Source organism: Carcharodon carcharias, chromosome 14, assembly GCF_017639515.1.
Source record: "Carcharodon carcharias isolate sCarCar2 chromosome 14, sCarCar2.pri, whole genome shotgun sequence".
In the NCBI taxonomy this organism is placed as follows: Eukaryota; Metazoa; Chordata; class Chondrichthyes; order Lamniformes; family Lamnidae; genus Carcharodon; species Carcharodon carcharias.
In genome coordinates, this window is record NC_054480.1 from 115288374 (window position 1) to 115560765 (window position 272392).

Genomic DNA, 272392 nt, shown 5'->3' on the forward strand with positions numbered 1-272392 from the left:
TATTGGTTCCAAACAGTGTATAGTCGGTGAATGAGCATGGAAATGCTATAGCTTGGCATGGGGGGGTGTTGGTGAAGGTTCATAAGTCTGGATGGGGTGGCATACCTTGGCAATAGCTGCATGAGGAGGACCTTTTGAACTTACCTTTGCAAAGGTTCCCCCACACCTCTGAGGTGCCATGAAAAGCTGGCCCAACTCCATGAAAAATTGCAGAGGGGTAGGGCATGCCTATCCCCGCAATGGACCCGGCCAGATCAGGAGTGCAAGGTGCAGACTCTCGACCTGAACCAGCCCAAACTCTTAAGAGGCATTCCTGAAAATTGGAAACCTTGAGAATGGGGTTGAGAGTCCTGGAATTGGGTCCTGGGTGCGATTTTCACTGCTCCATGAACTCTCCCTCACTCCAAGAAAATCCAGCCCTATGTGTGGAGACTTCATCCAGCATCTTTGCCACATTCCAGGATGGAATACAAGAAAACATAATGAATGACCCGCCATCTTTCCCTTACCTCCAGCCACCGACTGCTGTCTGTAACAACCTTTCTTTTCTCTCTCTAGTTTATCCACGCTTCTCTTAGTTTTTCCTCCCTTGATCGTAAATAATGATCTATTTCTATAGCACCTGAAGTTCAATGAATGTCTCATGGTGTTTCAGAGAGAGGAAATGTGCAATAAGCAGTGTTAGGGCAGATAATTGAAGGCATAGTCAAACAGGGAGGCTTGGAACATTCCAACTCAAGAGATGAGAGTAATTTCCATTGAACCAAGCTGACACTTGAATAACATATTAACTCAAGGACTTCAACTTTCTAAAGAATAGCTTAGTATGAATGTGGCTATCCTGCGTCATACAAAAATTATATAAGGAGAAACAATAGAAATTACAACTGCAGCATTAACAGCTATCAGGTGAAAGCCTCCAGGGCAGAGTCAATTTTATTTAGCAATTTTTTTTTAGTTTTTATTTGAAATTAACACTCTGGTATATGGGAAAGGGTTAAAATAGATCAAGCATATGTGTGCACCATCTTTTTTGTGAAGTCATGGTGACTCATTAGTTAAATGAACCGTCCAGTTTAATACTGAACCAAACAGAGTGACAGACTCCCAGATTATACCCCTGGGCTCTGGGGGAAGGAGGGACATGACAGGAGGTGTGTTGGTGGGGCACGCCAATTAGCTTCCTCCCTTACACCAGAGCGAGGAGGCATCAGCCATGGTTCCTGTTCTTGACTACAGTCCAGTGATCCCTGCTAGAAATCAAAGTATCTTTGTCGTTGGGCAAAGATAAGACTAGGTGACGTACACATGGAAGAACAGCCTGTTAGCGCTCACCATTAAGGCCAATGAATGGTCACTTTGGTGAGGAATTGGAGAGTAGCATTGGCTGTACAGCTGTTGCTGATCAGAGATGGAGAGTAGAGAAAAAAAATCACAAAAATGCATTATTCATGTGTTCCACAATGACTGGAGTAAACAAGTCATTCAATAAATTATGAGAGCTGCAGTACTTTTGGAATTAGTCATGAATATAAAGCAATTTCATATAAATAGTGAATCACTAATATCCCTTGGGCTACAGAGTAAAGGAAAAGCAGTTTATTTGACACTGAGATCAGTATTCTATTCAGGGCCATCAAGGGCTCCATCTCACCTAACCTTGGTAATGTACACTGACAATGGGCAGTAATGGCAATTCTTCTCAATATAAAATGAAGTACATTTGTCAAGAGATTCTGTTCAATCATTTGTGCAAGGTAATCTTCCACCTGTTGCACAGGTGTTACAGTGTGATAATTGCAGGCAATCACTATGTAAAATGCCTCATAAATTATCAATATGTTTTATGAAAAATTTGAATCAGTAAGATGTTGAGAGTGGCTGAATGTGGGAATCTAATCTAAATATTTGACTCCCAAACAGTGAAGAAACTTTTGAATCCCAGCTTCCAGCTTTATTTAGAATTGGCCACACTCTGGTAAGCTCTACTCACTCTCTGCTGGTGGCTTGCACACTAGAATGGTGTTGTTCAGTGTGTCGGTTGTCAATCATGTGGCTAATATTGTGATGTGAGGTCATGCTGGATTATAGTAAATAGTTTCTGAATTAACATAGTTGGATCTGTCATATGACTTGCCAGGTGATCTTTTTGTTTTCTGGCTTTCACTCCTGTGTGAGAGGTCCAGTAAGCAGCAAGAGACTTGCAGCTCCTGAAATTACTATAAAGTTTTTCAAAGTTGCACAACAACTAAAATCTGTGTGTGACAGGCGGTGGTCTAACATCACCTCAGGCTCCTAAAATCCTTGATGTGAATGTTGCAGGGAAGTGGAAGAGATTTGAGCGAGCCTGGAGACACTACTCCTTTGCAATGAAGCTTGATCAAGAATTGCAAAGACTGCAGCTGCTGACAATTCTCAGCAATGGTGGATGAAGTGTGTGACGTCCGTCCATGTAGACGGATTAGGCCTTGAATGGAGTCAGAGATAAGACAGATCTAAATTTTCACAGTACTGCCAACCTTGTAAGAACATTATTTTTTGAGAGATATAAATTTAACAGGAGAATGCAGAATCCTGGTGAAACAGGGGAGGTGGTGGTGTAGTGGTAGCTTCACTGGACTAGTAATCCAGAAACCCAGGGTATTGCTCTGGGGACCTGGGTTCAAATCCCAACTTGACAGATGGTGGAATTTGAATTCAGTCAACTTTTTATTCCAGGTTTTTAATGATGACTATGAAACCATTGTTGATTGTCATTAAAAACCCATCTGGTTCAATAATGCTCTTTAGGGAAGGAAATCTGCTGTCCTTACTTGGCCTAGTTACATGTAACTCCAGAGCCACAGCAATGTGGTTGACTCTTAAATGCCATCTGAAATGGCCTAGCAAGCCACTCAGTTGTATCAAACTGCTACAGAAAAATGGATAAGGAATGAAACTGGATGGACCACCCAGCCTAGGTACCAGAAACGACAACGGCACACTCAATGTTGTTGACCTTGAAAAGTCCTCCTGACTAATATCGGGGGGCTTATGCCAAAATTGGGAGAGCTATCTCACAGGCGAGTCAAGAAGCAGCCTGACATAATCATATTAATGGAATCATAACTTACAGAAAATGCCCTAGATACGACTATCACCATCCCTGGGTTTGTTCCGTCTCACCGCAGGACAAACCCAGCAGAGGTGGCGCATAGTGGTATAGAGTCAGGAGGGAGTTGCCCTGGGAGTCCTCAGCATCGACTCCGGACCATATTAAGTCACATGGTATCAGGTCAAACATGAGCAAGGAATCTCCTGCTGATTACCACATACCACCCACCCATAGTTGATGAATCAGTACTTCCCCATGTTGAACACCATTGGAGAAAGCACTGAGGGTAGCAATAGTGCAAAATGTTCTCTGGGTGGGGGACTTCATTGTCCATCACCAAGAGTGGCTCGGTAGCACCACAACTGACCGAGCTGAAAGAGTCCTAAAGGATATATCTGCTAGACTGGGTCTGCGTAGGGAGTGAAAAAACCAGCAAGTGATAAAAACATACTTTACTTCATCCTCGCCAACCTGCCTGTCACAGGTGCATCTGTCCAAGACGGCATTGGTAGGAGGGACAACCGCACAGTCCTCATGGAGCCAAAGTCCGGTCTTCACATTGAGAATACCCTCCTTCATGTTGTGTGGCTCTACCACTGTGCTAAATGGGGTAGATTTCGAATGGACCTAGCAACTCATAGGCAACCATGAGATGCTGTGGGCCATTAGCAGCAGCAGCAGAATTGTACTCAACCACAACCTGTAACCTCATGGTCCGGCATATCTCCCATTCTACCATTACCACCAAACCAAGGTATCAACCCTGGTTCAATGATGAATGCAGGAGGACATGCCATTAGCAGCACCAGGCATACCTAAAAATGAGGTGTCAAACTGCTGAAGCTACAAAACAGGACTACTTGCATGCCAAACAGCATAAGCAGCAAGTGATAGACAGTGCTAAGTGATTCCACAACCAACAGGTCAGACCTTAGCTCCGCAGTCCTGCCACATCGAGTCATGAATGGTGGTGGACAATTAAACAGCTCACTGGAGGAAGCTCCCCAAAACCCATCCTAAATGATGGGGGACCCCAGCACATCAGTGTGAAAGATAAGGCTGAGATATTTTTGAAAATCTTCAACCAGAAGTGCCGAGTGGATGATCCATCTCAGCCTCCTCCGATGCCAGTCTTCAGCTAATTCGATTCACTCCATGTGGTATCAAGAAACAGCTGAAGGCACTGAATACTACGAAGGCTATGGGCTCTGACAATATTCTGGCAATAGTAATGAAGACTTCTGCTCCAGAACTTTCCACACCCCTAGCTAAGCTGTTCCCGTACAGCTACAACATTGGCATCTGCCTGGCAATGTGGAAGATTGCCCAGGTAAGTCCTGTACACAAAAAGCAGGATAAATCCAACCCGGCCAATTACCACCCCATTAGCCTTCTCTTGATCATCAGTAAAATGACGAAAGAGATCATCAACAGTGTAATCAAGCGGCACTTGCTTAGCAATAACCTGCTCACTGATGCTTAGTTTGGGCTCCACGAGGGCCACTCAGCTCCTGACCTTGGTTCAAACATGGACCAAAGAGCTGAACTCCAGAGTTGGGGTGAGAGTGACTGCACTTGACATCAATGCAGCATTTGACTGAGTGTGGCATCAATGAGCCCAAGCAAAACTGGGGTCAATGGGAAGCAAGGGGAAAGCTCTCTGCTGGTTAGAGTCATACTCAGCACAAAGGAAGATGGTTATGGTTACATAAGAACATAAGAAATAGGAACAGGAGTAGACCATTTGGTCCATCAAGCCTGCTCTGCCATTCAATAAGATCATGACTGGTCTTCTTGTGTTTCGATTTCCACATTCCACCTAACCCCGATAACCCTTGCCTAACAAGAATCTATCTACCTCTGCCTTAAAAATATTCTATGACTCTGCCTCCACCACCTTCTGGGGCAGAGAATTCCAAAGTCACACAACCCTCTGAGAGGAAAGATTTCTCCTCATCTCTGTCTTAAAAGGGCGACCCCTAATTTTAAAACAGTGCCCCCTAGTTCTGGACTCACCCACAAGTGCAAACACCCTTTCAACATTAACCTTGTCAAGGCCATTCAGGATCTAATATACTTCAATCAAATTACTCCTCACTCTTCTAAACTCCAATGGAAACAAGCCCTGTCTGTCCAACCTTTCCTCATAAGACAACCCATTCATTCCAGGTATCAGTAAACCTCTTTTGAATCGCCTCCAATGCAGTTATATCCTTCCTTAAATAAGGAGACCAAAACTGCACACACTATTTGAGATGCGGTCTCACCAATTCCCTGTATAACTGAAGCATAACATTCTTTCTTTTATGTTCAATCCCTATCATAATAAAGGATAGCATTCCATTAGCCTTCTTAATTACTTGCTACACCTGCATACTGTTATGACTGATGCAGTTGGTGAAGCAGAGTTATTTAAAAATTCCAGAGGGAAACTTTAAACAACTGTCATAACCTATAATTTTAAGTGTTATGTTTGAGATGCCATCTTAAATTCAGGAAGCAGACCATCAGTTCTCGAGGCTTTACATTAAACAAATGAAACATTTTATTAACTTACACAGATTAAAATATATACACATGGCTATAAATTACTACTATCATAATTTTTAATAAATTCCCAAACTAATCTCCATTAAGGCAACAGCAACCCATAGACTTAACCAAACACCAGGCAAAGTATTTTCACCTTACAAATTCAAAATGAAGTTCTTTTCACTGTGGAGCCAGTTTGGAGGTTTGCAGCTGCCTTTTGATCTTACATTGCCTCTGCCTGTACACCTGAAAACTACTGAAGTTATGCCTACGACCACTGATTGAATTCAAATTCTCATTGTCTCACCAGTCTCTTTGAGTTTTACCTTTTAACAATGAAACCCCATTCATTGCGCCAATTTTATTAGTAATATAAACATATTGCTTGGTAGCTGTTGGAAAGGCATCAAATCTTCACCCCATTTCTTGAATGCTCAATACATGTCAAAGCACCTAGACTAGCTGGCTTAAATCCAATTAAGACATACCTACAGATCAAACCACTATTTTAAATGAAAAATATTTTCCAAAATATTACATATTACCTTCACAACAATACTAACTTTTTGTGACTCATGTACTAGGTTGCCTAGATCCCTCTGCACCTCAGAATTATGCAGCCATTCTCCATTTAAGTAGTACGCTGCTTTTTTGTTCTTCCTGCCAAAGTGAACAACTTTACATTTTCCCACCTTAAACTCCATTTGCCAGATCTTTGCCCACTCACTTAACCTATCTACATCCATCTGCAACCTCCTCATGTCCTCTTCACAACATACTTTCCTACCTATCTTTATGTCATCTGCAAATTTAGTTACCATATCTTAACTCCCCTCATCTAAATCATTGATGTAAATTGTAAAAAGTTGAGGCCCCAGTACAGACCCCTGTGGGACATCATTCGTCATATTCTGCCAATCAGAAAAGGACCCATTTATGCATACTCTCTGTTTTCTGCCAGCCAGCCAATCTTCTATCCATGCTAATATGTTACCCACTACACCATACACTTTTATTTTCCACAATAATCTTTGATGTGGCACCTTAACAAATGCCTTCTGGAAATCCAAGTACAGTACATCAACAGGCTCCCCTTTATCTACTGAGCTTGTTACTTCTTCAAAAAGCTCTAATAAATTGGTTGAACATGATTTTCCTTTCAAAAAACAATGCTGACTCTTCCCAATTGCCTTGAGCGCTTCTAAGTGCCCAGCTATAACCTTCTTAATGTTCGATTCTAATAACTTCCGCATGACAGATGTCAAGCTAACGGGCCTATAGTTTTCTGTTTTCTGCCTCCGTCCCTTCGTAAATAGAGGGGTTATATTTGCTACTTTCCAATCTAATGGAACCTTTCCAAAATCTAGTGAATTTTGGAAAATTAGCACCAGCACATCTACTACCTCATTGGGCACCTCTTTTAAGATCCTAGGATGCAATCCATTAGCACCCGGAGACTTGCCAGCCTGCAGCTCCATCAATTTGCTCAGTACCATTTCCTTAGTGATTTCAATTTCATCAAGTTCCTTTCTCCCGTTCACCCCAGATTTGCAGCTATTACTGGAATGTTTTTTGAATCCTCTATAGTGAACACAGAAGCAAAATATTTGTTCATTTCTTCCACCATTTCTTTATTATTACTATTATTCCTCACTGTCACTCTCGGGAGGCCCAACACTTACTTTACTTACTCTTTTCCTTTTTAAGTACTCTGAATACTCTGAAATATCCCCTTAAATGTCTGTCACTGTTTCTCAATTGATCTATCCTCTAGCCTAGTATCCGAGTTCACTTCAACTAGCTCAGCTTTCGTCCCCACATAGTTGCCCTTATTTAAGTTTAAGATACTAGTCTTAGACCCACTCTTCTGCCTTTCAAACTGGATGTAAAGTCCAATCATGTTGTGGTTGCTGCTACCTAGCGGCGCCTTTACTCAGAGGTCATTAATTAATCCTGTCATGTTACACAGTACCAAATCTAATATAACCTGGTTGGTTCCAGAACATGCTGCTCTGAGAAGCTCTCTCAAAAGCATTCTAAGAACTCATGTAGGCTACTACAGCCAATCTGATTTTTCCAGTTTATGTGTAGATTAAAATCACCCATGGTTATTGTCGTCCCTTTATCACAAGCACACAATATTTTCTCTTAAATACTTTGTTCTACACTGTGACTACTGTTTGGGGGCCTGTAGACACGTCTCCGTAATTGCTATCAGATCATATTTATTTACTTCAATGTGGGACATCAATTCATTTACTTTGTTACGAATGCTATGTGCATTCAGGTAGAGAGCCTTCAGTTTTGTCTTTTTGTTACCTTTGTAACATCTAGTCTTGACTGTTGATGTATTCTTAGGTTTTTTTCTCTCTGACCCTTCCTGTCATTCTCTGACCCTAATTTCTCATATTACTATTTTGCTCTCCTGTCTTGACTCTACACCTTGAATTGCTACCTCTACCCAAGATTGATCCCTCACCCCTCTTGTTTAGTTTAAAGCCTTCTCTATTTCCCTAGTTATGCGATTTGTGAGGTATAAAGCGTCCCAACAGTACAGCCCCCACTTTCCCCAGTACTGATACCAGTGCCCCATAAACCAGAACCTACTTCTCTCACACCAGTCTTTGAGCCACGCATTTGTCTCTCTAATCTTATTTGCGCTATGCCAATTTGCACGTAGCTCAGGTAATAATCCAGAGATTATTACCTTTGAGGTTCTGCTTCTTAATTTGGTACCTAGCTCCTCATACTGACTTTGCAGAACCTCATTCTTAGTTCTACCTATGTCATTGGTACCTACATGGACCATGACAACTGGATCCTCCCCCTCCCACTGCAAGTTCCTCTCCAGCCCTAAGCAGATGTCCCTAACCCTGGCACCGGGCAGGCAACATAGCCGTCTGGACTCTCACTCTTTGATGTAGAGAACAGTGTCAATCCCTCTCACTACATTATCCCCTCCTACCACTATATTCTTTTTTTCTCCACCCACCTCAACCGCTTCCTGTACCACAGTGCCATGGCCGCCAGACTTCGCTTTCATCTGCACAGGTTGCGAGTACCTCAAACCTGTTTGACAATTGGAAAGCCTGAGGCTCCTCCCCTCCTGTCTGCTCAGTCCCATGACCTGCCTCATTCATGGTTACATCCTCCTGTCCCTCACTGCTGACCAAAACAGATAACCATCTTCTAAAAGGTGTGATTGTCTTCTGGAACAAAGTATTTCTTCCCCACGCACCCCCACCCCCCTACACCACCCCCCACCCCCTTTATTACATTGTGTATGCATTTCAGCTTCCAGGTCAATAATCCTGATCCAGAATTCCTCAAGCTGCTTACACTTCCTGCAGATGTGTTTGTCATGGATTGCTTTGGCATCCAAAAGCTCCCACATCTCACAGATGCAACATTACACCTGTCCCACCATTCTAACATATGTTACTTAGTTCATTTACTTTAATTGCTTTCCTCCTATGCTACAATTTACTGTGTTTATTGAATGCTAGTACCACTGACAACTAAAGGTTATATGCTTCTTAACTACAAGTTATGTGTTTTAGATGTTTATTTAAATTACTTTATTTTTATTGCTTTTTTATTTTTATTGTTTGATTTTAATTTTAAAGGTTTCAAATTTTGGTTTATTATTTTAAAGTTTTAGTTCTTTTTACTTATAGATCGACCGTAACTTGTCTGTCCTCAGCTGGTTTCTCACATACTGTTCCTTTGACTGAGCACTTACCAGCCAATCAACTTACTAGCTCCCTGTGATGTCACAGTTGCTTTTTTTTTCCTGGGCTGCACCCTTTTTAAACTGAAGTCCCTGCCACTCTCCCCGCCCTTTGTAACTGAAGTCTCTCCTGTTCCCTGCGCCCTTTTCAAACTGAAGTCTCTCCCACTCTCTGCGTCCTTTTCAAACTGAAGTCTCTCCTGTTCTCCAGGTCCTTTTTGCATTGTTGTTGGAGGTCACCACAAGGTTAGTCCTAGTGGTTTGGATGACTTGGAATGTGTTGCACTTAAGCGGGAATCAGGCAACCACATAAGATGTCAAGTAAACACAAGTGTACAATATAACATAGTTCTGCTTCAACTATATCAAAAGGTAACAGATTTTAAGGAAGGTGGAACCATTTAATCCATGGTGGAACTAAGTCTCTCAATTAGAGGGCAAGTACAAATTCTGATACAACATGGTGACTATAAATGCAAGCTGGACTTTAAGTGCGTTGATAGCACAGCTTTATGTCTTTGCCAGATAAGGTGGCATACTTGAAGACAAACAACCTTGCACTTAATACTAATGACAAAATCATTGGAACGTCATCCACTGGAGTAATGATATACATAATGAGTTACTACAAGCCACTAGCCAAGGATTGTTTAATATTAGAACAATCTCTGGTGTTCATGGATGAAATAGGGCAAGATGAGGAAGAACACCAAATCAAGCTTGAAAACAGAGTAGATCCAGTCCAATATGTTTTGTGTCATGTAGGGAATAAGCTGAAGGAAACCCTACATGATCTGCTCATTGAGCCCAATGAATCCGTTCAATTCTACTTCTACCTGAGAAGAATGGCAAAATGACATCTGCTTAGATTTTAAAGATTTAAGCAAGGCTATCAAACAATAACATTATCCATTAGCAGCAATTGAAGATGAAGCCTACCCGGTACCAAGTCTTCACTGTTCTCAACTAGAATGGGCACATGAGACTTGATGAACAGTAGTCATAGTCTGCAAGATTCCACAAACTCTCTTCAACAACCCCCTGGCCTCTACTATCTCAAAGAGCTTAGGGCTGCAGATGTATGGGAGACCACCACCTGCAAGTCCCTCCCCAAATCATGTACCATCTTGGAAATACATCAATATTCCTTCACCATCGCGGGGTCAAAATCGCTCTCCCTAATAGCAATAAGAGTGTACTTACACCTCATGGACTGCAGCAGTTCAAGGAGATGGCTCACCACCAGCTTCCCAAGGGTAATTAGGCATTGGCAATAAATGATGGTATTGCCAGCGATGCCCATATCCCATGAAAGAAAAAAAATCTTTTGAACGATACTACTGCAAAGAGTATGTCATGCTAGTTGAAACCACATGACTCAAACTGGAGCAATTTACCTATTTCTGGAACAATTTGGTAATGATATGTAACTGATGCAGATTATATCTTATTATAAGTTCAAGTTGCTCCAAGATAGTTTAATAAGCAAAACTGTTTCCAGAGTAGATGTAAGCCTTATAAGACTGGGAAAGTCCCAAGTTTGAATCTTGGATTTGTCTTGAGTTTGCTCATCTTAATCACAGTGGCAAAAGGGTAAAAAGTAACTGCCTGTGCATTGTTTAGAAACAGTCTTGAGTACATTCAGTTCATGGCCCCATACCCCTTGAAAACCCAATCTTCATTGTGGCATTGCTCCCAGTAATTCCAGTACCAGGAGCTGGATGAAGGGGATGAAGAGTCAGCAGGGTATTCGACCACTGAAACACTGTAGCTTCACTTATCCTCACCCAAGATTTAGATGTACATTCCAGAAGAGGCCACTGAATAGTGATAAGAGCTGATTTCCCCTTTTCAGCCAGAGGTGCTGATGACAATTGTCGTACTTCTTGTGCATCCCCGATTTTAATTGCTCTACCAATGGCAACTAGCTGCCTAGGCCCAAACCTCTGGAATTCATCCCTAAATCTCACCATCTCTCTCTCCTCCTTTAAAATGCTTTATAAAACCTGTCTTTTAGCCAAGTTTTTGGTCATCTGTCCTCATGTAACTCAGAGTCATTCTTGTTAATGTCCTTTGTACTCTCTCCAATGCCTTCACATCCTTTCTCAAGTGTGATGCCCAGAACTAGACACAGTACTCCAGATGAGGCCTAACTAGTTCAACATGACCTCCTTACTCTTGTACTCAATGCCCCTACTAATAAAGCCTAAGATGCCAAATGCTTTATTAACTGTTCTCTCAACATGCCTTGCCATCTTCAATACCCAATGTATATATACACCGAGGTCCCTTGGTTCCTGCACCTCCTTTAGATTCTCTCCCTTTATTTTATCCTGTCTCACCATATTTTTCCTGCCAAAATGAATCACCTCAGGCTTCTCAGCATTGAACTTCGTCTGCCACTTGTCTGTCCAATCCACCAACATGTCTATGTCCTTTTGAAGTTCAAGACTACCCCCATTATAGTTGACAACATTTCCAATCTTCGTATCATCTGCAAATTTTGAAATCATGCCCTGCACACCACAGTTTAGGTTATTAATATACATCAAGAAGAGCAAGCGTCCCAACACTGACCTCATGGGGAACTCCACAACAAACATTCCTCCAATCTAAAAAACAACCATTTATCACTACTCCCTGTTTCATGTCACTCAGCCAATTTCTGATCCAAGTGCCTACTTTCCATGACCTAGAATTTTGCTCACAAGTCTGTTGTGTGCCACTATATCAGATGCCTTTTTTGAAAATCCACATACACGTCAACAGTGTTTCCCTTATCAACCTTCTGTTACCTCCTCAAAAAATTCCAGCAAGTTAATTAAACATGATTTTCCCTTAATAAATTCATGTTGGCTTTACTTAATTATCCTGCACTTGTCTGTCTAACTGACTATTGGTTTTATCCCATACTATAGTTTCCAGAAGTTTCCCTACCACTGAGGTCAAACTGGCTGGTCTGTATTTGCCAGCTTTATCCTTGCATCCCTTTTTGAACAGGGGTGTAACATTAACAATTCTCCAGTCCCCCAGCACCAGAAAGCTGAAAGATTATCACTAGTGCCTCTGCAATTTCCACTCTCACTTCCCTCAGTACCCTGGGACACATCTCATCCGGTCTTGATATTTTAGCGATTTTAAGTAAAGATATCCTTTCCAACATCTTCTTTCTCTCAATTTTAAGTTCTTCTAGTGTACCAGTTACCTCCTCTCTCACCTCGGTCTGAGTAGCATCTTCTTCCTTTGTAAAGACAAATGCAAAGTGCTCAATCAACACCTGCACTATTTCTCCAGCCTCCACATGCAAGTCCCCTTTTTTGTCCCCATTCGTTCTTTTACCACCCTTTTATTATTTACATGCTTATAGAAAACCTTGGGATTCTCTTTTATGTTTGCTGCCAGCCTCTTTTCATGCTCTCTCCTTGCTTTTCTTATTAGTTTCTTCACTTCCCCCGGTCCTTCTATATTCAGCCTGATTCTCCATTGTATTATCTACCTGACATCTGTCGTTTGCGCACTTCTTCCTTTTCATCTTTACTTCTATCTCTCTTGTCATCCAGGGTGCTCTGGATTTATTTCTCCTACCTTTCCCCTTTAAGGAAGTATACCTTGACATGGCTTGCAATATCTTTTCTTTGAAGGTGGCCCATTGTTCAGCAACCGTCTTTTCTGCCAACATTTGACTCAAACTCACGACTCAGATGCATTCTCATCATTGAAGTTGGCTTTCCCTCAATTAATTAACCCTGCTCTGGATTGTGCCTTGTCCTTTTCTGTGATTAACCTCAACTTTATGATACAATGGTCACTATCCTAGACCCTAGAAGCTCTCCCACTTGGACCAACTCATTCCCGGAACCAGGTCCAAAAGTGCATGTTCTCTTTGTGGACTGGAAACATACTGCTGCTGAAATTTATCTTGAACGCATTCCAGGAACTCTCGATCCTCTTGTCCCATTGTACCAATCTTATCTCAGTCTACATGTGGATAACTGACATCCCCCATTATGATTGCTCTATAATTCTTGCACCTCTCTATAATTTCTTTGTATATTTGTTTCTCCACATCCCTTCCACTAGTTGGTGGTCTAGATACTACACCAATCAATGTTATTGCACCTTTTTCATTCCTTACCTCTAGCCAGAGAGATTCTGTCCTTAGCCCCTATGGAACATCTCTCTCTCTCCAGTACTGTAATGCCATCATTAATCAATATTGCCACTCACCCCCCTCTCCTCCCTGCCCCCCCACCTCCACCTTTTCTTCCTTTCCTGTCTCTCCTAAACACTTTGTACCCAGGAATATTTAACACCCTTTCCTGCCTTTCTTTGAACCAGGTCTCTGTTATAGCAATAATATTATATTTGTCAACCTGTGCCTGCAGATCACCAATCTTATTAACCAAATTCCATGCATTCACGTACATGCACATTAGCCCTGATTTAGGCTTTTTTCTTTCCCCTGTATTCTGGCCCAATCTAATAACTTAATATTGCCTACTCTAATTCTATCAAACGCTCCAAGTATTCTGTCTACCTTGACACTACTCTGCGATATATCCTCGTTATCAGTTGATACTTCACTACTTCCCGCTGCCAGTTTTTCTCTTCTGCACTCTGAATTTCCCCTTAGGTTCCCGTCTCCCTGAAAATCTAGTTTAAACCCTCCCCAACGGCACTAGCAAACTTCTCCACGAGTGCATATGTCCCAGTCCTGTTAAGGTGTAACCTGTCCTTCTTGTACAGGTCCCACCTGCCCCAGAACTGATCCCAGTGCCTCAGAAATCTAAAGCCCTCCCTTCTACTCCATTTCTCCAGCCACAAGTTGAATTGCTCAATCTTCCTATTCTTATGCTCACAAGCACATGGCACTGGGAGTAATCCGGAGGTTACTGCTCTTGAGGTCCTGCTTTTTAACTCCCTAAAACCTGCTTTCAGGACCTCATCCCTTTTCCTATCTATGTCACTATGTCCTAATGTGGACCACGACTTCTTGCTGTTCACCTTCCCCCAAAAGAATGTCCTGCAGCTGCTGTGACATCTTTGACCCTTGCACCAGGGAGACAACATACCATCCTGGATTCACGTCTACGGTCACAGAAACGCCTGTCTGCTCCCCTATGGAATCCCCTACTATTGTAGCACTTCCACTCTTCCTCCTCCCCTCCTGTGTAGTTGAGCCACCCATGCCGTCACAAACTTGGCTCTTCCTCTGAGGAACCATCTCACTCACTAGTATCGAAAATGGAAAAACGGTCAGAGAGCAAGATAACCGCAGGGAATTCCTGCACTGCCTGCCTGTTTCTCTTAGAAAGCCTGGCGGTCACCCATTCCCTTTCTGCCTGTGTACTTCTTAGCTGTGTTGTGATCACCTCTCTAAACGTGCTATCTACTTAATCCTCAGCCTTCTGGATGCACCACAGTGACTCCAGCCGCCACTCAAGCTCCACAACTCAGAGCTCAAAGGCAGGATTTTCAGGTTGTCGGGCGGGCGCGCGCCCATCACGTCCGAGCGTGAAATAGCTCATGATGCTGTTGGGCGAGCGTCCCGACATCATCGCACGAATTTTGGTCGGCGGGCATGCACTTGAATTAGGAATGAATTTGGGCGGGTGAATCAGCCAGGTAGCCTTTGGATTTTTGAGGAAACCTCATCCAAGAGGTTTCCGATATTAAGTTATAAAAAGTAAAAATGTTTGCGCTGAATTTTTATCATATGTTTAGGTGAGTGATTCTTATGGGTGGAAATTTTTTTTTCAGAATTTCATGTTTATTTTCAGCTTCAAAGTTCTTCAGCTCCCCGAGGCAGCTTTCTGTCTTCAGGGAGCTTTCATCGCACACTCCTCCGCATCAGCAGTGATTTCAGCACTCACCCTCTTCCCGCCCCCACCCTGGCAGTGCTGGGCCTTTCTGTGCAACTTTCACACTGGCTGGCGTTAGTTAGCCAGCCAGCATGAAATCGCAGTCAGCCAATTGCAGGCGGTGGCCCGTTTTCCAGCCACTCCTGGGCCCGCCCACCGTGCCTGCCTGATGACCCTAAAATCCTGCCCCAAGTTTCTGCAGCTGGTGGCACTTCCTGAAGATGTAGTCATCGAGGGCACTTTATGCCTGCGAAACTTCCCACAAGACATGGACAAGCTGTATTGACATACCTTAAACTTATATAAAGCTTTCACTTCAGTATTTAATAATTTATTCTAATTTACTTGTTTATTTTCATTTCCTTAATTAATTTGGAATAATTCCTATGTATACTACTGTTTACTAAATGCTAGTACCACCTATAATTACAACTAAAAGTTATACATTTCTTAAATACAGGGTTGTGCTTTAGGTATTTATTTTAATTATTTTAACTATTTTATTTTAATCATTTTTTATGTTAAATTTTACTTTGTGTTATTTAGAGATCTGCCTTAACTCCTGCATTCTAAGTTGGCTTTTAACACGCTGTCCCTTACATCAAGCATTTGTCCTTTCTTCCTCTGGATGATCCTGCCTACTTACAACTATAGGCACCAAGTTAATACAGAGAGCTACTTCACAGGTATATTAAAAGCAGAATTGCATTGGTGGTAAATTGAATCTGACTGGGCTATTGGTCATGGGAGATGCTTAGAGAAAATACTTTTCTCTTTCAGTAGGAAGGCATAAATTATCATTTATATTACAAAAGTGAGACACCCAGCAATGTCTCCTCAATAAAAACTGGAACATCCTTGTAACAACTGTAATGCACTACGTTGATCTTCTAATGAGTTAGCAATTATTCAATTAATACCTAAACGTGCTACATAACATCTCCCAGCATGGGTTTATCTAGAAGATTGTGGTTTAAAAAAAATAAAAATTCAATCAGTAACATGTAATAAATAGTTCAGTTCAGTCTTGATGGGCTTATAATCAATTGCATAAACTGTATTATAAAAAGCTGGTTATAAATAATCTAGAAGAGTTCTAGAAGTTGATTTTAAAACATTAGATAATTTGCTGTGCTCATGAAAGCTAACAAATGGAATGGGTCCAGTACTGATATTACACACTCCCAAGTTGGGTATGGTATAGACTGGAAGCAGAGTAGAGCTCCCTCTACTTGGCCATAATCCCAGCCTTAAATAAAACTTTGCTCAAAGTGCCGGGGGTGTGTGTGTGTGTGTGGGGAGAATGCCCATCACTTCCCCTTTTTTGTGTACCCTAGGTACCTACCAATTGGTTCCCCGTAACAGGCCTTTTCTTGCATTGAAATTGTGTCAATTCGTCACTGGACTCATCACCAGTAAAGCTCTTATGAGGGGTGTTATTTTCTCCTTAGTGCTGCCTGGATCAAATTTCAAACCCAGGGATGCCATTTTTACTGCCTGAATCTTGCAGTTTTTTCTATTACTGAATTTGCTCTCATTTCTGATGAAAGGTCATCAATCTGAAACAATAATTGTTTCTCTGTCTACAAATGCTGCCAGATCTGCAGAGAATTTCCAGCATTTTCATTTTTTAAATTTCCATTCTCATTTACTTGGCTGATGTGATTCTGTCCCCTCTGATGGTATCAATGTTGGCTTTCTGTGCAGCAGCTTCTGACTTATGTTGAATATGAACTGCAGATCGACAAAGTTTTTATTTTGGATGTAATCCCACAGTATATTTCATTTAGAGCCTCAAATATTTCCCATTTCCTGCCATCTCTGAAGATGCTGCCCTACTGCAGAGGTTCTGTCTCACAGGTACCAGAAGAGATCCTCTCCATTGTGGCCCCAGACAGTTATCAGCAGGCTACTCGACTGTGAAGGATTAATATCCTCCAGAAACATTTAAAGATTGTAGACAGCATGGGTGCAAGATTAATCTTATGCTGAATTCTATTTTAAATAACTGCATAGTAGAAAGTTCATATTATTTGTGGCTATATTTCAAAAAGTTTATTTAAAAAGTGTCAGATATTCCAGATATGTACAAAGTTTTCAGGAAAAAAAATTGAGAGAATAGATATGAGGCACAGAGTAGATTGCAAATGTTGTGATGGGAGCTGGGATTCTAAATGCTCCCGTCAATCAAACCACATAGTTAGATTGGCATACATAGCAACAAAAGCACTAGCCATTCGGAAGTGTCAGAACTGTGTCACATGATTGGTTACTGCAGTAACTGCATAGATATTGCAATTCCAATTGTTTTCTTAGTTGATGACCATACTCTGGAACGCCCCAAAATGGGATGTGGGTCTATGCATGCGATTTTGTCTGCACGTAGCTCCTGATTTCAATCACAACACTATGGAAAGTTGTCAAATAAGAGGCAACCTCCCCACAGGAAGAGGGGAGATCACAAAGCCTGGATTCCTTTTGAACTCTTATATCCTATACAAATTCCAGGATAACTGCACTTGCTAACAGTATCATTGTTCGGTCAGAGGGTTGACCTACAGCTCTGGTGATATCCAACAGCTGGATATCACCACCATAATTGACACAATGAGTGCATTATAGAGACAGTGAATGTCCGTTGTGCTATGAATACAAACCTCAGGCTTTTGAGTTCAGTCAGAACAGGTAATATGTCACAACCTACAGCGAGCTGGAAATTATTACTTCAGTATTTGAATGTCCAAGCCTTCTGTCTATGAGTCATGTGTGTACCATGGAGCTTCAGGTCACAGATAAAGTTTAAAGCCATGTTTCCTTTAGTTTGCATATACCCAAGATGCTCAGACAACAGATCTTAACCCCATTGTGGCGACAGGAGAAGAGCCCTTTGCAAATCTCGCAGTTTACAAAGTTCAAATGGGGCAAACTTACGAAGAAGAATTAGAAGCACAAACAGGGCTCCAGGGTCCACATGTGGAATAAATATGTAGAGCACTGCTATATTTACAAACATTCTCAAAATACAGATCAAACAAAGGTGAAAGCAATATTTTTTCCAAAAAAAAGTCACCAGAAAGACCCAATATCAATTGGATCTCGTAATCCTAAGATTGAGTGAATCTGGCACATTTATACTTGGACCATCACTAGATTGAGGCCCATGTGTCTGGAATCAACATAGTTAACAGGCCAACAATGACAATGTATAACAGCTTGAGAAACATCTGACTTAAGTGGACCTGACTATGTGCAAATGGGAAGAACATAGGACACAAACATCCCTGACCTCTGAACTCAGCAAAAATAATTCAAATTAAACAGACTCCTAAGTGGGGCCACAATTGGAAATGAATGTCTGCATTGACATAATACCAACAAAAACCTGACACAGGGTGCAACATAATGTGCAGCCCTTTCTATCACCATCTCTGCTACTTATGTCTGTTTGGTCAGAACTTGCACTGAAAAATCGTACAAGTCTCTATTGATCTTCTTCAATGTCTTCACTTCATCTTCCAGCTCAACCACTCTCATTTTTGTGTTCTCGCCATCTCCCAGCATGTGCTGCAAAGAAAAATAAAAATGAACTGAACAATTTATTACAGACTTCCCCATATTTTTTATATTAATAGTAAATATTGCAATCAGCTCATATGAAAGGACATAAAGGATCCATTAAAATCACAAGGCTGGAAATCAAATCAAGTTTTTGAAAATTGGAACTGGAAAGTGTCAAAACCAGGTTAATCTTTTGAGTGAATTCTTGCTTAGATTGGACAGTGAAGTAACCCAGCCTGAAACTAGGGTACTAAATATAAACAAAGGAAACTATGAAGGTATGAGGCATGAGTTGGCTAACATAGATTGGGGAACTTCATTAAAAGGCATGATGGTGGATAGGCAATGACTAATATTTAGGGAACAAATGTATGCATTGCAACAGTTATATATTCCTATCTGGTGCAAAAACATAACAGGAAAAGTGGCCCAACCATGGCTAACAAAAAACATTAAGAGTGGTATTAGATCCAAAGAGGAGGCATATAAAATTGCTAGAAAAAGTAGCAAGCCTGAGGATTGGGAGCAGCTTCAAATTCAGCAAAGGAGGACCAAGGGGTTGATTAAGAGGGGAAAAATAAAGTAAGAGAGTAAACTTGCAAGGAACATAAAAGACTGTAAAAGCTTCTATAAATACGTAAGAAGAAAAAGATTGGTGAAGACAAATGTAGGTCCCTTACAGTGCAAAACAGGAGATTTTATAATTGAGAACAAGAAAATGGCAGAGCAATTAAACAACTACTTTAGTTTTGTCTTCATGGAGCAAGACACAAATAACTTTCCAGAAATGCTAGGGAATCAAGGATCTAGTGAGAAGGAGGAATTGAAGGAAATTAGTATTACTAAAAAAAAAGTGCTGGAGAAATTAATGGGATTGAAAGTCGATAAATCCCCAGGGCCTGATAATCTACATCCCAGGGTACTAAAGAGGTGGCCTTGGAAACAGTGGATGTGTTGGTTGTCATCTCCCAAAATTCTGTAGATTCTGAAACAGTCCTGGCAGATTGGATGGCAAAGAAAACAGTGAATTACAGATCGGGTTGCTAACATCAGTAGTAGGGAAAATGCTAAAGTCTATTATAAAGGATGTGATAACAGGACACTTAGAAAGTATCAATGGGATTAGAAAAAGTCAACATGGATTTATGAAAGGGAAATCATGTTTGACAAACCTATTGCAGTTTTTTGAGGATGTAACTAGCAGAATAGATAAGGGAGAACTAGTGGATGTGGTGTATTTGGATTTTCAGAAAGCTTTTGATGAAGTCCCACATAAGAGATTAGTTTGCAAAATTAAAGCACATGGAATTGGGGGCAATATATTGGCATGGATTGAAATTGGTTATCAGACTGGAAACAGAGAGTAGGAATAAATGGGTCTTTTTCAGAATGGCAGGCGGTGACTAGTGGGGTACCACAGGGATCAGTGCTTGGGCCCCAACTAGTCACAATTTATTTCAATGATTTGCACATGTAATATTTCCAAGTTTGCTGACGACACAAAACTTGATGGGAATGTGAGTGGCGAGGAGGATGTTAAGAGGCTTCAAGGCTATTTAGACAAGTTGAGTGAGTGGGCAAATACATGGCAGATAAAGTACAACATGGCTACGTGTGAAGTTATCCACTTTGATAGGAAACACAGGGTGGCAGAGTGATATTTAAATGGTGATAGATTGGGAAATGTTGATGTATAAGGGGACCTGGGTGTCCTTGTACACCAATCACTTGAAAACAAACATGCAGGTGCAGAAAGCAGTTAAGATAAATAATATGTTGGTCTTCATTGCGAGAGGACTTGAGTACAACAGCAAGGATGTCTTACTGCAGCTGTACAGAGCCTTGGTGAGAACACACCTGGAGTATTCTGTGCAGTTTTGGTCTCCTTACCTAAGAAAGGGTATAATTGACATACAGGGAATGCAGCGAAGGTTCATCAGCAAGATTCCTGGATTCATGCCAGCAAGCATGAGGAGAGATTGGGTTGACTAGGCCTGTATTCACAGGACTTTAGAAGGTTGAGAGGGGATCTCATTGAAATGTATAAAATCTGACAGGACTGGACAGGCTGGATGTAGGGGTGATGTTTCCTCTGGCTCAGGGGGTCTAGAACAAGGGGGTCACAATCTCAGGATTCGGGGTAGGCCATTTAGGACTGAGATGAGGAGAAACTTCTTCACTCAGAGGATGATGAACCAGTGGAATTCTCTACCACAGAGGGCTGTGGAGTCCAAGTCACTGAATATGTTTAAGAAAGAAGTAGAAAGATTTCTACACTCTAAAGTGTCAAGGGGTATGGGGAGAGAGCAGGAGTATGGCATTGAAATAGAGGTTCAGCCATGATCATATTGAATGGCACAGCAGGCTCGAAGAGCAGAATGATCAACTCCTGCTTCTATTTTCTATGTACCTTGAAGGCTTTGCACTCAAGACAAACTAGTATTTCTCTTTAAAGATGGTGATAGGCTTGCTGTTAATTTCCAGCATGTTGCTTTTGTTGCATAAGAAGCTATTCTTCAGTCACCTGAGAAACTAATTTATGAAGAAAAATGTTGGTTTCTGACTGGGCTATAATGACTGTTGAGAAGAACTTTTGACTAAATGGATTCTGTCAAGCAATCTATGTTCAGAAATCCATAGGAAAGATATCTGCAGCTTGTCAGGGGAAGGGAAGACTGAGGAAAGCGAGGAGTTCCGCAGTTGAAATCCTAGGTGGCAGTGAGATGAATCTTGACTTCAACACAGTGAGGATGTGCTTTTGTGTAGGACACATTTTACAGCTTAGGGAAAAGGAGGAAATAAAGTTCCATGTTTTCCATGCTTTTGCTAAAATGAAAAAAACACTGAGGTGGGAAGGGCAATGTTGGTGGCTAAAAGAGAGAAACGTATCAAAATATCAAAGCATTCTTTATTTTCCTTACCCAAGAACGTCAGAGAAATAAAAGCAAAATACTGCAAATGCTGGAGATCTGAAATGAGAACAGAAAGTGCTAGAACACCTCAGCAGGTCCGGCAGCATCCGTGAAGTGAGAAACAGGGTTAAGTTTCGAATCCAATATTACTCCCAACAAAGAGTCATATTGGGCTCAAAACATTAACTGTTTCGCTCTCCATAAATGCTGCCAGACCTGCTGAGGTTTTCCAGCACTTTATGTTTTTAATGTCAGAGGGATACTAGAAGTGAGTCAAAAAGTGAGTGAGAGTTTTGCATGCATGGTGTGCCTTCATATTGAAAGGTTCCCTCCACAAATTATATTGTGATGACACACTGTTTTGCTCATCCAATAATTCACTAAGCAGATTTTTGGGTTCAAGAACAGGAATATGTTTTCATACGGTAAGTTCTGGATTCATCAAGGCGAGGGATGTTAGTGTTGGGAAATGGAATACCTTCCTATTTCAGAGACCCATGGTCAGCATCAAGCACTCCCAGGTCAAGTGTGACACCTTCTACATTGCCCATCAAGCACATCCTAGGCCAGGTGAAACACAGTTCAGACGAAGAGTGAAGCTTCCGTTCCACCCCAATAATGTACCTTAGGCCCAACCTCAGAATTGTTTCCACTGCAGAGCATGTGATATTTTTTCAGTTGTCATGGAAACCATTGAGTGTTTCCTCGACGAGATTATCTATCAAACTGAATTAAAAACTCTTTTGTTCTGTGGGTCAGTGTCCAATAGAAAGTGGATTGAAAGTGCAGAAACTCATTTCAAAAAGAATCTTTGGAGTTGACAGAGGAAGAATCTGGTACAGAGTTTAAACTGCACAAAAGAACCTATTAAAGCCAAACAAACCTTATCTGCAGCAGCACACATAACAGAATATAATTCCTCAGCTTTTTCCAGGTAACTTTCCTGAGCCTCCTGTTGAAAAAGAGAAAAAAATTCAGCATTGAATTGTAAGTGATTTACACTCCAATTGTGAGAAGAATTAATCCAGGGAGCTGTTGCATGATGCATTATATGCTGCAGGAAAGGCCCAGATCACTGAACAGACTATAAATTACAGTCAAACATGGTCACCCTGCTGAATGATGTTGGGTGTCATGGTGTTATTGTTTCCAAACAGCAAACAATCTCTAACATTTAAAATAAAGTTACATTGTGACGTCGATTGGGTGAAAGATGAGCTCCTCTAAGTGGATTGACAAATTTCTGTTTAGACTGAATCTCACTGTGATCACTATGGTTATATTGCATCCTATGGAACTATACTCTAGCAAGAATCGGCACCCAAAAGACTACTCCAGCAAGTCAGTACCAGGGGCACTGAACCTTTGCAAAAGTGAGCACCCAGGGAAATATATTTTGGAGTTTCAGAGTTTTGAGAACTTTTTGGGAAAGGATGAATAAGTTAATCAGAGATGACACAATGAATTTTGATTTCAACACAGGAGGAGGTAAGAGACTGCCGTATTTGGGGTTTAAGAAAAGCAAGAAGAGTAAGCTCATGGAAACAATGACCGTAGAAATTTTGATAAAACAGAAAAAAGAGGAAGTTTGTGACAGGTTGGGACAGAGAAAAGTAGTGTCCCCGAAGAGACCAAATCTTTAAAAAGGTTCAAACTTTCAGTTATTAGCTGAAAGAATGACCTGAAGTTTTAAAACTTTTATTGTAACAAATGACTAAAAAAAAAAACTATTGGCTAAACACTATTTTCTTTTTGTAGGCAACTTGTACCATAACTAGAGAAAGTGACATTCCCCAAGTATCACCCATCGCACATTCCGCAGAATTAGTTCTTTAAGCAAATAGTCCACAGCTGCTTCTAGCTTCCAATGGCTTCCCGTATCCTTACTTCACCAAGTAGTAAATTCGAGTTAAAAACAAAAAAACTGCGGATGCTGGAAATCCAAAACAATAACAGAATTACCTGGAAAAACTCAGCAGGTCTGGCAGCATCGGTGGAGAAGAAAAGAGTTGACGTTTCGAGTCCTCATGACCCTTCAACAGAACCAGTTCTGTCGAAGGGTCATGAGGACTCGAAACGTCAACTCTTTTCTTCTCTGCCGATGCTGCCAGACCTGCTGAGTTTTTCCAGGTAATTCTGTTTTTGTTGTAGTAAATTCGAGTGACCATCTCCAGGCACTTTCCTCAGTTTTCGAAGAGATTCTTAAATCCACCACCAGCAGTAATCCTGCTCACATGATTCTTCTTTGCCATGGCATGCCAAAACAAATCTCCCAGAATCATTAGAAGCATTAGAAGGCTGCAGGTCCCATCTCTTCTACTAGAGACTGTCTCCCTCCCACATCTGGCTATGCTAGCTCACAAAGTCAAGCAGCCATTTCTCTCTGCTGGCCAAACAGAACTTCTGCTGTCTGTCTGCGTTATTCTGTGATCTCAAAAACGGCTTCCTCTACTCTCTTCTCCATTGCTAGAAATGCTGACTAACTACTGTTAATCTCAACTCCCTTTTATTTTTAGAAGTAAATATATAGTCTAAAGCACAACTGTTTGCCTGATGCCAACAAATTTCTGCGGCTATGGGAGACTCAGGGTCTACTCATGGTAAACTCAGAACCTGCTGTCATTGTCTCCATGCATAAGTACCTTCCCCCCTCTCCCAGTAAAACAATCTAAGCTTATCTTTGATTTCTAATAATCAAACCACCCAGGCTTACTATCAGGGCCGTCTGCAGAACATGTCACTTGATCCCCTTTCATTCATTCAAAATATAATAATCTTATAAACCTCATAACAAAAGTTTCTGACCAGACTTTCATACAATCATTATACAGGCTACCTATTATGCAAAGAGAGAAATGGGGACTGGGAAACAATCTGATTACAGAGGCAACGTATAAACATGAATTTGACTTAATTAATCTCACAGGAATGAAATTTTATGAAACTGCATTGAATGTTAATTGACTCCAGCATTTATTATTTTAAATTTTGAAACAACGTTCTGAGAGCTTCGGATCCATTCAATGTTCACAGCAAATGTTAACTCTCTCTCAGTAAGCAATCCTCTAATTTCTTCCCCCAACTTTTCTCCCTTCTCCTCCTGAAGGTGCCAGATTGTGCCAGGATATGAGGTTCACAGAGGGCACCTACCCCCAGTCCCGTTCCAGTCCTTACAGTCCAACTAAGTGGCCATACTCAACAGGTAAGCCTAAATTGTTTTTGTAGATAGCCTACTCAAGGATGAATGCTCCATAGCCGAGTCTTATCCTGTTTGCAGCACAGTTTCCAGCGGTCACTCAATAACAATCATGGAGCATCCTGGTTGCCATTTTAACTTCTAGTCCAGTGGCATGGAGGGGATTATAATGCACTCTGACCTTTCTGGCTGAGATAAGTTAACTCAAAATAGACCAAGAATTGAAAATGGATCCTACTGATCATATGGTTTAGTACCACACTGAGCAATGTCTTGACACATATGGCAATCTTCTAGCAATAGTAATCAGCTTCATGGTTTTTCCCTAAACTGTCTCCCATGCTTAAATTTCTGTGTATCTTGGTGAGAACAGAACATTGCTCAAGATGTAGTCTGACCAGTTTAATTATAACTTTTCTTGACTTTCACCCTATTGTTGTGGCTATATATAGCTCAGCATTCTGCTTTTAATGGTTGTTATGCTGTAGTGATTGGATAGGTTGAATTTAAAGGCACCATATCCCTTTGAATTTAAATCCATGCACTTTTTTCCTCCTACATGGAGCACTTTATCTTTGTCCATGTTAAATTCCATGCCCTGCTCATTTGGTAGTTCCTGAGCTGCATTGAGTTTCTGAATCCAAGTCATTCATGTAAATTCGAAACAGTAGGTATCACTACACTGACTGATCAGGTGCCCCCTCTTAGCATCTTTCCCTAGACACAACTCCTCTAAAACCAGCTATTTTCTAACATTCAACCTATTCATTATCCACTCCCAAGGTATACGGTGAATCCCACTATTTTGAGGTTAACTAAAACTCCTTTTTGTAGAACTTTTTTCAGAAATGTAGCCACCTTTGTAGGGATTTAAACATTTCACTTGAAATGCAATTGCCCCAAAAAGCAAGGAGGTTGGACAGGACATATTTTTCTTTCTGAACTCATGTTCACAGCTTTTTTGGTTATTATTGTAGTTAACAATGACATTATTTAAACTCTAAAGAAGACTAATGGATCTGTACTTTATTGCATCTGCTTCATCATCAGTCTGTTTCTAACCTACTGGGACTTCTCCAGTGATTCCAGTATACAATTATTAGTGTCTCATAGATCTCTCCCCTTATTTCTCTTAAGACCCTAAGATAAATCCCCAGGAATAATAGGTATTTATGTAAATACATTAAATTTGCACCGAACCTTAAAAGGGAAGCATATGATAAAAGCAGAAACAATATTAAAGATACCATATTGGGAAAAGAGCAGTCGGTAGATGAAAAGAAGATTAGGAGTTTATAAAGGAAATTCAAAACAGGCTAATGGATGAATAAAAGGAATCATAAAAAATAAAATAATAATAAAGAATGGGACCATTCAAGAATGTAAAAATAAATTATCATGCAGATGAAGGTATGGCATATCGTATTAGATAAACATTTCAGGGCAGAATTTACACGTGTTTTTTCCACCATAATTTTGGCTGACTCAATGGGAAACCTGAAGAAACAGCTGTAGACTCGAAGCAAAAATCGAAGCGATCAGAAATCAGGGGTATTTCTCAGTTGGAGTCACTAAGCAAAAGTGCAGCAAGGCCCATGCTTGAGCTGCAGTCTCCACAATTGTGAGGTGCTTAAAGAATTAGAGGGTTGCTTAGTTGGATGTTATGGGAAGGTCCCAAGAAACCTCATACTTCTGAGAATAGCAGGAACATTGAGGAGAACCGTGGCACACCTTAGTTTGGTTCCAGAAGAAGTGAAGGAACCTTCAAGATCCTGTCAGGTATATGGAAAATGAGATAGAACAGGGAGTTCCTGATGAGATTTTCAGCCTTAAAGAATAAGGCTATAGGAAGTATAGTGTTAAGTTGGTAGTACTTGCTTTGCTTAATTTTTATACTGTAAAATTTTTGTTTAAACTGTGAATTCTTGTGGCATAATTTGCTCAGTTGACAACTGGGAGTTTGAATTTATTTTTAAAAGTTAATGGTCTCTCTCTCGATAATAACAATATAACATCTTGGACAGAATCATCCCAGATTTGCACTAAGTGCGGCAGCAGGTGGGTAAAACAACGTTTCACCCTTTGGCCGCAATGGCAGCTTCTCACACCATATCGTCCCAAACCTGCCACAGTAATTATGAATTCCTGGGAAATACGTCATTTCCGATATGCACGCTCTCATTTGCCTGCCACGCCATCCCCTCGCCACTTCATCATGCATCACGCTGGGCGCTATATTTAAAGTCCAGCCACACGCACGCCTCTCAGTGCTTCCAGCTCACGGCTGTTGCAAAGAAGACATGGTCCTGAAAGACAAAAAGACTGCAGCCCCCAGCTTCAATGACATGTCCCTCAAGCACCTTTTGAACACAAAAGATTGGAGGCTCGCCATGAGGTCCTCTAACCTCACTCTGTCCACAGGATGGGCAGCAACCTCATTAACCCGGCTTGGAAGGCAGTGGCAATGGTGGTCAGCGCCAATGCCCTGCAAAAGAGGACAGCCACCTAGTGTCGCTACAGGATGAATGGTCTCATCCGTCCTGCAGGGTAAGTCACTCTTCTCATCACTCTCAACACACACTCAGAAACACATCACACATCCACAGGGATCTCACAGCTCAAGGGACAATGCCACTAACTCTCATACACACCCTCATATCTCCATCAGATTCATACCCTCTCGTGCTCACATCTTCATCCTGTCATGGCTCCACTCACCAGACAAACATTCCAAGCAGTGCCAAATGTCCTGCTCACACTCTCTCCATCTGTTTTCATGAAGGAGAAGCCTGCTCACATCAGCAGGGTGAGGTCCCAGGCCAGGAATGGAGTGGCCCACATTAGGCCCTTCACTCTTTTTGAAGAGTGTGCCATTGCACTGACTGGTGAGGACATGGACTGTGCCTGCAGTGACAGTGAGGTTGGCAGTAAACACCTTCATAAGGACCCTGCACTACAGTCCGAGAGGACTGAGTCAGATGACGAGCCTCTAGATTTGGCTTTCCAACTCATCTTGTAGAGTCAGCAGAAGGCGTGGGAACATCACGCAGAGCTGCTGGAGGCCCTCAGTGGAGTGGCACATGAGCCTGCTCACTGATGAAACAGTGCCCACATGTACGTGCATGGAGGTCTCCATGGGGAGGATGGCAGATGCCATGGAGACTGTGGTCCAACAGAATGCAGAGATGTGTGTAGGCCCGTACTCCATCACGGAGCCATGGGTGAGTTCCTGCAGTGGCACTGAGAGGGGGAAATGGGGCATCTCCACGTCCCTCCAGGTGCTCCTTTCCCTTAAGGAGTCAGGCCAAGGCCTCCCGGGACCCAAAGGGAGGAAGAGTGGCAGCTGGACACCCCTGGGTCATCCACCCAGGAATCTCAGAGGTTGTCCGCTCCCTCTGAGTCCCCTTTGCCTCTGAGCCCCTCAACTTCATCGCAGAGGGAGCAGCTGGCCAACGATTGATTCTGGAGGGAGAAGTGTGCGGATGGCAGGGCCTTTCGGAGCCTTGTGCAAGCACTCTTCCATGTAGCGGATCCTTCGCGTATCATACTTCCCTCAATACCCCAAGCATTTTGAATGCTGCCTTCTGGGTTCACTTTCAGTTGTCTATCTGAGCTGACCTGCATCTCCAACCACCCAATGATCACACTCCCATGCAGTACGTGATCTCGCCCACCATGACTCATTTCACTTTCGATTTGGACAGCATGGTCTGGAGTTGGTTTTTCGTGCGCTCCCCTCATCTTTTCCCCTCCCCCAGTCACCCATTTCCTTTCCTCCATGGCATCACCTTCCACTTCCCCTCCTAAATCTCCCAGCCACAACCCTTTTCCTTCAAGGACGTCCAGGTGAATGTTTTTCCCTACCTTCCCGAAAATCCCACCATCAGCATTCACCTCCCCAACTTCCTCTTTCCCACCCCCAGGGTCCGTGTCTGCCTCAGAGTCCCCACCAATCATTCTCGCCGTCCCTTCTACCCTCACCCACCCACTCTAACACCTCACTCTGCCCTCGGTCATTCTCACCATTCCCTCATTACACGCACACTCTCAGTTCGCTCCCGAGGAGGAAGTCATGGACCCATCAGACTCGTCCCTTGCACATTCAACTGGACATCACCTTCCCCCCCGGAACCCCATCCCCCCCACACCACCACCCCCGTAGATTTGTCCCTCCACCCTTCCTTTTTCTGGCACCCTTAGTCCTTCGCCCTCCAACCGACTTCTTCCCCCTTCCTGACTCCCTCAGATATCCTCACTTCTTCCTCCAGCTTTACTCTTTCCCCCTTCCTGGTTCCTTCCTCCACCCATACTTGTTCCACCGCCCTTACTCCCTCCCCTCTCTGCACTCCTTCCCCTTTCCACACTCCTTCCTCCCCCTGGACTCCTTCCCACTTCCGAACTCCTTCCCTTACACCTTCCATCCCTCTTATACATACCTGCCCAGTTTCCACCTTCTCCCCGTTACTCCCCGCCCCCCAACCTCTCCCCTCTGACACCCTCATTCCCCCCTCCCAACCTCATCCCCGACACCTTCATTCGCCCCGTCCCAACCTCACCCCACCCCATCACCTCTTCCTCTCCCAGTCGATCCTAGACCTTTCTCTCCCACCCCTTTGACCATCATCTGTTCTGAGCATCAACGGTGACTTTCCAAATTTTGTGAGCTGCTTCGTAGCACAGCCATGTCCATGAGAATCCATCCAGCATGCCATGGACATTCCTCCAGTGTGCTGATGCTGTCGGGCTCCAGCATTGTCTGTTCCTCGGATGTCCACGATGTGAACAAGGCCTGGGGGTAAGTCCTGACTTCTGCACATCACAGTTGTCCAGACATGTTCTGCCAAGCCGTGTTTTCCCACTGACATGGGCGGACGATCCAGATGGGTAATGATTCTGGAGGCTAGCCTTATAATGATATGCTGCTGTATTACAATGCAATTCCCGACGTCTGGTGGCAGGGAACGTAACCTGCCATCAACAGGCTGAGCGAACGATCGCAAACTGGTTTCACGATGTGAAACTGATTTTTGGCCTTCTTGCCATATTTTCCGCTCACGTGGCTGAATAAGCCTGACGCCAGCGAGCAAGTAAAGTCCTAGCCCTTGAAGGGGAAAATGCAGGCAGAAAGTGATTTTTGAAAATGGCAAGCAGCGTTTTGAAATTTATAAGTATAAGCATACAGTACAACGACAACAATATTCCCTTATTGTACAAGACAATGGCTGGGCAACAATTAGAGTACTGTATATAAAGTTTTGGCGTCCGATTAAAGAAAGGACATTAAAGCTACAGAGAATGTGCAGTATAAATTCAGCAGAATGATGCCAAGAATGGGAAACTATAATTATAAGGAGAGACTGGGACTATTTCTAATTGAGCAGAGAAGGCCAAGAGAAGATTTAATAATCTTATGAAAGGTTTTGAGAGTCAACAGGGAATAGACCATTTCCTCTTGTTGGAAAGCCACTGGCAAGGGGAATCAATTTGAAATAGTCATAGAGAATGATGTTAGGAGAAACACCTTTACTTAAGATTGTTCAAGCATGGAATGCTTTTTAACAGAGAATGGTTGAAGCAGAGCTCACTGCGTTATTTAAAAGGAAATTAGATAAACATTACGGGCATGGTAAATATAAGTCTTTGGGGGGACAGAAGGCAATGGGAATTAGTTGTGGATTTCTCTAGCCCATAATTGACACAAATACGATTGGACAAACTATATCCTCCTGTGTTGCAAACCTCTATGAATTTATTTATTTTGAGAATTCCATTTAATTTTTACTGAAGTTGTTAAATGTACTTAGCTTATAAGTGTCTTTTCTAATGAACATTTGCAGGGATTAATCACTCATTCTATATTGTTCTCATCCTTAGTTTCAGCTTCATCTGAATTTTGTTTCGTGGCTCTTTCCTCTTCCCTAACTGCTCCTTCAGAGAGAATGTCTTCCTGTTATGTTTTTCCTCTGTAGCCATATCTCTCTGGCCCTCTGACCACCCTTTTAGCTTGTTTATAAATCTTATTTTCCCAGTAAACCTCCAAACCTTTCTCCAAGAAGGTTTTGTAGAAGTAAAAGCAAAATACTGCAGATGCTGGAAATCTGAAACAAAAACAAAAATTGCTGGAAAAACTCAGCAGATCTGACAGCACCTGTGAAGAGAAAGTTAACGTTTCGAGTCCGTATGTTTTTCTATTTCCAACCTATTTTGCTTTTGATTAATTTGTTAATCCATTTAATGTCACATATGTTGACACCTTTAAAGGTGTCCCATTTGTCCTCTTACTGAAATGTTGAATAAATTTCCAATTGATTTGTCCAAGCTGCTCTCTATTTTCTTTGAAGTTACCCTTTTAAAATTATATACCTGATTCTTGGACATTGGACTTGCAATTCTTGTATTTTTTCTGGGTCAGTACTCTTATCAAGTTAAGATTTGTACTGCTTCATCTGGCTTCCCAGACAAAGTGGGTCATGAAACAGTCCAATTTGGACTCTGACCGACTTGGGCAATTCCAATTTATATTTGATTGATTTAAGGCCCCACTGAAATTGCATTCCACTCTATTAAAAATAATGCTCTAATGTTATATGTATTCCTTCTTTCTTACGTCACCAGTTTACTACCTATAGTCAACAGGGAATCATATTCAAACCCAAGAACTATTTGCATTTTGCACTTTTGGTTTGGGGGAGAAATAGAATGATATTGCGCTGTTGCATGGTTGGAACTGAGGCATCCTTTGGGGCAGAATACAGGACAGTTTATTGTGCAACTCTTGATCTAATAATGATATGGAATATGATCATGAGATTAGGTGCCTCATTCCACTGCATTACCATTCCTCATCTCAATGAGGACAATATAAGGTTAATTCCATGAACTTCCCTGGCCAGAATGGAAGGTAGCATAAGTTGGAGAATCTGATATAAATATATGTAGCCCAGTGGACCAACATACACTCCTACAGTGCAGCTCCCAGCTGGAAGCATGTTATTGTCAAATTCATTTTTATGCATCAGCTTTGTAGTCATTCTTGCCTGCAAGTCAGAACTGCAATACCTCAGCATGTAATCGAGGCTGACACTTTAATACAGCAATGATGGAATGTTGCATCATTAAAGATGCCATCTTATGGGTGAGAAATTAAACCTATATTTGCTTGTTAAAATTACCAAAAACAGATATCTCAAGGACTGTTTGTGGGACCTTGCTGAGGCAAACTGTTTGTCAACTGAACAGAATTTCAAAAGTAATTAATTGGCTGTAAAGCACTGTGCAGTGTCAAATAAAGTGCTATATAAATTCAAAATAATGGGGAACCACATCAGAACAGAACCTGGGTCGGCTGCCCCACTGAACGGAGGCAGGCAGCCAATTATCATATTTAAGAAAAAATATTAATTTCTCTTGAGGAGAAACCCGAGATAACAGAGAACAGAACATAAGGCTAGGCTCCTACTCCTAATCACGAGCTCTGTTGGAAAATGGCTATACACTGGCTGGGTAAGAAATAGACCAGGTTTGACTGTGATGCCATTCAGGAATGCATTGCCTGCTGATGCTCACTTTCTGAGCTTACAGAGCCCACTTTGAAACTAGGGCCAGTGCCTGTGGGTTAATGATTTAGAGCAGCAGATAAAATTAAAAGGAGATTCTTTTTCAAGCACAGGAATGATACCAGTTGTGATGAGGCAAGGAATTGGTTTAGGGTGAGAGGGGGAGAGTTGCAAACATCATCACAAGCTTAACAAATTATGAACAATGGGTTCAAAACTTATTGCAGCCTAAACCCTCCTGCACTCCAGAAAAGTATATCCACCTCAAAACTGGGGCAGTAAAGGGCCCTGAGCAATAAGTACAATGTCTTTGTCTGTTTATTGGCAGTCCTCCTGACTTCCATTAGGGTGCTGGGATGATTACCATAATTACCCCTGGAAATGCTTCCACCAAATATGTACAGATAATGGTGAAGCAGAAAGACAAATAACTTACTTACCTGCAGATTGCTATGTACCATGTAGCAATGTTTTTATGTTACCTGTCTGATGAGTGGTAGTTTATGACCTGTGATATAGAACAGTTCTGATGTTGGATTTCTGTTCAATTGAATATTCATAGAATGCAAATTAAATTGTGAAACACTGCAGGAATGCTCTCCAGGTCAATGTTGAAAAATGTACCAGTGCAGGATTTTAATCTTTTAAGGCCTGCTCAGATTAATCGTCTGGTCAAGGCATGCTTTTATTTTATATCCCCTCCTAGTGACAGATTTTGCTGTTGTAATAATGGTGAAACTGTCAGCACTTGACTCATTACCCTGTGAAAACGATAGCAACTTCTCACCTCCACACGTGCAGTTAAACATAGCAATCCAGCAGTTGCTGCGAGTGATTCTCCACTCTTCTACAGGGTGCGCTCTTGAAGACTGCGGATAGGGATCTCAGAAATGATCTAAATTGATGTGAGCTTCCACTTTTCACACTATAATCTGGCTGTGAAAGCCTCTGAAAATGTTGAGCATTGTTGAATGAGATATAACTGGGCTTTTAACTGGGTGTGCTAAATGATAGTAGCTGATGAACAACCTCTCTGGCCCTGAAAACCAAACTGCACATTTGTGGATTGTCAAATTTCTCAATTATGATTAAAATTCCATGGATTTTAAAATATGTATAAGATATATCAGCATTAATAATATAATCCCATGTTGTATGTCCCAGTCATTATTTTGCTTTCTGCACACTTTATAAGAAGTGAGATAAATCTGTTCATTGCTTCCTGTATTGCTGTCTGTGGAAATTCTTCAATATAACTGGTTGCATAACCAGCTTGATGGCATCATTGTTGCTGGACACATGGAAATCCCCTGTGTTTGGCATTAGAATTAAATTAACATCGGGAAAGGTAAAACCCATGCCACAAAGTTTGTTAGATCTTTGTGGGTAGCTTTGTTCAAAGTCAGCACTGAACATAGTCACTTGACCGCTGAATGTAAAACCTGGGTCATTTGCTTCTGGGTTACTGTGCCATATGGACTGGCTCCCTGCCATCGGAACCTTGTCCTAGTGGTTACTTTTATGTGTGAGCCTAAACAGTCATTGTTGGCAGAATATATGATTTTAGACTGCATTGGAGAGAAGTCCATTACTGCCCTCATCCAATGCCTACATGCACATCTTCCCCAGTTGATCACTAATGATCAGGAGCTGGTCCTCTGGCTGATTTTCCTGGTCCATCGTTAAGATGCTGACAGCATTTATATCATTCCTATTGCTTCCCCAGTTGAAATCGTGTGGGCATGGAAGCTGTGATTTTGCTGGTTTATATGGTTCCAAGTTTTCCCAGATCAACTAAGGAACTGGGGAGTCAAGAGCAACATTTTCTTTGCCAAATACGGTCGATGCCAACATTATGCTGCTGTGTCCCAAGGGTAAAATGACAGCTTACTAAAACAATCCAACAGTGTGTGGTACCATAGACTCGTGGAACGCAATTAGAATCCCAGCCTTGATGCAAACATACATACTGTCTCCTTAACCCAGAAAAAACATTTGCAGCTATTTACATAATACCTTTAACAACATTAAGGCATCCCAGAGCACTTCACAGTCAATGAAGTAATTTTGTGATGTAAGGAAATGTAAAATCAGCATGCTGATGATCTGGGTCAGTTAAATATTTGAATTTACAAGAGTTCCTCTTTGGAAGTGGTGAAGGTTAGAGATTAATCCTCATATTATCAAAGTGTCTGCTGTAAAGAGGATACAGATAGAATTAATGTCAGAAAATAATACTACTCCAAGTCCTTTTTAACTTGGATCACAACAGTGGAACTTCTTATCTTCGCCCTTCTTCCTTTCCTCCTAAATTTGCAAGCTTTTAAAAAACAAGTTTGGTGGCTAGGAACCGCAACTCCAATTTACCTCACCTACTTTTTCCCAACCATGGTGATGCACTGCATTAAGGACATCAGCCATCCAACTAAAATTATTAATAATATAACAACTTGCATATATATGGAGCCATTAATGTAGAAAAATCTTTTCAAGCCAATTCACAGGAACAATTATCAAAGAAAAATTGACACCTAGCTACATAAACAGAGTAGGACAGATGAACAAAGGCTTAGTCAAGAGACAGCTTTTAAGTGCAACTTAAGGAAGTTGAGAAAAGTAGAGAGGTAAAAAGGCTTAGGGAAGGAATTCCAGAACTTAATGCCAATAGTAGAGCGATGAAAATCTAGAATGTGCAATGGGCCAGAGTTACAGAAGCACAAAAATTTTCGATGGCTGTAGGGTTGGAGGAGGTTGTAGGGATGGAACGGACAAGGCCATGAAGCATTTGAACGCAAGGACAAGAATTTTAAAATTGAGGCATTGCTTAACCATGAGGCACTTAAGCTTCACTCTTTTTTTCTGAAACATAATGTGCTTCATAAACACAGAAGCTGAGTCAGCAAGAAAAAGCTGAATTAAATTTGAGTCTAAACCCAAGCTTTTACTTTTATTAATCAAAAATATTTTTCTTTTGTTTAAGATCCAATTTTTTTTCATGCAGCCATAATAAATGTCTCAGTGAAAGTAAATCAGCAAATACTTTAGTCAACCTGATTAAGCAGAAATATATTCTGGAAGCCTATCATTGTTTAAACAAGTTGACAAAAAAACTCAAACAAGATCCTAATGGTAAATATTTAAAAATGTAAGTCACTGCAGCGTTTCCATCAAACAGCCATTGTTGCTCTAAGAGGTCAAATATAGCTCATTTTCCAACTGTGTTATTCTGGGAGTTGGCAACACATTAAACAGTGGCTGTTTGCTGGAGAATTAATGCAGAATCAGCATCTTGAGGAGATGCCTAGCACATTTAATGACATTCTGAAAACCTGTGTATTAGAGACATGGACAAGAATGGTCCAAGCCCTGAAACAGTGTAAAACATTTAAGCAGTAAGTTCGGCATCCCTTTCAATTGGAAACATTATGTATTTTAATACTTTTCTTAAGCTCTGTCTTTCTGCTTGCTTGTTTTTAGAGCATGGCCAAGGAAGGAGATTTTAAATCCAAATGCTGGGGTCCAGTGAGCCAATGTAAGTCACCAAGGGCAACGACGAAGGGTGAGTGGGACAGGATGCTGGCTGTGGAATTTTGAATTAATTGGAGGTTGGCAAAGAGGGCACTGGGGAAGTTGAGTCTGAAGGTGACAATGCCATAAAGGGATTTTGGGGAGAGGGCAGTGCACTTCGGTACGGCACAAATGGTCAACACTGTGAAGGTGGAAGCAAGTGGTTTTGATGATAGGTAGGATTTTAACTTTGAAGCTTATCACAAAGTTGGAGAGAACTTCAAGTATGTGCAATATGGTTCAGTTTAAGCAAGCAAGCAGTCTGGGAAAAAGGGAAGGAGTTGGTGCTGCAGCTTTGGGAAAGAATCAGTGGTAAGGATTTGAAGATTGCTATGCACCACAACGCTCAATGGTTCTGGTTATTCACGTATTGATAGCTATTAAAAAGTCTGATACCACAGAGACAGTCAAGGGAACTGGTAAAAAGATACAGCTGTGCATCACCAGCATACTCACTTCTGCACTGTAACCATTCTCTGATTCGATACAAATGACAGCTAACCACAAGCCTATAGATGACACCACCAAGGGATGGAAAGAGGGGGTGGTGACCAATGACAAATCCTTGAGGAATTCCAGCAGTGAGAACGTGAGGGTGTGAGAAATTATCGCTGAATGTGCACTGAGAATTCAATAGTAGCTCCATGGAGCTGGATCATGGCACAGGTGTGATCAACCAAGTTGAAAGCCATTGCAATGTTGAGGAGGTCAAGGAGGGTTAAGTTTATCATGTCACAGTCTAATTCGGGGCAAGGTAGACTAGAAATGCACAACAACTTGAGACATTATAATTAATATTAAGGGTTGAAGCTGAATCACCACAACATTATTGAGTTCTAGTTTTGCTCTCACATGATTTTAAAATTCTGAAAAACTTTATCAGCTCAAATATTCTCATTTCTTGAAGAAAATATTCTCATTGTTATTCAAAGTACTTTTCTTCCTTTCCCTTTCACCTTTTTTGCATTACATGGGGTCACTATAATATAATACAGGTTAACGACCCTTCATAGCATCCATCACTGTTTTTTGGATTTGGTGGGTGGTTTTACAGCTGGATGTCCTTCCTGCTAACCCTCCTCATTTATCCAGGCTGGAAACTGGCACCAATACAGGCTAGCTTGCCTGTGCCAGTGCGTGGGTTTTCAAAGTACTTCTTTCACTCTCTCTATATAACATATATATCTGAGATGGAACTACTTACATTACTTTATGGGGAGAATTTCCCCCACGTCAGGTGGGCTGGTCTGGAGCAGGCGTGGAGCCGATCGCTGCCATTTTACGTGAGCAGGCCAATTAAGGCCTGCCCAGCGTGATGCACAGCCAGTAGCACTCAGTGCTACCTGTGCAGACGGGGTGGGGTGGGGGGAAGAGAGAGAGAGAGAGAGAGAGAGAGTTGGGGCCTGTGTTCTTTTGCACTGCGCATGGAGCTGCCTCAGTGAAGTACAGACTGAAATTTTTGAATAAGGAAACAAAAATTATTTACACATGTCCCCTCATGTGACAGTGTCAGTTGAGCTGGGAAATGTTTATGAACTGCGCAAAAATTATTTATTTATTTCATAAAACTTTTAGGAAACCTCATCCCGCCTGAGGATGAGGTTTCTTGAAAAACACGAAGGCCGCTTGGGCAGTGTTGATAATTATTTTAATTGGTTTTTTAATGGCCTTAACAGGCCTTTGACAGTTCGGGGGACACACAGCCACCTCCAGCGCACACCCACCGAACGAAAGATCTGAATGACGCGGGGTGGTGTCGAAACGTACGTCCAACATCACCACACGTCACTTTAAGCGACGGTGTGTCAGGCCCATCTCTGCACACCGATGTCAAAATTTTGGCCTATATGTTTCAGAAATGTTATTCCGCTGAATTGAATATATATCACTAAGGCCGCAGTATAATTATTGTTAGATTAGATTAGAAAATGCTTGTAAGTTTTAGGCTGCAGCAGGTCTACCTAACATCAAGTGACTTTCTCTGTTAGAAAAGCAAAACAATTAAAAGAAGAAAAGTGCAGTGCCTGGGGTGTAATGCAACAATCAGTAAATATCATGCAGTATTCCTCAAGAGTGTCTGAAACAACATCAACAATGTATATTGATATCGAGGCTTTAACAAGGTAAAATGTCCTAAAATGCTTCACAGGTTTATCAAACAGAAGTTGACACATAAGGAGATATTAGGGCAGATCACCAAAAGATTTGTCAGAGATAGGTTTTAAGGAGCATTTTAAAGGAGGAAAGAGAGGTGGAGAAGTTTATGGAGGGAATTTCAGAGCTTAGGGCCTTGGTAGCTGAAGGCACAGGCATCAATGGTGGAATGATGAAAATCAGGGATGCCCTGGAGGAGCACTGATATCTGGAGGAGGTTACAGAGATAGGGAAGGATGAGGCTATGGAAGGATTTAAAAACAAGGATGAAGAGTTTAAATATTGAAGTGTTGCTTAATTTGAGTCAATGTTGGGCAGAGAATACAGAATTGAGGGATGAACTGGACTAGGAGCAAGTTGGGATGCAGATGTAAATTTTTGGATAATGTCAAGTTTATGGAGGGTGGAAGATAGGTGACTGGCCACGAGTGCATTGGGATGATCAAGTCCAGAGGTAGCAAAGGCATGGATGGGGTGTCAACAGCTGAGGCAGGAACAGGAGTGGACTATGCTACAGCTGTGGAAGTAGGCAGTCTTGGTGATGGTTTGGAAATATGGATGGAAGCTCAACTCAAGGTTAAATACAATATCAAGGTTTTGAGCAGTCTGTTTCAGTCTCAGATAGTTGCTAGGGATGGGAAAGGAGATCATGGTTTTCAGTCTCCCTACTATTTAACTGGAGGAAATTTCTGCTCACCCACTACTATATGTCAGACAAGCAGCTAGAAAATTTAGAGACAGTGGAGTGACCAAGAAAGGCGGTGTTAAGGTACTGTTGGTGTCAGCTGTATCGATGTGGAACCAGATGTGTTTTTGGATAATGTTGCCAAGGGACAGAATGTGGGTGGGAAATAGGAAAGTGTTGAGATTAGATCCTTGGGGGACATCAGAGATGATGGTGTGGGAGTGGGAAGAGAAGCCATTGCAGGTGATTCTCTCGCTTTCACTGGATAGATAAGAATGCAACCAGGTGACTGCAGAGGAGAGGCATTGGAAGAGGATGGTGTGATCAAGAGAGGTTGAGAAAGACTTTTGCAGCAACTAATGAAACTTCGAAATATATTATGGAGTAAAATCCTACCTTCTTGTTGTGCTGAAGGCGTAGAGTTATGGTACCACCCTCTTCGTTGTCTGTGATTTCAGAGCTCTGTACATGTCTACTAAATTTTGGGAGACTTACACTGGGCCTGCTGTCAGGGTTGAACATGTTAGCCGAGGCAACTGTCAGAAAGGCATTGGTCACAGGTCCTAGGGATAAATATGGGAGTGTTATTAACGTGGACAGTATTTAAAATACTGCACTGAAAACCTATTCATTATTTACCAGGGCTTTGATACAAACCGGTAGGTACAGTCAAGCATCATTAATATTTTGCAAAATATGTCCATTCTCATAAAACATAGTCAGATTACACCTCATTTAAAGAACAAAGCTAAATTCTCTAACTTTTGTCTTCTTAATGCATAATATAAATTAATATTTTTCTAAGCAGAATCATGTTACTGCTGGTTGATGGAACAGTGAGAGACAGAAAATGAAAGAAAAGGGATGTTAATACCGGGAAATAAAACACTTTCCAATTTCAGATGCCCAGTGTCAATGTGAATAATTCACAGATCAGTTTAGACAGACGAAGGGAGAGAAAGCACAACAGACATAAGAAACACAAACACCAAGAGCCTTTTTGTTAAAATTAACAAAGATGGAAATGTCCCTCATCACAGTTCCCTTACTGCAACAGCTTTCTATGGTCTCTGATACTGATAATGTGTTACCGAACTGATGGTACTTCAATATATTAAACTGTAATCTGACTTTTCTTCCCTTCAACTCAACTCAACCTCAAAGAGTTGAAGCCTATGGTTTGCAGCTCTCTGCTACCTCACCCATAGTCATTCATCAACTATGAACTCACAATATATATCAGGTTATTTGACATTGAGGCACTATTGGTCCAGTTTATCATCACCTAACATTCATCCACCTTGTACTTCCAGCTGTGAACACTGGATATCATTTGGGAGACAGGTAGGAAGAAAACAAAAATCAGAGCCCCAGTTTATTTTTTCAACTGTTCAGCTAGGACATGGGGTAAATGCTGCCTCTCTACTGCTCCCCTACTTCAGCATATATTGAGTAATTAAACAGGGACCTTCTAATCCATTAGGCCATGAGGTGTGCCATTTAATATTGCTTTGAAAAGGATTACAGATATTTTCGGCTGGATCTATCGAACAGCAACAATGATCATCGGGGGTGGGGTGGGGATGGGGGCACGTGGTTGTGTAGTTACCCAGGTGTTAGACTAAATTTTGATCTGTCTAACATGTCCTAGGTAACTACCCAAGTAAATACTGTGGAAATGTCTGAAGTCTCAAACTCCAGTTTAGAGTTGGAGGCATTAGCGGAACGTCCTGGGGAGCAGGGGAATTTCCCATAGAAAGTTGATATTTCCTAGGCAATTGTGAGAGGTTGGCATGTCAGGGCTTCCATAGAATTCCAACGTGCACCTTCAGTTATACATCCAACAGTTGTATGTCCGGTCTCTGACAATTCGAAGACTGGAAGATTTGGGCCTTAATGTTTCGTCAAAACATCATTTACCAGTTCAAAATAACTTCACACCTCTGTAGGATATTATTTTATTTAAACTCCTTCTGTTCAGTTTATTACCCAGTCTTAAATTTAATCTTTCTATGGTGACAGAGAAATAATTCAAGCTTAAAAAAATTACAAATACTGAAAATACACATCAGTCAGTATCTGGAAGAGACATTAGCTTTATGTTCCTGGTGGAGACTGTCTCCTACAGTTAAACCCCTTTCTGTTGCTTAAGTTTTGTGTGTTAATTATTAAGGACCAAAATGCTTGATCAAATTCAATTACTGATGAAAGTCAGGTGTTTTAAGCCTGTGTAATTCTATTTTTATTTTATACACATTTTAAGTGCTGCCTCTAGAGCTCAGTGTTAAATAAATGAGTTTGCAGCCATAATACCTGAATATTTAATGATCTGGAAAATACATTGCCATCTGTGGGTTTTATTTCCACTTCTGTTAGTTTTCTCTCCTCTTCTTCTGAAGGTGCTGACTGTTTCTGGAGTATAGGTCCACAGGCTTCCCTTCAGTACCTCATCCACATAACCATGAATCCTGGCAAGTATCCCCCAATTGATAGTCGCGTGGGACATTCCTCCAATGCCCAACCCTGTCTTCTGCTGACATACACAAACACATGGGGCAGGATTTTCCCCCGTTAGGGGCAAAATTGAAATGCGGACAGGTGCGTCTCCGATCGGCACCCCCAATCGGGGGGTGTGGCACCATTTTATGTGGGCGGGGCAATGAAGGCCCACCCAGTGTGATGTCTGCACGGAAGCACTATGCACTCCCTGTGTGGGCGGCGGGGGGGGGGATCTCTAAACCTGAGAGTGCGATCTTGCATGCATGCACATGAAAGAGCGCACTCATCTCCCTGAGGCTAAGTGTTGCATCAGGGAGATCGGCTGTATATTAAAAAATATAAAAAATAGAAAGAAAAATTTCCCTGACATGTACCCTCATGTGACACTGTCACGTGAGTCGGGACATCCATAATTTTTTAAAAAAACTTTAATAAAATTTTTAAAAACCTACATAAAACCTCATCCCGCTTGTGGATGAGGTTTCATGCTTTTTCTAATGCCCACCAGGGCTCCTGGCCTGCCCGCCAACCTAAAGGTTGGACAGGCAGGTCCATTAATTAGTTAAATGACTCTGTCAATGGCCTCGGCGGGCGCACAGCTGATTTGCTGCACCCCCCGCTTTCTTGGAAATTTAAATGGGGTGCGATGACGTCGGGAGTTTCGCCCGACGTCACCGCGCGTCATTTTATGTGTCGGCAAGTGAGCTCCGCCCCCCACTCACCGACGGGAAAATCCTGCCCATGCTTTCCAGAGGGTGTCACTGGGTACCAATCTGGATCAAAAATCCTGACTAGTTTTGAAACACCCCTAACCCAGTGGCAGCAAGGCTTTGCCACTGCAGTTGAGATATCAACTAACAGTATAGGCTGAGGATCCAACCTGGGGGCCTCCAGCATCAAGTCCACATTCCTCATGACTTAATGTAATACACTTGTTATACTGATGAACTCATTCAACCTTTGTATTAGTCTCACATGATGCCCAGTTTGCAAGAAACAAGTCAAAATTACACAGGATAACTAGAAACTCAGTCATCCATAAAGGCATAAGGAACTTGTACGTGAAGCTGGTGTCGGAGATATTAACATGACACGGATCCATCTAATCTAATAAAAGTAACAAGCTCAGCAATGGCCATTTGTGTTTGATTACCCAATGAAAAAAAACTCGACAATTAATACTGGAGCCAATAAAAAACACTTAAATGTATAAATTTTCTACTCTCAAACTGCACTTGCGTATTAGCTGTAAGAACTATTTAAATGGACAACACCGACAGACATAAGCCAGCAGAGAATTCAGCCCCATAGAAAGTCTTTTTGCATTTGATAAGTTGTATCAAATCACTCTACCCCTATAACATTTTTTCCAAAAGAACATACTTAAGATGACTGAAGAAAGCAATTTGGCATATCTGCATGGCCATCCAGAAAATGTCTAAACCCATCACAAATTTGAGCCTTTCCTCAGATTTTGTTTGGAGTACATTGCTGCTGGTCAATCTTGTAAGTAATCTGAGCATCCTGCATTTGTTGTGTGGCCATCCTGCTCAATATCTAGTATGAAAGCATAAACCAAGATATAACAATAAGATTCTCCTGTGATCCCAATTGGATTTGTCTTTCATACAAGTCCCTGCAATCTTTTCAAAAATAGACTTAGAAAACACAGGAGGAGGCCACGTACATTTTTATGCTGTTTTCAGACAGGCTGTTAACACAACGTAATATTTATCTACCCTGCCTTCTGAATCTGATGGAAATTTTCCCCAGCAGCTTCCTGTGTAAAAATGTAACTATCAAAAGTGCTTTTCCATCCCTATCTAACTAATCCCCATGTTCACAACCAGAGAGAGAAAGTCTATGTCAGAAGACTGTTGAAGGCCTGGTATCGGTGACTTCCCCAAAATAAGACAGGCCTACACATGTTTATTGCTTTCTGTCCTTGGGAAAATAACTTCATTGCATAGTACATTAACATTTTAAGCATCTGTGGTTCCAATAATTTAAAAGAAAACTTAAGTGAATATGCTTTGCTCTTCAAAACCAACCTTTAAGTGTAACCCTTATCGGTATACTTTGTGGAAAATTGACCAAAAAATCCCAAAGCATGTTTTATTTCCTCACATTACAGCATCTAAAAGATTTGTATATGATTCCAGGGTTGTGCCTACCCATTTCATGTTGTGATCACTGTTGCTAAGTGAAGAGCTCCAATTTGCAACAAAGCTATTGTGAAAATACCCAGATATTTACCTAAAATATTAAATTCAAAGCAGATAATCTCAAGAAATTTATTGGAAGAATGATAAATGTTTGGAATAATCTGCCATGAGGTCAGTGGAGACAAGAACAGTCAAAATAGGGCTTGATACTACAATGGGGGAGTGAGGGTATTAACAAGATAGGCTTCACAGGGACAGTTAGGATACTGGAGATGGGCTTTGGTAGAGAAGGGGTGGAGCAGGGAAAGAAAATTAGGGTACCAGACGGATAAGAAATTTCACGCAGTGCAATTTTTTGGTCCATTACTTTTCCTATCTTCAGAGGAGCACCAACTGTAGCAGAATCAACAAAAAAAATAAAGAAAAGTCAATGGAGGAAAAAATAGTTGGAGATAAGAGAATGACTGACTGGACAGCGAATGCTACCAGATCATCGATTACTCGATCATGGAAGACTCCTCAGCCAGGGCCAATCCTGTCCTCATCAAATATCCACGAACATGCACTACCAGCAGGTGTTGGTGATTAATGGTTAGAAGTGGAAATCATGGACAATGAAGTTCCCGTCCTGAGTCCAAGGGTTCTGGGCCAACTGTATTGTGTAAACTTCCACCCCTGTTTAAATCTCAGCATAGATCATGGAAGGAAGCTGAGACCTTACTGATGTGCACAGATCAGGTACTCACTTGCCTTACTTGCTGAGCCAAGCTGTATCCTTGCTTTTCAGTCCAACAAAATAATCAACTAACTCATGATTTTGTCTCTCATTTCCTGCACCTCACAACATCTAGCATATTCCAATTGCACAAGTGGCTAATTCAATAAAATGTGGAGCTATCCAGCCAAACGTTGAGACCTTTAGTTTTATTTTGTCAGTTCCAATAACATTGCTATGATTTTTTCATGCACTCTCAGTGAAGCATAAAACATCAAATTTACAGGTTGCTCCCTCTAAACAGAAGAATCTGAATTGATTAACTGATCTTAGTGATAGGGATGTTAAAATTGGTCTTCACACTGGGCTAGGGAGAAGATTATGCTAACCAAGGCTTTTGCTCCTGTCTGGAAACTGCAATGTGTTGATGCTAAGTTAAGATGGATTGGCTTCAGCGTGGTGCTTCTGTCGCACAGTCGAATGATGGATAGTCACTTGGAAGAGGATGTGCTCATGGAGCCAATACTTAGCATTTGTTGTGAAGAAAATGGAAGAAAACTGGCAAGATAAAAGATTCTCTCCTGTCATTGGATTAGATTAGTTTTGAATGTGAGATGCATATTAACTTATTCCTAAAAACGTCTGTGGAAAAATGTTTACATCACCAGTTGTCATGTTTGGGGATGTTAAGCATTTAGCTGCAGAAGATATGGTATGGCTTGTAGCCACTGGAGTTTAGAAGTGTAAGAGGCGACTTGATTGAAACCTTTAAGGTCCTGAGGGATCTTGACAAAATGGATGTGGAGAGCCTGTTTCCTCTTGTGAGAATCTAGAACTAGGGGTTACGGTTTAAAAATAAGGAGTCGCTCATTTAAGACAGAGATGAGAATTTTTTTCTCTGAGGGTTGAGAGTCTTTGGAACTCTCTTCCTCAAAAGGCAGTGAAAGCAGAGTCTTCGAATATTTTTAAGGCCATTTCTTGATAAACAAGGAGGTGAAAGATTATAGGGGGTAGGCAGGAATGTGGAGTGGAGGTTACAGTCAGATCAGCCATAATCTTATTGAATGGCAAAGCATGCTCGAAAGACAGAGTGGCCCACTCATGCTCCTAATTTGTATGTTCGTATGTATGTACATGGGTATGATTCATACTGATGCCTTACTTCAAAGTTAAATGGAGCTCAAGTGGGTTAAAGGTCTCCTCTCCAGCATCAAGCTGGGAAGGAGGGTGTGAGTGAGAGGAAAAATTACATTGAATATACAGCACAGGAACAGGTAATTTGACCCAACAGGTCCATGCAGGCATTTATGCTCCATAAGAGCCTCCCATCCTTCCTTATCCAGCAATTAGCGAAAATCTCTAATCCCTTCTTTGCTTCTGTCATGCCTTATTGACCTGTGTTGTGACTTCCAGTGATTTGTGCCCTTATGCTCAGATTTCTTTGCTCCCCTACCCCACCTAACTTATTTTTTCAAGTAATATGTGGCCTTTTTTTTAAAAAATCAAAATGTAATACCTCACATCTACCTATGTTGAAATTCATTTGCTAATTATATGCCCATACTGCAACTTTCTTAATATATTCTTGTAATTTGTTGCAGTTGTCCTCCATGTTGACTATCCCTCCACAATTTGGTGTCGTCCGCAAACTTAAAATTGTGTTTTTGATTCGAAAGTTTAAATCATTTATATAAATTAGACATTTATCCAAACCAAACCAGGCAAAATGTGGAATGTGGCTTTGCCTTCTGATAATTAGTTCTTCCCTGCGAATCATCCAAGCCTCACATGTTGGGTCAGCCCTATTCATTTTGAAACCAAGAGTTATTTGTCAGAGGCCTCAACCCAGAAGCAGGATCCAGCTTGACTGGCATCGCCAGAGAGGGAAGAGGTTGGAGTCAAGCCCTCAATCTCCTGTAAAGAGAGGCAATAATAGAGCTGAAAACACATGTGCTGGGTAAGCCTTACTGAGAGGTAGGTGAGGGCAAGGCCAGTTTACTTTGGGAGATGATCAAATGTCGAGTAAACCTTGGTCTGATTACGTGAGGATTCAAAGGAAGTGGCAATTATTCCTCGAAGTGGAATAGCAAGGCAAGCACTGACATAGATTTATTGTGAGGGACTGAAATTAAATTAAAGGAAAGTGAGATTTGTTACAACTGCTCCTCTGTACTTTTACCTAATGACTGAAATAACACAGGTTTTCATTCACATCTGACTACAATGTAAATCAATTTTGTCTCAGGTCTATAGATACAGTGTGGAGAAGTGTAAACTTGTAGTAACATGACAGTGTCATTGTTATGCCAAGTCATTACATCCTATAACAAGATACTGGGTAGTTCAGGCAAACTCCTGATTAGGCCTGCTGCAGAGCTCAGTCACTGAATATATTCAAAGCTGAGATAGACAGCTTTTTGAACTATAGGGGAATCAAGGTTTGGAGGAACAGGAGGAACGTGAAGTTGACGCCAACATCAGATTAGCTATGATCATACTGAATGGTAGAGCAGGTTTGAGGAGCTGTATAAGCTATGCCTCCTCCCAGTTCTGATATTTTTATGGAAGGTAAGGCTATCTGATAAAATATCAAAAAAAAAAACCTGATACTTGTAACACAAACACCAACTCCTGTGCTTATATAAAGCAGAAAAACATTTAGATTGATTAATTGCGTCTAAACATCTCACACAATGAAATAGGTTCAGCAAGCTCAGTGAGAAAACTTTTAGAATCTCTGTTGATTATCTTCTCAGTGCCCCCAAATTTTATGCCTCTCCAGAAGGCATCTCCTTCCTCAGAAGGTTACCATTGCATTGCTGTAGATTGTCTACCTTGATCAATTAACTGAGCTTTGACAATAAGCTATTCATCGCATGCCAAAACTCATTCACTCAATCAGGTGCTGCTGTATACCATTCAGTAGCAAGAGCCCCAAGGGATTTGCCTTTCCATAATCCAGAGGACTAATAGCGAATACAGGTGTCCAATACAGACCAGGAACCAAATCAAAAAGTCTAACTGGACCCTATGTCTCACAAACAGAAAGTCAGTGGGATGACAGATTGGCATTTTTTTCAGAATTTCTTTACAGTTCTAAATAAGACTGCCAATTGAACTATCATCTTAAGGAAGACATACACTGTGCCAAAGCAAAATGAAACTGTAATGAGGAGTCTAACCAGCCACAGTCCTTATTTAACAATGAAAGTACCAGAAGCACTTAGGAACCTGTCTTTTTAAAGTTAATGGCATGCAGGCACTATCAAAAGTTGGCAGACAGGTAAGGACTGGCTATGCAAGATGCATTCTGCGAATTTAGGCTATTTTCATCTCTCTCAACCCTCAAAGTATAGGATACCAACAGATGAGAAAATATTTTGCTTCAAGAGAAGCAAACTCAAGTGGATGAAGTGAATCCCATAAGTGATTACATTTCTCCTTTTAACTGTGATCTGCTCCCAGCTATCCTTAGACTCCCTCATCTTCACAGTTAAAGAGCATTCAATTTTTGGACAACAGTGCATGTAGATTGCTTTCTTGCTTGTTTACATTTGAAACAGGGAGCTGATCTCCACCAATGTGCTGGCCTCCATTTTTAATATAAAGCCTAATCAGACATCAAAGGAATAAAAGAGCAAAATACCATGGATGCTGGAAATCTGAAATAAAGACAGAAAATGCTGGAAATACTCAACAGGTCTAGTAGTATCTTTGGAAAGAGAAACAGAGTTGACATTTTAGGTTGAAGACCTTTAATCACAAATGGGATAATTTAGAAATGTAATAGGTTTTAAGCAGGTGAAATGGGGAAAAAAAGAACCAAAAGGACATCTGAAATAGAGTGGGGACTGGACTCTAATCTGTCCCCAAAACAGTTAGTTGTGGAGGGCCAAAAGGAATGGTAATGGGACAAGAAAAGAAACAAAACAAAAGATGGGACCAGAGGAGGTATGAATTGCAGAAATATGAACAGTTGCTATCCAAAGGCACAAACAAGGATAAGACCGAAACATGCAAAGAAAAGGAAACAAAACAGGGGCAAAGGTTACTATCTGAAATTGTTGAACTCAATGTTCAGTCCAGAAGACTGTAAAGTTTCTAATCGAAAGATGAGGTGCTGTTTCTTGAGCTTGCATTAAGCTTCACTGGAACAACTACAGTAGGCTGAAGACAGAGACATTACCATGAGAGCGAGGTGGAGAATTAAAATGACAGGTGACTGGTAGCATGGAATTATGCTGTGGAGAGAACAGAGGTACTCTGCAAGGCGGTCACCCAATCTTCACTTGGAGTTTGGGGTCTTGGACAGTGAGAAGAGAGGAGGTAGAAAGACAGGTGTTTCATCTTCTGCACTTGCATGGAAAGGTGCTGTGGGAAGGGCAAATTCAAGACCCCAAAAAATCCTTCCAGGTGAAACTGCAATTTACATGAACTTCTTTCAATTTAGTATATTGTATCTGCTGCTAACAATGCGATCTGCTCTACACTGGGGACATCACAGCATTTAGCAATTTTAGACCATTATCTCTTGTCCCCATTTTGTTCCTACTACATTTATTAGCTGAGCTGGGAGGTTTTGCTGGAACTGTATAAAATACTAATTACTAATATACTATTTAGGCCATAGCTGGAGTACCGCATGCAATTCTGGTCACCAACTATAAGAAAGGTGTGATTGCACTAGAAAAGGTACAGAGGAGATTTACGAGGATGTTACCTGAACTAGAGAATTTCTACATGCCACAGGCTGATTTTTCACGCACCACCACCACCCCGCCCCCACTCCACTGCACCTCCAAAGCCACCTCCGCAGGGATGATCCACTGAGAGGTTGATGATGCAGCCCTGTCTTGAGAATGGCTCTCACCCAGATATGAAGGAGGACCCATCACAGATTGGCAAAGAGCCAGAAGGAGCAAGGGCCTGAGCAGCAAGAGGCAGCAGGGCATCAATAGAATCTATTTTTGTTCCTTTTTCTTTGCATGTTTCGGTCTTAACCTTGACTTTTCTCTTCTTTTTGCTTTATGACTGCAATTGTTCAGGCCAATCACTCTAGGCACATACTTTGTTTCTTTCCTTGTCCCATTACCACTCTTTTGGTCTTGCAGCATGAAACCTTTTGTCATTTAATCTCTCCTGTCTTCTACCCTTTCATAGACCTTTCCATTCCTCCTCTTTCTTACCCTCCCTCATTCTACCTGCTTAAAACTAATAACACTTCTAACTTCTCACAGTTCTGAAAGGTTATTGACCTGAAACGTTAACTCTGTTTCTCTCGCCACAGGTGCTACCAGGCCTGCTGAGTATTTCCAGTCTTTATATCAAAGGAATAAAACCAGGTGAATTATCAGGATGAAAAAATTGTAGACTCACATTTTCCTGATCCTTTCTGGAATATACAAATGTAGATACTGGGCAAAGGCATACTGGGTTTGGCCCAATGGTCAAACATTCTGCTGGCACCCACAATTACACTTCGCATGAAACAGCATAAATTTGGGTAAGGTACCAGGAAGTTTGAGGTAGAACCCATATCATGTATGAGTCAGAACATTCAGAAAGAGGGGAGAATATTTTTGGTGAATCTAATGAAAAAAAATCCTGCACAATATTCTGCAGTAAAAAACTAATGTCACCATCATAGCTAACCGGAGGGAACTTTCAACTATGATCCAAATTTCACTGTTAAAAACCCTTACACACTTAGTTTTCCTTCATTCTGATTCCAGCAACAATAAGTAATGGCAGAAGAAACGTGTAACACAATGACAAGATCTAAGAAGGGGAAAGAAAGAAACAAGCTATTCCTGCAACACGATTTAAAACAAATGAATAAGTCAAATTCTGTTCTTTAATTATATGGGATTATAAGAGTAAGTGGTATCTCAAGGATAGAATTCTGAAAATGTGTATTTTTAAAAAAATAAATCTGCATCTGAAATTAAGACCAAATATTGCTGATAGGACAAATGGATTGTAATTTTCTGGAGTAAGATGATCTTGAGGTTATTGGGTCCTTACTGTTAGTGGTGTATTTTTCTGCTCCAAACCATATACGTGATCTATATATTGCACTTGGAAAGTATGAATTGTATCTGTACTACCAGTTGAAGGAGCCTTCCAAATCCAATGATATTTTAAGGATCAGCCATCAGCCTTCTGAGGGAAACCACCTAGTACACAATTGAAGGTCTCAGCTTCAATCCCTAAGGTCATGTCTCCTGGCCTAGTTTTTGGCCTCCTAGGGGTTTTAAAGAGGAATTTTCTAGATTCCTCCCTCCCTAATTTGCCATTTTTATCAGCCTCTCTCTGGCGATTGTGTGGCTGCTGGCAGCTGGGGTTATCTTATCATGATGCTGCAGGCACAACTGTGTACACCAGCTGGTGTTCTGCTGACTGTCATATTCATATGTTCATTTTAAGTTAATCCATTATCAATATCCTAGACACAAACCTTTGCTGGACTAAAAGCCAACACTCAACCCTCCGCATCACTCATTATCTCTGCTGAACAAAGTGATCAATTGGGACTTTAAGGTAGCCACATATGAGCCAAGTTCCTGTGTGACATAACTATTGTCACATATTCACCGTAGCTAACTTGGTCACCTGTAAGGTAGAGAGATAAACGCAATTGAATCTTAACGATCAGTCTATAGAAACAGCTTCCTGGTGGTGACAAATTAGCCATTTGAAACTTAACAAGATTTTTGTTCCCCCTTTTTATCTGATGCTGACTCTAGCTGAGGTACAGATCCCACAGAAACAGGCAGTTTTCTGGTGCTTCGTCAAATGGCATTCTTCATGTATGAATTAAGAAGCAAGTGTTGGCGGGATATTCCATAGTAGGAACATCAAGTTGGATCCATTTTGGTCCACCCTAAATCAGCAGCACTGAGGCCAACAGTAGCGCCCCAGGTGCTGTTCTGGTTGTTATCACCTAACACAGCATAGTCCAGGAGTTGCATTTATATTGTAGAAAAATGGTCCAAGAGGCTTTACACAGGCACAATCAGACAAAAATGAATGCAGAGTCCAAGGAGGAGATATTAAGAAGGGTGATCAAAAGCTTTATCAAAGAGATGGGCTTTAAGAAAAATCCTAAAGCAGGAAAGAGATGTTGAGATGCATAGAGGTTTAGGTAGGGAATTCCAAAACATGAGGCCTGGAAGACTGAAGGCACAGGGAACAGAGTCTGATTGAAACTTACAGAATACTGAAAGGCCTGGATAGAGTGGACGTGGGGAAGATGTTTCCATTAGTAGAACAGACCAGGACCCGAGGGCACAGCCTCAGAGTAAAGGGAAGACCTTTTAGAACAGAGATGAGGAGAAACTTCTTTAGCCAGAGAGTGGTGAATCTATGGAATTCATTGCCACAGAAGGCTGTGGAGGCCAGGTCATTGAGTGTATTAAAGACCGAGATAGATAGGTTCTTGATTGGTAAGGGGATCAAAGGTTACGGGGAGAAGGTGGGAGAATGGGGTTGAGAAACTTATCAGCTATGATTGAATGGTGGAGCAGACTCGATGGGCCGAAAGGCCTAATTTCTGCTCCTATGTCTTATGGTCTTATGGTTCCACAAGATGCCAGGCTCACCGGGTTGCAGGACCAGAGGAGGTTACAAAGTTAGGGAGGGGAAAGGCTACAAAAGGGTTTAAACAGGAGTCAGATAATTTTAATTTGGTAGCTATGAGAGACTGGGGGCACTGCAGGCCAGCAGTGACAGGAGTGATGGGTGAGTAAGATTTGACTCCGGATATGGGCAACAGAATGCTAGATGAGCTGAAGTTTAAAGTGTGTGGAGTATGAGAGGCCAGCCAGTAGAGCACTGGAATAGCTGAGTCTGGAGGTTACAAAGGCATGGATGAGAGTTTCACCAGCAATTGGCTGAGGCAGGAGTGGAGGCAGTTGATGTTAGGGAGATTGAAGTAAACAGTCTTGTGAAAGAGGGGTTCTGGGTCAGAAAGCTCAGTTCAGGTTCGAATGGAGACCAAGGATGCAAGCAATCTAGTTCAATCCAAGACAGCGGTCAAGGAGGGAGATGGAATTAACAGCCAAGGTACAAAATTTGTGGGCGGGCCTAACATAGCATCTTCAATCTTCCCAATGTTTAACTGAAGAAAATTGCAGCTCATCAAAGACTGGATGTTGAGACTCAAGGAGTCTGACAGCACTGAAACAGTGGAAGGGTCAACATAACTATTTTTGTTCCAGGTAAACCTGGAAAAATCACTACAAGCTTCATATAACTAGGAAAATAGAGTGAACACAAAGCAGTCCGCTTGATTGGCACCTCAACCACTAGCTTTAACATTCACTCTCTCCATCACCAACACACAGTCACAGCAGTGTGTTATCATAAACAAGATGCACTGCAGCAACTCACCAAGGTTCCTTTGACCTTCTAATTCCGGGGCCTTTACCATTTAGAAGGACTCAGCAGACGCATGGGAACACCACCACCTGCAAATTCCCTTCCAAGCTACACACCATTCTCACTTGGAACTATATCACCGTTCCTTCACTGTTGCGGGATCAAAATCTTGGAACTCCTTCCCCAGCAGCACTGTGGGTGTACCTGCACCAGATGGACTTCAGTGATTCAGAAGGCAGTTCACCACTATCTACTCAAGGACAATTACAGATGGGCAACAAATTCTGGCCTTTCCAGCAAGGCCCCCCATCCCATGAAAGAATAAAATCAAATAACTTATATCATGCAAGCTACACAAATAACACAGTGGAAATGTGAATTTCTTTACAGTACTTTACTAATTGAGAATAAGATAAATTGGAGGGATGAGGTATCAATTCTGTTTTACTGTTAAGTGCTGGGACACTGCTTGGAGTCTGGAATCAAGATTGATAGCAACCGGCTGATTACAAATGATGATTCGGGCCCAGGAGATATTCAGGTCACTTGTCAACTTTTCACTTTTTGTTTCAAATGTCAAGTGCCACTCAGAATTCGATCAACTGTAAATTAAGCTCAAACAGCTACGATACTTGCATAAACCTGGTACCAGGTTGAAACCAAGGCCTTCCAGAGCTATTAAGAGGATGAGACAGAGAACAAATTAGTACACAGGGACACTTCCTCAATATGACATAAAAGATGCACTGTTGACTTATTTTCTTGTAAATCAGAACTTCCTGAAGTGGATTAACTTGTTTCTCTTGTGTCGCACTTTAGTGAACATTAGTCTCATAAAGAGTTCTTTAAATTTCGATCCTTTTCCACCGCAATTATGTGGACACTTGTCACATGTGAGGATGAGTGCTAATAGGTGTCAAAAGGCTTAACAATCTTGCTGTTATTGAACTTAGCAGGAATAACCATTTAGAGTGCTTCAGTTCTAATTCTCAGGATTTGTGTGAGGAAGACATCATGGCAAGTGCTTCAAAGGAACGGCATGTTAAAGTCACGGCTCAATGGTAGCATTCTCAACAGAGTAAGAAAAATTGAGTGTTCAAGGCCACTCCAGAATTTAAGCATATAATCAAGGATGACACTTTAGTACAATAGGGTGACGGTGAGGTATTGTTGGGGGTGCTGTCTTTCAGACTGTACAATAAACCAAGACCTTGTCTGCCTGGTCAGCTGGACAAGTAGGCTCCATTCAAAGAAATAGAAGTTTGCCTTGTGTTCTGGCCAACATTTATTCCTCAATGAACACCACCAGAACTGTTTACAGTATCTGGCCATTTATCTCACTGTTGTAGAGCTTTGCTGTGTGCAAATTACCTACAACCGTAGACAGTCCCAAAGTAATTAATAGACTGCAAATGCTTTGGGATATCCTGAGGACCCAAAATGCACTATATCAACACAAGCTCTAGTTCCTTACTGTAAAAGCAAATTTCATTGAAACAGGACAACAATCACTATACAGAGACTAATGCATTATATCTGGGATGAATTTGCTGCATATTAAACCACTCGTCTGAACACAATCTTGATTGCTATGGAATCATAGCCTGTGAGGTCAGTACAGAAGTTCCAGCACAAACAGAATGCTGTTTGCACTCTTCAAATAGACTGTGCCATTCTGCGAATTTGCTGCCACATTCTGTTCTGTTACAATGATGTGCAACAGCTCAGAGCGTTGTGAGCTTACCAGCATCTCTTAGCACCTTGTCAGAACGATGGAATGCCTAACACCAAATACATTACTAGAAAATGTAATCTCTTGTGTCAGAATAACTAAGCCCTCTACATAATGTACCACAACTGACAGGCTATTTCTAGTCCTTGATCCCAAAGGTGAAAAGATGAGGAGCTTGAGAATACTCCAGGCATTTCTTACAAGAGACAAATCCTCAGAACTGAGCCAGTACATTCTAAATTTTTATTCCTGGTAAGTCTAAGTTCCTGTCCAAAAGGCTGGTGAGCTAGTAGTGCAGGTATATTTGCACTCATGCAATGTCAAGAAGCAGGATGAAGTTTTGCCCTTGTAATTCTCCACAGTAAATTCCTGAATTTAGCTTGGGTGGTCAAATGATAGAGAGGAAAAGAAAAACTGGGGTGCAAACTGGAGGCTTACTCCTCCAAATTGCTATCCAGTGACCCCTATTGAAAGTGTAAGGTTCTGATTCTCAGGACTTTAGGTGAGGGCAGAAGGAATCACTGTGGAAGGCCAGTGCCTGAAGATATGATCTGGGAATTTATGGTAATTGTGTTAGGTACATTACACAGTCAATATATAAAAGTAGCTTTACTGAAGTATATATTCTGCAGCAAGAACACCATGCTAAATATTACTCTTAACTGAGATCTACAAGGCAGTCCAGTGACACATCACCATGAAACCCAACAGTATCTGACTAGCAGAACAGCCAGATTCTTCATGATATCTCTGGAATCTGGGGCATAATGATGATATTTAGCTCCTAAATGCGCCCCCCCTCCTTTAAATCCATGCTTTCAGTCGGTAAATATAGGTAATTTAGCTACTTATAAACTGCACGTCTGAACAAAATGGCCCAGGTTTTGCAGTGAGCAATAAAGGAATGGTGCTCACCATTTATCACTCTTACAGCTGCCAAGACTTTTCAGCACCAATGAAGCCCCCCACCCCCCACCGGATATAGTTTTCAGCACAATGTGTTTTATAAAGGATCTGTGGTGTGCGGGAGAAGAATAAGCAAACAGCGCTGTTTGTCAACCAATCAGATTGAAGAATCCTCACAGGCACTGAATCTAAACCAGGATGTATATATTAGGACATTTAATTCATTGCAAAATTGTAGAGAAAGCGAAATAAAGAGGTGAAAAAATAGATGGGATAAGAGAGAGATAAGAGACAGATGAAAAAGTTATTTTAATTTTTCTAACAGAAAATCCAGGCCCATGTCTAAAACATGCTTGCACTATTTCTGTTTCTATTGATTTGCAGGCACAGTATACCATAGATGATCTGCTGATCTGTCAGCCAGAGGGACTGCAAATATTTTCATCTAAACCAAAATAAGCTGCCATTTTTGGCCATCATGCAAATACCATCAATATAGGATCATAGGCTTAAGAACAGAAACAGGCCATTTGGCCCTTTGACCCTGCTCCACCATTCGATAAGATCATGGCTGATCTGGTTGTGGTTTCAACTCCACTTTCCTATCTGCCCCCCCATAACCCTCAACTCCCTTGTCTATCAAAAAATTTATCCAATCAGCCTTGAATAAATTAAATGACCCAGCCTCCATTGCTTTCTGGGGAAGAGAATGCTACAAACCAGCGATCCTATGGGAGAAAACAACTCACCTCCTTATTAAAAAGGGAGACCTCTTATTCTTAAACTGTGTCCCCTGGTTCTAATCTCCCCAATCACCCTATCAAGTGCCCTCAGGATCTTATATGTTTCAGTAAGATCACCTCTCATTCTTCTAAACTCAAATGGGCATAGGCCCAACTTCTTCAACCTTCAAGTTAACAGTCTCTGAACTGCTTCTAACACAATTATATCCGTTTTCAAATAAAGAGGCTTAAAACTGTACATAGTATTCTAGATGTGATCTCACTAAGGCTCCGTACAACTTAAGTAAAATTTCCCTATTATTATATTCCATTCCCCTTGCAATAAACACCAACATTCCATTTGCCTTCCTAATCACTCACTGTACCTGCATACTAACTTTTTATGACTCTTGTACCAGGGCACCTTGATCTCTCTGCACACCAAGTTCTGTAATCTCTCTCCATTTAAATAGTATACTGCTTTTCTATTCTTCCTGCCAAAGTTGACAAGTTCACATTTTCCCACATTATACTCCATCTGCCAAATTTTTGCTCACTCACTTAACCAGTCTATATCTCTTTGCAGACTCTCCACCTCGACAATTTACATTCTTACCTATCTTGGTGTCATCAGCAAATTTTGCTACCTTCAGTCTCTTCATCCAAGTCATTGATATAGATTGTAAATAGTCGAGTTCCCAGCACTGATACCCCCACTGATTCCAGCTTGCCAAAATAACCTATTTGTCCCTACTCTCTGCTTCCTGTTAGCTAACCAACCCTCTAAACACGCTAATATATTACCTCCTACACCATGAGCTCTTATTTCTTTTGTAGTAACCATTGATATCATTCCTTATCAAACACCTTTTGGAAATCCAAGTACACCACACCTACAGGCTCCCCTTCAATCTACTTTACTTGTTACTTACTCAAAGAACTCTAATAAATTAGTCGAACGTGATCTCCCTTTCACAAAACCATGTTGATTCTGCCTGATTGCATTAAGATTTTCTCAGTGCCCTATAATTTCCTTAATAATAGATTCTAGCATTTTCTCTACGACAGATGTAGGGCTAACTGGCTTGTGGTTTCCTGCTATATGTCTCCCTCCTTTCTTGAATAGAGTTACATTTGCTATTTTCCAATCTGACGAGACCTTTCCAGAATCTAGGGTTAGATTTTTCGCTCGGCGGGAATACGCCTGACACACTCAAGCATGAAATAGCACATGATGATGTCCAGTGAGCATTCTGACATCATTGTACGCTTGCGCAATATTTCGGTCAGCGGGCACGCCAACAATTAAGAGACCTATTAAGGCCATTAAAGTAGCAGTTGACAGCGTTTTTGTGCTGCCCGTCCAACGTTACAGTTGGTGGGTGGGCGAATTGGCCAGGTGGCCTTTGCCTTTTTGAGGAAACCTCATCCAAGGGCAGTATGAGGTTTCCAAGATTAATTTAAAAAAACGTTTGAACAGAATTTTCAGCATCCGTATGTTGAAGTGACTCATTATGATGCGTGGATATTTTTTCCAGATTTTAAGTTCTATTTTTATTGATTTTAAATTTGTCAGCTCCCTGAAGCAGCACTCTGCCTTCAGGGAGCTTTCCTTCTCCACTCCTGCGTTGACTTCAGCGCTCACCCTCCTCCCATCCCTCCACCCCGGCAGCGCTGAGTCTTTCAATGCGCCTTTCACGCTGGCTGGCCATTAATTGGCCAGCCAGCATGAAATCGCAGTCAGGGGATGATCGCGCTTGGTTGCCCAGCCACTTCTGGGTCCTCTGATCACAGCAGTCCAACCCGAAAATTCTACCCCAGGGGATTTTGTAAAATTACAACCAATGCATTTATCTCCACAGCCACTTCTTTTAAGACCCTTGGATGAAGTCCATCAGATCCTGGGAACTTGTCATTCTTTAGTTCTAAGAATTTTTTCACTACCCTTTCTCTGGTGACTGTAATTGTTTTAAGCCCCACTCTCTCTTCTGCCTTTTGATTTACAAGTATTTCTGGGATGTTACTTATGCGTTCTACCGTGAAGACAGACACAAAATATCTGTTTAATACTTCTGCCATTTCCTTATTTCCCATTATATAATCCATAGGCTCACTCTTGAGGACCAAGCTCATTTTAGTTATTCTTTTCCTTTTTAAATACTAGTAGAAAGTCTTCCTATCTCTATTCTTTTCCTTTTTAACTATTAGTAGAAACTCTTACTTTTTAATATTTATAGCTCGTTTTCTCTCATACTTTAATCTCTCCCTCATTTCTTTCTTAGCCATTCTTAACTAAATTCTGTTCAATCTTCTGTCCTACAACTAATCTTCACAGAATTGTTTGCTTTTTCTTTCAATTTGATACTACCTTTAACTTCTTTAGTTAGCCACAAATGGTGCATCTTTCTCCTAGAGTCTTACTTTCTCACTGAAATGTATCTTTCCTGAGTCTTATAAGATATCTCATTAAATGTCTGCCACTGCATCTCCACTGTCTTACCCTTTAATCTAATTTTCCAGCACACTTTAGCCAGCTGTCTTCATAGTCATGTAATTGCCTTTATTTAAGTTAAAAACATTTATCTTAGACCCACTCTTCTCTCCCCCAAACAGAACGTGGAATTCAAGCATGTTAAGATCGCTGCTACCTAAAGGCTCCTCTATTATGAGGTCATTAAGTAATCCTGACCCATTACAGGCTACTAGGTCTAGAATAGCCTGCTTCCTAGTTGGCTCACTAACATGTTGCTGTAAGAATCTGTCCCAAAAACACTCTATGAACTCATGTTCCAGGCTACCTCTGCAAATCTAATTCTTCCAATCTAGAAGTAGATTAAAATCACCCATAATTATTGCAGAACCTTTCTTACAAGACCCCATTATTTTTGCCTGTAGAGGTAGGAGGCCTCTAAACTACTCCCACAATTGACTTCTGATCTTTGCTTTTCCTTATCTCTACCCAAACTGATTCCCCATCTTGATCTTTAGAACTAAGGTTATCTCTCACTATTATACTAATATCATCCCTAATTAACATAGCTACCCCACCACCTTTTCCTAGCTTCCCGTCCTTATGAAATGTTGAGGACCTTGAATATTCAGGTGCCAGCATTGGTCATCTTGCAACCATGTCTCTGTAATGGCTATCAGATCATACATATTTATTTCTATTTGATCTGACAATTCAACTGTTTTGTTACAAGCATTCAGATAGAGAGCCTTTAGTTCTGGAAGATCAGGAGTCCTAACATCGATCCTTGGGGAACTCCACTGTAAACCTTCCTCCAGTCCAAAAAAAACGTTCACAATTCTTTGTTTGCTGTCACTCAGCCAATTTCATGTCCATTTTGCTACTGTCCTTTTTATTCATGAGCTCTAATTTTGCTCACTAGTCTGTTACGTGGCACTTTATCAAATTCCTTTTGGAATCTAAGAAATTTTTCTTGCTTCTGGTTTAAAAATTCTAGCAGGAAAAGACTAAGCTACTGACAGAAGGCATCATATGAAATGGAACTTCTCAGGAATGGTTTAAGTGTGCAAATGTTACTGATGCTTCCCTCAGTTACTAGAAGGAAGATTATAGTAAATGTAGACTAAAGCAGTTAGTAAGATTCTAGATATTGGTATGGTTAACTTTGATGGACGAGACAGAAAACTGGTCAAAACTGTCACCAGGTAAAACTAGATAAACAGTGGGAGGCTTAATTTTTAAAAATAGTTTAATACAGGGCCAGTATATATCTCTAAGGAACAACAGTATCACTTGCCAAATAAAACAGGATTTAATTTACTTATCATCTCATAATTCAGCATAAATTAGATGCAAGAGTATAGTTCACAGATTTAACCAAATACTTCCTCTGCCTGCAGAAATGGCAAAAAAACCCAAGAAATTATAGCAAATTTTTCAAAATATTTGCAAGCTCCTTGAACATGTATGCTCTCGAAGCACTATGTTAAATGGTTTTCATCAACTTTCTCTGACGTGCAACAAATGTGAACTCCTACCAGTGTAGAGAAGAAAAGCACAGAATTGCAATACCATACATAACTGCCTCTGGTGAGGTTCAAAGGAAAAAATGGGTCCTAAGCAGCAGTGGGGAGGGGTGGGGAAGGTGAATGAAAGCTTCAGTTAAATGAGTAGGTTCTTCAAGGTAGGAAGAGAGGGAGTGGATATGTTCCAAAGTATAGGACTAAGATTGCTGAAAGTTTTACCACTGGCATTGGAGTTGGTGGTGGAGGGGAAGGGTGTAGGAGAACGCATAAGAGGCCAGAGACAGAGGGCTGAAGGGTGTGGCATGGAACATAATGCTGGAAGATATTCATAGAATCACAGAAATTTACAGCATAGGTGGTCATTTGGCCTATTGTGCCCATGCCAATCCACAAGTAGCCATCCTATATAATCCTACTTTCTGATACTTTGTCAGTAGCCTTGTCAGTTACAGCATTTCAAGTGCATATTCAAGTAATTTTTAAATGTTAACAGGGATTCTGCCTCCAACACCCTCTTGGGCAGTAAGTTCCAGATCCCCACCACCCTGTAGGTGAAAAAAAAATATTTTGAATCTGAAGCCTATGGCTTTGGTTATGGAGCCCTCAACCAAGAGGAATAGGGCCTTCCTATTCACTCTATCTAGGCCCCTCCATTTAACTTCAATTTGGTCTCCCTTCAGCCTCCTCTATTCCAAAGAAAACAACCCTAGCCCATCCAATATTTCCTCAAATAAAATTCTCTAGTTCAGGTAACATCCTCGTAAATCTCCTCTGTACCTTTTCTAGTGCAATCACACCTTTCCTATAGTTGGTGACCAGAATTGCATGCAGTACTCCAGCTATGGCCTAAATAGTATATTAGTAATTAGTATTTTATACAGTTCCAGCAAAACCTCCCAGCTCAGCTAATAAATGTAAGTATCCTGTATGCTTTCTTGGCCACCTTATCTACCTGTGCAGCAGCATTCAGGGATCTGTGGACATTCACTCCAAACTCTCTCCGCTCCACTGCACTTGTCACTAACCTACTACTTACCGTGCATTCCCTTGCCCTGTTGATTTTAACCAAGTGTATTACCTAACAGTTCTCCAGAATGAACTCCGGTTGTCACTGTTCCGTCCACGTGGATAGTCCATTGATATCTTAATGAGTAAGAAAGCTGTAGACTGCATTATTAACCATTAGGACAACTTTTGTATCGGTTGAAAATGTCTTAATCATCCCACCTACATTCAAGTCATTGATATATATCATTATCATAAATCATTGATTGAGATATATATATATATATCACAAAAAGCAAGGGACTGAGTTCTGAGCCCTGTGGAACCCCACTGGAAACAGCTTCGCAGTCACAAAAACACCCATCAACCATTATCCCTTTTCTTCCTGCCTCTGAGCTAATTTTAGTTCCAACTTGCCACTTTGCCTAGGATCCACAGGCTTGAATTTTGCGCTTGGCAGGCGCATGCGATCAGTGAGCCCAGGAGTGGTTGGGAAACGGGCTCCCAACCATGATTTCATGCTGACTGGCCAATTAACGGCTAGCCAGCGTGAAACGCGCATTGAAAAGACCAGCGCTGCTGGGGTGGGGGCAGGAAGACGGCAGGCGTGCGTTTCCACTGAGCTCCCTGAAGACAGAGAGCTGTCTCAGGGAGCTGCAGAACTCCAAATATTGAAAGAAAGCACAAAAATGCTGCAAAAAATGCCCATGCAGCACAATCATGTACCTGAAAGCATACCTCATAAAAGTGCTGTCCCCAGATATTTATTTTTATTTGATACCCTAATGGAGATTTAATCCCGCCCTTGGATGAAGTTTCATCAAAACAAGATCTCGTGCGATTTTATGCCTGGTCAGGTCAGGCATGCGCCCGCCCACGGAATATAAAATTCTGTCCATGGGCTTTTTCTTTCATGACCAGTTTGCCATGTGGGACTTTGACCCTCCATTTTACGTACTCAAAAAATTCAAATTGGAAAATGATGGTCAGAGGCTTCTCTTGTTTCCTGTAACAGTATCTGGGGATTTATCCACTTTCAAAGATATTAAACCCCCTAATGCTTCCTCTCTCATTGTGATAGATTAATTTAATATTTTTCTCTCCTCCCTGATTGCAATATCTGTATTGTCCCTCTTTTTTGTGAAATGAGAGTAAAGTATTCATTAAAAGCTGTACCAATGTCCTCCACTCTAAACACACGGTTACCCTTACAGTCCCTACTCTTTATTTAGTTATCCATTTGCTGTTTCTGCATTTATAAAATGTCCCTAATTACAGAGGTAAGATGAAGTGATATCATGAAGGAATTTGTAGCTGGGAATGAGGATGACAAATTCAATATATTGGGGCAACAAGGAGCCACTGAAGGTTCCTAAGGCTTAGTGTGATGGGTGATTGGGTCTTGGTGTGGGACAGTAGAGTTTGGATGGGTTACAGCTTGTGGAAGCTGGAACTCAGAAGAACATAATGGAGAGCTTCGGAGAAATCTAGTCTAGAGGTCAAGCAAAGATAAAAGTTTTGCCTCTGTGGCCCCAAGCAGGATAAAGATGCTGTAGAGCTGGAAGCAAAATGGTCTTGCTGATGAACACGGCAGCAGGTCTGATAACCACACATGCATGCATGACACACACACAGACCCCTACTTTAAGGGCCAAACTTGACTTGCCTTTACATTATGCTACTGCTCTCTAGTTCCTTATGATGGCAGTAACATTGAAAGTAAACTTGTCAGATTCTCTGGAGACCCAATGGCTTTAGCACAAAATGAGATCAGCCTAACTGTCCCTTTGATTAGATGATGTCCTATTCTTCTGTACTTGGAGGCTGACTGAATGAAGGATGATGCAACTTTAATGGGCTTTCCCATCAATTCTAAAGATTAAATATATTAAAAGAAGGGTTCTGATGCCCCAAAGGTTTACAGAATTATTGGGCTGTAACTTCCTTAGAGTGGCAATCAACATTGGATTGCCACTCGGTGCCCACTTACCTATGCCAAATTTCTTCCGTGCTTGTCTCGTCCAACCTTCCAACTCAGGTTGGGCGAGGTCCAGGCAGCGCAGCTGTCTCTGAAGTCCAGCGTCGAAATCCAGCAAAGTTGAATTGAAGGAGGACACGCTCCCTTTTTTATGGCACTAGCTGCCATAAAGCAGTTAAATTTAAAGGTCCCATAGAAATTGACCAGCCAGGGAGAAGGTAAGTGCCTAAGGTAAGTAAAAAGGATTTGGGGATGGGGAGGGGGTTGGACATCGGGAGTGGTGTGGGAGGAGTCAGATATCGGGAAGCGGGGCAGTGGTCCTAGCATTCGGGGGCTTGGACATTTGGAGGGGGGCTGGGGGTCGGATCGGCCAACGGGAGGGGTGCAGTGGACATTTGTGGGGGTGGGGCGGACATCAGGAGCCTGGGGGGCAGGCCAGACATTTGTGGGGGTGGGTTGGGGGGGAAAATCGGACATCAGGAGGGGCTGGGGAGGGGGAGGCGTCAGACATCAGGAGGGGAAGGACCGAGCTGGGCATTCAGTGGAGTAGGGGCATGTCGGTTGAGGAGCCCCATGCAGGTGGGGGGATTCCCATGGGTTTTCGGCGACTGGGGGATACCATGGGGGATGGTTAGTCAGGGGTAGTGGAGTCCCCTGGGGGTCGGGGCTGTGGTGGGGGGAAGTCTGGTGATGGGATCGGTCTGTGTCTTTACAACAGTTACCCAGAAGTTAAAAGAGGTTTTAATTCTTCTCACTTTTTCTGGGTAACAATTGATATACCCCTGGTGGAACCATCTGAAGTTTGCAATTTAAACTACATTTTCAGATGGTTCCCAGTGCAGCGCAATTGTCCAGAGGAAGTGTGCACTTCTGGGCAATTGCCAAGCAAACCCTTATCTGGGAACCTCCCAGAGGGATTCTTCAGTGCATTTTTGGGGCACCCCCAAATCCAATGCTGGGAAGCTCGGAGATTACGGCCCATTACATATTCCATGGAGTCAATTGAAATGGTAAATATTCTGTTTTCACCAGTCTCTTCCCAACCTCTTGTGGAATGTGGATAATGTTCTTCCCTTTCAACTCTTACTAAAATGTTGCAAACAAAGTGTAAATAAGAAATTACTTATGCTGATGTTTAGGTTTGACAAGTGAGGTCCCTGTAGCATATGCTTATATCTTTTTGAAATGACAACATCGCCTGCCCTTCAGCTTCGTTTGTATTCATCTAAAAAGAGATATTACAACAGGCATAGGCCCCACAGCATAAAATTAATCATAATTTTGCAAAAATTGGCAATCTCACTTAGGTCACAGGATTGCTGGTGTGGGAAGTGAGGAAAATGCTACACTGGTTCAATAGGGGTATTTGTCCAGTGTTAGGGCTCAGGCAGGTTGTGAGGGCAATTTAGAATGAGCTTCATCATGTACCTAACCTGTGCTGAACATGATGTGAGTGCGCTTGGTGGGACATTGGGAAGGGAGCTTTCTTATAACTATATTGCACTTGTTCTGGGAGGCTCAAAGAATATAAAGGATGCTTGAAATGGAGAAATGTTCTACTCCCAGTACTAACACCCCTCATCTTTATGAACAAGAGTTTAACAAAAAATGGTTATTGCATAATTATCACAAATAATTTATACTTAACTAATACAATAATTGTGAAGATTAATCAACGTCTGAATCTTTTGTTCTTTAATCCTTTCAAAGTTACTGACACAAAATGAATATTGTTCCCCAAGTAGAAAAACAGTTTCAATGTGCTTATTCTAATGCAAATCTAATTTAATAAATCAAACTAATGTGTTTAAAATGCAGTGGCTAAGCACCCTATTTAGCTCTGACAGATGAAGTACAGAATCTGAATGCACTTGTGTCACTTTGGATAGATAATTGTTCCAAGTCTACACTTCACAAGCAGCAGTATCTTCTAGCTAGTACTGAAGGTGCATCAGCACAGGCAGAAGATGCAGGTAGGAAAAAAATGTAGGAATGGTACATCTGTAGAATACAAGTGGAGGTTAATGAACATCAAAAAATGCCAGAAATATGAAATAAAACAGAAAATAATTAAACCTTTAGCTTGACACTGTCACAGTCACTGTTCTCTTAGGAGAAGTGCTATTGAAATAGACAAATCTTTGGTGCAGCCAGACTACCAAAAGCCACTTCAGTGTTGTGTTTTTCAATTTTCATGATGGGTCTAATCAATCACATCTAGAGACAGATCTGCCTTTTATGAACAAGAAGGATCACATTAAAATGAAAGCCATACTTCAAAGTGAATACAGAAATAGGCCAGAGGGGCCACCCACCCAGGCATAAGGCTTCCAAGGTCAGTAAAGATTGGCATGGAATCGTGAAAGAACAAAAGATTCAGACGTTGATGGATGAACTGAGGCTTCAGAACAGAAGCAACATAGAAGTGTTGAACGGATTTTAATTAAAACATTAGACCACCACTGGAACAGTCAACATTTTCAATTTGGCTCTCTCTAGGCTTTAGTGGCATTTGGTGAAGAACCTGAAGGTTGATATTTTAAGACATTCCAGATCTGCAGCTATCACTCTAAGTCAAACTTTTCTTTTGGCCTCCTTTTCCTTTAATCCATTGCAAAATATTTTTGAAATAATTATTCATATTCTTGCAGGGTTTAGAAATCAGATGAACTTAGATTCTTTCATGGCATCAGTTATTAATGTAATTCTGACTTCAGGGACCCAATATTATAGACTATTTATATAATGGAAGTTATTACCACAGAATAAGATGCCCAGTCATCTCATCCCACCCAGTAATCTAGGTAAAAGAAAAACTGATACATAGTAATGACCACTGGTCAGAGGATATTTTGCGTGGATTATACAGAAAGGGGAGAAATAAAGAAGGAAAGTCTCGCATTTTACACAATGCAGTTTCATATCCTCATGCCATCCCAAATGTTTTCAATTTATTTAGATATTTTTGAAGTGTAGTCACACACTTTTTTGAAGGCAAATGTGGCAGACAATTTGCAAGGGCTCTCCAAGAACAATGAGATAAATGTCAAGTTACTTTGATTTCTTGTATTATTAAGGATAGATAAAAGATAAATTGAAGAACTCCCATGCTCTTCTACAAATAGTGTCATGGGATCTTTTAAGTGAAAGGGTGGCACAACATGGATTGGACATCTCATCCAAAAGACTGTACTTACAATTTTACAGCACTCCCATAGTATCGCATTGAAGAGTTAGTCTTGATTATCTGATCCAGTTCAGATCAATTATTTTGCTAACAGGTTCATCAATCCCATCAAGTTAGTATGGAAAAACAAATTGGACTTGCATGGTAATTTATTTAAATTGGCGTCTTTTGTGAAAAGTGAACTTAACCCATGTGATTAACTCAGCAGCACACTGCTACCATAGCTCTCCACAGCAAGAAGGCAGAGTTATATTTGTGTTGAATTGGCTGGTTTCAATTGGAGCAATAACTGCAATCAACTTCAGTATCTCTGGGCTGGGGAGACATGAAAAGATAAGCAAGCCAGGGAACCTGCTCACCATCCAAAAACTATTGCTGTGAAATATGTGTTTTGAAGTTGGTACCTTCTTCAATTCAGTAGCCTGACAATCCTCACTGTTTAGACACAAAGTGTGGTTGCTTGTGGCAGGTAGCATAGAGTATTAGGGTGTCTGTGAAACTGGACACCATCAAGGCTCAAAAGGGGGTAAAAAACACATTTTGCGCTATTGCACCTAAACAAGGATACAACAGGGATCATTTTTTAAACTGCATAATTAAAGCTGCAGATAAATCAGTTTTACTTCAAGAGTCGGTTTGAATAGGAAAATTAAAAAGTCCTAATCATAACCAAAATATGTTACAATGGAGTTCATGTTCTGCAGGGCATCAGTTATTTGAGAATACCACAAAGAAAATAATTACTCTCCAAATGCTTGATCATTGGATTTTGTTTAACAAGCATACAAAGATAATAAGCAATGCAGTGTTAACATTTTACAATTTGTAACCCATGCTATGAAGGCAACAAAGCAGTTTAGCCTCATTTTATTTGCAACTACAATAATAATGCTTCTTAAAGCCATCGTTATGTAACCAGGTCATAAATGGAGGGATTAATGAAGCACATTACAAGGTCACCTTATGTGACTGGGGTGCTCTGCAGTTGCTGAAATGAACATGTTTATGATCAGAGCTTTTTGCTGTTCATGCAGAATGAAGGGTAATGGAAATTAATGGTGGGATCAATGCATGGATCAGACCTGTTCTGTGGCAGAACTTCAGAACTTTCTGTATCTACCAGAATCTCACGTTCATACTTTCACAAAGCAACATTAGTTTATTTGGTTCCAATTAGATGAAAATTGTAGCTCCGGTGTCCCTCAGAGAAGCCCTGAGAAGATCCTGCTAATATTTACTGATTTGCCAGGACCTTGGAAGCAGAAAGCCACAAACTTCGGTCAAGAGGGAATTATTCCGGTACAATTCATCTAAGGAATTCTGGAAGATCCAAAACCAATGCGTCCACTATCTCTGTTAGCTCTTTTAAAACCTTAGGAAGCAAGTCATCAGGTCAAGATCAAACGTTGCCATTTAATCTCATTAATTTCTTCTGTACCAATGCTTTTACCCATACAGATTTAAGTTCCTCATTCTTGCTAGACCCTTAGCTTTTTGCACCTTCTACCATGAACACACATGCAAAGTAGTTATTTAATGTCTCTGCATTTCCTTACTCTCCATTACAATTTTACCTGTCCCTGTCTCTAATAGGGCCCACATCACTTTCACTAATCTCTTCCTATCTACATACCTATAGAAACATCTGCAATCTGTCTCTTGCAAGTGTACTGTCATATTCTTTTTTTCTCATATACTCTATCAATTTCCTGGTCCTCCTTTGTTGAGTTCTAGCATCCTTAGGTTACTACTCTTTTTGGTACCATTATAAATCTCTTTCTTTGATCTAATAGTATTTATAACTCCTCCCGTTAGTTATGGTTGAACCACATTTTGTGGGGATTTTGTGCCTTAAAATAAATGTATAATATATTGCAAATTATGCATTAATTCTTTAAATTGCTTGTCTGTCATCGTATCTTTTAATATAGTTTCCTAATCTACCCGAGCCAACTCTGTTTTGTTTAGATTTTAGGCTCTATTTTCAGACTTGGCTAAATCACTTTCAAACTCAAATAAAATTCTACCATATGAAGAATGCTCTTCCATAGAGACCCCTTTACTACAAGTTTATAAATTAACTCCTTTTCAATACAAAATACTAGATCCAAAATAGCCTGTTCCCTCGTGGGTTCCTCAACATGCTGATCTATAATACCTTTGTATACATTCACGAACTCATTAGCCAAACAATTTGGTTTGCTCATTCTATATAAAGATGAAAGACCCCATGATTACTCTATTGTCCTTATTATGTGCATCTCTAATTTTGCTGATTTATACTTGGCCCTATACAATTGTTGTTATGGATCCTGAAAACACCTCCCACCAATGTTTTCTGTCTTTACCGTTCCTCAGCGCCACCCAAACTGATTCTGCTTCTTAATTTTCTGAGCTGGGATCCCTTCTCTCTATTGTCTCCATTCCATCCTTACTAGGGCAACCCCTACTCCTTTTCCATCTTGCCTATCTTTTCTGAAAGTTAAGTGTCCTGGAATATTTAGTTCTCAATTTTGATCACTTTGTTCTGTAATGGTTATTAGATCAAGCATATCAATTTTTATCTATGTGATTAATTCATCTAATTTGTTGCAAATACTTTGTGCATTCAGTTTTGGCTTTTTAAAAATTTTCCCTGACATCAGTTTAGTCATTAATGGCCTATTAACTTTGTCACTCTTAACGTCCATTCCTGATCCGTTCTGCTCTAGAGCTTTGATATATCCCTTGCTGCTTTTGAAATATATCCTTTTCTGAATCCTCTCACCTCCACCATCTTGCCCCGCCCCGCAACCAATTTATTAGCTGTTTCCTGCCCTAGTTAATCGACTTGCCAGGGCACTGGTTCCAGCCCAGTTTAAGTGGAGCTGTTCCAAAAGAATAGTTCCCTCTTTCTCCAGTACTGTTGCCAGTAGCCCATGAAGCAAACCCCTGCCTCATATACCACTATTTCAACTATGCATTTAACATTCTAATCAATTTATCCCTATACCAATTGGCGCATGGCTCAGTTAATGATCCAGAGATTATTACCTTTGAGTGAAAGAAAAATACTGCAGATACTGGAAACCTGAAACAATAACATAAAATGCTGGAAAAACTCAGCAGGTCTGGCAGCATCTGTGAAGAAAGAAACAGAGTTAACGTTTCGAGTCCATGTGACTCTACTTCAGATCTGAAGAGAGGTAGAAATATGATGGGTTTTATACTGAAGAGAGGGGACACAAGACAAAGGGAGTGGTAATGATAGCATTAAAGGCTGAGGCAGGTGCTAACAGTGGCATGAAGGTCAGATAGCAGAATGTGTTGATAGCAGAACAAGGGTCAGCGCTCTCGCTCTCTGAAAGCAAACATAGGAACAAGTTACAGACTGGCCCTGTGGGGGGAGGGAGTTGGGAAAAAGTATCAAAATGGAGGACAGAGTTCATGGTCTGAAGTTGTTGAACTCAATGTTATGTCCAGAAGGCTGTAAAGTGCCTAAATCGGAAGATGAGGTGCTGTTCCTCAAGTATGCATTGGCTTCGCTGGAACATTGCAGAAGGCCGAGTGCAGAAATATGGGCACGAGAGTAAGATGGTGAATTGAAATGGCAAGCAACAGGAAGGTCTGGTCATGTTTGTGGACTGAGCGAAGGTGTTCCACAAAGCAATCACCCAAGCAGTTATCCTTTATCTTGTGTCCATGACATCTTTGTCAATCTCTCCTAAGCTCTTATCTATCTCATACCTTCTGAAGAGGAGTTGTACAGACTCGAAACTTTAACTCTGTTTCTCTCTCCGCAGATGCTGCCAGACCTGCTGAGTTTTTCCAGCATTTTTTGTTTCTATTTCTATTTTGCACCACCCCCCCTCTCTTCAACAGTATAAAACCCACCATATTTCTAAAACAAAAACAGAATTACCTGGAAAAACTCAGCAGGTCTTAGTTCTGTCGAAGGGTCATGAGGACTCGAAACGTCAACTCTTTTCTTCTCCGCCGATGCTGCCAGACCTGCTGAGTTTTTCCAGGTAATTCTGTTTTTGTTTTGGATTTCCAGCATCCGCAGTTTTTTTGTTTTTACCACCATATTTCTACCTCTCTTCAGTTCTGCAGAAGAGTCATACAGACGCGAAACGTTAACTCTGTTTCTATCTCACAAATGCTGCTCGGCCGGCTGAGTTTTTCTAGCATTTTCTGTTATTACTTTTAAGATTTTGCTTTCTCATTTAGACTTCTCAAAATTTTCTCAGCAAAACATGATTCCTAGATCTACCTATATTGTTGGTTTCTAAAAGGACCAGGATAATTGAATCCTCCCTCTCCCAGTCCCAAGTGCTTCTCGAGCCACGAGGAGATGTCTTTCATCCGGGTATCACAGCTTCTGCAGCTCCTGATCACATCTGCAGAGAACAGTATCTATTACCCTTACTGTAATGTCCCCTACCACAATGACATTCCTTATCACTCCTCCTACTTGAATATCCTCCTGGGGCACAGTATATGGTCAGTTTTTCCATCTACCTTGCAGTCCTTGATCGCATCTGCACAGATAACAAGTACCTCACCTGCTGGTCAAAGTCAAGGGAAGAGGCTCTTCCTCACTACAGCCTGGGTTTCCATACTTGCTTGACTCACAGTCACTCACTCTTGGCCCATGAACAACCTTAAAATCACCCTAAAATTCTACATAACCTAAGGGGTGTGACTGCTGCCTGGAACAAAGTGTCCAGTTGTCTCTCCCACTCCCTGATGCTCTGAAATGTCGGACTCCAGTTCAACATCTGAGCCAAAGTTCCTCGAGTTGCAGATGCTTATCATAGATATGGGGCAGAATTTTACGAGTCGGCAAGCAGGGGCGGGGCCTGCTCGCCGACGTGTAAAATGACGGGCGGTGACATTGAGAGGAACTCCTGTCACCACGCCCGATTTAAATTTTCAGGGAGCCGAATCAGCAAAATCACCTTTGCGCCTGCTGACCTGTCAATGGCCAACTGAGGCCATTGACAGAGCCAATTAAGTAATTAAAGGACGTGCCCGTCCAACCTTAAGGTTGGCGGGCTGGCCAGGAACCCCGGCTGGAACTAGAAAAAACATGAAACCTCATCCATGGGCGGGATGAAGTTTCATGTAAGCTTTAAAAAATTTAAGTAAAGATTTTGTAAAAATTATGGACGTGTCCCAACTCATATGACATTGTTACATGAGGGGACATGCCAGGGAATTTTTTTTTTCATTTTTAATATTTTTGAGAGTAGAGGTGATCTCCCTGAGGCTGCACTTAGCCTCAGGAAGATGAGTGAGCTCTTTCGTGCACATGTAAAATGGTGCCGCGCCTCCAATCGGGAGCGCCGATCGGAAGCGCATCCACACATGCCCTCCCGTCAACTCACCCCCCACCCCGACGGGGAAAAATTCAGCCCATGGTATCTGGGATATCAATACCCTCCACAAACACTCACGTGCTGTAATTAGGCATACCATTTGTCCTACATTGTTTATCTAACCTTGTGTATTTACCTGATCTGTTAATTAATATTTTTATTGAATCTATTATTTAGGGGAGATCGTGGAGGTGCAAGGCGGGCTTACAGGGTTAGATTGTTGGGACAGGGGGAACTGCTTGCTTCTCTTGCCCAACAAGAAGTTTTCTAAAGAGAATCACCTGATGGATCCAGCTCTTCTCACCTCCTCTTGCCTGCTGGATTGCCTGAGACAACATGGATTTATGAATAGAAATTCTCTTAAAAATGCATGCAGCTTCCTTTAAAAGTTTCAATAATTGATCCACCTCTTCAGAGTGGATTGGTCACCTGCCTTTTGTCCTGCCTCTGTTAAAACCAGAGTGGGCAGGTTTGAGGTGGGTTGGGGTCTTGCTTTAGAATTTTTAAATTTTAAACTTCCCAAATGCACCAAGCCCACCCATTTTGAGGTAAAATTATTCCCAATATCTTTCTCTCTTAGGTGTTCTATGTCAGAGTGATGCAATCCTGAATATAAAGCAGTGTTTGGTGACAGTTTGCTCTGCTGGATTTTGCAGCTTCTCTCTGGGCTCCTCACAATTGTTTCCCAGCTTAGTAATGTTTTAGTCCATTCACAAACTTTATTAAACCAAAGCAGTTCTCTCTCATTAAATATATATGTTGAAGACACAATGAGTTATAGCAACTTTGTATTGCTGTATGAATTTAGTGGTGATGGTGAGCAGCTTACATAAAATTATCAATAAATTCAATGAAGTTCGGTGCTCCAAAAATGAAAGAACAGAAAAATTACATTATTTCCCAAAAGACTGCAGCTTTCAATTGTTAAAAACTGCTGAGATAGAATTGTACACTAACAGTACAATTCTGGAGATGGACTCAGTGCAGTCTTCTTTCTTTCCCTTGTTGAATTTCTGATTCTGAATGGGATTTATTTCATGGGTTCTTGTCAGGTACTGATTCACTACCCAAATAATTGATTGTGAGCCTAGGCTGAGTGTATTTAGGTCATTTAACTGTGCAGGGCATGTAGTCAAGCTTAAACCAGCTCTCAAACAGTCACTTTCAGCAGAAGTCACATTATAGTGACCAGAAGCAAAAATGATTATTGAACACCTCCTTCCTCCCCCACACTTCACTTATCTTGGGATGCCTAGGCAACTATTTTACCCTCATCACTGAGGTGAGGTGAAAGTCACTGCTCTTGACACCAAAACAGCATTTGACTAAGTGCGGCATCAAGGAGCCCTAGCAAAACTGGAGTCAATGGGAATCGGGGGAAAACTCTCCTCTGATTGGAGTCATACCTAGTACAAGGGAAGATGGTTGTGGTTGGAGGTCAAACATCTCAGTTCCAGGGCATCACTGTAGGAGTTCCTCAGGGTAGTGTCCTAGGCCCAACCATCTTCAGCTGCTTCATCAATGACCTTCCTTCCATCATAAGGTTAGAAGTGGGGATGTTCGCTGATGATTGCACACTGTTCAGCACCATTCACAACTCCTTAGATACAGAAACAGTCCATGCCCAAATGTAGCAAGACCTGGACAACATCCAGGCTTGGACTGACAAATGGCCAGTAACATTCACACCACACAAGTTTCAGGCAATGGCATAAAAGATAAAACCACAATACTGTGGGTGCTGGAAATCTGAAATAAAAACAGAAAATGCTGGAGAAACTCAGCAGGTCTGGCAGCGTCTGTGGGGTGAGAAACATGGTTAACATTTCGAGTCCATTTGACTTCTTCAGAGCTAAAGAGAAGCAGAAATGTGATGGATTTTATACTGTTTAAAAGGGGGTGGAGCATGTGGAGCAAAATGGAAGGCCAGGATTAGGTGAGAGCTCAGGAGAGACTGACAAAGATGTCATGGACACAAGACAAAGGGAGTGTTAATGGTAGTGTTAAAGACTAAAGAAGGTGCTGATAGTGGCATAAAGGTAAGATAGCAAAACGTGTTAATAGCAGAACAAGGATTATCAGTCCGTAAAAGCACAATATAGAAACAAGTGATAGATGGCACTGTGGGTGGGGGTTGGGGAAATAGAATAAAAAAGATTTTAAAAAAGAATAAGTAAAAAATAAATTAAAAAAAAATTAAAAAGGAGTAGGTATGGAGGAGAGAGTTCATGGTCTGAAGATGTTGAACTCAATGTTAAATCCAGAAGGCTGTAAAAGTGCCTAATCAGAAGATGAGGTGCTGTTCTTCCAATTTGCATTGGGCTTCACCACAACATTGCAGCAGGCCAAGGAAAGACATGTGGGCATGACAGCAAGATGGTGTGTTTTTTAAATCTTTTTTAATCCAATTTTTTATCTTGATTTATTTTTAAGTTTTTATTTAGTTATTTTCATTTATTTGTTTTTTAATCCTTCCCCCGTACCCCCCCCCCCCCCCCCAACCAAAAACAGGGCTGTCACTTGTTTCTATGTTGTGCTTTCACAGAACACTGACCCTTGTTCTGCTATTAACACATTTTGCTATCTTACCTTTATGGCACTATCAGCACCTTTTTTATTCTTTAACACTACCATTAACACTCCCTTTGTCTTGTGTCCATGGCATCTTTGTCAATCTCTCCTGAGCTCCCACCAATCCCTGACTTTCCATTTTGTTCCACCAGCTCCACCTCCTCTTAAACAGTATAAAATCCATCACATTTCTACTTCTCTTCAGCTCTGAAGAAGAGCCATACAGACTCGAAACATTAACTCTGTTTCTCTCTCCACAGATGCTTTCAGACCTGCTGAGTTTTTCCAGTATTTTTTGTTTTTATGCCAGGCAATGACCATCTCCAACAAAAGAGTCTAACCGTAGCCCCTTAACGTTCAATGGCATCATCAGTGCTGAATCCCCCAATATCCTCGGGGTTGATTGACCAGAAACTGAACTGGACCAGCCATATAAATACTGTGGCTACAATAGCATGTCAGAGACTAGAAATCCTGCAGTGAGTAACTCACCTCCTAGTTCCCCAAAGCTTGTCTACCACCTACAAGGCACAAATCAGGAGTGTGATGGAATACTCTTCACTTGCCTGGATGAGTGCAGCTCCAACAACACTCAAGAATCTTGACCCCATCCAGGACAAAGCAGCCTGCTTGATTGGTTTCCCATCATCAAATATTCACTCCCTCCACCACTGATGCAGAGCAGCAGCTGTGTGTGTACCATCTACAAGATGCACTGCAGGAGCCCTCTAACGCTCCTTTGACAGCACATTCCAAACCCACGACTACTACCGTCTAGAACAACAAGAGCAGCAGACAAATGAGAACACCACCACCTGGAAGTGCTCCTCCAAGCCACTCACCATCCTGACTTGGAAATATATCGGCGTCCCTTCACTGTTGCTGGGTTAAAATCCTGGAACTCCCATCATAACAGCACTGTGGGTGTACCTACAGCACACAGACTACAGCAGTTCAACAAGGCAGCTCACCACCACCTTCTCAAGGGCAATAGGGATGGGCAATAAAGGCTGGCCTAGCCAGTGATGCCCACATCCAATGAATGAGTAAAAAAAACTACCTCAATCAGCTAAATTAACAGTGACCTTGGATGGAACCTGGGACTTCCCTGATCTGAATGGCACAATTCCACGTCAAGCTCATTTACTCATCAAATTATCACAAAAGGAACTTGCTTCCAAACAGTATTTGAAGCAAACACCTGGAGAGCTGTGGGAGAGCTCCAAATTATCAAAACGGGAACGAAATCTCAGACAAACAATGATAGATCAACATCAGAGTCAAGGAAGGCAGAATCAGTGAAGACCATTTAAGAGGGAATTTAAAAAATAGTTAAGCCAACAGGTGCAGAGCTATTTTCTCTGACCAATAAGAAATAATAAAATGTACACTACTCATCCATCTTTTAAATTAGTCTCAACCTTATTTTCCCCACTCCTCTTCCCCACCAGGGTCTGTCTCTTGTTTATCTCATTTAATCTCCTCAGGATCACTTGTTAGTCAGTGGCATACCTCTGCTTGTAATTGGGCCTCCGCTACAATAATATCCAATTGGAAACACGAGGACCATCCATACAGTGCTGCTTTTCCTGACTATTGATACCACATTTGCCACTTTTTTGCTCTTATGCCTTCTCCATGTGACCTGGCATAATATCCCTGAACATTTATCTTCTTACACAATGCATGCAGATATAGGGTCCACAATGAATCAAATGCAGACCAACTACAAATTAAACAAATGAGATGCATTGCTTTCAGGATCCAAAGGAATTTTAGAAAAATTCCTGATGTATTCTCAATGTATATGTGAGCCAGCTTAACTGAGAGCATAAAAATTTGAATTTGGAAAAAAATATCAATTTAGTAATTAACACTAAATCATTATAGCCCCTCAAGGTTGCTTTAAAAAAGTCAAATCCTCTGAACAGCAACCAGCTGTAAAATACAATCTTCAACCATTATTGGCTTGTTAAATGTCAAATAATTGAACAAAATCATTTCTGGAAAACAAGAGTCCCTTGAAGGGGTGTATTTAATCAGACAGCCATCAGATTACTCATTCATTCATTTATTACATTCCACAAATTACATTGCTCTAGACATTTCTACTGTTATCACTGAAATTACATTTTTCTATTTTCCCAGTTATGAAGCTACTTGTGATAAGGAAAGAATTACCACCTGGAAGATAATCATTTTGTCAAAATTAAATTTTATGTCACATCTTTTAAGACAAAAATACTGTGAACAAAATACAGCAGCCCAATCTGCATAAAACTATACCCTTGGGAGCCACAGGGGAGTTAGAAAAAGTATGAGCAGAGGGGTTTTATAGCTCTTTGCCAGTTTCCTCTCTCTCTTATGAAGGTGCTACCTCTGACAGGCTACAGGTTCTGTGATTTTCAGCCGTCTTCTTCAAGTACCATTCTTTATCCATAAGCCAAGCTAGTATTGTCAGCTATTAACTGTAAACAACTAGTTATGTCCTGTCCAGTCCTGACTCTATGTTTATATGGAAGCACATCTTAGCAGAAGTCATTTGATTCTAATCAGGAACAGTAACTGTCTGTTTATCCTCTCATTAGTCCTGAGGGGGATGTCAGTGCCCTAACTAAGATCAGCTAACTAGCTGAGACAATGTACCACATCTCTCTGACTTATGTATGCACAGCTTGTCGAAACTAGGTGTCAAAACTGTAGTATTCTCCATTTGTGTCCTTCAAAGCCAAAATTGTATTTTACCCATGGGTCGATTTGTCTTCCTCAATTTCACAAATGGTGGATTGGAAAATGCCATTACCTCACTGGTGTTAAAGGGTTTCCCTATTGAGGGTGCTTTTTGTTGATCCTGTATCAAAGTTAAAATAATTTGGTGGAGATGTAAGGAGTGAGAAATAATAGGCTATCATCAAGAAATACTGGAGGAGACAGATGCAGAAACCAGGAATCCAACAAAAAGAGCATCAGGCAGTAGTCTTTACATTATTTGTTCCTCTGGAGGAATTCAATTTTTAAAATGGCTTTTTAAATATTCTCTCTGTTTTTCTGCCCACATAAGGTCACAAAGCTCTATACCGCATTAATGCTTTTGGACATTACTGGCCTTCATTTTTTAAAAAATTCATTCATGGGATGTAGGCATCGCTGACCAGGCCAGCATTTAGTGCTTGTCCCTAATTGCCCCTGAGAAGGTGGTGGTGAGCTGCCTTCTTGAACTGCTGCACGTGGTGTAGGTACACCCACAGTGCTGTTAAGGAGTGAGTTCTAGGATTTTGACCCCGTAGCAGCAAAGGAATGGCGATGTATTTGTATGTCAGGATGGTGAGTGGCTTGGGGGGAACTTCCAGTTGGTGGTGTTCCCCATGTGTCTGTTGCCCTTGTCCTTCTAGATAGTAGCGGTTGTGGGTTTGGAAGATGCTGCCTAAGGAGCCTTAGTGAGTTCCTGCAGTGCACCTAGTAAATGGTACACACTGCTGCCACTGTGCACTGGTAGTGGAGGAAGTGAATGTTTGTGAATGGGGTGCCAATCAAGCGAGCTGCTTTGTCCTGAATGGTGTCAAGCTTTTTGAGTGTTGTCGGAGCTGCAGTCATCCAGGCAAAAACCATAGAACCATAGAAAAGTTACTGTGCAGAAAAGGCTATTCAGCCCATCAAAGGAGAAAAAAGGAATTAGCTGCTCATTTTAATCCCACTTTCCAGCACCTAGTCTGTAGTCTTGCAGGTTACAACTCTTCAGATGCAGATCCAGGTACCTCGTAAATGAGTTGAGCATTTCAGCTTCAATCACCAACTTAGGCAGTGAATTCCAGATGCCCACCATCCTATGAGTGAAAAAGCTTCCTCATGTCCCCTCTAATCCTTCTACTAATCACTTTGAATCTATGCCCCCTGGCAACTGACCCCCTCAGCTAGGGGAAAAAAGTCTTTCCTGTCTACCCTATCTAGGTCCCTCAATTTTGCACACCTCAATTAGGTCATCCCTTAGCCTCCTCTGTTCTAAGGGAAAAAAACTCTTGCCTATTCAATCTCTCCTCATAGCTGCAATTTTCAAGCCCTGGCAACATTCTTGTAAATCTCATCTGCACTCTCTCCAGATCAATTATGTCATTCCTGTAATTGACCAGAATTGTACACAAAATTCCAGCTGTGGCCTCATCAGCACTTTATACAGTTCCATCGTTACATCCCTACTTTTGTATTAAATACCTCGCCCAATAAATGAAAGCATTCCATACGCTTTCTTGGCGATCTTGTCTACTGTCCTGCCATCTTCAAGGGCCTGTGGACATGCACTCCAAGACGTGTCTCACTTCCTCAATACTCATGCAGCATGTTCTGACGAAGAGTCATACGGACTCGAAACGTTAACTGTATTCCTCTCCGCAGATGCTGTCAAACCTGCTGAATTTTTCCATCTATTTTTGTTTTTGTTCCTCTCAATACCTTCTTGTTTATTGAATATTCCCTTGCTTTGATTGCCCTCCCCAAATGCATTATCTCACAGTTCTCCGGATTGAATTCGATAAGTGGAGAGTATTCCATCACACTCCTGACTTGTACTTGTAGATGGTAGACAGGCTTTGTGCAATCAGGAGGTGAATTACTCACTGCAGGATTCCTAGCCTCTGACCTGTTCTTGTAGCTACAGTATTTATATGGTTAGTCCAGTTCAGTTTGTGGTCAATGGTGACCCCAAGATGTTGATAGTGGGGAATTCAGTGATGATAATGCCATTGAATGTCAAGGGGCAATAGTTAGATTCTCTCTTGTCAGAGATAGTCATTGCCTGGCACTTGTGTGGCACGAATGGTACTTGTCAGCCCAAGCCCAGATATTTGGATATGGATTGTTCCAGCATCTGAGAAGTCGCGAATGGTGCTGAAAGTTGTGCAATCATTAGTGAACATCCCCAATTCTGTCCTTATGATGGAAGGAAGGTCATTGAAGAAGCAGCTGAAGATGGATGGGCCTAGGGTACCAACCGGAGAAACTCCTGCAGTGATGCCCTGGAACTGAGATGATTGACCTCCAACAACCACAACCATCTTCTTTTGTGCTAGGCATGACTCCAACCAGCAGAGCGTTTTCCCCAATTCCCACTGACTCCAGTTTTGCTAGGACTCCTTGATGCCACACTTGGTCATATGCTGCCTTGATGTCAAGGGCAGTCACTCTCACCTCACCTCGGGAGTTCAGTTCTTTTGTCCATGTTTGAACCAAGGCTGTAATGAGGTGAGGAACTGAGTGACCCTGGCGGAACCCAAGCTGGGCGTCAGTGAACAGTTATTGCTAAGCAAGTGCCGCTTGATAGCATTGTTGATGACCCCTTCCATCACTTTACTGATAATCGAGATGGGTGGGTAATTGGCCAGGTTGAAGTGGCCAGGACATTCCTGGGCAATTTCCTGCATTGCTGGGCAGTTGCCAGTGTCGTAGCTGTACTGGAACAACTTGGCTAGGGCGTGGCAAGTTCTGGAGCACAAGTCTTCAGTCCTATTGCCAGAATATTGTCAGGGGCCATAACCTTTGCACTATCCAGTGCCATTTCTTGATATCACGTGGAGTGAATCGAATTGCCTCAAGACTGGCATCTGTGATGCTGGGGACCTCCAGAGGCCAAGATGGATCATCCACTCGGCACTTCTGGCTAAAGTTTGTAGCAAATGCTACAGCCTTATCTTTTACACTGGTGTGCTGGGCTCCTCCATCATTGAGGATGGTATTTGTGGATTCTCCTCCATCAATGAGTTGTTTCATTTCCACCACCATTTACAACTGGCTGTGGCAGGACTGCAGAGTTTAGATCTGATCCATCAAGGAAACTAGTAATATGGAGCATCATCACATCAGAGAATGGTTCTTCCGGATAGGGTTAGCAGCACCAGTTAAAGGTGCACCAAGAGTTGCCTTAATGCTAGTTATTTGAAATTAATGGTAACAGAATTATGCTAATCCACATAATGAAGCTGCCCATTAAAGAATGCTCAATGGGGTGGGGCCAAACCAAACTCAAATCTTGAATTTACCAAATTAGCACAATTTTAATAATTTCAAGTCTTTCACTAACGCACCTTTGTGCAACAATCACTGATCAGGATTAAGAACCATGACCGATATTTTCTCTACTTCAAACTTTTGGTCATGGAAGCTTGTGCTTCCCTGGTGTTCAACTAATTTATCAAGACATTTAGGCAATTCCGCTTTCTAGAGAGTAAATATAAAAACGCAGCAACTCAGCATGATCCAAACTTTTAGTCATTTATTCTGCTGCTGAATGGCAGTTAAAAACACAAGACATGCCATCTGGAATTTTGTAGCAATTTGTTAATATGTGAATGATTAGTGCTGCCCTGTTTTGCTAGCTTTACCCAAAATAAGGCATGAGATTGGTGAAATGAAATGAACATTGAAAGCAGGAATAACTGCGAACATTCCATACTTGGACCGGGTTTATTCATTGGATGGCTGTTAAGATTCTACTTGACAGAAGTGAGGACGATAGGATTACATGAATGGAGTATTGGAACGAGCTGCCATGCAAAAGTGCATAAATAATACTACACAGTAAGTGTATGTGAAGCTCTCAAATGTGCTCAAGCACCTCTGTTTAATAAATACTTTAGCCTTACCTTTATGATTAATTGTTCTCAAGCACTGCTTGCTTTGAATGTCCCACAGTCTCACTGTCTCATCATGTGATCCTGAAATTAGCAATGTCCCATCCATGGAGACCGACAGACACGTCACCTGATTTCTAAAAAACAAAGTTTCCAGTTTAAGTTCAACATTGAGAAACTACAAGATTCAAATAATTTCCCCCACCTCCCCGGCCCAGTTCTCACTATTTTTCCCTCTTCTCCTGCCCTCGACACTTACATCAGTACTAACCGCCCTCACCCAAACTGCCACTTTCCATGTGTGTCAGCCAAACTGAAAGTGACAGATTATTGTACCATAAAGGGAATTACAGTATAGCCTATACTACCTTCACATGCAAATAGGTGAATAATAGGAATGAGAATCCTGGATGATTTTCCCCTCCCACACCCAGTGTTCTGCGACCCAGTGAGCTCCTTATTCCTACTCCAAGCAAGACCAACCAATTAATTCAGTGATGGTGGTGTAGGCGGATGAGTCAGGAGAGGAGAGGGCGAGGAATAAACATGGAGGGAAATTTACAACCCACTACCCTGATATAGAAATGGTGCTGCAGATTGATCGCCAAATTTAGAAACCACATGAATTTCAATTTCATTGATTTGAATGGGAAGGAAGAATTAGCAAAGCCAGTTTCCCACCCAAGTAGCAAACTGAAAATCTGTTCCTGAGAGAGTTGTTCCTGAGAAGAGGGGACAGAGAGAAGGCAGGGTAGAGAGATGAAAGGAGGGGACAGAGAAAGTGCCAACAGAGAGATGTTTTTAAGTGAATTGGAGTCCTTGGTCATTGGAGATGTAGAAATTTGGATCTTAATTCAACTGTTGCATCTTTAGAAAGTCAATTTTATCTGCTCCACAATTAGCATGTTACACCTATGTTCAATGCCCTTTTAAAAAAAAACACCGAAACAGGCTAGAATATATGCTAGCATTTCATTGGCCCATAGACTTGGCAAGCCTGTACCACTTTAGCTGTGTCAGTTAACGGGAAGTACTACAGGATTAATGTGTTATGTATGACATTACTGCGCAATGGTGCACATAAGGAGTAATTAACATAAAATTGCACCTGAAGTCCTATTTAAATATCAGAGTCAAAACTTAGGACTGTGTATTTGGGTCAGTTACTAGAGGGCTGATTATAGATGCTGACCTCCTAAATGCAGGGAAGCTATTGCACCTTATGAAAGAAAGGTTAACAAGGTGATCTTGTTTAGATAATAATGAATACTAGCTATTTACATTTAGCTTTATATTTTTCCTGTTTTGATTCTTGGGATGAAGGGGTTGTCTTATGAGGAAAGATTGAGCAGTTTAGGCCCTATAATCATTGGAGTTGAGAAGAATGAGAAGTGATCTTATTGAAACTTCTAAGAGCCCGAGGGAGCTTGACAGGGTGGATGCTGAGAGAATGTTTCCCTTTATGGGAAGAATTTAGAACTGGGGTTATAGTTTCAAAGTAAGGGATCTCCCATTTAAGATGGAAAAGAGGAAGAATTTCTTCTCAGTCAATATTCTTTGGAATTCTCATCTTGAGAAAGCAGTGGAGGCTGGGCCATTGAATATATTCAAGGGTGAGTTATACAGGTTTTTGATTGACAAGAGAGTCAAGGGTTATGGGGACAGGCAGGAAAGTGGAGTTGAGGCCACAAATCTGATCAGCTGCAATCTTATTGAATGACAAGCTGGCCTGAAGGACCAAATGGCCTACTCCTGCTTCTATGTTATGTTTACATTAACATTACAAGGGTCAGTATGGCTCAATTGTTTGCATTCTTACCATGAATCAGAAAGTTCTGTGTTAAAGCCCCATTTCAGAACTTGAACATATCTTCAGGTGACATGCTGATGTAAGACTGAGTGCTGCAATGCCAGCGATTCAGTGAGATATTAAACCAAGATGTATCTACCTTCTCTGATGCTTCTGGTGGATGTTACATGACACCAACTGAAAAGTACTAGCAAGCTCACCCAGTGTCATCGTCAATAATCCTCCTCAACCTACACTAAAAACATATTTTGGTCATTTACCTCTTAATGCTTGGTGTTTCCCTAAATAGTGAATTTTGCTGCACTTCAAAGTAATTCACAATCTGGGAGGATGTAATACCGTGCCATATAAATGCAAGTTTTCTTTCAAATCAATGGAGGATTGTGAAGTATTTAAAAGGTACTTTTATATCATTCTGCAGTTGCTAACTCCCAAAATATGGGTCTTCACACTAGTAAGCCGAATAGAATTCGATGTAGACACAATGGGCCATATGGCCTCCTTCTGTGCCATTAAAAAATTCACAATCACAGAAATGTCAGGACAAGCAATGAGAAAGATTCATTTTTCTCTGGGTCTCCCTAGGTTCCACTAGTTTTAAATGGGCTAGTAAACACACCTGCATCATCACACAAAATGTGATTAATGTTGTACTCAAAGCTCTATGCATGCTACTTAAAACATCACAGCAGCCTTTGCTTGTATTTCTCTTTTTCCCACTGGTTTGATTCACAATTTAAAAGTAAATTTGTGAGTGCAGCACCACACATGAAGAATGAACACTTGGGGAAAGTACTGGGTTGGTTCCTGGCATCTATGGATCTGCACCCAAGCAAGGAGCACTGTCTTCAGATGGGGACAGAATTGGGCGATGGGGCAGGAAACAAAAGAAAAGGTAATGAAAATATGCAAGCTAAAGCTGCTTAATATCGAAGGCTATTTTGAACGCCAGAAGAAATTGTTAAATATAGAATGTATTGTCACTGTCGTGAAGGTTCCCTGTCAGTGTCAGCAAGGTAATAAAGTAAGGCATCAGAGGACAACCAGAGAGTTAGAGATGGGAGACTAGACACTTTGTCATGCCTCCTAACAATGATTAAAGAAGATATTTTCAGAGTTTTATAACACTTGCCTGTCTCCCCAGCTGAAGAGAGGGTTTGGAGTGCAGGGTTGATCAACAATTAGTCTGGGGCAAAAACAGAATTACCTGGAAAAACTCAGCAGGTCTGGCAGCATCAGTGGAGAAGAAAAGAGTTGACGTTTCGAGTCCTCATGACCCTTCAACAGAACTGAGTGAATCTTAGGAAAGGGGTGAAATATAAGCTGGTTTAAGGTGGCGGGGGGGGGGGGGGGGGGGGGGGGGGGGGGGGGGGGGGGGGGGGGGGTGGCGGGGGGAGGTAGAGAAGTTGGGGGGGTGTGGTGTGGTTGTAGGGACAAGCAGGCAGTGATAGGAGCAGATAATCAAAAGATGTCACAGACAAAAGAACAAAAGAACGCAGAGGCGTTGAAGGTGGTGATATTATCTAAACGAATGTGCTAATTATGAATGGATGATAGGGCACTCAAGGTACAGCTCTAGTGGGGGTGGGGTGGAAAGGCTAGCAGGGCATAAAAGATTTAAAAATAATGGAAATAGGTGGGAAAAGAAAAATCTATATAAATTATTGGAAAAAAAACAAAAGGGGGAAGAAACAGAAAGGGGGTGGGGATGGAGGAGGGAGTTCAAGATCTAAAGTTGTTGAATTCAATATTCAGTCCGGAAGGCTGTAAAGTGCATAGTCAGAAGATGAGGTGCTGTTCCTCCAGTTTGCGTTGGGCTAGTCTGGGGTGTAGCTTAACTCCAGATATCAAAATGCTTTACAAATACCACTTTCCAGAACATTCTGAAGGTTATAAGGCAGCAAAATTATTTTAATGCCTCTGGCAGAAAGTTTGCAGGCTCAAAAGTTGAAAATAAAAAGGTCAACTTCTCCTGTGGCATTTTTGCTACAGGCTATCCCGTGAACAGTAGAAAAATTAGTATAAATGTATAACATGGATAACACCCGCTGCAGATTCTGATTCTCACAAAGCAAAACAATGGGAAAAAAAAATTTATAATTTATACACCTGCCTTTTGTTCTTTAAAAATGCATGTAGAGTCTGCTTATCAGTACATATTAGAATTAAGTTAGAATTTTCAATACAATAATGGATGTAACTCTTTCCCTCCCTATAGTTCCATTTGTTGTCCTATTGAAATAAATAACCTGTACCATTTATGTTTTAGTACTGGACTGCATTTCAGTGAAATCAGACTTTGTCAAGAGAAATATAGTGGAAGTGCATATGGCTTTCACAGTTTTATTTTTGCTCAGTCCTACATACTACTGCAGCATATTCCTAATTATTAATGTGCCTCACAGGAAAGCAAGGAGTGGTATCAGTATTCTGAAGTGTTTTAATCTTCCCAAAATTTCAATAGCATTTTTCTCCTAAGGCTGAAGAGAAAAGGAAATACCTGGAAGTTTTAACAAATATATTCTGATTTGTTACGATTAAAGAGGAACGAATAGCTTCCATATAAAAACACTACAAGGCATCTTAGTTTGACAGATTTCACCTTTAGCAAGATCAGCAATAAATTCAATGATCAGATCATGGTGGAGCAAAATGATAAAGCCTAGTAATGGTAGTGGGAGAATGAATTTGGACATTCATTCTACCTAGTCCTAAGTGAAACTACCTGCAATTTCCATTGCTTTGAAGAAAAATTTCACAGCTAGGAAATTACTGAAAGATTACTCAGTTGCAACATTTGTTTAAGCTACATACTAGGATTCTGATGAGAAACAATTAATAAAGAGTTCTTTACCGATGTCCCTTGAAAATCTGGCTGCCACCTTTGTCAGTCTGAAAGCTCTTCTCTCTCTGATCAGGCTGTAAACAAGCACATTATTAGTATATCAGTCCAGGATGAACCAAATATTTCTTAAGGTATGAGCTTGCATGTAAACAGAAGTTAAATTAACTACACTTTAAAAAAATAATTTAGAAGTTTTACAACTCCACAACTGTTGTACTGACCATAAATCTAAATACAGGGGAATGCAAATAATCCCAAACAGTCTTGCACACTTTTCCCAAAACCACTTACAGGGGTACTAGTAAGGTCTGCAAGCAACCAATCTTCCCTCTTGGGGTATGGAGAAGGGAAAACTGCAGAGACAGCATGCGCACTATCAGGAGAGCCTGTCTTACGACAGAATCCAAAGATTAGAGATAATTGAAGCAAAAATGCACATGTGCTAAGTGCAATGTTCAATCAGTTCTAACTCACTCTCCTGAAGTGAAATTATACTTTCCAACTTCCCAGCCAGAAGTGGCACAAATTGATCAATTTACAAATAATACAACTGCCTTTAACTAGATTAAAAACTCAAATCTTCAAAATGAAATAATTTCTTTAAAAGAAACACTCATTTCCATAATGAGAATTAAGAAAATTATGTGGTGTTCTGCAACCAAATATTACGCCCCAAGACGAGGAACAAATGTGGAATTCCCATTGGGAATAAGCTATGTGCTTTGAGTTATCTTCACTCAAAAGTCACGAGGTTTCAAAGCAAGTTGGAAAAGGTATTACACATTATAAGTTCTTAATGGCTTAGAAGAGGGGACACAACAAGATGGTGACCATGAATTAAAAGTGATCTGCTATTTAAAATTAATATTTTCTGCCTCCTCAGACTTCCCCAGTCCCCGTTTCCAGGTTTCTTCCCCTCATCCCATTATTTCAAAGGTTGACCAACACACTACACTTGCAGGATCTGTCTCTTTTTGTGGCCCCATATACTCATTGCCCCTTGACTAATTCTGGGGAACTGCCATATCAGTGCTGTCACCAGGCTTACAGGGAAAAATCACTCAACACCTTAGCGGATCATGATTCTTTAATTTGTTCCATACTGCTCCCAAAACAGCACTGCCATCACCTGTAACGGATCTGTAACTTCCTGGACTTCAACTCCAGCTTAAAATGTTCCCTTCACACAGAGCTCAAGTTTGAAGGACAGAATCTTTAATTGTATTTTCACAGTTCAAACAGGGTCTTGTACAAAAATTTCACACATCTGTAATTACAACTTCTTGAAATCCTAGTGACAACAATGAAGATGGGCACCAACAGTCCTAGTCACCCCAGCAATTCACTAATAGTTCTACAATTGGTGTGGACACCTATTACTTTTGGGAAAATAAGTGAGCATGACAGGGAGCTAAGGAGGCTGTAAAAATCAAAAATTAATCACCACAAAGTACAATTCCTACAGTCCACTGTGAATGATGAATGGTTAAACTGTCTGACTTCAAAGCTAAAATACAACACTGTTCAGAATGAGAGCCAGCTCAGCACCAAGAATAGCCCGTTTGAGCAAAATAAAAAACACTCATTCTGCTTTGTATTAATCTTCTTTAGTTCACCTTGGTCCCATTTCATCTTTAGTTCAGCACTTCCATGTATCCAACTTTGATATTTTGATCGATTTGATTATCTGTCATCCTATGTATTTAACAGGCCCCTTTCATCTGACTATCATGTATTTGCCTTCTCAGTTCTTTTGTTAATGCCTCAGCGGTGGTTGCCCTTAGAATAGAGAGTAGGGGAATAGTTGTAGACCACTATCAAGGTTGTCATGTCATACTGGCACTTCCCCAATCACAATTCCAGAGCTGCACTATCCTGACACACCAATCTGACCTGCACTATCCCAGCACATCAGCCCAGACCTACACTATCTCAACACACCACCCCAGCACACCACCCAAGACCTACATTATCCTAGCACAGAATCTCAGACCCAGATTGTTCATTTATAATCTCTCAAGTGGAAAACCGTCCATGGTCTGCATCCTGTATTAAATTTGATTTCCTCCCAATTTCATCTATTTTTAAGGTGATTGGAAAAGAACCAAAAATGGAACAAGGAAAATCTTTGTTATGCAGTGAATGGTTAGGATCTGGAATATACTTCCTAAGAGAGTGGTGGACGCAGATTCAATCATGCCCTTCAAAAGGGAATTGGATAAGCAAGTGAAGAGAAAAAAAAATTCAGGGCCGAGAGGAAATGGCAGGGAAGTAGGAGCAGCTAAATTGTTCTTGCAGCGAGTTGATGTGAACTTGCCAGACTGAATGACTGTCTTCTATGGTGTAACTATTTTATTTTTCATGTGTGTTTCTTGGAACTTTCCTCGTATCTTCTCAACTGTAAACAGTCTGTCCTACACCTATCCTCCTCCCTGCATTCTCACTCCAATGAAATTGACTTTACAACATCATTTTGTGCCCTAACCAATTCCTTCTTAGAGCTCAAAACTATAAAACTCACCATCTCCTTCAGTCTTCTCTTTCTCCTACAATAGAAAGTTTTCAAACCAGAAACTTAAGAGACAACTGCACACTACTGCTTAATTTACCAGGGTGGTGTCCTGAACCAGCTGCCATGGTTCTCAACCTGGGTATTAAAAATGGACTCATGCTGACAATTATAATTATTCTATATATCTCAGCTCAATATTTAAGCATTAAACCTTTGTCATTGAATTGACAATTTTCCTTTTCCCGTTCCACAGATGCTAAGGTTGAACAGTTTATCGAGCATGACATCAATATTTCACTCTTCAGGAAGGAGTATCATCAGCGAGCTTGACATGTGTCTACTCCATCAGGGTCAAAGCCAAAGATTACATTCCTGTTCTATGTGAATTTATACTCAATTAGATTTCAATAACCAATACAGTTCTGATTAATTCCATCCAGCCCTATTCCCCGATCCATGCTCTACATATTGACCTGCCAAAACCTGGCTGTATTACCTACCACATCCAACATTCCTGAGGGCAAATGTAATTCTAGGGTAAATAAGTTAATCATTCCAACATTCCACAAATTCTAGCATTTAAAATATTTAGAAGGAACAGTTTGCCACTTTAATAGTCACAGGACGAAGCTGTAGTATTTGTTATTTTACAATGTAAAAAATTCATTTACAGGATGTGGGCATCACTGGCTAGGCTAGTGTAGCCCTGGAGAAGGTGGAGGTGAATTGCCTTGTTGAACCGCTGCAGTCCATGTGGTGTAGGTACATCCACGGTGCTGTTAGGTAGAGAGTTCCAGTATTTTGACCCAGTGAGTGAAGGAACAATAATATCAAGTCAGGATGGTGAGAGGCTTGGAGGGGAGCTTCCAGGTGGTGTTGCTCCCATGTGTCTGCTGCCCTTGTTCTTATAGATGGTAGCTGTCATAGGTTTGGGAGATGCTGCCTAAGGAGCCTTGTTGAGTTTCTGCAGTGCATCTTGTACACACACTGCTGCCACTGTTCATCGGTGGTGGAGGGAGTGATTGTTTGTGAAAGGGGTACCAATCAAGTGGGCTGCTCTGGCCTGGTGTCAAGCTTCTTGAATGTTGTGGGAGCTGCACTCATCCAGGCAAGTGGAGAGTATTCCATCACACTCCTGACACGTGTCATGTAGATGGTGGACAGGCTTTGAGGAGTCAGGTGAGTTACTCACCGCAGAATTCCTAGCCTCTGACCTGCTCTTGTAGCCACAGTATTTATATAGCTAGTCTAGTTCAGTTTCTGGTCATTGGTAACCCTTAGGATGCTGATATTGGGGGATTCAGCGTGCTTTACGTGCTTATTCTTTTCCATGACCAGTATTTACCAACATTCCCTGGCCCTTCAAATTTATTATTTTTCTTTTTGAACAGAAAAGTTCCAAGATTAAATTAGCTAATTTCAGCAAGGTTAGGGGAAGAGCGACACATTACAATTAGACATAATGTTCCCAAGCTAGGATGTGGCAAAAAAATGCCAGCAAGGGTTCCCATTCTTTATCACCATCCAATGATTCAGTCCTCAAACTGCACGTGTTGATGCTGGGCAAGGACAAAATGAGACCAATCTGATGCTTCTTCTACATATCCTATTATTATTCGTTGCTTAAGCTCATATATAAATGAATGACTACTTAGAAGGAACAGGAAGGTAACAGCATCCATGAAACTATACCCATATAAGAATCCATATATTCAGAAGGAGGGGAGAATTGGGGAATAAAGTTAACAAAGTTTCCAGCCCCAGAACTGTACAACATAGATTTGTTAATATTTTGGATCTCAAAGCAATCCTTAAACTAAATATGTAGGTAGCAATGAAGTATTATCTCCTATAGCCTGAGAATCCTACTTTAAGGAACAGTCTCCAATTGCTTATCAAGTGACTTCTGGGCAGCAGTTTTGGTTCTCTGTGTCCTACTGCATTCATCACTTAATTTAATTTCACAATGTTTGGGTCTCTGTTATATCAACACTATTGCTCCTGACAGGATGGTCCATAATCAATAGTTTACAATGCATTAAATAACTGCTTTGAGCTTAGCAATGATAGTCAAATGCATGCAGTAAAATTCTGCTAAATCCTTTCAACCCAGGCTACTCAGCATATTTTCATCTCCTACTTTAACAAAAGTCCAGAAATCAAAATCAATTTTGTAGAGAGCTCAAATTTACTGTGCCCTCCAAACATTTTTAATAATGGAGGTGATAGAAAGCCACAGGATTCCTGAATGTGAATGTAGTTCTAAGGTAATTAAGTCAATCAGTTGTTTATTAAAAATTGAAGAAAATACAATTGTGAAGAAATAAACTGTGGAGTGCAACTTATTCCTATTACGTGTAAATACTGTTATAGCATTCTGTGCCTGTGTCATCAATTCTGAGTTCAACAAGAACACCTATCAAGTCTTCAATCATGTGGATATCGTCCTTACATATCACAGTGGAAAGAACAAGGAGAGGGAAGCTGCAAGACTGGCTGCTGCAAAATTAGTCTCCAAAAGGTAGGAAACAGAGGAAGGAATTTTTCCTTCACTGAATGTGTTTGAGTCAGTGTTTGATATTTAATGTGTGAACATTCCAGGGTTGAACATTTTCTATTCATTAACAGATTTTTATCATTAAAAATTGCCTGCTGGCCAAAGTTGGATTATGCTATTAACTGCCTTGCATCTGTCACTTCAGAAAGCAAAAAGTATCCAAGAGGCAGTGATTTCATGCCATTTCCTGCCAATCTGGGCTGCAAATTTACCCAACACATCCAAATCTGAAAATTTACCCCACAAACAATTAATTAATCTGTAGTTAACTTTAAAATTTGCAGCAATTGGATGCGGCCTTGGAGAAACACAGCAGCTTAAACATAGCCTGTATAATAACATTGGAATAATAAATTGTGTATTACATGCTATAACATCCCTCCCATTATAAAAGTGTCTTTATTCTACTTACTATCAGCAATTACCCCTTCCTCCCCACAATCTGGTAGCCATGATTAAATATTGAAGAAAATACTAGTATCGCCTATCTACAGTGGTTGGAAAATGAAGTTAGCTGTTGTACATTTCCCTTTTTAAATCAAAGTCTGCATTCAAACATGTCGATTTGCTTTGCCACTGAAGTTAGGTGCCTTGATCTCCTTTTAGTTTGTCTGTATTATCTCTATGTAATTATTTTAACTAGGTTTTTTTTACTCTTACGTTTGATTTCTGATTAGTTTCTGGAGAAGGCAGTCTATCAATTCCTTTGGATATAATAAAGCAAACAAATTATGTACCATAGCTTTTCAAAAGGACAGGCAGGAAGGAAAGGGTGGTGGAGCTATATTTGCACGAGGTGGAATAAGTACGATAGCAAGAAATGATCTTGGATCGGAAAATGTAGAATCCATATGGATGGAGGTGAGAAATAACAAGGGGAAGGATCAATGGTGTGAGCAGTCTATAGGTCCCCTAACATTAGCTATACCGTAGGGCAGAAAATAAATCAGGAGATAATGAGGTCATGTAAAAAAGGCAGTGCATTAATCATTGGTGACTTTAATCTTCGTGTAGATTGGGAAAATCAAATTGGCAGAGGTAGCCACAAACAAAAATTCATAGGCCAGAATTTTTCTCGTCAGGCAGGCTCGGCGGGAGCGGTCGCAGAGCCGACCACCACCTGCGATTGGCTCCAAGCCACCATTTTACACGGGCGGGCTCAGTAAGATGCGAGCGGTAGCACTCAGCGCTACCTGTGCAGGTGGGGGGGAGGGAGAGTCAGGACCAGCGCTCTTTTGCGCAAGAGCGCTTCAATCTCCCTGAGGCACAGAGCTGCCTCAGGGAGATTGAAGCGCTTTTGAAATAAATAAATAAACAGAATAAAAATTTAATTAAACATATCCCTCATGTGACTGTCATGTCATGGGGCATGTTTTTATATTTCAGAAATTTTTAAAATTCAATTTGTAACAGCTTTAGGAAATCTCATCCCGCTCATGGATGAGGTTTCCTATACACTTAAAGGCTGCTTAGTCTCTTCACCTGCCCAACCTAACGGTTGGGCGGGCAGTGTAAATTTGAAATTAATTAGTTCCTTAATGGCCTTAATAGGCCTTTTAATTATCGGCAGGCACGCAGCTGACTCTGGCGCACGCCCGCCGAATGAAACATCACAAGACAGCATGATGACATTGGGACGCACGCCCGACATCAGTGCGCGGCCCTTGCACGCCGACTGAAAAATCCTGCCAATTGAGTGTGTTCTGGACAATTTCCTAGAACGACGTGTGTGGATCCAACCAGGGGTCAGGCTATTTTGGATCTGGTAACATGTAGTGAGGCAAGTTTAATAAATGATCTCAGAGTAAAAGATCCCCTAGGAAACAGTGGCCATAACATGGCAGAATTTAGCATTCAGTTTGAGAAAGAGAAACTTGGGGCAGAAATAACTGTGCTAAACTTAAATAAGGGTAATTACAAAGGAATGAGGGCAGAGTTGGCTGGAGTGGACTGGGAAAGGAGTTTAGCAGAAAAGACAGTTGATGAACAATGGCATACATTGAAGAAAATAGTTTATGACTCACAACAAAAAAAAATCCCAGTGACCAAGAAGGATTCTGGGAAGGGGACAAACCAACCATGGTTAACCAAGGAAACTAAGGATAGTATCAAATAAAAAGAGAAAACATACAATGCGGCAAAGATTAGTGGTAAGCCAGAGGATTGGGAAAGTTTTAAAAACCAACAAAAGATGACCAAAAGATAATAAAGAGGGAGAAAATAAACTTTGAGGGTAAACTAGCAAGTGCTATAAAAATGGGCAGTAAGAGCTTCTTTAAATATATAAAAAGGAAGAAAGAGGCCAAAATGAACATAGGCCCCTTAGAGAATGAGGCTGCGGAAATAATGATGGGCGACCAGGAAATGGCATAGGAGTTGAATAAATACTTTACATCAGTCTTCATGGTAGAAGACACTAATAGCTTCCAAAAATACTAAATAATCAAGGGCAAAAGGGGAGGGAGGAAATAAATACAATAACTATCACTAGAGAAACTAATGAGACTAACGGCTGATAAGTCCTCGGGCCTGAAGGGTTGCATTCTAGGATATTAAAGGAAGTAGCTACAAAGATAGTGGAGGCACAAGTATTAATATTCCAGGAATCCTTAGATCTGGAAAAGTGCCAGAGGATTGGAAAACTGCCAGCGTAACACCCTTATTCTAAAAGGGAGGAAGACAAAAACAATTAACTATAGGCCAGTTAGCTTAACATCCATCATTGGGAAAATGTTAGAGCCTATTATAAAGGATGCAATAGCAGACCATTTAGAAATACATAATATAATCATGCAGAGTCAGCATGGTTTCATGAAGGAGAAATCATGCCTGACAAATTTATTAGAATTCCTTGAGGAGGTAACAAGCAGGATAGGTAAAAGGGAACCAGTAGATATAATATATTTGGATTTCCAAAAGGCGTTCAATAAGGTACTGCACATAAGGTTACTTAATAAAGTAAGAGCCCTTGGTATTAGGGGTAGTATATTAGCATAGGTAGAGGATCTGCTAACTAATAGAAGACAGAGAATTGGGTTAAAGGGGGCATGTTCAAGATGGCAACTTTTATCTCATGGAGTGCCACAGGGATCAGTGCTGGGGCCACAATTATTTACAATGTAAATTAATGGCTTGGATGAGAGAAGCGAATGTACTATCGCCAATTTTGCGGATGACATAAAAATAGGTGAGAAGGCAAGTGGTGAGGATGACAGAGTCTACAGAGGGATATAGACAGGTTAAGTGAGTGGGCAAAAACTTAGCAGATGGAATATAATGTCGGAAAATGTGAGGTTATGCACCTCGGTAGGAAGAATTGGGGAGCTGAATACTATTTCAATGGAGAAAGGCTGCAGAAAGCTGCAGCACAGAGGGATTTGGGGGTCCTCGTGCATGAATAACAAAAAGCTAGCATACAAGTTCAGCAGGTAATAGGAAGGCAAATGGAATATTGGCCTTTATTTTAAAGGGAATGGAGTATAAAAATAGGGAAATCTTGCTAAAGCTATACAAGGCACTAGTTAGACCACACCTAGAATACTGTGAACAGTTTTGGTCCCCTTATCTAAGAAAGATATACTGGCATTGCGGGCAGTCCAGAGAAGGTTCACTAAGTTGATCCCGGGAATGGAGGGGCTTTCTTATGAGTAGAGGTTGAGTAGGTTGGGCCTGTACTCAGTTGAGTTTAGAAGAATGAGAGATGACCTTACTGAAACATACAAGATTCTCAGAGGGTTTGACAGGATAGATGCTGAGAGGTTTTTCCCCCCCTATGGGAGAGCCTAGGATAGAGGGCATAATCTCAAGAGTAAGGGGTCACCCATTTAAGACTGAGATGAGGAGGAATTTATTTTCTCAGAGGGCAGTGAATCTGTGGAATTCTTTACTGCATAGGGCTGTAGGGGCTGGGTGGTTAAGTATATTCAAGGCTGAGATAAGACAGATTGTTAATCAGTAAGGGAATCAAGAGTTATGGGAAAAAGGCAGGAAAGTGGAGTTGAAGATTATCAGATCAGCCATGATCTCATTGAATGGTGGAGCAGGCTCGGTGGGCCAAATGGCCTACTTCTGCTCCTATGTCTCATGGTCTTATGTCTTGAAAAGGAAGGACCACTCAGGCAAGACACTGGTTTTCGCAAGGACTTATTTCAAGTTTTAATTTTCTTGATTTCTTGAGAACATCAAACTCTGCCCAATTATAAAATGTATCAGAATCAGATGCAGCAAGTGCCTCTGCATAATTTTGTGACTGACATCATAATATTCAGGTGTATCTAGGTGTGACAGAGGATCACTAAGGCTTAATATCTATGCTCAGAAAGCCTGAAACCAAGAGGTGGGGTGGGGGCGGATGTTGAAGAATGCAATCTTGAGATGATGGAAAGCAGCACACATATACTTCCCATTAGTGCTCTTGCTTTCACTCCTCACCAACACTTGCCCAATTTTAATTTAAAATAAAGAATGCATGAAAAAAGCAAGAAATAATTAACAATGCTCATATTAATTTGAAAATTTTTCTAGTTAGACGAGTACACAGCTGAAATCTACAGAAAGTAGCTTACCGAGCAATTCATTGTGTCAGAGCTCCAGTTGGCATTTACAATCATGCAAAATGTAAACTGCTTCCTTATAATTTCCCCCAATAAGGTTAGGTTGTGATAGTGAGACACATTAAATGGAATCTGCATTTGGTGATGGTGGGGAGAAGGGCAGGAGTAAAAAGAAAGTGGGAACAAAAGCAAAAGATGGGTGAAATATTTTATGTAGCACAGGAATAGGAGAATTGAGAGATTGAACACATGACATTGTTGTAGCAGGGAGAGCATTAGATTTCTAAGGCACTGGGGCCAGTTCTGGGCAGTTGGGACCTGCACAAGCTGAATAGGTTACACCTTAACAGGACTGGAACTAATATCCTCACAGGGAGATTTGCTAGTGCTGTTAGGGAGGGTTTAAACTAGGTTGTCGGGGGGCCGGAACCTGAGAGGTAGCTCAAATTGGATGGAAGTAAAGCTGGTAACAGGAAGTAGAAAAGTAGTAAGTGAAGTTAGAAGGCAGGCGAACCGAAAGTGAGCATCAAATAGGAGTAATGTCAAAAAGACAAAGTTAAGGGCATTCTACCTGAATGCACGCAGCATCCGCAACAAGGTAGATGATTGAAAGCACAAATAGGAAGTAAATGAGTATGATCTAATTGCCATTACAGAAACATAGCTGCAGGGTGATCAAGACTGGGAACTGACTATTCAAGGATATTTGACATTTAGGAAGAACAGGCATAAAGGAAACGGAGGTGGAGTTGCGCTGACAATAAGGAATGGGATCAGTACATTAGTAAGAGAGGATCTCAGATCAGAAGAACAGAATGTAGAATTTGTTTGGATGGAGCCAAGAAACAACAAGGGAAGCAAACATTGGTAGGAGTTGCTTACAGGCCAAACAGTAGTGGTAGTGTGGGGCATGGTATTAATTAGGAGATTAGAGAAGCATGTAGCATGGGTAATACAGTAATCATGGGTGGCTTCAATCTGCCTATAGACGGGGTAAACCTAAGGAGCGCTAATGCTGTGGAGGACGAGTTTCTGGAGTCCGTTAGATCTAGTATTGAGTAATGAAAAAGGGCTAATTAATAATCTTGGAAAAGAATCTTTCGGGATGAGTGACCATAATGTGATAGAATTTTTACACGATGTTTGAAAGTGAGGTCGTTCAAACTAAAGCCAGGGTGTTAAATTTAAACAAAGGAAATTATGAAGGAATGAGGGGCAAATTGGCTGGGGTAGATTGGGAAAAGACATTAAAAGGCATGACAGTACATAGGCAATGGATAGTCTTTAAAGAATTATTATATAGTTTACAGCAACTATACAGTCTTTTAAGGTACAAAAACCCAATAAGAGAAGTCAGTCAACTGTAGAACAAAAGAAGTTAAGGATTGTGTAAGAGTTAAAGAAAAGGCCTAGAAAGTTGCCAGAAATAGTAATAAGGAGGATTCAGAGGATTTTAGAATACGGCAATAGAGGACCAAGAAACTGATAAAGGAAGGAGAATAGAATATGAGTGTAAACTAGCAAAAAACAAAAACGAACTGTAAAAGCTTCTATAGGTACATAAAAAGGAAACATTTGGCTAAGACAATTGTGGATCCATTACAAGCAGTGTCAGGAGAATTTATAATGGGGAATAGAGAAATGGCAGAGAAGCTAAATGATTACTTTGTGTCTATTGTCACTGAGGAAGATACAAAAAATCTCCCAGAATCAGAGATCCAAGGGACGAGGGAGAATGAGGAATTGAAGGAAATTAGTATGAGTAAGGTTGCATTGGAGAAATTAATGAGACTGATGGTTGATGAGCCCCTGGGACCTGATATTCTACATCCGAGAGTGTTGAAAGAGGTAGTTATGGTGATAGTGGATGCACTGGTGATCATCTTATATAGATTCTGAAATAGTTCCTGAAGATTGGAAGGTAGCAAATGTTACCCTACAATTTAAGGGGGGGAAAAGAGAGAAAACAGGGAACTACAGAACTGTCAGCCTTAAATCAGTTGTAGGGAAAATGCTAGAATCTATTCTAAAGGATGTGATAAATGGACACTTGGATAATAATGATATGATTAGGCATAGTCAACATGGATTTATGAATGGGAAATCATGTTTGACAAATTTGTTGGAGTTTTTTGACTATGTTACTAACAGAACTGTTATAGGGCAGTTGGCGTATATAGTATACTTGGATTTTCAGAAGGCTTTTGATAAAGTCTCCCACTGGGGGTTTGTTGGCAAAATAAAGTACATGGCATAGGAGATAATATATTGGCATGGATTAGGGGCTGGCTACCAGGTAGAAAGCAGAGTAGGAATAAACAGGTCATCCTTGTGTTGGCAGGCTGTGGCTAGTGGAGTACTGCAAGGATCAGTACTTAGCCCCAGCTGTTCACAATATATATCAATGATTTGGATGTGGGGACCAAATGTGATATTTCCAAATTCCTAGATTACACAAAGCTAGGTGGGAATAGGAGTTGTGAGAAAGATGCAAAGTGGCTTTAAGGGGATTTGGGCAGATTTAGTGAGTGGACAAGAACATGGCAGACGGAATATAATGTGAAAAAATTTGAGGTAATCCACTTTGGTAAGAGGAATTGATGTGCAGAGTATTTCTTAAATGGGAAGAGATTAGAAACTGTAGATGTACAAAGGGATCTGGGTGTCCTCATCAATAAGTCACTGAAAGCTAACATGCAGGTGCAGGAAGCAATTAGGAAAACTAATGGCATGTTAGCCTTTATCACAAGAAGATTTGAATGCAGCAGTAGTGAGGTCTTGCTTCAATTGTATAGAACCTTGTTTTGACTGTACCTGGAATACTGTCTGCAGATTTGGTTCCCTTACCTTAGGGAGGATATCATTGCCATAAAGGGAGTGCAATGAAGGTCACAGACTTGTTCCTGGGATGGCAGGACTATCCTATGAAGAGAGATTGGGGAAAATGGACCTGTATTCTCTGGAGTTTCAAAGAATGAGAGTTGATGTCATTGAAACCTACAAAATACTTCAAGGGATAGGTAGAGTAGATGGAGCTAAGATGTTCCCACTGGTTGGGGAGTCTAGAACCAGGAGACACAATTTCAAAACAAGGGGCAAGTCACTAAGGACTGAGGTGAGAAGAAACCTTTTTATTTAGAGGGTTGTGAATCTTTGGAATCCCCTACCCCAGAGGGCTGTGAAAGCTCAATCATTGAATATGTTTTAAGTGGAGGTGGACAGATTTCTATATACCAATGACGAAATAGGATATGGCGATAGTGTGGGGAAAAATACATAGAAGTGCATTATCAGCCATGATCGTATTGAATGGCGGAGCAGCTCGACAGGCTGAATGGCCTACTCCTGCTCCTATGTTCCTAGTCTTCCAACTTGCTATTAATTTTCCTAAATGCAACATTAATATTAAATATAAGAACGACACAATATACAAAATGTTTTAAACCTAGTCTTAAATGTCATTTAAAAAGTAATTGAGGTCTACTGGCTTCAAAGCAGCATTTGAGAAAAAGATAACTGTAATAATATCTCATGTTGTTGCACAAGATAGGTTGGAGACTACCCTCTTTTACAATGGGTCTAACACCCAATACACTCATTAGTCTCCTGAGATAGAGCTTTGTTTAAGCTTGTCTGCCTCTTTTAAGGCTACAATGCCTTATTGCTGCAAAGAAACAAAAGCCCAGTCAATTATCATTTAAATTCTATGGAGAAGGGAAAGTTGCTGATTGGGAGTAGCTTGTAAATCTCTGATTGCAGGTCAAAAGAAACCAATCTGAAATAACTCACCTACATTTTGACAGACACCTGTAAATTTCTCCAGAATAAAATGAAAAAGGGAGTTTTAAAATTCTACTGACAATGTGAAGGGTAATATCTCAAGTGAGACATAAGAATATACATGCACTGGGCAATTATTGTGCCTTTGGACATAGGGAGTCAGGACCAAGTGTTATCTTCATGTGAAAAAGAGGTTTAGGTCAGGTAATCAATGGGTCAGGCCTTCAAGACAGAAATAGTCCATTCTGTCCTTATTTTTGTATTTCCACAATAAATTCCTATATCAACATTTATAATAAGTTGCTTATGAAAATTGTCACAACACATTTATATCCTGATGCATGTTTAAGAACATAAGAACTAGGAGCAGGAATAGGCAATTTAACCCCTCAAGCCTGCCTTGCTATTCATTACGATAATGGCTGATCTCATTTTGGCCTCAACTCCAATTTCCCGCCCTCTCCCCATAACCTTTCAACCCATTACTAATTAAAAATCTGTTTATCTCCTCCTTAAATTTATTCAGCGTCCCGGCATCCACTGCACTCTGAGGTAGTGAATTCCACAGATTCATTACCCTTTGAGAAAAGAAATTCCTCCTCATCTCTGATTTAAATCTACCACCACTTAGCCCAAAACTATGGCCTCTCGTTCTAGAATGCCCCACAAGGGGGAACATCCACTCCATGTCTACTTTGTCTATCCCCTTTAGGATCTTATATACCTCAAAGAGACCTCCTCTCATCCTTCTAAACTCTAGCGTGCATAGGCCTAAACTGCTCAATCTCTCCTCATAAGACAAGCCCCACATCTCTGGAATCAATCTAGTGAACCTCCTCTGAACCGCCTCCAGTGCAACTACATCCTTCCTCAAGTAAGGGGACCAAAACTGTGCACAGTACTCCAGGTGCGGTCTCACCAATGCCTTGTACAGTTGCAACAACACTTCCCTATTTTTATACTTTATTCCTTCAGCAATAAATGCCAAAATTCCATTTGCCTTCCTTATTACCTGTTGTACCTGCATACTAGCTTTCAGCGATTCATGCATGAGGACACCCAGAACCCTCTGCACTGAAGCATTCTGAAGTTTCTCTCCATTTAAATAATAAGTCACCTTTTTATTCTTCCCACCAAAATGGATAACCTCACACTTATCCACATTAAACTCCATCTGCTAAATTTTGGCCCATTCACCTAACCTGTCTATGTATACTGTGGCAGAGCGCCACACAAGTCAGGAAAATTGCAGTTTAATAGGCTGAGTAATCTGTCCTTAGCCATGATGGCAACAGAGATGCTGCAAATAGACCCATTTATAGACCCACTGCAGTATGGTGCATCCACTTCAAGCTCCCCTTCTTAGCTATCCTAGTTAGATTACTGGAGGTATGGCTTATGGAAAGAAAGAAAAATTCAACTATTGACAATTCAGACATCAGGGCACCACTGTGGAGTTCATCCCGCTTTAATGTACAAACATTTTAAGTAGATCAAAGGGTAAGTGCTTCAATTGCGCAATTCGAACCTTATCCCATTAAGTATTTGTTGCCCCTCTGCTTAATGCATACAGAACATCAGATAAGAAACAGGTCATAACTGGCAAGTATATAAATGTAATACAATGCCCATAAAGCACAAACAGCCCAACAACTCCTGACTGTCAAACTATGGCTCAAGTTACTATTAAATAAATTCCTCTTCAGCCTAAGGGACCTCCTACAACAAACCAGGTTAAATTAATTAATTAATGCAGATGTATTATATTTAATAAATCAAAATATAAAAAGGTGAGTGCAAGGGCACACGTGAATAGCATCTTCAGATTACACCTCAAACCAATATGACTCCTGTTTAGACAGATGAGTGTGTGACAAGTCTGAAAAATTATTACCCATTGAAAAACTCTAAACAGGCCTTAAAGAACTCCACATAGGCAGGGTTTCTGTTTGCCTTATAGAGTGTGTAGGTCCTATTAGCAGAGAACTAAGGCATAGCTCAGCAGAGCAAAGGTTTGGGGATTTCTTAATGTGTGTGAGGCATTGCTGGGGTTTAACCAGCTGATCAGAAAAATAGATTAAAAAAAATACATAGGTAAATAGAGACCAACATGAAGCAGTGATATTTGAGCAGCTACAAAACACAAACATAAAGTGAAGTGTTATGACCAATCATTTCCTTCCAAGATCTCTTCAATAAATTACTCGACCTCTTCAAAAATTTGTATGAAGTAAAAATTCTTGGTTTGTGGAATTGCATTTTAGCAAAATCATTAAAAGATTAAACACCCAAAGTACAATTAATAAATATAATTTATTGCCACTTATCATAGGCTTGGATACAAAGTTTATTAAATTTCAAGCCTCGCTGATCATAAAGATCATTTGCACCATTTACTGGAGATTACCAGCATATGTTGACAATGCATGCAGACATGCTTTTTAAGGACAGTATCCTAATTGGCTGCATCTGCTGACGCCACAACTGTGGAGAACGTATTCCCCCTGCATGTACAGTTAGAGTGCCTGCGATGTCATTAACAGCAACAGGCAGCTGCCTGCATCAGAGGTGGCACAGATCAAGCAAAGAAAGAACACACAACACTGTTCTCGTCCCCTCCCACTTCCCTCCATTATCTTTGCCGTTCCTATTGTCTGCCTCTGGCAATGCCCCTCCCTTGCTGTTCTCTCCCATTTCCTACTCTCTTTGCTGCTCCGTCCTAACCCAGTTGTCTGTCTCTCTACGCCACTTGCTCCTGTTTCCCTCTGCTCTCTTCGTCATGATCTCCAGGTCGCTCCTGTCCCCACTGTCTGCCTCCCATAGCCACCCACTCCCACTCCCACTCTCTTCCTCCTGCACCTGTTGTCCAGCTCCCTTGCGCTTCCCCCGGTCCCTTTCCCACTTCACCCATTTCCCTTTCACTTCCCCTCACCCCTTCACTGCTCTCTCCTGCTTCCCACAACCCTCCACTCTCTTCACTGCTTCCACCCACTTTGGGAAGTGCCAGAACAGATGGTAGCAAGTGGGAGGGAACAACGAGGAGCTTTCGGGAAACGAGGCAGACAATAGGAACGGCAAATATAATGGAAGAAAGTGGGAGGGGACGAGAACAGTCTTGTGTGTTCTTTTCTTTCTTTGCTTGATCTGTGCCACCTCTGATGCAGGCAGCTGCCTGTTGCTGTTAATGACATCGCCGGCACTCTAACTGTACATGCAGGGGGAATACGTTCTCCACAGTTGTGGTGTCAGCAGCACCATAGTGACATCAGCGGCAGGAAAAACCACACATGTGCAAGTGAACGGAGTGGGAGCCAAGTTCCTGTTCGGCCGTAGGAATTACAGTGATTTTCCTAATCACAACTAATCGAGAATTGCAGCAAGCTGATGGAAGCCATTGGAAAAATATAAATTAGAAACTAGTTTTTCTATGAAGTTAATAGTTGGGTCATGGCATAGTAATTGGATATAAAAGACAAAAATGATTGACACACAAATTACAAACTTTGATTCCAACTCTGCACTAGAACTGTGGTTCAAATGTCTAAGAATAATAAATTGAGATTTTTATTGTTCATTATAGCTCATTACAACTAATAATAAAATTATCTGAAGAGCAGGATAAGTCCTGCAAAATATGATATACTAAAGCAGGATTTTGAATTACATTTACGTGAATGTTAGTTACAATTTCTACAGTGAATGCATGGTACAATGAGGACACAGAAAATACAAGAAGATTTGAAGCTGAAAATTGCCAACAAAGCAGAACATGCAATTTTATTCATTCTCCCCCCACCCCGAACCATTACTTTTGTTGTATGAGCCAGTTTTTGTTTCATAAAATTACAAGTTGGTTGAGAACAATCAATGGTTTCATTTCAAAAACCATGTTTAATTTGCGAAAAGTCTCAAAATGTAAAGCAACCAATTTTTTTGTTAGTAAATACAAGAGAGGGCCATGCAGCTAGAGTTTCTATAGTGCAAAACCTGAACACATACCTTAAGAAACTCTCATTACAACAGCGAATAGTATTGACCAAAATCTCCTTTTTTATTCATAAGAACAATATCATTTAGAAGTACTAGGGAGTGCTTAATAACACAGTGTAAAGGGAGTTTTATTCTGCATCCAACCTGTGCTCATCATGACCCAGGGGTGTTTGGTAAGTGCGTGTAGATGGAGTTTTATTCCATATCTGATCTATTGAAATGACACACTAATTTTACCCAAAGGTTTAAATCATGCTGCACTTTATTTCCATTTGTAGTCATTATAAATTTCTGGTTTCAAATTCACTGAGACACTATACCTATTAGTGAACTAAAGCCACTTTAATGATCAACAAATTTCAAACTAGTCAATGTGAATAAAAGAAGTGTCACCCTCTGTCTGTTATTGCAACAACAGATTTTTGGAGGCTGTGTTCCAATTAGACAGGAAGCCAACAATGGCCTCTGATTCTCATCCAGCCCTCATGAGGATTGACTAGCCAAGTTAACATTTCAAGCTGCAACTACCATCTAAGTGTGGGGTCCCAGCAGCTAACTTTAGCCACTGGGCTCACATGAATGAATGGCGTCTGAATGTTTACTGGGTTGTGTTAGTGAATCCTTGTCTCAAGCTGATGATGAATGCAGTAAACACCATTTCTCCTGCTTCATCTGGATCTAATTCACATTCCCAACTGCAGAGTGTGTTGTGCGCTCCATGCGCTAAATTTTACTTAATAGAATAATATTGATATAAATCAATGCAAAATCCTCCATGGCCAAATGGTGAAAATAATTCTAAATCTGACAACAGTCTTTACTCAAATATTTTAAATCAACATGGACACAAGAGAGTTTGGTTGGTGTGGTGGTGTTGAGCTGGAGTCATCACTTCATATCCAGTATCATTACAGGTATATGATGGGTCAGCCAGTCAAAAGACATCTGGGAGCACATCTGGGAAAGGGTTCAATACTCCATTCAGGAATACATTATGAACAATCTGATTATATTGAGGGAAAGTTGTGTATTGTCAGCCTCATTCTCACATCCTAACCAATCTTGGCCCAGTGGCAAGGTGATTCTAAATGGCTGGGCAGAGATCCAGATGCAGTGGGTGACCAGGATGTCTTCTGTGTCTTGTGGAGCTTTATGTGTTCCACAAAACGATGCTGACCAAACTACTGGACCTTAGCTTGCTCTCATCTTCCTAGTCTGCCTGAATCAGTCTTTGCATGCCAGGGTAGACAAGTCCCTAAGTCGCTGAGAATAGAAGGCCCAATAGCTACCTTCACACGGTTTGGCCACCCAAAGCAGCATATCAGGTATGTGGCCCTTGTTGCATGCTAACAACTATTCAGAGCCATAGGTGAGAGCTGGTGATGATGAGGACCAATGCAGGATGAGTCACTCCAAAGGGTGCAGCGAGCCTGCCTGTGAGAGGTGCCACCCCTCCCTTATACCTTACTTCACGAGTTCCTGTTTGCCGATGACTTATACTAGCTGCTGATTCAAGAGTTGGATATGCAACATAGCAGGGACTTGTCTTCCAACCCATGAAGGCTTCATTTAGGAGTTTTGATATCGACGTCGACTCCTGGGAGAAGCTTGCCCAGAATTACTGCATCTGACACAACCAAATAGAAAACAGTGTGGCCTCCTTCAAAAGCAAGCCCATATCAGAAGCTGAGAGAACATGCAAGGAGGGGAAGTCCCACATCAGCAACTTGTTCAAAACTCAAACATCTGTGGTATCCTGTCCTATTGCAACAGATTATGGGCGCAGATCTGCCTTAGCAGTCACCTATGTACCACGGGAATCCTACCAAACACCCCAGGTGAATTTGATCATCTTTGCCTCGAAGGATGAACAAGAATGAATGAACAATCTCTAACACCTGCCTAGTCTCCTCGGATTTCCTCTTGCTGAGAAGATCATTCACAGCACTATGTCCAAAGTCAAATTGAGAGGTAGGATTGTTGGGTATTAACAACCCAAACATTCAACTTTAGCTTGAAGCTGTTGCCACAATATTCTGCACTACACTATACACCTGTATTCATTTTACAGGCACCCTTGTGCTTTGCTTGGGAGTAGGTCTTAGTATCAATGACATAAACACACTCCATCTGGGCTTAAAATCCATGCAGATTGAGGGTTAATATACATTACTCAGGGGCTAAAATGGATATCAAACATGAAAGAGAAGGAATAGATGTCAAATTTGAGAGGAGTAAAGGTGAAGGCGATGGCACTTTTGAAAGGATAACCCCTAGCTCTCATTCCTGATTCATCTCCTAGCAGTTTTGTTTTCCTTTAAACACAAGGTGACGGCTTGAATACTTCTGTCTGATTATAACATTTTCTCCACTGCAAAACTACAAGGTTCAGACGCCAGGCTATTGCATGAAAGGAAAACCTAGGAAAATACAAAGAATTCGCCATGCTGACAAAACAACTGAAAAAAATTTCCTAACAAGTTACTTTTAGCTTAAAATACTTCATAGGTCTCAATCTGACTGGTCCATTCACCTTTTGAATGATTGCTTGGTCCCCCACCATGCCTCCTTCCCCACAGAAACTTCCTCTGGACAACAAAACTTTCTGCCTGGATAAACATTTGACACAAAACGTCTCAGATGTGCTGTTTCTTTCTTGCCACTCTAATATATTTTTCAAAAAGTTTACCCTTTATCTGCTTCTTCATAACTGGATGGAGTTCAGTTTTGCAATTAAGACAATTAAGTAAAGCAGAGGTTGGGGACCACTGGATCGAGTCTGGCCCAGTGCAGCAACAACTTGTATTCATGTAGCATCTTTAACAATGTAAAATGTCCAAAGACATTTCACAGGGGTGTTATAAAAAAAAATTAGACAACGAGCCATGTAAAGAAATAATTGGACAGATGACCAAAAATTTGGTCAAAGAAGCAGATTTTAAGGAGCATCTTAGCAGAGGAGAGAGAGTTAGAGGAAGAGAGGTTTGTGGAGAGAATGCAAGAATTCTAGCAGAATTCAGAGGCAGCTAAAAGCAGAGACCTTGGAGGATTATAGGGCTGGAAAAGGTAGAGATGAGGAAGAGCGAGGCACAAGGCTAATAAAATATGTAGAAACTGGAATTACTTGTGTATCATAGCAATGATAAATGAGGGGTTTGTTACTTTGCTTCCTTTAAAAATGAGTAACAAAATGGTCGTTCAAGGCTAGAGGGGAGAGGAGTAAAATGGAATAGAAGGGACAGCAACAATGTGGATACAAAATCAGCTGAAAAATAGGAAGCAGAGAGTAATGATCAATGGATATTTTCAGGCTGGAAGAAGGTTTGTAGTAGAGTTCCCCAGGGGTCGGTATTGGGACCCTTGCTTTTTCTGATATATATTAATAATCTATATCTTGGTGTGGAAGGAACAATTTCAAAATTTGTGGATAATAGGAAGCTTAGGAGTATTGTGAACTGTGAGGAGGATAGTGTGGAATTTCAAGAGGACATAGACAAGTTGGTGGAGTGGGCAGATATGTGGCAGATGAAGTTCAATGCGAAGAAGTGTGAGGTGATTTTAACAGTTGAAAGTTGATGTAATCCTAGGTGTCAACAAAAACTAAACAGCAATATAGCAGTATAGCAACATTCAGTATATAATTATTAACATTTTTGTATTATATAGATCAACAGATAATACATCATATAAACATGAAAGTCTGTGTTTTTGAAGTACTTTGTAAAAATGTTATTTTATATACTCGTGTAGGTTTTAGCCAAGGTCTCCATATTTCCTGGTGACAGAAGATTAAGTGAAACCTCTCTCCCCACATTTTCTCAACCCTCTCCTTCCCCACTCCATACACACACAAACACGCCAGCCCCTCATCTCAACCCCACTCTCACAGGTACACACGAGACCCTCTTCCCAAACCCCTCCACCCCACTCTCACACACTCTCTAGCCCTTCTCAGCTTCCCCCACTTTGGGGTGTAGTTGCTGGTGAAGAAGAGTTGCTAGCCTGGGGTGAATGCCCCATACAACAAGCAGACAGGAGCAGAAACATAGCAAAGTTTGAAGTTGTCACTCACCTTCCCAGCTCAGCCATGTGACCTCCCAGTTTTACCCACACCCAGCCAGTGACTGACACTTGTCGGCCTCTAACTGCAACAAGTCAGCACACAAACATCCCGGCCCACTGGAACTCACCACTAAAAATATTTTCTGAAACTAATGAGTACTTTGGGTTCATCATCTGTCCCAGATTTGGCAGAATTGGTCCATTGGGTCCAGAATCTCAGAATAGTGCCTCCAGAATGTGTAGTCTCCTCTCCAAAGTCGCCATAGCTTTTCAGAGGAAGGGGTGCTCGCAACCCAAATGTGACTGCTGCGGCCCCATCGGGGGTCATGACCCATAGTTTGGTAGTTTGTGAACCACTGACTACACTGTAGAAGGAAAAGAATACAGGGAAGAGGGGTAGGAACAAGGTTGCGGGGGGGGGGGGGGGGGGGGGGGGGGGGGTGGTTGGAGCTTATAGTGTTGAAGAGTTACATCATTTTGAGTTCCTAATAAAGGCTGAGTTACAGCCGAAGATGGTGAGTTGGTTCATCAAGTTCACCCTTCATTGTAAATGCTATGTAAGGAATTCTCCTGAACTGTCACACTGCACGCAAGAAAACTGATGACTGCTCCATTTCCATCTTTCTGCACTTTCAAAAGTGCCCTTTCATAATGGGTCTCATGTGATTGAGTATTATGGGCTTTTTAGGGATCAACATGCTTTGAGTTAATTAGTTTTACTGTCATGCATAATTGAAAGAAGATTAGCAGCTGATGGATTCCTTGCAAGGCTGTCTTCATGTTGCTTGCAGAGGGCAACTGAATAATTATATCAGTAACTCACAACAAGAACCTGATTTGTTTTCTGTTGCCAACCCTTCAGCTCTAAGATCACAGCAAGCCATAAAAATGACATGGACACAATGTCCTAGTGGTTATGATATTGGACCAGCAACCCAAGGTTGTGAATCCAAATCCCACCATTGCAAATTGTTAAATCTAATTTAATAATCTGATAATTTGTGGACTAGTACCAGAAAGAAGGACCAAATTGCTGTTCACTATAAAAACCCAAATGATTCACTCATCCTTCAGGGAAGAGAATCTGCCACATCTACCCAATCCATTTAATAGCCTCAGGAACTCTAGGAATGGGCAATAAATGCTGCCTTGCCAAAGTTGCTTACATCCCATGAACAAAGAAGCAACCCTGAGTACTTTGCTTGCACTAGCCTTATACTGCATCTATTATAAAGTTTTTTTTTATTTTAATGTTCATTTGAATAAAAAACAAAGGTAAATGCATTTGAATTGATTTATGCCTCTAGAGCCAAATGACTTTTGTGTGTGCATGATTCTACGAGGTGAGACACTGCCTTCAACCATCTTATTCGTTAACCACCACTATAGGCTGTTACCTGACTGAGCAGTTCACTTGTCCCCAAAACTTGCCTAAAGCGGGTCACAAAGTAGCATACATGAACAAACTGATTTTTCTATTTCTGCTCCAGCTCTGAGAACACACTCTTAGATTGCGAGATAAATAGAAATGCAGATGATCATTCAACACACCTTCATCCGCTAAGGAAGCCCTTCCAGTTCTTAACCAATCATTATGTCCAAATATTTCTTAAATAGGTCCATGGATTTTGCCTTCACTATTAAGGAAGTCCAAGTAGTACTTCTGTATTTAATTCTTAAGACTGACCATTTGCCCCTTGTTCTACAGACACTACTGATTTTAAAGAAACATTTTATTACCTCCATCAGAAAATCTGCACAGATCTATATCAAATTTCATGCTCAGCACCTTTTGTCAATTTAAAATTGTCCTTTCACTACAATATGGATTAGCCTGATACAACCTGTAAACAGTTCTTAATACAATTATCATACAACTTCCAAATTGCCTGCAGCATTCAAGATTGTGAAAAATCTCATTTAGTTGAATTTGGAGCTAAAAATTCAACTTTCAACCTACCACTGTGGTCATGTTGATTTTTCATGTCACTGAGCACAATTCCCATGACCACAATTTAATTACTATCAGTCTAAGCTGGATTCAACCAATGCCCCAAATACATCTCTTAAAGCTCACACCTCAGGAAACCAACAGAAGAAAACTACTTGTGTAAAATTTACTGATTGGTGGGTTTTAAAACACTTTAGGTGGAGGACTCCACACAAGCACTTGAATTCCTGGGTGACCACTCCAGGTATTGACATATTTTGGGAAACCCCCTGCAAATATAGACACATTCCTGGAGATCCATGTTCTAATTTCTAAACAACAATTTCAGCTACCCAAAATAAAATAATAAATGTAGAAAATATTTAATAGTACACAGCGATCAAACTAATGTGCTATTCACCAAATACAGAAAAGCCACAGTACTATGATCTTATAGTCAGATAAACCAAAAAAATTGTACTGCATTCACTGGCATCATGCAGATTCTAATTTCAATGCAGTGCAGGCAAACAACCACTTTTATACTGCCAATTCACAATGGTGTCAGGGTAGGGGCTATGAATCCCAAACCTACAGGCAACACTTATCAGAACATCCAATAAACTAAAGGCAAAGTCTCATTTTCAAGTATCACAAGTATCATCATAGCAGAAAAAAAACACATAAGGACAGAGGGACACTGGTAGCATTTAGACTGTGACTGAAGCACAATTATCAATACCAGATCACTTACCTCCATAGGGGGAAGTTTAACACCAATGGATATTTGACCTTTTTATGGTGGTCTTTGATGTTTCCTTGGTTCCTGCATCATTGAGCATGGAGATGTTTGTGAAGACTTCTCCTATAATTAGTCGTTTAATTGTCCACCACCATTCGCAACTGGATGTGGCAAGGCTACAGAGCTTTGATCTGAATCATTGGTTGTGAAATTGTCTTGCTCTGTTTAACACATGCTGCTTCTGGTCTTAGCATGCATGTGGTCCTATGTTGTAATTTCACCAGGTTGGCACCTCATTTCTAGGTATGCCTGGAGCTGCATTTGGCATGCTCTCCTGCAGTCCTCAAGAACCAAGATTAACATCCTGGCTTCATGGCAATGGTAGAATGGGGGATATGCCGGGCCAAGAGGTTACAAATTGTAGTTGAATACAATTCTGCTGTTGCTGATTGCCCACAGTGTCTCATACCCAGACCTGAGTTGCTAGATCTGTTCTGAATGTATCCTATTTAGTGCCACAACAGTGCCACACAACACGTTGGAGAGTATCTTCAGTGTGAAGATGGGACTTAGTCTCCACAAGCGCTATGGGTGGTCGATCCTAGCAAAACTGTCTTGGATAATGCATCTGCGACAGGTAGATTGGCAAGGATGAGATCAAGCAGGTTTTTCCCTCTTTGGTTCCTTCACCACTTGCCACAGACCCAGTTTAGAAGATATGTCCATCAAGACTTGGACAGCTCAGACAGCAACTGTGCTACTCAACCACTCTTGGTGTTGGACATTAAAGTTCCCCATGCAGTGTGCATTTTGTAACCTTGTTAATATTAATACTTTTTCCAAGTGGTATTTAACATGGCAGTACTGATTCATCAGCTGAGGGAGTGCAGAAGGTGGTAATCTGCAGGAGATTTCCTAGCCAATATTTGATCCGATGCTGTAAAACCATATGGAGTCCAGAGTCAACGTTGAAGACTCCTAGGGCTACTCCCTGCATATGATTGCATCACTACCACTGGTGGGTCTGTCCTGCCAGTGGTACAGGACACATCCTGGAATGGTGATAATGAACTAGACTGGTATATTGGGCTGTAAGGTGTGACTTAGTCAGTATGACTGTGTCAGACTTTTGCTTGAGTCGTCTCTGGGTTAGCTCCTCAAATTTTGGTACAAGTCTCCAGATGTTAATAGGAAAACTTTTCAATGTCAACTGGTCAAGGTGTGCCATTGTCATTTCCAGTGCCTAGGTCAATGTAGAGTTTTATTCTTATTCTTCTTTTCTGCTGAGATTTAATACAACTGAGTAGATTGTTAGTCAACCAGATTGCTGTTGGTCTGGAATCACATGTAAGCCAGACTGCTAAGAGCAGATTTCCTTCCCTAAAGGATATTTGTTAACCAGATGAATTTTTATGAACATTAGTTCCACTGCAAAGTTAGTGAGACCAGCTTGCATTTCAGATTTATTAGTTAATCAAATTTAAATTCTATGAATTGCCAGGATCTCCGAAGGATTAGTTCTCTGGATTACATATCCAGTAAAATTACCACTATGCTACCATTCATGGAAGGGAGGTGAGGAGACCCTAGAAAAGAATGAGATGGAATAAGAAATATGCAGTCAGTCCCTATTTCAATAATGAGAATGCAAGGAAGTGATTATTTTGAAAGAAATCCAATTTACTTTGCTGGCTATGTAAAAAAATATCTTTGTCAATAATGTAAAACAAAAACAGAATTACCTGGAAAAACTCAGTAGGTCTGGCGGCATCGGCGGAGAAGAAAAGAGTTGACGTTTTGAGTCCTCATGACCCTTCAACAGAACTGATAAAGATAAAGGGTCTTGTTTGCAGATGATTCATTTATTTATTCTTCAGATACTAATACAAAAGGTTAAATTGGTAGGATGTTAAGCCAATGAGGTGATGATGGATGCTTAACGGGTTCATCAGAGTGGTTTAGCCCTCCTGTCTGGCTCAGATTCAGATTATGGTTTAAATTAAGTGCCTATAAAAAGTGATAAATCAAACACATGGGAGCTCAGATTCATTACTCGTTCAGCTGGCAGCATATATACACTAATTAACTGCATAAATAATTATCAATGCCATGATGATTTTAATTTTCTCCTAATTAAGAGCTTTCCAATATTGCTTCTGTGATGCCTAAAAATACCAATAAACTTAGCAGTGGGCTTCAGGCTAGATTTTTAAATTCTCAGTTTTAGCGGGATGAATGGAGAGTGGATGAAGGGGGAGAACAACTTGCAAACAAGTTACGTAAGTTCAATGGGTGGCGATCATCAACAATAATACTTGTATCTATATCAACAGCAATACTTATATTTATATAGTGTCTTTAATGAAGTAAAATCTCCTAAGGCATATTATTAAGCAAAGTTTGACACCAAAGTGAGACAGGTGACCAAAAGTTTGGTCAAAAAGTTCCATTTAAGGGAGTGTTTTAAAGGAGAGAGGGAGAAAGACAGGTTTATAGAGAATTTCAGAGCTTAATGTCCAAATGGCTGAAGGAATGGTGCAGTGATTAAAATCAGGGATGAATAAGAAGCCAAAATTGGAAGAGTATAGACACTTTGGAGAGGTGCAGGGCTGGATGAGGTTCCAGAGATGAAAGAGGCAAGGCATTGCTCAACTGGAAGTCAATGTGGCTCTGCAATAAAGACCAAAAATTATTGTTGTTACTTTTCCCTCTTCTGAATCCAGTCAACAATGAGAGCCACTTAATGCACTTCACATATTACTTCTGACCCAGCCTTAAAAAGAACAGATTTGTAGATTGTTTCAAGCCAATATGGCACAAACAACATGTTCCTTTATATGATGCTTTTAACACAGAAGAATAGCTCCAAGACATTTTACAGAAGTTTAATCAGACAAAAATGGAAATTGAAACAAAGAAGAAAATATCATGGAGGGATTAATAAAAGTTTGGTAGGAGGTGGGCTTTAAGGAGGATCATAAAGGAGGAGAGGAAAATGGAGAGACAGAGGGAGTTAGGGAAATAAATCCAGAACATGGCAGAGGGCAATCTTAGCTAAGATACAAATTGAAATTACTGAGGATGAGGAGTCACTCATTGCAGGGGATGAGGGATGAAAGTAGAAAAGTTATTGGTGACAAAGTCTGGCAGGTCTGCAAAGAAACAGTAAAAAATGAAAATATTGAAGTAGCTGACAGTGGTAGAACAAGGTGAGGTGCTTGAAAGAGGAGAATGGACTAGTAGAGTGGAGAAATAGACTAAAGGTGCAATTTAGCGGTGGGGGCCAAAGTGATCATATGAATAGATGGTAGAATGTATAGCCAGATGTTGGGTTTCAACAAGGGACAAAATGTCACTATCCGTAAAGGGGAAAAGACATGAGAGGAGAGCGCAAAAGAAGCCATGGGAAGCAAACAAGAGACATGGAGGTAATGGACACATATCTGGAACAGAGGACAAAATGTATTGTGAATGGACAGAGGCCATTCAGGCTACAAAGGCCTGGCAAAGATTGGAGAAGGCAAAGAGGCCTGTGGATAATATGAAAATGCCCAAAGGTAAATTCAATAGCATGTAAAACTTAAAGAACTATTGAAAGCATAGCATAAGAAGAATTTTTAGGTATAGATAAAGTCTATTAGACTTAACAACCTGTTCATTTTCAATTTAAAAACAAAATACTGCAGGTGCTGGAAATCTGAAAGAGAGAGAAAATGTTGGAAATACTCAGCAGGTCAGGCAGCATCTGTGGAGAAATGGAATGAACATTTCAGGTCAATGACCTTTCATTGCATTCTGTTTATATTCCTCAATGCTACTCTTTCCAAAAACATATCGAGCTGCCTTTTAACCTCATTTACATTGTCTGCTTCAATATCTTTTGCTGGTAACCAATTACACAACTCAATTATGCATTGCATAAAGAAAAGTCTGACTACTTGCTGGCTTCCTTTCTTACTCCTAATCTTATCTATAATCTACATCCCCAGACTTTTCAAGTTCATATAATCCCTTCTGTTCTCATTTACTTAACTAAAGTTGACTGCACTCAACAGTACAAGTCTGGCATTTGCATCAGAAGATAAAGTTAAATTAGGAGAAAAACTAAAGGATGATGGTTCTCCAATGTTTCAGTTGCAAAGTTACTGTGACTAAGCCATATGGACCAGAAGATTTAACTTTTTAATCCTGGTCTCTGCTGAGTTAGCTGATTGTAGAGTTCCTGCTCCTAACCAGGCATCAGCTGAAAGTCTGGGTCCCTGTTTGGGGCAACTTGAGTTTTCAGCTTTGAAAGGAAGTGACTGAGAGGAACCTTATTCAGGTTAAATAAAATATTAAATAATACTGAAAGGTATACCAAGGAATTTACATTAACGAAACTGCAAAAAAAAACAAGTTGCATTACATAGCATTACATTGCCCCAAGGAAAATTTATGACTGACATCAGGTTATTCACACCAAGAGTGATCAACGCATGGAATGAATTCCAGAGGTAAAAAAAAATCTTGAATCATTGATACACTAATGGAGGAACTGGAGTGTCCTTCAGAATGAATAAAGAAAGATTGTCAAATGGCCTTTCTCAGCTTGTGATATCAGTCATACAAAATAAAAACATAGCATTACTCCATCAAGTCTAAACCAGACTGGCAGCTTTTTCCCAACAAGTTTCAAAACAAACAGATAGCTCAAAGTTAACAAATGGGGTCAGTTTAAGACAAGCATCACCAGGTGCTGGAGTCTGTGGACAGTCTAACTCTTGCTTTCCCCAGACAATTTTTCCTGATTTTTCTTTTCTATATCACAAAAGCACCAATTCCTATGTGCTTTCAAACTAAAAAAAAAACACAAAAAAAGTTACATATTTGAGAAGAGGCAGGTTATACTTAAAAGTTTAATCAGCAATCTTACCTAGTTGCTTCTGCTCCATTGCTCAAGCAGCATCAAAATTTTGATCTTGAAATGTTTGGGTTATTAGCACACCTCAGAAGAAAGTCAAAGTGGATAGAGAGAGCTGTATTCTACAATTCATATTTTACTCGAGAACAGGACGCTTTCTAGAAATTATTATTCAAGTTCCTGAATGGTTTAGTAACTAAATGAAATGTATGGCATGGTCCTTCTCAGCAATGTTATCTGGCATGGATTATTAATGGTAGTGTTCTGAAATTTGCCAGACAATCCTTGGCCTCATTAAGGAATAATAATCCAGCACTTCCACCCCTCAACACGATCCAGTAACCTCATCTGAAAGGGAGGATAGAAGACAGGCAAACAGATATGTGGATGTCTGATGAGGCTCTGATTAAATTCAGCTGTAGTGTTCCCATAGTCATATGGTGTGCCAGCACTATCATCATTCAAACAACAAGAATGGCCACTTAGGTGAGGTACTAAGGGATTGTGGTTGCCCATGGAACAATACTTCAAGTCAGTGCCTTTAGAATAAAGGAAAGAAATGTATCTATTGCATTGGGTACAGTAGCATAGTGGTTATGTTTCCAGACAAGTAATTCAGCGAACGGGAATTCAAATACTGCTACAGGGTACAACAGTTTGAGAATTTGAGTTTAGTTTTAAAATATCTGGAAATAAACAACATTGGGCAGTAAAAAATGACCATGAAGCGGTCTCACTGGTTGTAACAATCCAACTGGTTCATCATTGTTAATAAAGGGAAGGAGTTCTGATCTTGTCTAAATGAAACTACAATCCCATGGCACTGTTGTTAAGTCTTAACTGCCATCTGAAGTGCCTTAACAAGGAACCTTCTCAGGGAAACAAGGAATGGGCAACAAATGCTGGCCTTTAGCAGCAATTGCACACCCAAGATCGATTTATGTTTTTAAAAAGCAGTGTAGTATTCGCTTATTAAAAGATCATATAACTGACAAAAGAACCATATCAATCCATTAATCAAAAATAGTTCTCAAAGTTCATTTCTACAGGTCTTATGAATACTGCATTATACAGTTCAGCAGCTGGTATTGCAGGTTACGTGCCAGAATGTTTGAACCCCGTCAGTTATTTGGAAAAAGTTTGTATCATCAACTATCAACAGAGTGCAGGTAAGGTGAAATCCCACGCAAGATTTTCACTCTATAGCAAGAGTAAGAGGAAGTAAAAGGGCAATGGAAGAGAAATTGGTCCATGTTGTGCATGTTTTTGGGTGAAAAAACAAGGGAGACAGTAGGAGATTACCAATTTTGGGTCATAATCTCTCACATCTGGAAGTGTGCTTGCTGCCAAATTGGAAGCCAGTGACTTCTAGTGTTCAACATAGCTATCTGCAAGACAAATAATATGCTAATTAGGGTCCTGCTGCATATTGGTCAGAAACTGGGTACAGCATGCAGCCCACATGGCTCTACTCAGTTTTCCTGCATCTACATCACACCCAATGAGCCCACCGGAAGTTGTCAGCAACTAATTTTTTTTTACGCTTCAAGAAAGCCAATTTCTACACAGCGCCTTTCACAGCCTCAGGACATCCTAAAGCACTTTATAGCCAATGAAGCACTAATGTCAGTGCTGTAATGTAGGGCAATGCAGCAGCCAACTTGCACACAAAAGTCCCACAATAAGCAATGAGGTAAATTATCCGCCTATGTTGATTGACAGATAAACATAGTCTCAGGTCACCAAGGACAACAACCCTCCTCTTCTTCAAAATATGATGTGGGCACAGGCCTGCTGAATATGCTACCCACCTGAGAAGGTAGATTAAATCTAATGTTTCAGTCTGACCCCTCAACCGAATGCAATACTTCCGACAGGCCTGAACCCACAGCCTTCTGACTCAAGGGCAAGAGTACTATTACAAACTAATGTGCAGCCAGGAAGGCTCTGCAACAACACTGTGGGTCCAAGCCCGCTGTCTCCCTCCAGCACTCCATTCTCTTCTTGGCTTAGCATTAGAGGCAGCCAATTTCCCTTAGGCCACACCCAGCAAGCTGTGGCGGGTGTCTGACTGGCATCTGCAGTTCTCATGCAAACATACGTGCATACAAACATATGAATTAGGCGCAGGAGTAGGCCAATCAGCCTCTCGAGCCTGCTCTGCCATTCAACAAGATTGTGGCTGATCTGATTGTGGCCTCAACTCCACTTTCCTGCCTACCCCGATAGCCTTTGACTCCCTTGTTAGTCAAGAACCTATCTACCTCTGCCTTAAAAATATTCAATGATGCTATCTCCACCACTCTTTAGGGAAGACAATTCTACAGCTCACGACTCTGACAAAAAATTTCTTCCCAACTCCATCTTAAATAGGAGACCTCTTATTTTTAAGCTGCATTCCCTAGTTCTAGTCTTCCTCAGAAGGAGAATTTTTTTCAGCATTCACCCAGTCAAGTCCCCTCAGGATCTTATAAGTTCCAATAAGATCGCCTCTCATTCTGCTAAACTCCAATGGATACAGGCCCAACCTGTGCAACCTTTCCTCAAAGGATAAGCCTCCATCCCAGATATCAGTAGAGTGAAATTTCTCCAGTTTTATGCAGATGAGGTTTGAGACCCATAATTAAAACGAGCCTTGGGATGATATCTTCAGACGCACATTCCAGTCACATTGTCCATTCATGTGTGTTTCCAGTGTTACACTAAGTTGTACCTAGTCAATCCAAACTTCTATGATTTAATTTGAATTAGCTGCACTTCAGATTTCCTCATTTAAATTTGGATTTGCAAAGACTTTTTGAAAATATTTTAATAAATCTGCTTCTGTCCTTAACTTAAATTATATGTTAATATGTGATAGGTTAAACCTAGAAGTTTTAATTTCTGGATTTAAAAGCTTTTTTAAAAAAAAATGTCTTACTTTTGTGCAGTGGACTTGTACTGCTCGAACTAGATAAGGCTGTCAAATATTCATTTCACTTTGGACCAGTACAGCCAGCAGAGACAAGGGCTTTGAGCCACCAGTCTGGGCTACATTCCAATTGTGGCTCCAGAAGTGAAAGCCACCGCATCACGATTGATAAACAACTCCAAAAATCAACTTAGGCAAACATTGGGGAGTTCCCTAATTCTTGGCCAGCAAACTTGAGAAAATGTGCCAGAAAAAGACAATTGGTGAGTTATAGTTGTTCAGTGCACATGTCCACCTACTTTAACTAAGTGGCTTGTTTCCATTGGCAGAATTTGAAATAATGCAAAGCTGGTCTTGCAAAGAGTTCTAATGCACAATGAAAATATGTCAGTTTTACATGGATTGTAACCTAAGCACATAACTATCCCATGCACTTACTGCCTCACTGTGATTTAATGTGAAAATAAATCTAGGAAAACATCAGGCCGCATTTGCAGATTATTTCCTGAACCCAAAGGGATAATGACAATTTAAAAAAAAAAGAAACAAATCCAGCAAAGAATCTGCACCAGCAAATGAGCAAAATAGAACAATGGGCACAATTTTCCTTGCCCTTTGGCGTCGGGCACACTCGGTGGCATGAGAGTTCAATATGGCGAGAAGACCAGAAATCGGTTTCACAACATCGTGAAACCAGTTTGTGATCACCTGCTCAGCCTGTTGATGGTGGGCTGCAGTTCCCGCCATCAGACGTGAGGAACCGCATTGTAATATGTTTCATATTATTGTAGGGCTGAAATCATCCCCCCCCCACCACTGGATCATCACCCTACTCACAACAGCATATATAAGGCGTGCACTTGGAGGGTTGCACTTTGAAGGGAGCTATGTCATGCAGCACTCGCCCACCTGTTGGATTCAAGGTTGATGTGCATTGGTGGTGGTGGTGGTGGTGGTGGGGGGCAGCGACGAGGGCTGCCCTGCGGTTGAGGCGACTTGTGGGTGGGGGCAGAGGCTGCCCTGCAATTGCAGGTAGTGCACAAGCATGTGTGAGGGCGGGGGGGGAGCGACCACACATTAGGGAAACCTTGTATAAAGTGACCATTCCTCTACAGCCAAGGTGGTTCAGGTGCAGCCACATTGACATGCATGGAGTGGGGCCTCTAGTTTATTTGCCCACTCAAGCAACGCAGAGATATGAAAGAGCCACCAAGTGCTCCAGAGCATTTCACCCCTTGGGCACAGACTGCAAACTAATGAGCATTTTAGTGGACTGCAGAACAGTTGGACGACTGGGCATGTTGTACAATCTCCTTGCTAAAGCTGGCCATGGAGCAGTCACTGGTGGAGGTGCTCATAGCCGTTGTAATGTCATTCCTGGTTTAGACCAGTCTCCCCCATGGTTCAAGCTTACAGTGCAGCCTTGCAGCGTGGGTAAGGAGAATGCCTGCAGCTGAGCTGCAAGCACAGAATGCAGTCCAGTGGGCAAGGCTGTAGCCAATTGGTCAGATGGAATGGGCCGGAGCTAGTTGGGGTTTCAACAGGCACGTATGCAGACTAAACTCTAACCATCCAAAAGGTGGCCAGCATGCTCCGGGAAGTGTTAAGGGGCCTTCAGACTTAGACTCCTCCTGCCAGATGAAAGGTTATCAGCAGCATGGAGCCTGGTGAACTAGCTGTATGTCTGTTAGCATACAGAGAGCAAAGGCGACGGAACAGAGAGCGACGGAGGCGCTTGGCTGTGCAGAGGAGCAGCACCCTCAGGAAGAAGGCATGGCTGGGGCTCCCCCACACATTGCTGAATAGCCATACTGAACCGAAGGCAGTCGGCGCCTGGTTGGTTCCAGGGTCTATAGACACCACCTTTCATTCCTGCAGATGGCCGACAACCAGTGTTACCGAAGATTGCGCGTATCTAGGGACCTAGTTAGTCACATCTGCCAACTACTGCAGGATTTGGTGCCAAGGGGACATGGCTGTGAAAGTGACCGCAGCGCTCAATTTTTATGCCAGTGGTTCCTTTCAGGTGACCTCTGTGGGATATCACCAGCCTGCACCCACAAATGCATCCATGAGGTCATGGATGCCCACGAGGGCACACAACTTTGTGCATTTCGCCTGGGACCAAGAGAATCAGGAGCCAAGAGAGCTTGGAGTTTGGTGAGAGGGGAGTTGGGGGAAGGATATGTTTGTTTCCTTCATTTATCTTTCTCACCTCATAGAAATTGGTACTTGCTCTACTACAGGGAGCAGAGCTAGCTGTTTGGTACCTGGTAAGTGGTTAAGTTCTATCCTACCCCTAAGGTAATAGCACACAAATTGATGGTATATAAGAAAGCAACCTAAATAAGTGATTAATATAATTAAGTAATTATTTAAAACACAAGGATGGCAAGACAGGTGATGTGTCAACACTGCAGCATGTGGGAGCTCCTGGATAACATTGTGATCCAGGGCAAACACATCAACTAGTTCGTGGGACACTGGCACCAGTACTGGCGAAAGTGGGAACTGTACCGTTGGGATGGCCTACACATGAACCATGCTGGGGATGATGCCCTCATGAGGCATATAACCAGCGATGTAGAGAGGGTTTTAAAGTGAATTGTGGGGGCAAGGGATCAAATTTAGGAAGATGCAGTAAACCAAAGAGTAGGGACAAGGCAAGAGAGAAAGGTATTAATATGGGAAATGATGAAGACTATGACAGGAAGGGACAACGAGTACAAACCTAAGAGTAAATCGGTAGATATGGTTAGACGCCACAAAAGTAATAAAAGGACAAAACTAAAGGCTCTGTATCTAAATGCACATGGCATTCAAAACAAAACAGATGAACTGATAGTACAAATAGAAATAAATAAGTACAATCTGATAACCATTACAGAGACATGGCTACCAGATGGCATAGATGGGGACCTGAATATTGAAGGGTACGTGACATTTAGGAAGGACAAGAAGTTAGGAAAAGGTGGAGGAGTGACTCTGTTAATTAATGATAGTGTAGGCACATTAAAGCGGGATGATCTAAGTTCAGGAAACCAAGACGTATAAGCGGTTTGGGTTGAGATGAGTAATGATAAAGGCAAGAAGTCACTTCTGGGAGTGGTGTACAGGCCCCCGAATTGTAACTACATGGTAGGACAGAGTATAAAAGAGATAATGGGAGATTGACAGAAAGGTACAGCAATAGTCATGGGGTGTTTTAACCTACACATAGACTGGAAAAATCAGATGGATAAAGGTAGTGTAGATAAGGAGGAGATCATAGAATGTTTTCGGGATAGTTTCTTAAAAAAGCACGTTCTGGAGCCAACCAGAGAGCAGGCTATTCTAGACCTGGCCTGGTGTTGAGCAATGAGATAGGATTAATTGATGACCTCATAGTGAAATCACCCCTAAGTAGCAGCAATCATAATCTGATTGAATTTTACATTCATTTTGAGGGAGAACCGAGTGCGTCCGAAATGTGTATTTTGAACTTAAAAAAAGGGCAATTTTGAGGGCATGAAAGCAGATCTAGCTAAAGTGAACTGGCCAATGAGGTTAAGGGATAGGTCAATAGAGGTTCAGTGGCAGACATTTAAAGGGGTATTTCAGAATACACAGAATAGATACATCCCAATGAAAAAGAAAAATTCCAAGGGGAGGACCCCAACATCTGTGATTAACTAAAAAAAGTTAAAGACAATATCAAACTTAAAGAAAAAGCATATAATTATGCAAAGACAGGTGGCAGGTCAGAAGATTGGAAAGAATATAAATAACATCAAAGGATGACAAAAAGATTAATAAGGAGGGAAAAATTAGTGTATGAGAGAAAGCTAGCTAGTAATATGAAGACAGATAGTAAGAGTTTCTATAGATATTTAAATAAGAGTTAACAAAGTGAGCATAGGTCCTACAGAAAGTTTGTCTGGGGAATTGATAATGGAAAGAAGGGAGATGGCTGATGAATTAAACAGGTATTTTGCTTCAGTCTTCACTATAGAGGACACAAGTAACATCTCGGAATTAGCTGTAAATCAGGAAAAGGAAGGGAGGGAGGAACTTGGGAAATTACAACCACTAGGGAAGCAGTATTAAGCAAATTGTTGCGGCTGTGGGCTGACATATCCCCAGGTCCGGATGGAAAGAAGTGGCTAATGAGATAGTTGATGCATTCGTTTCAATTTTCCAAAATTCCCTAGACTCGGGGAAGGTTCCATTAGATTGGAAAATAGCAAATGTAACTCCTTTATTCAAAAAGGGAAGGAGACAGAATGCAGGAAACTACAGGCCAGTTAGTCTAACATCTGTCATAGAGAAAATGTTAGAAGCTATTATTAAAGATGTTATAGCATGGCACTTGGAAAAATTCAAGTCAATCAGGCAGAGTCAACATGGTTTTGTAAAAGGAAAATCATGTTTAACCAATTTATTGGAGTTCTTTGAATGAGTCACATAAAGGGGAACCGGTGGATGTACTGTACTGAGATTTCCAGAAGGCATTCGATAAAGTGCCACATCAAAGGTTACTGCAGAAAATAACTGCTCATGGTGTAGGGGGTAACATATTGGCATGGATAGAAGATAGGCTAGCTTACAGGAAGCAGAGAGTTGGCATAAATGGATCTTTTACTGGTTGGCAGGATGTGCCAAATGGTGTGCCACAGGGATCAGTGCTGGGGCCTCAACTTTTAACAATTTATATAAATGACTTGGATGAAGGAATCGAAGGTATGGATGCTAAATTTGCTGATGACACAAAGATGGATAGGAAAGTAAATTGTGAAAAGGACGTAAGGAGGATACAAAGTGACATAGGTTGAGTGAGTGGACAAAGATCTGGCAAATGGAGTGTAATGTGGGCAAATGTGAAATCGTTCATTTTGGCAGGAAGAATAAAAAAGCTCAGTATCTAAATGGTGAGAGATCGCAGAGCTTGGAGATTCAGAGGGATCTGGGTGTCCTAGTGCATGAATAACAAAAGGTTAGTATGCAGGTACAGCAGATAATTAGGAAAGCTAATAGAGTGTTATCATTTGTGAGGGGAATTGATTATAAAAGTAGGGAGGTTATGCCTCAGTTGTATAGGACATTGGTGAGACCACATCTGGAGTATTATGTACATTACTGATCTCCATTTGTAAGAGAAATGTAAATGTGTTAGCAGTTCAGAGAAGGTTTACCAGACTAATATCAGGAATGCGCAGGTTGTCTTATAAAGGAAAGGCTGGACAGGTTAGGCTTGTATCCACTGGAATTTAGAAGAGTAAGAGGCTACTTAATTGAACCATTAAGATCCTGAGGGGTCTTGAAGGGTGGATGCGGAGAGGATGTTTCCTCTTGTGGAAGAATCTAGAACTAAGAGTCACACATTTAAGATGGTGATGAGGAGAAATTTTTACCCTCAGAAGGTGAGACTCTTTGGAACTCTCTTCCTCAAAGGCAGTGGAATATTTTTTTAAGGCAGAGCTAGAAAGATTCTTGATTAACAAGGTGGCGAAAAATTATTGGGGATAGGCAGGAATCTAGTTTTGAGGTTACATTCAGGTCAGCCATGATCATATTGAATGGTGGAGCAGGCTCGTGGGGCCTACTCCTGCTCCTAATTCATGTGTTCATATATGTGAGAGAGAGCCAGGATGCAAGAGCAATTGGATTTGCCCAGATCTTGGGTGTCCCACAAGTGCAGGATGCAATCGACTGCACTCAGATCTCCGCCACAACAAAAAGGCCAACTATATCAACCATAAAGGCTTGTATTCGCCAAATACGCAGCTGGTGAGCAACCACCACAAACACATCCGACAGGTCTGCGCACGGTTTTCAGGGAGTGTCCACAACTCCTACATTCTCGGTCGATCACAGGTCCCTGACATCTTCCAGGGTCCAGAGAGGCTTCAGGGTTGGCTCATAGGGTACAAGGACTACCCACAGAGGACATGGCTGATGACACCTATGCAGTGACCTCAGACTGCTCAGGTATAACAAGGCTCACACTGAAATTTGCAACATGGCAGACCAAACAATCAAGATGCTGAAAATGAGGTTCCGGTACCTGGACCAGTCTGGTGGAGCCCTGTAATATAGTCCACAGAAGGTCTCATGCATCGTTCTCACCTATTGCGCCCTTTACAACCTGACATTGCTACAAGGAGAGAAGCTGGCTAAGGAGGAGATACAGGAGCTGGAGGTCTCCGCCGATGAGGACGATGTCGACGGTAATGATGGTGAGGTGGTCTTCGAAGGCAACAATGGCTATGATGCCATTGCACTGGCCAGACAAGGTAGGCATACTCAGAAGGCCTTCATAGCTGCTAGATTTATGGAGGATGATGATGACATGCAGTGAGGAGATACCATGGATCCTCAACGTTGTATCTATGAAAGTTTGACTCCAATCTGACTTATAGCAGCGCACATACCCCCTGTGATAATGCTCCTGTCATTGAGATGGAGTGGAGGCTCTAATAGTTGCTTGATTCCAGGAGGATAATAACAACATGCAGTGAGGGCACTCCATAGATCTTCACATAGCCTCAGAGAATGTCTGACTCCTGTCTGGCTGAGGACAGCTCACTTGTGCTTTGTGATCATATCAAGGAGACATAGCCATGAAACTTTAAAAGCACTTGATCCTTTGTCCGCCTGCAGCACTTGAGCCCTTCAGGAGCACAGTGTCACTGGATACAGATGCTGAAGAGATGGGGGCCAGCCATACCATTAAGTGCTGAGAGCACACAGAAAGAATGACAGAACCCTGTGACACCTGCCCACGACATTCTGGCAGCAATGGGAAACACTATCGAGATACAGGCATCACTAACACTTCCAGGGAGTGTGAGACTGGACCATCACTTTGCACAAAGCACAGGGAAGAGATCTTGGACTGAGATACCTGCCTTTATCTTGTGCATAAAGGTTTCACATCTGAGTGACTTGAACACCTGCTCATCAGAACAAGGAGCCATAGGCAGGGAGACATTCTTGGAAGCTTATTTACAATAGTGAATATTACGTATAAGTGATTAACAACAGTGCCCAGGCTGTGAAAGTACATCTTCTTAACTTTCCTAACGCTGCCACTATGTTTTGTTGCTCCCCAGATATCCACAGCAGAAGTGGAGGCAGCCTGCTCATTGATACGCCCTGTTGTCTGTGATAACCTTGACAGGCATCCTCTGGAAGGCCGAGACCTGGAGGGCCCCTGCCTGCTTTTGGGGTCCTGCTGTGTGACAGTAGCACCCTCCTTGGCCTGTGGAATTGGAGCTGCTGAGGTCACAAGATGAGGGGATTCGGATGGGCCAGACTCTCCCGGAGTCACGTGGGTGGATGGTCCTGGGGGTACACCTGCTGATCCTCCTCCGTATGGGTGCCCGAGGAACCCTGGTTGACTCCTTGTGGAAAAGGGGTAGCTGGAGTGAAATCAAGCTTCCTCGCACCCACCTCATGTGCACACTGTTGGAGGTCAACTATGGGGCGATGATAGAGTTCAGCCTGTGCAGCAGTGCAGGAGCAATATCTGGGCCAAGGGCTCTATGGCAGCCGCCATCCTTCCAGTGTTGGACCTCGGTGCATTGGCATGCCAGCGCTATCACCGCGGCCTGAAGACGGATGGATTCCTCCATCGTGCATTGCAATTTGAGGAGTGCAGCGGACATCCCTTCCTGATGTTCCCGAGCTTGCCTTTGCAGCTCCAGCAATTGTGACGTGACCGAGTCCAGAAGCTCGTCACCTGACTCGGACTCAGCAAATTTCTGGCCTCCAGCAGTCCTCTGAGTGCTGGATGCCTGGGAAGTCCCTGCCACCGCCTGCTGTGGATCAGAAAGTGCGATGTGCTCACCAGATTGTGATCCTGAGGCTACTCTAAAACTAGGTCCCACCGAGGTGCGAGTCTCTGCGCTAGTGGAGGGTGTGGGTGAGCACTGTGATGGGTCTTCAGGAAGGGTTTCAGTGGATTCCTCTTCTGTGCTTCCTTTGACGCTTGATTGGAGGCCTCTCTTGGTTGTTTCCCAGATGTGCCTGCGAAAGCAAGGAGATAATTAGTGCATGGCAGTGGCCTGTGAAACAGCACACATTACTCACAGCATGGTTGCCTGATGGACGTTGCACTGCAGGATCCTCACTTGGAAGAGACCGGCGATCTCACCATCAGCACAGGAGAGGGGTCCAGATTCTCACTGGCCAGCTGGATGGCTGTATTTTCAAAGCCCCTGAGGACCTTGATTTCAAGCATTCTCCACCAGTCTGCAACCTCTCCATATTGTTGTGTGCTAGCTTGTCCTGCATGAATAGAGATGGACAGAGCATAAGCAGGATGCCTGTCAGGCCAGAGAATAAGTATGCCTGGCATGTATGGGTGGTGAGTGGTCCCATGGATGGGATGACGATAATGAAGGTGTGTGTGAGAGAGTGAATGGCGATGACCCTTGAACTGGCAGTGAGTGAGGACCCTGTGGATGTATGACGGGTTTCTGAGTTGAGAGTGATGAGAAGAGTGACTTACCCTGGCGGAATGGAGAAAATCATTCATCCTCTTTCAGCACTTGGTGGCTATTCTCTTTTGCAGGGCTTTGGCGCTGACTACTGCTGCCATCGCCTCCCACGCTGGGTTATTGATGTTGCTACCCATCCAGCAGCCAGAGCTGGGGTAGAGGACATCATGGCCGGCCTCCACTGCATCCAAAAGGCACTTGAGGGACACGTCATTGAACCTGGGGGCTGCAGTCTTCTGGTCTTTTGGGGCCATGTCTTCCATGCAGCAGTCCCAGATTGGAAGCACAGAGGTGTGCACGTGGCTGCACCTTAAAAATGGCATCCAGTGTGATGGAAGTGACGAGGTGATGGCATGGTGGGTGAATGGGAGCCTACCTGCCATGGAAACCACTTGTTTCCTGGGAAAGCATAATTAACGTGGCAGGTTTGGGATGACGCAGCACGAAAAGCCACCTTTGGTTACCAAACTTCGGGCAAATCTGGGATGATTCTGCCCAGTAGGTTTGCATCCAAACAACAGCCGAATAAAGGCACACATGATGTGAACTAAATTCTGAAAGCCACTGGTGCTAAATTTGACAAGAGCACCTCAAATTGAAATTCCTCAGGCAGCCAGAGATGAAAACTCCCAGATATAAAAACAAAAAAACTGCGGATGCTGGAAATCCAAAACAAAAACAGAATTACCTGGAAAAACTCAGCAGGTCTGGCAGCATCGGCAGAGAAGAAAAGAGTTGACGTTTCGAGTCCTCATGACCCTTCGACAGAACTTGAGTTCGAGTCCAAGAAAGAGTTGAAATATAAGCTGGTTTAAGGTGTGTGTGTGGGGGGCGGAGAGATCTCTCTTTTTTGTTTTTATATCTGGGAGTTTTCATCTCTGGCTGCCTGAGGAATTTCAATTTGAGGTGCTCTTGTCAAATTTAGGGTCATGAGGACTCGAAACGTCAACTCTTTTCTTCTCCGCCGATGCTGCCAGACCTGCTGAGTTTTTCCAGGTAATTCTGTTTTTGTTATGAAAACTCCCAGGTTTGATGCCTCAAAGTTAGCTCAGGGTAACTGTAAGGGTCTCATAAGGGGCCTCAACATCCTTAAAATGAGGGGTTAGAGTAGCAACCATCCGGTTTTCATTATTCAACTTCGCATGTTGAAAAGTGTGTTTGCACTTTTGGAAACTCTGACTTAACAGGTTGTGCTAGTTAGCCATGATAAGGACTCTCCAGCTCTATCTTCCTGTAAGATCTTAGGCAGCATTTGGATCTTCTAGGTCTAGTGCAAATTGTCTTCAATCTCAGCCTTTAGTTCTACCAGCAGTTTGCATGGTGAAGGTTTTGGGGAAAACATTAATGACAAAGTAAATCTGAACAACAATGATGAAAATGATTACAGATGACCTGTGCCATGCTTCACAACTTGTAGGGCAACTTTCACAAGAGTCCAGGGGTGTTTCTCATTATTTGTATTTGGACAAGTTTGATAATGAAACAGATCAATTGAGAGAGATTTTGGGTTGACTGTAATTTTACGGGATTTAAAACTTATCAATATTGTTCATTCAAAAATAGGATATATCTGTGTGGAGTTGAAGCAGGGGAAAAAGCCTACAATGAAATCTGTGACAACAAAAGCAACATCTGAAAAACAGGTACAGTGGTAACCCAACCAAGGGAGGAGCTGATTGACGAGTAGTTGATAAGTGTTTCTAGATGGAAAGTAAAGTCATGGCAAGAAACAGCCCCGTGAAATGCACATCTTGTGCTGTGTGGGAAAGCCCAGCCGCTTCTCATGGCCTCGGCAATTCATGTGCCGGAAGTACCGGCAGCTCAAACTGAGTTTCAGAGCTTGGGAGGTAGATGGATTCACTACGGGGCACTGGCGAGGCTGAGAGCTTCATTGAAAGTATCTTTAGCTTAAAAATGTGCAGACAGGGAGGGAATGGCTGACCGTCAGATGGACAAGGAGGATCAGGTAGGCAAGGCAGGGATTCCGCGATAAGATCTTGCTCTCCAACCAGTTGGTGAGAGTGATGGTTCCTCTGGGGAGTGCAGGCAGAACAAAGTCCACAGCACCATGAGTAGCTCAGCTGCATGGGGGCGGAAGAGTAATTGTGGGAGGCAATTTGATAGTGAGAAGAACAGGCAGGCACTTCTGCAGCAACAGGCATGGCTCCAGGAAGGTTTGTTGCCTCTGTGGTATCAGGATCAAAGGTGTCACTGAGTAGTTGCAGGCCATTCTGAGGGGGAGAGGGTGAACAGCCAGAGGTCATGATCCATATCGACACCAATGACATAGGCAGAAAGTGAGGTGAGGTGCTGCAGGTAGAGTTTAGGGAGCTAGGAGAGAGATTGAAAAGCAAGATATCAAAGGTAGCAATCTTTGGATTACTTCTAGTACCACCTGTTAGTGAGTGCAGACATTGGAAGATAGAGCTAATAAATACATGGCTGAAGAAATGGTGTAGAACGGAAGGAAAGGCCACTTCTGGGGGAGTGGGACTGCACAAGCCGGATGGGTTGCACCTCAACAGGGCCGGGACCAATATCCTCACAGGGTTAACGTTAAATGTATTCCTCTCCGCAGATGCTGTCAGGCCTGCTGAGTTTTTCCAGGTATTTTTGTTTTTGTTTCAGATTTCCAGCATTCGCAGTATTTTGCTTTTACTCTCATAGGGTGTTTTGTTGGTGCTGTTGGAAAGAGTTTAAACTTGCTTGGCAGGGGGATGGGAACCTGAAAGTAGATTCAGAAGGGAGGGAAGAAAAGTTGGAAATGGAAGGCAGAAAAATTAGTAAGCATGTTTGCTTGGTGGAGGAAACAAAGGTTAGAAAATAGACAAGGAGGAAGTTTGGCAGTACTAAATGTTATATACTTCAATGCAAGTAGTCCAGGGAATAAGGCAGATGAGCTGAAAGCACAGAATGTCATGAAGGAGTATGATAACATAGCTGTTACTGAGACACAGCTGAAAAAGGGGCAGGAATGCTGGCTCAACATTCCTGAATGCAGGGTTTTCGGAAGAAATAGAAAAGGAGAGGAGGGTTGCAATATTAATTAAAGAGACTTATTGCTCTGAGGAAGGTGATAAGGAGTTGAAAGATCATCAAATGTGGCCATATGGATTGAACTGATGAACAAAAAAACAGGGCAATCAACACTACTGGGAGAGTACAATAGACCCCCAAACCGTCAGATGGAGATAGAGGAGCAACTATGTAGGCAAATCTCTGAGAAATGCAAAAATAATACAGTAATAATAGTGGGGGATTTCAACTACCCAAATATCAACTAGGATAGAGGGAGTAGAATTATTTAAATGCATTCAGGAGAACTTTTTTTTAGCCAGTACATAGCAAGTCCACTAGAGAGGGGTGGTTTTTGACTTAATTTTAGGGAATGAAGCTGGGAAAGTGGAAGGAACAAAATTCAGTTAGATTTAAAGATAGTTATGGAAAAGGGCAAAGATAGATGGAGTTTTCAATTTTGGAAAAGCTAATTTTACTAAGCTGAGATATGATTTAGCTATAGTAAACTGAAACAGCAACTTGAAGATAAATCAGTGCCAGATCAGTGGGAGGCATTCAAAGAAGTGATAGTGAGGGTTCAGAGCACGAATGTTCCCTTAAAGAAAAAGGGTGGAACTAACAAATCCAGGGTCCCCTGCGTGTGAAGGGGCTTAAAGGGAGGATAAAGAAAAAAAAGGGAAGCTTATAACAGGTACCAAGGACTCAATACTGCAGAAAACCTAGAGTATAAAAAGTGTAGGGATGAAATTAAAAAGGAAATTAAGAAAGCAAAGAGAGGGCTTGAAAAAAATATTAGCAAGTAAAATCAAGAAAAATCCAAGATTATTTTATAAATATATATAATATATATAAAAATACAAATATAATTTATATTTATAGTACATATATATATAAAATATAGCACATAATATAGTATACTACTGAGCCCCGCCCCGCCCCACCCCCACCCCCAAGTACCTTGCTGACCCCCAAAGGACACCCCCCACCCTCCCACCCCTCAATTACCATCACAGTACTTGCATATTCTGGGACTTCTATATGCTTTTCAGTGTAGTTAATGTTACAGAATAACTAAAGGAATAATGGGGCTTGTTAGGGACCATAACATAAGGGTAACCAGTGTGTGGAAACAGAGGACATTGGTACGGTTCTTACTGAATACTTTGCATCTGCTTTCACAAAAGGGAGAGACCATAAAGACACTGCAATCTGGGGTGAGAAGTATGAAATATTATTTGTAATTAGCATAGTGAGACAGAAAGTATTAGTGAGTTTAACATATTTTAAATTGGATAATTCTCCAGGCCTGCACAAAATATATCCTAGGCTGCTGTAGGAAGCAAAAGAAGAAATAGAAGAGGCTCTGGCCCTAATTTTCCAATCCTCAGGTGTGATGCCAGAGGACTGGAGAACAGCTAACGTTGTACCATTGTTTAAAAAGGGAGAATGGGATAAACTGAGTAATTACAGGCCAGTTAGCCTAACTTTGATGGTGAAAAAATTAGCGGGAAGAATTCTATGGGACAGGATAGATAGTAATTTAGAAATACACAGATTAATCAAAGGTAGTCAGCACGGATTTGTTAACAAAAGGTCATGTCTCACTAACTTGACTGAATTTTTTGAGCAGGTAAAAGGCAGGGTTGATGAGGATAATGCATTTAATGTAGTCTATATGGACTTTGATAAGGTCTCTCAGAACAGACTGGTCACTAAAGAAAACCATGGGATGCAAGGCAAAGTGGCAAGTTGGATCCAAAATGGGCTCAGAGGCAGCATGGATACAACGTTGGCTGAGTGACATGAGAGAGAGAGAGAGTAGTGAACATTTGTTTTCCAGACAGGAGGAAGGCATACAGTGGTGATGCCCACGGGTCGATATTAGGACCACTGTTTTTCTTAGTATATATTAATGGTTTAGACTTTGGTGTGCATGCCACAATTTCAAAATGTGCAGATGACATAAAACTTGGAAGCGTTGTGAACTGAGGAGGAAGATGGACGTGGACTTCAAAAGCCAGTCTGGTGGAATGGGTGGACATGTGGCAGATGAAAATAAATGCAAAGAAGCGTGAAGTGAAATGTTTTGGTAATAAGAATGAGGAGAGGCAAATAAACTAAAATATATAATTCTAAAGAGAACTTAGGAACAAATACCTGGGGTGCACACAAATTGTTAAAGGCGGCAGGGCAGGTTAAGAAAGCGGTTAAAAAGGCATTTGGGATCCAGGGCTTTATAGCAGAATGGTGCACAAAAACAAACAAAATTTATGACACATTGTTTCAGCCTCACCTGGAATAGTGTGCCTAATTCTGGCATTGCACTTTAGGATGGATGTGAAGGTTTTGAAAGGGTGCAGAAAAGATTTACAAGAATGGTTCCAAGGACAAAGTTGCACGAATAGATTGGAGAAGCTGGGACTGTTTTCCTTAAAGAGAAGGTTGAGAGGAAATTTGATAAAATTGTTCAAAATCATGAGATCTAGAAAGTATGTAGCAACAATTGCCATTGGTGGAAGGATTGTGAACGCAGATTTAAAATGATTCTCAAAAGAATCAAAGGTGACTGGGGAAAAATGTTTTTACACAGCGATTGGTTAAGATCTGGAACACACTGTCTAAAAGATGAGTTTTTAAAAAGGGGATTGTATAAGTACCTGAAGTGAAAGAAAAACAATTGCTGGTTTACAGGGGAATGGAGCTAGTTAAACTGTTCTTGCAGAAAGGTGGCACAGGCTCAACAGATCAAATGGCCTTCTTCTGTGATGTAATCAATCTATGATTCTATAAAATGTCTCAGACTGTCAACTTTGCTACAAGATTCAATTCAGTGCAGGCTCTTCTCTGCTAGAACTCCTTACATAAGAAACACAATACAAAAATATGCAATCTTAAAAATTTAAGCAGTGTGATTAATAATATATTGGTAGATCAAAGTGCTAATATTTTCACTGAAATTGTGCAATTGAAAAGATTGTATAAGAACTTTAATCAGCAGTTCCAGTCCACTTCAGGACTTGAACACTTAACCTACATGGGCATTCTGGCACAAAACAGAGGAATGTTCCAATATCAGAGGTGCGATCCTTCAGATGGTCACAAAACTGCTCAGGTGGATATAAAAGGCTCTCACAACATTTGAGAAGCGGGAGTTCTGAGTCATGGCCAACAGTCCTTCCTCAATTAATACTACCAAAAACAGATCAATTGGTATTTTTGTTTCAGTTGCTGCATGTGGAGTATTGTTGGCACATGCTTGCTGCTGTTTGTTTACATGCTGATAGTCACTGCACCAAAGTAATTCATTGTGTGAAGTGCTTTGAACTATTAACACAGTATGATTAGGAGATACAGAAATAGAAGTGTTTTCCCTCCAACGTACCTTCCTTCACTTCCCTGGCATAATGAATTTCAGACCATTCAGTTTTCTCTCTTAATTACATCAATGTACAGTTGATTTTTTTTTCCAAAGGCAAATTTTTTATGTTCTAACAAAGAAATAGCAACTCTAACACCTGCCTGAAACCACACCACAGTGTTGAGGTTTCAGGTCAGAAGCTCCTTCCTTCTCATATGCACCTGAAGAAATTTTTCATATACATCTGAACCTGGAACACGCCTTGCTGAAACTGGTTGATAAAACTTATCTGCCAGGTTGGATTATATTAATTAGCACTTTGATCTACCAATTTATCTTCACACTTTTGGTCTAGTAAGCGAAGTAGAGCTGGCAGCTGAGGAGTCTCTTACAGCTTTCATGCTTCTCTGCTCTGTTTTCCTCTGGTGCCATGTATGCAGGTTGACAGGTAACCACACAGGGCCAAGAAATAGATCATCCATCCAAACATTTAAAGCAGCAGTGGCAGTGGGCAGCTGGCAGTGAGCAAGGTTAAAAGTGGCAGAATTTATTATGCCTTAAATCTTGAGCCACAATGGAATGATGATTCTCCTGGTTCTGCAAGACTTTCTCCACTTACAACAGAAAATATATTCAACCCAAGAGTCACATTTAAATTTCATCATTAAGAAATGCACTAATTCACAAGAAATTTCAAATTTACAATGCAGTGCTGGACAACTGTGAGGTCTAAGCTCAACAACTACAAAAATGGCTAATTCAATTGTCCATATCTTAGAAATCAAGGACCAGCACAAAATATACAATCTCACATTAAGCATACAAGTCTTCTTGTATTTTGTCAAGGGTGTGCTATCCTAACATTTTCAAGTGTCCTTTCCATCCCATCTTCTCTAGATTAAACATATGTACAAGCCTTTCTTGTCATCTCCAATATAAAAAACAAGCGTTTCACTGCACATAAAATATCAATTTGCTCACAACGTCACTTAAGTTCCAAAGGGAAGGGCATACAGCACAGCTGTCCAGAGGTCTGAATATACATTACACTGCCCCACATCTTTAGAATGATTTAACTTATCATCAAGGCTTGTGTAATTGCATTGACAATCAATGGATTCAATTTACTCAACTCTTTGGTGACTCAGTGAATAATTGCATGACCCATAATAGAACTTAGTCAAACAGGCCAGCAGGGAACAGAGTAATTCCCAATTTGTGCAGTTAGGTGATCCCAGTCAAGGTAGCAGTACATCCATTCCAATTGTCCTCATTCCACCCAAGTTTGGGAAACGGTGTGGGGAGAAGAAAATCTAGAATTCTGACTCCTATCAGAATCCAACGATCATTGGAATTTACACATCATTCAAAAGAAACACATTATTCAGTCCTACTAGTTTATGTAAGTGTCCATGCTCCCACAGGCCTCCCTGCATCCTATTTAATCTAACCTGATCACCATATCTTCTATTCCTTTCTGCCTTAGTGTTTATCTAGGTTCCCCGTAAAGTCCACCTCAACTATTCCTAGTGTAGTAAATTCCTCATTCTAACCGCTCCCTGAGTAAAGAGGTTTCTCGAGAATTCCTTTTTGATTGATTAGTGACAATTTTATATTTATGACCCTGGTTTTAGACTCTCCGCCAGTGGAAACATCTTGGCTACATACTGAAAAGTGTATGTGGGGGCTTTTGGGGAAGGAGAGAATTAGTTTCAGGTGCCTTTGCTTCCACTCCTCCCACAATTCCACAACTAAACATTCTGCCAGCACATGCTGCCCAAGTTCACACTTGAAGGATAGTCACTTGGGTGAGATATTAATGTCCCTGCAAGTCTATGGAACTGTGCCACAGCAAGAGTTGTAGAATGGTAGGGAGAGAAAAAAATCCAATCAAAACAATCACAGACCTTCTCAGAATTGCAGTCCAGATACTTTCAAGACCTTTGTACAGATAGCAGAATATGACAAATTATCTGATACAGTCTCCTGTGGTCACCTCGGGCATCTGAACTTTTGCAAATGAGAGATTTTATATGATGGCTATGTTTTAAACTGTCTCTTTAAATTTAAAGTAAGGCAGAATGTCCTGGAAAGGGCATTCATACTGAAATCTTCCCAGAGACAAGCCCATGTGACCTGGTTGCCATGGGGACAGAGGCTCAAGTCAAAAGTAATTGAAAGTAAGGTGCAAGTTTAATACCTTGGCACAGAAGAGAGGCAGCTGGTCTTGCTGTGCACAGATCATTGAGTCAGTCAGACAGAGAGATTTGGGGAAGATGACCAAAAACAGGTGCTGCTATTATTACAACCGGTCCCTGGGAGAGGTCCCCCAATTTGTGATGATCCCAGACGAGATAGCCAAATTGGTAACTTCCCAAGCAGGACACCAATTTTGTTATGTTCCCAGGTGAGGAGTAATGAGCTTCTTTATTCAACCCCTACGGTTGGTCGCAAGGTTAATTTGAAAACGATCCCTTCCCTCATGAATGCCCTTTTCCAGTCCAAATGTACTTGTTTCAGATGGAGCCAATTTAACCAGGCTTTCTTGAGTCAAAAGAAAGAGTAAGTTTATTAGTTACTAAAACCTGAGAAAAAAATAATAAAAACGCAACACATATACACACAGATCAGAAATGAGAAGTTGAGTCCAAAAACAAAAGCTAAAAAAAATACAAATCAGTCTTTGGCTTGTCCGTGAGCAGTAGCGGCAAAACGTTGTGGCAGTTAAGTTGAGTGATTCTGGTACAGCTGACTTTGGCATTTGAGCAGTTGGTTTGGAGACACTTGGTTCTGCAGGTTAGCTGAAGGAGTTGCCCTGTTTCCTTTTTGACTGTGGCTTTGCTGACTTGTGACTTAACTCCATCAACGGAGAAAGAGGAGAGACTTATACCTGCCAGCCACAGGGACGCCCAGTTGCTGTTCTTTTGCTGTGGCTTTCACAGCACACACTTGCACCCAGAACCAGAACACACAATCAGGTTCTCAGCTGGCTTTTTAACCCATTCCCTTGTGTATTCCTGGAAGGGAAAAACAACTACATCTTTCGCCGAGAATCTGCTTTCTTTCAATGCAGATTGTGTCCACATTCTGAGCTATAATTCAACAGGAGATGGTTTCTGCTGAGATAGTAATCAATCTCCATAATCTCCACAACCACAGTTCAATCTTTTGCATTGCATGACACCCTTTCAAGTGTTTGTCTGAAATGGGCCTTGAAACATTTTTACATGCGACATTCCAGGGCCTCTCTGAACTAGTCGATCCCATATAATACATTTAGGAATTTTCCAGAAAGTGGTCACTTTACAGTCTCAGCCAGTTTTTGTTTTATGTCCTTTTTAAAAAACACACGTCTTCCTCAAAATGTTCAACATGCCCGTAAGCAATTCGGACTGTGATCCGCTATCAAAACACCACGCCAAGCAGAGAAAAGGGACTGTTTTTGCGTTAACCCGCCTGCCACTATCAACACCCCAACAAACTCAATGATGAGGGAGCCCAGCACATTAGTGCAAAAGACAAGGCTGAAGTATTTGCAACCATCTTCAGCCAGAAGTGCCAAGTGGGTCTAGAATTAGGGGTCACTGTTTAAAAATAAAGGGTCACTTTTTTAAAACAGAGATGAGGAAAATTTTTTTTCTCTGAGGGTTGAGAATCTTTGGAACTCTCTTCCTCAAAAGGAAGTGGAAGCAGAGTCTTTGAATATTTTTAAGGCAGAGCTAGATAGGTTGTTGATAAGCAAGCGAATGAAAGGTTATTGGGGGTAGGTGAGAGATTACAATCAGATTAGCCATGATCTAACTGAATGGCAGAGCAGGCTCAAGGGGCCAAGTGGCCTATTCCTACTCCTAATTTGTATGTTCATAAGTACATGTGTGTCACCAGAGGATGCCTTGCTACTCAAAGTCCAGTCGACTATGCAGAAGGGACTTTTCTTAAAGGACACTGTTAGATTCACCCTGATGGAGCAGGGAGAAGAGATCCTGCTGAGTATGGGAGAAGCTTGTGACTTAATATACAAGACTACATTTCTGCTAAGAGTGCTGTGTAATGTATAAGTGTGGCTTAGGGTTTTCAACCTTGTGTTGTTACTGGGGAGTACCTTGCCTGGAGTTTAGTGTATTACTAAGTAACGTTTAGTCAATGTTGATTTTAATTTGTTATAGTTAAAGTTTTAAAACATGAACTCTTGCATTCCTTTGCGTTGGTCACTGGGAAATTCATCTCAAAAAATTATAGGTCACTACAGGAATCGTAACAAAACTCAAGGGTTCCAGTATGTAACAACTCACCTACAAGTGAATAAGCCCCACTCACCTCAGTAAACAGGTTGACCTGAAATATGGATCCATCGTTTCCTCCACAGAACAGGTAATATTCACAAGGATCGAGGGTCACAGACATGATTCCAACATCAAACAGCACAGACATCAGAAGTTCCCCGCAGGATAGTTCCCAAAGCTTGATTGGACAGTGGGGGATTTGGGTGGAGAAAGAGAAACAAAAACAACATTAATGATGGAATAATTTAGCATCAGGACATTTCTAATGTTCTGAAAGTAAGCGGGGTAGAAAGGATGGGATGGGGAAGGGAGGAGAAGAAAGGATGGGGAGGATTTAATCCTCAACTAAAGAGCTAGATTACTGGATTGCTATGATAAACAACTGGAAATCAGCCAGAATTTGTTAAAACAACCAAAGGAGAAATATCATGTTGCATTGATATTCTGGAACAATCTGAAGATTTGGTTCTGCAGCATTACCTCAGGACCTGGCTGCTGTTTGTATAATGCAGTAAATTCAACAGCAGTACAAGCATGCTTGCAAACTCTCACTTTTTGATTGCTTCTGGCTAACATACCTTCTTCAGTGGTTAGGATATTCCATGTCAACTGGTGAATACACAATTGCTTTGTTGGCCTGTACAGGTGGAAGCAGCAAAAACAGAAGCGAGAAAATCCAGCTGCTTCTAACAGCATGTTATCTCAAGGTGCCTAGTAATACCACTCCTTCCGTTGGGCCTTGGGCCCTGTGGAGGCAAGTGCTTCTCATTCACTACCTTCTTTGGCTGTCAATAGAAATGTATTTTTTAGTAAAAACATCGCCTAAAACATCAACAGGGAACCCTACACCCATAGGAACAGGAAGGATTAGGCCATTTATCACTTCAGTCTGTTCCACATTCAAGCAGACCATGGCTGTTCTGTACTTCAATTACCTTTACCCAACTTTGCTTTATTTCCCTAACCTTTACCTAACAACAATCTATCGACCTCAGTCTCAAAAATTTCAATTCACCCAACAGCCACAGACTTTAGGGAGAAAACATGTTTCACAGAGAAAAAGTGCTTCCTGATTTTACTCTTAAATGGCATCCTTCAATTAGTTCAGTCTACTAAACTCAAACAAGCCAATTATATGCAAACCACCCTCACAATTCAACCCTTGAAGCCAATTTTTGTACATCTACATTGTGCCCCTTCCATAGCCAATACATCTTTTCTACAGCGCCCTGTCCAAACTGAATCAGGTATTCCAGATGAGGTCTGACCAATGTTCTGTGCAACTGAAGAATCCCATTCCCAGAAAGTTGAAGCACTAAATCACTTGCAGAATTTGAACATTGCCCCCTCCCATAAAGCTAGCAGCCTTAATCTAATATCTTGTATCCGGTCCCTCGGGAAGACGACCAATTATTTTTTTTGATGACTTTTGTGCCTGTGCAGTAGTTTTCAGTAATTTGTGTACATGGACATCCAAATCTCTTTGCTCCTCCACCATGCCTAGTTTTTCACCACTTAGAACATATTCTGATTTGTCATTCTTGGGTCCAAAGTAAAATATTTCACAATTCCCCACATTGAACTTCATCTGCCACAGTTTTGCCCATTTAATCTGTTTATCTCCCTTTGCAACTTCCTGCTCCCATCTGCACAAATTTATTATGCTAACTAATGTCATCTACAAACCTGGATATACCTCTTTTCCTTCAACCAAATCATTAATATATATGATGTCAAGATGAGGCTTCAGTACTGATCTATGGGGAACAGCATGAGCCACACTTGCAATTCGAGTACATTCCCTTTATCCCTACTCTGTCTCCTATCTCCCAAACCTTGCTAACTCTCTGAACAGCAGTTACATTACTGAATGATCAAGCATATTTTCCCTAACACCAGTAACTTCGCCAAACTGACATTAATCCGACAGGTCTGTAGTTTCTTGGTTCCATCCTCAGAGCTTCAAACCCTCCCCCGATCCTGTCCTCCTCTCATTTCCCTTTGGACCTCTCTTCTTATCCACCTGTATTATTCTTCTTCCCTGCTGTTTTCCCTCTTTCCCCTCCCTTTCTACATGCACCCAGTTATCCCCACTCTCTAACCTTAATGGATCTAAATACTGCACATGATCTTGATTGTCTTATACATTACCACAGGAGATTGACTCCTGTGGAAGTGGATAAAATATTTGAAAGAGTTTAAAAAGCACATGGGAAATGGGCAGAAAATTGGCACTATGTTGATATCTCTTTCAGAGAGCCAGGTCTGAATGGTCTCCCTCTGTGAGGTAAAGTTCTATGTTTGTATTGAATTTTCCTTTTACTGCTGTCCACTAGAATCCTTTAGTAATGAAAGTTATTTTCTCATAAATAATCCTTCATTTATCTAAATCAGCATTTCAGACCTAGTAATGCAGTAATGATATACAGTATAAAAATGATTATACACTGATATTAAAGGTCCCAGCTTATATTGTGAATGCCAATTTCCATAACATTTTTGATCGATAAATGTTGAAGTTAAGTGTTCATTTGGTGATTAACAGAATAAAAAGTGTCGAAGCTCTCTAGCATGTGGGAGAGACTCAATTAATAGCAACATCCACTGGCCAACTAGTAGTTTTCTCAAAGTGCTTTTTGCCTCAGTCCCATTCCCCGAAAACTAAAGCACTAAATCACTTGCCAGTGACAGGATTTGAATATTTCCCCTCTCCCATAAAACCAGCAGCCTCAATCTCATATTTTGTATCCCTTTTAGATTACATGGTTTTCTGCTATTTGCAAGAACACAAAATACAATGATTTGATAGGCCTATAGCCAGAATGGTGAAATTCTTTTTTTGCTACTCACCTCCAACTAAGTCTCACTATCAGCAAATTTAAACAGGACAAATCAGGGGTTTCAAGTGGACATGGGCAGGTTGACGTCTAAGCTGCCTTGCACAGCCAGTACTGAACTTCGACTAAGTGCAGTTATATCATACAGGAACAGTGCCTCAAAACTGGCAACCTTAGAACTGAGGCCATGCGGATTTCAGATCTTGCCGGATTAGGCTGTGGGCGGGTCGGGTCAAGTCGGGTTGAGTGGAGTCAATGGTTGCTCGGAGCATGGCAACAGGCTGGTGCGCAAGTGACAAAGGGGTAACTAGTCCGGTGCCACACCGTGCCAATGCAGCACCTAGCCAAATTGTCCAGGTAAGTTTTTTTTATTCAACCAAAATTGATGCATGGCACATTTTTTTTAAAATGTCCTGTTTTCAGACAACTCCTTTTTTTGGACAGCTAGATTTGAGACACCGTACTGTATTTACACTTGCCACATGGGAGCATCTACTCTTATTTAAATCTGTTGCAATCCACTGCATTCTTGGATACATTCCGCAACACAAATTTCAGCAATTCGGCACCAGTGGAAGTAGCTCAGCAATATCAAAAGGGGTATTTGGTGCTTTTTGGTTTGGATTTCTTAGAGCCTTTGACAAAGACATGCAGGCAACGATCCACAAAATGATACAGGACAACTCAGTACAGAAAAGGTCATCCTGCAGTAAATTAAATATGGAGCCAGGAGCCAGGTTAAATGTAAATTTTAGAATAAAATGCCAAATTCAGACTGATGTATATGTTTTAGTAGTACTAATCTAAACTTGCAGCTTTGCATCAAACTACACAATATCTAAGATATAATGTTCTTGCTTCTGGGAACATCATGTTGCAGAAGGTAAACAAACTGACAAATGGGCCACAAGCTACATAGCACTACATGTTCTTAAATGAACACATCAGGTGTTCCTGATGTGATTTTGCACATCAGGGACACCTATCCTACCAATGGCATGTCAAGGATTTATTTTAATTATGTCTGTCTTATCTAAATTATCTTTGAGAATTCATCAGAAGTGTGGTGAAATAATTCACCATTCTTTAAAGTTACATATTTTCCTGACTATAACAAAGATTTGTCCATTCCACAAACAAGTTCCAGCAATTTGAAACAGCAACAGTAATCACTCTCTCCTCCACTCCAGGATATTCTATTTAGAAGGCCCTGGAGCATTAGTTTTAAAAGGGTAGGCTAGGTAATCAGCTAACGATCACAACCACACTCCAATCCCCAAGCTACCCATAAATAAAACGACAGGAGGTCAGTTTTTAAAAACTTTTCTTCTCTTTTGCGGTCTCTCTGGGCCATGCAGCACCTTTGATGGGAAGGTGACCATTTCGGAAGGGGCCATAATGCATATGAATCTTGTGACCAGTTTATTCCTCCACTACTGATTCAGTATTACATTGTGACCTTAAATAAATTAACAAATTAAGAATGACAAATACAGATCACATAGGGAAAAAGAGCAAAGGGTTCACTGGAATGAATACAGGAGCATGCACAAACAAGTTAAACAGATAATCAGAGGGAGCAAGAGACGCTAGCCAAATATTTCTTTTATTTATCTTTCTCCCCCTCTAACAAACTGTGGCATATTTTTTTCATTAAAGATGGAAGTTGTTGTTGAAAGTAGAAGTCCGTATTGAATCTTTAGCCAAACACAAATGTTAAATCAGCTTCATATTTAGAATGAAAGGGGAAGAGGGCAAAAGAACAAAAAATGGGAGAGAAAGAGAAAATGGAGAAAGAAAAGTTGGAGAAGGAGCTAAAGGAAGTCAGTGCATTTATAATGTGGCTTTCATGATCTCAGAACAAAGCATTTTACTACCAATTAAGTACTTTTGAAGTGTAGTTACTGTTGTAATGTAGGTAATGTGAAGTCAATTTGCACACAACAAGATCCTACAAAGCAATGAAATAATGACCAGATAATCTGTTTTAGTAATTTTGATTGAAAGATAAATATTGACCAGTACACCAGGGTGAACTCCCAACCTCCTCTTCAAAATAATGCCATGGGATCATTTATATCCACACAAGAGGGAAGAAAGGGCTCTGGTTTAATATATCATCTAAAAGATAGCACCCTTGGCAGTGCAGCGCGCACAATACTACACTGGAATGTCAGATTAGACAACGTGCTCAAGTCCCTGAAGCAGCTTCCTTTCTATTGGATTATGAGCCAGATGTCAGGCGTGAAATGCCACTTACGGCCACATGGTGCCCGGTGATCCCCCACACTTCTCAATAGACTGTGAAATCTTTCATTATTCAGTGTGTCGCTTAATGTGAAAAGTGCAAAAATGAAAAATAAGAATGTTATACCATGTCACACAATGCATTATTCTTCTCATTAAAGCTACAAAATCTAACTGCTGTTAAATAAACCTCAGTTGAGATCACATCGAGGTCAATTAAGAGGTCGCAGACATGCTAGCTGAAATATTTTATGTTCCTGGTAAGTTTTTTTTGTTTCTGGAAGGAGGGCACGACACGTTTATAAGCAGTATAGTAATTTATTACTGAATCACAAAAAAAATCATAATTTTTAAATGGAAACAGAATTACGTTTACACATCCTGGGTCCAATTATCCCCCTGCCCTCTAACCCCATTTTACGTGAAGACGATTCTTGGTCTTGACTCCCCATATTTAATGCCACAGGGGACTGACTAATGTACACTAATACAGGGGCATTTATCATTTATCAGAATGTGATGTGTAGGGTACCCTAAAATACATTTCCAAAGAAAAGTGTCTAGATAGGCTGGGGATAAGAGAGACTAAAGAGGAGGAACAGGACATTAACAATTGCAGACATACACATCTTAAGGAAATGGGAGAGATATTATGAGGACCAGTAGTCTTACCAGAACCCAAAAAGCAAAGAATATGACAATATTGGCAAAACTAAAACTTAAAGTTAATTACAATGGTACAACAGAAAGGTATTTATTAAGGTACTAAGAAACCCTTATAGAAAATAATCATGGAAATAATTGTTATTGTTCAGAATAAAATCTTGTGATGCAAGGGTCATTAATAAATTGACATACAATTCTAGAATCAAAAACAGAAAACAACTACAACATTTTGGTCTAAGTTTCCAAAGAACAATGCATGTGTAAAATTGTGCAATATGCTGTGTTTAGAAACATTTGATTTGCATGTCTGCTACACTTATCTGAAATACCCCCAACATGTAACCTGATTCAGTTTTCTGCACTCTTGTCTCCCGGTCTGAAGTTTGTGGGATCCCACTTGAGTGTGAACATGTGACCTAGTGCATCTTTGAGCAAGTACTGTATCACCAGAGGAAACAATAAATTGGTCAAGTTAGTGAGCTAATGATACAATTTGAAGAGCAGGGAGTTCTCCCAGTATACTGGCCATTCCTCTCTGAACCCAACCTTAAGGTCAATCATCTCAGTGCGGTAGTTGGGACCTTGCAGGTACAAAATGTCTGCTGTATTTTCCTATATTAAATGAATGCTAAGAGACATTCCAACGACACAATAATGTGATAGGTTTAAATATTTCATCCCATTCTTGATGAGTCATACACGTATAATATACCGGATAAGCCAGTGGTCAGTTTTAAATACTTCTACAAGGCAGTGCCAAACTGGCACATAGGTAGGAACGCAGTACAGCCACTTGGGATTTTTGACTCCAAAATTTCTTCTCTGCTGGTTTCATAATCAAATTAATTACTGCAGGGTACTGACAAACACTTCCACAGAGTCTTTGAATATTTTTTAAGGCAGAGCTAAATAGATTCTTGATAAGCAAGGGGGTGAAAGGTTATCAGGGGTAGGTGGGAATGTGGACTTGAAGTTATAATCAGATTGGAATCTTATAGAAAGGCAGAGTAGGCTTGAAGGGCTGAGTGGCCTGCTCCAGCTCTTAATTCGCATGTTCGTATGTTCCATAACCCATTGTGAACGTAATAGAATTTTTGAGGGTTTTGAGACTTTGTGTCACTTTAGAATTCTTAATAATCCTTTCTCCCTTTTCAGCCTACACTAAAACCAGAATAGCTTGCATTCCAAAAGATTTATTAATCAAATAAATTATTTTAACAGATTCAACTGCTAATATAACTTTAGCCATCTCCAGTATGAAGGGTGCTGTTCGGGAATCATTTTTTAATTTATACCACTGAGTGAAATTATTAAGTCTACTCATCATCATAGGGTACAGGTGTTAGAAAACAATTTGGGATATTTGGGAGTAATCTAAAAGACAGCCATTTTTTAGTCAGTTCTCAGGATTCCGTTCAGTGTTGCTGGGAAAAGGACTTCTGTCTAAGACCTCAGGATCATTCAGATGAAAGGGATTCCAGGGTCATAGTGCACATCAGGCTTGACACATTCTCAAACACAAAACTGAAAAGCCACAGAGCAGCCACATCACAAAGAAGATTAGACAGAACTGGTATTTCTTGTGTAAGGCCAATCAATCACACAGCTACTTGTGGCATGCATTTATAATATTTTCCTCCTCTGAAAAGAGAAAAAATCTTATTGCACATTAACTGTGGTAAACTTTCACAAGGGCAGGGTACAGTTCAAAGTGTTTAAATATTTGTTTGCTTTTAATGAACTTGAAATTCAATTTAATTTTTTTCAAAATACAGAACTAAACAAATTCCACGTGCTTAATTGTTTTATCTCTATCTTTTAGCCTTTTTTGATTCCTTCACACCGCCCCACCCCCAGTAGGGCTATCTGTACCTTGCTTGTCCTGCTTTCTACCCTTAATTAGCACATTCCTTTAGATAATATCACCACCTTCAACACCTCTTTGTCCTTTTCTCTGTGACATCTTTTGGTTATCTCCACCTATCACTGGCCCTCTATCCAGCTCTACTTGTCCTACCCCCCCTTAAACTAGCTTATATTTCACCTCTCTTCTATTTTTACTTAGTTCTGTTGAAGGGTCATTCGGACTCAAAACGTTAACTGTGCTCCTCTCTGTAGATACTGCCAGACCTGCTGAGTTTTTCCAGGTATTTTTGTTTTTGTTTTCCACATGCTTAACATTGTTTTGACTCAGAAAATAAAATTATGTACACTCAGAATCAGTGATGTTTTCTCATTTACACAAATAGTATACTTCGATAACAGTGAGTGTGTGGAACTTGCTACTCTTTCATTCTAAATATGAAGCTGATTTAACATTTGTGTTTGGCTAAAGATTCAATACGGACTTCTACTTTCAACAACAACTTCCATCTTTAAGGAAAAATATTCCCTGGAGAGTTTTTCATGATACCAATTGACTCCAGTTTTGCTAGGTCTCATTGATGCCACTCTCGGTCAAATGCAGCCTTGATGTCAAGGCAGTCACTCTCGCCTCACCTTGGGAGTTCAACTCTTTTGTCCATGTGTGAACCAAGGCTGTGATGAGATCAGAAGCTGAGTAACCCTGGCGGAACACACTGCGCATCAGTGAGCAGGTTATTGCTAAATGCTGCTTGATAGCACTGTTGATGACCCCTTCCATCACTTTGCTAATGAACAAGAGTGGACTGATGGGGTGGCAATTGGCCGGATTGGATTTGTCCTGCTTTGTGTGTACAGGACACACCTGGGCAATTTTCCACATTGCCGGGTAAATGCCCATGTTGTAGCTGTACTGGAACAGCTTGGCTTGTGGCGCAGCAAGTTCTAAAGCACAAGTCTTCAGTATTATTGCCAGAATATTGTCAGGGCCCGTAGTCTTTGCAGCTTCCTGTGCTTTCAGCCATTTCTTGATACCACAAAGTGAATGGAATTGGTTGAAGTCTGGCATCTGTGATGCTGCAGAGCTCTTTGGAGGCCGAGATTTATCATCCACTCAGCACTTCTGGCTGAAGATTGTTGCAAATGCTTCAGCCTTTTGGACTGATGTGCTGGGCTCTCCCTTCATTGAGGATGGGATATTTGTGGAGCCTCCTCATCCATTGAATTGCTTAATTGTCCACCAAATACAAAACTGGATGTGGCAGGACTGCAAAGCTTAGATCTGAACTAAAAACAAAAAAACTGCGGATGCTGGAAATCCAAAACAAAAACAGAATTACCTGGAAAAACTCAGCAGGTCTGGCAGCATCGACGGAGAAGAAAAGAGTTGACGTTTCGAGTCCTCATGACCCTTCTGTCGAAGGGTCATGAGGACTCGAAACGTCAACTCTTTTCTTCTCCGCCGATGCTGCCAGACCTGCTGAGTTTTTCCAGGTAATTCTGTTTTAGATCTGATCTGTTGGATGTGGAATTGCTTAGCTCTGTCTATCAAATATCAGAGAAAAAGTCTCCGGGGAATCATTTCTAGCACAAAGGAAGATGGTTGTGGCTGTTGGAGGTCAATCATCTCAGTTTCAGGACATCACTGCAGGAGTTCCTCAGGGTAGTGTCCTAGACCCAACCATGTTCAGCTGCTTCATCAACGACCTTCCTTCCATCATGAGGTCAGAATTGGTGATATCCGCTGATGGCTGCAGTGTCTGGCACAATTTGCGACTCCTCAGATACTGAAGCATTCCATGCCCAATGCAGCACGACCTGACACAATATCCAGGCTTGGGCTGACAAATGGCAAGTAACTTTTGAGCCGCACAAATGCCAGGCAATGGCCATCTCCAACAAGAGAGAATCTAACCATCACCCCATGACATTCAATGGCATAACCATTGCTGAATCTCCCACTATCAACATCCTAAGGGTTACCATTGACCAGAAACTGAACTAGATCAGTCATATAAATACTGTGCTACAAAAGTAGGTCAGAGGCTAGGAATCCTACAGTGAGTAAATCACCTCCTGACTTCTCAAAGCCTGTCCATCATCTACAAGGTACAATTCAGGAGCGTGATGGAATGCTCTCCATTGACTGATGAGTGAAGCTCCAACAACACAAGAAGCTTGACACCACCCAGGACAAAGCAGTCCACTTGATCGGCACCTTCTACAAGCTAGGAGAACTGCATCTCACTTTTTTTACTAGGTGCTTTACAGCCTCTGCTCTTAAGTGACTTTAACAACTGCAGACACTAATAATATAAAATGGATGAACCAGAACTACTGGAAATAGGGAAGATGAAGACTGGAGCTTGCAGTAAGGATCTTCTATTGGTTCACAGTCAGTGGGGTGGTCTTCACCCTGGCCTCTACATGTCTTTTTTCCACCACATTCATGGGCCATAGAACCTTCATAACTTTTGCCAAATTTTCAGTGTTTCCCTCATTATCTGCTTTAACCATTTACCCATTCCTTAGACAAATATTTTATTTCCCTTAGTAGGTTCTCCTTTTGCTTTGCATCACTTGTTATTTAATCATCTTTTGTCCTCCACCAGATCAGAGACTTCTCCTTTTGCCTGCTATTGCAACTTTTAAGATGTTTTCCTGGAATACCTTCCAGTTCTTACAAAAGATTATCAACCTGAATCATTAGTTCTATTACACACTCTACACATGCTGCTTGTTTCCAGCATTTCAATTTTTATTTGGATTTCCAGCATCTGCAGTATTTTACAATACTCCATCATTGGATAGACATATGTTTTATAATACTGTGAATTTTTGTACAGCTTCCTCAAGGAGTGGCCCCAACTTTCCAGCTGCACTTACCCCTAGTTTTTCTTGATGTAATTGCCGGCTCCTAGATGCTGAACACATAACTAAAATCTTACAGATTTGGCAAGGTGGGTGCTATACCATCAACTTAAGATCATGCATAATTGTTATTACTAATACAGAGAATATATGCATTATTGTAAAATATTAAAAGATTTGTAAAAGTATAATACATAAGAGGGAAGGGAAAATGTTTGAGCACGGAAAGATCGGCAAGTATTAATTTAGTCAAATCTGAACATTTGAAAAATAGATATACCGCACACCAATTAGACTGGGTGGCTATAATTATGCATTCATCTTTTAAACTGGCTGGCAGTTAAAAGCTGAAATTGAGTCAATGATTCAATTTAATTAAAAGTCTGTGTTAAAAGCTTATTCAAAAGGGTTTTTTTTATTACATAATGGTGTAAAAAGATTAATCAGCCAAGAAGCTTTCTGTGGACTAGTTCTAACTCTGGACCACTAAAATAAAGTAAGCATATATAAGAACAACTGGTCGAGCATGTGATGGAAGACTGCACCGAGAAAGCAAGAGAGAGTGTGTGCGCACGAGAAGGTCAGTAACCATGATAAACCAGTTTTGAGTAATTTTTATAAGGTCCTTTTTTTCTCCAAACACAGCAAGTTGTTGAGTTAGGTAATCGCAGTCAAAGCCACACCTGGGTCCTATATGTGCTCAGCATGCTTTTGTACCTCCTCACTCGGCTACTCCAATAAACATCTTGCCAGCCTGCCATAAGCCTAAACTCATGCAAAATCCTGCTGCCCATATTCTAACTCACAAGTCCTGTTCACCCATCATCCCTGTGCTCCCTGACCTACATCAGCTCTCAGTTAAATGCTTTAAAATTAAAACTCTTATCATGCTCAAATCCCTCTATTGCCTTGATCCTCCTTATCTCAGTAAAATCCTCCACCAGCTCTACAAGCTTCCAAGAACTCAGGCTTCCTCCAACTCTGGCCTTGTGCATCTCTCACTCCCTTTGGCTCAACATTGCCAACCATGCCTTCAACTATCTAGGCTTTAACCTCTGAAATTCCTTTGTGGAACATCTTAATTTCTATCTCTTTCTAAGGAACACCCAAGATGTTCTTTAAAACATACCACCTTACCTATCCTAATGTCTCCTTCTTTTGTTTAGTGTCAACTTTTATCTGATTATGCTCTTGTGAAGCATCTTTCAGTGTTTTACTACATTAAAGGCATCATATAAATGCAAGTTGCTATTATTGGTGGTGGTCTGAGGTAAAGTGGTAGGGGGAAGGGGGGCTATGGGAAAAGAGACTAATTCTGTTGATAACCAATTACATCCTCTGGAAGTGTACATATGGATTTTGAGGGCACAACTGAGCCTTGCTTTGACTGAAATCCATAGCTTGCCAACACTCATACATCAATAAAAGTCACTCATTATAAGATAATGAGGGTTGCTACTGTCTATGGTATTAAATGCAAATAAATGTTCAGGAGAGAAAAACTGGAGAAAGTTACTATAGATCCATTAAGATTGTGGATGGGGCAGGGTGGAAATTCTATTTCTACATAGTAATGTGTCATGCAGCAAGTCTCAGAATGCAGCAAGAGATATGCATAATAATAAATACACAGAAAGGACGTGAGTTCCATGGTGACAATACAAAACTTGCTACCACTTGGAGTGGTTGAGGGAATTAGTATACACGTATTTAAGGGAAAGCTAGAAAAATACATGAGAGCTAGAAGTAGAAGTATATGTTGAAAGGGTTAGTTGAACTCAGATGGGAGAAGGCTTGTTTGGAACATAAACACTGGCATAGACCCGCTGGAGCAAATGCCCTACCTCTGCACTGTGAAAGTCTATGCAGGCAAACTACCATCAGTCAATCCCAAATTCGGGGACTAGCTCAGGGAAAACCTCCTTCACACAAAAATTAACTAATACATGAATTCAACTTTGTGAGCGCATTGGAGACAAAACTATAATTTCACAAACCAACAGATGATGTGTTGGAAGTTCTGGAGGGTCTTTCTGGATGCATGAGACAAGATGGGTGAAAATGGTCTTAAGAACAAAAAAACTGCGGATGCTGGAAATCCAAAACAAAAACAGAATTACCTGGAAAAACTCAGCAGGTCTGGCAGCATCGGCGGAGAAGAAAAGAGTTGACGTTTCGAGTCCTCATGTCATGAGGACTCGAAACGTCAACTCTTTTCTTCTCCGCCGATGCTGCCAGATCTGCTGAGTTTTTCCAGGTAATTCTGAAAATGGTCTTACTTAGTTTTACCTTTCTTGAGATAACTAGATAGAATAGGAAACCTGAGTTATCCCCCCCCACCAAACAAAACACTATTTTGCAGCACTCCTGAGCCATCAGCAAAACAAGAGAACCAATGCAGAAACTTCTCCATACTTCAAAAATTTGTCTGATGCTGAAATTCTTTTTCAGGATAACATCCATGTTGAACATCAGTTGAATGGCAATCTTGTAAAATTTCAAAAAGTGGCAATTAAAATCTTTCTTTAGTAGGGAAAAAGGTTTCAATTTTGAAACCACAGCCATTCTGACATCAATAAACATTACATATGGGGGCTGGTTTCCATAGACCCAGGGTAATGCTCTGGGGACCCGGATTCAAATCCCACCACGACAGATAGCGCAATTTCAATCCAATAAAAATCTGGAATTAAAAGGCCGACAACCACCACAAAACCAGTGCCGATTGTTGTAAAAACCCATCTGGTTCACAAATATCCTTTAGGGAAGGAAATCTACCCTTCTCACCTGGTCTGGCCTACATGTGACTAGACACAGCAACGCGGTTGACTCTTAAATATGCACCCTGAACAAGGGCAGTTAGGGATGGGCAATAAATGCTTGCCTAGCCATAGACACCCACATCCCATGAACGAATAATTAAAAAAATATGGAGTAAACAACAGGATGAAAACTGGCACCTTAAAAGCAGTTTGTAGTCAAGCAGTAAGAAACTTGTAAATAGTTTTCTGAGAATTTTCCAGCTCAATAGCCTCCATTCATTTTCATTCCAAATTCTCCAGTTGGTATGTATTATATATATATATATATATATACACACACACACACACACACCCACAGACTCCCAATATACATGAGAACTGGTCTCAAGTTTCAAACTATAAGGTAACTTCAACTGAAATGTACTTAATATAAAGACAGATCTGTGGCTTACACGCGACAATGCACTCCAGCTACTTGAATTTTAAAGCCAGGTTTATTTATCCTGCAATAAAAGCAAAATACTGCGGATGTTGGAGATATGAAATAAAAACAAAAAGTTCCATATCCCATCTGCCTGCCCCAATTCTCTTACATCTCATTTACATTGCTAAATTGATGGTCAAATATGGACAAGCATGCTTATATCAAATATCTCAAGCTGAAAATGCTCAATGACAAATTATTACTGCCAAACTGGTTCCAAAGGTTGTTCTAGAAATGAACACTTCTGACAGCAGTTCCCTGTAAATCTACAAATACACAAAACCAAGTATGTAGGCTTTGATTTTGCGATAGTAATGTTAATAAAGCTGCCAGCAATCACCATAATTACTCCTCTGAAAATGACAGTAACTTCTGAAGTCTGCACATGTGCAGCTAAAAATTTGAGATCCAAAAGTTATTGTCAGTGATTCTATGTTTCTCCATCAGGTGTGCTGTTGAGGACCCCACCCATCAGACTGCAAACAATTAGAAATCACTAAAGAGAACTTGCCTTTTTATTCTATCAATCCCTCTTTAAAAACCTGCGATAAACTTTGTTGAATAAGGTGTAACTCGGTTTTTAACAGCGAACTAAGTTCATAATTATTACTAAACAGCCTCACTGACCCAGAAAAATAATTTTATATTTCTGGGATGCCAATTTTTTCTATTTGTGGATTTTTTTAAAAAAGTTTCTGATATTTCAGCCTCTATCTTAACCCCATGAGCATATCCAATCAATTATTTTACTGATAAAAGTGAAGGACAATCAGTGCATTTTACTTGCTAATTTGCTGTAAGAATGCATAAATGCTTCCCTTACTCATTCACATTACTGTTGCTATAACATTGGAAATCCCCTTGACTTACTACCAGATTTAAACTAATGTCAAGAAAGGGAAATAAAATCCACTGCAAAGAGATTCCTAGATTTTTTGACTGATTATCCTTCACTTTTAAAAACATTTTACAGGCAGAAATTATGGAAATTCATTTGAACTCAACCTGCCCCCACATAATTTCGTCTTTGCCCATTTGATTTTATTTTAATGATTTATTCTTGTTAAACCCAATTTCTTTCCTGATAGTTTTTTTCTATTTCTTATTATTTCTCTAAGTCAGGGGCCCAAGCTGTTGGCCTTTGTAACCATATAGATGCATGTTATAGTTATGAAAGCAACATGTAAATTTGAATCCAAAGTAATGACAGAAAAGGCTGAACATTATTGGACCATTCTACTCCCTCGCCCACTGTGTGACCTTCTGCTCTCCCTTTCCCTTCATTCTATTGCTCAATATTTTTCCCATTTCTGAAGGAGGGTTTAGATTTGGAATATTTTAACTTGTCTGCTCTCTACAAAAATGGCAACTAACCTGTTAATTGTTTCCAAAAGTTTGTTTAATTTTATATTTCTGGCATTCTCAGTTTTTGGTTATTAGTTAAATGTTTGACTCTACACTCTTATTAAATTTGCAAATATCATCAGGCATTGATAACATATCTTGGCACTCCAGTTGCAATTTATCCACCTTTGTGGCCACCTCTGTAAAAGAGCACTTTCAAAAGCTGCATACCCATGAAATCCAAATGGGACAAATCATAGGCCAGATCATGAGATCAGTTGTAGCTTGGTCATCCTGCATTAAGGCTTTACCAAAATTCTACACTGGTGAGATATTACAACGTTGGTTTCATTTAACACTGTATCTGCATCAGTATCTGATGAATTTTGCAAATTAATGGGAACATAGTTTTTTAATTAAAAGTTTAAACCTAAAACGGAGAATACCAGAAATAAAACAGAAACTACTGGGCTATACATGTTCTGGAACAATGTTGAATGGTGGATATTCATAGCTAAAAACAAAAAAACTGCGGATGCTGGAAATCCAAAACAAAAACAGAATTACCTGGAAAAACTCAGCAGGTCTGGCAGCATCAGCGGAGAAGAAAAGAGTTGACGTTTCGAGTCCTCATGACCCTTCGACAGAATAGTTATGTCGAAGGGTCATGAGGACTCGAAACGTCAACTCTTTTCTTCTCCGCCGATGCTGCCAGACCTGCTGAGTTTTTCCAGGTGGATATTCATAGATCAAATATCAAATGATCATTTATGCCAGTAATAACAGCAGAATGCAGGTAGAATTGGTTATAACTACACAAACATTCAGGAAATTTTAAATGCAACTCTAAATTCCGCCCAAAAATATTTACATTTGTTTCCTGCAAATTTTATGCTACTTCAAGATTCAATTTTCCCACCCACAAAACTAGCCATGCCTTCAGTTTGAAAAACTGAGAGATTCTGCCATTGCAATGGTTTGAGAAAGTTCATCAAATTGCAACAAACAGGCACTGGTGGGTACTTTCTAAAATGGTCTGAATCTCAACAGGCCATGTGAATATGCCAAGATTTAAAAAGATTGCATGTGGCAACCATCTCTTAGTGATCCCTTAAGTATAATAATGATCGTCCAAAAGATAAATTGCATCATAGGTTTGGGAAAGCTCTTCATATCTCACTTATCTGTACACAGGTACACTTTAAAAACCTTTTCATATCAAAAAACAATTAATGTATTTTTAAAAACTGTCTGTATACCAATGAAACTATTCAATTGCTCAGTATAGTTTTTTTTAGTTTATTTCCAGTGATTTTAAAATCAGAGATTACTCATGAGTGAAGGATATCCTTATGAATAATTCTCATTTTTAGTGAATCATTTGATAGAGATTATGAAAAGTAATTCTGGCTCATGTTCACTCCCTAATCTAGGAGAGCCAAGGCCAATTGATACATCACTACAGTGTTAGGAAAGAGAAAGTTATATTGGTATTTATGGGTATTAGGAATGAGAATTAGCTTTAATGTTTAAATTTGATGTGTTTAAAAGAGGTCAAGTTGAGTTTTAGTTTCACTTTAAAAGGTGCCTGCATTTCTAATGAGTTTTACAACTGTTGCAGCTAAGTTAAACAAACAAGAGTAGAGAAACTGAGCTGTTGCCTAGCAAAAGGGGTCTAGAGAGTCAGGTCCCTCCCAAGGGCACACAGAGAAGGAACTAGAAACAGCAGTTTGATTTGGAAGCTGTTTGAGTTAAGCTGGTTTTGAAGACAACTGCAAGAGAGACTGGGGCAAAGGGGGGAGATAGCAAGTCCCAAGCTAAAGAAAAGACCCCAAAAATCTAGGGGAGTAGAACAGGAGAAAGTTCCAAGCAGACCATCTAGTCAAAGTAAGGACAGGAACCTGGAAAAGGTCCCGTTAAGTAAAGTTAAGAGTGAGGAGCAGAGAGAAAGGCCCCAAGCTTCAGATTTAAAGAGACAAAAGCTGCAGAAAGCACATTTAAACTGAGAACAGCTTGCAAGAGGCCAGAAAGTCCAAAGAGACAACTGAAGGTCTGTAACTCTTTGCAATGGGCATGTGAAGCAGTAGCACTGTTGATGGCTGAGTCGTTGAGAGTGCGTGGAAGACAGCTTGAATGCATGTGGTGAACCAGGGAAGAGAAACATTGGAAGGAGAATTTGAAACCCTGGAGATGACCTCTTTCGGAAGGTGTCTGAGAGAAAGCGTCAGGTTTGGGTGAAGGTTCCAAGGCGAGTTCTTGGAGAGTGGAGATTGGAAACCCTAATGTGAAAGACGGAGTTCAGCGAGACTGGTTGGCTCATGGTGTGACAAGCAACTTGTGTGGGGTGGGGGGGTCGGGGGGAGAGTTGAGGAGAGATCCATAGTATCTGGTTGAGATGGCATCTGTCACTTTCAGAATGTGGTGTGCCTGACTACAGGCCACCAACTGGTTTACATGGACTGTGTACTTACTACGAACATTAGAATATAGGATAGTTTTTGTAATATGTGCTCCTTATAAATCTGTATATACCTGTAAAGGTATAGTTGTGGGTGAAGGAGTATTGTAATATAATTCATCTTTTCTTGTTGAATAAACGTTTTATTCTTTTGTTAAAAGTTCATCAGCTGACTCCTGTGACTGTTCAGTAGCTACTCTCCACGTATCTAAACAAACAAATAAAAGTCAGGATCTATCAGGCTGGGTTCCACCCTGGAATCAGGCTTGTCCAGTGGTAACCTCAGCTGGGGATCATAACAACTGCCACCCTCAAAGATGACAAACCTGAAAATTACCTGTCCTGTACAGCTCAGTTGTTGTGTCTTTAGGAAAGCTGATACTTTGCATAAATTCTTATTTTTTAAGTCAATAAGTGTTTTTATGAAACCAAGATAATCTATAAATTTGCAAACTAATGGGTGGAAATTCACTAACTGCTCAAAAACGTTGTGCAAAAGATCAGTGTAATTGATTTTTTAAACTCCATCCTAATTGGGTCAGGCAGAATATAAAAGGCTAAAAGTGCTAGTGCAGCACCAATTATTAGTGCTGTGTCAGACTGTTTCTTTTAATCTTATAAATTGTGTTGTTACATTGCAAATTATGGGGGTTAAGAAATAAAGACAGGAAATGTTATTTTATCACAGTCTACTGACAAGAGGATTTACAACACCCCAGCTACAATTTGAAATAGATAGAATCCCAATTAATGGTCCATGTGAATGTATTACCAATAAAAAAAAATTGGAGCTGCAACTTATTCAAACCACTCTTTGAGTGGTCACTCAAATTGCATGACGATCCTCCAAAAAAATAAGGCTGTACTATCAGTTCTTCATGTTTTGAAAGATTAGATTATTGACTTTGATGGAACTTCAAGTTATGGTCCTTCTGTACTTAACAGTTCAATGGGAGAGTATTACAGCATATCAAAAGCAAAACACTGTGGATATTGTAAATCTGAAATAAAAACAGAAAATATTGGAAACACTCAGCAGGTCTGGCAGCACATGTGGAGAGAGAAACAATTAATGTTTCAGATCAGTGACTCTTTCTGACGAAATTAGAGTTTAAATTTGAGGCTTCTTGAAGCTTTATGGTGTTACAGCAGACCACATGTGGAATGCTGTATTCCATTCTGGTCAGAGATCCCAGCAAAAAAATCAAAGCCTTAGAAATTGTGCAAATGAGGGCCAAGAGACCAATCCCTAACAACAGAGGACTGAATCACGAGGAAAGGTTAGAAAAACTTGGGCTCTTCAACTTCATCTATGCCTCTGTTACCTATTGACTCAATTATTCCATGTTTTTCTAACCAGGCCCCACCTTGTGCTATCTGTAAACTTGACTTCATCCAAAACTTTGTTGCCCTTATCCTAACTTGTGCCAAATATGCAATGTTCACCCAATACCTCCTGTGCTCACAGGCTTAGATTGGCTCCTAGTTTGGCAAAGCCTCGATTTTAAAATTATGCCATGGCATCCCCCTTCCCCCATTACCTCCAGCCCTACGACCCTCTGAAATCACTGCTCTCTAATTCTGGCTTCTTCTTATTCCGTATTTCTCTCACTCCACCATTGGCAACTGTGCCTTCGGCTGCCTTGGTCCCGAGCTCTGGTGTTCCCTCCCTAAAACGCTCCACTGCTCTACTTCTCTTCCCTCCTTTAAGACATTCCTTAAAGCCTACCTCTTTGATCAAGTATCATTACTTGTCCTCATATCTCATATGGCTCGGTGGCAAATTCTGTTTCATAACTGCTAGTGGCAAGTGCCTTGGAGCGTTTTACTATGCTAAAGGCACTATAAAAATGCAAGAAGTTGAAACGAAGTGAATAAGAGACAACCTCATCGAGGTACGTAAGGTACCAAAAAGTAGAAATTTATCTACAGTGATCCTGCTAAACAGATGATACCATATATTATATTCCTCACCCTATTTTCAATTGACTTCTACAGAACTGAATACCAAGAGAAACAAGCAGCTAATGCAACACCGCTCCATTTAGCGCAAGTCAAATTTTGCTACCTAAGTGTCCGGAGCATCAGTTCAAGAGCACAGAAACAAAATTGGCCCACAGGCTCATCTAGCCTGTCCCATTTAGTTTGGGTGCAGTATGCATCATGATACAAACACTAATAACTGCATTACAAGAAGGCATAGGCTCAAAATAGCAAAAGTCAAGGCAGACTAAGTCCAGAAAGCACAAGGAATGGTTGATATAAGGAATGGTTGATATGTGGAATGATCATTTTGGGTGGGCTACTGGAAGTGAATAACTTCATCATTCAAGAGGCAGTTAGATCCATTATTCACAAACTTAAGTTTCGTTGGAAGGATTAGCTAAAGAGGTCAATGGCCTCCTTTGTGTATCTGTGAAATAAAGATTTCAAAATATGCCTAGTTACCCTGACACTTGTATTTCACTTCTGGGATCTGCAAAAACAAAATCTCACTGCCTGGCTCATCATTGAAAAACACTGAACAGCATAAAGTTGCTGTACTTGCGCAGTAGATATAAACCAAACTCATCCCAAAAGTTAAGTGTCCTTTTAGAAAGTGATTAAGTATTAATTACTGCCAGTCAACCTCTCTGGCGCTAAAATTTAGTATTAAGTCTCATTCCTTCAGGTTTTAATTGTTGTTGGAGAACTTAAAAAGGTAAAATTAAAAACTTTTCCTTTCTATCTCTTTTTTTTTCTCTCTCAACGCCGTCTTTCTTTCCTTACCTTTTTGTACACGATTTGGCCTTGAACTTTGACTTTCTGCTCAGTCCTTGCACTGATAATTTTGTAATCCATCAATTTGATTGGTTAAAGAGATCCTCAACTGTTTGCCCTGTTGGCTCGGTCCCAGATACCCAGTTTCCCTTGTTGCAATGATATAAGCTGGCACATCCAGAAATTTGCCAAAAAAAACCAAAAAACCTAAATACATAAGGGCTAGCCTAATGAATGGCAGGTATTATTAGATGCACTCTTCTAGCAAATTATGTGCCAATGTGTGGTATGGGAAATGGAAAATTCTCACGCTATAACAGTGAGTGCTCAAATGAGAAAAGGCTGAGGCATTTTGTTGAAACAATGTAGAGCAAGCTTTACACTGCATCTAACCTTGTATTATCTGATCTAGCAAAGCATTATGTTGATCCTGGATGCTTTGTCGGAAAGTGTGTTCCATTCTGCAATGTTATTAGCCCTCACCTCAATAAGCACTAAATCCACAATTGAAAGCAGAACAGGTATAAAAGATTTTTACGACATATCATCATTATACCTTAGGCAACGAATGATCTGAATTCCAAACTGTACTATATGCTTCAGTACACTTCTACCATTGTATTTTAAACCACTCAACAGTGCTAATGAAGCCTGAGAGAAAAATGTGAGCTGATTTTGAACCAGATAGGGTCATTCAGTACAGTGGAAGCACTAATAAATGAAAACCTAGCTTGGCAAGGAACAATGTGTGTGGATCAGCATTTCTGTAAATTGCTTATATTAATGAAAGCGCCAATTTGCATCCGGGCCACTTCCACAATCACTCATCCTCATAACGAAACCCAACACTTCATTACATGAATTACAATCTTTCAAAATAATTTGTTAGCATGTGAATGACTGACTTGCTTGGCAAACTAAATCCAATGTGCCTTAAAAAGAACACTAAAATATTGTCACCATCGAGCATTTCCTGCTTAACTCATAGTTATTGTTTGTTATCTGCCAATTCTTCTAATCTGAAAATAACAAAATGGGAATAATTTGTTAACTGGAATTCCATATTTCAACCCATTGCATATTTAGTACAGCTCAATAATCCCTTGGATCTAAAAGCAAATCACGTCTAATGACTGTTTGGTTTCTATCAGGAACTCCTTCACTGTGACGCCCTCAGGCTGTAAATAATCACACTTAACTTTTACATAAAACAACTTTAGGGGAAAAGAAAATCAATATTGAAATTTTCTTCTTAGTTTCAGTCAATACCGTAGGTGTCCTGCCGGTAACTCACTTTAACACTCTCTTTCTGGAGTCTGCTTGCACACATTTTGAGTTTGACCAACTTTCATAAATTTTGGAAAATACTGCTCTTCAGCTTTTCAACAAGATATAAAGGTTCATTTCCTTGGCACTTTAGAAGCTGCAATAACAATATATAGGCTAAGAGATCCATAAAAAATTAACTTCTGCTTGTCAAAAGATGGCTACTGACGAAGAAATCAGAGCTAGAATAGCAAAGGCATTCCCCAAACATAAAGAATTGATCAGCATGGGAATGAGAAGAGATCTTAGGAAGAGAATTATCAAGACTGTGATTTGAAGTTGAAATTGGGAAGCCCCTACAAGCAACTGAAGAGGAAAGTACAAGCCCACAAGGCATGGAGAAATGAGCAGAGGATCTACCCTTAGGCAGATCACTATGACCCTAAACACATTATTTAAAAAACATAATACAATCAACTTACCCTAATTAATCAATGCCTGGATTTAAATGAGGATACAGAAATTGTAAATGGGTGGGAATTACTAAAGTACACAAATATCTTTACTGGCTTTGAAAAGTATCATGACATTTTTTATATCTTTCTAAGACAGCAGACAGCTTAATACCTCATCTCATAGACCTCCAGCAGTTTAACACATCCTTAGGACTGTGCATGTTAGCTAAAATTATGTCCTCAAGTCCCTGATGAGGAACTTGAGCCCACAGTCTCTTGACTCAGAAGCACCTAGGAAATGCAAGGGCCAGGGTTAATAATATAGAAGACCTTGAACCTTGGTTTCTTCCTATGGGAACTTTAGGAGCGTATACCACTGAGCAAGGTTATGATGAGATCAAGGAAACAGAAACCAAAATTGCAGATCTGAGTGAGATATAAAGGGAACTAATCTAGATAAATTGGGAAGAAACTTGTCACACAACACAGTGGATAACCAAGTGATAACGAAAAAAAAATACATTGGTTTAGAGTATAACTAGACATACCCTTAAAGGAAGTAAAAGGAATGTAGCAAAAGGTTGATTTCCTTCCATGAATGAAGAAATTCAAATTAAAAGGAGACTTTAAAAAAATACATGAAAAACCTAGAGCTGTACTTAAAAGGAAATCTAACAGTATAGAAAACAGAGGTTCAGGAAGAAAGGGTAGGGCTGTGAACAGGTGAAAGAGATTATCTTAAGGTAAACTAAGAATGACAAATATACTAAGTGAGTACTTAGCCTCAGTTTTCACAGAAGGGTTCAGTTATGAAAATAAAACGGTACAAGAGGATTCATAGAGTAACTAAGATAACTATAAAATAGTACCAAAGAAATGTTAGAAAACTGAAAAAGACATTGGACCAGGATGTCATGCATCCAAAAATAACAAGGGAAGCCAGAAAGTAAGTAACAAAGGCTCTGACCACAATTTATCAAATACCCTTGGATATAGAAGCAATGCCAACACTTTGAATCTGTAAGGGGGAAAGAAATAAACCAGGTAAATAAAGACCAGTTAGCCTAAGTTTCATAGTGAGTTATCATCAAGAGGCAAGTACAGAATAAAATGAATACTCACCTAGAACGAATTAGCTTCATTAAGGCAGTTAGAATAATTTTGTAAAAGGGCAGTCATGTTCTATAAATATATGAGTTCTGAGGAAATAATGTTTAGGTAAAAGAAATGCAGTGGATGCTATGTAAACAGATTGTCAAAGGCCATCTGAAAGTGCTACATAGGAAGCTGGTTGATTAATAACATATGCATTAATTTTAAGGTAAATTGTGGAAGCACAAATAGCAAGTTGATTAAAGTGGTAATATAAAAAACATTGCTAGTGCCACAGTCAGAATAGTGTGTCCACATTTGGGCACACTATTTTATGAAAAATGTCAAAGCTATGAAAAAGTGCAGAAGAGATCCACTGTGATCGAAGGTTTCAGAGGCTTTAATTATGAAGAGAGACAGGGAACTTGAGGTTCTTTTCATTAGAAGTGAGAAAGTTACAAGAAAATCTAGTGAATTGTTCCAAATTATGAAACTGATAAGATAAACAGGTGGAAAAAAAGCTATTTTCACTAGCCAGTGAATCAGAAGGAGGACCCATATGTTTCATAAGGGATGTAAAGTTTTAAGTGACAAAGAAAAGGTGGGAGGAATGGGATAAATCTCTCATTAAAAGAACAGTGCAGGCACACTAGGTCAGGTGACTTCTGTGCTATAAAATTCTATGATTCAACGAAATAGGTTTATACTCAACAAGCCAAATGTTCATAAAAATGCTACAGCCAGAGGGAGAGAAATGACTTTCATCCAATCAGCTTCAGCTAGATATGACTTCAAATCCCAGAGGGAGTCACACACTCTTTAATCTATTATGGCACAAGCCAAATCCACAGCAAAAGAGCAAGAATCTGAAAGGACTCGAACCTGCAACAGAAAGCAGGGTTTTCACTTCCTTGGTTTTTGCTCCAAATTTAAAATGACAATTATTTGCAGATGAAACACGTGAAACAATGTTCTGGAATTGTGTATTCTATAATTTAAAAAGTTTTCCACAAAAATAGTTCTGCAACTAGTACACTTTCTCGTCTCACGGCTCAGTGGATTTATCCAATTAGCAGCTGATTCCATACACATCAAGAAAGGCCCAGGTGCTGAATTTGCTATCTCAGTATGGCAGGTGTAGAACTTTCTTCAGCATCCGTGGCCCTGATTCTTTTGCAGGGGTTGGTGAACAAAGAGAAGGGGAACAGGGGAGGTTAACAAGGGATCCTGCCCTCACGGTTATCTCATGAACTTTGATCAAAGCTTATGTATTTAGGTCAAGAACAGTATCAAGCTCAATAATAATACCCTTTACGGCTAAACAGCATGACACATTCTCTATAGGCTGACATGTGAATAAAGACCACTTGGGGATAGTGATGCAGAGTCTTTTTTTTAAATTTTTGTTTATGGAATGTGAATGCCACTGGCAAGGTCAGAATTTATTACCCGTTCTTAATTGCCTTTGGAGTAGGTGGTGGCGATCATCTTTGAGCCACTGCAGTCCTTGTAGTGTGGATACACCCACAGTTCTGTTAGGAAAGGAGCTCCAGGATGCTGACCAAATGTCAAGAAAGTACATTAATAACATTCCAAATCAGAACGTTGCATGACTTGGGGGGCAACTTGCAGGTGGTGGAATCCACACGTTCCTCTTGTTGTTCTTCTTTCAGACAGTGAATGTCATGGGTTTGAAAAATGCTGTTGAAGTAGTCTTGGCAAGTTGCTGTAGTGCATCATGTATTTGGTGCACTGCAGCTCCGGGAAGCAGTGAAGGAAGTGAATGTTTAAGACAGTAGATGAGGTGGCAATCAAACAGGCTGCTTTATCCTGAGTAGATGTTGCTGAAGCTTCACTCATCAATCCAACTGGAGAGTATTCTGTTGCGCTCCTGACTTGTGCCTTGTAGATGGCAGAAAGGCTTTGGAGAGTCAGGTGAGTCACTCAATGCAGAGTACCCAGTCACTGACCTGCTCTTGTAACTATATTTTTTAGCTAGTCTAGTTAAGTTTGTGAGCAATTATGCCACCCCCCCACCCCAAGGATGCTGATGATGGGAGATTCAGGTGACAATAATGCCATGGAATGTCAAGTGTGGGTGGTAAGAGTCACTGGAGATGGTCACTGTCTAGCACTTGCATGGTGCAAATGTTACTTGCCACTTATCAGCACATGCATGAATGTTATCCAATTGTTGCTGCATGCAGGCATGGACTACTTTATTATCTAAGCAGTTACAAATGGAACTGAACACTATGCAATCATCATCAAGCATTTCCACTTCTGACCTTATGGAAAGAAGGTCATTGATGAAGCAGCTGAAGGCGACTGGGCCCAGGGCACTGCCCTGAGGAATTCATGTAGCGATGGCCATGGACTGATATGACTGGCCTCCAACAACGACAAGCATCTTCCTTTGTGCTAAGTATCACTTATTCCACTGGACAGCTTTCCCTCTGACTTCTGTTTACATCAATTTTACTAGGATGCCACACTTAGTCAAATATTGTCTTCATAACAAAGGCAAAAACAGTCACCTCACCTCTGCAATTCCACTCTTTTGTCCATGCTTGAACTAAAGCTTAAATAGGACCTGGTACCAAATGGTCCTGGTGAAACCCAGACTGATCACCGGTAAGCAAATAATTGATAAGTGCCAATTGATAGCACGCCAGTGATATCTTCCATCACTTTGATGATTAAGAATAGACTGAAAGGGCAGTACTTGGTTGGATTAGATTTGGCCTGCTTTTTGTTGTCAGGACATGCCTAGGCAATTTCCCACTTTGAACTGAAATCCTTGCAACTATAAACTGGCAAGGAGCCAATGTCTTGCAAAAAAAGAAAAACTGATTTGAACAGAAGTTCAAGCTAAAAAGGTTACTTATATTCTTGAAAGATTAATCAACAATCATAGTACCTGTTGTCTTTACTTCATGCCACCCAGCTGCAGCTTATGCATATTTTACAAAGAAAAATTATTGGAATAAACTATAGTGTTTATTTTACACAAACATTAAATGGCAAATAAGGCAAGGTACACAATTATTTCACATTTAATTCTGAATTACTGCATACAGATTATACAATTCTTCCAGTAGCCTGTGGGTTGGTTGATAATATGCTCAGGTCAATTAACAGTTTAAAATAAGATATTTTCCTGCAGTTGTTATTTTCCTGCCTCTCAATAATGAATGTAGAAAGGGAAAACCATTATTGATTACATAATGCAAGTGGATCACGCTGTTCCTAATTACAACTGACGATAAGTCACTTCATATGAATCTTTAAGTGCATCAAGAGTTATAATATCCATTATGAATGATGGGATCAGCAGACACGTTGAGCTCTGACCTATTGAAAAGCTTTCTCTACAGTTTGGACAAGGGTGGAAATCATTGAATAGCGCTAACTCTGACTTTGGCTCTTCTCAGTCCTACAGCGATATCTATCCTTATCAAACATCAGACACCCACTATATTAACATATTAAAGCTTTTAAAGTATATAGTTATTTAAAACAAAAATTGACCTTTATATATCCATATTAAGCTACAGTAATAAAGGTTTTTTTATTAACTGCTTCTGTGTTCCATTTGTGCAATGTGATTTTAAAGAAATTATCTTCCTATTGTCAACTTCATGAGATATTAATTGTCTAGCTAAATGGCTGTTATCTTCAATAACTGAATGGCTTGGTACATTAGCGTGATTCTCTGCTTTATATTAAAAAGGAGACCTGGTTCAGCTAAATTCCCTTGTGGTTCTGAATCCTTGTTTGTGTCTGTCAGCTCTGGAGTAATAACTATTTAGGCTGAGGCTGGTTTTTAGTGTTGGCAAAGAGACGAATATCTGAACATGCTTGATCTCATCTCTTTAGAAGATTCACGTCATTGCATTCAGCAATTTTTCTGATCCTACTTGGCTTACAGAATGCGTAGGATGCAAGAATTAGCTGAAGAAAATTTAAATATAACAAATATCTTTTATTGCTCATGCACATGGGGATGAAGACACATTTCTATACATTGTAGGTTTCTTCAACTAGTTCCTGCAGATGCCAAGCTAAGGAGATAAAGGCCATGATTTACTTGGATGAAGCAGTTATGTGAAGTTAAGTACAAGGAGGCCTGGGGTGGTTACGTTTTTTTAAGGCATGCAAGATTCTGCAGCACATCCCAAACACTCAGAGACAAAAAGTGAAAACGCTGGAAAAACTCAGCTTCCGGCACTTTCTGTTTTTGTTTCAGATTTCCAGCATCCACAGTATTTTGCTTTTACCAAACACTCAGAGACCTGGAATTATCAGAATTCAAAATTACTTTGGGAGTCAGATTAGTAGCTAAGGTTGGTTTCAGCCAATTTGGTGCCAAGTTACGTTGACTGAACCCAATTGAATCCACAATGGATTTTACTGAATCAAATGGAATATTAAACACAACTTAACTGCATCTTTTTAAAATAACTTCATCATCATAAGGCACTTTTTAAAGTGAATTGTAGTTGTTTATATAGCTTTTACTCCAACAATGAAGTCCATAGTATTATTATATCACTATATAACAGTGACCAGTCAGCATCAAAATTTCCTAACTTCTATGAAGCTGTCCAAAACACTAACTTCTGCAACAGCGACTCTGGGGTACAAGGGTGGGTAGCAATCCTTTGTAAAACTTTCACTGGAATAGTGCCAAGTGTGAGCAGAAAATGGAAGATCAGCACAGAAGAAAAATATTAATCACTGCACTGAATATGCCTCCTACCACTAGACGTGGGTAGTTTACTAGACTAACACCAAGAATACGCGAGTTGTCTTATGAGGAAAGGCTGGGCAGGTTAGGCTTGGAATTCAGAAGAGTAAGATGCAACTTAAATGAAACCTTTGAGATCCTGAGGAGTCTTGACATGGTGGACGTGGAGAGGATGTTTCCTGTTGTGGGAGAATCTAGGACAAGTGATCACTGTTTAAAAATAAGGGTTGCTCACTTAAGACAGAGATGAGGAGAATTTTTTTCTCTGAGGTTTGAATGCCAATGGAGCTCTCTTCCTGAAAAGGCAGTGGAAGCAGAGTCTTTGAATATTTTTAAGGCAGAGCTGGATAGATCCCTGATTAACAAAGGGATGAAAGGTTATTGTGGTAGGCAGGACTGTGGGGTTGAGATTACACTCAGATCAGCCATGATCTTATTAAATGGCAGAGCAGGCTTGAAGGACCAAGTGGCCTAGCCCTGCTCCTAATTCATACGTTCATATGTAGATCATAACCTTGCATAAAAACAAATTTTCATCCTCTCCCTTAAACACCTCTGGTTCTTTTGCCAATTATCTTAAATCTCTGTGCTCTGGTCACAGATCCTCTAGCCCCTGGAAACTGTTTCTCCTTAATTACTCTATCAAAACATTTCATTATGACCCGTTAAATCTCCCTTTAATCTTCTCAGCTCTAAGAAGAATAATCCCAATTTCTCTAGTCTCTCCACATAGCTGAAGCACCACCCACCCCCCCCCCCCCATTCTTGGTAGCATTCATGTAAATCCCCTCTGCATCCTTTCCAAGGCCTAAACATCATTCTTTCATCATTCAAACAAAGAGTAATGTGCAGAATTGAATCAATACCCCAGCTGAGCCATGACTAAGATTAAAGCATGTGAAGATAGGGAACAAGCAGGAGAATAGACAGTAAACTGACCACAAAAGTCTGACAGTAGGGGTTATGGGTGGCTACTTGGACTGGCAAAAAGATGAAAAATAGTGTACCATAGGAATTATGCTGCCATCACTGTTGTTCACAATTCACATAAATGATTTGAATTCTGGAACCAAAAGTCCAAATCGAAATTTGTGGATAACACCAAACTGGAGTGAGCAGGGCCCATAGTGACAAAAAAGCGACAAAATACAAGAAGACATTACTAAACTTACAGAAATGGCATTTAACTGGTCAATACATTTCAATATAAATATGTGAGAGGTGGTACATTTTGATGGAAAGAAAACCACATGCTGTTAGGATAACAAGAATCTAAAAAGGCATGAGAAAGGAATCTAGGGGCACAGAATCACTATGGATTTGTATGCAGGTTAATAAGGCCATAAAAAAAACAAGCACCATCTAGAGGGATATATTCAAAAAGCAGAGAAGTTATGTTACCCATGCTATGTAGCTTTGTTCAACTACACACTGTTGAGTGCTGTGCACAATTCTGGTCTCAGTATTATAAAAAGGGTATCAAGGCACTAGAGAAGGTGCAAAAAAGATTCACATGGATACCTAAACTGAGGGGATATAATTATTACAAAATGATGGGGAAAAGAGAAGTGATGATAGAGGTCTATAAGATTATGATTTGATAGATAGATATAGAGAAATGCACCGTGAGGGGACGAGTGGTGAATGCACATAGATCTTTGGAGGAGGCAGGACATAATGACAGAGTTGTTAGCAAAGCATATTGGATCCTCAACTTCATAAATAGAGGCACTGAGTACAAAAGCAGAGAAGTTATGCTGAACTTATATAAAACTCTGGTAGGCTACAACTAGAGTATTGCCTCCAGTTCTGGACGTCACACTTTAGGAAGGATGTGAAGGTCCTTGAGAAGGTGCAGAGGAGATTGAACAGAATGGTTCCAGAGATGGAGGATTTTAGCTACAAGGTTAGATTGAAGAAGCTGCAATTAATCTCCTTTACTCCAAGGAGAACAAGGAGAGATTTGATAGAGATGTACAAGATTAGGACAAATTTGGTTACGGTAGACAAAACTGTTCCCCCATTAACTGATGGTACAAGAACTAGGGGACAGGGGTATAAGGTTTTGGGCAAGGGATGCAGGGGGAATATGAAAAAGAACTTTTTGCTCAGCAAGTGGTGACAACCTGGAACTTGCTGCCCAAGGGGGTATTGGGAACAGAGATGATCAATGATTTCAAAGGAAATTGGATAAGTACTTGAAGGAAATAAACTTGCAGGGCTATGGCTATAGAGAGGGCTCCATGGAGAGCCAGCATAGGCTTCCTGGACTGAATGACCTTTTTGTGCCATAAATAACTATATCACCTCTTCCATTTGTGGGCAAGTCCAAAACCCGAGGTCATGAATATATGATAGCAACTAATAAATCAAAAACTTGACTGAACAAGTTCACTAATGTCCTTCAGGGAAGGAAATCTGCCATCCTTACCAGGTCTGGCCTACATGTGACTCCAAGTCCAGAGCAATGTGGTTGACTCTTGAATATCCTCTGCAATGGCCTAGCAAGCTACTCAGTTGTATCAAACCTCTAGAAAGTCAATAAGGAATGAAGCTGGACGGACTACCTGGCATCAACCTCAGCACTAAAAACGACAACAGCAAACCCAGCCCTGTTGACCCTGAAAAGTTATCCTTACTAACATCTGGGAGCTTGTGCCAAAATTGAGAGAGCTGTCTCACAGGCCAGTCAAGCAAAAGCCTGATATAGTCACACTCATGGAATCATACCTTATAGGTAAAATCCCAGGCACCACCATCTTGTCCCACTGACATACCCAGCAGAGATGGTAGCACAGTGGTATACAGTTGAGAGGGGAGTCATCCTAGGAGTCTCAACATCAGCTCAGAACTGCAGGAAGTCTCATGGCATTGAGTCAAACATGAGCAAGGAAACCTCCTGCAGATTACACGTAACACCAATCCTCAGCTAATGGATCAGTACTCGGCCACGTTCAACACCATTTGGAGGAAGCACTGTGGGTGGCAAGGGTGCAAGATGTAGAGTAGATGGGGGACTTCAATGTCCGTATCAAGAGTGGCTTGGTAGCACCACTAAAGGACATAGCTGCTAGACTGGGTCTGCGGTAGGTAGTGAGGGCACCAACAAGAGGGAAAAACATACTTGACCTCATCCTTATTAACCTCCATGCTGCAGGTGCATCTGTCCATGACAGTATCAGTAGGAGTGACCATCACAGAGTCCTTGTGGAAACAAATTCTTGTCTTCACATTCATGTTGTATGGCACTACCACCATGCTAAATGGGATAGATTTCCAACAGATCTAGCAATATGAGACTGCGCAACCAGGAGGCACTGTGGGCCATCAGCAGCAGCAGCAGCAAAATTCTACTCGTATACAATCTGTAACCTCATGGCTCAATGTATCCCCCACTCTACCATTACCACCAAGCCAGGGATTCAACACTGGTTCAAGGAAGAGTGCAGGAGGGCATGCCAGCAGCAGCACCAGGGATACCTAAAAATGAGATGTCAGCCCAGTGAAGCTACAACACAGGGCTACTTGCATGCCAAACAGCGTAAGCAGCCTGTGATAAACAGAGCTAAGCGATCACACAATCAACAGATCAGATTTAGGGTCTACAGTCCTGCCACATCCAGTCGTGAACATTGGCAGACAATTAAGCAACTCACTGGAGGAGGAGGAGGCGGCTCCACAAATATCCCCATTCGCAATGATAGGGGAGCCCAGCACATTAGTGCAAAAGATGAGGCTGAAGCATTTGCAACAATCTTCAGCCAGAAGCACCGAGTGGCTGATCCAACTTTGCCTTCTCTAGAGGTCCCCAGCATCACAGATGTCAGACTTCAGTTAATTTAATTTACTCCACATGACATCAAGAAATGGTTGAAGGCACTGGATACTGCAAAGGCTACAGGCACTGATAATATTCTGGCAATAGTATTGAAGGCTTGGGCTCCAGAGCTTGCCATGCCCCTAGCTAAGCTGTTACAGCACAGCTATAACACTGGCATCTACCCAACAATGTGGAAAATTGCCCAGCTGTGCCTATAAACAAAAAGCAGGACAACTCCAACCTGGCCAATTATCATCTCATCATTCTACACTCGGTCATCAATAAAGTAATGGAAAGGGTCATCAACAATACTATCATGCAGCTCTTGATTAGCAACAACCTGCTCACTAATATCCAGTTTGAGTTCCGCCAGGGCACTCAGCTTCTGACTTTATTACAGCCTTGGTTCAAACATGGACAAAAGAGCTAAATTCCAGAGGAGAGGTGAGAGTGACTGCCTTTGATATCAAGGTAGCATTTGATCAAGCGTGGTATCAGGAGTCCTAGCAAAACTGGAGTCAATGTGAATAAGGGGAAAAACTCTCCTCTGGTTGGAGTCATACCTAGCACAAAGGAAGATGGCTGTGGCTGTTGGAGGTCAATCATCTCAATTCCAGGACATCACTGTAGGAGTTCCTCAGGGTAGTGTCCAAGGCCCAACCATCTTCAGCTGCTTCATCAATGACCTTCCTTCCGTCATAAGGTTATAAGTGGGGATGTTCGCTGATGATTGCACAATGTTCAGCACCATTCGTGATTCCTCACATACTGGAGCAGTCCATGTTGAAATGCAGCAAGACCTGGACAATATCCAGGCTTGGGCTGACAAGTGGCAAGTAACATTTGAGCCACACGTGTGCCAGGCAATGACCATCTCCAACAAGAGAGAATCTAACCATCTCCCCATGACATTACCAAATCCCCCACTATCAACATCCCTGAGGTAACCATTGACCAGAAACTGAATTGGGCTAGCCATATAAATACTTTGACTACAAGAGCAGGTCAGAGGCTAGGAATCCTGCAGCAAATAACTCACCCCTGACTCTCCAAAGCCTGTCCACCATCAAGGCACAAGTCAGGAGTGTAATGGAATACTCTCCACTTGCCTGGATGAGTGCAGCTCCCACAACACTCAAGAAGCTTGACTCCATCCAGGACAGAACAGCCTGCTAGACTGACATGCCATCCAGAAACATTCACTCCCTCTACCACCGATGCACAGTGTGCACCATCTACATGGTGTGCTCCAGGAACTCGCCAATGCTCCTTAGACAGCAGCTTCCAAACCCATGACCTCTGCCATCTAGAAGGACAAGGGTAGCAGACACATGGGAACATGACGACCTGAAAGCTCACCCACCAAGCTACACATCATCCTGACTTGGAAATATGTCACTTCTTTAATGTTGCTGCATCAAAATCCTGGAACTCACTCCCTTACAGCACTGTGGGTGTACCTGCACCACATGGACTGCAGCAGTTCAAGAAGGCAGCTCACCACCACCTTCTCAAGGGCAATTAGGGATGGGCAATAAATGCTGGCTAAGCAAGTGACACCCACATCCCACGAATGAATTTTTAAAAAGGACTACCATAGAAATTTGGATTTCCAAAAGGCATTCAATAAGTTACCACATAAAAAGTTATTATACAAGATAAGTTCTCAAGGAGCTAAGGGTAATATATTAGCATGGTTAGGGGATTGGTTAATGGATAGGAAGCAGAGAGTAGTGATAAATGGGACATTTTCAAGTTGGCAGGTTGCAACTGGTGGGAAGCCACAAGGTTCAGTGCTGGGGCTTTGGCTATTTAAAATCAATATTAATGGCTTAGGTGAAGGAAGCAAGAGTGCTGTCTACACAAAGTTAGGTGGGACAGTAAGCTGTGAAATGGGCACAAAGAGGTTGCAAAGGGATATAGGCAGGTTAAGTGAGTGAATAATAAAGTGGTAGATGGAGTATAATGTGGGGAAATCATTTCACTTCAATAGGAAGAGTAGGAGAGCAGAATTTTTTTTTAAACGGCAAAACTTTTCAACGTTGGCGTTCGGAGATTTGAGTGTCTTCGCACAAGTAACACAAAGGAGCATGCAGGTACAGCAAGCAATTAGGATGGCAAATGGTATGCTGACCTTTCTTACAAGGACACTGGAGTATAAGAATCAGGAAGTCTTGCTACAATTGTTTAGGGTTTTGCTGAGGTCACACCTCGTGCATGTATGCAGTTTTAGTCTCCTTACTGAAGGTAAGATATACTTGTCTTGGAGGAGATGCAGCAAGTGTTCATTTGATGGAATTCTGGTGTGAGAGTTCTCTTACAAGGAGAATTTGAGTACAATGGGCCTTTACTCTGAGTTTAGAAGAATAAGAGGTGATTTCACTCAATTATATAACTTTGAAGAAGACCAAGGGGTAGATTTAGTTTTCCCTGGTTGAAAATTAAGAACTAGGGGTCATAGTCTCAGAATAAGGGGAAAGTCACTTTATAACAAGATGAGGAGGAATTTCCTTGAGATTTTCTACCCCAGAGGGATTTGAATGCTCAGTTGGTGCTTGGGGATAATGGGATCATGCAGGAAATTGGAATCATGATCAAAGATAAGCCATGATCTTACTGAGTGGCGAACCAGGTCCGAAAGGACATTTGGCTTGCTCCTGTACCTATTTCTTATGTTACATCCACAGGGCAACTAGCATTTTTAAAAATTCATTCTTGGCATGTGGATGTCACATCTATTTTCCATGCCTAATTTCCCTCGAGATGGTGGTGGTGAACTTTTTTCTCGAATCGCCCCAAATTATGGTATAAGTGAGTGGTTTGTTCAGCTATTTCAGAAGGCAGTTAAGAGTCAACCACACAGGTGTGATCCCATATAGGCCAGACTGGGTAAGGGAGGGAGGCATCACTCCATAAAGAATGCGTGAATCAAGTGGGTTTTTACGACAATCCGGTAGCTTCATGGTCTTCATTACTGATATCAGATTTATTTCAATAACAATTTAAATACCATAGCTACCATGGTGGAATTTGAAATCTCATCTCCAGGCTTCTGGATTACTACTGCAGTAATATAACCACTTTGCTACCCATAGCTTGGGCATTTAAGGTGAAGTAAGATAAGCATGAAGGAGAAAGGAGTAGAAGGATATGCTGATAGGTTTAGATGAAGAAGGCTTTTGTGGAGCATAAACGCCAGCATGGCCTGTTTCTGTGCTGTAGACTCTTTCTAATTCTAAGTAACCAGTGATTCATAAAGGCTTACCATAACTTTGCTTTTGTATTCTGTAAACATCTAGAAAGCCAAGAATCTTTTTCAAAAAAAAAACAGCCTCATCAACTTGTTCTGCCACCTTTGAATATAGAATGTCTAATTACTCAACTCTGCCAATCAAGCTTTACCCAATCTGTGATTTTGTAAATCTAATATTTCTCATTAACCTTCCCTGTCTTCTGAATTCTGAAGTCATATTTAAGGAAATCAAAGATCAAATGCTAATTCTGGCCATGAAAAAAAATTCTTTATCAGAAGATACATTTAATTCCAGGATAAAAGCAAAAAACTGTGGATGCTGGAAATCCAAAACAAAAATAAAAATACCTGGAAAAACTCAGCAGGTCTGGCAGCATCTGCAGAGAGGAACACAGTTAACGTTTCGAGTCTGGATGACTCTTCAACAGAACTTTAATTCCAGTTCTGGTCTGCATCAGTTAACTGCTCTCAGCCACAGCAGCAGCAGCGAATATGCTACATCTAACCTCAGTAGCTCAACTAAGGAGGAGGAAATGACCCAGCGTCTTCACTACTGCTCACTTTCCAACACGGGGCTCAGTGTATGTGCATGACACTCAGCTGAGGGCAGGTCCAAGCACCACTGTGTGTCACGGATAAATGACCTGCTGACACTTAACAACTTATTTTGCACAGCAAACTTTTTTTTTAATTCTTTCACTGGCAAGGCCAGTGTTTGTTGCCATTCCTAATTACCCTTGAACTAAGTAGCTTGAGAAGCCGTTTCAGAGGGCTTTTAAGAGTCAACCACATTGCTGTGGATCTGGAGTCACATGTAGGCCAGATCAAGTAAGGATGGCAGATTTCCTTCCCCTAAAGGACATTCATGAATCAGATGGGTTTTACGATAAGTGATGATAGTTTCTTGGTTACCACTACTGAGACTAGCTTTCAATTCCAGATTTATTAATTGATTTCAAATTCCACCAGCTGCCACAGTGGGATTTGAACCCATATACCCAGAGCATTAGCCTGAGCCTCTGGATTACTTGTCCAGTGACATTACTACTATGCCACCATCTCCCCCAAATGTTGCAACACCTCTCAGAGATGCAATTAAACAAAAATGAACCAGCCAATAAAAGGAGATATAAGCAGGGATTACTTAAAGGGGGTCAGAGATTTAGGGAGGGAATCCTAGAGGACAGGACCTTTAAGGCTGAATGCCTTGCCACCAATAAGAGCGAAGGTGCATGACAGCCCAGAGTCAAGAGATGCAGAGTTCTTGAAGGAGATTAGAGAGGTATTGGAAGAGAATGATGTGGTCGACCATGTTGAAGGTTGTCAAGAAGTTAAGAGGGTGAGGAAGCAAGGTGTCAAACAATTACAAACATAGGAGGATGTAATTATTGACTTTGATTAAGGCCATTTCAGTGCTGTAAAAAGGATGAAAACCTAATGGGAAAGGTTCAAACAATGATTGATATGGAACCTAGATAGTCCATAGAAATTGACTATAATCAGCAGAAAATGGGCAAAGATTTAGGAGGTGTTACTTGCTTGTAGGGCCAGATCCCCCCCCCCCCCCCCCCGCCCCCCCCCCCCCCCCCCCCCCCCCCCCCACACCCACACCCACACCCACCCACCCAAAACTTCAAATATCAACTTTCTTACTCAACAAAAGCTGTTATATATAAACTTTAATCAATGGAACAAAACAATAAAAAGGAACAAAATGTGCCTCTAGTAGGATGAAGAAATTGCCATGGGATAGAATCAACCCACAATATGCCAAAAAGGATTGGAGGCAGAGGAAATTTTGTGCTTGCTGGCTCTGGTGTCACTGTTTACCAGCTGAGAGAAGCTGGAATTAAATTGGTAAGGGTTGCAGGGTGCTTATCTCTGGGCCAAACTTCAGGCATAAACCCTATTTTCAAGGTTAGAATTTGACCCAAATATGGACCACTCTATTGGCAGCTTAGAAGGCACTGGACAACTTGAAACCATTACTCACACAATAAATTTAAATTTTAGCCACTTGCCCAGGTTGGTAATGGAAATACCATGGTGCAAATTATATTTAAAAATCCAGTAACAACCTCGAAATGCTCTGGTTAATACCTTTTCCTAAGCTTCAGTGTAATCAAGATTATAATCAATTTCTATGGACTATCTAGGTTCCATATCAATTAATAAAACTGACTCCCAACTTAGGCTGACAGTGTTTTCCTTATGATCTAATGGGTAGGCAGCGCCTCACGCGATAGGAGAACAGGAAGTCTCAGCTCTGACACTTGCTTTGCTTTGTTAGTTGATCACAGCTAGCTTAGCAGAAGGGAGGTATAGAAATAGGCAACAAAAGTTTTGGCTCCTGCTAGCTATGGAGTGAGCTTACTGCAGCGCTGTGTATAAGTAGACATTAGAAGGTAGCATCAAGCTTGGTTTTGATGCTCTGCAAGATTGAACAGTTGCCACTCACTTACAAAAAAGTCACTTTAACAGTCATTTGGTTCATTTGGTTTAATTTTTAACATTGTCACCAACCCCAGAGAGCCACATGCAACTTGTGTAGGGCACACAGTAAAACTTCACTAAAGGGAATAAGAACTATTAATTAAAAAAGGATGCTATTGCAGCATCAGCGTTAATACTCAGCTTATAAACCTTAGGAGAATTTTTTATTTATTAATTCAAAAAATTACAGCTTTCAAAGTTAAGAAAGTTTAGCAATCAGTTGATCTTTGGCAACAGCCTTAAGAAACCTAGGAAATCCCTCCATCAGGTTTTCTTGCTAATTAGCAAAAACTAATTCAGGTACTGTTACTGACCAATTAGCGGTTTCATTAGTTGCTATGTATATAATGTTTATACTGAAATATACTTTTAATCCTGCCTGTGCTACGCCATGGGTGAAGATGGTTGAAAGGTGCCATTGGGAAACAATGGTTTGGGCTTTCATTAACCAAATGTTTTATTGGTGCAAAAGGTATAAAAGGAACTAAATGGTCAAAAGGTAAATATCAGTAGTAATTTAGCAGAGCGTAAAAACAGCTTGCTGTGTGGGAACTAAAGATAAAACATCTTTATAGAAGCTAAGAGTCCCAGAGGTACATAGAGCTGAGGCAAAATAGCTGAGTACCAAGGCCACCATATTTTGCTTGCTTTGGTCCAGCTTGGCACTGGAATGTTAACAAGCTGATAGGAGTCTGAGTGTGGGAAACTCAAGATCTTGAGAGTTTGATCTGGCTTGAGCGAGCAGATGGTTAAATGGCATCTTTGTAATTGGGCCATTCCAAGGTAATGATTGGGTTAAATCATTCTCCATTGGCTTTGCTGAGTGAAGAGAATATAAGAAGGGATTCCTCAAGCTTAGAGATCACAGAGGCGTTACTGTCGCATTGGTACCTGGGGTATGACGAGGGAGCAGTTTCTGGAGATTGCACTTCAACCTTGGGCATAATGGTAATGTTGCTGTGATTTGATACTATTGCTGAGAGGGGGAGGGTGATAAGGCAGAGGTCATAGTTCATGTTGGTACCAATGACATAGGTAGAAAGAGGGATGAGGTCTTGCATCAAGAATTCAGGGAGTTAGGCTGTAGACTAAAAAGCAAGACCTCTCAGGTTGTAATCTCTGGATTACTCCCAGTGCCACATGCTAGCGAGCTCAGAAATAGAAAAAGAGCACAGATAAATACGTGGCTTAAGAGTTGGTGCAGGAGGGAGGGTTTTAGATTCCTGGATCACTGGGACCGTTTCTGGGGAAGGTGGGACCTGTACAAGTGGGACGGTCTACATCTGAACCAGAGCGGGACTAACATCCTTGAAAGCGGGTTTGCTAGTGCTGTTCGGAGGAGTTTAAGCTAATTCAGCAGGGGGATGGGACACAATGTTAGCAGAATAGGAACACATCATAATACAGTAAAACAATCAAGTCAGAGGGAGTACAGCTGCATTAAGCTTCAAGGGAGCAAGGCTGGATGGCCTCTACTTAAATGCCAGGAGTATTACAGTAAAACGGATAAGTTAAGGGTGAGGATTGACATGTGGAATTGTGATATAGTAGCCATCACTGAGACATGGTTGAGGGAAGGGCAGGATTGGCAGCTCAACATTCCGGGATATAGAATCTTCAGGCGAGACAGGGGAGGGGGTAAAAGAGAAGGCGGCATTGCATTATTAGTTAAGGAGTCAGGTACTGCAGTAAGGAGAGATATCATCTTGGAGGGGGCATCGAATGAAGCTTTGTGGGTAGAGCTTAGCAATAAAAAAGGGGCAGCAACATTGTTAAGTGTTTATTATAGACCCCCAGATAGTCAGCGGGAAATTGAGGAGCAAATATGTGCATAATTTGTGGAGGTGTGTAAAAACAGTAACAATAGGGTTATTATATTAGGTGATTTAAACTTTCCCAACACTAATTGGGATAGACATAGTGTTAAGGGCTTGGATAGAGTGGATTTCTTGAAATGTGTACAGGAGAACTTTTTAGGACAATATGCAGAGGGTCCAACAAGGGACGGCGCAGTGCTGGACCTAATTCTGGGGAATGAAGCCGGACAGGTGGCTGAGGTGGTCGTGGGCGATCATTTTAGCAATAGAAATAACGACCACAACATGGTACAGTTTAAGATTGTTATGGACAAGGAAATCAACAAGTTGCAAAAAAATGTTTTGGATTGGGGTAAGAGTGGATTTTAGTAAAATAAGGCAGGATCTGGCCAAGGCAGACTGGGAACAGTTACTTGTGGGGAAAGCTACAGAGGAACAGTGGGGGGTGTTCAAAAAGGAAATTGGGGGGGGGGGGGGAGTGGGGTGGTGGTACAGGCTCAACATGTTCCCTCTAGGGTGATAGGAAGGAGTAACAAACCCACAGAGAACCTTGGATGACCAGAGATATTCAGGTTAGGATAAGAAGGAAAAGAGAGGCTTTTAGCAGGTACAAGGGAAACAAATCAGCAGAGGCATTAGTGGAGTACAGACAGAGTACAGACAGTGCAGGGTGGAGCTTAAGAAAGCAATTAGGAGAGCAAAGAGGAGGGACATGAAAAAGCTCTGGCTGGTAAAAGTAGGGAAAATCCCAAGATATTCTATAAGTGTATCAATGGGAAGAGGATAACCAGGGAAAGAGTAGGGCCCATAAGGGACCAAGAGGGCAATCTATGGGTGGAGCCAGGGGACATCGCTAGAGCATTGAATGAATACTTCACATCCGTCTTCACCCAAGAGAATGAGGATGAAGGTATCGAACTCGGGGAGAGAGACTGCAATGTTCTTAAGCAAATTAATATAGGGAGTAACAAGGTATTTGAGGTGTTGGCAGGCTTAAAAGTGGACAAATCTCCAGGTCCAGATGATGTGTCCCCCAGACTGCTGAGGGAGGCAAGGGAGGAGATCACAGGGGCTCTGACCAAAATTTTTAATTCTTCTCTGGCCACGGGGGAGGTGCCAGAGGACTGGAGAACAGCTAATGTGGTTCCGCTATTTAAGAAGGGCTGTAGAGATAAGCCAGGGAACTACAGGCCAGTGACTCATGTCAGTGGTAGGGAAACTATTAGAAAAAGTTCTGAAGGAGAGAATCTATCTCCACTTGGAGAGAGAGGTAAGGTTTGATCAGGGATAGTCAGCATGGCTTTGTCAGAGGGAAGTCACGCTTAACAAATTTGATTGAATTTTTTGAGGAGGTGACCAGGTGTGTAGATGAGGATAGTGCAGTTGATGTAGTTTATATGGATTTCAGCAAAGCCTTTGGCAAGGTCCCACATGGGAGACTTATAAAAAAGGCAAATGTACATGAGATACAGTGTAATTTGATACGGTGGATTCAAAATTGGCTTAGTTGTAGGAGGCAGAGGGTGATGACAGAGGATGCTTTAGTGACTGGAAGCCAGTGTCCAGTAGCATACCACAGGGATCTGTGCTCGGTCCCCTATTATTTGTCATTTATATAAATGACATAGATGACTATGTGGGGGGTAGGATTAGTAAGTTTGCGAATGACACAAAGATTGGCCGGGTGGTTAACAGAGAGGTTGAGTGTCTTGGAATACAGGAAGATATAGATGGGATGGTCAAATGGGCAGATAAGTGGCAGATGAAATTTAACCCTGAAAAGTGTAAGGTGACACACTTTGGAAGGAGTAATTTGACAAGGAAATATTCAAAGAACGGCATGACACTAGGAAGTTCTGACGAACAAAGAGACCTTGGCGTGTGTGTCCATAGATCTCTGAAGGCAGAGGGGCATGTTAGTGGGGTGGTGAAAAAGGCATATGGGACACTTGCCTTTATCAATCGAGGCATAGACTACAAAAGTAGGGAGGTCATGTTGGAGTTGTATAGAACCTTGGTGAGGCCACAGCTGGAGTGCTGTGTGTAGTTCTGGTCGCCACATTATAGGAAGGATGTGATTGCAGTGGAGATTCACCAGGGTGTTGCCTGGGATGAAACATTTAAGTTATGAAGAGAGGTTGGATAGACTTGGATTGTTTTCGTTGGAGCAGAGAAAACTGAGGGGCAACCTGATTGAGGTGTACAAGATTATGAGGGGCATGGACAGGGTGGATAGGGAACAGCTGTTCCCCTTAGTTGAAGGGTCAGTCACAAGGAGGTATAAGTTCAAGGTGAGGGGCAGGAGGTTTTGGGGTGGGGGGGGGGGAATGTGAGGAAAATCTATTTTACCCAGAGGGTGGTGACAGTCTGGAATGCACTGTCTGGGAGGCTGGTGGAGGCGGGTTACCTCACATCCTTTAAAAAGTATCTGGATGAGCACCTGGCACATCATAACATTCAAGGCTATGGGCCAAGTGCTGGTAAATGAGATTAGGTAGGTAGGTCAGGAGTTTCTCACGGTCGGTGCAGACTCGATGGGCTGAAGGGCCTCTTCTGCACTGTGATTAGTACATGTTTGGTCTTATCTTGGAGTTATCTTATGAGGAAAGGTTGGACAGGTTGGGCATGTGTCCATTGGAGTTTAGAAGAATGAAAGAAGATCTTAATGAAACATGTAAGATCCTGAAGGAACTTGGCAGAGTGGATGCTGAAAGGATGTTTCTCCTTGAGGGAGAGACTAGAACAAGGGAACATGGTTTAAAAATAAGGGGTCTCCCATTCATGAAGGAGATGAAGAGACATTTTTTCTGAGGGTCTAAGTTTTTGGAATTCTCTTCCACAGAGAACAGTAGAGGCAGAGTCATTAAATATTTTTAAGACAGAGGTAGATAGATTCTCGACTAACAAGAGTCAAAGGTTATCGGGGGTAGGTGGGAATGTGGAGTTGGGGTACGATCAGATCAGCCATGATCTTATTGAATAGCAGAACGGGTTCAAATGGCCTACTGCTGCTCCTCATTCATATGTTTGCACAGCTGACTTATACTGAATAAACTATATATACTGTCACCAATAAGGATTATCACTTCAAATCATTTCAGAGCTTGAGAATAAGGGGTTCAAAGGCAAATTGTCTCCAATACCCTGAATTCTAGGAATGGTAAGACAGTAGTTGGTTTTCACTTTAAAATATTACCCAGTGTAAGCAGGATCTTAATAACCTTCAGGCAAGTTCAGGATGGGTAACTGTGTTTTGTGTGCCAGAGACAGGGTGTTGGAGAATTTTTCTACCAGTGACTTGGTCTAATTTCTTGTGGGGGGACTAGTACAAGAAGATAGTCAATTGGGTCTAGGATCAGATCAACCTGGGCAAGTTTAAATCAAGAGAAAGGGAAGAGTTTATTAGTATGCAATCTATTTGTGCACACAGGGCAGAAAATTGAGAGGAAAGTTCCAAAAAGGGAAACAGCAGTTCAATATCAGGTCTCCCCTTTAAGGCTGAAATGAGGAGAACTTCCTTTCTCAGAGAATCATTAGTATGTGGAATTCTCTTCCACAGAGAGCAGTGGAGGCTGGGTCATTGAATTTATTCAAGGCTGAGTTAGGCAGCTTTTTGATAGACAGTGGGAGTAAAGGGTTATGGGGGGGCAGACAGGAAAGTGGAGTTGAGACCAAAGCCAGATCAGCCATGACTTTATTGAATGGCAGAGCAGACTCGAAGGGCCAAATGGCCTACCCCTGCTCCTATGTCTTATGTTACTATTTTAGTTTATTAAATAAAAGGAACCAGTGGGCATTAGAATGCACTGGGTAAGTAATGTTGAAGGGTAACATGAGGGAAACTTTGCTTTGGGCCTTCATCGATCAAAAATTTTATTGGTTCTAAAAGTGCAAATGAAGCTCATGATCAATAGGTAAACTTCAGCAGAAATCTAGCAGTTTTTTTTTTCTTTCATGGGATGTGAACACTGCTGGGAACACCAGCATTTATTGCCAATCCTTAATTACCGTTTAGTGTGAAAACTAAAGTGTGGGAACTAAAGATAAACACCTTTGCAGAACCTGAGGTCCAGATGTGGGTAGAAATGAGACAAAATAGCCGAGGCCACCAGGTTTTTCTTGCTTTAGTCAAGCTTGCACTGGGATATTTATGGGTATGGGAGAGACCTTGAGAGTTGACTTGGCTTGGGCTGGCAGATGGTTAAATGCCATTTTCTGTAATTGGGCCATTCAAACAATAGTAAGGTAACAAGCGGGTTAAATGTACAAGGGATTCCCCGAGCACAGAAACTGTAGATGTATTACATGTTGCATTGATTGACATGATCAGGGCGCAATGGTAACGCTGTTGTACTTTGATACAACTACTTTGACATCAGTATGTGCCTGGGTTCTATTTATACTGAATAAAATGTAACCACTGTCACCAGTAAGGATTATCAATTTGAATCATTTTGGAGCTTGAGAGTAAAGGGTTATAAGATGTATTGACTTTGATATCCTGAATTCCAACAATCCTTACAATTTTATTGTGCAACAATTCTCTTAACCCAATCTGGCAACCAACTTAGATACAGTCAGCAGCATATATACCGAAGAGCACTTTTCCTTTTATTTTCACCAAGAATCTAGGCATCAGTCAACCCAAGATGAAATCATAGAGACTAGTAAGTCCCTGGTCCAATCCACAGTCTGTACTGAGTTAGGTTAATTTCAATCAGAACAACAATTAGAGTGCTACAATTCATCTCAGGATCCTACACATCGAGAGACTGATGGGGAGAAATCTGTTAAGCTACTTGCCCTTTTGTCACTATTCAACAACATCTGGAAAATGTACATGTGGGCATGTCAGAATAGGAATAGGCTGAGTCATGATGACTACAGTGGTTAAACAGCCCAATACCATTCATTTTCTAGGTTCACAGTTGATAAATAGCCACTTGGGAGATGTACCTTCTATTAATATACAAACAATACCCTGGCCTTTGGAGAGAGGGTAAGGAGGAATTGGGAAAAAAAACAAAAACAATCTGCCCTTGTACTAAGTAATGTCATTTTTGTTTGTAGTATAGCAAGCTTAGAAATGACCTGGACTTCAAGTTTAAATTAGGAATTCATTGATTTCTGTTTTTTTCCCCACAATTACAAATTATAAATGGGTTTCAAATACCAGTACTTTTACCTTTGACTTACTTATATGTAAGATGAGGACAACTGTTCTAAAATCCAATTGCTATATCTTCAATCAACACAATGTACAAAATAACGTGGATATCTATGCTCTTGATGATGATATGCAGAGTGCCACAACTTCAAGTTTGTACGTAACCTGCATGAATGATTCTGAATTTGTACAGTTGGCTCCACCTATAGCTTGGCAGCTAACTTTGTGAAACCTTTAGAACAACGCCAAACTCAGAGCTTTTAAAATCTATATATTCTAGATGTGGCTGTGTGATTAAATGCATTTCAAGTTTAAGAGCGAATGGAATTGTTAACAATACTGCACGTACATTAGAGAAATTTACACTCACTTCACCCAAGCAGAGTAACCTCAATTATTAGCTTCATGCATACTCAATCTGATTCTAAAATCATCCTCAAATAAGTTATTGGACTACAATATTGTTCTGCAGATTTCTATAAAAGTTCATATCACCATAGGCTTGAAATGCAGTAGTGAGCACAGGTTATCAATTCAAACTGAGCAAAGGCCAATGATACAAGATTAAGTGCGTTTGTAAGGTAGCTCTCAGTGAACGGCTGAGAAGGCTCAAGGGCCATGTGATCTACTCTTGCTCCTATTTCTTATGTGAATATGCATCCCACTTAGCAAATTGCACTCTTTCCAGAAAATGAGTATTATGGGCTTAAACTTCATTCCAAACACGAGTGCATTATCTAGGTTGATGCTTCAGTACAGTGTTCAGAAAATTGGCGACATTTGAAAATGTTGCATACTGCCCCAGTATATTTCTATTCCATCTTTTTATTACAGCACTTTCAGGATCAAAGTCAGAGCCATTGTTTCCAGGACAGTTACTGACCTCATCTTCTCTGGAGATCTTCCTTCCACAGCTTCCAACCTGATACTCTCTCAACCTTGGACGGCCCGCTTCTACCTCCTACCCAAAATCCACAAACAGGACTGTCCCGGCAGACCAATCGTGTCAGCCTGTTCCTGCCCCACGGAACTCATTTCTTGCTATCTTGACTCCATTCTCTCTCCCCTTGTCCAGTCCCTTCCCACCTACATCCGTGATTCCTCTGACACTCTACATCATATCAACAATTTCCAGTTCCCTGGCCCCAACCGTCTCCGCTTCACTATGGACGTCCAATCCCTCTACACATCCATCCCCCACCGGGATGGTCTGATGGCTCTCCGCTTATTCCTCGAACAGAGGCCTGAACAATCCTCATCCACTACTACTTTCCTCCGTCTGGCTGAACTTCTCACACTGAACAATTTCTCCTTAAACTCCTCTCACTTCCTCCAAATAAAAGGTGTGGCTATGGGTACCCGCATGGGCCCCAGCTATGCCTGTCTCTTTATGGGGTATGTGGAACAGCCCTTGTTCCAGTCCTACTCTGGCCCCCTCCCACAACTCTTTCTCCAGTACATCGATGATTACATCGGTGCTGCTTCATGCTCTCGTCTGGACCTGGAAAAATTTTATTAATTTTGCTTCCAATTTCCACCCCTCCATCATTTTCACATGGTCCATCTCTGACACTTCCCTTCCCTTCCTTGACCTTTCTGTCTCAATTTCTGATGATAGACTGTCCACCAATATTCATTACAAGCCCACCGACTCCCACAGCTACCTCAACTACAGCTCCTCACACCCCGCTTCCTGTAAGGAGTCCGTCCCATTCTCTCAGTTCCTTTGCCTCCGTTCTGATGATGCCACTTTCAAAAACAGTTCCTCTGACACGTCTTTCTTCTTCCTTAACCGAGGTTTTCCACCCACGGTGGTTGACAGGGGCCTCAACCATGTCCGGCCCATCTCCCGCGCATCCGCCCTCACACCTTCCTCTCCCTCCCAGAAACATGGTAGGGTCCCCCTTGTCCTCACTTATCACACCACCAGCCTCCACATTCAAAGGATCATGCTCCACCATTTCCGCCAACTCCAGCATGATGCCGCCACCAAACACATCTTCCCTTCACCCTCCCCCCCGGTGGCATTGCACAGGGATCGTTCCCTCCGGGACACCCTGGTCCACTCCTCCATCACCCCCTATACCTCAACCCCCTCCCACAGCACCTTCCCATGCAACCGCAGAAGGTGCAACACCTGCCCCTTTACTTGCCCTGTCCTCACCGTCCAAGGGCCCAAACACTCCTTTCAAGTGAAGCAGCATTTCACTTGCACTTCCCTCAAATTAGTCTACTGCATTCATTGCTGCCAATGCGGTTTCCTCTACATTGGAGAGACCAAACGCAGACTGGGTGACCACTTTGCAGAACACCTTCGGTCTGTCTGCAAGCATTATCCAGACCTCCCTGTCGCTTGCCATTTCAACACTCCAGCCTGCTCTCATACCCACATGTCCGTCCTTGGCCTGCTGCATTGTTCCAGTGAAGCTCAACGCAAACTGGAGGAACAGCACTTCATCTTCTGACTAGGCACCTTAAGCCTTCCGGTCTGAATACTGAATTCAACAATTTTAGATCATGAACTCTCTCCTCCATCCTCACACACTATCTGATCCCCCTCCCCCCCCCACCCCACTTTTTCTTACAATAATTTATATAGATTTTTCTTTTCCCACCTATTTCCATTATTTTTAAATGTATTTCCATCCATTGTTTTATCTCTAACTTTTAGCCTTTTTCGATTCCTTCACCTCACCCCCAATAGGGCTATCTGTACCTTGCTTGTCCTGCTTTCTACCCTTAATTAGCACATTCCTTAGATAATATCACCACCTTCAACACCTCTTTGTCCTTTTGTCTGTGACATCTTTTGGTTATCTCCACCTATCACTGGCCCTTTATCCAGCTCTACTTGTCCCACCACCCCTTAAACCAGATTACATTTCACCTCTCTTCTATTTTTACTTAGTTCTGTTGAAGGGTCATTCGGACTCGAAACATTAACTGTGTTCCTCTCTGCAGATGTTGCCAGACCTGCTGTGTTTTTCCAGGTATTTTTGTTTTTGTTTTGGATTTCCAGCATCCGCAGTTTTTTGCTTTTATCAAAGTCAGATCCAGTTAAAGAAATAATGGGGTCTGAGAGCTATACATTATACAATGCCAGTGTATGCACTCCAAGAACAAACCTATGGATACGTGACCAGTTGGCTTTTAATTGCCCATTAAGAGGTAACTGCAAAACTATTAGCCTTGGTCCAACTAGGAGTACTCCCTGGCTGCTACTTACATAGGTGTTGGTCTATTCAATTTGCCTGATTGTCAGCTTGACATGCTGGTAGGGTAGAAATAGAAGACTTGTTGATGAATTAGAACCCAGCTGCGAATGGCAGTTGCTAAACAGTGTTTTAATTCCCTTTTGTGCTGAGAAATTAATAAAAGGCTTATATATAAATACATAGGATAAGATACAGCACAGAAACAGGCCCATTTGGCCCAAACAATTCATGCCAGTGTCCAGACTTCGATCGAGCCTCCTCTCATTCTTTTTCATCTAATTCTTTCCACTCTCTGGGTAAAGAAACTTCTTCTAAATTTTCTATTTGATTTCCTGATGACTATTTTATATTAATGCTCACTAGTTTTGCTCTTCCCCAAAGAAACCACTTTTTCTGTCAACTATGTCAAAACTTTTCAGAATTTTAAACTTCTCTATTAGGTCCTCCCCAGCTTTCTCCTTACAGGAGGGAAAAAATGAGACCCAATTATGTTGATCCTTTCATGATCAGTAAAACCTTTCCAGTGCCTCTTGTTATGATCTCAGCTGAGGTTACCCCTGGATAAGCCTGATCCCAGAGTGGAACTCAGCCTGATAGATCCTAACTATTATTTGTGTGTTTAGATATGTGGAGGGCAGCTGCTGAGCAGAATCACAGGAGTCAGCTGATGAACTTTTAACAAACGAATAAAACATTTATTCAACAAGGTGAACTATATTACAATACTCCTTCACCCACAACTATACTTCTACAGATATATACAGATTTGTAAGGATAACACAAGTTACAAAAGCTACCTTACACTTTAATGTTCACAGTAAATATACAATCCATGTAAACCAATAGGCACCCTGTGATCAGACACACCACACTCTGAAACCAAGTGACATATGCCATCTCAACCAGATGCTATGGATCTCCCCTCAACACGCACCCGGACACCCCCAGATGCTTGTCACACCATGAGCCAACTAGTCTCACTGCACTTTGTCTTTCACATGAGGGTTTCCAATCTCCAAGAACTCGCTTTGGAATCTTCTCCAAAACCGGCTCGCGCTCTCATACTTCTTCCACAAGGGTTCACCTCCAGGGTTTCAAACCCTCCTTCTGATACTCCTCTCCCTGGGTCACCACATGCATTCAAGCTGTCTTCCACGCACCCTCTCTCATCAACTCAGCCGTCAACAGTACACCACTGTTTCACATGCCCATAGCAAAGAGTTACAGACATTCAGCCGTCTCTTTGGCCCTTTTTGCCTCTTGCGAGCTGTTCTCACTTTAAATCTGCTTTCTGTAGTTTTTGTCTCTTTAAATCTGAAGTTTGCAGCCTTTCTGCCCCTAACTCTTAACTTTATTAACAGGACTTTTTTCCAGGTTCCTGTCCTTCCTTTGACTAGAAGATCTGCTTGGGACTTTCCCCTGTTCCACACCCCTGGATTTTTGGGGTCTTCTCTTTAGCTTGGGACTGGCTATCTGTCCCCTTTGCTCCAGTCTCTCCTGGCAGCTACTTCCAAAACAAACTGTTGTTTCTGTGTGTGTCTGTGGGAGGGACCTGCCTCTCTGGGCCCTGTTGCTAGGCAACAGGCCAATTCTTCTACTCTTGTTTGTTTAACCTAACTGCAACAGTCCTAAAAACCTCATTAGAAATGCAAGCACCTTTTTAAGTGAAACTAAAATTCAATTTGACCTTTTCTTACCACACAAATACAGAAATACAAATCAAATAAAGATTAAAACTAAAACTCATTCCTAACACACAAAAAATACAAATATAACTTAAACTATCTCAATTTCCTAACACTCTATATAATTTTTATAATATGGTAACGAGAAGTGTACTCCAAGTATGGCCAAACCAATATTTGATTTAAAATTTATAATATCTTTTCTACCTTTCAATTCTATCCCTCTAAAAAGAAGCCTTGGTGCTGGGTTTGTTTCTGTTATGACCTTAATCTGTGTTTTTAGCTTTTAGTGATTTGTGTGTTAATACTCTCAGATCCCTTTGCTCCTCCGCTCTATTTACATTCTTACTTTCCATGTAATATGTGACTTCCTTACTTTTCTGAGCAGAACATAACACATCACACTAATAGATGTTGAAATTTATTTGTCAATTATATGCCAGTTTATTAATGTCTTCTTGTAATTTGTTACAGTCCTCCTCAGTGTTGACTGTAGTCCGATTTGATGTCGTTCACAAATTTAGAAACTGTATTCCTGACTCCAAATTCAAATCGTTAATGTAAATTGTGATCAACAGTGGCCCCAATTCTTGTGGAGCTTCACTTTCCACTTTATACCATTCCAAATAGCCACCCTATGCCTCTACACTCAACTTCGTTTTTCAGCTAATTAGCTATCCACTCTGCTGTTTGACCTCTGATTCTGCATGTTCTGACCTTATTCATTTGTCTATTTTGTGGCAACTTATCACAGGCCTTTTTGGAAATCTAGATATATTACATCTACTGTATTATCCCTATCTACTCTCTGTTACCTTTTCAAAGAACATAATGGGGTCAGTCAAGCAAGGCTTTCCCTTTTGAATATTCATTATCACAGTTCTGGTTTGTGGAGTTTTTTTATTTTCTCCTTTGGTAGGGATTCTGTTATTTTTTTAAACTACTGATGTTAAGCTGAATGGTATATTGTTTGCTAGACCTCCTTTCTTAAGTATAGGTAGAAAGTTAGCTACCCGTCAGTCCTCTGGGCACTACACCTATTAATACATGTAATGGGACGTCTGCTATATCTTCCCTAGTTTCTTTCAAAATACACAGCTGCAATTCATTCAGACAAGGGATTTTAGCCTCTGAGTTTGATTAGTTTGGTTAATATTTTTTCTATTTTTATTTGAAACATGGTTATATCATTTCTAATCTCATCTTATGTCTTGGCCAACTGATCCATCTCCCGGATAAATATTGAAGAAAAGTCATTATTGAATATTTCTGCTTTTTTGTTACTGCTGCCCATGATTTCATACTGACCTTAATCCCATTGACATTTTTTTTCTCTAATTTATGTGCCGGTAAAAATTTTACTATTTTGTTTCAAGTTCTTTGATAGTTTAATTTTCCAGTACATCTTTGCCTTTCCAAATGTTCTTTTGACTTTTCCCCTAGTCTCTTCCTTTTCTCCTTTGTCATGCTCTCCCCTGCATCCACATACTTATGCATGACCCTTTCCTTACCCTCAACTTTTCCCTCATGTCTTTATCATAACCTTATTGTCTCATTAATATTTAATTTGTTCTTGCTTTTCAGCAGAATATATTTTTCCTGGGCTCTATTGAATAGTGTTTTAAATGTTTCCTACTGCTATTCTACATCACTGTTCACCACTTTATTTTCCGAAGCCCCTCAAAAGTAGTTTTCCACAAATCTATTACCCTGATCCTTGTCATACATATTTCCTTCTCGGTTATTATCCTAAAATGTAATATATTATTGCTATTGCCTAGACATTCCCCTTTTACTTTCTTAGCCTGCTCTCGTTCATTTGCCATTACCTGATCCAATAGTGAATCCTTCTTAGAAGGCTGGTGAGAGGTAGATACAGTGATTCTTTGTCCACTTTGACAGTGTCTGTCCCTGGGTCAGCAACCTGATTTGGGTTTGTAATTAGCAGCCTGTGTCCATCGCATTAGTTCTTCTGAGGCTATTGGGGTAAAGCCAAAGGCTCCATGGGGATTAAATAATCAGCCGCATATCAGTTTCAGTAAAATGCACTCTCTCAGGTTCTTTTTATAAAGAGTATTAATGAAAGGTCATTCTTGATTATTATTTTTTTAAGTTCAAGGAGGAGCAGCAATGTCTTGTCAACATACTTCATTGCCTTAGATGCTGCATTTGTTGTTAATAAACCTGTACCATAATTCAAAGCTCTGGCCTGATAAGAGCATTTATTTATAAAATCCTGCAGCTCACTGGAAGACTTGTAATATGTCCAGTCATTGAAAAATTTATTTTCAACATATGCACTCACTACACTACCAGTTATTGGTGCACAAAATCATACGCTGGTTCAAATACACTGAGGGTTCACTTACAGGGTATGCCTTTGGTGCTGAGTAAAAGCCTACAAAGTTTTAATTCTTTGGATGAGGCTTCAGATCAAGGGCACTTCTACTCTTAAGAAGCCCAAGGCTCTATTTCGAAGAAAACAGGAAATCTTCACTGTGGTCAACATTCCCTCCTTCAACCAACACCACCAAAAAATAAAGCACCATTCTGCAACATTTGCTGTTCACAAAACAATTGCTACATTTGCTTCCTAATAACAATAGCCAAAAATGTAATTCATGAGTACTTTGAGATGCTTTCAGACACATGGAAAGGCACTATATAAATATAATTCAATATTCAATGATCTGCTGTCCCAGAAACAAAGCCTACATTGGTATTCTATTTCAGTTCTAAGTTTTATTAAACCAGTTTTGGCTGAAGGAACATAGTCAGATCTATGCTTTGAAGAGAACAAACTCACTTTAACAGTTTGATCGAGAGATGCTGTCGCAACACGGGATAGGGGGCCTCCAACTCCACAGTGTATGTCTGTCACTGGCAAGGTATGGCGAGTCCAGACGAATCGGGGTTCAGGCACACGGGCAAAACTGACCTGTAAGATACTAATGGGGAAAAAAAGTCAACACTTCACTAGCTTGCTCCATTCTACATAGCAACAACAGAAGTCATATAAAACTATAACAATACTTTAAAGCATCAGTACAAGCAGCACAATGGGGCACACATTCTGGTCAGAGGGGAGGATATTTAGAGCAGACACATTAAGATTTGCTTACACAGAGAATGCTCAGTAGCTTTATTGGGTTTGCCAGAGAAGAAAAGAAAGAATGCAATTAATGTGGTGCTCTTCAACACTTCTAGACTTGGACTATTCAAAGCACACCTGGCTGCCCTCCTACATTATCCCTTGTTACCCATGTCTTAACTCGCACCAAGTCCCATTCCCCTATCACCCTTATGTTTGTTGAACTACATTAGCTTCCAGTCTAGCAACACCTTGATTTTAAAATTCTCAATATTGTTTTCAAATTCCTCCATGACCTTGCCCTTCACTTTCATCCAGCCCCACAGCCCTCCTGGACATCTGCACACCTCTAATTCTGGCCTCTTGTGCATCTCTAATTTTAATTGCTGCACTATTGGCGTCCATTGTTAATATCTAATAAGTTCTGTTGATGGATGTCAAATACCTTGTAGCTTGAGGTAATAAGGTGAACAAGTGTGTGGTATTGATTAATTAATTATACTTAGATGTGTATACAAAAAGAGTCAGCCAGAGTGAAGTAGTAAACTCTGTGGTAAGCAATAAACAGACTCCACCAAAGCATCCTAGTCTCAATGTCTTCTTACAACCAGTTGCCTAGGCCCCAAGATTTACAATACCCTCCCCTATACCTCTCTACCTTGCTTTCCTCTTTTAAGGCACTCCTTAAAACCCAGCTCTTTGACCAAGCTTTTGGTCATCTGACCTAATATCTCCTTGTGTGGCTTGGTGTCATACCTTGTTTTATAATGCTTCTCTTAAGAGCTTCAAGATGTTTCATTATGTTAAAGGCACTATATAAACACAAGTTGATTCCATGACCACAGGATATCCCAAAGCGCGTTACAGCCAGTGAAGTGTACTTTTGTTATCTTTGAAGTGTGGTCACTGTTAAAATGTAGGAAACGCAGCTCCCACAAACAGTAATGTGATAATGACCAGACAATCTGTTTTAGCGATGTTGATTGAAGGAAAGCTTTTGGCCAAGTTTTTAGAGATAATTCCTCAGAACTTCTTTGAAATAATGCCATAGAATTTTATACGTCACAGAATCTTAACGGCCATTCAGCCCATCATATCTGCACTGGCTCACCAAATGAGCATTATGGCCTAATGCCATTGCCCTACTTTTTCCCCATACCCTTGCACGTTGTTTCTATTCAAATAATCGTCTAATGCCCTCTTGAATACCTCAATTGAGCCTGTGTCCACCACACTTCCAGGCAGTGCATTCCAGACCCGAACCACTCGTTGTGTGAAAATGTTTTTTCTCATGTCACACTTGCTTCTTTTGCAAATCAATTGAAATCTATGCCCTCTCGCTCTCGATCCTTTTACGAGTGGGAACAGCTTCTCCCTATCTATTCTGTCCAGTCCCTCATGATTTTGAACATCTCTATTAAATCTCCTCAGCCTTCTTCTCTCCAAGAGAAACAATCCTAACCTCTCCAATCTATCATCATAACTCAAGTTTCTCATCCCTGGAACCATTCTTGTAAACCTCTTCTGCACTCTCTCCAATGTGTTCACATCCTTCCTATGACATGGTACTCAGAACTGTACACAATATTCCAGCTGCGATCTGACGAGTGTCTTATATAAATTCAGCAAACCTTCTTGGCTCTTGTACTCTATGCCCATATTAATAAAGCCCAGGATACCAAATGCTTTATTAACTGCTCTCCCTACCTGTCCTGCCACCTTCAATGATCTATGCACATATATATCCAAGTTTTTCAGCTCCTGCACCCCCTTCAAAATTTCACTCCTTATTTTATACTGTCTGTCCATGTTCTTCCTACCAAAATGCACCACCTCACACTTCTCGGCATTGAACTTCATCTGCCATCTAACTGCCCACTCCACCAACTTGTCTATGTCCTTTTGAAGTTCCACATCATCCTCCTTGCAGTTTACAACACTCCTAAGCTTTGTATCATCTGCAAACTTTGAAATTGTCCCCTGCACACCAAGATCTAGATCATTAGTATATATCAGGAAGAGCAAGTGTCCCAATACCGACCACTGGGCAACTCCACTACAAACCTTACTCCAGCCCAAAAAATATCCATTGGCCATTACTCTCTGCTTCCTATTTTTAGCCAATTTTGTATCCATGTTGCTAATGTCCCTTTTATTCCAATGAGCAATAACTTTTCTCACAAGTCAGTTGTTATACTGTGTCAAATACCTTTTCAAAGTTCATGCACACCACATCAACAGTGTTACCCTCATCAGCCTTTTCTGTTACCTCTTCAAAAAACTACAGCAAGTTAGTTAAACACGATTTCCCCTTTAAAAATCCATGCTAGCTCTTCCTCATCAACCCATATTTTTCCATGTGACTACCAATTCTATCCCAAATAATTGTTTTTAGAATCTTGCCCATCACTGAAGTTAAACTGACTGGTCTATAAATAGCTGTGCTTATCCTTACAACCTTTTTTGAACAAGGGCATATTTGCAATTCTCCAGTCCTCTGACACCACCCCTGAGTCTAGGGAAGGTTGAAAAATTATGGCCAGAGCCCCTGCAATTTCTACTCTCATTTCCTTCAATATTTTTGAATGCATCTCATCCAGTCCCGGTGCCTTGTCAGCTTTAAGTACTGACAGTCTATTCAACGCTTCCTCCCAATCAATTTTGAACCCTTCTAGTGACAGTTTGCTCATCTGTCACCATGGCCTGGGGTAGCATCTACCTCCTTGGTAAAGACTGATGCAAATTATTAATTTAATATCTCAGCCATGGCTCCTTCGTCCATTTGTAAATTCCCTTTTAGATCCCTAATCGGCCCTACTCCTCCTTTTACCACCGTTTTACTATTTACATGTCTATAGAAGACTTTGGGATTCCCCTTTATGTTGGCTGCCAATCTTTCTCATAATCCCTCTTTGCTTCTCTAACATGCTTTTTCACCTCCCCCTGGACCTTCTGTATTCCTCTTGGTTCTCAATTGTATTTTCTACCTGACACGTGTCATAAGCGCACTTTTTCTTCTTTTTCTCAATTTCAATCTCCTTTTTCATCCAGGGAGCTCTGGATTTGTTTGTCCTACTTTCCCTTGACTATACCCGAACAAATTCTTTTTTGAAGGTAGCCCATTATTCAGCCACAGTTTTCCCTGCCAATCTTTTGTTCCAGTCTATTTGGATCAGCTCCGTTCTTGCCCCATCAAAGTCGGCTCTTGTCGAGTTAATTATTTTTACTCTGGATTGCCTATCATCCTTTTCTGTCATCATCCTAAAACGTACAATACAATGATCACTGTCTCCTAAATGCTCCCCCACTAACACTTGATCTACTTGGCCCGCTTCATTTCCAAGAACCAGGTCCAACACTGCATCTTTTTTGTTAGATTGGACACATACTGTGGAAAATTTTCCTGAACACAATCTGGAAACTTCTGCCCCTTTCTGCCCTTTACACTACCATTGTCCTAATCTACATTCAGGTAATTAAATTCCCCCATTATAACCACTCTATAATGCCTGTATCTCTGTAATTTCCCTGCAGATTTGTTCTTCTACGTTCTTCTCACTATTTGGCAGTCTATAGTCTACCCATCCTCCTGACAGGGTAGACAGGGCTTCAGTTTAATGGCTCATCCAAAAGATGGCACCTCCAGCAGTGCAGCATTCCCTCAGTAATTGGAGTGTCAGCTAGATTTTTGTGCTCAAATCTCTGAAGTGGAACATAACTTGCTGACTCAGAGGCAGAAGTGTTACCAATTGAGCCATGGCTGACAGTTAAGGTTAAGGCCGAGACATTGGGCTGGATCTTCCGATACCAACGGAACGAATCTCGAGACTTTCACCACTGTTGTGCTTTATGATAGATGAAAAATCCTGACCAGTGCACTTCAGATAGGCTGATTTGCGCTGCCCAGGACACATCCCCAACACTGAGCTCAGGGTCAGAGACTTGGGCAGGATGCTAAATACTTACCCAGATACTAACTCCAGTTTAACTTCTGGTATAGCTCAGTGATTAATATCGTAACCCAAACGCCATCCCCCTACATATACCTCTGCCCAACCACATCTCGACCAGAGTGCCTCCACCTCCAACATGACTACACAACCCGAACCCCCAAAACCCAACTACCATCCCTGAACACCCAACCCCACCAACCCACCCCAAAATGCACCCTCCCAAACACCCCACTCCACTGAAACCCTTATGACCATTACAAACTGAACACAGCAGTTGATGTTGTATAAAGAGGGCATGCCCTCTCCACTGCTGCTCCTCACCACTGCCCTCCATGGTTGGCTGACCTGAAGCATTGCTGCTGCTGCTAAAACAGGAAGGTCTGGCTACAAGGATGCAAAAGGTAGGATCATAATTATCTTCACTGTCATTGGCAATATCCTCAGCATCACCACTGACCAGAAGATCTGTGTCAGTGAAATCATTCAGTAATCAGCTCCTGTAATGGAGAGATATTTGGTTTGGGATTGTGAAAGAATGAGTCAAATGAGCTGTGGGATCTTCTTCATACAAAGTGAAATAACGTTTAACCTTACATAAAGTTCTATATACAAGCAGACTAAGCTCCCTCACGCCCTCTTTTACTCTAATGTAAACCTGGTAATGGAAGCTGGAGCAAATTAAGGAGTGCAAAACGAAAGTCTGGAAAAGAGGACTCAAACTAAGCAAAAACAGTCATCATCTTTGCCATTATGAACTCAGCAACTGAAGCCTTAGGGCTTGCAGCAGCAAGAGCTCAGTATTCCATAAAATTAGAACATATAAACCTCAAAAAGCACCTATGTTACTCCTACTCCATAGAAATTGTTATGCACACATATGCTAATGAGAATTTTTTTTGAACAAGTCATGACCATAACAATGCATTACTTTTAACAGTGATACACCACAGGCCATTATTTTAGGCTACCAGCTAGATAATGTATTCCAAAGAAAGCTTAGCATCAGTCCATTGATACTGACAATTATTACTACTACAGTATCTTTCAATTTGCCCTATCCAACCAGTCAGGGACTATAATGCTGAAAACATCTTTTGACAGTTTCTGAAATAAGATGTCAGAGCAAGACAGTTCATTAGCAGTGTAGCTTACTGAATTCTGACAAATGTTATGAGCTGCTGGTTTAAAGTGCTCCTCAGCAGCCAGACCTAAATCCCACAAAAAGAGAACTCAATGCTAAACAGTCAAACCATTCCCAAACCAATATCTTGAATGAACAGCCAAGCCATAATTTAATTTAAAAGTAATGTTTTGGATTTAACTTTTCCATTCCCTTATCTAGCTTGCATAATTCTATATGGTCACCTCTTAGGCACCCCCTATCCATTAGTTTCTCCAATCTTTCCTTATATCTCATTTCTCTACCACCAGAAATTGTTTTGCGGCTCTTCTCTGCAATACCACCAGCTCCTAGCTGTTGTCAATGTGTGCGGCGACACTGAATTTAAGGAGCAGTCTGAAGAGAGCATTATACAGTTCGATCGTAACTTTCTCTAAGCTAAGATAAGTTCAGCTCTTCTGGCAATATAGTTCAGTTGTATTGATTGATTTAAAAAAAAAGAAACAAGAAGCATTTGTCAGCTAAGGTGTGAATGAGGACTAAACTTCACATACACTAAACTTCCTCCTGGGTCCAACATCTAGATCAGTAAGGGACACATGGTCAGAGGGGGGAGATTTCGGCCTGAGTGAAACTGAGTGAGTATATTTGGGAATTTGGTTCAAAGTGGGAATTTGGTGCATGGGGGAAAGCTGTACTTTACTTCTTGTAGTAAACCTTATCTAGTGTCCTGAGTGGGGAGTTCGGTGATGGGTGTGGAGTAGGTGCTATTTTTTTCTTCTACTTTTTTTCAACCTTCAGTATTTGATTTCCACTTTGGTGCAGCAGAAGGAGCAGGTAAACCGGTAGCTGGTGTTATTAGTTTTATCAGTATTGTAAAGTTTACTGGCAATGCCAAAATGTACAGGGAAGTGTAAGCTTTATTAATTATAGCAATTAATTAACACATATTGGAGATGGCAGGGCAGGTGATGCGCTGTGATTGCAGAGTGTGGGAGCTTCTGGATACTGGTGTAATCCAAGGCAAACGCATCGACAATAAGTGCTTGCAGCTGCAGGAACTTCGCCTCAGAGTTATTGAGCTAGAGGCCAAGCTACAGACAATGTGGTATATCAGGGAGGGGGAAAGTTACCTGGACACTTTATTCCAGGAGGCAGTCACACCCCTTAGGATGGAGTCTTCTGATTTGGTCAGTGGTCAGGGGCAGGAGGGTGTGACTACAATTGAGGGGACCCAGAGGGTAGGAGCCTTGGTCCTTGCAATTGTCTAACAGGTTTGAGGTTTTTTTCAGCTTGTTTGAATGAGAGTGGGGGCTTCAGGGTGGATGAGCTAACCATGCATTGCACCTTGGTACAGGAAGCCATTCAAGCAGGGGGAATTACAAGGAATGTAATGGTAGTCGGGGACCATATTGTCAAAGGGATTGATAGCATTCTCTGCAGCAAAGAGCGAGAGTCCAGGCGGCTGTGTTGCATGCCCAGTGCCAGGATTCAGGATATTTGCTTGGGCTTGAGTGGAACTTGCCGTGGGAGGGAGATGACCCAGTTGTCATGGTCCATGTTGGTACCAACGACATAGGGAGGACAAAGGAGGAAGTTCTGCATAGTCAGTGAGGGGAGCCTGGCACCAAATTAAGAAGCAGAACCTCAAAAGGTCATAATCCCTGGATTATTGCCTCAGCCACACGCAAACTGGCATAGGACAAATCAGATTAGGTAGATGAATGTGTGGCTCAAAGCCTGCTGTGGGAGGAGTGCTTTCTGGTTCGTGAGGCATTGGCACCAATACAAAGATATTGGGACAGACTACACCTGAACAATGCTGGGACCTGTTTTCTTGCGAGCCACATAACTAGGGAAGTGGGCAGGGTTTTAAACTAAGTAGTGGGGGCAGGGTACAAACTTGGGAAGATGTGGTAAATCAAAGAATAGAGGCAAGGCAAAAGAGAAAAGTATTATTATGGGAAATGAAAAGCAGATGGTGACAGGAAGAGATAGAGAGTACAATTCTAACAGTAAATCAACTACAGGTTATAAAAAGAATAAAAGGATAAAACTAAAGGCTCTGTATCTGAATGCACGAAGCATTCAAAACAAAACAGATAAACTAAAAGTGCACATAGAAGTAAGTAAGTACAATTTAACAACCATTACAAAGACGTGGCTGCAGGCAGACATGGATTGGGTCCCGAATATTAAAGGGCATAGGACATTTAGGAAGGACAGGATGCGAGGAAAAGGTAGAGGAATGGTTCTATTAGTTAATGATGGTATTAACACAATAGAGAGGGATGACTTAAGTTCAGGAAACCAGGATGTGGAAATGGTTTGGGTAGAGATGAGAAATGGAAAAGGCAAGTCGCTTGTGGGAGTCGTGTACAGGCCCCCTAATACTAACCACATGGTAGAATGGAGCATAAAGGAAGAAATAAAGGGAACTTGTCAGAAAGGCACAGTGATAATCATGGGAGATTTTAATTTACATATAGACTAGAAAAGTCATATGGGCAAAGGTAGCCTATATGAGGAATTCATAGAATGTTTCTGGGATAGTTTCTTAGAACAGCATGTTCTGGAGCCAACCAGAGAGCAGGCTATACTACACCTGGTATCGTGCAACAAAATGGGATTAATTAATCTCATAGTGAAGGCGCCCCTAGGTAGTAGCGACCATAAAATGCTTGAATTTTACATTCAGTTTGAGGGAGAGAGGAGTGGGTCCAAGACTATTAAAAATAAGGGCAATTGAGGACATGAAAGCAGAACTGGCTAAAATGAATTGGCAAACTAGGTTAAGGGATAGGTCAATAGAGATGCAATGACAAACATTTAAGGGGATATTTATGAATAGACAGAATAGATACATTCCAACAAGAAAAAGTCCAAGGGGCAGAGACACCATCCGTGGTTAACTAGAATGGTTAAAGATAGTATCAAACTTAAAGTATATAATTGTGCAAAGATAGGTGGAAGAACAGAAGATTGCACAGAATATAAGGAACAACAAAGGATGACGAAAACATTAATATGGAGGGAAAAATTAGAATACGAGAGAAAGCTAGCCAGAAATATAACAACAGATAAGAGTTTCTATGAATATTTAAAAAAGAAACGAGTTGATAAAGTGAGCATTGGTCCTATAGAAAGCGAGTCTGGAGAATTGATAATGGAAAAGAAAGAAATGGCAGATGTACTGAACAGGTATTTTGTGTCAGTCTTCACTATAGAGGATACAAGTAACATCCCAGAAACAGCTATAAATCAGGGAAGGGAGAGAGGAACTCAGGAAAATTGCAACGACCAGAGAAATGGTATTGACTAAATTGTTGGAGCTGCAGGCCGACAAGTGCCTAGGTCCTGATGGACCTCATCCTAGGATCTTAAAAGAAGTGGCTAGTGAGACTAGTGAGATAGTTGGTGCATTGGTTTTAATTGTCCAAAACTCCCTAGATTCGGGGAAGGTCGCATTAGATTGGAAGATAGAAAATGGAACTCCATTCTTCAAAAAGGGAGACAGAAAGCCAGTTAGCTTAATATCTGTCACAGGAAAAATGTTAGAAGCCATTATTAAAGAAGCTATAGCAGGGCACTTGGTTAAGTTCAAGGTAATCAGGCAGAGTCAACATGGTTTTGTGAAAGGGAAATTATGTTTCACCAACTTCTTGGAGTATTTGAGGAAGTAACATGTGCTGTGGATAAAGGGGAACCAGTGGATGTAATGTACTTAGATTTCTAAAAGGAGTCTGCTAAAGTGCCATATCAAAGCTTATTGCGGAAAATAAAAGCTCGTGGTATAGGGTGTAACATGTTAGCATGGATAGAAGATTGGCTGACAACAGGAAGCAAAGAGTAGACATAAATGGGTCTTTTTCAGGTTGGCGAGGTGTGACATGTGGTGTACCGTAGGGATTACTGCTGGGACCTCAACTGTTTACAATTTATATAAATAACTTGGATGAAGGGATGGCTGCCAAATTTGCTGATGACACAAAGACAAGTAGGAAAGTAATTTGTGAAAAGGACATAAGAAGGCTACAAAAGTATATAGATAGGCTAGGTGAGTGGGAAAAGATCTGGAAAATGGGAAATTGTCCATTTTGATAAGAAAAATAAAAGACAGGCATATTATCTAAATGATAAGGGACTACAGAGCTCCAAAATGCAGAGGAATCTGGGTGTCTTCGTGTATGAATCGCAAAAGGCTAGTATGCAGGTACAGCAAGTAATTGGGAAGGCTAACAGAACGTTATCATTTATTGCAAGGGGGGTTGAATACAGATGCAGGGAGGTTATGTTTCAGTTATACAGAGCACTGGTGAGGCCACATCTGGAGTACTATGATCACCTTTTTTAAGGAAGGATGTAAGTGCATTGGAAGCAGTTCAGAGCAGGTTTACCAGACTAATGCCTGGAATGGGTAGGTTGTCTTATGAGGAAAGGTTGGATAGGCTAGGCTTGTATCCACTGGAGTTTAGAATACTAAGAGGTTACTTAATTGAAACATACAAGATCCCGAGGGGACTTGACAGGGTGGATATGGAGAGGATATTTCCTCTTGTGGGAGAACCTAGAACTAGGAGTCACCCTTTAAAAATAAGGGGTTGCCCATTTAAAATGGAGACAAGGCAAATTTTTTTCTCTGAGGGTTGTGGATCTTTTTTTTATTCATTCATGGGATGTGGGCATTGCTGGCTAAACCAGCTTTTATTGCCCATCCCTAATTGCCCTTCAGAGAGCATTTAACAGTCAACTACATCGGTGTGGGTCTGTAGGCCAGACCGGGTAAGGTAAAGGGCATTAGTGAACCAGATAGGTTTTTACAACAATTGACAATGGTTTCATGGTCATCACCAGACGTTTAATTCCATATATTCATGGAATTCTCTTCCTGAAAAGGTGGTGGAAGCAGAGTCTTTGAATATTTTTAAGGCGGAGGTAGATAGGTTCTTGGTAAGCAAGGGGGTAACAGGTTATCGGGGATAGTCGGGATGCAGATTTGAGGTTGCTATCAGATCATCCAGATTTTATTAAATGGCGGAGCAGGCTCGAGGCCGAATGGCCTACTCTTACTCCTTGTTCATCAGGGCGTAATTAGCAAGGCCAACACCCCTAGTTGCCTTTAAAAAGATGATGGACAGCCATCATCTTGTTCACCACAACTCTCACAACGAACTCTCACAATATTGTTAGATGAGAAGTTCCAGATTTTTGACCCAGCAACAACGAAAGAACAGCAATAAACGTCCAGGTATGGATGATAAGCAACTGGGAGGTGATGGTCCTCCCAGGCACCTTGGTTTTCTAGAACTTCTTTAACAATTTCAATACCTTTTAGGGAGTACGTGAATCACCCTTGCTTATTTCTTATTTTACATTTGTCTTACTAAGTTTATTTTGCCATTGTTCTGCCCATAAACATATTTTGTCAAAATTATGGTAATTTCTGAGGTACATCCTTCAGTTCTATTGGGCTTCCTAGTTCTGTATCATCTGCAAATGTAACCGATCTGCATTGAGTTTCTGAATCCAAGTCATTGATGTAAATATAAAATAGTCCTAACAATCAGTCTTGGAGAACTCCACTCAGAACTTCTCACCAAAGTATATAAATAAAAGAATGAAGGTGCAGCTCAGAATAAGCATTTATAAATTCTATAATGGAGCAACAGCAGCACCAAGAGATAGCACAAGGGTACAAATTTCTTAAAGGTAATCCTGCTTCAATGACAGCAAAGGTTACCAGTACTTGGATGAAGATTAAGAGAAAATAAGGAAAAGTTAACATTTGGTTAGAACTACATACTGAACTCTGTAGCCATAAACTTTATGGGAGCAGGACTGCACGCAGATATGGGAATAGTGAAATGCAAACAGTTATGGGAATGGAGAAGCATAACTTCAGTGGGAATCACTGCAGGTCAATCACATCATAACCCAAAGACATTTGATTCAGATCAGTTTAAAATATTTTCCAGCCTGACCGCCATAAACTGATTAAGCTCAGTTCACATGTAGCAGTCAGTTTGAGGTGTTAGTACGTGTGTTTGTTAAACTTGCAACCATTCATCTGTAAAACCAATTAAATGTTAATAAATTGATAGCAGCCTTACACATAGGCAAAATTAATTGAAGAGCTGCCCAGAAAAGAGGTGGGGAGGTTCCCTATATCAGAAAAATCAAGAAAATAAAGAGCAGACCTTAATCTGGAAACCTGAAGAGCAGGTCTCCATTAGCAAAGTTAAATAAATAGCGAGCCTCTAATGGGGAAATTTTGGTAGTAGTGATCATAATTCAGTTCATTTAGATTTCGCATAGTTAAGGAAAAGGATAAAGATAGACCACAAATAAAAGTTCTCAACTGGGGAAACAAATGTTAATAACCAAAGATGAACTGGAAACAGCTACCTGAAGGTAAACCAGAGTCAGGGCAGTGGGAAGTATTCAAGGAGAAATGGAGAGGGTTCAGAACAAATTTGTTCCTAGAAAGAAAAGGGATGGCACTTCCAAATCTAAAACTTCTTTGTTGTCACAGAGCCGGGGATAGCATAGATAAGGCAAAAAAGGGAAGTTTACGGCAGACATCAACAGCTCAATATGCAGAAGGTCTAGTGAAGTTTATGCTGATTGCCCTTGATTAATCTGTGCCTTTCCAAATGATGATTAATATTTCCCTCAGAACTTTTTTCAATAACTTGCCCACTGCAGAGGTTAGGCTGATAGCCCAAGTAATTACAGGCCAATCTCTTTTTCCCCTTTTTAAACAACACTACAATGTTAGTAGTCCTCAGTTTCGCAGGGGAGAAGTTATAAAGGAAATTAGGAAAGCAAAATTTTAATGAATACTTTGCATTTGTTTTCATAAAAGAATTGGATGATGGAGAAATTGTAGTTAAGGAGTATGGATCATTGGGTGGGATAAACATAGTGAGGGAGAAATATTAAGGGATTTCGAATCTTTGAAAGTAGATATATTGCCAGGTCCAGATAAAATGTATCCCAGAAGAGGGAAATGTATCCCAAGAGAAGCAAGGGAGCAAATTGCAGAGGCTCAGATTATCATTTTTCAATCCTCTATGCCTACAGGCATGGTGCCTGAGGACTACCAACACTTTAGTGTTGTTTAAAAATGGAAAAAAGAGATAGCCCAAATAATAACAGGCCAATCAACCTAACCTCTGCAGTGGGCAAATGGTTGCAAAAAGTTCTGAGGAAAGTATTAATCATCATTTGGAAAGGCACAGATTAATCAAGGGCAATCAGTATGGATTTCATAGAATGGTTACAGCACAGAAAGCAGCCAATCAGCCCATCATGTCTGCACCAGCTCTCCTTAGGAGCAATTTACCTAATGCCATTTCCCTGCCTTCTCTCCGTAGCCCTGCACATTCTTCCTTTTCAGATAACAATTCAACTCCCTTTTGAATACCTCAATTGATCCTGTCTCCACCACACTCTCAAGCAGTCCACTCTGGATCCTAACTACTCACTGCATGATAAAGCTTTTCCTCATGTTGCCATTGTTTCTTTTGCCAATTACTCAAGTCTGCCCTCTTGCTCTCAATCCTTCCACTAATGGGAACATTTTTCCCTATCTATTCTGTCCACACCTTCATAATTTTAATACCTCCATAAAATCTCCCTTCAACTTTCTATTCTGCAAGATAAACAGTCCTAAACTTCACCAATCTATTGTGTAACTGAAGTTCCTCATCCCAGGATCATTCTCATGAATCTTTTCTGCACCCTCTCTAATATTTTCACATCTTTACTAAGATGTGGTGCCCAGAACTGGATGCAATACTCCAGCTGAGGCCAAACTAGTGTTCTATATAAGTCTAATAAGTATAAGGGCAGCAGATAGATGGGAACACCACCACCTGAAAGTTCCCATCCAAGTCACTCAACATTCTGACTTGGAAATATATCATCATGCCTTCACTGTTGCTGGGTCAAAATCCTGGAAGTCCCTTTCTAGCAGCACTGTGGGTGTACCTACACCACATGGACTGCAGCGGTACAAGAAGGCAGCTCACCACCACCTTCTCAAGGGCAACTAGAGATGGGCAATAAATGCTGGCCCAGCCAGCTAAGCCCACATCCTGTGAATAAATAAATAAATAAATAACAACTTCCTTGCTTTTATATTCTATGCCCTTATTAATAAAACCTAGGATGCTGTATGCTTTATTAATTGCTCTCTCAGCCTGCCCTGCCACTTTCAATAATTTATACACATATACACCCAGGTCCCCCTGCTCTGGCCGTCCTTTAGAATTGTACCCTTTAATTTTCATTGTCTTTCCACGTTCTTTCTACCAAAATGAATCACTTCACACTTCTTGTTAAGGGAAGGACACCTCTGACTAGCTTGATGGATTTTTTTGAGGAAGTAACAAGGAGGATTGGTGAGGGTAGTGCATTTGATGTAGTCTACATGGATTTCAGCAAGGTTCTCAATATGTCCTACATGGAAGACAGGTCAGAAAAATAAAAGTCCATAGGATCCAAGAGAAAGCGTCAAGATGAATCCAAATTTAGATCACTGGCAGGAAACAAAGGGGATTTTTGTGACTGAGTTCCACAGGGTTCAGTTCTAGGTCCCTTGCTGCTTGTGGTATATATATCAATGATTTGGATTTAAATGTGGGGGCCATGATAAAGAAGTTTACAGATGACACAAAAATTAGTGGGGTGGTAAATAGTGAGGAGGATAGCCTTGGATTACAGGATAGAGACGGGTTTGTCAAATGGGCTGATCAGTGGTAAATGGAATTTAATCTGGATAAGTGTGAGGTGATGCACTTTGGCAGGACAAACAAGGCATGGGAATACACAATGAATGGTAGGACCCTGGGAAGTACTGAGGATCAGAGGGTCCCTTAAGGTAGCAGGACAGGTATATAAGGTGGTTAAGAAGACATATGGGATACTTGCCTTTATTAGCCAAGGCATAGAATATAAGAGCAAGAAGGTTATCCCGGAACTGTATAAAACGTTGGTTATGCCACAGCTAGAGAACTGCGTGCAGCTCTGAAATCCGCATTATAGGAAGGATGTGATTGCACTAGAAAGTGTACAGAGGAGATTTACCAGGATGTTGCCTGGGCTGGAGAGTTTTAGTTATGAGGAGAGACTGGATAGACTGGGCTTATTTTCCCTGGAGCAAAGGAGATTGAGGGGGGACATGATTGAGGTAGATAAAATTATGAGGGGCATAGATAGGGTAGACAGGAAGGAACTTTTCCCCTTGGTGGAGGGATCAATAATCAGGGAGCTTGGATTTAAGGTAAGGGGCAGGACGTTTAGAGGGGATGCATGGAATAATTTTTCACCCAGAGGGTGGTGGGGATCTAGAACCCACTGCCTGAAAGGGTAGTAGAGGCAGAAATCCTCATAACATTTAAGAAGTATTTGGATGTGCACTTGCGATGCCATGGCATACAATGGCTATGGGCCTAGTGCTGGAAAATGGGATTAGAATAGCTAGGTGCTCGTTTGACTGGCGTAGACTTGATGGGCTGAAGGGCCTTTTTCTGTGCCTTAGACCTCTATGACACGAAAATTAGCTGCGAGGTTGAAAGTGAGGAAGAAATCTGTAGATTGCAGGAAGATATCAGTGGACTGGTCAGGTAGGTAGTAAAGTGACAAATGGAAATCAATCAGAAGTGTGAGGGAATGCATTTGGGGAAGTAGGAGAATGACAATAAATGGTAGAATACTGAGAAACAATGAAAAGCAGAGCACCTTGGAGTACATGTCCATAGGTCACTGAAGATAGGGCAGATAGAAAAGATGGATACAAAGGCGTAATGGATACTTTCTTTTTTAGCTGAGCACAGACATAAGAGCAGGGAGGTTATGCTATAACTGTATAAAGCCCACAGCTAGAGTTCTGCATACAGCTTTGGTTACATTATTGGAAAGATGCGATTGCACCAGAGAGAATACAGACAAGTATGTGAGGATGTAGCCAGAGATGTATAATGTTAGCTATGAAAAAGGATTGGATAGGTTGTTTTCTTTGGAACAAAAAAGGTTTAGGGGAGATTTAATTGAGGTGCATAAAATTATGACGGATCTTAATAGGAGTAGATAGTGTAAAGAATTAATGATTATTTAAATGAGACAATGATGTTAATGATGATGTAAGCATGTCATCAGGGTCAGATGACCAAGAGGCTCCAAGACAATAGACTGCATCCATGGAACCTTGTACTTAACATGAAGTCTTGTAAATAGTATAAATATATAGTTTCTAGAAAAACTATATGCCAAATATGACAAGTCACTCATCACAGAAGGGTAGCCTCATTGAAACAGATAAGAAAGACCTCTGCACCTCAGCAGTGAGGTCAATTACCAGGACATAGATTTAGAGTAATTGACAGAAGGATTATAAGCGATTTGAGAAATTTCCTCACCCAGCATGTGGTGGGGGTGTAGAACACACTACCTGAAAGGGTTGCAGAAGCAGAAATCCTCATCGCATTCAAAAAGTACTTGGATATGCGCATGAAGCTCTGGAATCTACAAGGCTATGGACCAAGAGCTGGAAAATGCAATTAGATTTAATAACTCTTTTTTAGTTGGCACAGATACAATGAGCCACTGGCTCCCTTATATGCTGTAAATTTCTATGGCCATATGATTCTAAAAGTAAAGCAAATACCAGACCACCATATGGAAATATTTTCCTTACTTCCTTTACCCATATTTGCTAATATGGTTGCCATCACTGAAGACTCAAACATCATTTCAGGCTGATGATCTTTTGCCCAAAGTGAGCAGAACAGAGCTAAGTTCTAATGAAAGGTCATCAATCCCTCCACAGAGTTCAGATTTCAAGCATCTGCAGTGTTTTGCCTTTTAAACAAAAGTTCAACTATTGTTCAAGTAGTTACTTCTTTTGTAACATTGAAACCTTCACACGCCAATACATACGGGAACTGTCAGTATGCATTTTCCATGGATGTCAACTGATATAGAAGCTCTGTTTGCAGCCAGCCCAGTAATTTTAATATAAAAATAGATTTATAGTTACAGAATAGCACAACATTGGGCAATTTGTAAAGAGCCAAGTTAAAATGTTTGGAGCTTAGAAATTCTCTACACTCCAGGCCAAGGAGTTGCAAGACGTAAAATTAAGGGAGTATAATACTACCAACTTTCCGGTTGGAAACTGTCTCTTCTTACCAAATATAGGTCTTTCCCATTGCCATCCTTGTTCTTATTTTTGTTGCATTTTCCATCTGCAAATATCATGCTTCTTAAATACTTGAATTCTTGCACCTGTTCTAGTTCTCTTCCTTCTACAGATATGTATTTCTAGGTGATTTTGAGATATGCATCACTTTGGTTTTGCCAATGTTCACTTTCATTCCAAAGTTCATCCCGCTGTTACTAGTCTGTCTACTACTTCTTGCGATCCTTCTTTTGGGCTTTCTACAAGTGCTTTCCCATCTGCAAATCTAACTGATGTTATCAATCGCCCGCGCTACCTCTGCCACCACCCCCCCACCCCCCTTGCTAATCTTAACACCAGATTCTGTGCTTCCAAATGCTTCTTTGATCATTGCTTTTGCACAGACACTGAAGAACATCCTTGTCAAACTCCTCTTCCAATTACACATGGTTCCGACTTTGGTTTGGCTACTCCCACTGTTACTGTTTGTCCCATGCACAGAAATTAAAAACAAAGATAGCAATGGGAGAGAACGAATTTGGTAAGAAGATTCAGTTATTAACCAGAAAGCTGAACAAACAGCTCAAAAAGCAACTTGCAGAGAGTTTGATTTGGAGTGTTGTTTTGTATGGATGTGAGGCTTGGACTTTATGGAAGGGGCAGATCAACTTGTTGAATAATTTTGAAATGTGGGAGAATGGAAAGGATCTGCTGGATAGAAAAATTAACAAATTATGAAGTGCTGCAGAGAGTGAATAAACAAAGAAATTTGTTGAACATAATTAGAAAAAAGCAGAGAGACTGGGTAGGGCACATTTTAAGAGGAAATGGACTTGTAAACTACATTACGGAGGGAAGATTTCAAAGAAGAGGAAGGAAGAAAATATCAATGTTGGACGGCTTGGAAATTAAAGGAAGCCATTGGCAAATGAAAAGAATAGCACAGGATAGAGATACGAGAAAACTACTATAAATCAAGGGACCTGCCTTAAGGCAGAGCACACATGATGATGATGGGTGCTGCCACTGGTGGAAGGGTACTTTATAGCATAACATTTACATAGGTAGTTTGTATAATAAATGTGGACATAGGAATTATAATCTATAAAATTTAACCTAAGGTGATAACAGAAAGTAAGAATTTGTAGACCACAAAGTATGAGCAAGCTAAGTTTTTTTTGTATATAATACATATAGATAGATAAGAATAATTGACAAAAATGCAGAGGAAATTTTCAAATCATACCAAAGTTAGCACTGCAATGTAACCAGTTCATAAGGATTTAGGACTTATTCATAAGGTGATTAGGGTAGAATAATTATTATGGGATTATGGAACTAAAATTGAAAGCTAAAATAAAAGTATTACAGCGTATTAATCAGAAAATACAGCTTGGGATGAAAATGTATGTTAAATGTATGAGTGTGACAGATTAGAGCATGCTATCAAGGTAATATGCTGTATTAAATATATCAGTAAGCTAGTTACACTCATTGGGAAAGCTCTGGACAGTTCCAAGAGTGAAACCTTTAATCTGAGGTGACAGGGAATCCAACTCACATGGGGAAATCCTAGCAAAGGCAGAAGGTTTAGCAGTGGAACATGTAATGATCAGATTCAGCAACTAGTCTCCAGAATCGTAAAAGAAGCACCGAATGAAAAAGGGTTTCAGTCCCAATCACTGTCCTCCCTTACACCTGCAAAAAGGATACAGAGGCACTGGAGAGGGTGCAGGAAAGGATGAACAGACTGGGTTTCTATTCTCTTGAATAAAGATGGCCAAGGGGTGACCTAATAGAGATCTTTAAAATTATGAAAGGTTTTGATCGAGTGGAGACAGAGAAAATGCTCCTTCTTGTCGAGAAGAGCATAACTAGAGGCCATCAATATAAGGCAGTCAACAAGAAATCCAAAGGGGAATTCAGAAGAAACTTCTTTACCCAAAGAGTGCCGAGAATGTAGAACTCACTACCGTAGGAAATGGTTGAAGCAAACAGTATAGGTGCATTTAAGGGGAAGCTGTCAAGCATATAAGGGAGAAGGGAAGAGGTTTGCAGTGATAGATTTAGATGAGGAAAGGCAGGAGGAGATTCGAGTGCAGCATAAACACCAGCATGGACTGGCTGGGTCATGTGGCCTGTTTCTGTGCCGTACATCTATATGTAAGCACATGTTATACGCAATCACAGATATCTAATGCCCTTATGGAAGTCCTGGAATTCCCTCAGGGACAATAGCTTGGAAATCTATGAGACTTAATTACTAAATGCCTATCATAATATTAAGGACTGGAGTTTTGAAATGAATAATGTATTCAAGCAGAGTCAGGCACACATGGTCTTCTATCTGGACAAAAATCCAAAAAGTGTAACAAGATTATAACCATAAAGATGTTGTGCCCCTCTGCTGGAGTTAATCCATTCAAAAGAAAGAAATGAGGCATGGTGTCGATATGAAAGCAGTCAGATCAGGTACTCCATTCACCTAGCAACTCTAAAGAGTCACAACACTCATCCTAATCACTGCCCCAATAACTCTACAAATTGCCACAAACACCTGCTGGGAAGGTTGGAACCAACGTCTCAGATTGGCAATGTTGTTAACCTGTGGTCAGAACAGTTAGAAGACTGCCCATATCTAAGCTGCAGAACCACAGTGACTCTCCTGTAATTTTAAACAATAATATGTGGACAAGAGGATCATTATTATGCATTGTTAATTACACAAGTTATTTTATCTTATAATTTGCCTTGTAGAGGGGAATGATTGTGTGATTTCAGTATTTTTTTCTGCAGTTGCCATTATGCAGCCCAAGGGCTCAACCATAAGCAACTGAGAGGCCAATGAAGATAAAGAATGATGCACTTTCACAGGGAGCATATGAGGATATCACTCATGATTTTCCATCCTGTTAATTTTAATGGAAGACCCAACAAGGGAAGCTGCCCCACACAAATTATAACTTGTATCTATATCACACCTTTACGTGGTAAAACATCCCAAGATGCTTCACAGGAGCATCATCAAACAAAATCTGATGCAAAACTACATAAGATAAGAGGGTGGATGACCAAAAGCCTTATCAAAAATGTAGGTTTTAAGGAGTGTCTTAAATGAGGAGATGGAATAGAAAGGTAGAGCGGTTTAGGGAAGGTATTCTAGAGCTTAGTGCCTCAGTAGCTGAAGTGATTAAAATTGGGGATGTGCAAGAGGCAAGAAATGGAGGAGTGCAATATCTTGGAAGGTTGTAGGACTGGATAAGTTTATAGAGATAGGGAGAGGTGAGGCCAGAGAGGATGAAAATTTTAAAACCAAGGAGTCAATTTAAGTCCATGAGCAAGCATTGGGATGGTGGATGTATAGGATTTGGTGCAAGTTAGGACATGAGCTGCAGCATTTTGCATGACCTCAAGTCTGACGACAATGAAAGATGGAAGGTTGGCCAGGAGTGTGTTGGAATAATCAAGTCTAGGAGGAAAAAAAAGGGATGGACTCATAAATTCAACTTAAACAGAAGATAATCAAAAGTTTGTTTTTAACTATGTCCACCTCCTTTGGTCAAATAACTTGAAATTGAATGCCTTAGCAACTATTGCTTAGGTCTCTCAATAGGCCTGTTACTTTCTAGTATAAAAATGACTAAGAATTACAGCTGTAGAGTAGAGTCATACAGTAAGTATCAGTACCTGCTGCATTAGATAGCAGCCAAATTGTAGCACCACTTCATTGAAGTCAGACACCCTTAAAACTACCTTCTATTTAATCCATTACCTGCACAAACTCCATACCAGCACGAGATTATCCTTCCCTCCTGAGATGAAGTGGCTGCTATCATCAGTGAAGCGAATGCATGTTAAGTCCTGGTAATGCCTGTTAAGTGTGAGCAGGAGGTTTCCAGTAGATACCTGAAAACAACAAAGCAAAAAATTAGCACCATAAACCCGTTACACTATTCACAACATCATTTGTTCAAAATGTACTATGGACACAAGATAGACATTTCCTGGGCCCCAGGCACAATTTTGTTATGAGCCCATAAGGTCAAAGCACAGCCCAGGTTATCATCTCCATATATTTCTTACGTAAGAACATAGCATCTGATTACTGCTCTATTTACACTTTCTACCCCCTCTAGAATGATTCAGCTGCAATTCAATTTATAATGTCCATAACCTTGAGTAAGTCCAAATATTTTCATTTCATGCTGCATCAAAACATAACAAGTCATCCTCTTTTATTTTTATACTATGTTCACTTAAATTAATTTGAACAAAAAAAGCCTCCACCAAAATTAACTTGTGAAAATATTAATCTGAGTTCATTATCTACCAATTCTTTGCAAATTAAAAATCAACCTTGCATCGAAAAAAACGCGCAATTCACTAGAGAAGTTCATAAAGGTGTGATGCCATTTACCCACATTGAGCACTACAGTATCACAGAAATGAGCTGCTCATATCATCCTCTCAGAAAGGGATCCAAAGGTTCTATCAGACCACTGATGAGCTCTGAGAGAACAGCTCACCAAGTTTCCTTCAGGTTTGCAGTTTATCAACAAAGTGGAAGCACCAGTACAGGATTTTAAACTTGAACTTTATTTCTTCCCAGGAAGAAACATCTTCCCCAGTCTCTGACTTGTGCTGAGTGAGGGGAGTAGAAAAACTGACATGACTGGCAGCTCTCATTAAAAAGAATCAGAGAATATATCACACAGAATCAGAGTGTAGGAGAGGCCCTTCGGCCTATCAAGTCTGCACCGACACGTGAGAAACACCTGACCTACCGGCCTAATCCCATTTACCAGCACTTGGCCCATAGCCTTGAAAGTTATGATGTGCCAAGTGCTCATCCAGGTACTTTTTAAAGGATGTGAAGCAACCCGCCTCCACCACCCTCCCAGGCAGTGCATTCCAGACCGTCATCACTCTCTGGGTAAAATAGTTTTTCTTCACATCCCCCCTCTAAACCTCCTGCCCCTCACCTTGAACTTATGCCCCCTTGTGGCTGACCCTTCAACTAAGGGAAAAACAGCTGCTCCCTATCCACCCATGCCCCTCAATCTTATAAACCTCGATCTGGTCGCCCCTCAGTCTTCTCTGCTCCAACAAAAACAACTCATGTCTATCCAACCTCTCTTCATGACTTAAATGTTTCATCCCAGGCAACATCCTGGTGAATCTCCATTGCACCCCCTCCACTGCAATCACATCCTTCCTATAATGTGGCGACCAGAACTACACACAGTACTCCAGTTGTGTTCTCACCAAGGCTCTATACAACTCCAACATGACCTCCCTATTTTTGTAATCTATGCCTTGATTGATAAGGGCAATTGTCCCATATGCCTTTTTCACCACCCCACTAACATGCCCCTCTGCCTTCAGAGATCTGTGGACACACATGCCAAGGTCCTTTTGTTCCTCAGAACTTCCTAGTGTCATGCCGTTCATTGAATGCTTCCTTGTCAAATTACTCCTTCCAATGTGTGTCACCTTAACACTTTTCAGGGTTAAATTCCATCTGCCACTTATCTGCCCATTTGACCATCCCACCTATATCTTCGTATAGCTCAAGACACTCACCCTCACTGTTAACCACCCGGCCAATCTTTGTGTCATCCGCAAACTTACTAATCCTACGCCCCACATAGTCATCTGTGTCGTTTATACAAATGACGAATAATAGGGGACCCAACACAGATCCCTGTGTTACGCCACTGGACACTGGCTTCCAGTCATTAAAGCATCCTTCTGTCATCACCCTCTGTCTCCTACAACTAAGCCAATTTTGAATTCACCTGATCAAACTACCCTGTATCCCATGTGCATTTGCCTTCTTTATAAGTCTCCCATGTGGGACCTTGCCAAAGGCTTTGCTGAAATCCATATAAACTACATCAACTGCACCACCCTCATCTACACACCTGGTCACCTCCTCAAAAAATTCAATCAAATTTGTTAGGCATGACCTCCCTCTGACAAAGCCATGCTGACTATCCCTGATCAAACCTTGCCTCTCTCTCCAAGTGGAGATAGATTCTCTCCTTCAGAACTTTTTCCAATAGTTTTCCTACCACTGACGTGAGACTCACCGGCCTGTAATTCCCTGGCTTATCCCTACAGCCCTTCTTAAATAGCGGAACCACATTAGCTGTTCTCCAGTCCTCTGGCATCTCCCCCGTGGCCAGAGAGGAATTAAAAATTTTGATCAGAGCCCCTGCGATCTCCTCCCTTGCCTCCATCAGCAGTCTGGGACACAAATCATCCAGACCTGGAGATTTGTCCACTTTTAAGCCTGCCAACAACTCCAGTACCTTGTCACTCCCTATATCAATTTGCTTAAGAACCTCGCAGTCTCTCTCCCCAAGTTCGATACCTTCATCCTCATTCTCTTGGGTGAAGACGGATGTGAAGTATTTTTTCAATACTCTAGCGATGTCCTCTAGCACCACCCATACTTTGCCCCCTTGGTCCCTTATGGGCCCTACTCTTTCCCTGGTTATCCCCTTCCCATTGATATACTTATAGACTATCTAGGGGTTTCCCCTACTTTTACCAGCCAGAGCTTTCTCATATCCCCTTTTTGCTCTCCTAATTGCTACATGAGGATAGGTGGAGGATCCAAGTGGATTTGGGAGGCTGAAGACAAAACAAAGAGCCAGGTCTTTGTGTGAAAAGGTGGGGGGGATCCCTTTGGCGAAAAAAAGGATGATATGGAACTGAAGACAAGGTCAGCTCTGAAATACAGTTGGTGGTGAAGTGAGAAAAGGAGGAAGGGAGAGAGGGCTTGGGAACATGTTGTTTAGCACTGTTGAAAGAGGAGAAAGCACCAGGCCTGGATGGAATGTATCCCAGGCTAAAGGAAGCAGGGGGCGAAATAACAGAAGCTCTGACCATCATTTTCCAGTCCTCTCTGGCTTCAGGCATGGTGCCAGGAGACTATAGAACTGCTAACATTGTACTACTGTTTAAGAAGGGAAGAAGGGATAGATTGAGTAATTAAACAGGAGAGGAAGAACATGAAGTGATGAAAACAGTTATTTGTGGACCGTTGAATTTCATGCAAATTTCAGTGATCACGGATGGATCCAACATAGGATTTAAGCAAAAAATCCATGTGACTTGAATCAGAGTTGGAGATTGGTGCTGAGAAAAGAGATGTGCCTGTAGAACAGGGGCCTTAGCAAAGGTGTGATCAAAAACAAGGTACATAGATAGCAATGAAGATGAAAGGAATAAAAAGGGCAAATGGAAATCATGTTGAAGAGGAACAAAAATTTCTCCAAGGTAGGCAGAAGTCGGACTAAACTAAACAATGCAAACAAATGGTGAAACAATGCAGATGTTGGAAATATGCTTTCTAAATACATTTCCTGACTTACTGAATGTTCCATCATTTTCTGTTTCTGCTTTAGATTTCCAACATCTGCTGTTTTTTTCTCTTTGTGAATTCTGGTTTCAGAATCTGCACTCAGGTTACCTCAATTAAGTCTTCAGCTGCACCACATTTAACTATCACAGCCATAAAATGATGAAAAAAATTAAAATGAAACCCCACTGAGAATGTGAAGTAGCAGGAATTTTTTTCTGACTCTGAAATGTGCATAGAGTGCCACTTTGTGGTTATTTTAAAGAAATGCTTCCAGTTACAGAACCTGGAAATTTCACTCAATTTAACTCCAATAACCAATCAACTTTTGCAAATTCTATAGCAAAGTGACTACTGATGCACTTCAAGAAACAAAACCGGCAGGTCAAATATTTAGCTTGAAATGTTTCCATGTCTATTTAATTACATTTTCAATTCATTTTAACACGGAATTGACAATTTAGAAATGAGACATTGGACGGGATATTTTAGCCCCACTTTGGCATGCCAGCCAAAAGTCCATTGACTTTCGGCAGAACTGGAAGATCCCAGCAGCAGGCGGGGCTGGGAAATACCAGCTATTGTTTTCGTAACTGTTTAGCCTGGGGAAGATTAAAGTTCTATGGAGACTAAGTTTTACAGAACTTGACATAAGAACTCTCTACGAACTAAGCCTGAAGCCACTGTGTGTTTTTGTCCAAATCCCAATTCTGTATACAGTTTCAGTGCTCAACAGTAAACAGGCACGTTAACATTTACCTCCCACACATAGATGGTCTCTCCAATCCCAGCAGTAACGTGAAGTCCATTAGGTGATGCAGCGAGACAGGTCACAACCCCGGGACAGATGATCTTCTGCTGCAGCTGATCCTAAATTAAAAGGAATTAAAAGTGCTCAATCACAGCATCATTTCCAATTATACACCACTGAAACAATAGACTGTTACTCAACTGTTATTCACTGGGACTACTGTTAGCTGTTACCGGTACATCGAAAGATTTGAACTACGGGACGGGACGGGACGGGACGGGACGGGACGGGGAGGGACGGGACGGGACGGGACGGGACGGGACGGGACGGGAGGACGGACGGACGGACGGACGGACGGACGGACGGACGGACGGACGGACGGACGCACGCACGCACGCACACACAAAATCTATCGCTTTTTAAAAATACCCCAGCACGCGCACACAAACAAAGTACAAACAGATAGAGCCTCTGCAGGGATGGGTTTTGGAAGATAGGCTTATAAAATAAAGGATAAAGGTCGCAGGGTTTTGATGCTGTTGATCCGGAGCTCCCTCATGTGAAGACAGGCTGCTGATCCCAGTAGATGTCGGGAGGTTCTCACCACCAGAGCTTCGGCGTGGAGGAGAGTATAGAGCTGGATCGATTCTCATCTCAGTTTTTCAGGTGCAAATGCAGACAAGTTATACTTAGATGAAGATTCTCTGGCTGCAGGTTGATAACCATACACGGAATTTCAGGCAAGGCAGGGAGGCCACGAGTTAGGGCAGCCTTCCTTTTTGGTTTATTCCCCAAAACGCATAGTATAAAAGGTTCAAAACTTAAAACTTGTCTCAGTCATGTGATTTCCAGTAAATCACTAGCCTTTGACAGTTTTTTTCCCCCATCAATTAAAATGATTGCAGTTCAAAACAAACAAATTGCTCTTCCCCCTCAAGTACCATGATAGTCAGGTGATTTCTTAGAAAAGGCATGCTTGTTGACAGTTCCAAGGTGAACTTATGGCTTTCTTAAAAACCTTCCAGGACCGCATCCAAGTATCCAGATAATGTAATGTCTTTCCATATTTCAAAAGAAAAATATAGTTTTAAATGGCGTGATTCATACACATATGAACAGTTTTTATCCGACGTGTTAAACTTACAATCAACTAGTCCAAGCAAAGAATCTTACACCTAACCAAGTGTTCAGCCAGAAAAGACACACCAAGTGCAGCAGCTCAGTGATAAATACATGTTAAACATTGGTGCAATTTTTAAAAGTTCATTTGAGACTCTGCACTCCCAAATCTGCACTGCCCCAGGATTTCAAAGAGCGTACAGAGTAAGGTAAGGCAAAAAAAGTTGAAGTCGGATGTCAAAAGCTCAATACTACAGAAAGCCTAAGAAAGTATAGAAAGTGCAGGGGTGAGACTAAAAAGGAAATTGGGAAAACAAGGAGAGACCATGAAAAATTCTGGCAAGTTAAAGCAAGGAAAATCCAAAGATATTTTATGAACACATTTAGAGCAAAGAGGATAACTAAAGAAAGAATAGAGTCAATTAGAAACCAAAAAAAGGTATTTTGTGCATGGAGACAGAAGACGTGGTTCTTGGCGAATATTTTGTGCGTTTTCTTAAAAGAGGGAAATACAGCAGACATTGTAGTTAAGGACGACGAAAGTGAAAAATTGGATAAGATAAACAAAGTGAAGGAGGAAATATTAAGCTTTTTAGCACTGTTGAAAGTGGAGAAAGCATCATGCCTGGATGGAATGTATCCTCGGCTAAGGGAAGCAAGGGAAAAAATAACAGAAGCTCTGACCATCATTTTCAGTCCTCTCTGGCTACAGGCATGGGGACTGGAAGACAGCTAACATTGCACAATTGTTTAAGAACAGAGGAAAGGGTAGATGAGTAATTACAGACCCAGTCAGTGTAATCTCGGCCATGTACAAATTATTGGAAAAAATTCTGAGGAATATAAATTGTCATTTAAAAGGCACGGATTAATCAAGGACAGTCAACATGGATCTGTTAAGGGAAGATTATGTCTGACTAATTTTGATTTTCTTGGGCAAGTAACAAGGAGGGTGGATGTTTGATGATATCTACATGAATTTTAGAAAGACTTTTGGTCCCTCATGGAAGACTGGTCAGAAAATTAAAAGCTCTTGCGATCCAAGGGAAAGGTGAATCCAAAACTAGCTCAGTGGGAGGAAACAAAGGGCTATGGTTGATGGGTGTTTTCATGACTGGAAGGCTGTTTCCAGTGGGGCTTTGCAGGGTTCAGTATTGGGTCCCTTGTTGTTCCTCAGAAAATATCAATGATTTAGACTTAAATGTAGGGAACATGGATAAGAGGTTTGCAAATGATATGTCAATTGATATGATATGAAAGTTTGCAACCCTGATGGCATTCCAGCTGACGTCTTCAAAGTTGGTGGGCTTTTACTCCAATCAAGACTCCATGCACACATCCTACAGACTTGGGGGGATAAAGGATTTCAAGAATGCACCAAGTATAAATATCTTCAAGGAGGAAGATAAATCATGTGAAAACTATCGAGCTATTTTCCTTAATAAAAACGGAAAGTGCTGGAAAAACTTAGGCGGTCTGGCAGCATCGGTGGAGATCAAAACAGAATGAACATTTCAAGTCCAATATGACTCTTCTTTGGAACGCTTGTTACGAGGATGTGCTTTTTAAAAAAAAATACAATTTTGAATGCTCCTTTTTCTGGCTAGATTTTCAAAAAAAAACCTGTAACTCTATAAAGATAATGGAGGGCTGCTAGCAAGCCAGAATATACAATTTGCATTCCACCCAAGTGGGTCAAAAAGGGAACAGACACCCACCCAACCCTGAGCAGTGTGAAAGACCCCCCAACAGAGGAGGCTGAAGGGAGATTTAACTGAGGGATATTAATATACAATATATTATAACTGAGGTACATTAGTGGCCCTGGGAGAGTGGATAGGAAGAAAGTATTTCCATTGGCAGGGAGGCCAATAACCGGGGGCTTAGATTTAAAGTAATTGGTAGAAGGATTAGCAAGGAGTTGAGGAGTACGTTTTTCAGCCAGAGGGTGGATGGTCTAGAACTCTCTGCCTGAAAAGGGTGGTAGAGGCAGCAACTCTCATCACGTTTAAAAAATACTTCGACATGTACCAGAAGTGCTATAATCTACAGGATTACAGAGAAAGAACTGGAAGGTGGAATTTAGCTAGATAGCTCTTTTTCCAACCTTCAAAAGACACAATGGACTGAATGGCTTCCTCCTGTGCCAATAATCTCTCTCTGATTTTATGTTACTTTAAGATGCTTGTAGAGATTTTTCTACGTGGAGCAACACAGCCAATCAAATGACCATCCATTATTCACTCTCAAGTATCACTGAATAGAATTTAAATATTGGCTTTGTTAAAAGTAAATATAAGAGGCAATGGCAGATCCCTATGCACTTTCAGGAGCAGCACCTGGAGTTCACCATCACGAGGAACCTACTACACTGTACCAAGTGACAACATGAACCCTCAAAACATTGAATCCCATTTACTATAGGCCTCTTCCAGTATAAAACATCAAACCATGAGTTGATTTCTACTGTGTTGAATTTGGTTAGATCACTCTGTGCTATGGATGTAAAGGATCTCAGCAACACTACAGAAATTATACAAAAGCAACTTCTTACTTTTGTAAACACAACTTTAAAAGCAACTGAAACTCATGCATCAGTGTTGATAGTTCCCACCCAACCTCTGACAATAACATTAGTTTTGTCATATGAGCATCATCAACAGTCACATTGTGTGCTTAGTGATGAACATAGTGAAGACACAAGCTAGGATGCTTTAGTAGAGACTATTTATTGTTCACCACAGAGCTTACTTCCCCACCCCAACAGCAGACACCTAGTGCTGGTTGACGCTTCTTTATATATGTTACATCCAATTTGTGAAACTGCCCATTTCATGAAATGGGCATTGGTAGAAACCATTTCATGAACTGGGCAAGCCCTTTTCACAGACCATGAAATAGAGAGTTTGATTGGTCATTTCATGAAATGGCCAGTGCAATGTATGAGTTTTAAAAACTTATTTATGGAATTGTTGCTCAAGCCTGTTGCAAGTACAAGCTTAACATCATGTACTACATTGCTGAATAGCAGCATGAACATTGTAAATTTGGGGAAGCAGTTTGTCTACAAAGTCATAAATGGTGCCTGGTGGAAGTTCTGAAAAGTATGCAAACATCCCAAGGTCTCTTATAGGATAATACATCAGTCACTGTGAGAGATACATAAAAAAAGCAATGCAGGCAGTAGACAGCAATAAGAGTGGTTGTGAGACCTGTGTCTGTCAACGATTTGATTGAACGTTGTAGGCCTGGTTGATATGCAGACAAAGAAGTTTCATACTGCACTACACAAAGTACCTGACCAAGTTTCACATCATTCGTCCTCTGAAATCCCAAGATAGCAGCTGGGGTTGTCCGTGAGCTGCTTCTCATATTTCTAGTCTACGGAGCCCCACATATTCTTCAGTCAGATAACGGAAGGGAGTACACAGCACAAGTCATCCAAGAACTGGCAACACTCTGAGAAGAACACAGAGAACTGAGAAGAACTGGTGTTGGTCAACGGATGTCCCAGACATCCACAGAGTCAAGGCTCTGTGGAACACAGTAATGCTTTTTTTTTATATTCATTCAAGGGATGTGGGCTTCACTGGTTAGGCCAGCATTTATTGCCCATCCCTAATTGCCCTTGAGATGGTGGTGACCTGCCTTCTTGAACTGCTGCAGTCCATGTGGTGTAGGTACACCCACAGTGCTGTTAGGAAGGGGGTTCCAGGATTTTAACCTAGCAACACTGAAGGAACGGTGATATATTTCTAAGTCAGGATGGTGAGTGGCTTGGAGAGGAACTTTCAGGTGGTGGTGTTCCCATGTGCCTGTTGCCCTTGTCCTTTGAGATGGTAGTGACCGCGGGTTTGGAAGGCACAGTCTAAGGAGCATTGGTGAGTTTCTGCAGTGCATCTTGTAGATGTTAAACTGCTGCTACTGTGCACGGTGGTGAAGGGAGTGAACGTTTGTGGATGGGGTGCCAATCAAGTAGGCTGCTTTGTCCTGGATGATGTCAAGCTTCGAGTGCTGCCTGGATGACTGCAGCTCCAAGAAGTGGAGAGTATGCCAACACAATTCTGACTTGTGCCTTGTAGGTTGTGGATAGGCTTTGGGAGTCAGAAGGTGAGTTACTCGCCACAGGGTTCCTAGTCTCTGACCTGCTGTCGAAGCCAGTGTTTATGTGGCTAGTCCAGTTCAGTTTCTGGTCAATGGTAACCCCAGAATGTTAATAGTTGGGAATTCAGTGATGGTAATGCCATTGAATGTCAAGGCGAGATGGTTAGATTCTCCCTTGTTGGAGATGGTCATTGCCTGACACTTGTGTGGTGTGAATGTTGCTTGCTACTCGTCAGCCCAAGCCTGGATATTGTCCAGGTCATGCGGCTTTTGGACATGGACTGCTTCAGTATCTGTGGAGCTGCGAATGGTGCTGAACATCATGCAATCATCAGCGAACATCCTCACTTCTGATGTTATGATGGAAAGATGATCATTCATGAAACAACTGAAAATGGTTGGGCTTAGGACACTACCCTGAGGAACTCATGCAGTGATGTCCTGGAACGGACATGATTGAATTCCAAAAACCACAAACATCTTCCTTTGTGCTAGGTATGGCTTCAACCTGCGGAGAGATTTCCCCCCTACTCCCATTGACTCCAGTTTTGCTAGGGCTCCTTGATGCCACACTTGGTCACATGTGGCCTTGACGTCAAGGGCAGTCACTCTCACCTCTGGAGTTCAGCTCTTTTGTTCATGTTTGAACCAAGGCTGTAATGAAGTCAGGAGCTGAGTGGCCCTGGCGGAACCCAAACTGAGCATGCAAGCAGGTTATTGCTAAGCAAGCGCCACTTGCTAGCACTGCTGATAACTCCTTCCATCAGTTTACTGATGATTGAGAGCTGAAGCTAATGACCTGGATGCATAACAGCAACTGTGTTCAGTGGAGCTATGGTGTCCGTTTTGTTCAGTGGCCAATGAACAGCAGGTGGTAAAGATGGCTCCTTAGCAAGCACTCACTGGAAACAAACCACAGTGCAGCCTCAGATCAAAGTTGCCATTTGAGTTCCTCAACAGAACCTCCACAGCCCTCGAAGGAGAACTGGAAAGACTTCGAGGAGAACATGGAAAATCCTGATCCTGAACTGGCCCCTGGACCATCCTCCATGGACAATCCTGAGCTGGCCCCAGAACCATTCACCACAGATGACTCCAAGTCAGCCCCTGCACCATCCAGCATGGAAGATCCTGAGCGAGTCCCAGAACCATCTACCATCGATGACCCCAAAATGGCCCTTGGTCCACCCAACATGGGCAACCCTGAGCCTGCCCCTGGATCATTCAACATGGACGATCCCGAGACATCCCTGGGACCATCCGCCATGAAGTATCCTGAACAGGCCTCTGGATCATCCACAACAGATGACCCTAAATCTGATCCTGCCAGACATGCAAGGAAGGTGGCACAACAGAGCATTACACAGCAAGCCAAGTGGATGATGGCACACAGCACAAGATCACTTCAGGTCGTTGCTGTTGGAGACAATGTGGTTGTCCCAGTGTCAGCATTTGATCGCAGCAAGAGTGACCCACTAAATGTTATAGGTGTGATGCTGGTAGCAGATGGAACTGGCTACACCATTGGAACAGCTAAGGGGATTGTGAACAACAAACCTGCCAGGAATCAGTTTGAATTTGTGCAGTACAATGGACTAAGTGCAGAAGACATTCCACCAGAACAACTCTGCCTTCGTGAGATTGTACATGCTCCAATTATTTGTGGCGGGCAAGGCTTCCAGAGATATCACTGTGGAAGTAACTGCTTATCAAGATGATATTCCTGTTTGAAAGCAGGTCTGCAGTGCAACAGTGCTTGTCAAAGCCACAAGTCTTGTGACAACGTTGACCAGTGCTGGCATATTAAATATGTATGGATTATATTTATGCTGTTTTTGTAAACATTGATGTATAAGCTATCTGAATATTTGGGTGTGATCCTGAATGAAATATAACAGAACATAAACCAATGAATTTGAAATGTTTGGATGTCATAATGAATCTGAAATGTACATTGAATAAAGGGACATTGTGCATATATGAATTGTTTCTTTATTTGTTTTTGCTATATTGTAATCATTGATGAATGTAAGCTATTTCTAAATGGTTTGGATTTAATACTGGGTGAAACATAAAAGGACAATAAACAGAATTAAGCAAATTATACATTTGTAAATGAAATTTTATTTTTCATTCATAAAAGTTAACCATTTCGTGAACTGGGCGAGTTTTCCAACTTCCATTTATATGAATTGGATGTTCAAACTGCCAATTTCCTGAACTGTACAAGTAGGCTGCCCATTTCAAGGAATGGGCAATTTGACTGGCCATTTCATGAAATAGGCAGTTTCACAAATTGGGTGTAACATATACACATTTAAGTATAATTAACTAATCAATACCCAACACCTGTTCACCTTATCACCTTAAACTACTAGAAATTTAATATCCATCAACAAAACTTTAGCTACTAACAGATTCTCCTGCTTTCTTTCAATTAAATTGATACATAAACAAAACTATAAGAAAAATACAAAATTATAATACGTTATATTGTATAATCAATCTTTAACATACACCATATTCCCCCACACCACCATCTTGAAGACAAAAAAGCTGTTTAAATAAGGTTACAACATAAAACATTTTCATTTTCTCCTATTCCTTTATAACACAAGGCATTCCTCTTCAAGGATATCCAACAATTTTAGACAAGTTGTTCTTTTTGTGAAACAATCTGACAACTTGCGTCGACCCATTTTATTTTGAAATCTCCTTCCTTTCCAACATCTCTTTTATACTCACGAGATCAATCCTCAACATCTTTTGCGTAACAGTTTGTAGAATGGACATTATCCCAGAACGAACAGTTATCTATATCGCATTCTATAGACATATTTTTCCCCAGTTGCCCCTTAAATAGGAGTTCTTTTAAAACACTCAATAAATACATAGCCATATCTGCCGTTTCTACCAGCACAAATGTTTCTGCAGCTAAGGTACTTTTAGCTACTCTATTTTCTTTGATTTCCATGCTAATGGACATCATTTATCATTTCTTCCCATTAAAAATATTTTTACAAATCCTGCAGTACTCTAATAACCGTTGGGAAAGTTAGTGTGCAAGATGTCACTAAAACGACTAATTTCACCCCTCCTGGGTCACCCAGGTCTGGGAATCTAAGCTTATATTCTTCTAAATTTAATTTCTTCAATGTCTTATTTTGCTTTAAGCACTTCCCCATGTGCTTATTTAACAGCATATTTCAGCATGGTGCTCAATTCTAATACATCACAACATACATCCGGTCTAGTCTGTGTGCAATTTAAATGTCCAATTAAGCTTCTCAACTAATCTGCTTCTTCCTTGGTTGTAGACTCTTTCTTCTGTGAGGATCTAGCCCGATTTATCGGCATCCTATTGACATTCCCTAGGGAGGCTGTTGGGTTAGGGTTATTCCCAACTTAGTCTACCTACTGTCCAACCTTATATCCTTAAAAGCTCCAGAAGCCCAACTTCCAATTTTGAATTCCTTTATAATTTTATCTATCACAAATTTCTCAAATGTCACCCCAGGAAATCATCTACGGGCATTAAGAAAATGCCTGCTAGTTTTCCGTCAGAGTTCCAACAAAACATTGCTGGATCTGCTGTTAGCTGGAGAAAACCAGCATTTAGGAAGGGCGTAACTGAAAAATACCATATTGTTTAGCCCGTAAACACATTTGTTCAGCCTCCATAAGTTCCCCTTTAGATCTCCAGCTTTTTTTGGGGGCTTTAAGAATAGTATTCACCTCGCAAAAATACTGCTGTGACGTCAATGGATTCACATTCTGATGAGTATATCACTTACAGTGCTAGGAAAATCCTCAAACTTACTTTTCCTGCTGTTGAGGAGACTGCTTTAACTTCCTGGTTGCCCAGTTGTTCCTCAAATCCCTGATCTACAAGTCTAGCTGTAGCTTTATACTATACATCAGGGAGTGCATTCTCCGTACATATCCATCTATGGGGCAATGCTGGCTGTCCTTTGTCTGGCACCTCCATGTAAATTTCAAACTCTCTCCAAACATCAAGTTCTTTATGTTTTGCCTCCTTTACCAATTTACCATCCAACTTGTCCATGGCCACTAGCGCTTCTCTATTGTATGGGGTCCTACTTCTTGTGTCGCTCCTCGCCTGTTCTTTGGTCCTTGCTCTTGTTGAACTATGTCCCCTGCTAGGTCCCCTGTCCTTATCTGGACTACTACTACTACTACTCGACCTGTCCCTCCTACGACTAGACTCCCTTTCACAAGTTTCTGATCTTTTCCTTGGGCCGTGATCACTGTTAGGCCCACTGTATGAACATACACTACATTTCCTGGCTTTGCACATATTTACTTCCTTCTGCCAATCCATATTCTGCCCCTTGTCTTGTACATTGAGCCAGGTTTTGTATTTCCCAGTGTCCTTTCCTGCCCTTCTTATTAGGATGGCTTTCTTCCACTAACTAGCCGCTAAAAGCATATAGGCTTTTGGTAGTTGATCTTGTGATAAATGGCCCTATCCTGATCTTCACTATCACTAGATCCACTCTCAGTCAGCCCATTATCTGCCACAATCTGTTGTCTGTACAGGTCTGGCAAATACATGTGTGAAGCACAAGGTGCATCTTCAGTTTCTATCATCTGTCCAGGTTCCATCAATGTGTAATCAGTGCCAGTAAGCCACATGGAACGTATTCTCACAATTTTGGTTACCTTGTTGCAAGATTATCATGTTGCTTCAGTGCCTATAACTTTTCCTAGGCCTCGCCATCCTTTCTGTCCTCTTTTATAATACACCGTGTCCCTGGGTTTAAATTCATTTCTGACAGCCTGATTTGATACCTCAAAGCTCTCCTGACTTTTTCCTGAAACCTCTGCCTTAATAAATGCTCTCCTCCCTGCATGCACAGCATTCAAATATTCTACAAAAATGGAACTAATGGTTGTCCCCTCCAAAGGCAGGGGATGGTCCCACAGTATTGAAGGTACCTTTGGATTCCTGCTATATATTAATTGATGGGGGCTACAGCCCTCAACCATCTGAAGCGTGTTTTCTGCATATACTGCCCACACCAGAGCAGTTGCCAATTTACAATTTGGTTGGTCAGCTAAAATTTTTCGGAGCATTTCATCAATCACGGGTGTGATTTCTCACAAATCCCATTGCTAAAAGGACTTTCTGCTGCTTTATGCATTGCCACAATATTCACATTTTCTCACACGTCTGAATTCATCAGTGGCAAATTCCCCTCCATTGTCCATTAAGAATTTAGCTGGTGCTCCCAGCCTTGTCCCTATCCATCTTTCCATTATCTTATTGTTAATTACTTTTTTGTCTTTACTATTAATTACAAAGGTATTACAGTAATCACACTATCTTAATTGTAGTATTGTGCAATGAGATAGGGTTAATTAATAGGCTGCATTTGCAGCCAAACGCAGAATTGACAGACAGGGAAATGGCTGCGGCCCGAGTGCTCATCCACTGCTAGGCTCAAGAAGGTGCTTGAAATTTAGTACAGAGGTATGGTTGTGTTTTGTTTTGTGTGGTATAAATTATTTTAGAGATCCATGGGCAATGAAGTAAACTGCCAAAATGATGTCACCGCTCATGAGAGTGGATTGTGTCTCCTGTAAATAATGTCATTGGATTCTGCGCAAACAGGTATCAATGACCATTTTGCACTAGCAGAGGATACAGTGTAATTAATAACATTGTAGTAAAGGTGCCTTTGAAGAATAATGATCATAATATGATGAATTTTATGAGTTTGAGCAAGATTTAATTACGTCTGAAACTAGGGTTTTAAATTTGAACAGGCGAGTTGGCTAAGGTAGATTAGTCATTTGGATTAAAAGTTATGACGGTAGATAAGCACTGAGCCGAATCTTCAGCTGGATTGCCACTCCGCTCTTATTTTCTCATCATGGACTGCAGCTCCACATTTCTCAATCGGACATCGACCCCGGGCCTGCTGAGGAGTGTAGCTGCTCCTGGAGTCCTTCAGTGTAGTGTAGAAGCATTGGGGGAAACAAAGCCACACCTCCTTTTTACGACACTAGCTGCCATATACCGGTAAGTTTAAATGTCACAGCCACTTTGACAAGCTAGGAGAGAAGTTAAGTATATAAGGTAAATGGGTAAGGGGATAGAATGGGTCGGGGGTCAGGAGGGGCAAAGAAGATGGTCAGGGGATAGTCAGAGGATCAGTGGGGGGGATAGTCGGAGAAGGAGCGGGTGTTCGGTAGTATAGTTACCCAGGAATTAAAACTGGTTTTAATCCTTCTGACCTTTCCTGGGTAACTATTCTGCTATGTAAGTCGGTACCACCCTAAGTCTCCAACTTTAAATTGGAGTTTCAGAGGGTTCCAGGCACAGGATAATTGCCCAACGGAAGTTGATGCTTCCCGTGCAATTCTCGTGCTGTTCTTGCATGGGGACTTCAGAGCCATCCCCACAAATCGTCTGGTGTACCTCCAAGGTACAACCCTCCGAAACAGGCCAATGGCAAACATTTAAAGAATTAAGTCAATCATCATATATTCCCTTAAGGAATAAAATCCCCATGGGTAAAGTGGGCCAAAGGTGGCTAACAAGAAAAGCTAAAGGTAGCATTAAAGCCAAAAAATTATATAATACAACTGAGGATTGGGAGGATTTTAAAAGTCAGCAAAGTATGACCAAGAAATTGATAAAGAAAGAGAAAATAAGATACGAGTATACTAGCTAGAGACATGAAAACAGATTGTAAATGCATTTTACAGAGGGAGAGATTAAAAAGTGTAAACATATGCCTCTTAGAGACAGAAAGAGGGGGTATTATACTAAGAAATATGGAAACAACAGACTTATTAAACAAATACTTTGTATCTGCTTTCACAGTAGAAGACACACAAAACCTTCCAGAAGGAGTGGGGAACTGTGGCTCTAAGGAAATGATGAACTTAAGGATATTAATATTATAAAGAAATAGTATTGCAGAAAGCAACAAGACTAAAAACTAACAAATCAGCTGGACCTGGTGGCCAGGGTTTTAAAAGAAATGGCTACAGAGATAGTGGCTGCAATTGTTTTGATTTTCCAGAACTTCCTAGATTCTCAATACCCATGGGTTGGGAGGTAGCAAATATAACCCTGCTATTTAAGAAAGGAAGAAGAGAGAAAACAGGGTAGTAGGAGCCATTTAGCCTGGCATCAGTAGTAGGAAAATGCAAATGAAAATCTATAAGTAAGGATGCGATAACAGAGTACTTAGAAAATCATATGATTGGGCAGTCAATATGAAAGGAAAGTCCCGTTTGATAAATTTTTAAAATGTTTTTCAAGTTTGGTTAAGGGAGTTGCTGTAATGTATTCAGCTTTTCAAAAAGCATTTGAGAAGATGCCACACAAAATGATAACCCAAAATTTGAGTTTTTGGGATTTGGTGAGATTGGGGTTGGGGGTGTTAATGTATTAGCATGGATTGTGGATTTATTAGCCGACAGAAAATAGCATAGGGATAAATGGGTAATTTTCAGATTGGCAGGCTGTAATAGTGGGATACCGTAAGGATCAGTGTTTGGGCCTCAGCTATTTACTATCTATATCAATGACTTAAATGAGTGGGTTAAATGCAATAAATTCGTTGATGATACAAAATTAGGTGGGAAAGTAAGCTGCGAGGAGGATACAAGAGGGCTGCAAAAGGATTTAGACCACTTAAATGAGTAGGCAAGAATGTAGCAGATAGAATATAATGGAGAATTGTGAAGTTATATACTTTGGTTTGAAAAACAGCATTTTAAATGGTGAGGGACTGAGAAATGTTGGTATCCTTCAAAATCTGGGTGCCCTTGTACAAAGCACAAAGTTAACATGCAGATAAAGCACGCAATTAGAAAAGCAAATGGTATTTCATCATCTATTATAAAGGGGCTGGAATATAAGAGTAAACTTGTTTTACTGTAATTGCATAGCACCTTGGTGCGACCACACCTGGTGTGTTGTGCACAGTTTTGGTCTCCTGACCCAAGAGGATTACAGCAAAGATTTACTAAACTGATTCCTGGTGTACAATATTGTCCTGTGAGAAGAGGTTGAATAGACTAGGCCTACAGTTTCTGGAGTTTAGAAGGGCGAGAGATGATTTCGTTGAAATATTAAATTCCGAGAGAGCTGGAGGGAGAAGATGCTGAGAGGCTGATTGCCCTGGCTGCATAATCTAGAATACAGGGCCACAATCACAGAGCAAAAGGATCAAACATTTAGGGCTGAGATGAAGAAAAATATATCCTCACTCAAAATCTTTGTAATTCACTATCCGATGGCTGTGCCTGCTCAGTCATTGGGTATATTCAAGACAGAGATCGATAGATTTTAGACAATAAGATAATCGAGGGATATGGGGATAGTGCGGGAAGGTGTAACTAAGGTATTAGATCAGCCATGATCTTAGTGAATAACAAAGTAGGCTCAAGGCAAATAGCATACTGCTGCTCCTATTTCTGTGTAACTTCAGATAACTTTGCAAAGCAATGGGTGCTCCTGGCTGGACTAGCAGCACGTGTTTCTGGTTAAATTCGCAGCGTCTCCGCGTACGCTTAACCGGGTCTCCTGACATATTCTTGCGTGGAAGGAGTAGGAGTTCTCCGAACCGTTAGCTGGGAGACAGCTTATGTTCCTTCCCTGTCGGTCCCCGCTGCCGCCAGTCACTCACCTTCCTCTGCAGTTCCCACACGCTGATGTAGTTCTTGCCGAGCTGCGCTCCCAGGAGGTAATCACCAGCCAGCATGCACAGACCACGAGCCGAGGTATTGCCGCCCCGGTAGCTGGTAAGCGTAGTCCCTGAGCGCGGCTCCCACACGTTGCAATTCCACAGCGAGCCCCCAGCATCACAACTGAGCACCACCTCGAACGCCAACGCCGCCATCTTGCGAGACTTCCCACAATTCCCGCTGCCAACGAGCAGCGCGGCAAGATAGGCCTAACAGTCACCATAGTAACAGTTTAACTGGGATGAGAGTTAGAATCGGACTGAGACTCATCACAAATCCTTTTAAACACATGAACTGTGCTTATTCTTAAGTCAGAAATAGCTTTAAAAAAAGTTATTTTTTTAAACAAATAAGAGTGAGACTTTGGAATGCAAATTGTCACCTGAAATCAGGACATAATCAAGAGGACAATCAGAATTAGTTTATTTTTTGGCTTCGATAGAGGGCTACTTTAAGTACTTATGTTGGACAGTTGTGGTAATGATAGCCAAGTGGTTATAGTACTGGGCTTGTAACCCCAAAATCAAGAGTTCAAATCTCACAATGGCAAACTATGAAACAATGTAACTTTATCTGAAACAGATGGAAACAGGTTTACTCAAAAAGAGTATCAAGAGTTCAAATCTCACAATGGCAAACTATGGAACAAACAAAAACAGAATTACCTGGAAAAACTCAGCAGGTCTGGCAGCATCGGCGGAGAAGAAAAGAGTTGACGTTTCGAGTCCTCATGACCCTTCGACAGAACTTGAGTTCGAGTCCAGGAAAGAGCTGAAATATAAGCTGGTTTAAGGTGTGTGTGTGGGGGGCGGAGAGATAGAGAGACAGAGAGGTGGAGGGGGTTGGTGTGGTTGTAGCGACAAACAAGCAGTGATAGAAGCAGATCATCAAAAGATGTCAACAACAATAGTACAATAGAACACATAGGTGTTAAAATTAAAGTTGGTGATATTATCTAAACGAATGTGCTAATTAAGAATGGATGGTAGGGCACTCAAGGTATAGCTCTAGTGGTTTTTTTTTTTTGTTTTTTTTTATTTTTTATATAATGGAAATAGGTGGGAAAAGGAAAATCTTTATAATTTATTGGGAAAAAAAAAGAAGGGGGAAACAGAAAGGGGGTGGGGATGGGGGAGGGGACTCACGACCTAAAGTTGTTGAATTCAATATTCAAGAGTTCAATTGGTTAAGGCCTAAATGGCCAAGTGGTTATGGTACTGGGTTTGTAACCCCAAGATCAAGAGTTCAAATCTCACAATGGCAAAACTATGAAACAATGTAACTTCATCTGAAACAAATGGAAACAGGTTTACTCAAAAAGAGTATCAAGAGTTCAAATCTCCCAATAGCAAAACTATGAAATGGAAGAGACATTGAACAAATATTTCCCAAGCCCCGAACCCTCCCTCGGGTGCTGGTGCCCCGCAAAATGAGCCGCCTCGGGGACATGCCCTCTGTGCCTTTTGGCACGGCAAAGAGGGGCTTTTTGTACGGACTGCTGCTGCACACCTTCCATTTTCTCGCCCTTGTCCGTCGACCGGACACGCCCTGGTGTGCCTTGTTGCCGTCCGGCGGCGGAGGCCCTCGATGGGAGGCCCTCTACGGAGGTGTCCTTCCCCTTTCTATCGGGGACCTGGGTTGGAGGGTGTTGCATGCAGCAGTCCCTTATAATAAGAGGATGCATAGGTTCACGGACTCTCAGGACACATGCCCTTTTTGCGGTCTTGTGGAGTCCGTGGACCATGTATACATAGGGTGTTGTAGGCTGCACTCCCTTTTTAGTTATTTGAAAAACCTTTTATTGATGTTTTGTTTGCACTTCAGCCCCACGCTCCTGATCTATGGGCACCCGGTGCGGAAGGGGGTCGGGAAGGAGGAGGACCTCCTCGTGAACCTGCTCCTGGGCCTGGCCAAGTTGGCCATTAACAGGTCCAGGCAGCGGGCGATCGACGGGGGAGTCCCGCCCGATTGTTTGTCCCTCTTCCGCGGCTACGTTCGCTGCCAGATGTCCCTGGAGAAGGAGCACGCGGTGTCTGCTGGCACTCTCGAGGCCTTCCGTGCTCGGTGGGCACCGCGGGGACTGGGGTGTTTTGTTGACCCCTTCAATCACATTTTGATTTAAAATTTGTAAGTTTCCTTTAAACTTTTTTCTTGGTTTTACAGCTGACCTGAATTAGGGGCTGTGCCTGATTTATCCCAATTTTGTTGATTTGGTTTTCATTTAAAAGATTATCAAGAGTTCAAATCTCACAATGGCAAACTATGAAACAATGTAACTTCATCTGAAACAGATGGAAACGTGTTTTACTCTAAAGAGTTACTTATGTTGGAGCTGGTGAGATAGGAACTTTTCAGGGTTAATTTAAAGGTTAATTTCTATCTAAAATCTAATCTTTCTTTAATTTAACAACTAACTAAAAGTTGCTCTTTGGGCTGGGAGAAGGTGAGTTTTAGTCCAGCTTTAAAACGGGCTCTGCTTGCAGCTGCAACTGGTTAATTAAATAATTGGCTTAAACAGGTTTTCAGAAGCTAAATTCAGACACCATAAAAGCAGGCCATCTACAATGCTGTTTTTGTCTGCCCTGGAGTGTTGCTTTGGGCTGCATTAGAGTGCTTAAGTTGGAGTTTGGTGAAGAGGGAAGGAGGGATACTTTCATCTTCTACTTGTTATGTTCCTTCTGTTGGGTTGCTTTGCTTTCGAACACGGCTGCATGCCTATCTACTGGTGAGTGAGTTGGTAAACGATATACTGCAGATGCAGAGACCAATGTAAGATGAAGCACATGCTGTTTGTTAACACAAATAACAGAGCACTAATACATGTGTGCTTCTCAAACCAGACTCTATTCTAAACTACTGATTAACATTTTAGGCCGCATTACACAGCAATTGGGTAATCGCTGTGTCAATCTGCTCACATTCTCTTAAAGATGTATTACACCTCAGATTACCACACTATCTTTCCTCAATAAGAAGAGCAGTGGTCTTGGTAAGTAGGACCTGGTGAGTATTTCTTCTCTTCTTAATATTCTCTAAACTAGAGGAAGTAAAGGTAAAGTGAGTCATTCAAGGGTAAATCATGGCAGGGCAGCTTGGCCAAGTGGAATGCTCCTCCTGTGCAATGTGGGAAGTCAGGGACACTTCCAGTGTCCAGGGTGACCACATGTACAGAAAGTATCTCCAGCTGCAGCTATTTGAAATCCACATTTTGGAGCTGCGGCTGGAGTCACTGTGGATAGCACATAGAGTGAAGTGGTCACACCGCAGGTAAAGGATGCACAGGAAGAAAGAAAATGGGTGATCGCCAGACAGACTAAAAGCACTAGGCAGGTAGTGCTGGAGTCCCCTGGGTCTATTTTCCTCTCTAACAGATATTCTGTTTTGGATACTGCTGGTGGAGATGGTTTCTCAGGGGAATGCAGTAAGAGCCAAATCCATGGCCTTATGAGTGGCTCAGCTGCGCAGGAAGGAGAAGAAAGAATGGGAGAGGAATAGTGTTGGGGGATTCTATCAAAAGGGGAACAGATAGATGTTTCTGTGGCTGCAGGATGGTATGTTGCCTCCCTGGTGCCAGGGTCAAGGATGTCACTGAGCAGTTGCAGGATATTCTGAAGGGGGAGGGTGAACAGCTAGAAGTTGTAGTCCATATCGGTACCAACAACATAAGTAAAAGAGGGATGAGGTCTGAAAGCAGAATATGGGGAGGTAGGAAATAAATTTAAAAGCAGGACCTCAAAGGTAGTAATCTGAGAATTACTCCCAGTGTCACGTGCTAGTGAAATCAGAAATATGAAAATAGACCAGATGAATGGGAGGCTGGAAAGAGGGTGTAGGAGGGAGGGGTTTAGATTCCTGAGGCATCGGGGCTGATTCTGGGGAAAATGGGACCTGTACAAGTTGGACAGGTTGCACCCAGCAGGACCAGTATCCTTGCAGGGGTATTCACTAGAGCTATGGGGCAGGGTTTAAACTAAAGTAGCAGGGGATGGGAACCTGATCAGGGAACATATGATAATTTGGCTATAACAGAATCCTGGCTCAAAGAAGGGCAGGACTGGGTATTAAATATTCCTGATACAATGTGTCCAGGAAAGATAGGTGGGTGGCATTATTGATTAAGGAGAACATCGTAGTGCTGGAGATGTCCCAGAGGAGTCAAGGACAGAATCTAGAGCCAAAGAACAAAAAAGGTGCAATTACATTGTGCGGTGTAGCTAATAGGCCACCAACTAGTGAGAAAATGTAGAGGAACAAATTTGCAAGGAAATTGCAGAGAGGTGCAAAAATTATAAAGTAGTTATAATGGCAGCTTTCTATATCTGAATTTAGACTGGGATAATAGTAGTTTATTTGGCAAAAGGGGTAGGAGTTCCTAGAGTGTGTTCAGGGGAATTTTCTACAGCAGTATTTTCTAGCCGAATGAGAAAGGATACACTGCTGGATGTGGACCTTGGGAATGAGGTGGACCAAGTGGATAGTGTCGGCAGGGGAACATTTAGGAGACAGTGATCTTTGTATCATAGGGCTATGAAAAAGGATGAATCCAGAGTAAGAATAATTAAACGGGGGAAAGTCAACTTCAATTCAGTAAGAATGGATCTGGTCCAGATGAATTGGAATCAAAGCTTGACAGTCAAAACTGTAACTGAACAATGGGCTGCCTTTTAAAGAAGAGGTAGATTGGGGACAGTTGAGGTATATTCCCACAAAGAGGAAAGGTAGGGCAAGCAAATCCATGGCTCCCTGGATGATGAAAGAGATAGACATTAAGATGAAGAAGAAGAAGAAGAAGTTTGCTTATGACAATGTCAGGTGAACTATACAACTGGGAACCAGGCTGAATATAGGATGTTCAGAGGGGAACTGACAAATAAGTGAAGCAAAGAGAGAGTATGAGAAGAGACAGGCAGCCAACATAAAAAGGAATCCAAAAGTCTCCTATAGGCATATAAATAATAAAGGGGTGGTAAGAGGAGTGGGGCCGATTAGAGACCAAAAAAGGATTTACACATGGAGGCCAGAGGGCATGGCTGAGATACTAAATGAATACTTTGCATCCATCTTTACCAAGGAAGATATTTCATGGGTCATGATGTAAGAGGAGGTAGTTCAGACACTTGAAGGGTTTAAAATTGATAAGGAGGTGGTATTTGATAGGCTGTCTGTACTTCCAAGTTGAGAAGGTGCCAGGACTAGATGAAATGCATCCCCGGATACTGAAGCAAGTGAGAGTGGAAATTGCGGAGGCACTGGCCATAAATTTTCCAATCTTTCTTTGACTCAGGGATGGGTATCAGAGGACTGGAGAATTTCAAATGTTATACCCTTATTCAAAAACATTGTAAAGATAAGTCCACAATTACAGACCAATCAGTTCAACCTCGGTGGTTAGGGAGCTTCTAGAAAAAAATAATTCAGTACAAAATTAACAGGCACTTGGGCAAATGCGAGTTAATTAAGCATGGATTTGTTAATGGACGGTCGTGTTTAACTAACTTGCTTGAGTTTTTTTAATGAGGTAACAAAAAGGGTTGATGAGGGTAATGCTGTTGATGGACATGGATTTCCAAAAGGCATTTGATAGACTTGTGAGCAAAATTGGAGCTCATGGAATAAATGGAATGGTAGCAAATATGATGGATATGAAATTGGCTGAGCGACAAGAAACAAGAGTTGTGGTTCAGTTTTTTTTCAGACTGGAGGAAATTTTATAGTGGAGTTCCCCAGGGATAAATAAAAAAAGATTTAAGTACCTGCTCTTCCTGATATATCTGACCTAGACCTTTGTGCCCAGGGCACAATGTCAAAATTTGCAGATGATACAAAACTTGGAAGTATTCTGAACTGTGATAAGGACATAGACAGGTAATGGGCGGACAAGTGGCCGATGAAATTTAATAAAGAGAAGTATGAAGTTATTCATTTTGGTACAAAGGACGCAGAGAGAAAATACAAAATCAAGGGTACAATTCTAAAGGAGGCACAGGAGCAGAGGGACCTGGACGTAAATATGCATAAATGATTGAAGATGTCAGGACAGATTGAGAGTGCAGTTAATAAAGCATAGAGCATCCTAGGCTTTATCAATAGGGACATAGAGTATAAAAGCAAGGAGAATATGTTAAACTTATTTAGAACATTGGTTCGCTCTCAATTGGAGTATTGCGTCCTGTTCTGGGCACCACACTTTAGGAAGGATGTGAAGGCATTAGAGAGGGTGCAGAGAAGACTCATGAGAACAGTTCCAGGGTTGAGAGAAGACTCATGAGAACAGTTCCAGGGATGAGAAACTTTAATTATGTGGATAAATTAGAGAAGCTGGGATTGTCTTCCTTGGAGAAAAGAAGGTTGAGGAGATTTGATAGAGGTATTCAAAATCATGAGGGGTCTGGCCAGGGTAAATAGAGAGAAATAGATCTCAATGGTGGAAAGATCAAGAACCAAAGAATACAGATTTAAAGGAATTGGCAAAAGAAGCAATGGCAACATGAGGAACTTTTTCATGAAGCAAGTAGTTAGGATCTGAAATGCAGTACTTGAAAATGTGGTGGAGGAAGTTTCAATCGAAGCATTCAAGAGGGAGTTGGATTATTATCTGAAGAGGAAGAATGTGCAGGATTACAAGTAGAAGGTGGAGGAGTGGCACTAGGTGAATTGCTCCTTCAGAGAGCCAGCACAGACACGACAGGCTGAATTGTTAGTGGATCCAAGCTGGTTGGTGAAGCCAAAACTAAGACGCAGAGCTTTTCTTTATTGAAACAGTTGATTGACTTGTTCAGTCTCACAGCTCTCTTCCCACTTCACCCAGTGTCCCAGCTGCCACCTATTTATATGGGCTCAGATAGTTAATACTCATCTGTTTCTCTTGATCGTAACAATGTAATTGATGTCACATTAACATCAATAGCCTCCTTCCGTGCAGTAATCATTCTGATTCTATGTTTACTAAGTTTTTAAAAAAAAACAAATCACATTCTCAGTGGAAAATGATTGAGTTTTCAGATCTAATACCCAACAGCCCCAAAAGTGTCCATATTGCAACAATCCCCTTCTTTATGTATTTTAAAATGGAAAGGTTACCATAATTTCTCTAGTGCAACAGTCTGACCTGCCTACCGGAAGTTCACCACTAACTGTGCAGCTCCTGCTTTCTCGCTTTCACCGACTTGGGTCTCCGTGAACTGTGTCACACGAACGGTGGTCTTGCACTCTTGAGTGAGTGGTAAAGTAAAAATACTCACTTGCCTGGTGCATCCAACTGATCAGTTCCTCAGTTTCTGCTGGAGACACTGCTCGGAGTGCCAGTTGCTGTGGAGTATCTAACACAGAGTCAACTGTAGGTTATCTCAAGCAGCAGTTTTTTTTATTCAGTGCAAGTGTGCACAAATGGAAAATGCTCTTTCAGAGTGCTCTAAAAGGCAATTCAAAGTTACACAGTTTCTGTCAGTTATATATACCATCTTTGGGATAATTCATCATTAACTCACAATGTTCTTAATTACAAATGAGTTTACAACATAAACACAGAATGACCAGTTAAGAAGGAATTTGTAAAGCAATCATGGAATGACCTGACCGTTAGCACAACAATGTTCCAAATCATGTACTTTGTTTATCTATCCTGACGTTTAACTGCAGTGCTGAGCATTCTACATACCTTGATCCTGAGATCAAGCTATCAGTTTATTACAGTATAACTCATAGACCATTCATCAACTTTCTGGCCTGGCCAGAGGGTTATATTCATTCTAGATTTTTTTTTTTAACTGCAAGCGCTTTTAAAACTTATATCCACAACTTGGCCAAGCTTGGGTAATCCTATGATGCATCCAGACATGTCGCTTTAAAAGTATCAAAGAGAAAAAGATAGCAACCTACTTTTTTCTCATCTTGGAGAGTAGCCAGGTATTTATAAACCGTTGACAATCTACTGACTAGCAATTTGCCTCCAACTAACCTCGGGAGAAAAAAAAATGACTTCCATTAAATACCTGAACTACACACAGGGAAGTCCCAGGTTTGATCCCCAGTTTGCCTGGCACAGATGAATAATCAGCTTTCAATTTTAATGAACAATAGAAATAAAACTTAGCCATTGCCTGGAGCATAAAACACTCAACAAAAGTTGCTTAGTCTATGCAAACTTTAAAGTTTGAATATTTTTTTAAATGTCCACAAATGCCCTGGTAAGTAAATCGCTCTGACTGCAAATATCTTGTGTGTAATTCATCCAAAACAAATGCAATGTTCTTCTCTCCCCCAAGCTATGTTTTATTGTGCATTTGGGGTCTAGATGGGGTTCTTTGGAGTTTGTCTCTTTTCCCTGAGTAAGCTACTCAAGACTGCAGTTTGTTCAAAGCATTATCGTTTATTTACAGCCCTACGTACATCTTAGGAACTCTGCATGAGATTGGACTTCTCCTGCCTCCAGATTCCTGTGACTTAGTCATGTGTCATTACACCATAGTTACATCAGCATTAGATGCATCTGGTGTTAACCCTTTACACCTCCCCCCAAATCTTTATCCCAACTGTATATAACCTCCTACACCTCCCCCCCCAAAGTCTCAGACTTCACAGGGTTCGTCTCCAAGGTGCCTTGACGAATATCCCTGATCTTGTTCTGATCTCTTTCTAATGTTGAGGACGTTCTTTGTTTGATATCAGTGTCCTTCTGGGCAGCTATTGAGCTTTGTCTTGTTTTTTATTCCTTATCTCCATCTGGATCTGAATAAGCCTCCAAGTTTCTTTCTGCTTTTTTCCAAGGATATGAAGACACTGCAGTTTCTCTTTATATTTCCCTGGTCCATCTCAATCCTATAAGATCTCCATTGTGGAGCTCTTTCTGTTATTGTCTTTTTTCTGTTCGTCTCTCTCCCCATACAGTACTGATAGGTCTCATGCGCTGTGCCTCAAGTTGAAGTTGCGAGCTTGTTTGTATCTCTGTTCTTCCTTATGCTTTTTTACTCTCTCATGCTCATTCAGGGGGATATTTGGTTCTCGTTTCTGTTACAGAGCTGGAAGTTGTGTTTTCAGTCATTTTCTCATTAACAATAACGATGGTGAGAACCCATTTGTAGTGGTGAGGTTCAGTAACTAAGAAGGTCTAAGCTGAGATCTTCATTTTTCTTCATCAAGTCTTTGATGGTTCGAACACTTCTCTCAGCTTCTCCGCTCACTTCAGGATATCGAGGTGAGCTAGTCATGTATATTAATCCATATTCCTTCACAAAGTTGTGGAATATTTCATCAGCAAATTGTGGACCATTGTCTGACACTAGAATGTCCAGGATGCCATGAGTTGCATAGATTTATCTTCAGTGAGTGCATGACTGTTTCCGCTGTGCAATCTGTCATTGCATCAACCCATCAGGAGTAGTAATTAAAGACAAAAAATACCTTGCCTTTTAAAATAAAATAAATCTATTCCCAGGTACTTCCATGGCCTTGATGGAAAAGTGGAGGGTGACAGCGGTTCTCTTTGCTCTTGGCTGTTCACTGCACACGTAAGACAATTCGAAATTAACTCTTCAATAGAATAAGTTATGCCTGGCCACCAGACTGATTGCTGGCCTCTTGCTCAATGTTTTGCTATCCCTAAGTCGTCGTCTTATCATGTCCATGGACAGTCTATACATGGCCCAGCCAGAACTGGACACGTTTTTGCGTCTTGTTGAATTCGGCAAGATCTACAGGGTTCCTCTAGCGGTAAACATTGCAGGAGATGTTGCATAGTCTGTGGCTCAGTTCCACATTCACAAGTTGTCGGGCAGGTTGTGTATCCCTAAGTGCTTAGTGACACTTTTGAACGACCTATACCAGTCCTAAGTCTGTTAAATCACTTCCAGGTTGCCCAGTTGCAATTAGCTCCTGGGGGAAGGCTTTCATCCAGTAGAATTTCCATCGCTGGGGGTTGTTCGAGACTGGCAAGCCGGTCTTTCCACAAGGCGATGCGGCCTTCAGATGGGGTTGATTGTAATGGAACATGAAGCTCTTCCTTGACGTTAGGCAGCTGGGTGTAGGTGTATGATCATGTAAAGGGTGCCTCTCATCTGATGTTTGACAGAGTCGCTCTTTCTTGCTGGCTATCGTTCTTATATCGGGGGAGCGATACCACACCAGGATATATAGGCTGTTGGTGTTTGTTGTTTTAAACAACTGTGATAAGTCGGCAGGTGACAGTGATGAATTTTTTGGAAAATATCAAGTGTTCTCAGAATGACTATTCTGTCATTAAAAATAGGAGATCATCAATTATTGTGAGGTGTTTTCTCTATTGGAAGTGCTGCCATAGTACTGGGTTGTTAGGAGTATAACCTGGCCATCCTTCCAGACAGTATTCCTTTATCCACCCATTTGTCATCTTGCTGTTGTGCTTGTTTTATTTCCATAGCTTCTTTGCAATAGTCAGTTGATGTTTGATAATGAATGATGTATACACTTCCAACTCTTCAATAAATTCAAATCCTCTATTTTGGTTCCTTCAACTGGTATTCTTGAGAGTGCATTTTCTGTCATTTGGTACTTCCCTTGAACATACTCAGATACTGAATCATACCTTTTTAGTCTCAGTCCGAAGCATTGAATTCTAGGCTGCATCCTTGTAATCTCTTTCATGTTCAGAAGAGTGACTCGTGGTTTATTGTTGGTTTCAATTTTAAACTGCAATCCCATCACAGTCTGAGAACTTCTCGCATACCCATGTTGCTGCCAATGCTCCTTCTCAATTATAGCATAAAATTTTTCTGTGTCTGAGTGATCTTGAGGCATAATAAACTGATCTATGTTTACCATCTCTTTGTATTGAAATAAAATTGCACCCAGACCTGTTGGTGATGCATCAGCTGCTACTATGGTAAGCAGTTCTGGATCATAGTGCTCTAAAATTTCAGGAGAAATTAGAAGGTTTTTGATTTTCTCAATCACTTTGCTGGTCCACATTCCAGCACCACTGTTGACCCTGTCGCAACAGCTTATTGGCTTCTGTGGTAGGAACTTGCTTACTTGGTTGACCATTCCAAGGAATAGCCTGTAGCTCTGTAATGTTCCTGAGTTGTGGAAACTCTCTAATCATGTTTCCTGTGGGCTGGCTATTATTCCTGAGGGTTGCACATGTGCCCTAAAAATTTAATCGTAGGTTTTGCAAATTCACATTTCACATTTAATGTCAAATCTGCATCCTGTAGAACTTTCAGGACTGGTGTCATTCCACAGTCATGACTTCCCTCGTGGATCTGCATACGAGTATGTCGTCCGTATGGCATATTACTACTTCCATGCCTTCTAGGGTCTGAGACATTGTTCTCTGGAATATTTTTGGAGCAGACGCAATTCCAAATGTGTTAAATCAATAACGACTAATGGCATTATAAACGTGTTCAACAGTCTGGATTTCTTTTGTCCAGGGGCAACTGCCAAAATCCGCTGTTTACATCTAATTTGGTAAAAAGGATAGTTTTATATAGTTTGGCAAGATGCTCAACCACTGATGCCATCAAGTGGATCTCACATTCCACTGATTTGTTTAGTTAAGTTAAGTCCATGCAAATCCTAATCCAGCCATTTGCCTTTGGAAGCATGACCATTCCAGAACACTGCTTTGTCAGTATGGTTACTAGAGAGAGAACCCCATGCTATACCATGTGCCCAATTTTGTCCTTGACTTTGTCCAGGAGTGGATGAGGGACCTTCCTCAGTATGAAGGGGCAAATTGGTTTAGCATCAACTCCTAGGTGTTATGTTCTACTGTTGAGTCGCTTTGCTCGCGAACATGGTTGCAGGCCTATCTACCGGCAGGAGAGTTGGCAACAATATTCTCCAGATACAGAGACCAATATAAGATGAAGCACATGCTGTTTATTTACACAGGTAACAGAGCACTGACATGATGTGTGCTTCTCCAGCTAGATCTTACTCTAAACTACTCATTGACATTGTAGCTCGCAATACACAGCAATTGGGTAGTAGTCATGTGGTCAATCTGCTCACATTCTCTTATAGGTGTATTGCACCTCATTACCAGATCCCTCCCCCTTTACTCGAAAGTACAATTTACAATCTTTACAATATATCAACTATTTACATAAATAACTATTACAAATTCAGTCTCTCTGGAGGCTTCTTCAAACATGTCGAATGTTGTAGTTCTATGACTTCAGATGGTTTATCCAAGGCCTCCCTCTCGGGAGTTATCTGTCCACCAGGCTGTCCAGTAGGAACCTGTAAGTTAGTCTCTTCAGCTCTCTCAGGCTCAACCAATCATACAGGTACTTCCAAAGCCCGGGGAGTTCCTACTACCTGTGATATGGACTCCAATGGGAATGTTTTCATCCTCTATTGAGCCCCATCGCATGCAGTCCTGCTGCCCCTCCCTTCCAAGTTCAGAAATATGAAGGGCAACTGTCAGGAAGGTTCTGAGAATCAGGATGTTGGGCAAGGCTAAATTCAACACTGAATGATCAGCTTCCTGTTGTGTGAAAATAAATACATTTTGGGGCCTTGTTAGTAATTCTGCTTTTTCTTTTTGTCTTCTTTTGATGGGTTTTCTTCTTGGTAGTGCTGACTTTAATCTCACCCTTCTTTTCAATTTCTCTATTGGCCAGACTAGGCTCAGGTATAAGCTCAATTTGAGTGAACTCAGTGGTTGAGTCTTCCAGCATTTCCTCATCTGTTAACTCCTTTGAAAACTCAGGGGTTTCTATTTTTAAGGCATCTTGGCTTTCATGTAGCTGATTCTTCAGCTCTTCCATTTCTTTTTTATATTTGTTAGTTGTTTCCTGGAGAATTAAGTGTTGTTGTGTTTTCCTGCCTAGCTGATTCTTTATCTCGGCCAGAGATATGCTGAATTCTTTCTGTTCTTTCTCATACCTTTTTTAGTGGTACAAACTGGGATTGGAGGGAATCTTGCAATATGCAGAACCTTCAGCAGGTTTTCTCTTTCCTTTTTGGAGGTTACTGACTTCAACTTGAACTCTGTCCTGTAGCATCAGCTCTACAAGTTCCTTTTGTTGAGTCTTTATATGCTCCTTTTTCCAAACAGTAACATTTCCTGCTTCTAACTGAGATCTCAGTAGCCTCAAGATTGCTCTCTCTTAACCAGTTTCTTCTGAGGAGACTTGGCCCTTTGCCTGCTATCATTATTAGGGCTAGATTAGCAGACTGGCCATACTGTTCTGGAACTTTGCATATACCTCTTACTCATATGTCTTCACCAGTATATGTCTTTAATTTAGCATCTGAATTTTCCAGATTTATGTCTTTAACTTAGCAAAGATGGACCTTGCTGGAAGTCTAAATTTGTTTCTGACAACCTCTTTTGAATGGCATCTTCATTAATCCCACATACTAATCGGTCTCTCAACATGTCATTAATTGATGTCCCGAACTCAGAGCTCTGTCAGTTGTTTTAAGACTGCTACATAGCAAGCGAGTGTCTCTCCAGAGGCGTGACACCTCGTTTAAAATGCTACGTTGTTACTGGGGGTTTCGGCTGAAAGTGGCTTTTCATAAGATTCACCAACTTGGAATCTGGGGCATCGGGTCCATTAGACTACGAATTAAGTCGTATGTTTTACTGCCACGTGTCGATAAGAGGATTCCCACCTCCTCCTCCCCTGATACGTCATTGGCCAAAAAGAAGAACACAAGGCGTTCAATATAATGTGACCAGTCATCGGTGGCCTGATCACGTGGCACGACTGATTGACTTCAATGGAATTTTCATGGTCATGTTTTGTCTCGTTGCCAGTTGTTAAGTTCTACTGTTGAATCGCTTTGCTTGTGAACACAGTTGCACGCCTGTCTACCGGCGGATGAATTGACAACAATATATTGCAGCCTTAGAGACCAATATAAGATGAAGCACATGCTGTTTATCTACACAGGTAACAGAGCACTAACATGATGTGTGCTTCTCCAACCACACCCTACTCTAAACTACTCATTGACATAGCCTGTGTTACAAAGCAATTAGGTAATACAGTCACATGGTCAATCTGCTCACATTCTCTTAAAGGTGTATTGCACCTCAGATTACCACACTAGGGTAATATGGTATTTGGTCTTCAGTTTTCCCAAATCTGTAAATAATCTTGGAAATTTATTCATGAATGTGCTACTGTACTGCTAGTTAGCAACTTCAACTTTATAGATCAGCTTCACCTTCAATTGTAAGCATGCCCTCCTGCTTAATAGCAATGACTTTTGGTTCTGATGACAGAGGTTCAATGATTTCTCTATCCTTGTATTTTAATTTTGCCAGGTATTGTCCTATGGCTTCCAGTGTAGTCCCACCTGGATCTTGTCTGTAGTATAATGTGCTTAAGCCATTTACTTAATCAGATAAGACTGAAACACCTACCCATGTGTCTCAACTCTTGTGGGGTGTCCATCTACTTCAAGTTTAATGCTCCTGAATTTATTTTCTGTTTTATATACTTCTCCTGGGAAAGTTATTTCCTTTTTTCTGTGGTTCTTCTACTCCTTGTACGTGGGTTGGCCTTAATATTTTTCTTTCTTTTTGCAGGTTGTGTTTTAGATCGGCAAATAATTCTAAAACGTCCTAACTTCCCACAGTTGTGGCACACTGCTTCCCCCTTCTGGGTACTTTTCCTGTTTGTGCAGGATTTTCCCGCCACACCAAGAGCATTTCTAGATGGAGATTGGCGTACTTTTCCCTGTTTTCAGAGGTTTCTGTTTTTGTACACTTTCCCTCTTTTGGCCTACATATTGAACAGCCTCACTCATTCATTTCCAAGGGACCTCATTTTCCCCACAAACAAATATTCCGTTTTGCTTTGAGCTCAGTTTGCCTCATGATTTGTACTGCCTTAATTAAAGTTTGCAAGAGATCTGATGAAGCTTCATCTAGGACTCCAACTACTATGCAATCACAAATAAATTCATCCCTCAATATTCCTTAGTCGCAATTTTCTGCCAAACCGTAGAGATAGTTGATGAACGAATCCATGCTTTCACCTGGTCCTTGTTTTTGTTTGTTAAATTTTGCCCATTCTATAATTAAATTTTAGCAAATGCTGAAGTATGAATCAATGCCTGGAGGACCTCCTTGAAGGTGCGTGAAATTGCATCAACTCTGCCTTGCTATTACATCATTGACAATAGCTCCAACTGCAGAATGAAGTACTAACTTGATCCTTTTGTTCCTTTTTGTGCAAACCAGAAGCGGTTCCAAACCTGGAAAATCTCCTCCAGTTGTCCCAGTGTTGAGCTGGTCTAGATGGGGTTCTTCGGGGTTTGTAAATTTTCCCTAAGTAAGCTACTCATGACTGTAGTTTGATAAAACCATTATCATTTATTTACAGCTCTACGTACATCTTAGAAACTCTGCACAAGGTTGGACTTCTCCTTTCTCCGGTTCTGTCACTTAGTCGTGTGTCATTATATCATATTTACATTAGGTGCTTCTGATGTTAATCCTTTACTCCCCAGGCTGTAATGATGCCCAAAGCTGATTTAAATATTCAATTTCCCAAAAGCACTCAACTGTAGGAATGCTGACTCTAACAACACAAAGTTACCATCAAAACCCCTAACTGAACAAAGCTTGTGTTCTGTTTATTCAGTGTTACCAATCAGCCATATTTATTCTTGACTGAGAAACCTAGGTGAAGGGTCATGCTCCACAGTGCCACACACCACAAAAGATTAAAAAGGAATAATTGAAATTTTCAGCTATATTTGAAAATGAAATCCATGGAAGGGAAAACTGCAAGAGCTGTAACTCTAGAACCAATTTTGAGGTTGTTCATTTACACAATTCCCAAGAGCTGAATTTTGGACTCATTCTCCTTGGCAGCACAGATTGAAATTTCCTGGCCTCGTGTTCCGCTTCTATAAACTGACAACTTCTCGCATCCCCTCATTTATGCCATCCTACCACCCAATTCCCTAATGTCACTTTGCTCACTTCCTCTCTCTTTTCACCTCTCATCCACACTCTCCTCCACCACCTTCTCCTTCCGACCATTCTCTTTTTTCCCCTCCCACATTGTCTTCTGCCTTGCCTTCTTTGCTCCCCCTCTCCTTCCTGTTTAGTGGCTCCCTCCTTCATCAAAATTATAGGCCAGTCAGATAAAAGCAAAATTCTGCGGGTGCTGGAAATCTGAAACAAAAACAGAAAATGCTGGAAAAACTCAGCAGGTCTAACTGCACCTGTGGAGAGAAAAACAGTTAATGTTTCCAGTCTGGATGCTGTTAGACCTGCTGAGTTTTTCCAGCATTTTCTGTTTTTGTTATAGGTCAGTCAGTCTGACTTTGGTGGGCAAATTATTGGAATCCATCCTGAGATACAGGATAAACTGTCACTTAGAAAGGCATGGATTGATCAGGGATAGTCAGCATGGTTTTGTTAGGGGAAGATTGGATCTTCCTAATTAATTTTTGACATGTAACAAGGAGGATTGGTGAGGGTAGTGCAATGGATGTTGTCAAATGCCTTATTAAAATCCATGTAGACAAGGTCCCACATGGAAGACTGGTCAAAGAAGTGAAATTCCATAGGATACAGAGGAAGATGGCAATTGCATCCAAAATTGGCTCAGCAACAGGAAACAGAGTAATGGTCGATAGATGTTTTGCAAATGGAAAGCAGTTTCCAGATGCATTCCACAGGGCTCAGTGTTGGGGCCCGTTGCTGTTTGTCGTATATGTTAATGATTTGGACTTAAATGTGGGAGGCATGATTGGGAAATGTGCAGATGACACAAAAATTTGCTGTGTAGTTGATAGAAAAGAGGATAGCTATTGTCTGCAGAATGATATAAATGATTTGATTGAGTGGGTGGAAAGTGGCAAATGGAATTCAATCCAGAGAAGTGTGAGGTAATGCATTTGGGCACAGCAAACAAAGCAAGGGAATATTCAATAAATGGGAGGATACCGAGAGGAGTTGAGGAAGTGAGACACCTTGGAGTGCATGTCTACAGGCCCCTGAAGGTGGCCAGGGCATGTGGTAAAGAAAACATATGGAATGCTTTCCTTTATTGGACAAGGTCTTAATTTTTTTTTAAATTATTCGTTCACAGGATGTGGGCTTCGCTAGCTGGGCCAGAATTTATTGCCCATCCATAATTGTCCTTGAGAAGGTGGTGGTGAGCTGCTTTCTTCAACCGCTGCAGTCCATGTGGTGTTGGTACACCCACAGTGCTGTTAGGGAGGGAGTTCCAGGATTTTGACCCAGCGACAGTGAGGAAAGGCGATATATTTCCAAGTCAGGATGGCGAATGACTTGGAGGCAAACTTCCACGTTCCCACGTGTCTGCTGCCCTTGTCCTTCTAGATGGTAGTGGTCGTTGGTTTGGAAGGTGCTATCTAAGGAGCCTTGGTGAATTCCTGCAGTGCATCTTGTAGATGCTGCTGCTTGCTGCTACTGTGCGTTGGTGGAGGAGGGAGTGAATGTTTGTGGATGTGGTGCCAATCAAGCGGGCTGCTTTGTCCTGGATGGTGTCAAGCTTCGAGAATTGATGTAGCAGCTGAAAATGGTTGGGCTGAGGAACTCCTACAGTGATGTTCTGGAGCTGAGATGACTGACCTCCCACAACCACCTTTCTTTGTGCTAACTCCAACGAGTGGAGAGTTTTCTCCCTGATTCCCCTTGACTCCAGTTTTGCTAGGGCTCCTTGGTGCCACACTCTGTCAGCTGCGGCTTTGATGTCAAGAACAACCTTACCTTGAGAGTTATCTCTTGTCCATGTTTGAACCAAGGCTATATTGAGGAAGCTCAGTGGTCCTGGCAGAACCCAAACTGAACATCAGTGAGCAGGTTATTGCTAAGTAGTGCTGCTTGATAGCATTGTTGATGACCCCTTTCATTACTTTACTGACGATTGAGAGTAGACTGATGGGGCGGTAATTGTCCGGGTTAGATTTGTCCTGCTTTTTGTGTACAGGACATACCTGGGCGATTTTCCATACAGCTGGGTTGATGCCAGTGTTGTAGCTGTACTGAAACAGCTTGGCTAGGAGCGCAGCAAGTTCTGGAACACAAGTCTTCAGTACTATTGCTGAAATATTGTCAGGGCCCATAGCCTTTGCACTATCTAGTGTCTTAGCTGTTTCTTGATAACACGTGGATTGAATTGAATTGGCTGAAGACTCATCTGTGATGTGGAGCGCCGGAGGAGGCCGTGATGGATCATCCACTCGGCACTTCTGGCTGAAGATTGTAGCAAATGCTTCAGTCTCGTCTTTTGCGCTGATGTGCTGGGCTGCCCCATCATTGAGGATAGGGTTATTTGTGGAGTCTCCTCCTCCAGGGAGTTGTCCACCACCATCTATGACTGGATGTGGCAGGACTGCAGAGCTTAGTTCTGATCCATTGGTTGTGGAATTGCTTAGCTCTATCACTTGTGCTTATACTGTTTGACATGTAAATAGCTCAATATTATAGCTTCATTAGGTTGATATTTTTAGGTATGCCTGGTGCTGCTCCTGTCATGCTTTTCTGCATTGTTCACTGAACCAGGATTGATCCCCTCGCTTGACGGTAACAGTAGAGTGGGGGATGTGCCAAGCCATGAGGTTACAGATTGTGTTCGAGTACAATTCTGCTGCTGATGTCAAACAGCGCCCCATGAATGCCCAGTCTTGAGTTGCGAGATCTGTTTGCAATCTATCCCATTTAGCACGGTGATAGTGCCACACAACATGATGGAGAGTATCCTCAATGTGAAGGTGGGACTTTGTCTCCACAACGACTATGCGGTGGTCACTCCTACCGATACTGTCATGGACTGATGCATCTGCAGCAGGCAGGTTGGTGAGGATGAGGTTAAGCATGTTTTTCCCTCTTGTTGGTTTCCTCACAGACCCAACCTAGCAGCTGTGTCCTTTAGGGCTTGGTCAGTAGTGGTGCTACTGAGCCACTCTTGATGATGGTCATTGAAGTCCCCCACCCAGAGTACAGTCTGCACCCTTGCCACCCTCAGTGCTTCCTCCAAGTGGTGTTCAACATAGAGGAGCACTGATTTATCAGCTGAGTGAGGGCGGTATGTGGTAATCAGTAGGAGGTTTCCTTGCTCATGTTTGACCTGATGCCATGAAACTTCTTGGGATCCAGTTTTTTGACGTTGTGGATTCCCAGGGTAACTCTCTCCTGACTGTATACCACTGTTCGGCCACCTCTGCTGGCTATGTCCTGTCCCACCGGCAGTCGGGAAAGAGTTGCCCTGGGAATCCTCAACATCAAATCCGGATGTCTGTCCTACTAGTGGGACAGGACATAACCAGGGATGGTGATGGTAGTGTCTGGTACATCATCTCTAATGTAGATTCTGTGAGGATGACTATCAGCCTTTTGCTTGGCTAGTCTGAGACAGCTCTGCTAATTTTGGACTAACCCCCAGATGTTAGTAAGGAGGACTTTGCAGGGTCGACAGGGCTGAGTTTGCCATTGCCTAGGTTGATGCCAGGTTGATGGTCTGTCCGGTCTCATTCCTTTTTTCGAGACTTTGTAGTGGTTTGATACAACTATGGGCTTGCTAGACCATTTTGGAGTCAACCACATTGCTGTGGGTCTGGAGTCACATGTACGCCAGACCAAGTAAGGACGGCAGATTTCTTGCCCTAAAACACATTAGTGAACCAGATGGGTTTTCACAACAATCGACAATGGCCTCATGGTCAGCATTTGGATTTGATGACTTCATGATGTTCATTTAGACTTTTAATTCCAGATTTTTATCGAATTCAAATTCCACTGTCTCCCACGGCGGGATTCGAACTCTGGATCCCCAGAGCATTACCTAGGGTCTCCCCACAAATACAAAGGCAGGATGTAATGATGAACTGTGTGAAATGCTAGTTAGGTCACAGCTGGAATTTTTGTACATTAGCGGTCACATTACAGAAAGAACATAATTGCTCTGGGGAGAGTACAGAGGAGATCTACAAGAATGTTGCCAGGGCTTGAAAATTACAGCTGTGAGGAAAGTTTGGATAGGCTAGGGTTGTTTTCCTTAGAACAGAGGTGACTGAGGGTTGACCTAATTGAGGTGTACAAATTATGAGGGGCCTAGATAGAGCAGACAGGAAATACCTATTTCCCCTAGCTGAGGAAATTACCAGGGGGCACAGACTTAAGGTGATTGTAGAAAGATTAAAGAGGACATGAGGAAAAACGTTTTCACTCGGAGGGTGGTGGGCACCTGGAATTCACAACCTGAATTGGTGGTTGAAATGCTCAACTTATTTAAAAGGTACCTGGATCTGCACCTGAAATGATGTAACCTGCAAGGCTATGGACCAGGTGCTGGAAAGTGGGATTAAAATCAATAGCTAGTTTCCTTTTTTTTCGCTCCACGCCATGAACTTTATTCCCTAGCTCTATCCCTGTCTCTGGCAACTGTCTGAGGCTGAATCAGATTCTTACCTTGGTATCATATTTGGTTCTGAGATGAGTTTGCAATCACATTTCTCACCAAGATCTCTGATTTCCATGTGTAATATTGCCTGACTCATCCCTGCTTTAACACATCTGCTGAAAATCCTTTGCTATCTCTAGACTGGAATATCCCAAACCACTCCTGGCTGGCCACCCACATTACAGCCGGTGGAATCTTGAAGTCATCCAAAACTCTGCTGTCCAGGTCCTCACTCGCACCAAGTCCCTTTCACTCATCAACCCTGTTAATATAATCCAAGCCGGTTGGTGAAGTCAAAACCAAGGCACAAAGCTTTTCTTTATTAAGAAAGTTTATTGACTTTGTTCAGTCTCATACCTCTCCTTTCAATACCCGGTGTCCCAGCTATCCCCTTTTTATGTGATCAAAGTACTTAGTTAAACTGTATATCTTTTATAGTACGTTAATTATATTTATATTATTGAGATATCCCTTTTCTTTAAACAAACTTTATAACATACACAAATAATTTCAAACAAATCAAAGAAAAACAGAAAATGCTAGAAAAACTCAGGCCTGGCAGCATCTGTGGAGGGGGAGAGAGAAAGGGTTGATGTTTCAAGTCCAATATGACTCTTCTTTGGGCCTGAGAAAACAAATGACTCTCCTTCGGAACAAAGAAAAAAATTTTTTCCACGTTTCATAATACGGGACATAATTCTTGGACCTCCAACAATTTCTTCAAGCAAGCATTCCTTTTTGGAAAACAGTCCAATAATTGGTGGTTTGCATGACCCATCTTATCTCTCTAACATTTCTTTTATGCTAGCAAGGTCAATCCTTAACCTTTTCTCAGTCACACTCCTGAATGTGCATTATCCACATCACATTTAATTGGCAAACTTTTCTCAGCATGCCCCTTTTATAGGATTTCCCTCAATGTTTAAGTAAAATCCCATATCTATTGCTTCTACTAGAGCCAGTGTTTCTACAGCTAAGGTGCTTTCAACTACCCTTTTTTATTTTCTTCAGTTCCCAGGCTAATGAACAACATTTTTTATTCTTTCCCACCAAGAATATGATAAACCCTGCTGTAGTAGAATATCCATCTGGAAGATTGGCATGTGAAGCATTGCTAAAAATGACTGATTTCATATCTTCTGGATCACCCAAGTCTGGAAACTTGAGTGCATTTCTCTGAATTTAATTTCTTTAATGTTTTATTTGCTCTTGGAACTTCAACTGTAGCATGTTTCATCATTTCCAATACATTGAAACTAGAATCAAGTCTAATCTGAGTGCATAAACTTCTTAATTGGTCTATTTCTTCCTTAGTTGCTAGGAACCTGTGAGGTTTGTGAGGACCTGGCCCGAATTATTGGGATGCAGTTGATGTATTCTAAAGAAGACTGTTAATTCAAGATCAGTCCTGACTTATTCTGCTCAATGTCTAACCCTATATATTTAAAGGCCCCCAATGCTGACTTCCAATCTTAAACTCCTTTATTTTATCTATCGCCCATTGCTCAATTCTGTAGAACCTCCCCATAGAAAATCATCAACATGCATCATAAAATCATAAAGACGCCTGTTAGTTTCTCCTTGTGATACATAGAACATTGCTGGGCTTGCTTTTAACTGAATACAACCCATATTCAACAGGATGGACCTGAGAAATACCACACCATTAATGCATCATTCAACCCATAAAAAACGTGTTTAATTTCCACAGTTCCCCTTCTATATTGCCAGCTTCTTTACGTGGTTTCAAAAATACTTCCCTTTGAAATTTCTCACCCTGCAAAAATACAGCTTTTGTATCAATCAGTTTACATTCCCAGAATATGTTGTTAAAAGAGCTAAGAAAATCTTCAAGCTCACTTTTTTTCCTGCAGTCGTTGAGTCCACTGACATTTTGATCACTAATTCTGTCTTCAAAACCTTGAGCTACTAGTCTAGCTTTAGCTTTATATGTGCCAACAGGAAGTACTTTTTTCTGTACATACCCACCTGTTTGATAAGGCTAGCTGTACCCTGTCTGTATTTCAGTATACACCAAATTCTTTCCAACTCTTTTTATTTGGCGTTCTTTATCAACTTGTTAGTAGCTATTAAAACTTCTCGAACAGAAGGGCCTCTACTTGTAGTGGCAATCCTAGCCTGTTCAATGGTCCTTGTTCTTGCCAAACTATGACCTCTACTCGCCTTCCTAGCTCTTTCTTGACTAATGTCACATGTTCTCTCTCCTACAATCTGAGTCCCTTTTGCAAGTCTGTGATCTTTTCCTTGGGATGTGTTTACTTCCTGGTCCACATTCCTGCATTTTCTGGCCTTCCACATCTTTACCTTATTTTGCCAATCAATGGATCTTCCCTCCTGTCCCTCATCTTGCAGATTCAGCCAATGTTTGTATTTGCTGGTGGCTTTTCCTGCTCTCCCTATAATAATTGCACTCCTCCAATCACTGGCCCCTACTGGCATATATGTTACTCTAGCACCAACTTTTGATAGTTGTCCTTTGGGATAATTAGCCTTATCCTTCACTTCAGTATCACTTTGTTCATATTCAGTTAGCTCTTTATCTGCCATAATCTGCTCCTTGTAATTGTCCAACATATGCATATGTTAAGTGCATAGTACCTCTTCACTTTCTATTACCTGTTCAGGTTTTGTAAATGTATAATCAATGCCAATTAGCCTCAACAAACCCTAGCAGTTTGATTGTCATGTTGTAAAATTACTGTTTTTCCATCACTGCCTATAACCTTACCTGGGCCTTTCCAGTCTTTCTGCCCTTCTCCTTTATCATAAACCATGTTCCCCGGATTAAAATTTATTTCCGATTGTCTTATGTGGTGCTTTAAGGCTCGTCAAATTTTCCCTGAAACCTCAGCCTTGATAAATGCCTTTCTCCCTGTATGCAGAGCATTCAAGTGCTCAGAAAAAAAACCTAATTGTAGTCCCTTCCAAGGCCAGGGAATGATCCCACATCAAAGATATTTTTGGATTTCTCCCATAAATTAATTGGTAGGGACTGTAGCCCTGTTATGACATGGCAGATGATGTGTGCCACATGGATCAAATCCACGAGGGAAACTTGATCACGCGGTCACAATTGTTTTGCAATTTGTATTTTATTTAGAGATGCATGCCCTGAATTCAGAAATAATGAGACTGCCATGATTTCGGACGTTTTTGGAAAAGTAAACATTCATTAAAAAAGATTAAGCACGTACATAAGTCTACAAATTACCACTGTAATAACTCCCACCCATGGTCAGTTAGGAATTTAGCTGCTGCTCCCAGTCCAGTTTCTATCCATTTTTCCATTGTCCACAATTATATTTTTTGTCTTTACCATATATGACTGTTGATACACTGAATGAAGTGGAAGATGTTAGGAAATAGAGATAGTTTAAGTAAGCTATGTTGGTATTTGTAGGTGTTAGGAATGAGTTTTAGCTTTAATGTTTAAGTTTGATTTGTATTTCTGTATTTGTGTTAAGAAAAGGTCAAACTGAGTTTTAGATTCACTTTTTAAAAAGTGCTTGCATTTCTAATGAGGTTTTTACGACGGTTGCAGCTATGGTAAACAAACGAGTAGAGGAATTTGGCTGTTGCCGAGCAACAGGGGTCAGAGAGGCAGGTCCCTCCCACAGACACACATACAGAAGAGAAACAGCAATTTGATTTTGAAAACTGCTGAGTTCGGTTGGTTTTGAAAGTAGCTGCCAGGAGAGACTGGAGCAAAGGGCACAGATAGCCAGTCCCAAGCTAAAGAGAAGACCCCAAAAATCTAGGGGAGTTAGAGATCTACAGCACAGAAAAAGGCCCATTTTCCAGCACTATGCCCATAGCCTTGTATGCCATGGCATCGCAAGTGCACATCCAAATACTTCTTAAATGTTATGTAGGTTTCTGCCTCTACCTCCCTTTCAGGCAGTGAGTTCCAGATTCCCATCACCCTCTGGGTGAAAAAATTCTTCCTCACATCCCCTCTAAACCTATTGCCCCTTACCTTAAATCCAAGCCCCCTAGTTATTGATCCCTCCACCAAAGGGAAAAGCTCCTTCCTGTCTACCCTATCTATGCCCCTCATAATTTTATACACCTCAATCATGTCCCCCTTCAATCTCCTCTGCTCCAAGGAAAATAACCGCAGTCTATTCATTCTCTCCTCATAACTAAAACTCTCCAGCCCAGGCAACATTCTGGTAAATCTCCTCTACACTCTCTAGTGCAATCACATCCTTCCTATAATGCAGATTCCAGAACTGCACGTAATACTCCAGCTGTGGCCTAACCAGTGTATTATACAGTTAGAGCATAACCTCCCTGCTCATATATTCTATGCCTCAGCTAATAAAGGCAAGTATCCCATAAGCCTTCCAAACCACCTTATCCACTGTCCCGCTACCTTAAGGGACCTGTGGACATGCACACCAAGGTCCCTCTGATCCTTGGTACTTCTCAGGTTCCTACCATTCATTGTGTATTCCCGTGCCTTGTTTGTCCTGCCCAAGTGCATCACCTTACACTTATCCGGATTAAATTCCATTTGCCACTGATCAGCCCATCTATATCCTCCTGTAATCTAAGGCTATACTCCTCACTATTTACCACCCCACCAATTTTCATGTCACCTGCGAACTTACTGGTCAACCCTCCTACATTCAAGTCTAAATCGCTTATATATACCACAAACAGCAAGGGACCCAACACCGATCCCTGTGGAACCCCACTGGACACAGGCATCCAGACACAAAAACACCCCTCGACCATCACCTTCTGCTTCCTGCCAATTAGATCATTCTGGATCCAAATTGCCAAATTGCCTTGGATCATAGGCTCTTACCTTCATTATCAGTCTCCCATGCGGGACCTTATCAACTGCCTTGCAGAAGTCCAGGTAGACTACATCAAATGCATTGCTCTCATCTACATAACAAGTCACCTCTTCGAAAAATTAAATCAAATTGGCCAGACGTGACCTCTCCTTAACAAAACCATGCTGACTGTCCTTGATTAATCCCTGCCTAATTAATTAATTGATTAATTCTGTCCCTCAGAATTACTTCCAAAATTTTCCCCACCATTGAGGTTAGACTGACTGGCTTGTAGTTCCCTGGTTTATCCTTTCTTCCCTTCTTGAATAACAGTACCACATTGGCTGTCCTCCAGTCCTCTGGCACTTTTCCTGTGGCCAGAGAGGTATTGATTTCCAGCATCCGCAGTTTTTTTGGTTTTATATAGGTATTGAAAATTATTGTCAGCATCCCTGCTATCTCCTCCCTTGCCTCACTCAACAGTTTGGAATACATTTCATCCAGGCCTGGAGATTTATCTACTTTTAAGCCTGCCAGACCACTTCGAACCTCTTCCCTTTCTCTGCTAATTTCTTTAATCATATCACAGTCCTTCTGCCTGATTTCCATACCCATGTCATCCCTCTCACTTGTGAACACCGACACAAAGTATTAATTTAGAACCCTACCTACGTCTTCTGGCTCCACACACAAATTACCACTATGGTCCTTAATGGGCCCTACTCTTTCCCTAGTTACCCTCTTACTCTTAACATACTTATAAAATAACTTTGGATTTTCCTTTATTTTACCTGCCAATGTTTTTTATGCCCCCTTTTTGCTCTCCTAATTTCCTTTTTTAAGTTTCCCCCATTCTATACTCCTCCAGGGCTTCTGCTGTTTTGAGCCCTCGATATGGTATCTGCCATAAGCCTCCCATTTTCTCTTTATCCAATCCTGTATATCCCTCGACATCCAGGGTTCCCTGGATTTGTTGGTCCCACCCTTTGTCTTTATTGGAATATGTTGGCCCTGTACTCTCCTTTTTGCTTCTTGAATGAGTCCCACTGCTCCGATGCAGATTTATTTAAAAATAGCTGCTCCCAGTACACTCGGGCCAAATCATATCTGATCTTATTAAAATCAGCCTTCCCCAATTTAGAACTCTGATTTCCATAACAACCTTGAATCTAACGGAGATAAAAACAGAGATAAAAATTAATTTCTCGTTATCTTGACTCCCTTCTCTCTCCCCTTGTCCAGTCCCTTCCCACCTACATCCGTGATTCCTCTGACACCTTACGTCACATCAACAATTTCCAGTTCCCTGGCCCCAACCGCTCCCTCTACACCTCCATCCCCCACCAGGATGGTCTGAGGGCCCTTAGCTTCTTCCTCGAACAGAGGCCCAAACAATCCCCATCCACCACTACTCTCCTCCGTCTGGCTGAACTTGTTCTCACACTGAACAATTTCTCCTTCAACTCCTCTCACTTCCTCCAAATAAAAGGTGTGGCTATGGGTACCTGCATGGGCCCCAGCTATGCCTGTCTCTTTATGGGGTATGTGGAACATTCCTTGTTCCAGTCCTACTCCGGCCCCCTTCCACAACTCTTTCTCCGGTACATCGATGATTACTTCGGTGCCGCTTCATGCTCTCGTCGGGACTTGGAAAAATTTATTAATTTTGCTTCCAATCTCCACCCCTCCATCATTTTCACGTGGTCCATCTCTGACACTTCCCTTCCCTTCATTGACCTCTCTGTCTCAATCTCTGGTGATAGACTGTCCACCAATATCCATTACAAACCCACCGACTCCCACAGCTATCTCGACTACAGCTCCTCACACCCAGCTTCCTGTAAGGACTCCATCCCATTCTCTCAGTTCCTTCGCCTCCGTCGCATCTGTTCCGATGATGCTACTTGCAAAAACAGTTCCTCTGACATGTCCTCCTTCTTCCTTAACCGAGGTTTTCCACCCACGGTCGTTGACAGGGCCCTCAACCGTGTCCGGCCCATCTCCCGCGCATCCGCCCTCACGCCTTCTCCTCCCTCCCAGAAACATGATAGGGTCCCCCTTGTCCTCAATTATCACCCCACCAGCCTCCACATTCAAAGGATCATCCTCCGCCATTTCCGCCAACTCCAGCATGATGCCACCACCAAACACATCTTCCCTTCACCCCCCCCCCCCAATCGGCATTCCGTAGGGATCGCTCCCTCCGGGACACCCTGGTCCACTCCTCCATCACCCCCTACTCCTCAACCCCCTCCTATGACACCACCCCATGCCCACGCAAAAGATGCAACACCTGCCCCTTCACCTCCTCTCTCCTCACCGTCCAAGGACCCAAACACTCCTTTCAAGTGAAGCAGCATTTCACTTGCATTTCCCCCAACTTAGTCTACTGCATTCATTGCTCCCAATGTGGTCTCCTCTACATTGGAGAGACCAAACGTAAACTGGGCGACCGCTTTGTAGAACACCTGCGGTCTGTCCGCAAGAATGACCCAAACCTCCCTGTCGCTTGCCATTTTAACACTCCACCCTGCTCTCTTGCCCACATGTCTGTCCTTGGCTTGCTGCATTGTTCCAGTGAAGCCCAACGCAAACTGGAGGAACAACACCTCATCTTCCGACTAGGCACTTTACAGCCTTCCAGACTGAATATTGAATTCAACAACTTTAGGTCGTGAGCTCCCTCCCCCATCCCCACCCCCTTTCTGTTTCCCCCTTCCTTTTTTTTTCCAATAAATTATAAAGATTTTCCTTTTCCCACCTATTTCCATTATTTTTTTTAAAAAAACACCCCCACTAGAACTATACCTTGGGTGCCCTACCATCCATTCTTAATTAGCACATTCGTTTAGATAATATCACCAACTTTAATTTTAACACCTATGTGTTCTTTTGTACTATTGTTGTTGACATCTTTTGATGATCTGCTTCTATCACTGCTTGTTTGTCCCTACAACCACACCACCCCCCCACTCCACCTCTCTCTCTCTCCACCCCCCACACACACACACACCTTAAACCAGCTTATATTTCAACTCTTTCTTGGACTCGAACTCAAGTTCTGTCGAAGGGTCATGAGGACTCGAAACGTCAACTCTTTTCTTCTGCGCCGATGCTGCCAGACCTGCTGAGTTTTTCCAGGTAATTCTGTTTTGTTTTTGTTTTGAATCTAACGGAGTTATGATCACTATCTGCAAAATGCTCCCCCACTGATACCTCTACCACTTGCCCGGCTTCATTCCCTAAAAGTCCAGGACTGCCCCCTCTCTTGTAGGAACTTCTACGTACTGGCTTAAAAAGCTCTCATGGATGCATTTTAAGAATTCCGCTCCCTCTAAACCTATTACACTATGACTAACCCAGTTAATGTTGGGGAAGTTGAAATCCCCCACTTTTATTTTCACACTTCTCAGAAATTTGCTTACGTATCTGCTCTTCTATTTCTCTCTGACTGTTTGGGGGCCTTTAGTACACTCCTAGCAATGTGATTGCTCCTTTTTTGTTTTTAAGTTAATTGATTCCTTGATCAATATTGTGATACCCCCTCCTCTTTTACCTCCTTTCCTGTCTTGCCTAAAGACTCTATATCCTGGAATATTGAGCTGCCAATCCTGTCCCTTATTCAACCATGTCTCTGTGACAGCAATGACATCATACTTCCATGTGCTAATTTGTGCCCTCAACTCATCTGCCTTATTCGTCAGACTCCTTGCATTAAGATAAATACCATCCAACCTTGCCAAACTCCCTTGTGCCTTAACTGGCTTATAATTTCTATGCCTTCCAGACTCACTTGCTCTCTCTTCTAATTTTGGCTGTGCATCTCCCCCTGCTGAACCTCCTCTCAGGATCCCATCCCCCTGCCAAGTTAGTGTAGACCCTCCCCAACAGCACTAGCAAACCTCCTTGCAAGGATGTTGGTCCTATTTTGGTTCAGGTGCAACCCGTCTGCCTTGTACAGGTCCCAACGTGCCCAGAAACGGTCCCAATGTCGCAGAAATCTAAAGCCCTCTCTCCTGCAACATCTCTCCAGCCACGTGTTCATCTGGACTAACCTCCTATTTCTATACTCACTAGCACGTGGCATCGGAAGTAATCTAGAGATTACTACCTTTGAGGTCCTGTTTTTTAATTTGCTTCCCATCTCCCTAAATTCTGCTCGCAGAACCTGATCCCTCTTTCTGCCTATGTCGTTGGTACCAATACGTACCACGATCTCTGTCTGTTTGCCCTCCCCCTTTGGAATGCCCTGCAACCAGTGACATCCTTGACCCTGGCACCAGGGAGGCAACATGCCATCCTGTAGTCATGTCAACGGCCACAGAAACGCCTGTCTGTTCCTCTTACTATCGAGCCTCCTACCACTAAATTGCTGTTCCCCTCTTTTTCCTGTCCCCCCGCCCACCGTGCAGCTGAGCCACTCAGTGTCATGAGCGTGGCTGCACTCCCCAGAGGATCCATCACTCTCTCTGTTTTCCAAAACAGATAAATGGTTCTTGAGCGAGATGCACCCTGGGGATTTCCTGACTACCTGCCTGACACCTTTCTTCTGACTGATGATCACCCATTCCCTCTCTGTCTGCACTTCCGTAAGCTGTGGGGTGATCACTTCTAAAAACGTGCTATTCACAAAACACTCAGCCTCACAGATGCACCTCAGTGCCTCCAGCTACCGCTCAAGCTCCGAAACTCGGAGTTCAAGAAGCTGCAGCTGGTGGTGCTTCCTGCACATGTGGTTGGTCAGAGTGCAAGGAGCGTCAAGGACTTCCCACATGTACTTTAAATAAAAACTAGAGCTGTTACCTTTCCTTAGCTTAATCTATTTTAAACTGGAGAAAACTGCAGAAAAACACTTACCCACTACTCACCAATCAGCTCTCACCTTTGTGCTGACGTCACCATTTGAAGCTTCCCCGCACTCGCGCTCGTTCTGATCTCTCCGCCACTCTCTCGCGCTGTCTTGTGATGTCACTCTTGTTATTTTCAACAAGAACTAACTGCAGGGCACTCTTCCCAGGCTGTTTCACTGCAATGCTGACTGCAGGACACACTTTACAGTCCAGGGCAGGGAGTGGAACAGGGGAAAGTCCAAAGCACACTTTCTTTTCAAAGGAAGGACAGGAACCTGGAAAAGTTCCTGTTAAGTGAAGTTAAGAGTGAGGGGCAGAGAGAAAGGCTCCAAGCTTCAGATTTAAAGAGACAAAAGCTGTAGAAATCAGATTTAAAGCGAGAACAGCTGGCAAGAGGCAAGCAGGTCCAAAGAGACAACTGAAGGTCTATAACTCTTTGCTATGGGCATATGAAGCAGTGGTACTGTTGACGGCTGAGTCAGTGAGAGAGAGTGCGTGGAAGATGGCTTGAATGCATGTGGCGATGCAGGGAAGAGGAACATCAGAAGGAGAGTTTGAAATCCTGGAGGTGAACCCTTGTGGAAGGTATCTGAGGGAAAGTGTCAGTTTGGTAGAAAATTCCAAGGCGAGGTCTTGGAAGGAGATTGGAAACCCTCATGTGAAAGATGGAGTGCAGTGAGACTGGTTGGCTCATGGTATATCAAGCATCTGGGGGGGTGCAGTTGAGAGATCCATAGCATCTGGTTGAGGTGGCATCTGTCACTTGGTTTCAGAGTGTGGTGTGTCTAACCACAGGGTGCCTACTGGTACATGGACTGTGTACTTACTGTGGACATTAGCATAAGATAGCTTTTGTAACTTGTTTTATCCTTACAAATCTGTATACATCTGTAAAGGTATAGTTGTGGGTGAATAAATATTGTAATATAGTTAATCTTTTCTTCTTTTAAGGAAGTAGTATTGAGACTAGAAGGCAGGAGAAATGGGAGAAACAAAGCAGAGCATTGAGTATGCTTCAAATGCAAAATGATGTCAAAAAAACAAAGTTAAGGGCACTCGTATCTGCAAGCACGCAGCATTCACAATATGGTAGGTGATCTAAGGCACAAATCGAGGTAAATGGTTATGATATAATTGTCATCACAGAAACATGGCTGTATGGTGACCAAGACTGGGTACTGAATATCCTTGAATATTTGACATTTAGGAAGAACAGACAAGAAGGGAGAGGAAGTGAAGTTGCGCTGATAATCAGGGTTGGGATCAGTGCATTAGTAAGGGAGAATCTCAGAAGAATAATGTGTGGAGTCTGTTTGGATGGAGCTAAGAAACAGCAAAGGGCAGCAGACATTGGTTGGAGTTGTATATAGGCCACCAAACAGTAGTGGTAATGTGGGACATGGTATTAATCAGGAGATGAGAGAAGCATGTAGCATAGGTAATACAGTAATCATGGGTGATTTCAATCTGCATATAGACTGGGCAAACCAATTGAGTACTAATGTTTTGGAAGACGAGTTTCTGGAGTGTGTCAGCATGGTTTTCTAGAGCAGTATGTTGAGCTGACTAGAGGGCAGGCTATTTTAGTTTTGTTATTACGTAATGAAAAAGGGCAAATTAATAATCTTGATGTAAAAGAACCTTTCGGGATGAGTGACCACACTATGAAAGAATTTTACATTATCTTTGGAAGTGAGGCAGTTCACTCTGAAGCAAGGGTATTAAAGTTGAACAAAGGAAATTGTGAAGGCATGAGGGACAAATTGGCTGAGGTGGATTGGGAAAATACATCAAAAGGTATGACAGTACATAGAGAATGGATTGTCTTCAAAGAACTATTACATAGCTTACAACACCTATTCCTTCAAGGTGCAAACCTCAAAAGTCAGTCAACCGTTGCTGACAAAGGAAATTAAGGATTGTATAAGATTAAAAGAAAAGGTTTATAAAGTTGCCAGTGGTAGTAGTAAACCTGAGGATTGGGAGGTTTTTAAGAATAGAGCAAAGAAAGCCAAAGAAACTGGTAAAGAAAGGGAGAATAGAATATTAATGCAATCTATCAAAAAACATAAAAACAAACTGTAAAAGCTTCTATAAGTTTGTAAAAAGGAAGCATTTGGCTAAGACAAATGTGGATCCATTACAGGCAGAGTCAGGAGAATTCATAATGGGGAACAGAGAATTGATAGAGAAGCTAAATGATTACTTTGTGTCTGTTTTCACTGAGGAAGATACAGGAAATCGTTCAGATTTAGAGATCCAAGGGATGAGGGAGAATGGGGAGTTGAAGGAAATTAGTATAAATAAGAAGGTTGCATTGGAGAAATTAATGGGACTGAAAGTTGCTAAGTCCCCGGGACCTGATATTCTGCATCGCAGAGTGTTGAAAGAGGTTGCTATAGAGATAGTGGATGCATTGGTGATCATTTTCCAAAATTCTATAGATTCTGGAATAGTTCCTGAAGATTGGAAGGTAGCAAATGTCACCCCACTATTTAAGAAGGGACGGAGAGAGAAAATGGGGAACTACAGACCTGTTAGCCTTGCATCAGTTGCAGGGAAACTGCTACAATCTATTATATAGGATGTGATAAATGGATACTTGGATAATCATGATCTGATTGGGCATTGTCAGCATGGGGGACAAATTGGCTGAGGTGGATTGGGAAAATACATCAAAAGGTATGACAGTACATAGAGAATGGATTGTCTTCAAAGAACTATTACATAGCTTACAACACCTATTCCTTCAAGGTGCAAACCTCAAAAGTCAGTCAACTGTTGCTGACAAAGGAAATTAAGGATTGTATAAGATTAAAAGAAAAGGTTTATAAAGTTTATAAAGTTTACAAGTTTATAAAACTTGTTGGAGTTTTTTGAGGATGTTACCCTAATAAATTTATAAAGGAGAGTCGAAGGACATAGTATACTTGGAATATCAGAAGGCTTTTGATAAAGACCCCCCACAGGAGATTGGTTAGTAAAATAAAAGTACATGGATAGGAGGCATTATACTGGCATGGATTAAAGATTGGCTAACAGGCAGAAAACAGAGTAGGAATATATGGGTCATTCTCGCATATCTTCTTATCGTGTCCACGGACAGTCTAATCATGGCCCAGCCAGAACTGGACAGATTTTTGTGCCTTGTTGTTGAATTCGGCAAGATCTGCAACAGTGTAGGGTTCCTTTAGCAATAGACATTGCAGGAGATGTTGCATAGTCTGTGGCTCAGTTCCACATTCACAAGTTGTCGGGCAGGTTGTATATCCCCATCTGCTTAGTGACACTTTTGAATGACCTACACCAGTCCTAAGTCTGTTAAGGCACTTCCAGGTTACCCAGTTGCAATTAGCTCCTGGGGGAAAGCTTTCATCTGGTAACATTCTTGCTTTGGCAGTCTGTGACTAGTGGGGTACTACAGGATCAGTACTTGGGCCCCAGCTGTTCTCAAAATATACCAATGATTTGGTTGTGGGGACCAAATGTAATATTTCCAAGTTCGCAGATAATACAAAGCTAGGTGGGAATGTTTGTTGTGAGGAAGATGTAAGGTGGCTACAGGAGGATTTGGTCCAACTTAGTGAGTGGGAAGAACATGGCAGATGGAATATAATGTGGAAAATTGTGAGGTTATCCACTTTGGTAGAAGGAACAGATATGCAGAATATTTCCTAAATGGTAAGAGATTAGAAAGTGTAGATGTATAAAGGGACCTGGGTGTCCTTGTCCATAAGTCACTGAAAGGTAATACGCGGGTGCAGCAGGCAATTAGGAAGGCTAATGGAATGTTAGCCTTTATTGCAAGAGGATTTGATTACAGGAGTAGTGAAAGTCTTGCTTCAATTGTATAGAAGCTTGGTTAGACTATAGCTGGAGTAGTGTGTGCAGTTTTGGTCCCCTTACCTCAAAGGATATTATTGCCATAGAGGGATTGCAACAAAGGTTCACCAGACTTGTTCTGGGGATGGTGGGACTGTCTTATGAAGAGAGATTGGGGAAACTGGGCCTGTATTCTCTAGTGTTTCGAAAAATGAGTGTGATCTCATTGAAACCTACAAAATACTTAAAGGAATAGGCAGGATAGATGCAGGTAAGATTTTTTCCCCTGGTTGGGGAGTCTAGAACCAGGAGATACAACTTCAAAATAAGGGGGAAGCAACTTAGGATAGAGATGAGGAAAAATTTCTTTACCCTGAGGGTTTTGAATCTTTGCAATTCCCTACCGCATAAGGCCGTGAAAGCTCAGTCATTGAAAACGTTTAAGTTAGAGATTGATAGGTTTCAGATGAACAAAAACGTAAAGGGTTATGGGGATAGTGTGGGTAAAAGCCATGGTCGTATTGAATTGTGGAGCAGGCTCGATGGGCTGAATGGCCTTCAACCTGTTTCTATGTTCCTAAATGTTTTATTCTTTTGTTGGAAGTTCATTAACTGACTCTGGTGACTCTGTTCAGTAGCCACTCTCCACGTACCTAAACAAACAAATTAAAAATTAGGGTCTATCAAGCTAGGTTCCACCCTGGAATCAGGCTTGTCCAGGGCTAATCTCAGCTGGGATCATAACAAAGAGAAAAATGTTTTTGTCCTTATCCCATACCCCTTCAAGTCCATTGCTACAATTTCATTAAAGTCTCTTGCTAATGGGAGACTCACTTTGGGCCGTGATGGTGTCCTCTATATTTTCTACATACATCACATTTCTCACTGATCCCTTCTGTAAGTTAGTATATTCGTCACTCATTACCTCTGCACCCTTTAGTAGAAGTTTTAACCTATGACAAGATGGATGGGCAAACTGCCGACGTAGTTTTAAAACTATTTGCCTTTTTTCCTTTAAACTCCTATCCCCTGATGTCATCTATACTTCTTTAGCATCATGAATAGAAATGTCAGGTCTTGTTAGGCCTTGTTAAGGGGATATAATAATGTCCCAATTGTGTAAATTATAAATCTACAGGTTTCCCAAAAGCAATTGCCTTATTGTGTACCATATCTAAGTTCATTTGAGCCCTTCTCATAGATGGTATTCTCAAAGTAAGAATATTCACTGGATACTACATTTGTGCTGATAAAATGGTTTACCCCGACTATTTTACAAGGAATCACCACTCTCTTTAGTGATTTTGTGTTATTGTCCTGAAATCTAAAGTAAATAGAACTTTCATATTCCTTCACCATACTTCAGTCTTCACTATTTAGAGAATCCAGGTAACATTTTAACCAATCCAGTCCACATATTGTGGATGTGTACCCACTTGTAATACAGTACAATTGAATGAGTCCACAACTGGAACACCCAATACCGGACTAAAGCTTCTGGTGACCAGTACAATTTTTCTGACTGATCAGTATCGTCATCTTCCCTGTAATGTTATTTCAAAAACCCTGTTTTTCCGTTTCTCCGTTTCAGACAATTCATCAGAATGCTGTTTTGAGTCACATCTGAAACACCTGTCTACCATTCCTCAGTTATTCCTGGGATTCATTCTCCCGCCATAGTTACCCAATTCCTGTTGTCTGTTAGAGCTACCAAAAGGGTGTCTATCATCAACTACTGAGATTTTTGCCCTAGCAGCACATCAGATTGGCCAGCAGCTAGAGGGCAGGACTTCATCCCACAGAGGGGCAGAAGTCCCACCCTCACCTCGTTCATGCTGCTGCAACGTGTCATTGCTGTGTAGTGGTCTTGTTTAATGTGGGTCGGCTGGTGTCTCATTTCTTCCAGGTTGGGTGAACAATATATGACCCTCACCCCCCAGAAAACTCAGCCCATGGTGTCGAACTTCAAGTGTTGTTGGAACTTCACTCATCCAAACAGTTTGTTATGATCCCCGCAGAGACAAATAACCAGAAAAGAAAGGAATCCCCAAACAACTCTGACTAAAGGAATTGATGGACAAGATTTCACTTTTAAAACTTTTACTCTAACAGTCAGATTCAAAATCTACATAAAATTAAGCTTGCATTAAGAAATGGTATTTCACTCAAAGTTGAATTTCACTATAAATAGACAATGCCACAAAGATATTCTTCACAAAATTACAAGCACTCGCATCACTCCCTGCACAAATGTGACTCCACATGCAATCGCACACTGCTTCCAACGCAGCCTTTGGTATGTAAGATCTCTCACTTTACCCACTCAATAGATTTGGCCCTCTAGTCACTTAGTGGCAACAGTATTATATTAGAAGTCCCTGGAAATGGTTATCAAATCCCACCATGGCAACCAATGAAATTTAATTACAACAAATCTGGAATTATAAAGCTCTTAGTAATAGTGACCATGAAACCACATCGATTGTGGTAAAAACCCCTCTGGTTCACTGATGTCCTTTAGGGAAGGACATTTGCAGTCCATACCTGGTCTGGCTCCAGACCCACAGCAATGTGGTTGACACTTACATGCCCTCTGAAATGGCTTAGCAAGCCACTCAGTTGTATCAAGCTGTTACAAAGCCAAAAAGGAATGAAACTGGATGGACCACCCGGGATCGACCTAGGCACCAGAAATGACAATGGCACTCCCAGCCCAGCCAACCCTGCAAAGTCTTTACTAACATGTGGGGGCTTGTGCCAAAGTTGGGAGAGCTGTCCCACAGACTAGTCAAGCAACAGCCACCATCCCTGGGAATGTCCTGTCCTATTGGTAGGACAGACTCCAGAGGTGGTGGCGCATTGATATACAGTTGAACACTGCTACTGACCGATTCCTGAAGGACATAACTGCTTGACTGGGTATGCAGCAGGTTGAGAGGGAACCAACAAGGGACAAAAACCTACTTGACCTCATCCTCACCAATCTACCTGTCGTAGATGTATCTGTCCATGACAACATACAGAATGTAGCAGATGTAATATGAGAGGCCTTTTTTACATTTGAGGCATTTTTTTACATTTCAGTACAGATCTGGGAATTGTTCACTAACCCTCTGAACCACCAGGGGTCCCAACTACAAGTCTGTTTAATAATCTTGATTTGTCATAATGACACTCAATTGGTAACTCAAGGATATCCTATATCCTATGGAAGTTTAAGTTAATAGTTAATAATAACATTCCTTTCCTGATCTCATGCTGGACTCGATTGCCTTAACTCTCACTGGATGCTCCCAAGTGGATTTTTTATAAATCATGCTGGTGAATATACCACGATAGACGGCAAACTAAAATGCTCAGGATCATGCCTTAATTTTCACAGAAGCTTTACTATGCCATCATTCTCTGGAATGCTTCTAGCCCAGATTTTGTCTCACAATGCTAAAGTTGAAATTTATTTGGTTTCTTTTATATTCAGTCGTTAAATTAACCCTTTCTGACCTTTTGACACAGTAACCTCCTCAGTCTCCTCCTTTGAGTGATGTACTTTTCTTGTAAACATAACCTGCAACTGACAGCAGGTTTAATGTATAATCAATAATCCATCACCGTAATTTACTTTTAGTAGCAATTAAACAACTGTTGGTGATCAGAGCACATTTATATGACACATGATTAATATTAATGGCTATTCCAAATTATTAACTATCTTTCATCAAGAAGGTACAGCTCTTATATACTGACCTAGAAATTTACTTAGTAGAGTAATATTAAGCCATAATTGAATTCAGTCAGTAATTTTTTTTTGCAAAGGTTTGGCAACTACAAAGGGGCCCGTCCCTAACCACAAGGACTGAAAATTACCTCAAGGACTGAAAATTGCTTAACCATTTCATGATTTTAAAAAAAGACTTCCAATAAAAGTGCATTGCTGGGTATCATATAACTAAAGGAATATTACACTAGTATAATGTTTAACAAGTTTGCACTTGCAACGGGTAAAAGACTGACACTGCTTTTGACTCCCTTGATTACACAGGCCTTACCACTATAGACAAAATCAACATTTTAATCAATCTGTTTCTGTCAGCGGGACTGTTTTTTGGACTAATCTCACCTTTCTTGTTTCTGAGGTCATGAGTCAGCCACCCTTAACCTTTGGGTATTAATAATATAATGGATTTGGGCCTATGCATCTGAGGAATGAAGGCAGACTAGTCTTTTAAAAGGACTCACCACTCTGTAAGCAAGTATTTGTTCAGAGGTAGACAGCAATTGAATATTTACAGCTATTTCCTATCTCAATGCAGTGTTGTGGAGAAGCTGTATGTTTCAGGAGAGTGTTTCATATTCTCTAAGGTCCTTCAATTTTGTATAATCAAAGCACAATGCTGTTGTGATTTTACTTCCCTTTATAAAACCCATTCTTCCTCTGAATTTCATTCCCGTTCTTTAGCTTTTGCTCCACTTGCAGTCATATGTCATTCCCTGTATAAACATATACTGTACCTGAACTGATTAAATGAAAACTATTTTCCTTACTCCACCCCCAGTAAACTACATTATGATACTGAAGGAAGTCAAGAAATGATTCTCCGTGCAACATTACAAGGGGCACTATAGTTGCTCCAAGATTTCCTTGGTTGTGGGGTTGGTACAGGACAGGAAACCAGCAAGACTGGGGTTATGTTCCCTGGAGCAGAGGAGATTGAGGGAGGGGACATGACTGAGGTGTATAAAATTATGAGGGTCATAGATAGGATAGACAGGAAGGAACTTTTCCCTTTGGTGGAGGGATCAATAACCAGGGGGCACAGATTTAAGGTAAGGGGCAGGAGGTTTAGAGGGGATGTGAGGAAGAATTTTTTTCACCCGGAAGGTGGTGGGAGTCTGGAACTCACTAACTGAAAGGGTGGTAGAGGCAGAACCCCTCATAACATTTAAGAAGTATTTGGATATGCACTTGCGATGCCATGGCATATGAGGCTATGGGCCTAGTGCTGGAAAATGGGATTAGAATAGTTAGGTATTTATTTGACTGGCGCAGACTCAATGGGCCGAAGGGCCTTTTTCTGTGCTCCAGACCTCTATGATTCTACGTTATTGCTCTGTCACTATCTAGTAACACGGGCTGTAAAGTGCTTAAATGTAGACATAGAACACTCAACTGCATGCTCTGCAGTCAATTAGTTTGCTGATGCTCATGTTTTTGACTCCTATGAGCTACCAATTCATCAAGGTTCCAGAAGACATCTAGCACCCATGGAACTGTAACCCAGGAGGAGGCAGAGCTTTCATGAGGACAAAAAAATTCATAAAATAAATATGACAAATTGGGTCATTTTTTAGTGACTGGGTTTGGCGAGGTGGTTTGTGGGGTGGAGGAGGAAGAGATATTGCTGATATTTTTTCGATTTGAGTTTTAATTAGATAGCTGTAACATTGCTCGAGGAAAATTGAGTACTAAACAGAAACAAGGTCTAAGTTATTTTTGTACTTGCTAATGTCATGCAGAAAGCATCTGTACTTTGTACATGAGAAAGAGCTTGAGCTCTATATATAGGGAGTCAAAATCTATTATTACAGTGCAAGGTTGCACAAACAAAGCACGTTTCTGGATTATGTACTCATAGGTAGCAGCTCTGGAAAATGAATTATCATTTGTACAAAGCTTCATTTTTAGCCACTCCTCATATGTCTATTTTGCAAGTCAATCCCATAAAGGGAACAAAGTCTAATCCAACAGCCAACTTAGATGCTTGGCTTGCTTATATTATTTATAATCAAAGCCTGGAGCAAACATATCTATATAAAATCGTCCATTTTAAAATGGCCAACATAATTGAAGATTGAACTCCAAACCTTCTGGGGAAGAGCATATGCCCAATCCATTTAAAGTTACATTAAACAAATTACAGATCTAAATTCTCACATTCTATTAATACTCCTTTATTTTACATACTTCATGTATAACTTTGAAACAAAAACTCATTTTGAAACCTCCCTCTAGGTGCTTAGTTGCACCTGTCATTTTATGCATTAAATTTCTCCAAATAGTGCACTTAAGTAGGCAGCCACAAATACCACAGATGTGGTGAAAAAAGGTATAAATTAATTAAAAGATCCATCATAACTGAATGCCTTTTTTGAGTCATACATGATTTTATCTTTGGACTTTTTTAATAATAAATAAGGTAATACAAGTATTCTAGCCATTTTACATCATTTATGACAATACACACTTACAATATGTATGATCAATATTCCCCCACTCCAACTGCAAGCTAATTGTCTGCATTTTACTTTGCCACTGACGCTGGAGCTGTCAAAATTCAACATCATTGCATCAGCAAGAGGCCAAACAACTCCCCGAGTACAGACTTCCTTCCTTTCCTTTCTCATGTTACATGCAGTTGCCACAATGCTGGTTGATCGCTTCATATCACCATCAGTTTTTTGGATTTGGCAGGAGGTTTGACAGCCAGATGCCCTTCCTGCTGCAAACCCTCTCCTGGATGAGGATGAGAATTTCACTTGTAAGGAGGGCCTGGGCCAAAATATGTCATCTGCAGATGGTTCACTGGGTCAATGCAGTGGTGTGTCATCTATAGTAATTCCCAGTTTACGACCTGATCTGTGTTGATTCGGTCGATTTCAACATTGGAGTTTAGATCTGAGGTATAATATTACTAGTTCTTACTGGCAAGAAAAAGCTTTACCCAACAGCAGCACATATGAGGAATTCAGGCATATGCTAACCATAACACTCTAATTAAAAGATTAGAAAATTGTAGGCATGTGCCCAAATTTTCAATCTGTGCTGCTGACTTTTGACCCCCTCAACATCCGCCCGCCCCCCCCAAACCAACCGACCCCTGACCCATCCACCAACCACTGGCAGTATGGTTTCACCTCTTTGGCTAATGAAAAATCAAGCAATCATTGCTGCATGTGATGGTTTTGGAATGCAAGGAGAGGATTAGATTTGGCTTATGCTCAGCTGTAAACCATGGGCACTCATTGTCCATTATATTAAGCATGCCCATCTGGATAAATTACCATATCACAAGACAAACTCAGTACAAACCACCATTTCCTGTGAGAATGGGAGGCAGGTGGAGGAAATGAGTTGGAAAAGGAAAATAAAAATATTCATTTATATTGACATGCGTACTATCATAAAATTACAAAACCACATTTCTTAAAAATAGGCTCTAGCTTTGTCTCAGTTTGTTAAGGTAATATGGTCCAGGTTTCCTTCCTAGTCAATATTGATTTAAAAGGATCTCAACTTTGTCAGGAGTAGCAGTATCAGTACCCCCAGGTGACAGAAAATAAGGCAGGATTTCCATTTCTTAGCCCCAGCTTAATGCTGCTTGACAGCAGGCTCAGGTTTGCCTGTAACACTCCTCACAGTTAATTAGCTTGCTAACACTAACTGCAGAATGGACGCTTAATCAGAATTAGAGAACACATCTGGCATTCATGGAACCAATCACACCAAGAGTCAGCAGCTAAGAGAGGAAAGCAAAGGACAAAATTAACTAGAATGGGGGAAAAAAATGGTCCATATCAATACCAATGACACAAGTAGAAAGAAGGATGTGGTCCTGCAGTCAGAATTGAGAGAGCTAGGGAGGAAATTATCAAGCAGGGTCTCAAAAGTAGCAATCTCTGGATTACTCCTGGTACCACACACAAATGAGAATAGAAATAGGAGAGTAGAGCAGCTGAATGCGTGGCTGGAGAGATAGTGCAAAAGGGAAGGCTTTAGATTCCTGGGACATTGGGATCAGGTCTGCAGGAGATCGGACTTGCAGGCCAGACAGATTGCACCTAAACAGAGCCAGGACCAGTTTCCTTGTGGGGCAAGTTGCAGAGACCTGGCTTAAAGGGCAGGGCTGGGTATTAAATATTCTTGGAAATAAGGTTCAGGAAAGTTGAGATAGGAGGAGCGATGGCAGTATTAAAGGAGTGATGGAGAAAGATGGGTCAAGGACAAAATCTATTAAGCTAGAGCTAAGGAACAAAAAAGATGCAATTACATAGCTTGGTGTAGTCTATATGCCACCAACAAATGGGAAAGATGTAACCAAATAGTTTTGCAAATTACAGAGAAGTGCAAGAATATATTATAGAGTACAGAACTTGAGTATTGCTGGAAAAAAGTCATGCTGTTAAATCTTTTCATCATGCACTCATCAGGACAGAATTATAAGAGTACCAATTTTCAAAATGACTAACTATTTGCACTGCATGAGAAAGGAGTGTTGATTGGTTGATGTTAAAATCTGATTGGTAGAGGCATTGCCATGGAGAATGCAGCAGGGAACAGTTATCCTCCAAGCTTTTGTTTAAATTCAAATCAGGCAAGTTGACTGTGATTGCACCAGGGACCAGTTGTCTTCCAAACTTTTGTTCGGTTCAAAAAGGCGCAATGCCTGGACATATTCTGTTAGCACACATCAAGACCCTACGTATGAATGTACGTAGCTTCTAGCATGCATAAGAGGGCACTTGCGAGCCGAACTAATAATCTTAAATTGGTTATTAATATAATTCTTAGCACAATCGGGATTGTTTAGTAACTATTATCCAATCATGGTATCACATCTAATGATGGACGCTATGTTCTGACTTTTGCAAGCGTGGACTGGTTGAGTATGGTCTACAGCAAACAGCTGAAAGGACTTTGTTATGATCCCAGCTGATGTTAATACTGGACAAGTCAAATCCCAAAGTGAAACCTGGCTGATAGATCCTTCATTTTTTTTTAATCCGTGAAGGAAAGTTGAACAAATTCATAGGTGTCTGATGAACTTTTAGTACAACAAATAAGATATTTATTAAACAAGAAAAAAATGAACTATATTACGCCAAACAAAAAGATGGAAAGATCTCAGTGCAAGCATACTTCAGATTCACACCATCCCTTTACCCCAACAATGTCTTTACAGCACATTGTAAATTGTTTTATCTTTCTGAATTTGTATCTATCTTATACTCTAATACTCAGAGTATGAGGTACATGTGAATTAACAGGTGAATGGTGGTCAGACACACCACACTCCAAAGTAAATGACTGATGCAACCAAAGCAGATTCCATGGATTTCTCAACAATCCACCCAGACGTTTGTCACATCATGGACCAACCAGTTTCACTGAAACTGTGTCTTTCTTACAAGGGTTTCCATGCTCCACATTTGAAGAACTTGCCTTGGAATTCTCTTCAAATGTCACCCCCACTCAGAGGGCTTCAACAAGGATCCACCTTTAGGGTTTCAATCTCACCTTCAGAGATTTCTTTCCCTGGATCTCTGAGTACACTCAAGCTTTATTTTCCAAGCATAATTTCAGATTCTAAGCTACACCAAGCAAAACAACACTGCTCCAAAAGGCCACCAAGTAAGGAGTTACCACCTTCGGCTGCCCCCTCGGATCTTCAGGGCTTCTCTCAAGCCCGCTTTGCTTCAAGTCTGCTCTTCACCAATCTGTCTTTAATTTGGAGCTTATTACGCAGCTCCTTTCTTTCAACTTATTAGGATTTTTTTCTGATCCCCGTCTGTCCCTTACATGGGACTTCTTTCCAATCCCTGTCTTTTTCCCTACCCAGGACTTCTCCCTGTCCCCTTCCTTGTGTCCTGCTCCCTGTGACCCCTTCCTCAGTAATGGGGCTCTGGTTTAGGTCACCTGACCTGCAATTTTATACCGTTTCACTTCTTTGCTTCTGCGGGGGTGCACCTAAAGCTGGTAAAAGACGCCAACTGTGCACATGCGGCCATTTTCCAGCTGGAACATGCACAGGAGATCAGAGTTCCCGACCTCCGACTTAAAAGTAAGTTAAGTTTTTGAATTTCTTAACAATGTGCGGCTTGATATGATCCATCAGGTGTTCAGACATATGGCTATGGTTGGACATAAATACCAGGCATCACATCGGCACTGAAATCCCTACACCACATTGTTCATTTGTGTGGTAAGCAGAACCTCTTTTTAGCTTGATAGCATCCTGTTAGTGGAGAATACCACTTTTGTGTTGCTACAGCATAGTAGCAGCATGAAACAGCTGGCTTCACCTATTGCTCAAATTTTTGAGACACCTTACCCTTCTAGGATAATCTGAGATGGACTGGACACTTTTCAAGATTGACAGTGGTGGCATTAGGCCCATTCATGACATACAGCAAGCCAACCATGTCTCGTTTTTTAGCAATACTCAAATTCTAGAGTACTTATAATGGGGGACTCTAATTGTCTGAATATAGACCAGGATAATAGTTGTGTAAAGGGCAGAGAGGGGAATGAGTTCCTAGAATGTGTTCAGAATTTTCTAAAGCAGTGTGATACCAGTCCAATCAGAAAGGAGGCATTGCAGTACATTCTTGGGAGCCAAGTGGATCAAGTGTCAGTAGGGGAACATTTAGGGAATTGTAATCACTGTAACTTAAGGTTTAGGTTTCTACGAACAAGGACAAGGAATAATCAGGGAAAGAATAAGTAACTGGGGGAAAGCCAGCTTCAATGAGGTAAGAATGGATCTGGTCTAGATAAATTGAAATTGAAGGTTAACAGGCAAAACTGTACTTGAACATTGCACTGTCTTTAAAGAAGAGATACTTTAAGGACAGTCAAGGTATATTTGCATGAAGGAGAAAGGTAGGGTAAACAAATCCAGAGCTCCCTCATTGAAAGATGGAGATTAAGATAAAGCAGGAAAAAAGTGCACTTTTGACAAATGTCAGGTGGATAATAGAATTGAGAAACAGGCTGAATAAACAAGGTTCAGAGAAGTGAAAAGGGTGATAAGAGGGGGAGTGGGGCCATGAGGGGATTCTGCATGGAGGAAGGGGCATGGCTGAAGTATTAAATGAATACTCTGCATCTGTCTTAACCAAGAAAGATGCTGCTGTCTAGTCTAGGTCATGGTCTAAGAGGGGTAATTCAGACAATTTGAAGGGTTTAAAAATTGATAAAGGAGGTGGCATTGGATATGCTGTCTGTACTTACTGTTAAGGCACAAGGACCGGATAAGATGCGTCCCGCGATACCGAAGGAAGTAAGAAGGAAATTGTGGAGGCTCTGCTCATAATTTTCCAATTTTCCTTAGACTCAGGGGTGGTGCCAAACGACTGGAGAATTGCAAATGTTACACCCTTGTTCAAAAAAAGGTGTAAAAATTAGTCTAGCAACTACAGGCCAGTCAGTTTAACCTAGGTGGTGGGAAAGCTTTTAGAAACCGACATTTGGAAGAAAATTAATAGTCACTTGCAAAAATATGGATTATTTAAGGAAAGCCAGCATGGATCTGTTAAGGGCAAAAATAGTGTTTAACTAACTTGCTGAGTTAACAGAGAGGGTTATACTGTTGATGTGGTGCACCTGGACTTCCAAAAGGCACTTT

The 272392-nt window shown here is 41.2% G+C and overlaps 1 protein-coding gene across 1 annotated transcript; it reads right to left on the bottom strand.

The window, feature by feature from the left end:
• Window positions 1–17246: 17246 nt before the first annotated feature.
• wdr18 (WD repeat domain 18) lies at window positions 17247–227301 on the bottom strand. Its single transcript, XM_041203680.1, has 10 exons — window positions 227075–227301; window positions 213191–213301; window positions 208835–208968; window positions 188523–188664; window positions 136446–136589; window positions 85345–85409; window positions 80693–80817; window positions 39242–39408; window positions 22571–22639; window positions 17247–18781 (listed from the first exon to the last, which is right to left on the bottom strand). Exons 1-10 carry the CDS (start codon window positions 227285–227287, stop codon window positions 18653–18655), a joined length of 1299 nt encoding a protein of 432 aa, XP_041059614.1. The 5' UTR covers window positions 227288–227301; the 3' UTR covers window positions 17247–18652.
• Window positions 227302–272392: the final 45091 nt, after the last annotated feature.

Coding starts and splice junctions, on each gene's coding strand:
- wdr18 (XM_041203680.1), bottom strand. CDS start 227,287: ATGGCGGCGTTGGCGTTCGAGGTGGTGCTCAGTTGTGATGCTGGGGGC. Junction 39,409..80,692: donor GAGAACAATTAATCATAAAG/GTAAGGCTAAAG, acceptor ATTTATCCCTAG/GACCTGTGACCAATGCCTTT. Junction 18,782..22,570: donor TGTGTGCTGCTGCAGATAAG/GTTTGTTTGGCT, acceptor TTTTCTTTGCAG/CACATGCTGGGAGATGGCGA.